Source organism: Anarhichas minor, unplaced genomic scaffold (genome assembly GCF_050575085.1).
Source record: "Anarhichas minor isolate MPS153535 unplaced genomic scaffold, ASM5057508v1 ptg000005l, whole genome shotgun sequence".
In the NCBI taxonomy this organism is placed as follows: Eukaryota; Metazoa; Chordata; class Actinopteri; order Perciformes; family Anarhichadidae; genus Anarhichas; species Anarhichas minor.
Window position 1 is genome coordinate 2,458,654 of NW_027466451.1, and position 288,358 is coordinate 2,747,011.

General features: G+C 42.3%; 6 protein-coding genes and 1 pseudogene across 6 annotated transcripts in view; all 7 read right to left on the reverse strand.

Moving 5' to 3' along the window:
* The window catches only part of LOC142972029 (uncharacterized), a 3,387-nt pseudogene extending 1,005 nt beyond the window's left edge, over positions 1-2,382 (reverse strand).
* Positions 2,383-34,584: 32,202 nt separating this feature from the next.
* agbl1 (AGBL carboxypeptidase 1) lies at positions 34,585-204,886 on the reverse strand. Its single transcript, XM_076076023.1, has 28 exons — positions 204,796-204,886; positions 196,471-196,476; positions 190,358-190,431; positions 173,733-173,796; positions 170,562-170,708; positions 156,715-156,846; positions 155,256-155,349; positions 142,976-143,013; positions 126,228-126,436; positions 120,156-120,321; positions 119,141-119,199; positions 111,551-111,667; positions 101,599-101,797; positions 99,751-99,841; positions 95,284-95,550; positions 88,024-88,107; positions 87,766-87,846; positions 87,428-87,576; positions 83,328-83,415; positions 82,791-82,923; positions 76,010-76,163; positions 66,788-66,968; positions 55,588-55,717; positions 52,533-52,664; positions 52,278-52,340; positions 52,024-52,137; positions 48,159-48,298; positions 34,585-34,891 (listed from the first exon to the last, which is right to left on the reverse strand). The coding sequence occupies exons 1-28, from the start codon at positions 204,884-204,886 to the stop codon at positions 34,585-34,587; spliced, it is 3,510 nt and encodes a 1,169-aa protein (XP_075932138.1).
* Positions 204,887-226,964: 22,078 nt separating this feature from the next.
* ska1 (spindle and kinetochore associated complex subunit 1) lies at positions 226,965-233,812 on the reverse strand. The gene is made up of 7 exons (XM_076076033.1): positions 233,694-233,812; positions 231,473-231,562; positions 231,225-231,334; positions 230,178-230,272; positions 229,700-229,837; positions 227,457-227,626; positions 226,965-227,275 (listed from the first exon to the last, which is right to left on the reverse strand). Exons 2-7 carry the CDS (start codon positions 231,552-231,554, stop codon positions 227,127-227,129), a joined length of 744 nt encoding a protein of 247 aa, XP_075932148.1. The 5' UTR covers positions 231,555-231,562; positions 233,694-233,812; the 3' UTR covers positions 226,965-227,126.
* A 6,012-nt stretch (positions 233,813-239,824) lies between these two features.
* On the reverse strand, positions 239,825-241,789 carry LOC142971885 (C-reactive protein-like). The gene is made up of 4 exons (XM_076112619.1): positions 241,695-241,789; positions 240,664-240,766; positions 240,273-240,570; positions 239,825-240,119 (listed from the first exon to the last, which is right to left on the reverse strand). Exons 1-4 carry the CDS (start codon positions 241,747-241,749, stop codon positions 239,901-239,903), a joined length of 675 nt encoding a protein of 224 aa, XP_075968734.1. The 5' UTR covers positions 241,750-241,789; the 3' UTR covers positions 239,825-239,900.
* Positions 241,790-244,022: 2,233 nt separating this feature from the next.
* On the reverse strand, positions 244,023-250,423 carry LOC142972035 (metalloreductase STEAP4-like). The gene is made up of 8 exons (XM_076112826.1): positions 250,211-250,423; positions 249,772-249,879; positions 249,608-249,678; positions 249,422-249,509; positions 248,391-248,669; positions 248,187-248,281; positions 247,989-248,099; positions 244,023-244,092 (listed from the first exon to the last, which is right to left on the reverse strand). Exons 1-8 carry the CDS (start codon positions 250,421-250,423, stop codon positions 244,023-244,025), a joined length of 1,035 nt encoding a protein of 344 aa, XP_075968941.1.
* Positions 250,424-267,672: 17,249 nt separating this feature from the next.
* On the reverse strand, positions 267,673-278,933 carry cetp (cholesteryl ester transfer protein, plasma). The gene is made up of 17 exons (XM_076112630.1): positions 278,786-278,933; positions 278,103-278,217; positions 277,886-278,017; positions 276,354-276,424; positions 275,550-275,637; positions 275,391-275,460; positions 275,236-275,296; positions 275,016-275,107; positions 274,489-274,588; positions 273,455-273,534; positions 273,177-273,227; positions 272,927-273,079; positions 270,613-270,680; positions 269,920-269,962; positions 268,421-268,490; positions 267,876-267,961; positions 267,673-267,750 (listed from the first exon to the last, which is right to left on the reverse strand). The coding sequence occupies exons 1-17, from the start codon at positions 278,931-278,933 to the stop codon at positions 267,673-267,675; spliced, it is 1,506 nt and encodes a 501-aa protein (XP_075968745.1).
* An 877-nt stretch (positions 278,934-279,810) lies between these two features.
* The window catches only part of herpud1 (homocysteine-inducible, endoplasmic reticulum stress-inducible, ubiquitin-like domain member 1), a 17,863-nt gene continuing 9,315 nt past the window's right edge, over positions 279,811-288,358 (reverse strand). Inside the window, exons 4-8 of the mRNA XM_076076048.1 lie at positions 288,028-288,233; positions 286,127-286,237; positions 285,649-286,020; positions 284,627-284,741; positions 279,811-281,811 (exon numbers count right to left, since the gene is read on the reverse strand). Of these exons, the coding sequence (XP_075932163.1) occupies positions 281,629-281,811; positions 284,627-284,741; positions 285,649-286,020; positions 286,127-286,237; positions 288,028-288,233 (987 nt within the window). The 3' untranslated portion in view covers positions 279,811-281,628. The remainder of the gene's footprint in view (positions 281,812-284,626; positions 284,742-285,648; positions 286,021-286,126; positions 286,238-288,027; positions 288,234-288,358) is intronic.

Genomic DNA, 288,358 nt, shown 5'->3' on the forward strand with positions numbered 1-288,358 from the left:
CTCTTGCACCCGAAGGTCAGGCGCACCGAGAAGTAATAAGCACCCTTCCAGAGGACGCCGAAAAGGGGCCTGTAGTTGGGGTGGATGGGAAGTACTTTAAAGGCACTGGTGATGTCTGCTTTAGGCAACCAGGCTCCTGGACCTGCAAGGCGAATGAGGGATGCGGCGTGGTTGATAGTGGTGTACTGCATGGAGTAGTCCGGGCTGGGGATTAGGCTGTTGATGCTTGGAACTGTGGAGCCGTGGGGGGAAGAGAGGTCTATAATTAGTCTCTTTTGTCTGAATATTTTCTAGTAGCGATGCCGATTGGACTGATTCTAAATATAGGGAAAGGTGGGCTAGTGAGTGGGCCTATCATAAATGCGTCTTTGACTTCCTGAGCCAGGAGCTTGTCGACTGTGTCGGGTTCAGAGATGGCCGATTGCAAATGTTTACAAGTGAAGGAAGATTCTGGCTTCACTTGCACACCTGGGTGAAAGCCGTGGGTAAGACCCTGGATAAGGAAGCTTGTGAACTGGTGGTCTGGGAGAGTTTTAAGGGCGGAAGCTAGGGCGTGGATGTTAATTGGTGTGTTGAGATACTTACACTTGCTGTGCTTTGTTGGTTTATGGGGACAGGTTGGTCTTGCATGGGCCCCCCCGCAGAAGGAGCAGGTGTGGAGAAAACGGCAGCTGGAGGATTGGCATCCTAGGTCATTGAAGTTGTTGCAGACCATCCTCCCGCCCTGGAAGAGGATTGGTCTACCTCTTTTGTCCATACCTCTGGGGGGACCGCCGGAGGTGGTTGGCTGGTTGATTTCTGGTTTAGGGGTGATGGATGGTGGGGGAAGTAATGGAGGCAGGCTTCGGTAAACGGGGGGGCTTCGTTTACGGGAAGCTGAGGTGGAGGGCAGGGGTGCTGTGAGGGTGCATGTGGTGGCCGGATGGGAGGGTGCGCCGCGGTGCTCGCAATTGAGAGAGGCATGAGCTGCGAAAACTCTGCAGTATAGTTCTGGGTCGAGTGTTCCCCAGTATGTTCCCTGGTTGAACTGCTGCACGCGACCAGCGGCTTCGGATGCCAATAGGATGCGGTAGTTGTAGAACCCTTTACCTCCGAACCGCAAGGCTAAGTTGAGTATAAGTGACAAGTAGTCATCCAACTCGGCCCTGCGGTCGGGGAAGACGGAGCAGATGATATCACGGTATAGGGAGAAAGAGTAGTTCCTTGGATCGGGTGGGGAGTGGCGTTCGATGGGTCCGAAAGCGGTGATTAATTCCCTCGGGATATGGGGATTGCAGGTGGATGGATGAATGAGTTGGACAAGGTCGATGTAGTTACCTGTGAGAATCTGTTGCCTGAGCGTGTGTGGCACAGGGGATGGTCGGGCGGATGCTAAAGGCCGTACTGGGGGTAGTGCTGTGGCTAATATAAAGCTGGTGGGTGGAGGAAGATGAGTCGGAAGGAAGCTGGGGTTGGTAGCTGGTGGACCTGTGGAAAAAGGGGGTGCATTTAAAGAGGCATGGTTAGTTACATATGGGTTATGGGGAGGGGGAGGGTAGGGGAAGAGAGGGTGGAAAGCAGAGACAGGAGGAAATGCAAAGTTTTGGCTGTTGGCTCCGCCGTAGAATCCTGCTGTTGGAGCGTTCTGTGCGGCTAAGGTAGCCGGTGTCGAGTTGGAAGGAAAGGCAGGAGCGAGGGAAGAGGAAGAGATGCTGGGATGAAAGGAAGCATGTGCATGGGTTGGAAGTGCAGAAAGGGGAAAAGAGACTGCGGGGTGAGATGACCCTGGTGCAGAGAGAGAATGGGGGGGGGTGCGATACGACCTGGCCCTCTGGAGGGGCTGGTGTGAATGACTGGCCTTGTCTGTCCGCGTTGTGCGTCATGACGTCATCGACGTAGCGCGGGAAACCCGGAAGTGCTCTGGTGGCTCGGCGATCGAGGGAGGTGTGGTGCTGAGCGTCCGGGAGTCATTTGATAAGTTTTGCTTTCCTGTCAGACTGGTGGAAATGGATATTGAGTTGGGTGAGTGCGTGCTTCAGGCGAGCGACTGTCCACTCAGAAAAGCAGGATGTATGGGGGCCATCGGAGTGTTGGCGTGGAGGAGGAGGGTCGCTCTGGTTTTGGCCGTTATTCGAGCGGCTGGATCTCGAGCGGGTGGAAGAGCAGTGTTGTGGAGGGACGATGTCCCTCGGACGCCGGAGGAGGGATCTCCCCCTGGGGTTGTTGGACGGTGAAGGACCGACGACTTCGGAATTGTCCGAGAATAGATGTCGGGAGCTGCAGGGGTTGTAGATGGTTGATCTCGGCCGAGTTAATGGGAGACGGTGCCGTCTCCGGGATTCCTGGTGTATCGTCTTCGAACAGGTCGTTGTCGGAAGGAGTGAGGGAGATCTCCAGGTCCATGTTGTGAAGTACGTGGTATTCAGCTCGGGAATCGTATGTCATGAGAGAACGGAGTCGAAGAGGAAGTGAACGGGTTCATTTGAGCTTAAATACTTGTGCAGGGGAAATGAGCCGTGTTCTGGGCGTGGTCCCGTTCCTGAACTAAGTTTATAAAACTACATAACTTTATTTCAATATCACTTTTCAAAAATAAGTTACAAAGTGCTTTACAAAGACAAAAAGAAAGATAAATTAACATTAATAATAACAAAAATAGAGTTGATAAAATCAAAAATCTGGAGCATGTCGGCCATTTGTATGGACCGAGGTTGGCGTGGCGGTGGCGGACACCATTATGTGCGATAATGGCAGCACACATTGTGATGTTGCTGCCACATTGGCCAGAAACATCCACAATGGCTCTGTGAACAATGATGTTCCTTCCCCTTCTTATGTGAAGTTAAAGCCGATGAAATGTGGTTGTGTTGTCCCGTATGATGTGGCTTTGAATTTCTTTGAGTCCAATTTAATCATGTGACAAAACCATGTGGATTATTGCTGCTTCTTGTGTCGCATTGGTCATTTGAACCCTTCCACCATGACGTCTTTGTCACTCAGTCCTTTAGAAAACAAACTAAAATATAGTGATTGGTCAGTGTAGCCTCAACAACTGATGGAATGATTTGAAGAGTCCTGAATAGTGTAGAGTGAAAGAACATGATCTATGTACTCCTACATACGCATGGTTGAGTACGCAAACACGTACACAAACCAACTAGCTAACACTTGGCAGACATGCATGCTCAAAAGAAATGCCCACATTTCTGATCGCAAGAAGAAACCTACCTTCTTTTAAACATCATGAAAGTCTTGGATGGCATCAAGTGGTTGGATATGTGCATATATTGCAATGCAGACAAGAAGATGATTGAAGGAATGAAAGGGAGGCTGTGTTTGCACGCTCGAACAAGTCCACCAACGGTTAAGTTAATTAGAGTATGCACGGCTGGATGAACACGGTAATATTAGTGGAATATTAGCCATGTAATCAACTTAGTAGGAATATTGTCTTTTTTGGAATAAGGGCAAAAAACAGAAATTTTTGGGAACGTAAACGCCGTCAGAGCAATTAGGTGTTTGGCCAGGTGGCAAGTGTACTGGCCAATTAGTCCATTGGTATGACATCATAAAAGGCAGTGTTTTGAATTGGCCAACAAGTGACTTTGTGTCAGATTCCTGAGGCTTTTTCTAGAGTACTCTGTGAAGTCTGTTGCAATAAGTGTTGAATTGCAAATTGGGTGGAAAGCAGAAAATGTCTTTAGAGTTTTGGAGACTTGAGTTATTTTGCTCTCTGTCAGTTTCAATGCTTGTGCTCAGTGTGTCATTTTAGTGTGTCCGAAATTGAAAAATCGTCTTTGTGCTTTCTTGCCTCACAGGTTTCCATGGATCGTGGTTATATCTGGACCCTGGTCCTGCCTCCTGCCATTGCCCTACTGATACCCACTGCTACTATCATTATTATTAGTGCCTGCATTACTATTGCTATTGCTGATACCTTTACTGCGTTTGTTATCATTGTTATTCTACTGTATCCACTGCTGCTGTTATTAGTCATAATTTTTCCATCATTATTCTGCTTACTACTCTCATTATATGAATAATTTATGTCATGTGCATTGAATGTGTTGTAACTCTGTTATGTTCATTCTGTACACATGACATCTATCACAATTCTGTCCATCCTGGGAGAGGGATCCCTTCTCTGTTGCTCTCCCCAACGTTTCTTCCACTTTTTTCTCCCTCTTCTTTCTACCTGTTAAAGTCTTTTTGGGGGAGTTTTTCCTGATGTGAGCGTCCTGGGACAGAGGATGTCGTATGTGTATAGATTGTAAAGCCCTCTGAGGAGAATTTGTGATTTTGGGCTATAGAAAATGAATTGAATGGAATTGAATCGAGTTTGCATTAAAACATACACAAAACAGAAATTACAATGCATAATGAAAAACTTACTAAAATGAAATTCAATAATTGTTATGCCTACATTTGTCTTTTAATGTCTGTCTATTTGGTACAGTCCTAGTAATTACCCATGTAGCTCTGACTCCAGCAGTAAAGCTGTCCGCTCTCGTTAGATATTAATGGAAATGCGCCTATTTTGTTGAGTCTTTGGTTTTATACCAAATGAAAAAGGAGAGCCAGAGAACGTGAGCAAAGTGATTTGTAAACTTTGCTATCAACAAGTTGGGATTAAAGATGGAAACACCACACATCTCCGCAGCTGGACCAAAACTCTTATCTGATCAGGGATCTCATTTATAAAACTGTGTGTAGGATCCATAGTAAAAGTGTACGTGTTGTGACGGCCCAGGGCCATCAGGAAGATTGGAGGCAGCTGGCCAACGCCTTCGCCCTACAAGACCCGCCCCATCCGGAGGATGGGCTGGCTTCTTTTCCCTGACACCTGGTGTGCTACACGGAGTGTTTTGAAGGAGCAGTTACACCGTCTGGGATGCTGCGAGAATGCTCTCCTGTTGTGCACTTTGAACTGTCCCGACCTTGTCCTAATAAAGGTGGTTTCTTTATTTAGCACCGTGCCTGAGTTTTCGTTACGTTTTGTGGTGGTTCAAGAGCCAGACCATAACAGTGTGCACGAAAAACGAAGATAGTGCACGCCAAAAATAATCTGATTTTAAAAACCGTGCATCCGCACACCTGCAGGCAACTTATATATATCACTCCACGTGGAAATGTGCACACATGCATTAGCCTCATATCCCGCCCTCATTCAACCATAAATGGTCAATGTCATGGTCGACGTCATGAATATTGATGCTTATAAATAATACTGCTGATTAATGGTTATTTACGGTTAATCATGGCTACAACTAAGAGGAAGATGAAAAAAAAAAAATTTTCTTACACCGAAATTGACGTACTTGTGGGTGAGATATAGGTCAGAAGGGACATTTTGTTTGGTGGCCACAGCAGCGGGGTCCTGAAGTGAGTGGCAACATGCAGCTGTTAATGGGGTGAGTGCGAATGACAGAACAGTGCCAGAGATTAAAAAAAAGTGGTCTGATCTGAAGGTGGAGGTAAAAAAAAAAAAGGGTGACACCGACATGTCTCAGAGTGGGACCACAGACGAACCGGTAAAGCACAGTTTAATATTTTATTACATGGCTAAAATGAGCTCACATGACAGTGAGCTAATTTTATGTTTGTTCTCCCAGAGTTGATGGGAGCGGTAGGTGGCGAGGAGGTTCCCGGCGACAGTGCTGCAGCCGCAGAGCATCCGGCTGTCCCCAGCACCAGTGTGTCCCGTGCGCATTACACGCCTGGAAGTGGCCGGGTTCTGACTGATGCGGTGCTACAAACGCAAAGGGAACACAATCAGCGCTATGAATGTCATTGCAGAGGAACTTCAACAAATAAGGGTTGTGTTAAGTGACATTTCAATTTCAAGATCTTGCCAAAAAGTGAACCATACTTGCTGTCTTTTTACAAATGCCGCATTACATCCTCACGGATCCTTGCTTCCTGTTGATAGCCTTGTTGTCAGGGAGGTGGCTCTGGGTCAGGGTCCCTCATGCTCGGGTGGTGGGGGGCCAGGAGGAGGAGGAGTCCTCTGCGCCATATTGTTCAGATTGCCCTGATTATCTTGCAGACTTCTTTTGGGTGCTATATATATATAATTGCTACAATATGTTGTTTTATAACTTACCAAGAAACCAGCCGTCACGCATAGCTGCCCATAGTCTGTTCTCTACACTGCTTTGCGTCAGGATAAAGGAGTCATGTGTTGAGCCGGGCCCCTGTGCCACCACATTGGTCAGGACCATGTTGGAGTCACATATGACTTGGACATTAATCGAATGGTGCTTTTGATTAATGGACACACATTACTTTAGCCCTTGTAACAAGTGCAGTCAATTGCGCCAATAGTTTTCATTGAACCCTGTTACTGTATATGTATATGTAAACTTTGTTCAGGAACAGGGCCACGCCCAGAACGCCGCTCATTTTCTCTGCACAGAGTATTTAAGCACAACAAACTCGTTCACTCCCTCTTCGACTCTCGTCTTCACATGACGTACGACAGACGCTCTCTAACTCAGCAGACGCTCTATCCCTACATCCCTCTACCCCTACCCCACATCCAGACGAGCAAACGCTCTCTGACTCAGCTTTCATACGACTCAAGACAGACGTGCAACGCTCTCTGACTCAGCAGACGAGCAACGCTCCATCCCTACCCCATATCCCCTCTACCTCGACCCCTACGAGCAAACGCTCTCCGACTCAGCTTTCATACGCTTCAACACGAGGCACGACAGACAAACAACATCTTAAAACCGCTTACCTTTCACAAAGGCTCTCCTCAACCCTTCCGGACAACCAGCCATATCCCGAAGCTCCCTCCTTTTCTCACCACGCTCGTCGCTAGCAACTTCGGCTGCGTTTAGCCATCCACATTCCCCGCAGCTCTCGATAACCATCCTCCGTCAACTCCGAAGCTGTTCTGCCCCCGCCTTCCAACAGCCTGGGGGGGAGATCCTGATTTCGGAATCCCATCCTTCGACCCTAATCCTCTCAATTCTTCACCCACGCCACTCTCCCGACCGCCGGAGTTCCAGGCGCTCGAACGACCGGTGAAACCACCGTGACCCTCCTTCACCATTCCGAGGCCCCGACAGTCTCTGTATATCCCACGTCTCCGAGCGGACAGTCTCAAATGAAGAAAGCAATCGTCCAACGCAACATTCCTTAACATCAGTCTGTTAAAAGCTCAACTTTCCAAACTATTCAAGCACCCGTGGCACAACACCTCTCTCGCTCTCCGAGCCTCCAGAGCCACGTCAGGCGCGCGCCAATGACATCATGACGCATCACACGGCGGAAGAAGCCCATCCATCTACATCAGTCCCTCCACAGGGCCAGGTTGTATACTCTGATCGTGAATCTTTAACCTGAGCTTAATACAGCCAATAAGTACCCGATTACCAAGGTACCAAGGCTATGAATCGATCCTCTTCAAGACGAGCCACGATTAAATACCTGTCAAACTGCATGCGGGAGTCAGAGATATGGCTTTCAGTTGGAGGTGTTGTAGCGTAAGTTAGGCTGCTGCTTCCAGTCTGCTGTTGGCCTCAACTTAAATGTGAGAGAGAAGAAGAGAGAAGGGTAGTCGACTGCGTCCGGCCTTAAGTTGTCCCATGCCATACTGACTCTGGCCGTCAAGCTCCCCCCGCGCCAGAGACATCTCGCAATGTTTTTCCCCCTAATTTCACAATTAACCCAGGCACATCCATCCTGGCATCCTTTCATGTTCTGTTTACTTCTACCTTCCATGTTCCACCCACCTCGGCCAACTTAGGCTAATGCCTCCCACCTCTACCGGCTACCCCAGCTGCACAGACCCCCCCCCCCCAGGAATTGCTAACCAAGCTCGGCCGCTGCAGTCAAACAGCCACTCCCCACCTGCGCAGACATCACCAGGCTCCACCTAATTCCCAGCCTGGACTACTCCACGAAGTAAATAAGAATCGATCATATCACGTTCCCCATCCGCCTCGCAGGCGAAGAAGCTGGTCACCTAAGGCAGACATCACCAGCACCACCAAAGTCCTTACCACCGAACCCGACTACCGATACCATTTTGTTTTCCTTCGGAAGGACGCGTATTATTCCGCCATGCGTCCGTCCAAGAGCAGCCGGAAAATTTGCTTACCTGAATCCGGACAAACGTCTTGTCACCGCAACCTCTCGGTGCATCACCTAATTCTACTTTCTTAATCACCACGGTCATTATTGTGCTACCTACTGCCACCCACTGGCACAGAAGAGTATTTAATTACGTAGCCAGCTACTATGTTGCAGGCCCAGACGTTCAACCATGGCAAATTATTCGAAGCAACCAATTAATATATTATTTCTGGACCGATTTAAGCGAATCCGGATATTTTTCTCACGGCACACCGACGGGCTACAGCTCAGTGGTGAAAATCAATGACCTAGACGACTTCCTCACCGTCACACTACCTTCTTCAAACCCAGCACACGGTCTAAACACTCGGCTTTCCTCCACCAGAAAAAATAAATAAATAGAATCAATAGATTAAACAAAATCCTCGTTGCCACACATCCCGTTAGACGCCGCCGCTGTTACAAACCTCCATGACCACGTCACACTTGACGAAGCACGTAAACCGAGCTAAACTGACACCAGTTCCTCTCCTCCCGGAACGGCATCTCCTTCTTCCACGACGAACACATCACCAAGCCGGAAGGCATCCAGCTTTTCACAGACGCAGCACCCTCGATCAGTTTCGACGGTTTCTACAGTGACAATCGGTCCTTGGCCGCTTGAATTCTCAGTCTACACCGTCTTCATTTCCCTCCGTTAAAGTTTAAGTTACGTTATGTTCCGTTACCATTCAGACTTGTTGGGTTAAGTTAACGTCCACTGCATGTGGAACTTGGTCGACTTTTAACGTTCGTCATCGCGATTTAGGAGGAAAAAACGTAACGTGATGAAACATGCAACCTTTGCTCCAAGGAGATAAAGTACAGCAACAAGGGCTCACATGCCCTCTCATCACACTGCCAGACACTGTTCACTGTGATGACCACAGCCAGTGTACTTCCAGTCCCAACAGTCCCAAGTGCAGTTGCTCCCAAGGGCCCTGAAGTAATGAGAGAGAGTGTTAAGGTGCCTGTATCTTAATTCCAGCGGGTTGCTAATGCAAAGGTGTGTATAGATTACAGCTATTATTTTACTCTTGATAAACTACCTTAGCCAGAGTAGATCATTTTAATTTAAATAATTGAACTGGATTGAATGCATATTAATTGCAAATAGAAGATAGGCCACAATTCTAACAGCTTTACAGTAACAGTGGAAGTTAATATTAAGCCTTCACTAACAAGGACCACGCCAATAACAGTATGAGTTTTGAGAGGTTTATTGCATAGTGGAATGATTGTTAGATTCAAGAAGCGGAAAGGGTCGAGGGATTAAATAGATATAGGGTAGGGGTAGAGGGATGTAGGGTAGGGATGAAGAGATGAAGGGATGTCGGGAAGAAGAAACAAGGAGGGTTTGTAGAAAAGAGGTTAGGTGATCGATGGGGGACCGTTGATGTCCGGCGGCTGGCGGGAACGGGGGGACTAGAGACTGTAGGGTGGGGGCCGTCTCTTCGGAAGCTCTGGCGGTGCAGAGTCCCCAAAAGATAGCTCCACGCCGATGGGCGTTTCTGGTGGTACGCAGGGGAAGACCAACAATCACGTATCTTGAGGATTTGGTCGGAAATTCCTTGGCTTGAAGCTGTGGAGGTGGCGCCGAGTAAACTCGGGGGGTATTCTGGATCGGGCCAAGATATGGCGAAAGTGGTGGTGAGCCCGAGACCGCAACAGGGGATCTTGCTGGGAGTTCGGCTGGCTGAACTTGAGCTTAAGCAGTCGCGGATGGGTTCGTACAGACTTGAGTACGAGTCTGGTCAGAAAAGGTAGATGGGTTGAGGTGGACCGTATTGATTGGTCTTGCGGCATTTGAGGTGATAGACGACTGTGTCGGGAGGATGGATGTGATGTCTGACGCAGTGGCGTGTCGGGATGGATGGAGTTCAAGGCGGTGAACTCGGAGCAGCGAAAGAAGCTGGCAAGAACGTGGACTTTAATGCTTTGTCCATGAAGGGAGACGGATGACCTGAGCTGAGGTGAGGATGCCGCAGGTGAGGAGGTCCGAAGTGAGGGGCAGCCGTTTAGGCACTATATTCTGAGTGGATGGCAATGGTCTTTAATAGACTGTTCATGCCCCAAAAGAATGGCTACTATGACTATGGGATGCGTTTCGTAGATCGCGGAGAATTAAGACATCTTAACGCTGATTGGCCAAGACTCGACACGTCACATCAAAGATGTTTTATTGCGAAGATCACGATATCACCTCTTCTCCTTGTCTCACTCCAATCTGAAAAACGCTGGCTGGCCAGTTGACCCCTCTCCCCCTCAAAAAAATACAGATCTGCACGATTCACGTGGATGACATTTTGATTCGAAACGGCGAATTTTGCCGAAAAGCGACAAGTTTGCAGGTATGAAAACTAAAGTAAAAAAATTAATAATAGTATATCTAAAACATATAGCTTATTGAATATTGTTTTTAAAGCATTTTTTTTTCATTGGACAAAATACTAGCAGAACATTGCAAGACAAAAGATGAATGGTTTGCCATCTTGGCTTACTGAGAGACCTTTACTAGGCTCCTGATTTCATGGCAGTCTTTATTTACTGTCATTCTAGAATATCAACGGTACATCTGCTGTACTGTCAATATATTTTTTTATTATTGTTTCAGGTCTCCTAAATGACACTGGCAAATGTGCTTGCTTCTTTTTGATGGCGTAAAAATTCTTCAATGTAGTCTCCTATGACTCTGATGGGTGAATGACCCTAACCCAAAAAACGGAGAAGCACAGGTTGCCATTTGTGGCAATGTAGGGCTGAAAACCCATGGCCACTACATCCAAATCATAGATTGTCAAGCATCTCAAAATAATGGAGTCTTGAGCAAGATGTCCAGCTCATTATTGCATGAGTGAGTGGCAAACATGCACAGAGAAGGAGACACACACACACTATATGCTTGGTATTCTAATCTGTGTACATTGGTATATTGCTAGGCTGAGCCCTTAAGAGGGTTAGAGAGGCACCATGGTATTGGCTGGGATTAAAGTACTATTACACTAATAAATCACTGTAATGAGAACATGGGGTCAGCCAATTCTGGGGGAATTGTAATCGTCTTGGGACAACACTCAGAAAGTCCTTATCAGTCTATTTAACAACGCACAGGCGCCGGCCACATGTGTCTGTCGCACTGTGAGCTGGAGGCCAGAAAAGTCCAGTTGCATGTTGGGCCGTTTCACGATAAGACCACCAAGATGAGATAGGGTGGAGCTTTAAAGGTTCTGCTGGGAGAACTGGGCTAAAGGATATCCATATTTGCACATACACAGAAAGTTGAGCTTGGGTAGGTAACAATGGAGAAACCAGAAAGGGTGCACTAGATTTAGAAAATAAAAAAAAATCCAACTAGCAAACCCCGTCCCAGTGTTGTGCCAGCTCTTCCCTAAAATACAATTAGCTTTACGGAAAGTGTATTGGAGGAAAATTCAAATGAAGGTGAAAGTTCAATAAGAAAGTATTTTCTTTCGCGTTTCACCCTTATTCCTTTGTATTGTGATATTCTGCTATTTATTAAATGCTTTAATCTTCTCCGTCACCTCCCTCTCCCGACGCTGTCAGAGACCTGACATTGCCATATCTGACCAATGTTCATCCGTCAGAGCTGACATAACACCTCGCCATCACGACCACAACCTCCACAAAGTTCCAGTAAATTCAACTGGACATTCCTAGCAACCACCTGCTGGCTCTACTTCACCATTATCAGTCCGGTCCTCTCTGGTAGATTCATGTGGACCTACTGTGTATTTAATGCAGATGCTTCATGTAGTTGGAGTCTGATAATCAAACTCTTCAAGATGGCGCCGCGGACGGCTGCCTCGGTGTGTTAGTGCTCATTGTTTTGTGTTTTTTTGTTGTAAATACTGTTTTCTGCTGCGATTCCCGGAGCTCTTTCACCAGAGACAAGCTCATAAACATCAGGGGAACAACTCCAGCGGACGTACTTCAAACTTTTCTGTTCTGTGGAATTACTGGACATTCTCGTCAAAGGTGCGCTCACCTTAACTCATGCAGTGAAGCGCCGTAGGAGAGGGAAACGGGCCGGCTCCGCACACCGCTGCCGCTCACTGTGCAACACACTGGACGAACTTCAGCTACTGGTGGGGAGAGACAGAGACTTTTCTTCATTTTATGCTTCACTGAGATACCCTAGGTTTACAGCTTTTGGGGGGGGGGGGGGGGGTACGGACGGACACCGAAACAAACACTTAAAGGAAACATGGTGTTCATGTGTTTCTTTTAATGACAACCACAAAGTGTGCAGGTTTTGTCACTGCAGTGTATCTTTCGGGGCTTCTGGAAGAACATTTCCAGAGCCTCTCGATATGGGAAGTCACAAAGGGCTGGCCAAGATGGTCTCCTTGCAGTCTATTGCGGATGTTTGTCTTGACCTGCAAATACATTAACTGTTAGGCTTTAAAAGTGATAGCTGATAGCTTAAAATAGCAACAAATCCCATTGTGAAAAGTATTTATTACCCTGTTCAAGGTTGAGAAGTCCCTCTCACAGTTTACACTGCTGACCGGGACCATCAGGGCAATGGAAGCCAGCAGGCTCATAGTTGGGTACAGGACACCAAACTCCTCATATTTTGAGGACATTTCAGACAGTATGGCCAGCTGTGTCTTGTTCTGAAAAGGTTAAAAATGATATCAGTAACACAGTATAGTGTTCATGATAATGTCATGTGAAAATGTTACATTTTTAAGTTACCTTGAGTGGACCAGAGACCACTTGCTCCTTGAAAGAGGTCCATTCTTCGAGGACTGTGCCAAAATCGACACGGGACCAAAACTTCTCTACCAGTATCCTCAGTTTTGTGTGTGCAGTGTCGTCAGGGAGTGTAGCTGCTTGTGGACCGAGTATCCCAAATGCAGCCACAACTCCAACCTCACAGAAACGTCTCTCGAGGTGGGCAATGAGGCCATCCAAATATGGATCCATCACATGATCACATGAAAAATGTCAGTAAACTATTAGTATAAATAAAACTGTGCAACAACTAAATTGAAGTTACATCTATAAAGTCAGCCAAAAGCCACATAATCATACCTGTGATTGAAATCTTTGCCAGTACTGCTGTCTGTCTCCTGCATCATCCCCTCTTCTCCCCCTCTCCTGTTCAGCAGAGATGCAGAATGCCCCCAGTCCTGAAGGGTCATCCACATTTTGACCACCAGAATCTTTTATGCTCTTTATTAAGGCCAGGGTGACAGGGACCTGGGAAAATAAGCATATTAACTCATGTGAAAAGATTAATTGTGGTACCCTATGTTTGTGCAAAATAAACATGAAGATAAAACATAGCAGTTGAGCTGAGTTATTTAACTTACTTGCTCTTTGATTGCCAGGAACATGACATCCTCCTTTTGGAAGAGCTTAGAGAGGCGTGCCAGGTGAGGGAGCACATCATCTTGCAGGTGAAGGGAGACAATGAAGCGATAGGTGGCAAGGAATGAATACAGTCCCTTAGCAGTAGGACATTTGCGGGTCTCTACTTGCTCTGCCAAGTCACCCAGTACAGCAGTTATGTTTCTTAGGAGGTTTTTTACTGCTTCATGTTGGGAGAGCCATCGTGTGTCCTTTACTTGCTAGACAGAGACAGAAAAAACAGCTGGTTTAAAAAAAATTAATATAAATGCAAGTAAAGTATTCACATATGTAAATTTATTTGAGGCATAACTTATTTACCTTCACTTTCAGCTCAGACACACCGAGAACCTCTGCAGCGGCTTTCAGAGAAGCAGAGCGGTTCTGAAGTACAGAAACAAAATATTTAAAACAGTTTAATTACGTACAAAAAACAAGGTATGACACCTGTCATTACAGCAGCACCATCAGTTCCAAGGCCAAAGATGAAATGTGTGGGGATGCCCTTCTTGTGAATGATGTTCTTTAGTGCTGCCACTATTGAATCTGCTTTCCCATCAGTCAGGCAAATCAGATCCAGGAATTGGCAGAAGACCTTCCTCTCGTTGTCCATGTATCTAATAATGTCCATACATTTTATACATTTCAATTATCTGTATATTGAAATTGTATTGGTCAATGAAATGTTACACTTTGAGTTGACCTACCTCACATGAATGTCTAGCTGTCTGCACACAGAGACATCTGTGGTCTCATCAATCTCCAACCCTATGGCTTGTGACTGAGAAATATCCCTCAATATTGGCTTCACGATGACAGCAGCCAGAATTTCTAGCATTTCATCTATGATTTGATGTGACCTATAATTGGTGCTTTTGCCAATCTAAAAAAATGTTGGAAAGGTTAACATGAAAAGACTCTTGACAATTAAATGAAGTATATGAATTCTTTATATCATTTTATGCAAGAAAAATCCAATTCATTGTCAATATAGCGATCACATAAGACAAAACAAAAAATATGGTCAACAGCGAGTGCTTCCATTTTCACCACCCTGGGAGCGTTTAAAAAACACAGATATAGCTATCTGCTTTTCAGGTAGTTGACGCGACATATTTTCTGACGCTCTCTCTCTCTGTCCGCTGGTGGGAGTGTGCTCACCTGTGTGTGCGTGCACGTATCTGTGTGTGTGCGTATCGGGGCGGAACTCCGCCGTGCGCCATACAGAGATCAGAGGAGAATTGTAAACGCCCGACCATGTAGAGACAGAAATGACATGCCGTCGTGTAAATAAGATAAATAACATAAGGCTGTTTAGTTTGTTTAATAAAATAACAAGGTATAGACCTGTTCTATAGGAAAGGTAAGCGTAAATGACTTCTGTTGTGATCTGGCGCTATATAGAAAACAAAATTAAACAAAATTAACTCGACCTTCAAGGGGGGTCGGAGCGCCCCCCTAATATAATGGTAGGGGAAACACTGTAAACTGTAAACCCTTTTACTCCCCCGTGAGTTCGCTTCATTCATAGGAATGAGGGTACACATCTTTGGAGCAGTTTCATCACCAAGCTGTGCCAACTACGCTTTAAAGAGGACTGCAGTGGACAATAAGGATGACTTCAAAGTGGAAGTGACTGATACCATCAACAACAACTTTTACGTGGATGACTGTCTAAAATATTTGCCCACAAAGGAAGAAGCAATGCAGTTGGTAATGGACCTTACCGACATATGCTCAAAGGGGGGATTTCAGCTGTTAAAATGGACAAGCAATAGTCAGGCTGTATTGTCATCTATTCCCGAAGCAAAGCGGTCCAAAACCACCAGGCAGCTGCACTTGGAACAAGACAACCTGCCTGTAGAGATGGCTCTCGGATTGAATTGGTGCACCCAAAGTGACACTTTCACATTCAAGCCTTCAGTGGAGACACGACCACATACAAGACGTGGTATTCTTTCAATCGTCAGTTCCATCTACGACCCGTTAGGATTCTTGTCACCATTCACCTTGTTACCAAAACTGCTGTTGCAAGAAATGTGTAGAAAAAACATGTCCTGGGATGACCCTATTCCCCAGACATTCTCACAACAATGGACAGGATGGCTGCTCGATCTGGAGAAGGTGACGGAACTTAAAGTGGACCGCTGCATCAAACCAAAGGACTTCAGAGGACCCATACATGCACAGCTGCATCACTTTGCAGATGCCAGTGACCATGGCTATGGCACAGTGTCTTATTTAAGGTTGGAGAACCAGTATAGGAACGTACATCTTGCATTCATGTTGGGCAAAGCCAGAGTCGCGCCATTAAAACAGACAACAATTCCTCGCCTTGAACTTACCGCTGCTGTGCTGGCTGTAAAAGTTGACAAAATGCTGAGGAAGGAACTACCACTTGAGTTGGAGAAGTCTTGCTTCTGGACCGACAGTCAGACCATGCTGAAGTATATCAATAACGAGACCAAACGATTTTACACCTCCGTGGCAAATAGAGTGGCTTCTATTTGGGAAGCAACCAATGTTGTTCAGTGGAAGTACATTAGCTCAAAGAACAATCCTGCTGATGAAGCATCCAGAGGTCTGACAGCGGATAACTTCCTAGCATGTCGGAGGTGGATTTCGGGCCCAGACTTTCTTCGAAAACCAGAGTTGGATTGGCCAATACCCTTAAATCCACATCCCATTTCCTCAGAAGATCCAGAGGTCAAAAGGGAGCTAATGACGAACGTCATCATCACAGATTCTGAAGGTGCAACCACCAAACTCATAAATTACATTTCCGGCTGGACTAAACTGAAGACCTCAGTTGCTTGGTTCCTTAGGCTCAAAACTATTCTTCTAGATCTAAGGAGAAAGAGGAATGAAGTCATTGCTTCTTTAATGTTGCCGGCTCATCCACACAACCAGAAAAAGTAGAAAAGGAAATCAGAAAGTTCAGAGATGCAGTCATTAGTCAGTCACTCTCCGTAAATGACATCTCCAGAGCAGAATCTGCCATTATTCACTTCAGTCAGCAAGCATCATTCAAGGAAGAAATCTCTTCATTAGAAAGTGGAGCATCTGGTGTAAGGAAAACCAGTGATATATACAGATTGGATCCCGTGTTGAAAGATGATTTGTTAAGAGTGGGTGAAAGACTCAGTCGTGCAGCTTTACCTGAGGAGCTGAAGCATCCTGTAATACTCTCCAAAGGTCAGCATGTATCCAATCTCATTTTGCAATACATTCATCAGCAGCTTGGACATGCCAGAAGAAACCATATGCTCTCAACTTTGCGACGGAAATATTGGATCACAAGTGGCAACTCTGCCTGCTGAAAGATAATATCATACTGTGTGGTCTGTCGACGGCATCGAGGACAGCCAAGTGAACAGAAAATGGCTGACATGCCGAAAGAAAGAATTAGTCCAGACTTACCTCCTTTCACTAACATAGGCGTGGACTATTTCGGGCCCATAGAGGTCAAGAGAGGACGTGCTATGGTCAAAAGGTATGGAGTAATTTTTACCTGCATGGCTAGCAGAGCTGTACATTTGGAGATTGCCTACTCTCTGAATACCGACTCCTGCATTAATGCCATAAGAAGGTTCATATGTCGCAGAGGCCAAGTGGGTGGTTTTAGGTCGGACAATGGCACACATTTTGTCGGAGCAGAGCGAGAGTTAAGAGAGGCCTTAGCTACCATAGACCATAGCAGGATTCAAAACACTCCTGAAAAAAGGCATTGACTGGACTTTCAACCCCCCTGCTGCATCCCACCACGGCGGCGTTTGGGAGAGACTCATTAGAATGGTGAGGAAGATCTTGTTTTCTGTGCTTCAACAACAATCTTTAGACGATGAAAGCCTTCATACAATCCTGTGTGAAGTAGAGGCCATTCTCAATGACCGCCCCATAACCAAGGTTTCTGATGACATCAATGGAAGCTCTCACTCCAAATCATATTCTTTTGCTCAAAGGGAAACCTATTATTGCCCCTGGACTTTTTCAAGAAAATTATCTTTACGTCAGGAGACGATGGAGACAGGTTTAGTACCTGTCAGATCTGTTCTGGAAAAGATGGACAAGGGAGTACTTGCCGCTACTGCAGGAACGACAAAAGTGGACAAAGCCGCGGAGAAGTTTCGTATCAGGGGACATTGTCGTTGTCATGGATCAAACTGCTCCTCGTGGACAGTTGGAGCGGCCTATATCCAAGATTTTTCTGCTTCAAGAAGCAGTGTAAAGGTCATGACCTAACTTGGGTCACGCGTTGGTAACACCTGACGAAGAAAGAATTTTTGATTTTTACATTTTTGATTAATGTAATTGTGCATACCTTCCCAATTAGGGGCCCGGGTGTAGGAGCCATTAGTTATGTCTTTGTATTATATGTTTAAATTAGGAGCCTATCTCAGGTTGACCACGGGTGGCAGTGTGTATTTGTGTGGCAGGTAGTTTATACAGTATATGGGTCACAGGTGCAACTGACAGAGATGATGATGCATGGGTGACGGGGAGATTGCACGGTTTTTACCGCAAGCCAGACACACCAGAGGGAGACCAGGAAGCTAAGTGATATCAAGTTCTATTGTCAATTGTGAACTCTAATTAAATGGGAACCTCACCCAAAGATACGAAAAGCCTGGAATCTTTATGTCGAAGCGAGTACGAAAACACGATCTTCTCCCGCACCCAGCCAAGTGGCTAGTTACAGGAATCAGTCACTACACTCAGTAAGATATTATTCAACCTCTGAAGTTTGAAAGTGAGGCATTAAAAGTTACTTTACAAGGCTAACTACGGTCGGATGCAGGCAGCCGGTAATAGCGCAGCGGCTAACTTAGTTAGCTTGTCAGTTACCAATGTCACGTAACTTAACCGATCACTTTAACCTCCTCCACCCAGCGAGGACGCCGGCGTCCTCGATCCCCTCCCCTTCCGTTCGTACGGCTTGCTTCCGCAAAATACGTCACAAAACATGGCCGTGTTTGGTATCCCAGCATGCCCCAAATCCTCATCTTTGCAAAGAAAACATCTATTTTCTTTCATTTCTTATGGATTTTGTCACAAACGGAGCCCAAACACACACTGTCTAAAGTCACCATAACCGCTGCAAGTCGGATCTTGCAACATTTCGACCTTCAGAAAACGCTAGTACTTATAGTGCAAACCTTGACTGTTTCTTACGTAAGCCGTAAACCAACGTATAACCTTTGCGTAAATGAGCTACCGGCATACTCGATCGTGCGCTCGGTCGCAGCCATTATGCATAGCAAGTCTGCTATTCACACACCACGTCTTCGACCATATATACATATGTTTTGCAATTTGCAAAGGCTAAAAATAAAAGGAAAATAATATAATATCAAAATATAAAGGGAGAAACACCTTTAGTGTGTCAGAATATCATTTGGTTACCATGTGTCCATTTGGGTCTCCAAATATCCTTTTAGAGCTCCGCCTGGATCTCTTCATGGAAGAAACACTGTAGAATGGTCATACTTTGTCCAATCTTCTTCAAATTTGAGGCAGTTGTTCACTGACAGTGTAGTTACAGCCCTATAATGTCCTTTACCTGTACAGATACAGCCACAGGCAGTTATTTATACTGAAAGATACTTTTTTATTTTAGGCGGACAAAAATCTTCAATTTCTACTGACTTCAAAGGCCCACTGCTCTGTTTCTGTATGACCTACAGGTTTTCTGACACTTCCACAAGGAATCTTAGGGGGTTTTCTTTCTAGAAAGACCTCATTGATGCATATAGTCAGAGTGGTTCAGAAGCTACAGCCATTTTAATTTGGGTATGTCATTTTAGGCGGTTTTGCTCCAAAATAGGGGGGACTTGGAACAGGTTTTAATACACATGTGATGTTATAAGACCGCTTATTTTGCTTTAACATTAGTATCGGTGACATTCGAGTGAGTTGAAACCCAATACTTAAAAGTGAATACTGCCACTTCTCCAGCTCCCGCATCACTCGCCGCCATGTTGGTTCAAATCAAATTTTCATCGTCACGCAATGCATCTCTGGATATACTGGGCCGCGAAGGATCCATTGTTTATCCTCCGAATCTGGGATCAGAAGGCTGAATTCGTTGGCTGCATTTGAAGGAGTCTTCAACAAACATGCGAATTGGGACAACCTAGTCGCAGTGCTGTGACGTAACCGGTTTACGAATGCAGCCTCCGAAGAATGCAGCCCCTGAATTGAGACACAGTTTACGTACCGCCCGTCACAGCGACTGACTTCCCCTAGGTCAGAAATCTTGCCCTACTTGTTTATCTGCATCATCCCCCCCCCCCCCCCCCCTATCTTCACCCCGGCTTCAAGGCCACTATACTAGACTCCCTGTCTCAGTGACATGAATAACATGACAATGATACAGGCCAATATCACAGTATGAATGTGAATATACATGGATACATTTCAAATTACGGATATGATTGATTTTACACAAACATATTTCAAGACACAAATACATTTTTCCCACACTGTTGTGAAACTAGCTAGCATAGCTTTGTAGTAGTAGGAGTTAAAGTTCAAAGATATGTAAGACATTTTTACATGACATTACATTTTTAGCATATTGGCATGTTTGGCGGTGACAATCCCAGTATCTACTGCTTCTGTCGAGCGGACATTTTCAGCCCTCAAACGCATTCAAACGTATTCAAGAAATACAACTGGGGAGGCTTGACTGTCATCACTGGCAACCGTGGTATTAAACTCTTTGTTATCAAAGAAAGGAGGATGGACTTTGTCTTTCAATAGTGAACAGCAGCTTTGGTAAGTGAACTGATTTGTTTTTTTTTTTACATCTGCAGTAGCGTTACTACTGTTAATTTTTCTATGGTGTCGTTTTAATGATATGGTTAATATTGTTCCCTCTAATGTGAATAATATTTGAATGGTGTGGCGGAATGCGTGTTTTAGCAGTGCAGTCTTGCTGGAATGTGCAGAGGCCTGTTGAATCATGTTATTTGGGTTTTATGTTATTCTACCTGCTTTGTTGTCATATAAATATATGTGACTGGTTCTTGTGAGTTTGTTCTTGTCATTGTGTTAATTACATTTTTACTATATGCATTGCCCGTTAAGATGGCGAAACATCCCGTCATGCTGGCGTCATAATGAGGTTATTAGGAGGTGGTTCAACTGTAGTAGGACAGCACTGAAGGCCCAGGTGTATAAAGTACACGGCCCGCCACTGGATGATAGTGTCGGTGGGGTGGGAGTGCAAGGGCGTAGGTTTGCACAAGAGACAGAATTTGAGGGTCATAGTGAAATTTGACAACACAAATATGAACTTTTCTCAAATAAAGAATATCCGCGTCACTCCCAAATCCTAATTCTTAAAGGGACCGCACACAATGGATGGAGAATTGACCTGACAGTGTCAACTTTATATCGTTAAGTATGATGATAGGCTATTGGATCGTAATTTGAAGGGGGAGAAAACATACAAACCAGAACGCACGCACATATGTAGCATGTTAGTTATAAATAACTTGTCCATGTGAGAAACAATAGTTTCATTTAATGACATCACCAAAATAAAAAAATATATATTTTTTTTCTTCTTTTTTTTTTTTTAAAGCCAATAATGCCAAATTATTTGGGGGGCCTGAAGAACATTTGAGGGGGGCTTTCAGCCCCCCTAAAATAGGCCTAATGACGCCCCTGGTTGATATTATGTTGAACAGGCAAACTTTATTAAAATATATTAACATTTGTGTCACTTGGAACTGATTTAAACACAATAACAGTAACAAAACCTTAGTTTAAATACAAAACAGTATTCTGCACCAAATAAATAACAATAATAATAAATAATTAAATAAATGAATAAAAAACGTTCTGCTAAAATGCCAATATACAGTAACAGTATATTCTATATCCAAAATATATATAAAAAACTTTTCCCAGTTGTGCAGCCAAAAAAAATAAATCTATTCTGCAGCACTTAATAGGCTACAAATAAAGTGCTTTCCTCCTTTATGCAATTATTAGTAGTGCTGGGCAACGATTACAATTTTTAATCGCGATTAATCGCATGGATTTTTTGCGATTAATCTCATTGTTATGGCAAAGTTCAATAATGAATTAAAAAGTAGTGTATTGCGCAGTTTTATTTTAAAAGTACTGCTATATGAACAAAATGGCAATAACATTTGGTTTGCAAACACTTTAAACATATCAGGTGCTTTTTAACAGCAGTATTCCCTTTACAGTAGCAGTTCTATCTCTTCACTATCTGTGCTCAGTGTGTGACTGTATGTGAAACGTTCCACTGCTGTGCAACAGGAATAACATGTTTCAGCACGTTTCAGCACAAATGTGTGTCTTCATGACAGTCAGAGCATGTGAATGCAGCTCTACTGTTCATCAATATAATGCTGTAACTCCGAGGTGATGATGGTTACCCAGCGATCACAGAATAAAGACACTTTACCCACAATTTAGGTGTATTTTCCCTTTAACTCACAAGATGCAGGTAGCATGTTTTATACTTAATGTGAATATAATTCATACTTTGTTGGCATCTTATTCTGAAAACCGGATGTCCGTCTGAAGAAACCGGATGTTGTCTCATGTCAATCTTTCCGCTATCTTTCAAAGTCCTTCGTTCGCTCCCGATCTGTGCCGTTTGAATGCGTTTACCGTGACTTTCAGCATATAGGTGCACTAAAGTGTAAGTGTCTGCTGAGTTGACCACGGAGATCTGAGTGTCTGCTTATTTTTTCTAACAGGCAATTAAAATTAACAAAATATTGGTGGGGACAATTGTGTCTTTCCCAAACTTTGGTCGTGACCAGTCCCTATGGACCCTATGCAAACCTACGCCCTTGTGGGAGTGCAGTCATAGCTGTATGAAATATTTATTGCTTTTGCTCAAGAATTTTTTTAATACATCCACCCATTGGAAAGGTTTGGGGATTTAAATGTCACCGAAATGGAAACAGGGAATTGAATAGGGAAATACTGTTTTGATTTATTCTGACCGTTTTGATATGATTTACTAATGATGCTGTGGTGGCCAGTTCTTTCTTCTTCTATACTCGGCCACGTTACGGGGCTCCGTTACTCGACTCACACTTTAAACAGTCCAAATGATAACTCTGCAGACTCTGATTCCATTGGCGTCATTTGATTGATTTATTTTCATTTTCAACAAACTTTACAGCCACATATACAGTGAGGTCAAAGACTGTGCCGATACCCCGTTCTACACCAAGGAAAACAACCGGTGACTCACTCCCACCCCTTCCTCTTATCCCAGCTGATCCTCATCTGATTAATAACAAAAGTTCCCAAAGAAAAATAATTATTCATAATTATAAATCAAAGGAATGTATTTAGATCATACAAATATATTAGCAAATTTAGAAAATTATGATTTGTAATCAAATTAAAAATATGGCTCTAACAGATACAATCAGCTTATAATGCATTCTGAGTGATGAAAACAGAATAATACTCTGTAAACATACTGGACCCAGGACCTAAAACCGATAGATAATTGAGAATTATTACATTTTGACAGAGCGCTTCTATTTTAACCGGCGCAACTTTTTCAGCATTTACGGCACTTGTTCAGCGGTGCAGGAAACACGCCGACCAATGCGTTGTAAATCACATCACGTGATGCAGCTCAGCCAATCAAATATGGGTATTCTGACAAGTTTCCTGACTCCAGTGAGATTTACACACACCGTGACACACGGGGGAGAGACGAGGAAAGAGAAGGAAGAGCAGAACAGTTCCACGAGTCAGAGAAGTACTTTCACATGACGTTCTCCAAAAAGAGAAAAGTGGTCAGAGAGACCAGAGTCTTTCACCATTAACGCACAGACTCTTATAGGTTCATTCTTCCCACTAACAGTTTAAAACCAGTAGGTCTCACATGACAAAGCACAGCTCGTTTGAGCAAACGTACCCACTCACATCTGAAATGAAGTCACAGAAAATAAACCTAAGAGCCCAATATGATCAGAATCCTAACACATTAATTAACAGAGAATAGAGCTGAAACAACAGATAGAGTCCCTGCACACAAATGTCTCTTATTACAAGATGAGAAAAATATTATATTGTGGCTTTTTGATTGACATCACTTCACACCTGAATGAACTGAATTTAAAGCTGCAGGACAATTCAGAGAAATTGATTTTTCTAAAATGAATTACTTTATTTTAAGATTTTCAAAAGCTTTCTGTTGTGTCAGTTATTCTTTAATCTTTCTTTATTAATGTATTTCTATGTATTATTTACAATCCATCCAGTTAAATTTGAAAACTGAGAATAATAATTGTTAAAATATAATTGATGTGTACTTTCTTTATTGTTGGAATGCTGTTAAGCATTCCAACTATTGTTATCCTAATCTTTATTGTTGGAATGCTGTTAAGCATTCCAACTATTGTTATCCTAATCTTTATTGTTGGAATGCTGTTAAGCATTCCAACTATTGTTCTTCAAATCTTTATTGTTGGAATGCTGTTAAGCATTCCAACTATTGTTCTTCAAATCTTTATACTTCTTCTTATTGTTGGAATGCTGTTAAGCATTCCAACTATTGTTCTTCAAATCTTTATTGTTGGAATGCTGTTAAGCATTCCAACTATTGTTCTTCAAATCTTTATACTTCTTCTTATAATTGTTGGAATGCTGTTAAGCATTCCAACTATTGTTCTTCAAATCTTTATACTTCTTCTTATTTTTATATTTCTTCCGTACGCTTTTTGAAACTCTTCTGCTCCTTCATATTTTAAGCTACAGAAACCGTTCAACTATCAAAATGTTCAGCTCTTTCAGCAGAGGGGTGCTATGACTTTTCATATTTCTATTATTATTAAGCTTTTTGCAATTTTTTTTTTGAATGGGTTTCTATGGAGAAAATGTTCAAATCCTCTTCAACTTTCAAATCCTTCTACTTCCTCATACTTTCAGCTACAGACACCATTTAAACTTTAAAATGTTGAGAAAACCCTGATCTATTGCCGCATTATTCAGCTTTTTGATATATTTTATACTTTTTGAACTGCAGCAGTTTAACTTTTATGATTTTTTCAGCCCTTTTCTGCTTTTATAATGGGTGTGTATTGCGCAGCTTAGAGTGCGTGATGTCACCGCTAGAGTGAAGAGCAGCTTGAGATTCTTGTGAAAAAAACATTTGTCTTTTGCCACTGTGTCCACAATCTTCACTCTTCATGCATCATTTCTGGATGTAGAAGTAGCTAATCTTGTCCTGGTCATAGACAAATGACTGTGGAATCCCATAGATTTACACATTTGACACAGAAGCCTGTAATTGAGAGGAAAACCAACTTTCTGCTCCATAGAGACCAATGTTAAATTTTGCTTCAAAAACATCTTCCACAGAACACGGTACCCCATTTCTAAATCGCCAGTTCAGCCACATTTGTTACACTACAGACACAATTTTTACAGGATCTGTTCTTCAACTCATCCTTCCTCTCATTTATTAATATCGGAGCAATAGGAGCTACGGTTATGGGAGTTTTGAGGATTTGTTTGAGAGGTGTTTCCCTGTTTAATCTTCATGAAAAGGCTGCAAGGACACAGGTGTTTCTGATTAAGCTCATTAGTGATGTTGATAAACACACAGACTCACAGACACACATGCGCTCCTCTCTCTCTCTCTCTCTCTCTCTGTATGTCTCTCTCTCTCTGTGAGTGTCTCTCATACAGTCATTCAGGTCTTACAGCTTTTTACAGGACTCCCCTCCCCCCACTCCATTTTAAAATAAAAGCCCCACAGAATGAATTCTAACTGAAATGCTTATGATGAAGCCTGACATTTAATAACCTTCTTGTGTTTATCTAACATTATAAGTCCACCCCCCCCCCCCCCCCCCCCCCCCCACACCCCATTTCAAAATAAAAGCCCCACAGAGTGAATTCTAACTGGAATGCTTGTGATGAAGCCTGTCATTTAATAACCTCTGTATGTGTGTTTCATACTTTCTGATTCTGTCTCCTCCTCTCTCCCCCACCCAGCCCCACCCTTTCAAAATAAAAGCCCTTTGGATTAACTGTATTTAAACGTTACGCTCAAAATTAGGCTTTTTTGTTGAAATAATGAATGCTCTTACTAATACTGCGACAATTACTACTACTGCTGCTACTAGTACTTATTCTAATGCCAGTAATACTTCTACTACTAATAATACTTCTGCTACAACTACAACGTCTAGTTCTACTACAAATATCACTACTGTTGACATTTTTTAAGCCACAGAAACCGTTCGAATATCAAAATATTCAGCTCTTTCAGGAGAGGGGTGATATGAATTTTCATATTTGTAATCATTAAATTCTTTGAAATATTAAGCTATTTGCAATTTTCTTTTGAATGGGATCTCTATGGAGAAAATCTTCAAATCCTGTTAAACTTCTTCAACTTTCAAAGCCTTCTTCTCATACTTTCAGCTACATATGACTTCATATTTGTAATCTTTCAACTTTTTGAATTATTAAGCTTTTTGCAATTTTTTTAAAATTGGATAGCTATTTTCAGCAATGTTTTTGAGATTCATTTCAGCTTTCAGCATTCCAACGCATTTTCAGCAGGAAATGCATTTTCTAGTAATAATTATATTTCTTCCGTACGCTTTTTGAAACTCTTCTGCTCCTTCATATTTTAAGCTACAGAAACCGTTCAACTATCAAAATGTTCAGCTCTTTCAGCAGAGGGGTGCTATGACTTTTCATATTTCTAACCTTTAAACTTTATGAATTATTAAGCTTTTTGCAATTTTCTTTTTGAATGGGTTCCTATGGAGAAAATGTTCAAATCCTCTTCAACTTTCAAATCCTTCTACTTCTTCATACTTTCAGCTACAGACACCATTTAAACTTTAAAATGTTGAGAAAATCCTGATCTATTGCCGCATTATTCAGCTTTTTGATATCTTTTATACTTTTTGAAGTGTCCCATTTTAACTTTTATGATTTTTTCACTCCTTTTCTGACTTTATAATGGGTGTGTATTGCGCAGCTTAGAGTGCGTGATGTCACCGCTAGAGTGAAGAGCAGCTTGAGATTCTTGTGAAAAAAACATTTGTATTTTGACACTGTGTCCACAATCTTCACTCTTCATGCATAATTTCTGGATGTAGAAGTAGCTAATCTTGTCCTTGTCGTAGACAAATGACTGTGGAATCCCACAGATTTACACATTTGACACAGAAGCCTGTAATTGAGAGGAAAACCAACTTTCTGCTCCATAGAGACCAATGTTAAATTTTGCTTCAAAAACATCTTCCACAGAACACGGTACCCCATTTCTAAATCGCCAGTTCTGCCACATTTTTTACACTACAGACACAATTTTTACAGGATCTGTTCTTCAACTCATCCTTCCTCTCATTTATTAATATCGGAGCAATAGGAGCTACGGTTATGGGAGTTTTGAGGATTTGTTTGAGAGGTGTTTCCCTGTTTAATCTCCATGAAAAGGCTGCAAGGACACAGGTGTTTCTGATTAAGCTCATTAGTGATGTTGATAAACACAGACTCACAGACACACACGCACTCCTCTCTCTCTCTCTCTCTCTCTCTCTCTCTCTCTCTCTCTCTCTCTCTCTCTCTCTGTCTCTCTCTCATACAGTCATTCAGGTTCTTAGAGATCTTTAGAGGATCCCCCCCCACACACACACACACCCCATTTTAAAATAAAAGCCCCACAGAATGAATTCTAACTGAAATGCTTATGATGAAGCCTGACATTTAATAACCTGTTTGTGTTAATCTAACAATATGAGTCCATTTCCTCTCCCCTTCTCTCCCCCCCCCACACCCCATTTCAAAATAAAAGCCCCACAGAATGAATTCTAACTGAAATGCTTGTGATGAAGCCTGTCATTTAATAACCTGTTTGTGTTAATCTAACAATATGAGTCCATCTCCTCTCCCCTTCTCCCCCCCACACCCCATTTCAAAATAAAAGCCCCACAGAGTGAAATATAACTGAAATGCTTGTGATGAAGCCTGTCATTTAATAACCTCTGTTTATGTGTCAAACATTATGATTATGTCTCCTCTCCCCCCCGACCCAGCCACACCCTTTCAAAATAAAAGCCCCATGGATTAACTGTATGTAAACATTAAGCTCAAAATTAGACTTTTTCAAATACTGCCATTACTATTACTACTGTTATATTATATACTACGACCACTACTACAGCTATTACTACTACTACTTCTTCTAAATAATAATACTTCTACTACTAATGATACTTCTACTACAACTTCTACTACTACTATTACAAATATCACTACTGCTACTACTTATTATAATGCTACTAATACTTCTACTACTAATAATACTTCTACTACAACTACAACTTCTAGTACTACTACTACAAATATCACTACTGCTGACATTTTTTAAGCCACAGAAACCATTCGAATATCAAAATGTTCAGCTCTTTCAGGAGAGGGGTGATATGACTTTTCATATTTGTAATCTTTAAATTCTTTGAATTATTAAGCTATTTGCAATTTTCTTTTGAATGGGATCTCTATGGAGAAAATCTTCAAATCCTGTTAAACTTCAACTTTCAAAGCCTTCTTCTTCTCATACTTTCAGCTACATATGACTTCATGTTTGTAATCTTTCAACTTTTTGAATTATTAAGCTTTTTGCAATTTTTCTTAAATTGGATAGCTATTTTCAGCAATGTTTTTGAGATTCACTTCAGCTTTCAGCATTCCAACGCATTTTCAGCAGGAAATGCATTTTCTAGTTCTTCCTTATATTATATTTCTTCCGTACGCTTTTTGAAACTCTTCTGCTCCTTTATATTTTAAGCTACAGAAACCGTTCAACTATCAAAATGTTCAGATCTTTCAGCAGAGGGGTGCTATGACTTTTCATATTTGTAATCTTTCAATTCTTTGAATTATTAAGCTATTTGCAATTTTTTTTTTGAATGGGTTTCTATGGAGAAAATGTTCAAATCCTCTTCAACTTTCAAATCCTTCTACTTCCTCATACTTTCAGCTACAGACACCATTTAAACTTTAAAATGTTGAGAAAACCCTGATCTATTGCTGCATTATTCAGCTTTTTGATATCTTTTATACTTTTTGAACTGCAGCAGTTTAACTTTTATGATTTTTTCAGCCCTTTTCTGCTTTTATAATGGGTGTGTATTGCGCAGCTTAGAGTGCGTGATGTCACCGCTAGAGTGAAGAGCAGCTTGAGATTCTTGTGAAAAAAACATTTGTCTTTTGCCACTGTGTCCACAATCTTCACTCTTCATGCATAATTTCTGGATGTAGAAGTAGCTAATCTTGTCCTTGTCGTAGACAAATGACTGTGGAATCCCACAGATTTACACATTTGACACAGAAGCCTGTTATTGAGAGGAAAACCAACTTTCTGCTCCATAGAGACCAATGTTAAATTTTGCTTCAAAAACATCTTCCACAGAACACGGGACCCCATTTCTAAATCGCCAGTTCAGCCACATTTTTTACACTACAGACACAATTTTTACAGGATCTGTTCTTCAACTCATCCTTCCTCTCATTTATTAATATCGGAGCAATAGGAGCTACGGTTATGGGAGTTTTGAGGATTTGTTTGAGAGGTGTTTCCCTGTTTAATCTCCATGAAAAGGCTGCAAGGACACAGGTGTTTCTGATTAAGCTCATTAGTGATGTTGATAAACACACAGACTCACAGACACACACGCACTCCTCTCTCTCTCTGTGTCTCTCTCTCTCTGTGTCTCTCTCTCTGTGTCTCTCACTCTCTGTGTGTCTCTCTCATACAGTCATTCAGGTTCTTAGAGATCTTGAGAGGAAACACACCCCCCCCCCCCCCCCACACACACACCCCATTTTAAAATAAAAGCCCCACAGAATGAATTCTAACTGAAATGCTTGTGATGAAGCCTGTCATTTAATAACCTCTGTTTATGTGTCAAACATTATGATTATGTCTCCTCTCCCCACCCAGCCCCACCCTTTCAAAATAAAAGCCCCATGGATTAACTGTATGTAAACATTAAGCTCAAAATTAGACTTTTTCAAATACTGCCATTACTATTACTACTACTACTACTGTTATATTATATACTACGACCACTACTACAGCTATTACTACTACTACTTCTACTTCTAAATACTAATACTTCTACTACTAATGCTACTTCTACTACAACTACAACTTCTACTACTACTATTACAAATATCACTACTGCTACTACTTATTATAATGCTACTAATACTTCTACTACTAATAATACTTCTACTACAACTACAACTTCTAGTACTACTACTACAAATATCACTACTGTTGACATTTTTTAAGCCACAGAAACCATTCGAATATCAAAATGTTCAGCTCTTTCAGGAGAGGGGTGATATGACTTTTCATATTTGTAATCTTTCAATTCTTTGAATTATTAAGCTATTTGCAATTTTCTTTTGAATGGGATCTCTATGGAGAAAATCTTCAAATCCTGTTAAACTTCTTCAACTTTCAAAGCCTTCTTCTTCTCATACTTTCAGCTACATATGACTTCATATTTATAATCTTTCAACTTTTTGAATTATTAAGCTTTTTGCAATTTTTTTTAAATTGGATATCTATTTTCAGCAATGTTTTTGAGATTCATTTCAGCTTTCAGCATTCCAACGCATTTTCAGCAGGAAATGCATTTTCTAGTTTGATTTGACAGTTGTTGACTACACAGATACGTTACTACTGCTAGGCTTCTTGAATATATATATATATATATATATATATGGCACTAAATAGCACAAGTTAGATATTATTGTAATGTTCCGGACCTTTGCCGAGGAGTTTTTCTCAATCTGGACCTTTTGGAATTTTAGTTGAAGACCCTTGCTATATAATATTCACATTTCATGCACAAATTCAGCTAACATATCGTAGAAGTACCCATTTGTACATTTAACAGTACTGTAAGGACCAGTGTTTGGCCAGATTTAATACATCCACCTTAAAGCCGCTGGGTGAAACTCTCATGAAGTCAGAGAGTAAGCATTTAAGTGATTAAAGTGAGAATGCCCATTTACTTTCCACGTGTTTAAAAAAAATAAATAAGTGTTTCATTTAGAACAGTTTGCCAAAAAAGCTTGCAAGATGACATGCTTAGGTTAAGTGGAATATGTGCTTGCAAATGATCCAAGATGCATTTTCACAAAGGCCTCTGCCTCTCTTCACATAAGGAGGATTGTCTCCGTGTTGAGTCCCGAGGGGTGGCTGGGATTTTTGTAGTTCCCTTCAGCAGCTAAGTGCCACCACAGCAGTGACAGCAGCCTGGTTCCAGTCAGCCGATAACATGTCTCTGAATTAAACTACATTAAAACTCATTATAATTGTTTGTCTAAAGACTTGGTGTTTGTAAGGAGGAGCTGTAAACCTGTTTGATTTTACGGCTGTGAAAGAAAAGCAATTTAGTAGGATTATTATTAATATACCTACAAGACATTAAAATGTTTGATATTGGGAATGAAACAGTGGAGTGCTTTGTCTGCAGCATATTAAAAGTGTACAAAATGACTGATTTACTATATAACAAGAGCAAGTTATGGAGCCAGAAATAACACAAAAAGTGTATCCCTTAGGGACCATGATCGTGCTTAACACATGTTATACAATCTGCCTCACATTTCATTTTATGCAGAGTTGACATTTTGTCCTGTGGATGGCACAAAAGGGAAGCTCATTTAGTGTCCAAATTTAAAAAATGGTTCAGCCTCTAGAGAGCAAGTATGTGCAAGTTACATTTCAGGAAAGTCAGCCCCTGATTAGTAGATCTTTCTCGCGTATATGTAGAAATTTTGGCCCGTTATTAGACAAAAATATTAAGATTAATTTGCTGGGGACCATGAATGCCCACACTATATTTCACAGAAGTCTACGCTTTGACTAAAGCGTTGTTCAAACAAACATTTTGTCCTGATGGTGGCGGTATAAGAAAGGTCCGGGGGTCAACATAATAAAATCATCTCCTGGGGATCATGAATATTTTTAACAAAGACTGTCTGACCTCATTATCTTCAGGACTCACCACCAGTAGAACATACATTTGTGGTCACACAAACAAAAGAGATCTTCTGGTCAATTAGCACAGTGTGTCATTGATTAAAATATTACAAAGAATATTTCACTTCACTGTTAAATTTAGAGCAGTACTGAATGATGGTCAGTACATAAATACCATATACAGAAACATCCTAGTTATTCATTCATATCCAGTACAGAACCGGCAACAGGACAAGATTTTGGTATCTGAAGTGTTCTGGTTTGAGTTTGTAGTCCAAGGAATATATCATTTTATAGGTTCCTTGTTGTAGTCCGACTAATATTGACCAATCACGTTCGAGCAGGCCTTGGTTGAATCCAGTTTAAGAGTCTGTGTGAAGAGCAAAAGAGGAAGGCATTGGCTGAAATACAATCTTGGACCCTGTCGTCTTTTTACTGGTCCTGTAGTGCCCTAGCCCTATTTTTAGGGCTCTGCTCGAAAACTGCATACTAAAAAGAGTGTATTTCTGCAACTACAAGGTCTATTTGAATAATTTTGATGTTATAATAAAGGTAACACTTGAGATTTGTTCAGATGTGTAAATATCAGTGTATATGTTACTGGTTAAGAGTAAATGAAGATGGCACACAGCTCAAATTGAAAAGTTTCAGGTTCGCCTGAAAAAAAGCCCTTTTATTGTTATTATTTCTTTGGAATGATGCAGCTGAAAGCCTAAAAACACTCCCAAATCATAGCACAATATGTGAACAGTCTCTGTGCAAAGTTCGACTTTGATAAAGTGAAGCAGAACAAAATTAGAGAGGTTTTAGTACAGAGAGGTCAGGCGAGGTCAACCAAATTTAAATTTTGGAACCAGCTGTTCCATTCTAATTTTATATACTATATAACTATATATTGCACTTGTTTTATCATTAATAGTGTTCAATCTATCCAAATACAGCAGTTTGGCATCATTGTGAGAGCCTGACTCCTCTCTGAGCCTGTTTCTGTCTGTCATCCATGGGATTTTCTCATCTGACTGTAGTTTCCCTGTGTGTATGTGGGCCTTTCTCAGCCTATGATTGGTCGATTTCAGTCAATGGACCCTCCTTCGACGCGACAGAGTCCATACAATTGAGTGGGAGTAACGTGGTATTGATTGACAGAATCGTTAGCCATCGGAGCGTAACATTCAATTCGCCGAAAGTCAAATCCCTACCCCCACCTCCCCTAAGTTAGGTAGACCCCCCTTTCTTCAGGAAACAGTTCAGAGACACAACAGGATATACGTCGAACACATTTGAATGGAAATAACCGGGATTTATCCGTTCTCTTCACGAAATTCAGCTCACGGTGAGGTGCAGTTATGATTTTTATCGGTTTGTGGTTCTGGTGCTTGTTTGCTCACAGCTCTGTAATGGTTTCACGGAGAGAAATTCTGAAGATATCTTTGGGATCTGTGTGTTATTGGCGTGCTTTCTGCTATTTCGGTTTTCCGTGTTAGCCTTTAGCTTCTTCTTCTTCTTAGCGCCTACCGGAATACGTGGTCGGCTCAGCAATGGCGAAAAAAGAGTGATATTGTGGTAATTGTTTTAGATACTTATATTACTCCTGTAGAATTGTGTTTGAAGTGTGTAAAATGGCTTGCAGGATATTGTTGCCCAGAATCTCTTCTTTAACTGGGTATATAACATGTGTGTAACATTCATTATATCGTTTCTCAAAAGTGCATTCTACGACTCTCTTCGCTAAACTTTGTCGCGGGAACCCCAAATGGTCCTCGCTCGTTACCCAATAAGCTTGTAAACTGTTTACCTATGAAACAATCATCTGGGTGTTGGTGTTGGTCATGGTGAGAAAGACTCTGTACCTGGTACCCTGATGGAAATACAGTAAACACCTCTTCATTCCTAAACAATAAGATAGGTTGATTCTCTGTCTGTTTGGTTCAGTATGGTTACGTTTTTCTAGCCAGACTTATCAGAAGCGCGTTAGGGGTACATTGGTCAAGTTTATACAATTATAAGAAATATGTTGTTTTTTTAGTTAAACAGGGTTTGAAGCTATTCATTTCCAGCCCCTCACATCCACACCCTCACCTTTTGCTGCCCTATAGGAACACCATGCACCACTTCCTGCTTCGGTGCTGAACGTAAACATAGGTCATCAACAATCAATACCGTTGTTTTTCTAAAGTCTCCAACACTCATATGTCAATCCAAACAAGCAAGTGGATTTTCAAGCTTTTCACAGCTGCAATAACCAAAGTACCAGCTATGATTGTATAAATGTCAAAAATAATCCATTTAATTAATTTTCTTCTGAAATAAGAGATCATCCGAAGTGCCGGTGGCGAACTGGTTAATTATTAAGAAATTTTAATACTGCTCAACATTTAGAACAAACTGCCAGCTGGTTTCAGCTTTAACGTCAGCTACTTTTTTTTTATGACAAAAAAAGGTATGTAGTGTGTTTGTTTCTTAGAGGAATGGGTTCATTCTACTCATGTTTATTTACTGGTTGCATGAGACCAATCCACACCATTAAGACTATCCTGACCCACCATAAAATACTGCTGCGGTGACCAGTTGCTAATGAATCATTTACAACCCGATCTCCATCCTGGACTTTTTGAAACCATATTCTGTTTCTCAGTTTGAAAAAAGAAAAGAAGAAAAAAGCATAGTTGGCTTTCCTCGATATGAGTGCAGGTCTGACTGCTTTTTGCAAAAGAGTTGTGCTATTACACATTATAGACTTATAGAGTTGTGCGGAAAGTGTGTCATACTTCTGAGCCAATTAAAAAACTGAAAAGTTGATATTTAAACTTTTATGTGTCTAAAAATACCTAGGAAAACAATGGTTTTCAGGTGACGCGTTTCTAGCGACGCATCTCGGTGTGATTGGTTCCTCACTTTATTTGAATTCTTGATCCAAAAATGAGCTTTTTTTTATATTTTGCTTTTGTTCATGTGTATAATTTACCACGGTGTTTCTTTTCATTTAAACACACCTACTAAGTTCCAACGAGGAAATCTTACAATGCTGAGAAAAGCCGTAGAACATTGCAGACTTTAAAATTCCTTTAACTCATGACTTGTCCGTTGACGCTCACGGCGTTGCACGCATTTCTTTTCTCGCCGAGCGTCTCGGCGGAGGCCTGTCGCATCAGGTGAGGGGACAGGCGGCCCTTCGCACTCGACTGCTGCGATTGGCCGACACTGCCCCGCCGATGTTTCACTTCCCTGCATCCTTCATCGCCCTCCTCCTCTTCGTCAGCGCTAGCCGTGTTGCCATTGATGTCCGAGTCCAGATCGGCGCCTGCGAGTGCGGGACAGTCTGCGGAATACTCAATCTCCTCGACACACGGGGGCTCGTCGTCTTCGAAACAGCTACAGGAGAGAAGAGGAGTTATGTTGCGTTTAGTGGTGCTCACCAAAACACAATGTGTGTATCGTTAAGGTCCAACAAGTTGAATGAGTTGCCTTCCTCAGAAAACATTTGCAAATATGATGTGAATATTTATTTATTCAAACATTTTTTAACAGTTTTCTTCTTTCTTTTTGTTGTCTCATAATGATGTCATATACAGTAACACTGTTCCTCTTTGTTTTTTGGGTTTTCTCCATTCACGAATACAGTCAAGCTTTCGTTTCTTCACATGGAACAGTTGACACCTACCCCTCTACATCTTGTTTCTCCTGTAATCAAGTAACTGAAAGGGGAAAAAAGACATTTCAAATATCACGGTAAGAGTCCGGCAGGTCTTTTTTTTCCTGCAGACATTTTGCCATGCCACATTAGAAAAGATGTAACTGGTGTGAACGGGTGTAAATTATAAAAATGAATGATGGCTCAGTTCCATTTAGCTGCTTCAGTTTCAGGGTCCTTGTTTAATCCTGGTTTCGCTGTCACTTGGGCACTTTCCTGACAGCTAATTCTCACTCCCAACTCGTCAAACACAGCAGCTTGGTCTGCGGCCATACGCTTCAAACTATGAAGCCTTAGATTTGGCGAGTAAAAGGAGGAAGCCAAGTGAGCGATAAAGTCCGTGCAAGGAGGAGGTTGTGGTGGATTGGATGGGTAAAAAAAGACAGAACTTTGACTCAGGACACTGCTCTTGGTGTCTCCAAACCAAAAGTTAACAGTGACTTATTTTTTGTCAGTAATTAAGTTCAAATACTTTTGTCGGGTAAGTAATGTAGCCTTTTGTCTTAAACTACAAAACTACAATACTTACTTTTGTTACATAACACGTAACTATTGCCGCATACGTAAGCTACATAACATGTTTACTTATTTTACGAAACAAACATAGTTATATGACTTTTTAATTCTGTTAAATGTTCATGCTTTCTGTGTCTTGTTTGAATGACATGTTCAAAATGTTTATATTAATTGTTTTTTGTAACTATAACATTTTAACAACAATCATCAAACAAACAAAACAACACAAACCTGTTTGAAATCCAACTGACAACTTATCAAGTGGTAAATAATGTCAAAGTGACTTTCAAATACATTTTCTATAGTTATATAATAAAAGGGAAGAATAAAATAACTTTTTCTGTCAGATTGAAGGGGCACGTCGGTGTATGATTGGCAGCTGAACTGAAAACCAAAACACATCAAATACCCCTCTTGGGAAGTGATTTCTTTCTCGGAGGTGAGCACGAGGTATATGATTTAAAGAACACATCTGTAAGGTGTAGCAGAAGAAAAACATAATTGCAGTCGGACTCTCAAAGCATCTGTGTGAAGATATCACATAGAGGCCTATAGTCTGTTCTAAAATGTCATATGGTGTTTACACCAGGTGACATATTGAGAACTAAAATGATATGTTTACACTCCATCAGAGTGAAATACTCCACACGTCTGTTGCATTATTCTTTACACATTTCCCCCTGACGTAATCGCTATCTTTGGGCACTTTGGGATCTCTGTTGGACTTTCAAAATGAGCAGTGTGGGAAAGCCGGACTGCACAACCTGCATTCGTAAGGATGGACACCTGAACCCATCTAATAACATGTTGCATAGTTTTTGAACATATTCCGTGCTCGGGGGCTCCGTGCTCCCCCTGCTCCTCACACAGTGTGACCTTGAGCTCGGCTACAGTCGCTGGGATTGACAGTTGACAGAAAATCCGGGTAATCTGATTATACACACACACTCATGGGATGCTGTGTGTGTGTGTGTGTGGCAGAGCATGTGGAGACACACTGGGACTCTGTTGGGACAGAGAGGATGTGACACGCACACTGATCTCCACCTTATGTAGCTGAGAGAGAGGGAGAGAAAAAGGAAGGGAGGAGAGGGACAGACAGGAATGAGAGTTTACGTCTAGCATACTGATGACAGCAACTCGTTTTATGTGTGTGTGTGTGTGTGTGTGTGTGTGTTTGTGCTCTGTCTGTGTGCTGTGAATGGCAATGAAGCGAGACAGCTTATCTACAGTGCGAGTCAGCACACTGCAAAATGCTGATTCTTTGAAGGGCCCAGTGTGTATAGCACCCACTACTGTGTCTAAATGGAGAGCAGGGCCGTCCGTCAATCACAGGATCGGAGGTTCGATCCCCGGCTCCGGACCCACTAGTCGCATGTTGATGTGTCTTGAGCAAGACACTTAACCCCAACAATGTCTCCCGTAGCTGTGCCTACGGTGTATAGAATCTGAATTGTAAGTCGCTTTGGATAAAAGCGTCTGCTAAATGACTGTAAGGTAATGTACTAAAACACCAGCGGCTTTGTTTACACTCTGATTTATTTGATTGAATTGCTATTTTTCTCATTTGGAAATTCATCCACTTAAGCTGTAATATCAGACCCAAAAGTCTGAAAAAAGCTATTTTCCTCCCCGTCAATAAAGACAAATATCTTTAAGAAACATTGTTAATCTTAGTTGTTAGGTTAGTTTGTCCTCAGTTGAATGTCATGTTTGAACACTTTCTCACTCCCTACTTGTCAAATACTGCCACTTGGTCAGAGGCCGTACGCTTCAAACTATGTCGCTCTACGTACTTCCTTTATATTCCTGTTCACCGCTCGCTGCCCGGTTTTTGTGTTAAAAATGTCCGCTTAATAATACATTTTAAAAAACAGCGTTAACACGCGATAATATAATTGTTAATTAATTAATGCGTTAACGCGTTAATAACGCGTAAACTTGCCCAGCACTAGTAAATAATAATTATGCTGGTTACGTAACTAGACTGTACTTGTATAGCGTTTTTGTAGTCTTTCCAACCACTGAAAGTGCTTTCACACTACTTGTCATCATTCACCCATTCACACACTAATGGCAGAGGCTAAGTGCCACCTGTCTATCAAACTCATTCACAAACCATAGGCATAGCTACAGGAGCAATTTTGGGGTTAAGTGTCTTGCTCAAGGACACATCAACATGCGACTAGCGGAGCCGGGGACCAAACCACCGATCCTCTGATTGAAGGACGACCCTGCTCTCCACTTAGCCACAGTACTTCAGTAACGAAGCAAAATAAATCAACACTGACATCAGTCTCCTGGGTGAAAGTCCTGTGTTTGAAAATCTAATGAGATTATCTTGAAATATGCCGAGCACCTTCAAGCTCCGCAGAGGATGAACCCTGTTCAATTTAAGACACGCCACAATCCTTCATCTAGTTTTAAACCTTCACATTCATGCTGCTGAGGGATTTTGAGATGAACGAATGTTTACCAATTAACATCGCATTGCTATAGATTTTTTGTCTTGTGACACATTTTATACATTGCACCAAACCAAATTTGGTATTATGGACGAATTGTGCTACCAGGGTGGGAGTATTTCTAAAGCATTGGCAATTATAAAAAAATCGAATATACATTATGCATACGCACTGTGTATACACACACCATCAATCAATCCTACATACATAGTTCAGGTTTCAAGAGAGGTGTAGCATTGTATTGCCTAAAACTCTGAAGAGACATTTGCAGGATTGTATGTGAATCGAGGACCTTTCTTTTAGAGAGTAACATGAAAATAAAAGTGTGCTGCTCTGCCAAGGAGCAAGGCACTAAACCACGTTGACTCCAGTGGAACCTGCTCAATGATAAACAGCAGCAGAGTGTAATTATAGTAGACGGCTATAGCAATAGCATTTGGAAAACAATTGTAACACATTGCAACTTTTGTGTTTTGTGTTGTTTTTGTTGTAAATACTGTTTTCTGCTGTGATACCCGGAGCTCTTTCACCAGAGATGAGCTCATAACATGAGGGAAACAACTCCAGTAGACTTACTTCCAACTTTTCTGTTAACTTCTGTGGAATTACTAGACATTCTAGTCCAAGGTTCTCTCACCTTAACGCATGCAGTAAAACGCCGTAGGAGAGGGAAACGTTCCGGTCCGCTTGTGCGTCTCCGCACACCGCTGCCGGGCATATTTCTCGCCAACGTGCGCTCACTGTGCAACAAACTGGATGGTCTTCAGCTACTGGTGGGGAAAGACAGAGACTTTTCTTCATCCTCCATTTTGTGCTTCACTGAGACCTGGCTCTGTGGAACAATACCGGAATCTTTCATTATAAACTGTAAACCCTTTTACTCCCCCGTGAGTTCGCTTCATTCATACTGGTCGGTGTTTACATGCCGCCGCAGGGTAACGTGCAGGAGGCACAGCGGACACTCGCCGAACAGATACTGTGTGTGGAGCGGACCAACCCGGACTCTTTAGTTATTGTCCTTGGTGACTTTAACAAAGGAAAACTCAGCCATGAACTCCCTAAATACAGACAGTGGTCTAAAATGTTCTCCTCTCTGGTTGAGCATTTAATAAACTGTTACACCACAATCAGCGGGGCCTATCACGCCGTCCCTCGTGCTGCACTGGGTCTCTCTGACCACGTCATGGTCCATCTGATTCCTGCATACAGGCAGAAACTCAAGCTCTGTAAACCTGTGGTGAGGAAATTCAAGCAGTGGACCAGTGACGCTCTGGAGGATCTTCGGGCGTGCTTGGACTGTACAGACTGGGATGTTTTCAGGACTGCTACCAACAGTCTGGATGAGTACACAGAGGCTGTGACGTCGTACATCAGCTTCTGTGAGGACAGCTGTGTTCCAACAAGCACCAGGGTGAGTTATAACAACGACAAACCCTGGTTTACAGCAGAACTCAGACAGCTAAGGCTGCACAAGGAACAGACATGTAGGAGTGGGGACAGGGACTTGTACAAAGAGGCAAAATACAGGTTTAGCAAGGCGCTGAGAGACGCTAAACGACTGTACTCTGAGAAACTGCAACACCAGCTCTCAGCAAGTGACTCTGCTTCTGTCTGGAGAGGCCTCAGACAGATAAACTACAAACCTAAACCCCCCCACGCCTGGCAGACAAGCTGAACGAGTTCTACAGTAGATTTGAAAGACAATGGAACAGTCCTGACCCCACCCCCCACGGCTCCATCAACCAGCCCCAGACCACCAGGCCCCCCATCCCCCAGCTCAGCAGGGGCTCATGCCTCTGTACCACCCATCCCAGCGCAATTTCTTACCAGTCACTCCCCTGCACATCCCTTCTATGTTTCTTTATTTAAACACACTTGACACTTTTAACATTACACTTCATCATACTTGTTTATACTGTTATCTGTTTGTTGTGCACTTTATTTTATATTCTTTTATATTCTATTGTAAATTGTAATATGTTTCTACTTCTTGCACTGTGTTGATTGCTGTTGATTCTTTAATGTTATTGTTTAATGTTACGCACCACCCGCCATGACAAACTCCTTGTTTGTGCAACATACATTGGCAATAAACGGTTTCTGATTCTGATTTTGTGTCTTGTTTCAAGTCTGGTTCAGCAGTTGAAAGGGAATATCAGGGCAGAGCTAAATGTACTCCACTGAGCACAGGAGGTTGCCGGGCCCTGGCAGGCTGCTTGCTAGTTGCTAATCGTAGCGCTAAGCTAGAGTTCTGACAATGTCTTTTTTTTCTCTCAAAGACATGGAGAAGATCCAGTGGGTGCATTGAGAAAGAGAGATAGGGAAAGCAAGAGAGAGAGAACAAGAGAGGCAGTCAGTGTCTTATGTGTGAGCGAGACAGCACCGGAGGGGAAGGCACTCGAGGCTTGGCTTTAACTCCACACTCAGTCCCGGCTCAGGCTTACTAAATATCTCCTCCTTTCACAAAGATCTCTTTTATATCCTTGGGTCCGCTTCTGCCTAAAAAAAAAAAAAAAGTTTCCCAGAGCCCAACTCTCAAGAGTTCCTCTACTACAAACAGCAACAGAAAGTTGCTGCAGAGGAAGATGTCTGTGACATCGGTTGGCGGTTCAAGCCCAATACTGGTCCTACTGTCCACATATCAAAGTGTTCCTAGTGTCCTACTTTGAGCGAGACACTGTGCTATGCTTCATAAATGCTTAAGATGGGTCAAATGTAGAGGTAAAATTTCATGTATGGGTTGCAACCCCAAGTTCTGAAAAGGGAAGCCAATGCAGAAGTGCTTTAAACTTGCATTCTTTCTACTGGCCATTAGGGGGCAACTCTTCTGGTTGCAAAAAGAAGTCTTGTTGATTGTATAGAAGTCTATGAGAAAATTACTACCAGAGCTGTATAGACTCTCTACTCCGCAGTCCAAATATGGTCACTTCCGTTCACTGGTTACAAAAAAAAACAAGATGGCGACTGCCAAAATCCAAGATGACGATGGCAAGAATGCCGAATTCAAGGCTTCAAAACCATAGTCCACAAACCAATGGATGACGTCACAATGACTTCCACTTCTTATATACAGTCTATGGTATGTACCTGTATGAATCCATCTGTCTATGTGGGTTCACGAGATTTATTGGGCGAGGAAACATTTTGGCAAGTCCTGTTTGGCTCAAGAGCCGAAGTCTGGTTCAAGTAATAGGCTACTTTCATGGTATCTGTGGGTAAGAAGTGACAGTAACAAGCAGTGTTTTACCCAAAATTGAAATTTTTTCAGCTCTCGGAAGCCAAAAAAACCCCTTCGTTGCAGAATAGACGCTCGACGACTCGTAATGCTGCCGGCCTTTGTAGCACAGAATCTTTTTTAGTAGAGCGATACAGACCAAACATCAGCCTCCAATACGACGTACTACTGCTTCTCACACACCAACACCACCGTACCGGTGTTTACATCTCAGATCCTATTAGCTCTGTTGTCAGTCGGTGCCCAATCGACTGTGACCACATCAGCGGTGCCCACTCAGCTGTGGTGACATCATTACCTCACAGGCAGAGGAAACGACGCATCAAGCTAAACAGCCACAACATACTGGCAGCAGAGCCATAGAAAGCGGCGCATGAAGCATATGTTGTACTTTATTGACTGTCTGTGTGAACATCACTTGAATCGGATCAGATATTATGTGCAGGAATATGTTTGTTATTTCTAATTACAATGTATTGCTTTTGTCAAACTACTAATTCCAAGTTCAAGAATTACATTTTGTCCTTGTGCTTTGTAGGCGGGGCAGACAATCATGACAATGCATAAAAAAAATTGTCAAATTTGAATGTGTCACAGAGGCTTTCAAAAAAATAAAATACAGGCTGTTGTAATTAAGATCATTGTCTATTTACAATCATTTAATAAGATCCAGCTTAGTGACTCAGCACAAAAAAACACACACCTCAGTTTTACCCAAACCAGCACAGACAATCTCAAGTACCTCCACAAAATTCACACACCGCACGCTCTTGCGAGGACATGAGTGAGAAAGTGGAATCAAACTGCTTTTAAAACGCAGATCAACTCATTGTATTATTTGACTCCCACCTTTACTTCTTTCCTACACACGCACACACACTACAGAGGCACATACTACTGTAACAGGAGAAATACCTGCTGCTGTGGAGCACCTGTCATGACTACACACCTCCGTCACTACAGTGCTTTTACAACACACAGAAGACCCATCGCATCTCATTTCCCAGTTTTGCACATCCACAATTCTTTTCCCAGCCTTCTCTCCTCATATTTCAGCCCCGCCCACGGAAGAATGCGAGCGGAGGATGGCGAGGAAGAGAGGCAGGAGGAGAGAGGAGTCCAGAGGTTGAGCATTTGGATTCAGCATAACTGTGGACCTCAGTCTAGTTAATTAGTTATTTATGGAACAACTTATAATAAGGGCACAGGTTTCTAATTTGTGAGGATGGTCATTTGGTTTATGAACCTCCCATGAAATACGATAGGAAAGCGTCTGGCAGCACCGATGCAGCACAGATCCATGATCCAATTTCCATTTTGAGGCCATTTCTGTTTCTTTTGTAAATGCATATATCTTGTAAAAAATGAAAAAAATCAGCTCATTCTTACTTCTTCTTCTTCTTACTAATTGTGTGTGATGAATATGGATGGTAATATAGATGGGGAACGTGAAAGCGCATTAGACAGATATATACAGGGAGAGGTAGGGGGACACGGGCAATTACCGCTGCCATGCTTAATCATCCGTAAATGACAAAAGAAATTTGTCATTCGCATTTCGGTCATTTCGTCATTTTTATGAATGTACCGCTTTGCTGACCTGGCGAGCATCCCAACGCACCTAGACCAAAGTAATGTGTTGAAAGAGAAGGGAGACGGAAAAGAAATACGGGAACAAATGTGAGAAAAATGCGAAGATGGACACTAAAGACTGACGAGGAACAAATCAAGAAAAGTGGCAATAAGTCAGAGTGGATTGAAAGAATGTGGGAAGAGAGAAGAAGAAAGAAATAATAATGCCATCAGAGGCGAGTGAAGGGATAAAGAAAAAAAATGTATGAAATTAAACAATAATAGTGTGTCTTCAGGTGAGCAGAACGCCCCGCCCCGCCCCCACCACCACCACCACGCTGTCACAGCTCACTGGGGAGATTGAACGGCTGTCTGAAAATCAATGGAAGCCATTCAGCTCCACTTTAGATCCACGCATCAATCACCGCGGTGAGGGATCCTCTGCACAGCGTAGAAGTGCTGTGTGTGTGTGTGTGGGTGTGTGTGTGTGTTATCAAAGCCACCGGTGCTGCACATCTCATGTCTCTTGCTTCACACACACACACATACACACACACACTGTAAAATAGTGAAAATGATTCTTCTTTCGGAAGAAGTTTTAAAAAAAAGAGTGTTTTTTGTGCGGCCCCTCAGCTGCGGAACTCTGTGCTCTCTTTTAAGTCTCCTCTCAAACTCATGTCATGTCTCTTTCTCAAACTGATTTGTAATAATTGTTCATCATTTCATAGTTTATTTTGATTCTATTTACTTTTATTCTTAACTTCATTTGTTTTGAAAGGTGCTAATTAAAAAAAAACATTTTTTTTAATTATTACTATAAGGCCATAATTGAATTATGATGTTTAAGCATCCCATAGGTTTTATTTATTTATTTTATTAATTACATTTTCAACAAAATAGAACAGTCCCTGACGTAAAACCTCAAAACATAAGGCCCAATGTTCATGCTTCCACGACTAGTTAAAGACGACCAAAGTCTTAAACAGACACCAAAGTCTTCTTTGCACCACGGTCCACTACAGACTGAGAAACAGGGCTGGCGGTCCTCAGGACTGTCCAGGACTTCCCCCCAGAGGTCCGATGAAAACGAGTCTTACTCCTGCTAACAGCGACCTGGAGGAATTTAAGAGACAATCTCTGATTGAAAGGGAGAGTTTCTGCCGCAGGGTCCGCGAAGGTGAAGAATAAACTAAAGTTTAAAGTGGGTGACTGGGATTATAGCCAGGGTCGGTAATCTTTTTGTTGTTATATGGAGGTGGCATTGAAGTGTCAAGTGTGGATGCACGTATGCAGATACGGCAGAGTTCCTGTTTGGCACAGCCGATCAGAAAAAGTCACATTGAAAAGACAAGCGTAACCAAGGCCTGTGACATGTTTACTTTCGTTATGATCATTTTAGTGGAGCGGCTTAGGAGGGAGGCCTGAAGGGACAGGTGCTGTCGGTGCTGCCGATTTGGCAACTTTCTAGTGCCACCAGCTACTGTCATTGAAAACATATGAGCTGGGATTTTCAGTCGGATCATTTCAGAACTCTAGCTCTGCAACATGTTCTGGGCTGGTGTGGTCTTAAGGCTGCCGTCTGATGCGAAACCAGAAGGTTTGAGTGATGTCAGTTCAGTTGAAACCTATACTTTTATTACTATGGTTTATATATAAACAATATATACCACTGGGAATTCAGACGTGCAAAACAAAAACAATCACTGGAAAATATCTGTAGATAGCAAGGTATGGACAAAAAAAACCAGCATTCCTTGCACTTAGATGTGATTTTTTTGCTCATGTTTTGGTTTTAATAATTTTCATGCTACATGTGAACATTTTGCCAGAATTGTCAGTAATGATAAGCAGCCCACGGACTTCAGTCACCTCGCAGGGAAACCAGGGAAACCGGGGGCACCCTCCCGGAGCCAGACCCAGGAGGGGAGCTCGTCGGCGAGCGTCTGGTGGCCGGGCCTTCGCCCATGGGGCCCGGTCGGGCTCAGCCCGAATAAACAGCATGGAGCAGCCACCCTGTGGACCCACCACCCGCAGGGACAAGCATCGGGGTCGGGTGCAATGCAGACCGGGCGGCGGGTCAGGCGGGAGGCCTGGTCGAGCCGATCGCCGGCAGCATAGACTAGCTCTAGGGACGTGGAACGTCACCTCGCTAGCGGGGAAAGAGCCAGAGCTGGTGCAGGAGGTGGAGCGATACCAGCTAGATATAGTTGGACTCACCTCCACACACAGCGCTGGCTCTGGAACCAAGCTCCTGGAGAGGGGTTGGACTTCGTCCTTTTCCGGAGTTGCCCAGGGTGAGAGACGCCGGGCGGGAGTGGGGATACTCACGAGCCCCCGGCTGAGCGCCGCTGTGTTGGAGTTCTCCCCGGAGAACGAGAGGGTCGCCTCCATGCGCCTACGGGTTGCGGGGAGCAAGGCTCTGACTGTGGTTTGTGCTTATGCACCAAGCGGCAGTTCAGAGTATCCGGCCTTCTTGGAGTCGGTGGGAGGGGTCCTGGAAAGGGCGCCGCCTACCGACTCCATAGTTCTCCTGGGGGACTTCAAAGCTCACGTGGGCAATGACGGAGAAACCTGGCGGGGGGTGATTGGGAGGAACGGCTTGCCCGATCTGAACCCGAATGGCGTCTCGTTATTGGACTTCTGTGCTTGCCACGGTTTGGCCATAACGAACACCATGTTCGAACATAAGGTGGCTCATAAGTGTACCTGGTACCAGAACACCTTAGGCCGGAGATCAATGATCGACTTTGTAATCGTATCATTTGATTTGCGGCTGTATGTCTTGGACACTCGGGTGAAGAGAGGAGCAGAGCTGTCAACTGATCACCACCTGGTGGTGAGTTGGATCAGATGGCAGGAGAACCGGTTGGAAAGACCCGGCAAGCCCAAACGTGTAGTGAGGGTGAACTGGGAACGTCTGGCGGAGGACCCTGTCCGGGAGGTCTTTAACTCCCACCTCCGGAAGAACTTCTCACACATCCCGAGGGAGGTTGGGGACATGGAATCCGAATGGACCATGTTCAAAGCCTCTATTGTGGACGCGGCCACTAGGAGCTGTGGCCGGAAGGTCATCGGTGCCTGTCGTGGCGGCAACCCGAGAACCCAGTGGTGGACACCGGAGGTGAGGGAAGCCGTCAAGCTGAAGAAGGAGACCTTCAAGGCCTGGTTGGCCCAGGGGTCTCCCGAAGCAGCTGACAGGTACCGGCAGGCCAGAAGGGCTGCAGCTGCGGTGGTCGCGAATGCTAAAACTCGGGCATGGGAGGAGTTCGGGGAGGCCATGGAGAAGGACTTTCGGTTGGCCTCAAGGAGGTTCTGGCAAACCATCCGACGGCTCAGGAAGGGAAAGCAGGGCTTACCCCAGGCTGTTCTCAGCAGGGGGGGGGGGGGAACTGCAGACCCGGACAGGGGACATCGTCGGGTGGTGGAAAGAGCACTTTGAGGAACTCCTAAACCTGACCAACATGTCCTCTGCAGAGGAGGCAGCGCCTGAAGATCTAGGGGGAGACTCACCCATATCCCTGGCAGAGGCCGCTGAGGTAGTCAAAAAGCTCCTTGGTGGCAAGGCGCCGGGGGTGGATGAGATCCGCCCTGAGATGCTGAAAGCGCTGGACATAGTTGGGCTGTCCTGGCTGACACGCCTCTTCAATGTCGCATGGGGGTCGGGATCAGTGCCCATGGAATGGCAGACCGGGGTGGTGGTTCCCATTTTCAAAAAGGGGGACCGGAGAGTGTGCTCGAATTACCGGGGTATCACACTACTCAGCCTCCCGGGGAAGGCTTATGCCAGGGTGCTGGAAAGGAGGCTCCGACCATTTGTCGAACCTCAGATTCAAGAGGAGCAATGCGGATTCCGTCCCGGCCGTGGAACAGTGGACCAGCTCTTTACCCTCGCAAGACTACTGGAGGGGTTCTGGGAGTTTGCCCAACCAGTCGGACCCATTACAACGGGCGATCCGGTCTCTGTACGACTGCAGTAGGAGCTGTGTCCGCATTCTCGGCAATAAGTCAGACACGTTCCCAGTGGGTGTTGGCCTCCGCCAGGGCTGCCCTTTGTCTCCGGTCCTGTTCGTGATTTTCATGGACAGGATATCTAGGCGCAGCCTGGGGGTGGAGAACGTCAGGTTCGGGGGTCTCGGGATCGCCTCTCTGCTGTTTGCAGATGGTGTGGTCCTGTTAGCCTCCTCGGATCGTGACCTCCAGCATTCACTGGGGCGGTTTGCAGCCGAGTGTGAATGGGGATGAGAGTTAGCACCTCCAAATCTGAGGCCATGGTGCTCTGCCGGAAACCGGTGGATTGCTCCCTCCAGGTGGGGACGGAGTGCCTACCTCAAGCGAAGGAGTTTAAGTATCTCGGGGTCTTGTTCACGAGTGAGGGTAAGATGGAGCGGGAGATCGACAGACGGATCGGTGCGGCTGCAGCAGTAAAGCAGGCGCTGCACCGGACCGTCTTGGTGAAGAGGGAGCTGAGCCGGAAGGCAAAGCTCTCAATTTACCACTCGGTCTACGTTCCTACCCTCACCTATGGTGACGAACTCTGGGTCGTGACCGAAAGGACACGGTCGCGGCTACAAGCGGCCGAAATGGGCTTCCTCCGTAGGGTGGCCAGGCTCAGCCTTAGAGATAGGGTAAGGAGCTCGGTCATCAGGAGGGAGCTTGGAGTCGAGCCGCTACTCCTTCGTGTCGAAAGGAGTCAGCTGAGGTGGTTCGGGCATCTAATTAGGATGCCTCCTGGACGCCTCCCACTGGAGGTTTTCCAGGCACGTCCAACTGGGAAGAGACCCCGGGGAAGACCCAGAACACGCTGGAGGGATTACATCTCCCAGCTGGCCTGGGAACGCCTCGGGATCCCCCAGAATGAGCTGGAACATGTTGCCATTGAGAGGGAAGTCTGGGTCAGCCTGCTTGGCCTGCTGCCACCGCGACCCGACCCCGGATAAGCGGAGGAAAATGGATGGATGGATGTCAGTACCCTGTAAGCCTCACTCTCTAATCCTAAATATAGCCGTATCTCTAAACTGAAGTCCTAACCTCCCACTCTGTCCCTGTTAAAGCGCAACCAGCAGGACAATGTCTTCACCCCCGGAGGGTTATCCTCGTCTTTCTACCCACTTTGACACAACATGGACATATGACGGGCCCTCACCTCAGGGTGCGTCTTACTTGTGAGACTTGTGGTCCAGGATGTTGTGGTCCAGGTCGATGTGGCTGTAGAGCCCCTTCACGTCTTTGGTCACGGACAGCAGACTATGGCAGAACTTCACGCCCATCTCCTGCAGCTCCCTGGTTCCCGTCTGCAGGCCCTGCGCACGCACACACACACACAGACACACACACATATTTACACAGTTGAAAGGAATTGTTCTCGTCCAAGATTGCATTCATGTTATTTACATAAATTAATTAATTTTCACAGCTGACACGTACTGTGCAGCGTTTCTGCCTGATTTATTAATTTAATATTGATTGATTCATTTATTTATTAATTTAAATCTCTATTATATGAAAGGATTCATTTATAATCGGCACGATGAGGGATTTAAGATGAATGTGTCACATTCACCTATTTCCCGTTCACTTCGTGCAGACTCGGAGACAAAGCGTTTGAAGAGATTTGTGTAAAAAACTCGTTTCCCAGAGTCTCTCCACAACAGAGCTGTGATTCGTTAACTTTGTCTCCATCCACTCCCCGTCCCCCTTTCTCAACTCCCCCTTTCCAGCTACTGACATGCCACTCAATAGTCTGCATGACAGGGCGCACGAGGAACACTGTGTGTGTGTGTGTGTGGCTGTTTGAGTGCTTTGTAAGTAGGTGTACTATTTCCCATTAAGCTTCTAATAGGTTGTCCGAAACACCTGTGTGTGTGGTGTGTGTGAAAGATGGCTGTTACAATAATTCAAAGAGCAGGAGCGGTTTACATGTGCAGCAGGAATAGAGTTTTTTCTGTTTGCCTCAGAAAGAAAATCAGTGTGCATGTGTGTGTGTGTGTGTGTCCTTTTCTGCATTTGCCTATATGTGATTTTACGTTTAAAGATCAACAATCTTTTTTTTAGATTGAGATATGAGCCAGAAAATCCCAGAATGGGAGAAGTGCTTTTTAAACTGCCGAGGAGGGAGGAGCAAATGTGAGCTGACTGTCTCTGAGAATGTTTTGTTGGCATTGTTTTTTTTTGCTTTTGTTAAGAATACGCTGAGAAAAAAAAAGATACACTGCTCTTTAAAAGGGCTCAGGACGTAACACTCTTCTTTAAAGCTCCTACGAGGAACTTTCATATTTTTGTTGATTTTGGCAGTAACTGTGGATGAAAGTGGTCATGTTTTTTCTAGCACCAAAGTCCCTTTGGAAAACTTCAGATTTTAGTGCACTACAGTCTGACAGTCCTGGATGCTGCACCGGAGTCTGAGCTGAAGGAGTTTCTGGTGCAACCTGCATAATTTCATCTGATTTTACATGGAATATGACCCGACAAGTATCACGAATAACTATATAGACACCTCCCATTAGTAAGCAAATAGTTCATAGTGTACAGTAAAGCAGTGTTTGGGCCGCTGTAATTTTAGAATCCTGCTTACGTACATGGTTATCAGTAGGTGGAGCTATGACTATGAGTTAATATTGGCATGCAGAAGTCATGAAGTCATGACAGTCATCAAGCATGTCAAGTTTGGGACAGTTTTGACAAATCAGTCGAGTTACAACAGCTTGATGGACGATGGCGAAGCAGATAAAATGGCTGCCACACCACATCCATGTCGTTCGATGAAACCTCAAGCTTTTAGTAACTTTTAATCACTAAGGTCTTTAGATCATTCTGACCAAATTCTAAGTTGATCTGATTAATTCCCTAGGAGGAGTTCGTTAAAGTACAGCACCTGGTAATGGCAAAAACAACTTCAAAGAAACTTTATTCAAAATTCAAAATGGCTGACTTCCGGTTGGGTTTAGAGCATGGACCCCTAAGACTTTTTTTTGAAGTCTAAATGTGATACATCTGCTTACCAAATTGTATACATCTAGGTGACATTTAGCTACAATGCTATCTTTGTTGATGGGACTCACGGTCGAGTTATGGTAGAATTGGTATGGTAGAATCCTTTTTTGCATTTGGACCCGACACTCAGTCAGTCTCTCCCACTCATCGCTGTGTAAGATCATCAGAGCCTCCCACACTTACTTGATAATCCAACAGCCACCCGCAGCTTTCTGGAAACATGCGTTCATGGATTTGAGGTCCTCACTGGCTCAACACACAGTATTGGAGTTTGATTTGTCACAGTAAGTCAGCTCTATCAAATATATGCAATGTTTTTTATCAGAACTAGTGTTAATGTGGTACGATTTAAGTGATTTAACATATAACCAGTTTGATTCAATGTATAACTTAAATTAATTAAAGTTTTAAAAAATGCGCCCATGTAATAATGGTGTCAGGAAAACATGCCTGAGTGGGAAAGTCTGGGACTTACTAAGACACCATTAGAAAAGTGAAACTTGGGTGGTGCTATAAAGATATTACACCATCATCTCCAGGGCAACAAAGGAGGAGTTTAAAAGTAAAGATGGAGCATTGGCCCCAGACAGAGGAAGTAGATAAGGCTTCGGAGCAGGGCAGTCAGTTGGACTCCGAGGTCTGCTCGGGTTTATTTCTTGCTCAAAGAATAAACTGTATTGCATCGAACTCGGAGCGCTTCCAGTGATTTCTTTGAACATTTTTGGGACTCCAATAGCAGCAAAATAACAGAAAACAGAAAAGTGTTGGAGCATTAGCTTAGACTTCATTGTCTGACCCAGCCTGAGCTCCTGTTTTCCAACGTCAGTCATAAATGAATAGGTTGATGATACACAGATTACATATTCCTCATCCATGTCGCTCCTTTTTCATTCATAACTATGATCGCGCTTTTATTAGCAGCCGGGTGGTAATTATTCGGTGCTTTCGCACTTACACTATAAAGTGCTGAAGGCTCTTTATAGCTTTGGTTTTATGTGCTCTATAAATAAAGGTTAGAGCTGGTGACTGAGCGATCAGCTTGGGACTTAATTACACTCTGTGAGAGAGAGAGAGAGAGCGAGAGCGAGAGCGAGAGCGAGAGAGTTATAGAGACTTCAACCGGCACAATGTCTGTGTGACCCACTAAAGGGTCTGTAGCCTGTAGTAAAAGGCAGGTTGATGTGGGAGACAAAGAGAGAGAGAGAGGCTTACTAGGCATGTGCAGCTAAATGTTAGGTCAACAGTCAAATTGTCCCCCAAATCCCCCACATTGATTTTTCACATCTCGTTCAATCACTGATGTTTTTGTTGAGCTGCAAAAGAAATCAGGCTATTTAACTTACATTCGCTCAACTCGAGGCTTCAAAACGGCACAAACCAATGGTTGACGTCACGATGACTATGTGCACTTCTTATATACAGTGTATGGGATAAACACGCCTGCAGTCCCAAAGATATCTTCTCTTCAACCAGTATTGATATTTTGGGCCGGGATACATGTGACTGTCACTTCGCTGTTGTTTCAGAATAACAGTGCATGTACCTGTCCATGTGTATGATATCTAATGGAAACATACTCCTTATTTTTCATGCCTTTTCCTGCAAAATTCCAGCAACATGTGTCAACTTTAGCTCGTTACATGCATACAGTCTTCTCGAAGAACTTAGTTGGTTTTAGGCAACAAAACTACTTTGTTAGGTTCATGAAAAGATTGTCGTTTGGGTTAAAAAATAACAACGGAAGTGCCGTTTCTCAAGTACGCAAGTTATGTGATAATTAAATCAACGTTAACTTCTCGTGTCCCATCATCGTGTACGTGATATCGTAGGAACGCCTCAAGCTAATTTCTTCAACTTTGGCTCAAACTTCGACCTGGACTCTAGGATAGACAGAATAGAACCTTAAGGCTGCTTAAAAACATCTTCACGCAACTGAGTAAACTGAGAAGTTCACGGCTAGTGTTACAACATATATCACCAGTTTACGGCAGAGAATGAAAAGAGCTTTTTTGGACCGACACAATCATGAACACACCTTGTATATTCCCTGGTCACAACCGTTGTGAGTACTCTCCAAGGTGTAACTTCTCAGGACGCCCATTTCCCTCCAGACAACCACCCTGGCCGTGGCAGAGCGGGACTTCTCCACCTGTTCAAGGAAGGATTCAGTTTTCATGTCACATTATTTGTCTGGTAACTTTATTGTAAATAAATGAATATGCAGGTGAATTATTAAATCCCTTATAATATCAATAATATTATTTTTCTAATTGTTGTTATTTCTATCACCAAATAGTTGCAGCTGTTGAAAGAAAAGGCTGGTGCAAGACGATCCAAAGTCTTTGGAATGGTCTGAGAAAGAAAGAGAGAGAGAGAGAGACATTGATAACCAAATGCAGACTTTTGGCTCATGTTTCTGAGTTTTAACTGCAATCCACCACTGGGACTGGAAGAGGAGAGGACCACATACCATTTTAAACTGAACACTCTATGGCCTGCTTGGCTGTGGGTGTGCATGTGTGTGTGTGTGTTTGTGTGTCTTACCCTATATCCTGGGTCCTCTTTCAATCCCACAGTGTTAACGGCAGAGCCAGACTGCCAGAGAGTCTCCTTAACACTGCAGCCGTACAGGAACACATTCTTCTTCCTGGAGTGGCCGTGGTAGTCACAAAAAACCTGGAAGAGGAACAGGTCTTTGCATTACGCATCCGGACAAGATTTGAAGACGTGTGAGAAGCATCTCGAACAGATTCCCCGTGTCGGATGATCTGACAGGATATTTTGTCTGGAATTATTCAGTGATGTGGAAAATGATGCCTGCTGTAATAAAATTATTTGAGTTTAAAGTCTATGCAATAATTCTGCTCTGAGTCATATCATTCATTAAAGGTGCAATGCTACAGATCTGACATGTTTCAAACACATAGGGGGCAGGATAACACATTTAATCCAATAAACAAAGACCTTCCACTTGATGGACAAGCCCCTGGGGGCAGCTCTACTTCTTGGTCCTCTCATGTTGGACTGAGAACAGACTGGAAGCTACAGTGACCCACCATTGCCTCTTGAGATCCAAGTGTTATGAAAGGCAGGATCATTTTTTTGAATCTTTTAAACGAAAATTCTAGCCAGATCCTACACATTGCACCAGTATTCAAAGATGGAAACCCACCAAGGTAAGAGTCTAATGAGGTGTCAAAGATGCTTTTTATGTCAAACTGGAAAAATTGTCAGGTCTAAATTCCAGAGAAATTCAAGTTTTGAACGGGTTTGCAGCATTTTGTGTGAAATGTTCCAGTTCTAACTGGGGTGTCTGTTATGCAAATGATTCATTATTTTTTGGTTAGACAACTAAAAGTCCTGCTTTTGGTTTTATTGTCGTGGCTCCGGATCGTTCAGTTAAGATGACGTACTCAATAATTGAGATAGTAAATGACAGGCTCTTGGAACATTTTAGGAACATTGCTAAAAATAGATATAGTGAGGCAAAAGACAGCATTCGCTTGAATTTAAGTAGTGAGCTATTATTGTACTTTTCTAAGAGACACAATTGAGACAGGCGGGAAACAAACCTTCAGGTTAGTCGAACTTATCTGGCAGAGAAAATAAAAGTGTAAAGAGTAAAATGATCACCAAAACTGTCTACAGACTTCTTGCTTCAACTGTGACTTACTGCACTTAATGTAGTTGTGCTACAGTGTTCCTGTGTTATGAGGGATTTAGTTACATGTCGTTAATGTGTGTGCATCACTTTGACCTATAAATAAAATGGTTTAGATAAAAACTCTCGGTTTGTTTACAACCTGATCATCTGACTGTCTCTGTTTCTTGACCTGTTGAACCTTCCCCAGATCTATTATCATACCTGAAAGGCCTGAGCTAATAAAGCACGTTCCTTCAATGTTAGGGAAGATGGTGGTCAAAAATCATAAAAAAACAATAATAAACAACAACAATGACAGGTAGTAGGAAACAGCCCAGCATCATGGAAGGTCTTGAAATAGTCACAAAATGCAATTTATTAGCTTTGTGTACAGGGACACAAATTATTTTTTGCATGTTGCTCAGGATGAAAATAATGACAATGGAAAGTCAGTAAGGATCCTTATTCTTGGTGGACACAAAAATTAAACACGTCCATGTGACTAAGCAACACAGGACTTTCAACAACGAGATCGGTGTTTGACACCGCATGTAGTGTATTCTTGTAGTTTTGTTGTGAAACATAACGTTCGTGACGATATTCCTGAACCTGACTAAGTGGTTTTGTTACCTAAACCTTACTTGTAGCGTAATGTCGATCCAAAAAGGAAGTTGTTCCAAGCGACACGAAACAAGTACAGTTCAGGGGAAAAATGTACAGGAAACCAATAGATTTCTTTTAGGGTCACAAACTGTCTTGAGACTGTGTTACAGGACACAGAATGCACAAGGGGCCCAGCGGTCTCCTGTATCGAAGTCACACACTTTGTTGATCCATCCATCCTCTCTGACAGGATTTGTGGCTTTTAAACAATGTCCCACTTCTTCCTAATGTGTTTCTGAGAGACCAGTCATCATTCACGCAGTCACAAGAGAGTCATGTTAGTGTTGGAACACACCACTACTGCTGTCGCTTTTTATGGTGCACAACAAGTGCTTATGCTAAAAGCCGTGCCATCCTGAGCATCACGTTTATCCAAGGGCGTACCACCTGGCTGTGAAAAGGTTAACGAGTCGTCTTTGAAAGTGCACGAGCTGTTCACTGTACATCAGTCTACACCAACAGTTAATTGCTTGAATAAGCTTGAAAAACAACCTCCCCGCTCTAATTTGGAGCAATTAAATAAGCCAATCAAGGTCAATTCATTATAGGTCTTTTTCATTAAAGCCTTATTACATTACATTTCACTTTCAGGAAGAAAAAAACATACAAAAACACCACTCACAACATACACACATGATCACACCTTTCGGCTTTGTGTTTGGCTGAATAATGGGTGGCAGCTATTGCGAGGGGCAAATTGAAACAATCAGGCATTAATTTTGCTGTTAATTAGTTTCAAATTGATTTTAAAATGTACTTTTTTTCAACGCTGCAGCTGGAATCTCATTCATTCTGTGAATAAAAAACAAAACAAATCAGGAAGCAGCAACAGAGTGAATTTCTGAAGGAGTGAGATGCTCTGCAGTGCCAGGCCTTCGTTCAGTTGCAACACAAATCCCCTACCCGAACACACAATGTAATTTTTTACATTTCTACATCTATATATATTAAACTAGAGACCATCTTGGCATCACAATCAGCCATGACGTCTGAGGAACCAAGGGTATAAAGAGGGGGGGCCAATGGCCCCTTGCCGCTTTCATTTTGATCTCAACTACACAGCTGTTAACTGTGTATTAACTATAGCAAGCAATGGTACTCGTAATCTTACCTCCAGTAGTGCTTTGACCTTACATTGAAAGGAGCATTTGGGTGAAAACCTCCTCTCTAGTTGTCAAAGTCTCAAAGGGGGCAGGGTAAGATTTTAAAAGCAAAAACAAGGGAGAGCTCAACGGACCACAACATCCGAAGACAACGACAGGTTTACAGTAGAGAAGAGCATGTGTATCTCACCAGTGGAGTCCGTCCTACGCTGTTAAGGTAATAGAGCAAGCCCTTGGTGTGGTAGATGGTTGGACTGAGGACAGGGTCGGGTTTACACCACTGACGATTCAGATCCTCGCTGTTCAGATCACAGCGATTCCTGAAGAAAAACACAGCAATAGAAACAGACGGGACATTTAGACTGTGAATGTCAACCTATCGGGCTGCACAGTATTATGTTGTTGGTTATATTACTAGTTGGTATGTTTGTATAGTGTGTGACTTGTTTGGCTAAAGCGATAGTGACCATGAAAGTAAATGTAAGACATTAATTACTAAATTAACTTTGCTTTGTCCATGCATCACTTTCTATTGCCTATTAGGCTACATTTTACAAAAACCCACCAGCACCCTTATGTGCTCAATCCTTCAATGATGCTAAAACATCTTATGATAGAGTTTAGTTTTGGATGTGTTGCTGGGCTGTTGGTTGGCTACAAACACAATCCAGATAAGCTGACAGTAGGTATGTGAAACGGCTGCAAAACACTCCAGCTACCACAAGTACAGAGAACATTTATTTATTTATTGTCAACTAGAAGCGTCCAATAACAGAGAAGTTAATGCCCTTCAAGGTACAGTAAACAGTTAACATGTAGTCAATTTAAGACTTACTTCCAACAGTAGTGTTATGCATGAGACTGATTATTAAAAATGTAAATTTACTGAAGCAATAAGCAGTGATTTACATTGACATTACAGCGAGGAGGCGTTGTAAAGCACGACGCAGACCAGAGTAAACAAGAACGTGTATTTGCAATTGGTTGACAGCTGATGTCAGCATTCCCTCATGTCAATGCATTTATATACATAGTGTCAGCATTATGCATTGGTCTGTGAGACCAGTGAGTGTCATTAGAAGCTCTAATTATTGAGGCCTTCTAAAAAAGTAGGTATCAGATAAGAGATGATGCAGTTTATTGTAATAATAGGGTGCGTTAATACCAGCCTTGGTAAGTCTGGTTATAACCAAACCCCAGAGTGTTTTTCCCCCTTGGTGTGGTTAGTTTGGGTTGGTTCAAACGCGGATCAAGCAACCGCTCTCTGGTCTACCTGAAAGGGTTGGTCTTAGAACGCTGTCAAGTGAACTGGTCAGTTTATCTCTGGTGTATCTAGTATCTGGTGAAATTTAGTAGCCTATTTGAAATTGTTGCATTTACTGTTTATCCGACCATGTCAGCGCACCACGTGATCACTCCAACCACTGCTAGGAGATTAGTTTGCGGGTAGAAGAGTGGTCAGAAGCTCGGTCGTCTCCTCGCGGAGGGAATGTCTTGTGCATGTGGATCAAGGGGGAGTCTTGATGCGAATGTGGCATCCATCAATGGCTTCCACACAGTATAGCTGAAGGCTGGGCTGTTGGCAAGGTAATGGAAGCCATAGCCAATGCAGGCAAACATGAATCACCTCAGTAGTGGGCTAAAGATACTGGGGGCCAGAATCGTTATCGCATTTATTCAAGATAATAAATTGTGTTTGGCTGTCGGGCTCATCCTCTCCTCCTCAGGGACCAGCAACCAAACCAGTGGACGGCTGGCTGCTTTAGCCACGCTGCTAACTCAGCCATGCTTCAACGCAACATTGGTCACAGAAAATGAATCCGAGCAAAGTTGTCGTTTATCTGGACGATAGCCAATGTGCAATTCTTTTTGCTTAACTAACATCAGAGTCATTACAGGAAGGAGAAGGTAAAATGCATGTCTTCATACATCTAAATTGATCCGTACAAGAGGGACATGGGTCTTGTACATTACATATGCAGGAACAATTTCAGTTCTACTTTGACAGTGTGTTAAGCATGCTTTGCGATCTTTGTTCCAAACCTATACAAGCACCCTCTTAAGATTTGTGTACACAATGCCATGAGCCAGTTTTACCCTCCTGTGAATGACTCTTCGGTTTCACTGCAAGGTGAGCCGTACAACAGGAGCAAGCTCCATATCTCCCGTATTGCTTTACAACTCTGATACTCCCCAGTTGCCCTTTTATACGCCACTAATTGAAATTGGCTTATGGGGTTGTACACCACTCAGCTGGGTAGATGGGTTATTGGCTGTTTGTTGAGTGCTGTTGGGCTTTTGATTATCCGATAGTGATATCTTTGGGGTATTGAATCTTTTTTTTTTATTACACATCCACAGTCCATATCATCCAAAACAACTTCGAAGCACAATCAAGTCAACATTACAAGGATGTTTACTGAGCTGTCTAGTGTCTTAAGCTATCATGTGGACATCTCCGTATTCAGAAACTGTGCCTTTGAATGAGTAAGGATTTCTGTACTGTTGTAATGTCACCCGTATATCGACCATTTCGCAGTTTTAAACTTAATACTTCTTAATGTGTCCCAGCTTATTTCCAGTTAGAGTGTATGTGGATAACATAAACTTACAAGAAGTGAACATGGACCAAAGATGTTACCAAGCAACACAATATTGCGTTACATAACACAAAAATAATGTCTGTTAATAATGATCACACATGTGGGGACATCAGCTGCTAACAACTCATTCTTACTCACAACTCGTCACTTACCGGCGCTTAATCAGTGGTCTTTCGCTGCAAACTGTGACGGTCTATGTACCCCTCTAGCTTCAGTTTTGCAGGTTTCAATTTCCTCTCCGATATTTAAAACTAAACTATGTTTTGGTGGAAACAACTTTGTTTGGTTTAGGCAACAAAACTTGGTTAGGCTTAGGAAAAGATGGTGTTTTTCTGGTTTGTTATGTAGTTAAGTAGGCTGCATTACGCAAGTTACATAAGCGGCATTGTATGTTATATAACTTAGAATAAGTCAATGTTTTCTTTTGGTTTCACACGGGACACGAACGCCATTCTCCTGGGTGAAAGTCCTGTGTTTCTGGACTCAGCCAACCTCCTCCATCACTCTTTATACTACACAACCTGACTTCCTCCTTTACTCCCACCATAACTACGGCCATGTAGAGCATCAGTTTGACACCTCGGGCCAGCTGCCTTATTAGACGAGTCAGGAGTGAGAACGGGCTGCTGCTTAAAAGGGCTAAGATGGTCGACAAGAGACCAATGGGGAGACCACCGTTTGAGTCCCCTTCCATAATAGGATCCCTGTGCATGCTCCCCGTGCTCCATTACAGTGCAAGAGACAGTGATAAATGTATTTCAGAAGGGGGGATACCTGTGTGTGTGTGCACGAATGTGTGTGTGTGTGTGTGGCCGTATTTTACCCGTCTTGTGGGGACATAAATCTGATTACACAGTCACATTGTATGGACTCACCTTTTTCTTTGGGCTCAAATGGGGACAATAGCATGTCCCCATAACATAAACCATTACATTTTTGGGTAAAGCCTTGGTTTAATTAGGATCAGGTTGGTAGCTGTTATGGTTAGGGTTAAGTTAAGTCTCGAGGAAATGAATGTGAGTCAATGTAATGTCCCCAAAAGTCATGAAAACATGATTGTGTGTGTGTGTGATGCATCACAGAGCATCCCCAATGTTCCTCCTCAGAGAGTCTGACTTCTCATGTGAAAGAGCATTCTGTTTGCATTTAAATTGTGTGTGTGTGTGTGTGTGTGTGTATGTGCCAAAGCCATCGTCTCTCTGAGGATGGAGGTTTGTGTCACATTACAGCATTGAAAGTCTCAATTCTCACATCCAGTGAGCACACTGCAGGTTCTAAATGGCAGACACAGTACAAAACTAGAAAAGATGGGTGTGTAAAAGATGTGTGCCCACACACACTTGCAAATATATATTGTATGTGTGTCTGTGTAATTAACCCAAATCCAATTATCTCATTCAGTAGTCTGTCATCACAGCAGTGTGTGTGTCAGTTGGTAAGCTTAACTGAGCTAAGTATGATCAATCAAAGCAAATCAGCTGTAACAGTATTCCAGCGAGATGTGTGAAGTTAAATTAACGACTCACGGAGAGGAATAACCACGGCTATTAACCAAAGAATAAGGAGTCCTGAAAGCGATACAGCATTCAGTTTGACTGGTCCGGATTTTACTTTGCTCCTTTCTTTGGCAGGGACGTTCCACTGAATTAGTCAGCGCGAAACAACTTCAGGACTACAACATTTGCGATGTTACCAACAACCCATTTGTGTTAATGAAATGAAAGAGCAGAGTTGGGTAATGCTCTTCACTTCTGGTTTGAATTTAGACCAAAACGAAAAATCACAGGAAAACTGTTCTGGAGCAAAGGAAACTTGAATTGATAATTAGTATTGTATTAACTAGTAGTAGTCATTTCAGTCACGTTAAATCTCAACTAAACAAACACGGGCTTTGCCCTAAGGGATCGCTGTTTGTGTGCTATGTGTTCATTTAGTTATTATGGTCCATTTAGAGTGAAATAGACCATAAAGCAGTGCATGCTTTAGGGTTGGGCTACCTTGCGATTGACAGGTTGCTATTACGGCGTTGTCACGTATCATCTTACAACTTAGCGCCACCCTCTTGTGTCACTTCTCAAACTCCAAAAAATCATGATGGGACGGCCAAAATGCCGAGCTCGAGGCTTCAAAACCATAGCCCACAAACCAACGGTTAGTTATTTTTTTTCATTTCCTGATGTGGCTAAACCCAGCACTGACTTCATGGATAAATTGTCGAATGGGAAAAAATTCCCCAAAAGGTGGGCTCCAAGGGTTTATCCATTTCTGCTGATACCAAGTTCAGAGCAGTTTCTTCAGTCTGTCTACTCAGTCTCTGTGTCTCTGCCTCCCTTCCATATTTCTTCGTAACTCTCTTTCCCTCTCTGTCTTGCACTAATCCCTTTCACCCTCTCTCTCTCTCTTTATCTAGGTCTCTCACTCTGCACCGTGGACTCCAATCCACAGCTCTGTCCCTGGGCAGCAGACAGAGGATCCAACACAGTTAAAAGTCTTTGTAAACTGTTATTTTCCACAACATTTGCTCCTCTCTGCACGACACTGCAGCTGCCTGCCCTCAGGCGCCTGTGTGTGTGTGTGTGCACAATGAATGCTATTGGGAATGTGCTGCCAGATTCTGTTTTATTCTGTATGCTTTCAACACAAAACCAACAACTCGCATTAATTTGTCATTTAACCAAAAACAGCTAAATCTGTAACGGGTGTGGTATGGACCCAGAACCACGGACACAGGGAATAGTGGAACGCCAAGCCGTCAGGGGAGAACGCAGACAGAAACGAGAGGAAGCAGAGGCAGAATCTCTTGGTCAGGGACAGAAGGCTGAGTGGTTTACCGAGGCAGAGGCAAGGCAGAGAATTCCAAACAGGCAGGGTCGGCAACGAGAAACCAGTCGGAGGGTAAACGCTGGAAAGTCTGGCATAATGCGGAGAACGATCTGGCAGTGAGTGTGTGTGAGACTGGGGTCTAAACGGTAGGTGCAGCAGAGTGAGCAGGTGAGAGTGATGACCTGATGAGGTGAGTGAGAGATAGAGTGACAGGAGAGAAGGGGCAGAGCTGTGACAGAAGCACTGTGTGTTTATGCAGCCCTCATGTGTTTGATTGGGCTCATCAGTATCAAAATGAACTGACATTAGACCAAAATAAATATATAGGCCAGAAATACAAGCATGTATTCGATTGTTGGCTTATGTCACATTTAATTGATGGCAGGGTTTGAGTTTGGATAATGCTGAGAGAAATATGAATACAGTTAACAAGTGCAAGTAAATATAACTTCTTGACCACTCTGCAGGAATGTCATATTCATAAAGTGCGACCTGTGCTTTCCCACCTTACAAGATTGGTTTGGTTGAAACAAACTCAAGTCCTATTGCCTGGTTAGTCCATTTCTTTTTTGGCTGGTCTGAAAGCTGTCGGTCAAAACCGTGATGCGGACCAAACAACCGAACTGGGACTGTTTAAATAGGAGGGTCTTGGTGCGGTTCATTTGTGATGCAAAAGAAAACAAAGCGACCACAGAGAGTTCTGATAGCAGATATGTGATATTAGCATGCTTTCAAAAGCCAAACTACTTATAAATCCATCTGCTGATTGCTTTGTCTGTTGAAGAAGTGATCCTAAAATTGATCTGTATAAGGCCGTGTCAATAACCTATTTGTGTATATCATTTGGTAACCATGGTAACAAGTATGCTCATCAGCACAGCTATTTGTCTGTTAGGGCGGGCTTACTGTGATTGACAGGTCGCTGCTGCTACCAGAGCCGTATACAGTGTCTCCACATCACTCCTCCGCATTCCAAATACAGTAACGTCCGTTTATCGGTTACAAAAAATGGCATATTCCAAAATGGAGACTGACAAACTCGAGCCTTCATAACACGATGACCACGTCCACTTCTTACGGTCTATAGTCCGGACCAAATGAACCCAACTCTAGGTGTGTGAGCACCCATAGAGTGAGATATCATGGCTCTCGAGCAGAGGCCTTCAACAGGGACATTAGACAATTTTTCATATTAAAAAAAAAATAATAATATTAAAAAAATAAATAAAAGTGTCACGGCCACCCTGCTCACTGTACCTTCCACATGTTTAAAATAAAAACATGAATATACGAACCTGTGTATTATTTGAATAGCTTAGTATTGAATGCACAATAACAAGGTATGTTTATACATGATACTAGGCCCAGTTAATATAAAACACAATTTTATACAATATACAGTATATAGTAGGGGGTCCCTGCTCCATCTCTCTATCAGTTTGGGGGTCCTTGGCCTGAGAAACGTTGAAGACCCCTGCTCTAGAGCTTTAGAGAGAAATGACAGCACTGAGCCAGAGATAGTGTCTGCTCACAATCACATGCTTATTGAGAACTAGAATAACATGATGGGGACACAACGTTGTTGTAGACAAGAACATTGAGCCAGACAGATACGTGAATAAAACGACGAGTGCACACAAACAACAACTATTACGCCAAACCTGTCGCCAAGAAATGTTGATTGATTTGCCTTTTTTGAATGATTCGTGGCATTACGACTGTCATACAGCAATTAAGACGTGTTTGAGTTCCTTCTACTTGCAGCCACGATTGTGCTGTTTCCAAACAGGTGCAGGACTTATTGTATTGCAGTGGATGTGAAATGTGACCGGAGATTAAAATAAAAAATAAACGCCTCGAAACTGCTTGGGGTTCAGATGGGTTAACATCAACCTGCAAGTGCCAAAACAGAACCATGAAAAAAATTAATGATCATAATTTGTCAAAAAATTCATGTGCCAAATTAATTTTACTAACTTCTTTTAGTGAGCAAATTCATCATTTTATTAAGAGTGCTAGTGGTGTTGTTTTTAATCATTTTCGTGCTGTTCAGTTTATCCTCTAGTATGAAAATGGATTGATTACCTTTGTTACATGTGATGAGATGTCACAGCTGATGATGATTTACAGGTACATGTGTAAAGAGTTGAAGTAAGTTTGCATTTTTATGTTTTAAATCTGTTGGTGTTTTAATTTTTGAAATTTATTATACTATATTGATCCCTTTAAGGGGGAAATTTGTCTCTGCATTTGACCCATCCCTGTTGACTTTTTCATTGATATTGTGATGGGAAAATATATTATTGTATCATGCTTAGTTTTAAAGAATGTACTACTCGTAGTCAGGCGATGTTTTTTAATTAGTTTTGTATCCAGGTGTCTTGTTATCTTTTCCCACAAGGGTGGGAAGTGAAGAGACACTGTTTCTTTGTTGGTAAGACAGAGACACAGCCTTGACTCCAGAACTGAATTTCAGAAACAGACATCCTGTGTCTCCCCTTTTGGCACATTATCTGAATTTGTAAAGGCGTGAACCTTTTGTATGCATAAATGATGATTGAATGTTGCACCTTTTAGAAGCCTTCTCACAGTACACTGAGATACGTGTCTTTGGGACTGCTCTCTCTTTATTGCAATAAAGACCGACAACTCTGATTCTTTCGAGACTCTGTTTATTGATCCAGATTGAAAACTTCCACCCTTCTCCCGATTAATCATAGAAATCTTCCATCACAATATTCTTACACTACCAATAACAGTTCTGACAAAAGTCTGGTCGTACTCAGAAAATCTCCACATTTATATATGTCGGTAAGGATATTTATCGTATTAGACATTTGTGTGAAATTTTCATGATTAGCATATCAATTCTTGATTTATGGTCAAAAACTTGTTTTATGTGGTTACTGTGACCTTCGGCCTAAGTTTAGGCATACTTCCAAAATCTGAAGCAACGATAGTAAAGCTTATCAATATTATTTAGCTCTGTCTGGACTGTAAGCTACAAACGTTAGCTGCACTAATCAATATTTCTATATAAACAATGGATCAAATGACAATGTGAAATGTGAGAGTTGTCTCGCCGTGACAATCACCAACGCTGCGGTTCCCCTCAGCTCTAAAGGGCGCTTACAGAAGCTGTCCCTTTGGCTAGTCTGAGTGAAATTGATACTTTTGGTTCATTTCTATTTACTCTGGTTTGGTATCACAGTGCACAAATTAAAGCAGACTCAAATTTGAAATAAGATTTTATTTTACTAAGCACTTTTCTACTTTCTTCACCTCCAGTTTTTCTTTTTCTTAAAATGACCTTATAAACCTCACTGTTTTTTGTGAACTCAGCATGTGTGAAAGTGCCCTTAGCCTCTTTCAGCTCATACTTTTAGTTCTACTCTCATCAAGCCGGTCTCCAGCAGCAAGCAGCTGTTTGCTGCTGAGCAGAGAGCGCACAGAGCTTTCTTACTGCAAACAGCAGACAGACACAGTTGGCAACCAGCTGGTGAGCATAGTGGAGCATTTAGCAGCTAAAGAGACAGATATTTCCCTCAGGAGTAGGTGAAGACCAAAAGTTCTGTTGAGTGTATAGATAAGAAATAGTTTGCTAAAAAGTTAACCATGATGATTTTATTTATTTTGTGTTTTTTTTAGCTTCTTGCCCCCAAGTAGGCGAGAAATGTGTTACTGCAAGCTTTGAGGTAGATGGCACAGTTCCACGATGGCAGATTCGATTCTTTTGTCAAATTTTCCCAACATAATTTCACAATGCAAGACTAGCAGGAGACTAAGTACCTGAACGTTGCCTTCAAGACATGACAAAAAAATGCTAATCCAACCTATTTATTATTAGAAAATGACTCAAAGCAAACATATCCCAATCTAACATTGATGAGAGAACCTCCTGTCCCTGCTTTTCAAATGGCTTTTCATGTCTTTGATGACCCAATATACACCCACCAACCAGCAGGGAATGGGATTTGAAGTGAAAAAAAGAAGAAAAAGGCTGTGTTGATGCTTTGGCAATATTGTTTCAGTTTCGCAACAATTTCATGCTCAAGAGAATTGACCCGAGCAGGAAAGAGAGTAAGAAAGTCAGGAGAAAAGAGAGACGGGGAGAAAGCTGACGGCACGATGAGTAAATCCCTGCAGTGTCCAACTTAATTCCTGTGAAATGTCAGAGCTGTGTTGCAAGACTTACATCACACACACACACACACACACACACACACACACACACACACACTGAGAGAGAGCAAACTAAAGGAATGATCTGGGATAGAAACGGACTGAGATAAATCAGGATCTTCAGGTCATGAGGACAGAGCTTTTGGAAGGTATTATTGTTCATGTCTTGCTGTTTTTTATCTCCAGCTGAGACAGACTGTCAAGTCTAGACACAGCATGAAGAGGGACTGCGCAAAAGAAGTTACGGGTTGTAAAAATAACAAAATAACCTTTATCACAGTACCGTATCTTGCACCATGCACATAGTTTTTGTTTTATGTAACAAGTTTTAGAGACATCCACAACAGTCATAATGAACAATCATAATGAAACCTGTTGACAGTTTATGCAGAGGTGGCTGAACTATATTTACACAAACCCTGAACTCTAAGTAGACTAACTCTGAACTCTAAGCACACTAACCCTGAACTCTAAGCACACTAACCCTGAACTCTAAGCACACTAACCCTGAACTCTAAGCACACTAACCCTGAACTCTAAGCACACTAACCCTGAACTCTTTGTACACTAACCCTGAACTCTAAGTAGACTAACTCTGAACTCTAAGTAGACTAACCCTGAACCTTAAACTTAACCTGGAGAGAAAGAGAGAGAGAGACCAATATTAATAAGTTTGAAAATATTTGCGCTCTGCTCGTGCTATGTACTATGTGCTACATCCGTAAGTTAAATAACAAACCAAACATATTTATTTTAAGCCAAATCTTGATGTTTAACTCAACCTAACAAAGCAACTTTGTTGCCGAAACATAAGTAGTTTTGTTTCCATTTACAATATTAATTACATTTTAAAAACTGTGACCGCAATATGGGAGAAAATACATTTCCCTTGAAAGGTAATTGAAAGTGCAGTTTAGGTGTATGCGAATGTAGTTTTGTAGGAAAAAGGGTTCCCCTCATGCTGTGTTCACACCAAATCGCAGTATTCGTGCCGCTGGTCTCACCGGGGACCATTTGTGTTCATTCGCGTGAATCGCACTGGACGTGCCGGAGACATTTTGTTATTCATGTATGAAGACTAAGAACAACAATTAAGTTTAAAAAACAAAAAAGAAATACAAAGCTGTTCATTGTAGGAGCTTAAATTCTTGCAGTTCTGGCAGCTTTCAGAAGTTGTTAATGCTAAAGTATATTTTTAATGCAGGGCTAATGAGTTACAAATAAATGGAACAACAAGTTTCCCAGAGTCACAGTGGAGACTAATTACTACATGGAACTAACAAAAAAGAAAAGAAAACAAGGCCACAGGAGTGAAGCTTTGCACAGAGCAACACCGGACAAATTCAGAGAATTAACCTGAGAGAGAGACAGAAAGTGTTGTCCAATGGAGACTGTGGAGGCTGTAAAACACTCAGCAGTGATCTCATGTGAATGTCCAACATGTGCCGAACACACAGCACATGAGAGCATTTCATTGCAGTGTGTGTGATACTTTGTGATGGAGCACATAGCGATCTGTGGCATTTTAATTTTTTTAATTTTGCACCTCTCTCACTGCAACATATCCAATACACCCTTTTTAATCATGGTGGGGTACTTTGTCCTGCTTCCTCGTGAGGAGTTACGAGTTCATTAACGCTGTATTCTACATTCACATAATGATCTATTCTACGTGTGTTGACTGACTGAACTGTTACTTTTTTAGGGTTTAGGCTCAGAGGAGGCACTGGCACTTCGAATGCTTGTTAAACGAGTAAAGTCTTGCTCATGCCTCCCACTCACGTGCCGTTGACGACTCCGTCCGGGTTGAGCATGGGGATGAGCTTGAAGACAAAGGCCTCCCTCAGACTCTGGGCCACCGGGTCACTGCTGCACAGAAACTCCAGCGTGCCCTTCATCACCCAGCTGGCATTGGACTCACCGGGATGGACTCGGCCTGTTAGCATGATATAGGGACGATTACCTGGATGGAGACAGAGACATGATGCGCAGTAAGTGGGGAGTGTCAGAATCTTGTTCAGTCACTTGTAACCTTTTCCTACCAAAATGAGCACATATGTGCGTTTTTTTTTTTTTAAACCTGCTAAAAATAAGTGACATCTTTTGACGTCACGAACGGCCGGAAAACTGGGTTAGAAAACAGAGAAAACATTCCGTCAGTTCTTCTTTTTATATATGTTACTTATTCATTCTCTCAGTTGGTGAATGTTGGAACAGCGAAAATACTAACAGTCTGTTGTGATGACTTTTATTTTATTTTTATTTTTTTAACAACAATCAGCTCCTTAAAATGACTGTTTCTGTCAACGGAGTCTCGTAGCTTTGAGGAGGGCATATAACGGCTGTTTCTCTTACATCCAACTCAGTGAAATAAGGGTTTATTTCAACCAAACCTGAGTTGGTGATCGTTGGAACAGTGGTTTTAATCATTTTTCATTTTGTTTCTGTTTGAATGAAGTGTGTTCCCACGATCAGCGAGGTAAAATTACTGTTATCTGACTTGAGTCTGGTGGCTTTGAGGAGAGCATAATAATTGTATGCTTTGTAAGTTGAGAAATCATAATTACCGTTGTTGTGGTTTTTTGATGAGCCGCTAGAAATCTTGCCCTACTTGTTTATCTACGTCATCCCCCCCCCCCCCTATCTTCACCCGGGCTCCAAGGCCGCTATACTAGACTCCCTGTCTCAGTGATGTGAATAACATATGACAATGATACGGGCCAATATCACAATATGAATATACATGGATACATTTCAAATGATGGATATGATTGATTTTACACAAATATATTTCAAGACACAAATACATTTTTCTCCCACACTGTCCAAATCTCTGTTGATTTTATTATTTACTGATTTCAACACGGGTGTCATGGAATGAATGAATATTTATTGTGACATTTATCACTGAAGACAAAAGCCAAATATTTTGTGTTTTTTGTCCAGTTGGAAAGTGCCTTTAGTGTATCAGGGATCCTACCTGAGAAATTGAAGCAACAGTACTGTTTCTAAACTGAGCGGTACCCTGTCATCCAACGGAGAGCCGCCCCATATATTGTTATCTGGTCGACATTTCCTGTGTTCTCTGATTGTCAGGCATCATTCAATTATCCACATCCGGTTTTTAATTAAAGCTGCGCTGATGCCATGTCCTCTATGGCCATCACAACAATCTATTAAGCTCCGGCGGCGGTGGTGACAGATGGGCAATTATGTCGTCTACCAGAAGCCACGTGTGATAATTGTAAGGTTGCGCAAGGGTCATACATAACATGTCTGAGTGTCAGAGATTAGAATGCAAACGTTGTGCAGAGAGCATCTCAACAGATGGGAGAGCGTGTGATCAGTCAGGGTTGTTTGAGCTCTATGTCAGTCTGCTATTGGGGAGATATTTAGGGAAATGGTGTCTGAATCAGCAACAGGTGGATAGGCAATGGCCTGTCCTGATTTCATTCATCAGAGTTTAAAGGGATTATCGAGGATCGCCTCAGACCAGCCTGCTTTTCTAAAAATGACTTTCCTATACAACAAAACTGCATTGGCAATTACGTTTCAAGGGAAACATAGTTCCTGACGCATTACATTTGTTTTGGACAAATCACCCATTACCACCCAAAAGTTGCTACAAAAATGAAACAAAGTTGTAATTAACTGTGATTTTTCTATAAAAGACGTAAGTCTTTGTTGTAGCTAGATGAAGGATAAAAACACTGTTCCAGTCATTTTCATGATCATAGATTTTCCTATCATATGGTAATTAATGGAAACCCCAACTGAAGTTCCTTGAATGGCCACTTGAGGCGGGCTCAAAAATGGAGTCAGAACGCCATGTTAAAATGCCCAACTTAACAGAAAATGGTGCCTGGAACAAAAAAGAAGGTTTTGGTCTCTATAGCTAATATCTCATTCATGACAACTTTATGGGGGGTGAATTTGTATGTGACTCACCCGTGCTAATGACATTAAATTATGTAAATTATATAAAGTTTTACATAATGAAGGGCACGGCCGCTTTGAGAGAAAAGCTTTTTGGTAGCCAAAATAAGCATCCCAACTAATATCATAGTTAACCTGAACTACGGATGCACCTTGTTAACCAAGCTAGCTGTCTAGTGCTACCGCAAACTATTACTTTAGCATTTGTTGTGCTAACGGTACTTGGCACTGATGGGCCTTGCTCTTCCAGCTCCTCACACTTCTTTAGGCATGGGCAGTGTTCAAAATCACATTCTAACTGCATACTACATATTGCCTATCTAAATCCTTACTTTCTTGCTTGACAAAATAATTATCGCATAATGAAGTGATACATTAACAGCTTATAGGCTGGTTCAAAGTCTCCCACAACTGACGACCGGTCCCTCTTAAGCCCGACGCCCCCAAATTTGGGGGCTCTCGGGCTCAGAACCCCTGAAAATCATATGCGGAAAATAGCCTGATTATTAGCCAGTAGTGTGGATTGGCCCAGTTATTTTTTTGGATTAAACAGCAACGTATGGGCAACACCATCATATAAGTCACTTCTTACACACTCCAAACACAACTATAGGCTACTCATATAAGCATATATAAATCGTGGCATAAAAGCATGAAATCCTGGCCAGAAATCGCCGTTATGAGTACCACAAATCAATGTTTGCACCCTGATGCTAACGGCTACCAAGCCATGCAATGCAATAGCATTAGCACACGTGGCCAAACACGTAACTAACTTCGGTTTTCCGATCCGTGTGAGCACTGGACAGCTGTGAGTGGTCAAACGTACCTTCGTGCTGCCCTCTGCCGAAAAAAATCGTAGGTATGTGGCCAAGTTTTATGAAAAATGAGGACAATAACGTCGCAGATTTTCCGTTTCAAAGCTGGAGTCATTGTTGCCAACTGCATACTGTTTACTTCCGACCTGTTTCCAGAATAAGAGCGGTCAAGCCAGCGAGTGGTCAGACTTCCTGCTAGCGGAAATTTAGCCCGGGGACACGCGGCACTTCTTGTAACTTTATTGGTTGAAACTTCTGTCAATCAACACCAAATTCGACAGAGGCCTTCCTGAGACCCTGACGCGTCGAAGGAGGGCTTATTTACTGAAATCGACCGAGGATAGGCTGAGATACAGCCACATACACACACATGAACTGAGAAAATCCTATAGATGACAGCCAAAAACAGGCTCTGATGATGTTATGAATCTCAAAATGATTCTTAACATCTGTATTTGGATGTATTGAATAATATGAGTGATAAAAAAAGTGAAATATATAGTTATATAGTATATAAAAGTACAATGTAAGAGCTGCAACAGCTGGTTCGAAAATGATGACCTCGCTTGACCGCTCTCTACTAAAGCCTCTTATTCTTCACTTTATTCCACTTTAACCTTTATTCAATAACTACTGATCAGTTGTGCTATGATTTGGGAAAGTTTTAGGGAGCTGTCTGCATTATTTCAATAACCTTTTATCAATGAAAGTGCTTTTTTTCCAGGCGAGCCTGATTATTTTCAATTTGAGCTGTGTAATGTCTTCATTTACTATATTAACCAGCAACATATACACAATATTACCTATCTAAACAATCTCACACGTGTTGTGATCTGATTATATCAACAAAAATTATTAAAATCGACCTTGTAGTTACAGAACTATGGTCAGTTTTGTAGGGCTATGCCATTTTCGAGCAGAGACCTACAAATAGGCTCCGAGCTTAGTTAAGGCACCCAGATGCAATGCATTGTGGGGCAGTTGAGTTTGTGCAGTAAGCTCACGTCTCATACTTTATGCATGGTTTCAAACACAGCCATGGTAAGTTTTGGCCTCAAAATACCAAGAAGGCGACTGCCAAAATGCTAAACTACAAAACCGTGGTCCACAAACCATTGGATGACGTTGCAGTGACTACGTCCACTTCTTCTATACAGTCTATGACTTTAAACCACTGGTATGTTCCCGGTCCCACTTGTTCCGCTGCAGAGATTCACTGCCTCCTACAGCTCACTGGTCAAGCAGACGAGGCTTCCCACATCACTACTGGCCTGCAGCCGGTTCAGGCCCATTACCATTGGCTTATTACTCTAAATTGGTTATAATGAAGTCTGGTACAATGGACTGAGAAGTGTTGGAACATTAGTTGCAGATAGTGAGATGGGTGTCACATTTGCTTCTCATCATCTGTCTTCATCATTAACTCTATATGTAGAGTTAAGAGCTTCAACACTGGATTAATATGGATGTTGAAATAGTCTTATTCTTTTTCTACTCTTTAGTTTTCATCTTTGGCTTTCATGGAGAACCCACAATATAATATCCTTTGATGAATGTCGAATTCTTTCATTTGTATTCACTAATGGTGGCCCCGTCCTGAGGCTGTTGTGAGAGCAGCTGCATCTCACACAGGACATGTTTGAAGCAGGTGATGTTAGTCACATCCCGCCCACAGAGCGCTGTGTGGGTGTGTGTGTGTGGTTGTGTGTGTGTGTGCTGTCCTGTCATCACCACTTTGGGTAAATCCCCACATGCATTTTGTTCCCCCCAGAAAGGTGTCTTTGCCTCAATTTCACACCTGAAAAGAAAGCAACATTTTAGTACTGCAATGTGATACAATGGTTGGCTCACAGCGATTGCTTTGTGATTTGGTGAAAAAACCACACACTAATAAAAGACTAGAAAAATATTTTAGAGGGGATACCAGAGGCTGCGATAAACCAACCGCACAGTGTTTCTGTCTGTCTCTTTTTATTGGGATGAAAATGTGCCCGTGTACAAAACCTCGCTCTGCTGCTGCTTTAATATATATATTCTTTTGCTATTTTCAATCTTCTTCTTTTACTTTATAAAACGGTCTTCCTGCGAGACAAAAAAAAGAACTGTAAGCTCTTCACAGTTGAAGACACATCTGACATTTCAGAATGTTCATTTGAAGTTGGGCAATTTCTGTATTGCAATATTCAAAGAGTTGCTTCAACAACCTTGGAATGGATTTTAAACAAATGTTACATGTTATTGTTGTATGTCTTTATAGTTAACTGCTTTTGCAGTTTAATAAACATACTTAACAGATCATGATACATGCTCCATTAGGTGTCAAACAAACTGCGATTTTAGAATGTCACCGACCAAGCAAACTAATCACAGGGACGGCACAATGTTTGTTTGAGGTAATAGTTTCACAGCTTCACCATTTCCTTTGCACATTGCATTGTGGGAGAATAGCATCGGTCCACAGCACACTTCTTCCACATGCGCGTAACCTGCTTACAATTTATAAGGAGTATGGGATTGGGACACAGCAAGTACAGCCTGGATTTACTTGGTCGGCTGTGGCTCGGAGATAGAGTGGGCGGTTCGATCCCCGGCTCCTCCAGTCCATGTCGATGTGTCATTGGGCAAGATACTCCCAGGATGATTTAATGCAAAAATATTAAGGTATCAAACACGCATTACTACTTTGCACTTAAATATTTAACATTTATTCCAACACGAAAAAAAGCAGTAAATAACACTTTGATAAACACGTCAGGACATCTTATTTTTGTCACCCTCACAGGGAATTCAGTATAATATATATATACACAGTGTATATATATATTCACCTGGTGCCTAGATTGTGTTTATCCTTTACATAAAAAAGACATTTACACCATTTACTGGTGCATAAACATTCACCAGAATTTGAGAGTTTGACTCTGACAATTACCCCCAGACCCCCTGCTTAATATCTTTATGAAAGAGTTGAGGCCCCCTCTATGTGGTTATCAGTGTATTAAAGACTGAACATCAAAACCTACAACTCTGAAGCTCACCAGGGGGCACTTGGTAGAAAATAATAGTAGAATGAGAATGATAAACTGCATGCATGATGCAAACGTGTTAGCCACTGTGCAATTCTTTAAGACTGCTTAAGTTTGATCTCAAAATACACCCTCTGGCCTGTTCTTATGATGCATTCCTAATAAAATAGGACTTTCATAGTTTGTCACTCAACATACAGTGTACAGGAAACATACAGTTTCTGCTCCTTACTTGCATAGTGTCTTTTCAAAATAAACGATGTTCACAGGAAACCCACAGTTTCGAAATGTTACATACATACGGCGTCCTTTCAAAATAAACTTACGTGTTCACAGGAAACAAAGTTTCCTCTCGTTACATGCATGATTTGTTTCAAAATGAACTTCTGTGTTCACAGGAAACATACAGTTTCTGCTTATTACATGGGAAGTGTCTTTTCAAAATAAAGTTCTTGGTTCCCAGGAAACGTACAGTTTCTGCTCATTACATTACTTTTCAAAATAAACTTCCAATGTAGGTTTACTTAGTTTTTAGGCTTACTTACTTAACAAAACTGCTCGGTTAGGTTTAGCAAACGATCATGGTTTGAGTTACAATAGGTATGTTTGTTTTGTAAAATAACAATAACTAATTGGAATTAGTAAAGTATGGAAGTTATGTAACAAAATGTAGGTAAAATAAGTTAACGTTTGACTTGGTATCACACGGTACAAGAAGGCTGGTCTCCGAGGGGGAACGTCCTGTTCCAACCTCCCCTCCCTCCCACATGGACTTTCTGTCTCTTTACGTTAGTCGCTCTGAGCATCTAGTTTGAGTTGGAAAAAAGATTTAAAAGAGGACACAGAGCTCCACATCTATACAGAAAAGACAGGGTCACCTGCGGAGAGTCTGTCAAACAACCAGGAGACTCCTACATGAGGAGCTCAAGTTGTAGAATCAGAATCAATGCACTCGAACATATTCCCAGCTTACTTTTGACTGACAAAGGCACGCAGCAAGAGACGGACAAGAGAGAATGAACAAACGAGAAAGGGACGGAAAAAAGAGAAAAGTAAGTTTTCAGTTCCAGACAGAAAGGATGTAAGACCATAGCCCAGAGTAAGACAGAGAAGCCATCCTAGTCCAGCTCCAGCTACCTGGAGGCCATGCCTGGCCTGCTAAATGAGATTATGTTAGATAATTCACGGCTTTCAGAGATGAGCTGTGATTGCACTGGAAGCCTTTTTTAATTAAAGACAAGAGGAGTGAAGCATGAAGCGGGCTGCTCGGTCTAATCCGTCCCTCTCTGAAGAAAAAGCTGGAGTGTCGAAGGAAAACGATAAAGAGCAGAACTTGGTTTGGGAGTCAATATGATGATTTTATTTTTTAAACAGAGAATAAATAAATGGGTTCAAATGAGTTTATGAAGTCAACTTCAAATTTAAATATGGTTTTCACTGAAATGAGAGGAGTTATGAGCTTTTCATCCTATGTAGCTATACCAACTGACACAGCTGGTTGTAATTAGACCTGATTAGCATAGTCATTTGCATACACAGGAAGACTGGAACTGATTGCCGGCTGCCCTGGGACTTGTCTGCACTCAAGTTTGGGTTGTTTGTCCAACATAGACCCACACACAAACCCCCTCAGGACTCAAGACTTTTTTTTTTAAAGTTCACATACAAATCTACATAATCCTGTTATGCCCCGCCCCTCCGCTCCGCCAGTCTCAGAGTGAATGGGGTTTTGAGGTTAATTGCTTGTTCGAGACAAGTGAACACCAGCTTGCCCTTACGCGATGGGACATCTCCTCTTTGCTGCACCTCAAGGTAACCGGCAACCTTTTGGGCGCGCTAGAGATCAACGGCAACACCTCTCGGCAAATTGAGCCACGAGGGAGACAAACACTGAGGGGAAGGAGGTGAATTGCCAGTGGCGGAAATACACAGCTGGGTCATCAGATATGTGCACTGGGGATAAACCCATTGCCACTACATAATCCCTTGGCCATGTTTTTGGTGAATTGGAATCCTTAAGAATTCAGTCTGAGTTGTTGGACAAAACCTTTGTTTATTGAGGCTGTTCTCCTACACCATGCGTAGCAACAAGTAATGCACTATGTTTTTAAAAGCCACGCAATTAAGTCGTTTGTTAACCAAATAATCATGAGCCAGGACAGGTGATGTCGGATGATGAGTGATTGACACTTATTTGCACTCAACTTCCATGCTTAACATTACAGAAAGGAACTTTTAACTGGTTATGAAACAGTCTCAATGTCATACTAATGCCTCTATAGGAGCTACATCAGTGAACGAGACCATCAGAGAGAAGATTGGCTCTTTCTATATAGTTATTCTTAATGCTCGTCATCGGTGCCACCTGGTCAGATTCTGGTAACATTAGATGAATCATGCAGGTTCACCAGGAAATCCTTCAGCTCAGACTCCGATTCAGATCCGGCTTCGCTGCAGCCTTCGACCTGCAGTCTGAAGCACCGGCAGGCAAGGCAAACCACGTTTTTTCCTAAACCTAACCAAGTAGTTCTGTAATCGCTCGTGCACCTGGACATTTGTAGGAAAACTCACAAGAAACCTTTCGTGAGATATCGTATGAACCGTTACATCAGGAAACCATGGTTTACTGGAGGTAACTGTGAGTGCAGTTTACAGTAAATCCATTTGAACTTCATAGTTTCATTTAAAAATGCATCAATGGTGAAATCGATCAGTTGATTTTCAATTCCTGAAACGTTGACTGTGCTGGAGCATTTGGGGGACAATGACAAGAGAAAATGGCATAATTGCTATGCACAAATGCCCAGTGTGTAATAGCAGCTACAGTAGTTGGGTATAATATTATGCTAATGTAGATATGCTGTGATGAATCTCATATGGTTTTCTCCTAAACAAATTATTTCTTCATATTTCTGACTGCCAAGGATCACTGGCTTTCAATTAAGCACTGAGAAACAAACAAAGCGTGGGATATCTGTCTCTGTCAGGATGGATGGCTGGCTGTTTGTCTCCTTTTGTCTGTCTCTCACACACACGCAAACACCTGTACACTCTGCACATAAACAAAAACACTGCAATAATAGCCTGCACACACACACACACACACACACACACACACACACACACATTCCATCAACTCAATACCAAACAGATGCCTCCTTGTTTATATGACCTCCAGCACTCTGACCCTTAATCCAAGCACACACGCACACAGCAGTACTCACGGAGTTGGTGCATGTCTATCCAGCTCCTGCTGGCAGGACAGGCAGTGATGGTGACCACGGGACACGGGTTTCCAGCCAAAGTGCCACAAAGAACCTGCTGCTGGAAGAACACCTTGGCGGGGTCCACCGATTTCTGCAGCACCTTCAGGTGAGCCTGACGGACACAAGTGTGTGGAGTTGGCATGTAGGTCCTGATGTAGACATGCATATACAGTGCAGTCATTTACAGTGACATGATTTACATTGTAATGTCTCTGTATTCACATCTTATTGTCTCCTAATGTTTATATGAAATCAACATAATAAGTAAGTAACTATCTTGACATATTTCATTTTTCCTACATTATCCATCTGTGGCAACTAAAGGAGTATTGATGCTTTTATTGTTCCCTTTAAACAACTAAAATATTTGCAGGGTTTTGGGGGGCATTTCACAGGTCCCCGTGCTGAGACATGTTGTCGTTTTGTCAATGTCAAGTCAATGTTGACTTGAGGAATGAGATGGGATGCATAAACATTTCACCAAAACCAACTTTCCCCAATCTTGAGGGTTCATGTGAGACACAGAGCTCTCCAAGTCAGTGTAAGCTGGCTAGTCGCCAGGAAAAAATGGGAGAGAGACGTCTGGAATACCCTGTTAAGCCACCGGGACCAGGCCCCGGATAAGCAGAAATGATAATGGTTGAATAATGGAATGGGCGTTTTTGCATTCAGGCCGAGCAAGTGGTGTTTTACAACGAACAATATGCAGTGCAAGTCACGTATCTGGAGCGGTATAATAAACAGTATTAAGAGCAAGAAAGTCCACTACGGACAGCTAGGAGGGATGATGGATGGGACAAACACAGGACTTTCACCTAGGAGACCACTGTTCATGTCGTGCGCAAAGCCAAATGTAAAAGTTGAGTTTACTCTTGTTATGTAACTCTATGTAAGAAAGTCTGCGAAGGACATCTGTTATAGACGGTAGTTGCATTGATACGGTTGTTCTGGTTGTTACTTTATGTTGTTACGTTATTATTTTAACACAAACCATGATGCTTCTTCTTGCCTTAACTAAGTACTTTTGTTGCCTAAACCGAACAAATCCTTTCACAAAGTTAACCGACGTTGTATTGTGTGTTTCTGCAAGCCTGGTACGAGCCTGATTTCTGGTCTGTCAACGTATCCTGTGGTTTACGGAAACATACAATGCCAAGATATTTTCTGGTGACCGGGTTGGTGTGGCATTTCTATGGTATACATACATTAAAAGGAAGATTAGGAAGTAGAGGGCCCAGGACTTTGGCCTCTGATCCATTAGGTGTGCACAGTAAATCTTTCCAATACAAAATACCTCTACTCAGATGCAGTGGTGGGCCGTCAGTAGAGGTATTTTGTATTTTTAGTTTGACATGTTGGGCGTATTCTTTGATGTGCGAGAAGCTACCGAGGTAGTCTACAAGTACGTCAGCATTAACGTGCAGCTCAGCATTAACATGCGGCGTGATTGGTCAGTGGGCTAGCGTGACTGTTTTGACGCTGAAGCAGCTAGCTGAAGCAGCTAGCTGAAGCAGCTAGCTGCTTTAGCTGCTTCAATTGGCAACACACAATTTTTCTTCGCCGTGTTACGCCAGGGTTACACCGGACGCTGAAGCGCCGCGCAGCGCCATTCTCAAGCGCTGCGCCCCTGGCACGCCCGCCTGGCTGTTCACATCGGACGCGCATTTCTCCGCACTGGTCAGCCCGCGATTCTGCTTTCTCCGCTTGTTGTTGTATGTAACCCGTTCAATGTAGGGGTTCGGGGGTAAATGATGATGGTCTTCATAGCCCCCCCAACCCTCTCTTTCTGTCTCTGTCTGTCTGTTTGTAGTGGATGGGCAGATGGGGAAAGTTAATAATGAGAGGGGAAATATCGGGGAGATTAAAACTGCAGGACAACAGAAGGGAAATACAAAATATGGGATGCATATTTGATCATTTATATAATATAAAATATGTCATTTATATCGTTTAAAATTTTTTTCGGTGTGTTTCCTGGCGCGATACGCTCGCGGCGAGCGGAAAAAATAGACTCGACGCCGAAACCATCGGTGCAGGGCGCCAGGCGCCCTTGGCGCGGTGCGGCGCATCGCAGCCGATGTGAACAGCACATTTGTGTAACGGGGGCGGAAAGGAGGCGCCTGGCTTTCCTTGACGCTGCGCGGCGTGGCGCGGCGTGGCGCGGCGCTTCAGCGTCCGGTGTAAACCCGGCGTGAGATAAATTCAGTCCACTCGTATTATTTGTGACGTCACGCTCCGCTTGGTCATCATTGGTTGCAGCTGATCACGCCACATTGCCTGATCAGGAACTTGGTGCGCTCAGTAGTCGACTTGTGGCTGTTGTGATTGTACGTCATTTGTGATTTTCTTTTAAACTTTCAATCCCTTCATACTAACTATGTCGAGCAAAAAAAGAAAGTGGTTGGACGAATGTGTACAATATGGATTCACGTGTATACAGGAACGTGATGGGAGTCAGCGTCCTCAATGCATGATTTGCAATGCCAAGTTGAGCAATTCTAGTCCAGCACTGGCAAAACTAAAGGAACACTTCCTAAAGCTGCATGGAGATGGGAAATACAAGAACACAACGCTCGCTGAATTCAAGGTGAAGAGAGCCAGATTCGATGAAAAGGCTACTCTGCCTGTTCACGGCTTTGTACCCATCAACAAACCGATCCTCACAGCATCACAGTACCAACATTGTCACGCAGATTGCTTCGAAAATTCTGAGTTCATTCTCATTTTGGCGTACATGGCCGATATTTTCGATGCTCTCAATCATCTCAATCGACAGATGCAGGGCGGTGGAGTCAACATCATCGAAGCGGAAGAAAACCTGAAGGCGTTTCAAAAAAAGCTACCTTTATGGAAACGACGAACAGAGAATGATAACTTCACAAACTTTCCCCTGCTGGACGACTGTGTAAGTAAGATCGACATGTCTGGAATTGGAGACATTTCTGTACCTGGGGAGCTGAAGCAAGCAATTGCCATGCACTTAGATGAGCTCGCAAAGTCTCTCGACGGATACTTCCCCACCAGAGAGTCATATCCAGCATGGGTGAGACAGCCGTTCACGTTTAGTGTTGCGACAGCAGATGTCAACGATGAATACCTCGAAGAAATCATTGAACTTCAGCAGAGCCAGCTTCAACAGCAACTCTTCAGAACAACAACGCTCTCAACATTTTGGTGTCACCAAATCCTACCATACCCTCTTATTGCTAAGAAAGCCCTTGAGATACTCACACCGTTTGTTACAACGTATCTTTGCCAGCAATCTTTTTCGAGGATGGTAGACATAAAAACTAAGAAAAGGAACAGACTTTGTTGCGAAAATGATATGAGAGTGGCACTTGCCAAGGTGAAGCCGCGCATTTCTGAACTTGTATCTGAAAGGCAACAGCAAAAGTCACATTGATTTGCAGTAAATATTCATTGAGCTATGTTTTTGTGTGAAATTCATGTTTTGTTGGTTTTGTTCTTTGAACACAGTGATTTTGTGTGCAACTGATGCATGGTTAATTTTGTGCACTAATAAAATATATACCTATGTTTTGAAGAAATCATATTTTATTTTTCCAATTACGAAGGGTTCGGTGAATGCACTGATGAAGCTTGCAGGGTTCAGTACCTCCAATAAGGTTAAGAACCACTGAGCTAGCATAACTTAGAAGTAGTAGTAACAGTTCAAGTTGAAAGATATGTAATAAGTTATGATATTGACATGACATTTTTAGCGTTTTGCTTGGTGTAGATTTTTATTTTTTTTTACCTAGCTTTGTTTTTTTAACACTCAATGGCTGAATGAGGAGAAACAGATTTTTCAAGGACATTTCAACAAAAAATGGACATCGTAAGAAAGGGTCGGCCAACCCCACAGCTAGCAGCCCTGACCCAGCCAGGAAAAGGATTTGTACGAACGGTATTCCTGGCTAACAGCGTCGGAGAAGCGTTGCACATTTTATGGCTAAGAATGTGTTTTATTTGCGACTGAGCGTCTTGGTGTTTGGAGCTGTTTGGAGCTATGCTAACCTGAGGTAGCTAACCAAGGCAGCAACACGACACCATAGCACAGTAGGACACTTACAAGCTACGGTGCTTTTGAAAACTTTTGGAGAGACCCGAGTGGATCTACAACTCAACGAACACGTTCGCAGGAGGACCTCTGGCTGGAACTGAACCGCACCGATGTTCTGTACAACCGCGTCATTAAACTCTTTGTAAAGAAAGGAGGATGGACTTTGTCTTTAAGTGAACAGCAGCTTTGGTAAGTGAAGTGCTTTTGTGTTTTTACTAGTGCTGGGCAAGTTAACGCGTTAATTTCGCGTTAACGCATTCATTAATTAACGCCGACAATTATTTTATCGCGCGTTAACGCATTTTTTTAATTTATTATAATTTTTTATTTTTTATTTTTTTATTTTATTGAAAGACAAGAGACAATACATATACATAACAACAAGAGGATGGCAAGAACAGTGGGATAAAAGCCAGCAAACATCCTATAGTCAGTTGTGTGTGTGTGTGTGTGTGTGTGTGTGTGTGTGTGTGTGTGTGTGTGTGTGTGTGTGTGTATGTCCTTGAGCCTTTTGAGATGGGAAAAAATAATAATAATAATAATCATTAAAAAACAACAACAAAAAAAAACAGGTAAGTATTTTTAATTTATTATTATTGTAACAGACTGTCTCATGTTTATCGTTTTGTATTGGAGATATGATGTCCCTTCAGGGTTGCCGTAGAGAAAAGGCGACTTCCGCTTCTGGTCGAGGGGGGGGGGGGGGGCAGAAATAAAGAGAGAAGCTGCACCAGCTGTTGCTCTCCCTGGAGACTACTGGACATCGCTGCGGTAAAGTCAGCAGACACTCAGATCTCCGTGGTCAACTCAGCAGACACTTACATGTTAGTGCACCTATATGCTGAAATTCACGGTAAACGCATTTAAACGGCACAGATCGGGAGCGAGCGAAGGACTTTGAAAGTTAGCGGAAAGATTAACGTGAGACAACATCCGGTTTCTTCAGACGAACATCCGGTTTTCAGAATAACATGCCAACAAAGTATGAATTATATTCACATTAAGTATAAAACATGCTACCTGCATCTCCTGAACCAAATGCTATTGCCCTTTTGTTCATATAGCAGTACTTTTAAGATAAAAGTGCACAATACACTACTTTTGAATTCATTATTGAACTTTGCCATAACAATGCGATTAATCGCAAAAAAGCCATGTGATTAATCGCGATTAAATATTTTAATCGTTGCCCAGCACTAGTTTTTACATCTGCAGTAGCGTTACTACTGTGTGCATTTGTCTATGGTGTCATTTTTATGATATGGTTAATATTGTTCCCTCTGATATTTGAATGGCTCGTGCCCTTGAGTGTACGGTGGAATGCGTGTTTTAGCGCCGCAGTGTTGTTGGAATGTTTTGTCATGCTTTGTTGTCATGTGACTGGTTATTGTGAGTTTGTTCTTGTCATTGTGTTAACTACGTTGATTTTGACAATATACATTGTCCGTTAATGACGAAGCATCCCGTCATGCGCGGGTTAGGGTCGGACATTTGATTCTCTGTTTGGGGTTTTGTTTTCTTTTACAAAGTAAGAATTATGGTCTAGAGAAATGGGGATTGTGTGGCGATTGCTTTAGCCCTGTTTGAATCAGTAGGGATCAGCTAAACACTGCGGGGAGAGTTTGTAGCTTGTGTGCTGCTGTTGGTTTTCCTGCTAAGCTAGTTTAGCATCGCCTCCCAGAACACACGCGCCTCACCTCACCAGGGTACAATGTTTTGTTTCCGGGGTCAGAGTTTATCTTATGTGGTGGGTTGCCAGGTTGAGCGAAGTCCACTGAAAACATTATATTGCCCACAATTTAAGCTTCTGCATTTTCCAAATGCACTAGTATTATTCAAACGTATCGTTCGGTTCGTAAGCCTCGTACCGAACGGTTTAATACGAATACGTGTATTATTACACCCCTAGAAACAAATAATAACCCGTAGCTGTGGCATCATAATGAGGTTATTATGAGGTGGTTCAACTGTAGAAGGACAGCACTGAAGGCCCAGGTATAAAATGCACGGCCCGCCACTGCTCAGATGAAATGGCTCGGACCCATGACAAGATTCTATCAACACTGTTGCTTTGGATTTTGATTCTTTAGTCTAAACATTTCCGTTCTTCTGGCCCATGAAAGAGGACTTGTTATCACTTTATAACATTTACTGTCATATTCATCTCTTGTTGCAAAAAATGAATGTAAGGCTGGAGAGAAATCCCAATAATCAGCATTACCGTATTGGTTGCAGGAAATGAGCATTATAATCAATGTCCCATGGCCGCTACACTGATTTATGATTACATTTGCATACCAGCAAGGTTGCGTGGAACTCAGCTGAAGGAAATATATACACATGAATTATTTAAGCAATTACAGATCGACTTTTTGAAAGAAGCTTCATTTGTAATATATATTATATATGTGTGTACTGTGGCTTCCAACCGACAAGAATGATTCCTGTTTACCATACTAACAGCCTTTTAACCCTTGTCTTTGTGTTGAAATTGGTTTTACGTCTTCATTGTTTGGGTTCCCAAAGACCTCACTGCTGTAATAACGTTGACTTGACTAGTTGTCCTTCAGAGGATTATCATGGGTTTTTATTTCAAATGTTCAGCTGTAAAGTAACTCCAGAAGTAAAGGATAGAAAACACAAAAGAGATAGATGGTTGGTGGGGTGGATCAGTACCTTCAGAGCAGAGTATGTGTAGGGATAATGGTAGGCCAGGTAGCAGACGTCCTCATTGTGTTTGAAGGTGATGGTAAAGGTCAGAGTATAAAAGGTCGTTCTCCTCCTGCCTCGAGCTGGACAAAAGTGGTTTCTGGAGGAGAAAATAGAGGGATTGACAAACATTAAGTTAAGCTATGTGAAGATAAAAGATCGTGTCTGTGAGGTCTATCTTTAGCACTGAGTGCTCTTCAGACACCACTTAGCATTGAAACTGCCCTTTGTCATTGACCTTTCTTTTGTTGGAGTTCTAACGTGAATCAATATCATGCTGTGTCATATGTTAAAACACTGAGTTATGACTTCAGTCATTCAGGCTTCGTGTGTGTCCTGAAAAAGAGACGCTGGCACAATTATAGTTATCTAAGGGGTCAAGATGCCGTCCTGAACTTTTCACTTTCTAAAAATTCTTTCTCTCTAAGTGATTGGATTGCCAGCATCTTCTAAAATGCTATATGTAGTTTACAGCAGAAGAAAAAAACCACATTTCATTCTCACCTGAAATAACAAATTTCAGTCCCGGTCCTGACCCAGTGTGGTCTACCTTCCAGAGCTTCCCTTACTGAGTACAGCACGGGCTGCATTCCTGCAGTGCACACAGACACACACACAAACAGATTGACAGTTAGCCACATGGAACAGCATGTAATCAGGTGTAACAGCAGTGAAACTAGTAGAAATTGATAGTAATGCTGCAGTGTCACTGTCTCTATAATATTATTATGTATGCTATATAATATTAAAATGTTCATCTTTGATGTAAGATTGTACATACATTGATACATTTTATTTAGAAAAACAAAAAAGTACAAAGAGACACAAAATTATCACAAAGAGCCACAAAAGAACTGCAAAGAGACAAAACAACCACAGAGAGAGAAAACCACCACGATGAGACACAAATCCACAGAGAATCTTAACGACGACAAAGAGACACTCACAAAACATTCACAATAGTTCTAAGATGTTTGGAGTGTTTGCTGAATCTGCCAGTCAGAGACCTACCCCCAAGTTTCCTGACTGTCAAAAACACAATGAAGAATGATGACCTTGTATCTAGGACCCCGAACTCTCTCCCTCAGTAACCACAGTCTTTTTCTACGGTGGATATTTTGCCCCGAGGCTAGAAAAGTTAAAGAGACATCGCTTCTTGTTGAACCAAAAAAAAAAACAGCATAAAATCTCCAGGGGTTAAAAATAGATAGTTGTTGGATGGATTTGTAGCCTGCCAGATAGCACATTGCAATCTTTCAGAAGAAAAGCCATTTTCTGTACAATGGGATAGGGACTATTTTGGACGAGCCGCCTTTACTTTCTACTCATTGGCTCATTCCTGAGATGAAACCGATTTCCCCGGTGGACGTTAAAAAGAGCTATTTTCCGGTACAAAGGGCATTGTATGAATCAGGGTGTAGTAAGTGTGTGTGGAAGAAATAAGATTGCTGCTGGAGGTACTGCGTGTGCTTTGCAATGCCTTTTTGTCTGTGTGTGTGTATTTAGCTCTAGCGGATGGCCTATTATGGTTGGACCCACTGCTGAGCCTGTAGAGATGTCTTCAGAATGAGAGAGAATAACAAAAAGCACGGCGAGGGGTCTGCCCCATTAGCCCCCACACTGTGTGTGTGAGTGTATGTATTGGACAGAGACTGAGCTCTGATAGAGGGTCAGAGTGCAAAAGGCCATTTAAATAAGAAAATCCCACTGATTGAGTCGTAGAGGGTAATACAGCAACATGGCTCTATTGATTGAGGTCTGTTTTTATGTCAGCTCAAGGGGTATATATCAAATATATAGTCACCACACTTTTCAAAGGGACTTACCGTATGTATTGGACATGAAGCAATGAAGAATGATGTTGCACTTTTTAAATAAACGTTTTGAATTGATTCTTACAGGCATAGGACCAACTATTAGGACACTGAACAAGAGCAGCATCTTAGCAGCCCTCTTAACGATCAACAGATTACTTGTATATGGAAGAAAACAATTATTTGCAATGGACATCAGAGATAATAATATCCATCACACTGAATTATATCCATGGGTTTCACAACTGTGTTCACATTTCACTGAGCTATGAAGAAAAAAAGGAGAGAGACGTTTGACTTTAACTCCCATCAGGCAGTATCTTTGCCTCTCCTTAAAACTTTCCCCCCTTGGGAGGCTTTCGTCTTTATTCAGAAGGATGCTATAAATAAATGAGCACAGTGAAGATTTCTGCAGAGAAACAAAGGCCACTCTGAAGCGAGGTCCGGGTGTGCAGTGTGCATGCGAGCGCTATTGCTTTGGACAACCACCCGCACAGTTGTCTGCATATTTACAGATTTCTGTGCACCCTACATTGGTCGTGTGCGTATGTCAACAGCAGTTGCTTTTCTAGTAGATGCGTAGTTAGCGTGTTTGCAGGCGAGTACACACCAAATGTTCATGGACGCATGAAAAAATTCCAACCCGTTCTCACTACCTGTATGGGACTGCCCATCAGGGTGGCACCATTCATACACCTGCGGGAGCAATTTGGGGATAAGTGTCTTGCCCAAGGACACATGGTTTAGCGGAGCCGGGGATCGGACTGCCGATCCTCTGATTGAAGAACGACCCTGCTCTACCACTGAGCCACAGTCGCCCCACAAGCAAGTGTTGTTGGATGAGTCAAACAACGACAGGACTTTGACCCAGGAGACCTGTGTTCGTGTCCATTGTGTAACCATAAGTCAACGTGGACCATTTAGGTCACGTCAACCGAGCTCTTTTCCTAACCCTAAGTAAGTGTTTTCATTTCTTTGCCTTAACCTAAATTATCTGTGAAGACGGAACTTTATTTTGAAAAGACACATATGCATATAGCGAGCAACGTCCCGACACGACCAAAACTGACGCTAGAGGGGTACGTGGAGCCCCATGGGTTGATTATTAGGACCATTGACCAAGATGCCGTATTTGAAAAGTTGCGACTGAGAATGTGTGGGGCAATTCATGTTTGCAACTACATGTATGCCCTCACAGTCAGGTGTCTGGAAAAAAAAAAGACCTGGGACTTGGCAGACTGACCACTGGCTAGAGCTTGTTTGCTGTACATGAACTAAAACCTCTCTGGTGGGGAAAGAGGTGGAGTTGGATGATGATCAATAGCATCTGAATACAACACAGGACTTGGAACCAAACTTGTAAATCACAGGGTGTTTCCAGGCAATTTCAAGCAGGGGAGGAGAACTGCTGACCTCAACAACAGGGGATGTAATCAGAATGAAAAAGGAGCACTTTAAGGAACTGCTCGCAGCTGACATGCCCTTGCGGAGGTCCCTCAGGTAGGAGGCCTCACAGTGGCAAATAGCACCTGGCTAAAATGAGATAAATCTTAGATGCTGATGGCTATGGATATTGTTGGGTAATGTGTTTGCATTACTGGGAGTCATTCAAGAGTGTTGGACTCCACAAGGCTTTTCCTTGTCACCAATTCTGTTTGTGTGAGTGTCCAGTTTGGTGTCTTTAGGATTGCATCTCTCCTTTTTTGCCCTTGATATAGTTCAGCCAGCTTCATTGAGGTGTGAGCACGCACTGGGGAGGTTTACAGCCAGGCGGTGATGCAGTTGGGATGGTTTGAGGTGCTGTTGCATTCTCTCATGAAACTTTTTTCATAAAACTCTGGCAGTCCGTACTTAACTCTGAGCTTGCCAGTAAAAACAGTGATGTTAAGCATGTTTCCAAAATTGGCAAATAGTAAATTAAGTGTACATTACCGGTCATATTTGAAATTAAATGTGTACAGTAATCCGGGCAAATACCATAAGTAAACTGGTCCCAATACGGCGCTGGCGTCTCCCTACACTATGTTTAAAAAAGGGTACAATTTTCTATTTTTACCTTTACTTTCCATGTAAAGTTACTTGAAAACAATATCCAGGAGTTTCGGGGGGGGAACGTGCAGTTCCCAGCTGTCTAGCCTAACGTGGTGAAACAAGTAACATCGGCTATGTTAACAGTGCTCAGCTAACCTTGGTTAATAACCTTAGAGGGCTAAGAATAGGGGCTGCGGTGGTCCCACAGAATAAATGATCTTCATTAACTTACTGTTGCATTATTGTGAAATATTGCTAGGACAAACTAGGACAAGCTAATGACCTCAAGGTACACATCATTGGTCGGCATTATAAACAGTACACAAACAAGTGTCCGTTAACTGGTGATTCCAAGCCAAATGTGCTGTGGTTGCACGTAACGGTGGCTGCTGTGTCCTCATGAAAGCCTTCTGTTTTACTTTAATCAATTTTAAATACATACTCACCTGTGTTTTATTATCTATGCCAACCATTTACGCAAGTTACTATAAGCAACCGTGGACGCATCTGGCTGAAAGTCACCGGTTAAGACTGTTAGCGGACAGTACAGCCACTACAGCTTGCCATCGCAGTAATGGCGACACCGCTAGATGGCAAATCACACAAAGCGGTTGCTAGATTCGTCTGTAAGAAGTTGTGGAAAAAACACTACCTCGTAACATCATTGAATCATGGATAATGCATCAAAGTGTAAACTTGAATGAGACTTTAACAATTTGTAAAGGATGTCATTACAAAACACACACAAAACCTTCTCACCATAGTTAAACTGGCTGTTGCTCTTCTCACAGTTGATGACATTAAAACGGTAGGGAACGTCTGCCACCATGTTACTGACTTCAAAGTAGAACCACTGGGTGTGCTGGCTACTGTTTGCGTCTGCATTCAGTATGAGGTCATATTCATATCTACGGAAGAGAAGAAGAAGAAACAAGACACATGCTACAGTGGTTGTATCAGTGTTGAATGTGGGCCTACTGTGTTAGGACTACATAGAAGTAATAATACCATTCTGCTTCTCATTGACTTACTTGACCTTGTGCTCATAGTGTGTGTGTGTGTGTGTGTGTGTGTGTGTGTGTGTGTTCCGTCCATACCTGCGGACCTGAACAGCCTTCCTTAGGTTCCCACATTCAAACTTTGAGAAAAACCTCAAGGAATCAGATGGACACTGGAGACTGACAGACAAAGAGACAGAGCGGATTTAAGGGCGTATTATTTAATTTCCCATTTGAGCAACTAATGAAAGATAATGAAAATGAAATGTTCACAATCTCAATCCAAACATTAATCTTGTACAGCTTAATGCATGTCTGTATTGTGTTGTGTTTGTGCATGTATATATGTATACCAACCTGCTGTCTTCCAGGTCAAACACTACCTGGTTGATGATTCCATCAGTAGTGAGGAAGCGTTGGGCATCCTCAAACACTTTCTGCCTGATAAAAGACAGCACAGGCATTAATATCTTAACATTGAGAATGTCCCTTCAATATATCTTAGTACAAGGAACTTTAATTTGGTGTTGATTTTGGCGGTCCCTGTGGACAAAAGTGTTTCCGGACGAAAGCCTCTCATTTTACTAGAGCAGGATCTGACAGTCTCTCCATTACTGATTCTGGTTGTTCCGGGCCTCCCTTCCCTTCAGCGGACCCAGCAATACGGCCTGGGGCTCCAGCAGCCTGGTGTTAGTTTTGGCCCCCAGCAGGGACCGTGGGATCCGCCAGGTAAAGCCCTGCTCCTGGCCTCCCGCCGGAGCTCAGACTGCAGATGGAAGGCGGCAGCAAAGTCAGATCTGGCTATGTCGGTGGTGTGTTGGTCGCTGCCGGACCGGTGGCACCGATGACGAGCATTAACAGTAAGTATAAGAATCAGCAAATCGTCCCGCTGATGGTCTCGTTTGCTTATGTAGGTCATATAGGACTATCAGTATTACAATGAGACTGTTTGATAACCAGTTTAAAGTTCCTTGTAGTAACTTTAAAAACCTAGATGTGATATATAAATTAGTTGGGGGTCACAAGACGTTTTGACAGAAGTACGGGAAGTTTAAATGAGACGCCAGAAAGTATTGATGATTTCCAAGGCAGGAAACACTTGGACTAGTTTTCAGTAGAGCACAAGCTTTCTAACCACATTCACTTCACCAACCAATAAAACCACCAGTGAAACCAGGGCCACATTGTAGCTCACACACACCACAGTAAAAACTATATAGTAAAGTTCTTTTCCCTATTTAGTCAAGATGCATTTAATTGGAAAACATGTCGGACAGAAGAAAATTGGAATGGGACAGAAAATGCAATAAAGATATGCAACAGGCTTTCTTGTCTGATTTGGTCTGAAAACTAGCATGACAGCAACTGTGCACTGGTTTCTTGCTATCTGGTCTGAAGTACTTCTTTCAGGTTCTGTACTTAAAGGAATAGTTCAAGGCAAAGTGAAGCAAATTCATTTATCAAGCACAATTCATACCTCAAGGCAACGCAAAGCGCTTTACAGATTAGACAGGTGAAAAGCACAAGAAACAAATGATAAAATATCAATGAAAGCAAACAGGCAAGGAGTAAAAACAATAAAAACTATTGAACAAATCATTAAAAGCACACAGAATAAAAATAAAAAGCAAATTTATTTGATTCAAATAAAAATGAATAACAGGAATGGCAAACAAGTACAGTAGGTCTTTCGCTTGGATTTGCTCACTATGGCATGCCTGAGGTTCTTTCTGTATCAGAAGATTTGAAAAGTGTCTTGGACCTAAACTGTTCAATGATTTGTGGACAAGCAGTAGTACTTGTAAGTTGATTCTGTGAGAAACCGTAGCAAATTTCAAATGCCTTTTTAGTCCTTGTTAAAATCCTGGCAGCATCATTCTGGATTAGCTGAAGCTGTTTGATGGTTTGTTTGTCTTAGCCAGGCCACCTTAAAACAATACAACGTTTATATATTGCTCAATGTTGGCAGGCTCCCATAAAAAGCTTTCGATCCAATTGCACTAAGAGGAACAGAGTGCCTAAAAGTGAAAAAAAGCATGTTCAAGCCACCAAAACACCCCAAGTTGACCTTTTTTAAAGTCAAGGACTCAACAGTTTACAGCACCGTGTTTTACTGTTAGTCTTTGTAGAAAAGGCAAGGCTTTCTGAGGGAAACCCCAAATGTTAGACAAATGCTTTAACAAATGATTCACATGACCACTCTTTGATCTGCCATCCCTATGACTAAGGTTGGACAAAAGAAAAAGACCAACGCTGTCATTTTTCTTGTGGGCCTGTGTTGGTTTGCCATTTAAATTTCTACGGCTAACACACAGCATTAACCACTCTAAAGGTAATATTCTGTGTAAAAGTGTTGTTTCCTCCCTGTTTTCAACAACAGCCTGGTCAGCTCCATGATATTCTGTTCTTTAAACATTTTGAAAAACTAAATAAGCAAAGTAGTCCCATGGACAGAGGCAGAGTGGACTGGAGGAAAACATCAGGGTTAGAAATGAGACGGAGCTTGAAAGGTTGCTCACATTAGGCCTTATCTCACTCTACACCGGAGACAATTTAGTCGCAAAGCAGCCTGAACAAAAATTGCATTAACATTATTTCTGTTAAGCGACTGCAAAACTGCAAAAATGTTTTTGTTTTATTTCGATGTGAGCGGCAACAGACATAATTAGATTAAGTTCAGAGGGAAATTGCATCTTTAACATTTTTAAATGTCAGCGTCTGTTTGCCTCTTGAAACGGCTGAGAAAATGTCTCGGAGGAGCGACATTAAAAAGTGCTCTACGTACACACACACACACTCCTCTATATACACACATATAACAATAACAACATATGTGCAGATTTAAATTACAGTCATATAGCCACACAGCTCAAGTAACAATAGACACAATTAAAGGTTTAATACATAAATTAAATATAATTACCGCCTCGAGGTTGTATGCCTCCGCCAATCATGTCTGTCTAAAGTGTCATCACTTTATCTTTTTATCCTATTAGACATTTATGTGAAATTGTCATAATTAGCATATCAGACATTAGTTATGGACAAAAATGTTGTGAGGTAACAGTGACATTTGTCCACCCAAAAAATCTAATCAGTTCCTACTTGAATCCAAGTGGCCGTTGGTGCCAAATTTGAAGAATTCCCTCGAGGCCTCCCTGAAATATTGCATTCACAAGAATTGGAAAGACGTGAGGTCTCAGTGAGGTTTAACCACCAAAATCTCATTAGTTCATAATTGAGTCCAGATGGATGTTGGTGCCAATTTGAATAAATTACCTCCAGGCGTTTCTGAGATTACGTTCACGAGAATGGACCGGACTTTTGTACAGATGGACGGACAACCCAAAAACATAAGCCTCTGGCAACGGCTGTCGGCAACATTTCCATATTTCAATTTCTAGAGAAAATTGTTTCATTCAATATTTTGGAAAAAAAGCATTTAAAACAAGACAAATCAACCTCAGGGTAGCAAGAAAATTACATTATTTTATGCATATGTACCTTGAGTGTGTCAATACACTGGAGGTCTATCAGCTCCATTTGGAAGTGCACAGGTGCTCTTTCCACATCAACTGCAAACGTATTGCTGAGTAGTTCAATTTTAAATTTCTGAGCTGCAAAGTCGTCAAATCGCCACGTGAACTCCGTGCCAAGTGCGCCCAGTTATCAGCAAAATGCACAGTCGGGAACACAGCGGTTGAGACAGGGTGTGTCAGTGTTTGATCCAAGTTTCCTTTCTGCATCTGAGTCTGCCACAGGCGCAGCTTGGCTTGGAAAGCTCTCACTATATCATACATGTCTGTGACCACATGTCCCCGTCCCTGAAGCTGGAGGTTTAGCGCAGTGAGATGCTTCGTTATGTTGCACAAAAAGGCCAGCTCACATCGCCACGTTTCGTCCCGGAGCTCTGTGGTGCGGCGGGCCGGTTATTATAGACATATGATATTTTCTTGCGGGCCGGATATAATTGTACCGAGGGCCAAATATATGCTGAGAATATATTGACAAGTCTCTCAATTTGTTGATCCTTACGAGGCTTTTCATCTGGGTTATGTTGTCCAGGGCCCAGTTTTCTGCATTTTTCCTTTTCAAATATTTCTCCATCGCTGTTCGTCTTGTCACCGCAACCTCTCCCGCGCTTCATTTCATTCTACTGTCTTAAATGAACACGGTCATTATTGCGCTACCTACTGCCAGAGTATTTATTACTTAGCCAGCCACTATATTGCAGGCTCAGACGCTCAACAATGGCAAACTATTTGCAGCAACTAAATAATATTTTTTGGACCGATTAAGGGAAATTGGACATTTTCCCACGGCACACCTGATGATCTCTCTCAGCACACTGGTGTGCCGTGGCACAGCGGTTGAAAATCATTGAATTAGAGAATCATTTATGAAATACTATATTTTCATTTGTCAACAAATCTCATGTACAGACCCAAACCAACACTCTACAAACAAGTATTGTGTATCAAGGCCTGACAGCATATCCTCTTCCTCCGTGCCATAGAGCTCCATAGTTAAAAACATGTCAATGAGCCACACTGTTGCTCTGGGTGAGTAGGAATAAAACTACACATTGTGTGTAGTTTTATTCCTACTCAATCCCACACACACCATCCCGCTGCCCCATATATTCACTAGAGCACCGAACATGGATTAATCCGCCGCTCAAAATAGTCCCCAACAAACTTTTAAATAATTTATTTGAATAAGGACTATTGATGAATACTCGGTGTTGATTACAGATGTCTCTTTTCCATTGTAATTCGATGGCAAATCGTTTTTGGCCCTATTGCGTCATATGACAGAAATTGTCAAAATTGGTCCAGCGCTCTTCCAGAGGGCTTTGGGATCACCTGAATCAACGGTGGCAGGAAGTCAGGTGACGAGAGAGATATCGTTTTGGACTGTTCACCCCCAGTTTTCTATCAATAGTTATGTGTTTTAAGTATGACCAGGAATCTTCCAGAACTTTAACCGCATCTTAATTATTGTAACAATAACAACAATGGTCCGCTATCCGAAGTAAAGTACTTATTTGCAGCCAAACCACAATGATAATAAACCTAACCACACCTTAGCCACAGCATTGTGAAATCAATACAAAAAAGATTTATTTTTCAACAGTTTATGAAGGACCTGACATAGAACATACTGTACTTCCATGTGTCATTCTGGACAAACAACAAACTTTGGAGAACTTGTTGTGGCGTTGAGCAGCAGCTGTCAATATCTAACTCTGGGACAAAGGGATGGACTGACTACAAGGTCTAGACATGACTTTTTTTATAAATATTGGAGCCAGTGGACATGACCCAGAACGAGTGCTGACGTTTGCCTTATCTAAACTCGGCACCACTGATGCCAACATTATCTACTCACATTAGAAATCTGTTTTTGAAAAAAAAACTCTGGAAAGACATTTAAACTTCCCTGTTTACCTGCGTCCTGTTTACCTGTGTCCAGGTTAAGCGTTGTCCTAGAGAGCTGAGCTAATGGTCATGAATAACCTTTTCTTGTTTACAAGAACCAACCGGTACTTTGGAACTAAAATATAAAACCTGAAATTGACTCTGATGCTGAAAAAGAAAAACGGTGACACTCGCTATCAGCAGCAATCAGCACAGAGATGAAGACGACTGCATTGAAATGCATGGCACAGTGCAGAGAGTTTTACACAACATTTCTCTATCTTCTCCTCTCTTATTCTTTATATATTTTGTCTTGTTTATTGTAAAATAGTGTATGTACATTGAGAGCGGAGTGGAAACCGGAGCCAAATTCCATGTATGCGTACGCATACATGGCGAATAAAGCTGATTCTGATTCTGATGATGTATACATGATATGTGTAGGCTCACAGTCCGAACCTAAACCTGTATCATAGCAATCTAGTATTAATAGATCTATTTTACCTTGACTATTTCACTACTGTGAGAGAGCCGTGCAGCTCTCAGTGCTGCCATAGTTACATGAAGATAGATAGCACACCGACAAGAAGGAAGGAGGGAAGAAATCACAGGGACCGTTATGACCGTGGAAGCGGCAACGGCAGTGTCACGTCTGCTGGAGAGGAGGGAGATGGCTTAATAAAAGAAGGGATGGGGAAATAATGGAATGTGACAAGGAGACTGGGAGAAACAGTAGGGGTGTGGGATGATAGTAATGAGTGAGGGAGGGGGGGGGGCATAGGTGGTTTGGAGAAGAAACGAGGAGGAAAGCTAAAGAAGAAAAGAGTGTGTGGAGGGAGAGACTGATCCTCTGGCTCTGTCCTCATACAGGCTCAGGAGCAGCAGATTGCAGTGACACTGGGCCTCGTGCAACAATCACTCGAACAAACACACTCCTTCTAAAGTGGCTTGTACGAGTGATTTAGGAGAACTTGCAAAACATTTTCTTGAATTTTGAATATTCTGTCAGGTCACAATACAATTTCCGAATGATTTTGACCTGTAGTAGGAGTCGTGTGCGAGAGTCAACTTCTGCACTTGGACATGGATTGTATATTTATACTTTGAAGGAATTTTGAGTTTTAAAAGAGAGAATTATTCTTTTTGACTCTGCAACTATAGGCAAATATATTTGTAGATGTATACATGTAGCCTAATGATAACGCCATTGATTTAAATTGGCCATTGATGCTATTGTATAAACCTACATTATTAATATAAACATCTCAAATGATCTGACCAACCTCCCGTTGCAGTATTCGATGGCCTTGCTGTTTCTCGTATTGGGGCCATTTCTTCTTTCTTTTAGTGACAGTACAACTCTGAGGGGCATTATGTAGCATTAACAGCACTTGTTATTTTTCCCTATACCTTGTCTTTAGCAGGTCTCTTAATTCTGCTGCTGACGCTGTTAAAAATGACAAGACTTTCCTTTTTGGATCTCCGAAAACAGGACTTCAATATAGGACAAAAGGGGCAGGGCGGGTAGCCTTATATGGTATCATTGGGGCGTTAATTTACATATTTCACAGGTGGCATTCCTTAGGTTTAGTTATGTAAAGTAATGAGCAGTGTGGCACACTCGTACAAGAAAAAATTAAAGTTTGCTTAAGCATACGAAAATGTTCTCGCTTGAGGTTCATTGTCCCTTATGGACTTCTGTTTCTACGGTGGGGAACGGAGAGTCACCCAAAACCTAGGGCCTTTCTCAATACTGGGCGACTGGGGCTAAGTGGAGAGCAGGGCCGTCCTTCGGCGGTTCGATCCCCGGCTCCACTAGTCGCATGTCGATGTGTCCTTGAGCAACACACTTAACCCCAATAAATTGCTCCCGTAGCTGTGCCTACGATGTGATAGAATCTGAATTGTAAGTCGCTTTGGATGAAAGCGTCTGCTAAATGACTGTAATGAAATGTAATACCAAGTATGGACTTTGGAGTATGGACTTGGGAGTCTGGACTTTGGAGCCCAGACTCGAGCGGTTCACACAAGTACAGTCAACCGCGTATCGGGGGGCATCCCTATCTATGACAATAAATGATTCTGAAAACAGTCTGTGACAATTAACCATTCTTAAACCCATCTCTATGTTCATGTTACATGAACTACATTACTCCTCTACAGACATCAGGTAAGTGCTGTAACGAGCGTGGCGTACCTCTGTATGTTGGGTTTGCGCGGGGCCATGGATTCATGTCCTGGCGGTGGTAGGTGCCCCCAGAAGTCCGGGAAAGCCAGGATGCTGAACCCTGGAATAGATTTGGTTTTGGCAGCTGCTGCGCGGTACAGCTTGGGCTCATGGTGGAGGATACAGGCTCCATGTCTCTCCAATAACCTGTCTATCATGGTACGATGGTGGGATTTGTCTGCATCTTCCTCCTCATCATCCTCATCTTCTCCTCTCTGACCTAGGGGGGCTTCATCCCTATAGGTAAAGAAAACAATCAGAAGGTCAGACTGCTAGAATTACCAATCAAAGGCAAACCAGTTTCAAAGGCGAGATGATCTGATGATTTGTGAATATTTATATATCTTTGTGTCTTTTGTGAGACTTTCTAATTATGTTATCAACAGAGATGTTCCATGTCAAATTACTGTGCAGGAGCAGAATAATGGGTGCCAAAAGATTCGAAAGACACTCAAATTAACACGTTAACCACAGAGAGACATAAAATGACTACAGAGTTTTGCATCTCTTTCAGTCTGGGGGCTTTCCTCTTTGTAGGAGGGCCCAGGTGGCTTTTATTTGTCCGTGACCCCATGTCAGTGGAAATCAGACAATATGTAGGTCTTTCCCAAAGAAATCCCTGTAATACAACTCCTCATACTCAAACAGACATCTCTCGGTTGGAACATTACAGGACACAGCATGAGCTAGTAATAATGGATGGGATGTGAGGGGAACGGAAGAGGTAACGGTCAGCTATCAATGTCCATTATCAGTGTTGAAGCTTTACACTCAGAGTTTTCACTTGACTTCAGTTCAGTCAACCAACTTAAATTCTGTTCCTCTGGCAATTTAATTTAATTTAACACTCTGACGGCCCGCGGGCGGGCCGTCAGAGTGTTAAGTGTAGATTTGTGTTATGTACACAACTGCTCTGTAACGATGAGTATTAATGTGATATCTCATTAGAAAGCTACGGTTCTTGTAATTCGATTTATGCAAACCATTTCAAGATACAATAACAACAGCAGGTACAGTTAACGTCTCTGTCAAACAAGCACTCCAAAAATAGCTGATAAAATATCTCCCTGACTCACAGATTATGATTCATAACGTCCCCCTTGTGCTTGCTAGTCCAGCAAAAACGGTCTTGTTTGATCGCTAAGGGTCCACTCGGTCGAATCCAGTAAAAGATTTAGTCCAAAACACATTAGTACGTCCATAAAGACCCACGGGGGGCTGTTGCATCATTTCAAATTAGCCAGCAGATATGATAACTCCCGATCATAATTCGGTCATAATTTCACTTTTCATGTCAACAGAGCTGAGATTTTCATCGCAAAATGGAGGCTGCATTCCGCCGGTTAGATTGACACCTTCATAAGAATTTTGAAGAATCTGTGAAAGTTGACAATGGTTAAATATGATATAGTTAACTATACATCAACATAAATAAACTATAGTTTGAATTTCAGACACGTAGTTTATTGTAGTATATGCATTTTGACTGGGGATTGGTGACGGCGAGCCTCAAATGTGAGCCTCATCAAATGTGAGCCTCATCAAATGTGAGCCTCAAATGTGTTTTTACGCGGCCGCACTCTTAGTAAACCACGTGTAAAATATTAATTTTCTGTCCTATTGTTATCAAATTCTAACTTCTATGAGGTACTATGACCCCATGCTACCATACCAGTGTATTTTCCAGGTCATAAGTCCCAGCCATAGATAACTGCTGCCATCTGTTGGCCAAAACAAATCCAGGCAGAAATAAAAGTACTACAAATGAGCTCACTCACTAAAGGAAATGAATTGCAGGCAGCACTAGTGGTGGGCTGTCAGGCAGGGGCGTTTCTAGGATTGAAAGAAAGGGGGGGCTTAGCCCCAAGGGGAGTGGCATGTTTGCGTGTGTAGTGCACGGCAATTTTTTTTGGGGCCCATTTGGGGCCGCGGATATCCATTGTTTCAGACAGTTCATAGATTGGTTCAATCAGAAAGAGTGTGATTTTGCTCTGTAGTTTTGCTTGCATTCAGTATATGATAACACAAGAGACAGAATTTCAGGGTCATAGTGAAATTTGACAACACAAATATGAACTTTTCTCAAATAAAGAGAGAAATAATTTTCCTGCTTGTAAAGGAAAGACGGATAAACTAGCTTTCATATCCGCGTCACTCCCAAATCCTAATTCTTGAAGGGACCGCACACAATGGATGGAGAGTGGACCTGACAGTGTCAACTTTATATCGTTAAGTATGATGATAGGCTAGTGGATTGTAATTTAATGACATCACCAAAATACTTTTTTTTTTTTTTTTTTTTTTAAATCCAATAATGCCAAATTATTTGGGGGGGCTGAAGAACATTTTAGGGGGGCTTCAGCCCCCCTAAAATAGGCCTAACGACGCCCCTGCCGCCAGGGCCTGTAAGGTCTTCTCTGCTGGCCTAAACAGAATCACAAAGTTATAGCTATTTTATAATTTTATAATTTTTCTTAAATACACTACATGTATTATAATTTATAAAAATATTTTCCCCATTATCTTATGTTCTCATTGCACAGCTACTGTCTTCCTCAGTTGCTCTGCAGCTTGTTTTAAGTAGAGCTTTTATCCAATCAGATCTCACCTCTGTGTCTCTAGGTAAGAACAGAGGCCCCAGGCCTGCAGAGTCTCAGGTGAATCCCTTTGCAGTTTAAGTGAATGGGGACGATATTGTTGATTGTCATAGTGTTCAATCAATCAGATCTTTAGTTTGACATGTTGGGCGTGTCAGCGCCTGCTAGCCGGCCTATAATGACATCAGCATTACATGCTGCTCAGTATCCATGTGCAGCTCTGCCACGAGGTGCAGAGTGTGCTGTGATTGGTCAGTGGGCGAGCATGTGACTATCGTGAAACGAAACTTAACAGCAGAGGCTTAGTCGGCGTTGTGAATCACATCACGTGATGCAGCTCAGCCAATCAAATATGGGCATTCTGACAAGTTTCCTGACTCGAGTGAGATGTACCACAGACCGTGACACAGGGAACTGAGACGAGGAGAGACAGTGCAGAGCAGTACGTTCAATGTTTAAGTTGTGAAAGTAAAATTATAAAACTGTCTCCTAAAGAGACTAATGGGCCGTGGCATGTCATTACGGGACGATGGTGGGTCCCACAGCCAGACCAGCTGAGAACCACTGTCCTACATAAGCACAGAAAACATTGTCTATTCCTGTATTTAAGCGCCTCCGTTTTCCAAATGCTCTAGCATTATTCAAACGTAGTGTAAGCCTCGTACCGAACGGTTTAATACGAATACGTACATAGTTACAGCTTTAGAAACAAATAATAGCTGTGGCGCCATCATGTGGTTATTAGGTGGTATTTCAGCTGCAGGACAGCAGTGAAGGCCCAGGTATAAAATGCACGGCCCGCCACTGGGCAGCACACATACACAGATCCTTATTTACATTCATTCTAAAGGTATTAAGAGATGTTCTGACTAAAACGTTGTACTTGTACTTGGTTAGGCTTGGAAAAATCACCTCCATGACTCTTACCACAGAGCACCACAGAGCTATACCTGCCATGGCGTGGTGAAAGTTTGGGCACCCTGTAGAGCTTTCCTCAGAAGAAACTTATTGTTGTCTGGGACTTGCGACTGAAATTATTTTTAAAGTTTAGTTTTCAACTCTAACAATTACATCTAAACTACCTGTACTACAATAATAATAATAAACTAAAACGTGGAGCAGCGAATCTGCCAGGTGTAATTATGGATCGACAGAGTAGAAACAGCAGATGGTAAGGATGCTGCATTTAGATGTAAAGACAGTGTGAAGAAAAGGCCTTCGATTCAGTACTACTGACTGTCATGACGGACAGAGACTTAATCTGCCAAGTGGGCATTGATGTTGGTGTATCACACATATTATCAAAGTAATTACCCACAGTGACTAAAATAGCAACAACATTTTAGATGTGTAATCCTTAAAAATGTATTATTGGAAAAAAGCATGATTATAGAGTTACATTTGTTAAATTAAAGCATTTCTAAATTGTTTTGGCCCAATAGGACAAGGAACTTTCATTTTCTGTTGATTTTGTTTCCAGGTACCCGATTCCCTTTAGAAAACCTCTCATTTGACTGCAGCAGGGTTTGACACTCAATGCAGTACTGGTTTTGGTTCTCCCGTGACTCCCGTCCCTCCAGCGAGCTTAGCAGTACGGCCTGGGTCTCCAGCTGCGCGGTCTTGGTGTTTGCTCCCAGCAGGGACCGGTGGAGAAGCGAGGCGAAGCTCTGCTCCTGCCTGGAGGAGGTGTTTTTAAAGGAACAGGCTCAGTGTCCTCGATGAATTCTTTCAGCCTCATTTCCTTTGTGCTTTCAGATTACATGTCCTTTCATCATTATCACGGCTTGACAAATGCCTTGTCCAGGCGTCCATGCAGAGGAAATATTGAGTGTGAGCGTACCTTGCCTCTCTATCCTTGGTCCTGAAGCTGGGGCTGGTGCTGAGGATGCTGCTGTGACTGTGGAAATCACGGGCCTCTAACTGGGCAGCAGCTGGAGAGAGAAAAAGAGACAATTGAGCATTTGGATTGCCACTTTTCAAGAATAAGAGGGAAGAAAAATAAGGTTGTGGTTTTTTAAACAAGGAAGGTTTGTCATGCTACAAACAAACAAAGGGCAGTGTATTTATTTTTTATATATACCTGTATATGCTAGTGCTATCTCGTTTAATTGGTATTATCTGGAAAAAAAACATTTACAGCAAACATTTGTGTGGTGAAACAGATTAATGGCTGGCATTATATTAGAAATGACTGTATGAATATATAGAATATATTGTGTAAATAAAGATATGTATGAACAACATTTTATTAATTTTATTTAGAAAATCAGCATTCAACACTTAAGATGCAAAGCTAGGTGGTACACAAATGTGTATTATCACTTCTGGATCTTTTGAATAAAACTTTTTTTATAAACCAGACATTGTTCATTTAACAGTCTGAAGGCTGTTTAGTATTGCTGGCCATGCAGAACAGCTGCACTAATCCCTACTTTTACATGAACAATGACTCGTATAACTATAAATGTGAAAGGAGCTGCTCGCTGTGAAAGAAGCAAAAAGAATCTTCACCATTTTAGCTCATTCTTTTGATTTTCCAAAGCTCCACTCATCAACCTCTAAAGCTCTGATAAACTCACTGTAGACTACCTGCTCAGCAGCAAACAGCAGATAGGCACAGTTAGAGACCAGCTGGTGGACATAGTGGAACATTTAGCAGCTAAAGAGACAAGTATTTCCCTCAGGAACTGGTGGAGACCACAAACAGAGCAATAACTAGAACTACAGCCTCGCTGTTGATTGCCTCCACGAACAAGTCAAGTTGCAGTTTACATCCATGTTTTTCCAAAATGTCATCACTTCATTTTTTGATCCTATTAATAGCATATACATTTCTGGGCTATGGACACAAATGTGTTTTGTGAGGTAACCTCAGCCTTTAACCAAATGGTTGTGCAAAATTTGAGGAAATTCCCTCAACGAGTTTCTGAGATATCACGAGAATGGGTCGGATGTGAGGTCGACAGTGAACTTGACCCATGACCTTTGACCACTAAAATCTATTCAGTCCATCCTTGAGTCCAGGTGGATCATCCGGTGACACAAGCACAACTCCCGGACAACTTTCTAAAGCAACGGTATGTCAAATGTTGCGCTTTCATATTGTTTTGCTGTCCCACAAAATCTATGAATGCATCTTTCAATACACAGCAGTAACATCTCGTCACCAGGATGAAGTAACAAAACATGTTTTTATTAAATACACTCGACACTTTTACACTACACTTACATCTCACTTGTTTATAGTCCTGTTATCTGTTCGTTTGTGCACTTTATTTTATATTTTACTTTATTTTATATTTTTCTGTAAATTGTAACGTTTCTACTTTGCACTGTGTTGATTGTTAAATGTTATGCACCTCCCCTCATGTCAAATTCCTTGTATGTTCAACATGCCATGGCAATAAACGGTTCTGATTCTGATTCTGATGTCTTAATCAAAAGCTCGGTTGGTATCGCTCTACTCGTGAAATGAAGTAGCTCAATACCGGACTTATTTTACTCTTAAAAGATGCGATATTGATGGAGAGAGCTATTCAACCCGTCGTTATTTGTGATGAGGAGATGATTCGCTTCATTTTCTCGGAAGAGGTGATGCAGTTATTCTGAGCTGTCTGTGAGTAGGTTATCGTGTCTTTATCTAACTATTTATATGAATGTTGGACATTACATTTGACCCGTCTCTGACCTGGTGTGTGTCCCTCTGGGTCTGTCTCTGAATGAGACCCTGAAGGGGAGGTGGACGAATCGCTGCTGGCGGCACTCCTCCCTCCGCCCCTCCTGGAGCTGTGAAACCGTAAACCGTTGAGCAGCGCTGCTTCCTCATCTGATGAAGACGACGATGATGCCGTTGAACTCTCCTCTGGCTCGGAACTCAAATCCAGGTCCTGTGAGACAACAATTGTTGGTTTGCAGTCATGTGATTTGCTCAAAGACAAACATGTCTTCGACGTATGCCAAAGCACCAGTTTCATGCCTCACGCTTCATTTCGAGGACTTTTGAACAGACGTGTGGACAAGATGTGTCATTGTGTCTGGAGAAGCAGCACGTAAACCACTCTGAATCCCTTCACATAGAGTTCAAGACACTAACGTCTCTCGTCTTAGTGGGATTTCAGTCAGGAGACATCCAGAAAACCAGAAATATTGAGGAAATGTTACGTACCATGGTTTTTATCTCGAATATGAAAACATGAATGCACAAGTGACAATTCTGGTGTAGTGGTTGGTTCACAATTATGTGTTAGCAGAATGTATCAGTTCATCTGTAGAGTCAACTTTCTCTTTAACAGCATGTCAGTTGACTTGCCGGGAGAACACAAGCATTTGGATGCAGTAGGGTCAAAAACTCTTGTTCCACTTGACAAAATCCAGATTAAACTTGGACAATGAAAAAATAAAATACAATTAGACAAATACAAAAACAAGGCTTGGGTTCTCCATTTCTCTATCTGACCTTTAGGTTGAAACATATGGTTTGGATTAGTTAACATGTATGGATGGGGAGGCAGACACTAATGTATGTGTCTCACCCCCACCTCTGTGTACACGGAAGAGTATAAGAACTGTTTGACTTTTTAGTGAAGTTGAAGAAATCCTGCAGTCTAGCAAGCTGTGTTTTTCCTCCCATGATTCATGTCCAATAAAGAATTCTGAAAAGTTGATCTTCGAGTCCAACCTCATCTGTGACCATGTCTTTTCAAAGAAAATCAACTACCACAACTTCAACAATGTAACCGCTCCACATTCTGTTGATGATGTTCGTTCATTTTTGAAAGTTTTAAACAAACATTCTGTCCAGATTGCACCTTTTTTGAAAATGAAATGTTAATGTACGTGGCCGTGTTATTTCTGTGACTAGGGTTAATTAAACCTATTTTTGATTAACTTTATGATTCTATTTGTCTTTAGACTTTGGTTATAAAAGTGAAATATAACTTTAAAAAACTCCAAAGATTTTTTTTTATTGGCTGAGCAAGCAGAAACACTGAGTGGCAGCAAGATTATTGATCACAACCCACAGATATAAAATGCGCGAATGGGACAGATATGAAATGTCGATTAAATATGCGTCTGACACATTGAAATAACAGCTGTGGCCTGCTGACTCGGTACATCTTATTAGTTTAATCCTGGACTTTTGGCGACCAACGCTTACCATTACCGTTATAGCTCCATCTGATATAATTTGCCATTGGAGAATTTTGAGGAAGTGGAAAACGATAGTCAGCAGTCCCCTTGGATATCTGCATATGATTATGTGCTCGTCTACACTGCCAAACACACGTTTCCTCCTGCACATGTATGGTTCAAAGTATATTCGTTATCAGGAAAATAAAGAGTTGATTCTCTAAACTGTTCTTTTTTTGAATTTATGGGATCCGGGAGGATGTCAAGTTATCCCAAGTCAAAAGGTTACAGTCTAAACTCTGAGAAAGCAATGATTCAGCCTTGCCTCAATGTTAACAGTATGGCCACTCAACAGTTATTTGGGTTATTGACATCGGGAATGTGGAGTAATGAAAAGTAGCATCAAACAAGATGGTGTTTTTTTTATATGCAATCATCATCTTTAACTATCTATTCAGTACAATTCCCCAATGAGCACAGAAACAGATGCTATCACTGAAATCAGAGCAGTGGAACTAGCAGACTGTTATACATGTGTAATTTGCTTGTTCCGGGCACCCTGGTGTCTGCAGGGCTCTGAGCAGCTGCTTTGTTCACTCGTGCCTCAGGCCAGCACTGGATATGCTTCTCGAAGCTTGAAGTGTGAAGTTTTTTTTATCACGGCTTGTACACAGTCAAAAGCTGAAATTTGAGTTGCAAATGGATTCCAACCTGTCTGATCTGCTGACAGGTGTTTTTCTCTGTTGGACTCATGTGTCTAGAGATCTCAGCAATTATTAACATAGTGAGTGAAATGTCATCAAGATTTCTTCTGTGTGGAAGTCTTTAATTTTGATAAATAAACCATGAGTTTATGGTCTCAATCTCTAGTTTCAAGTCTTCTTCAATACAGCATGATGTTCATTTAGTCAATTATGGTCCATTTAGTGTAAAATAGACCATAAAGCAGGGGATGGCGGGCTTACTGTGATTGACAGGTCGCTGCGGCTACCAAAGCCTTATACGGCATCTCTACGTCACTCATTGCCCGTAATCCAAGATGGTGACGGCGATTTTGCCAAACTCGAGGTTTCAAAGCGGCACTGTTGGTGTCCCAAGCGTGACTAGATTAAACAATGACATTTTGTCACTTCAGTCACGCCCGTCAGTCTTTAGTCAAGTTAATGGCAGCCACGCTCTTTTCCTAACCCTAACTAACAAGGTTTTGTCGCCTAAACCTAATTTCCTGTGAAGACGGAAGTTTATTTTGGAAAGACACTATGCATGTTACGACTGTATACTGAAACTTCCAAAACTGACGCTAGAGGGTTACCTAGAACGTCATAGTATGAAGCGTATGGGTCACTGACCAAGTGTCTGCATTTGACGAGTTGGGAGTGAGAAGGTGTTGTTTCTACAGGATTTTCTACCGTCAAAGACGAGTAGCTTTCTCTCAGACCACTTCCATGACAACATGCTCAATGAGTTATTTTGTGTTAATATGCGAGGCAGCTGATTGGATCCACTGATAGTTGACTTTGCTCTCACAATAAGTGTTGGTAGGGGACCGTCCTCAGTAGACAATCAACAGCATTGTCTTTGTTTTGGGAATTTAAACAACCTATGTTTACATGTTGCCATCAAGCGAGTTGGAACATTTTAAAAGGCAGCAGCACTTCATATAATCCTCCTGAGACTTATTTTACATAACAAACGTACTTATCTTTTCCTAAGTTCTCTGCTTCGCTGAGGCCATGCTGTCTTTTAACCAGTACTATTCATTATCTGTGCTTTGGGTTCCAGCCAGGGGCACAATCATGTTTTGCACACAGCGGAGGCAAATTTAGCTGTCAGACAAATGAACTACGGCACAACACAATGCATTGTGATACATAGCTAAGCTGTCTTCACTGTGAGAGACATAGTATACGTGACATCACATGGTGTATTTGATGTCGGAAACAAGCCTCTTGCTGTAATAATCAGTCATTGTATTTTTTTAGTAATGCAGAGAGCATCTGGGGATACATTTTTTTTTAAACTTTTTTTATCCTCTTTATATATTCTGACAAATTAGCATGAATGTGCTTCCTATTAGTCAGATATTAACACATTTATCATGAGTCAAGTCAGATGGTATCCTGTGCTTTATGACATGAAACATTATCATGGACCGAGGCACTCGTTCATTATCTCCCATCTGTCTCTGACACAATCTATTTCTGTCTTTCTTTTACACGCACGCACATACACACACACACCTACACCCACACACATTTGATTCAACATTTAGTGGGATCAAGAAGGCCTACATTTCAGTTATTATCCCCGCTGGAGATTATGTGACCGTGCGTGCTTGAGTGTGCATGCATCGCTGTGTCCGTCTGTCTGTCCGCGGCTAATCTAGCGCACCCATCAACATAATATTTGTTTGTGCTCACGTATATATCACTCGCTTAGCAAATGACAAACTGAACTGAGCGCTGACTACAAAGGAGCACATCGGTAGAAAAGAGAGTTAATTAGCTGCGGTGTGTTTGGCTAACAGAGCTAACCGCTAACTGAATTTAACACAGTGATACACTTGAGGTGAGACCGTGGGAGGGGGGGTCATATGTGGTTTGTGTTCATTTAATCAAACATTTACCGACAACAATACAATACAGGCGTATAAAACAAAGCTAAAATTAAAATCATAGCGGCACAGGTCACACCGGGCCTTTCACAATCCCTTCACAACTGTGTGATTTTCTACACTGAGCCTGTACTTGATGCAATTGAATGTTTATCTCACAAGGACAACAGAAACCCTCTCTCATGTTTCCATAAAATTAGTCACGACTACCTCTGCTAATAACCATTGAAGTCAGGATGATCATGACCATGTTTGAAATTAGCACACACAAACACACACACTGTGTCAGTCATTTCCTGTCTCTCTCTCTCTAATCAGTCATGTCCTCCTGCAGTAACAGCCATGTAGGTCATGATGGTAATCTGCATACAGAGCACTCTGTATGCATCCTCCCTCTCCTCGTAGGCCTTATTTCTTACACAGTTTCTTATCTTACTGTGACGCTCCCAAACTACACATCAAACCAACAAAAAAAGTTCATCAGTGTCTTCCAGAAACCATCTGTTCAAAGTCTTTTCTGATCCGTAAACTCAATGTTTAAAAGTCTGCTTAATTTTGGTAAATCAAATTCCTTGCTTAAGGTTAAAGAGCCATTGTCGACACGATTAAAAGAAAAAATTTCAGGCCTTTTTTTTCCCGTCTCGATGCTATTTGACGTTGATTTTCTTTGATAATTTCCTTTACAACATTTATAGCTTGTTTCCAATGGTGGAAATCAAATGGAGGCTCCACGTGCTATATATATTAAGCTATTCACATTTTACAACCTCTACTTACAGCCTCTCCTGTGTACTGTGTTCAGCAGCCTGCAGTTCAGTCGAAGTTTCACTGTTTTTTTCACAAATCAATCATGGCTTCCTAGTTGCGCTAAGGAGCTAACAATTTAATGCTTTTCACAGGATCTGGTTCAAGTAAATTTAAAGTTTTTTTGGGGCGGAATTTTAAATGAGACATATCACAATTTTAAGCTTATTTTTGCTTGCTTTTTTCTGATGAAAGAGTTCGTTGCACATAATGTGTTCAGGGACCGTCAGAAAGATGCAGATGATGGCAATTTTTACAGCTTCTGGCTGTGATAAACAGTGTAGATTTAGCGATTGTTTAAAAGAAAACATGCTTTTCCATCCCGTCAGGGATTTGGACAATTCATTAATTTCATATAAAAAAAAATTAAAAAAGTAATATGCTCTCCTGAAACCACCATTGTTTACGTCACTGATCATCGTAAAACACACTTCATTCAAACTCAACAGAAACAACTTTGTTAGGGTACTTGTTCCACTGTTCCAACAATACAAGTCCAGACATTCCACATGTCCAGAAAGTGGATTCCATGTGAAACTCGTTGATTTTGCAATATGTCTCCATCATTAGCCAAGACCGCAGTTCGTCTTCGGCGCCAACGAATAATGTCAAGGGGTTTGTTTGTTGCAATGTCCTCAAACTCACTGCATAATTGCTGCTCACTCTGCTTAACTTCCTAATTGTTCTGACTCAAGGGCACCATGTCAGCCTCCATGGTGGGCAGGTATAAAAAAAAATAAGTAACCACCGTAACTGACCTCTATGCTCCTTTCTACCATTTACCAACTCTTATTTCCGGTGCGTTTGCGGCGTCAACCGTGACAATACCGTGATAGTAACACGTCTTTGTCATAATCATATGCTGTACGTACACTGTCTTTCATAAGCTTTAGTGTGCTTATGACCGGTTCTGTTTTATAAATCTCCATCATTGTGAAATTGTACAATATGCATGAGCCCTCATGATCCCCACCCCCACAGTTAGAAATTCACTCCTCAATCACCTCTTTGCATAATCTCCCTCTGCTCCACCACTCTTCAGACCTGTCACTGAACACAACCTCGGAGGAGAAGAAAAAGAAGATCAATTTGACCGACCGTCTGTGTTTTATCTGTCCAACAACACCAGTGCAGCTGTCGTTACACATGACCATTACACACGGCTGTGGCTATTTGTGGCCCCTGCATTGGCATTGATTCATCACATGTTGGCCATGAAAGCTATAATCAGAAGTGACATCTTTCATCTTGACTAGCATCAAACACCAGAAAGATTCAACACAGATTTTAATCCATACCATTTTGATATACATGTATTTAATTTATTAATATTTTAATATTATTTAAAAAAATTTAATCTATTTTGAAACAGAAGTGCCTCAAGACCTAATTTAAATAAATAAATGTAATTGAATGGAAGAAAAATAATGATGCCTCTAATGTAGGGATATAAAAATAACATTGCACAACCTAAAACAAATTATGTTTCATAATAAGATTCTAGCCCTCACATAAACTTAATTTCCAGTATTTTGTAAACCGTGTATAATCTGGTCTGAAGCCTGTGTAAGGTGCATGCATCAGTTTGTCCTGCTTCCAATCTTTGTGCTAAATTAGGCTAAACATCTGCATTTTTGTGTAGGAAACAAGGTGACAGTTAAGTTAATTGAGATGTACCCATTAGGAGGAAATTTATATTAAACTCATTTGGAACGGTTCCCAAAGTGACTGTTCTTCTACATCAGGGGTCACCAACCTTTTTTAAACTGAGAGCTACTTCAAGGGTACCGAGTAGTACGAAGGGCTACTTATTTGATACAAACTTCCTGAATAACAAAGTTGCACAGATCACCTTAATAATAATAATATATGTGAAGAGACTGTTTGATCACGTCAGTTAATTATTCCTCACAATAATTATTAAGAATGATTTCCACAACAATGATGGTATAGCTACACATACATATTTAAACATGCAACTTTTATTTCTGTTAATCTGTTTCAACATTTGAAAGTCAGAGGTATCACATCTCTGATATTTTTGTATCATCACATGATTAAAGCCGGTTACTTTTGCACACAGCGCCTGCTGGTGAATGATGCAGTGGTAATGTAGAAATTTTGGGAAGTCTGGGTCACCTTTGCATTGCGCAATGAAGCCGCATGCCGGCCCGTCATCGCGGGAGCCCCGTCTGTTGTCACCGACACCATCTTTTCCAACGGTACCTTTTTCTCAACGAAGAAACCAGTAAAAAGTCTCGTCTATAGCCGAGCGGGGGATCCAACCCTCCGAGGCGTTCAAACCTCTAGTCTGGGCCTTTTCGGTCGGATTTTGTTGCCTCGCCTCTACCCCCGCCATTCGGAACCTGAAAACCTAGTGCGGTGCAGCAGCCTCGTCCTGGCTGTCCGCCGTGCGCCTCCGGGTACCCAACTCTCTTATGACAAGAAATATTGTCATTTTAAAATCAACACTAATGCAAGCGTTTGTGATTAAAAAAGAACAGCAACTACAATTTTAGACGGAGCTCCATGGTGATTAGTGCTATTTTTAGAACATGCCTTGTGGGCGACTTATGTGGTCCCTGCGGACGACAGGGTGCCCGCGGGCACCGTGTTGGCTACCTCTGTTCTAAAGGATAAACTTGTGGTGGAAGAAGCTTTTTTCCAGTCTGCCCGGGGAGTTACAGCTCAAACATGGGCCAGGCTGACGCAGAGCGCTGACCTGCTGATGACAGTACAATTTGAGTGCCAAGTCAATTTTCTGAAAAAAAATATAAAAAATACATCACCTCCGTCTCCCACCTCAGCTCTTATTCCATTTTTCACATTTTCAAGCCCTTTGCTCAGAAGTATGGATCTATTCTGAAAACATCCGTCTTCATCTGAAATTCGGTTTGGGCAACAAAACCACTTAGTTAGGTCTAGGAAAAGAAAGGTGCTGACGTTAATTGGACTTACTAACAAGTAACGCAACGAGCAAATCACGAGTCGCTAAGGTCACTAACAACTGATATGACAAAATTTCACCGTAAACTTCTAGTTTTGCACGAGACACCAACGGAGGTCTCCCGGACAAGAATCTCGTGTTTGGTTTGACCCATACACCTACATTGCTCTGTGTGGACCTACCCGCACCTTATACTTCAGTCAGTTTCTCTGAGTGTGGAAACAGGATACGGGTGTGTTCACATTGGAGTTGTTTGCAAGCCAGGTGTATTGCTTATACACGCCTAGGGGTGCCTTTTTTCGGAAGCAAAAGGAGTACTGACCAAACAATGTGACCCCACAGAAATATAGGTGAAATGATCTAACGGCGCATCAAGCGGTGGTGGAATGTAATGTGTAAAGGCATCTAGTGGTTTGTGGCAGGTTGCAATTAACTAAATACCCCTCAGCCCAGCCCCTCCCTTTCCAAGCGTGTCGGAGAACTATGCCTAGAAATTGGGATAGCTATTTTGAGGATTCTAGTACAACTTGGTGCTACTTTTACCAATACGCGGTTCTTCTATATGACTAAATAATTGTTTTAAAATATATACTATATATATTCTAAAAGCAAATTAATTCAGACGAGAACAGTCATGTTTACAACAGCAGAGTCACGATATAAAGTAATTAATATCTCACTGGAAACTGTCAATAAAATAAATAACATTTCTGAGTGACGTTTATAAAGAATGACGAACACAGACATCCATCTGTATCAGTTATTCCTCCTGTCCTCTGTCCTCCTGTCTTCTGTTCAACTGGCTGCTTTGTCTCAGCCAGCAGAGAAGTTTACTAAAGAAAGCTTTTGCTGTGCTCGTGTAAACATTGCGCCGGTGGCTGGCTGAATTAGGTTTCACTTTCGTTTACATGTTCACGGATGTATTTGCTTTTTACTTGCAACTCTTTTTTTGCACGCACAGTGACAAGCGTAGTGGCCGTAAACTCGAGTATCCTTCACTTCACCTGGTTCACTTCACCACAGCGGCATATCTGCTCGCGATTCGCCGGGGCCTGTTTAATATCGGGTTTCAGAAGGTATCCCTACCTTCAGTTAACATAAAAACGCTAAAAGGCTCTCGCTAGAGCCAGTGTCCGTTCTGGGCTGCTAGAGAAACACTCCATGGAAGACGACCCGCTCCCTTAGTAGATATTCCTTAGCTTTTTCTAAGCTAAGGAAGACATAACAATTCTTAGTTTTTATTTTTATAGACTGAATAAACCATAGTTATGAATATTATATTCAATATCTGGCAATAAACCCCACTAAATGTTAGACTGTCCCTTTAAGGCAACAAAACCACTTAGTTAGGAAAAACATGGTTGGGCTTAAAAAAATACGTAAACACGTCACAAAACGTTACTTCACATGAACTCAAGACTCTGGGACACAAACGCTGGTCTCGAACACCAGTCTCCTGAGTTTTTCTGACCCATCCACTCTTCCCTGAGCTTGGAATATTCACGTAGATGCGTTTAATTTGCGTGTCCGCCATGGCAATAATTCATGATTGACTATCCATTGCCATTGCTGCCGTGGTGCAGACACACAATTTGAACACATTACTTGCCACCACCACGTACTGCGCAGTTACAAGACGTCATGGTTATTTTCATGTATTTCTGTGAGATCAGCTTGGTCCAAGCTGTGTGTATTTGATGCATCGAGAACGGATTCACGTGTTCTCCAAAAAACAGTGACATGCAGAGGAGTACAATGCTGTAACTTTAATTTTCTTGAAATTAATATTATTTGTTAGTACATCAAAAAAAGTGTCTTATTTAACATCATGTGCCGTCATCTAAGCAAATCACTGGGCTGTCAAACACACGTACACACACAACCTTGTGCTTCTATCTTTGTGAAGAGATTCATTTACATAATGCATCCTTTAACCAAACCTTAACCATCACAACTAAATGCCTGACCCCAAGCCTAACCCCATCGAAACATTATTCTAACCTGAACCTTATAATGGAGTCTGTCCCAAAGTGAGGCCTGGCCAAAATGTCCTCACTTTCCAAAAACGTCCTCACTCAGAAGGTCGAAATCTCAGGTCCTCACAAAGACAGATGCACAAGTGTACACACACACACACGTTTGTACCTGGAAGTCATGTGAGAGTTCAGGACAGAGGCGGTTGTACTGTGGCAGCAGCTCTTTGGGTCTGTCTGGGTCAGGGCGAAGACGAAGTTTGCTCAGGTCGGTCTCCAAATCATCATCCTGGACAGAGAGACACATAAGGTCAGAACAGATAGAGGGAAACTCAGTCACAGAACGAGTTGTTGAAAAGGGAAGCAGACATCTGAAATACTTTCACAGATACTTTCTTTATATATCAATGATCTGCCATCAGCATGTCCTGACACCAACATCCAATGCAGATGACACTGTGATTTACTTGCATGGTTGCAAATGAACTCACTAACTCCATGGTTCATGTAACTGCATGGTTAAAGCAATGCTGTTTACAACTAAGCGTATCCAAAACAGTATGTTTTTTACCAAAATAAACTGGTAGTGTTGAGCCGGATGTTTTTGTATCGGGGAGAGGCTACGGGTTGTACCTGACTACAAGTATCTCAGAGTACTTTTTGATTCCAAATTATCAGTCAAATCTCAGGTGAAAAAGGTCTGTAACCGGGTCAAATTTAATCTATCAAATTTCAGGTTCACACAAAACTACATATCAACAGAGGCAGCTAAGACATACATGCTTTCTATGGTTGTTTCCCATATCACTTACTGTTTAACAACCTGGTCACAGGCTAGCACCACTACTCTGAAACCACTACAGTCATTGTATAAACGAACACTCAAAATCCTTGATAAAAAATCTGTTCTTTCTCATCATTGCCCTATACTAAAAAAATATAACTTGTTTAGTTGGGAGAACATGATTAAATATGTGAATGTCTGTCTCATATACAAGATTATACATGGCTTGACCTCTCCTCCGCTCAAACAATTTGTTATCATAAGAACAACTGGATATCGGCTCACAAGCGGTGCAGCAGGAGGGGATTGCATTATCCCACTCAGGAAAAGTGCTTTCAAGTCAGTCTGCATTTTCAGTACAAGCTGCACTAGAATGGAACTCCATCCCAGTGACCATTAGAGAACTACACACACAGTTCATTTAAAGCTCAATTAAAGAAATGGTTAGTTAGTACCTAACTCTGTCAGCACTAGAATGTAACTGCACCTCTGTCCGTGTTGAACTTTCCCTCGATCCGTCTGTTGGCACCTGTCTGTCTGTCTGTCTGTCTTGAAATTGCCGGTCGACCCTCATCTACCTGCATGCTTGTCTTTTATTGTTGTTTAGCTGTGTCTGACTGATTTATGTATTTCACATACTCTGCATGCTTTTATGTTTTGTGCCACTGACATGGATGTTGTTAGTGTCTAACAATTGCAGCATGATATTGTCTTTAGTGCATGTTTCTATTTTTTATTTGCTTTGTGTGTGTTGACTTTGAGAGCCTCTGTGTTGCATGTCTTGACAATGTATAAGAGTCTCCTGAATGATGATACTACGTATATTAATATTCTCACTTTTTTCGTTGTTTGTGCACGCATTGTAAAGCGTCAATATTGTATAACCTTTTAAATTTAATCTTATATTCTGTTTTTAGGTTTATTTTGTAACATCTGTCTCTTGTGACTACAGATGAAAAATAGCCTTTTGGCTAACTCTGGCGCATTTACAGAAATGTTTTTATTAATGTGCACTGTCCCTTATCAAATAAACCAATAAATAAAAAAGTACTAGAAATCAGACGTTGAAAGTCTCTTGCATTGAATCTGTAAGTTTTATCTCAGACAAGTGTCTCATATTAAGAAATAATATTGAAAGAGTCCCTCTCCTATGTTATCTAAATGTTATCCAAGCCAACTGTTTCGCAAAAGAAGACATTTCGATGTTCTACTTGGTACAGTGGTTTGACAGGATTATAGCCTGTTAATGCTTCAGATGGGCCCAAATGCAGCTGCCACATTGTGAAAGGGAAAGAAAAACTCACGTTGAGAATTGAAACAAACTGGTTTAGGCAACGAAATGCCTTGGTTAGGTTTAGGAAAAGATTGTGGTTTGGGTTAAAATAAGCAAAATTGCTATGTTACGTACATAACTTGGCATTAGTTAAGTACATAAATTACGGAGCAAAGGTGCGGTAAAATAAGTCAGTGATGACTGTTGGTTTCACACGGGTAACTAATGGTGTTCTACTGGGTAAAAGTCCTGTTTGTTTGACCCAGCATCCACCCCGACCTCCGCATTACGCAGACTTTTTTCGCTATTTGTACTGCATCAGCTGACTTCCTCCTTTCCTCCCGTCAGAATTACATCAACCCCTAGTGGTGAGCTTTGTCTTCTTCTATTTGTATCAGTGAACAACCCTATTAATAGATGAGAACGGCCCCTCAAACCCATCTATGAGGCTGATGATGCCCATACAGTCGGCCGACAACGTTGAAGCGGGAGCAAAAGGTCACCCCTCCATTCTATTGTGTTGTTGGTCAAGGTCCACATGATATGAGAAAAAAAAATGACGTAAAGAAGAAGAAATGATTCAACATAACCCCTGACATAAGCACTCATCGGTCAAAGTGGAGACTAAGTTGAAGTGTCAAGCCAAACCTGATCACTTTTACCAAGCTGAAGTTGCATTTAGATTTGTTTTTTCTTTTCTGGAAGCTGTGACAATATAAGCATTCGGACAAAGAGTTTGCTGATACGCCATGTTACTTCATGGGGGAAAACAAACGGAACCGTTCTTTCTGACAAGCTGTATCCGTGGGCGTCGTGGGTGGCACTTAGCAACACTGCTGCCACAGTTATTGCCAGTCTCCTGTTGAAAACAAAGACTATCTGTCGTTTCCTGTCTACCACGTTCTGCCACACTGGGAACGCGGCGTTAGTCAGTCACTGAGTCACCGAGTGCTGTAAACCGTGTCCGTCCACTGAGCAGTAAATGCCTTATCAGTTATACAAAGCTCCTACAACATATTACTCCACACACATCCTCCACTCTCTCTCTCTCATGTTGGCGCCCCGGTATTGTCACTCTGGAAGTCTGCCTAATTACAGTAGTGACATGTTGATTATACATGACTCAATATTGAACAAAAGCACTCACATTACCAGCAAAGGCACAGACAACATTACAATGTTCTTGTGTTTTAATATTGTCTTAATATAACATGTGAACCAATCACAAGAAAGCTCACTTGTCTTTGAACATGTCACGATCAGGCTTTGCCCTGTGTGTTTTGTGTCTTTGTTTCTTTCTGTAGCTCCTCACTCACCTAATCAGTTCATTCAGTGCACCTGCCAGTCACACTCAGCTCATTACTCTCACCTGCTCACTCTGCCTCCGTCACTATTTAAACCCCTGCCGCACACACACCCACTGCCAGATCATTGTTTGTTTTCCGACCTACCCGCCTGTTTTGCTCGTCCTGTTCCCGGTTTTCCAGTCTGCCTGTTCTGCCTTTTCCTGCCGGATTTTCCCCCTCGTCTTTTGTCTTGTCCCTGGATTCCCTGTTTGTTTTTGGTTATCATTAAAACCTTTTTCACTACACCTGACTGTCTGTGTTTGAGTCCTCATCATGCCCCGTGACAGAATGATCTGGCCCAAGATGGACTCAGCAGACCACGGTATGGAGTGTCGTCTCCCTGGTATGAACAGTTCATGGGAACCCGTCTGGCCTTTGGAGAACCTCGAAGTGTCCAGAAGGCAGACCGTGACCTAATGGACATCCCGGTCAAACCTCGAAGGAGACAGAGGCAGAGGAAGGGCCAGACTCCCTCTCCCGCTGGGCCGCAGTTATCCCCCGCTCCCGCTGGGCCGCAGCCGACTCCAGCTCCCCGTGTCAGGTCGGCGGTTCGACCGACTCCAGCTCCCTGTGTCCGGTCGGTGATCCAGCCGACTCCAGCTGTCGCCTCAGAGCAGCAGCTATCCCCGGACCCGGCTGCCCCCGCCTCGGAGCAGCAGCTATCCCCGGACCCGGCCGCCCCCGCCTCGGAGCAGCAGCTATCCCCGGACCCGGCCGCCGCCGCCTCGGAGCAGCAGCTATCCCCGGACCCGGCCGCCGCCGCCGCCGCCTCGGAGCAGCAGCTATCCCCGGACCCGGCCGCCGCCGCCTCGGAGCAGCAGCTATCCCCGGACCCGGCCGCCGCCGCCTCGGAGCAGCAGCTATCCCCGGACCCGGCCGCCGCCGTCTCCGAACCGCAGCGACCTCCGAACCGCAGCGACCTCCAGTCCCGGCCGCCGCCGTCTCCGAACCGCAGCGACCGGGACTGGAGGTCGCTGCGGTTCGGAGACAGCGGCGACCAGGGGCCAGGTCTCCAGGCCCCTGGAGACCTGTTCCCCGTCTCTCGAGTGCAGTTCTCGAGTCCTCATCATGCCCCGTGACAGAACAACCGATTTGTGTGTATCTTCCTGGCTTTTTTGAGTTCTGTCCTCACAGGGAGGGTTGCCAGGTTTGGTGCCACTTTGCGGATGCTTCTAACCTGTGTTTACCAACCATATCTAGCACCTCACACTGTACAGTAGATGGGGATTCCGCAGAGAAGTACTGGCCAGTTCGAAAAAACCTTGTGCAACGTGTGGGTCATGGGTAATTTTAACTGTATGTCCCATGTGTTTGGAAAATGTAGTATTTTAATGTAGAATAATTTAATGCCTGTTGTCATAGTTTGGTTGTACAGTGGCATGCAAATACAGGCTACATCCACACCAATAAAGTTTGTTTTAAAATGTATAACTTTTGCTGTGTTGACTCCTAGCCTCCACACTGCCTCGGCATTTTGGAACCCCTAAAACAGAGACGTTTGGAAAACGCAGCTGAAGCCATTCTAGTTAGAAATCTCCAGAGACCTTTGAAAATGATGACTCAGTCGCCCAGACTAGCTTTCCTTGATCGGGTCTCATCAGTCACGACGTGTCCTTTCCTGATTCGTCACGCCCCTATCACATGACCCTTTTCCCGCAAAAAACAAATGTCATCAGCCTTGACTCAGTGGTTAATTCAACACGGATTTACATGTGTTGCTGGCCTTGTTGTCCATGCTAGCATCTGTCACACAGTTTAACTCTACCACCGCCTGCATGCACTAAAGGGAAGCTATTATTCGACCGCTTTGCGTCAATTAAACTGTCCGGCGGGCGTTATCAGCCCTGGTCATATGATATGTGTTGGAACGCTCGTCTGGATGGAGATCGTAAAACTGAACCTGTGTGGGGAACATTTGGTGAAAGTTTCTTTACTACAGCTTTTATGTAAGACTTGTTCGCTTCAAGGTCCCTGAAGCGAGCAAGAAAGATTGTAGCCGACCCCTCTCACCCTGGACATAAACTGTTCGTGCCCCTTCCCTCTGGCAGGAGGCTGCAGTCCATCAGGACCAAGACCTCACGCCACATGAACAGTTTATTCCCATCGGCAGTTGGGCTCATCAACAAAGCCCGGGACCCCCACTGACTCTGTCATCCCCAGGACAATTTCCTACCGGTCACTCCCCTGCACATCCCTTCTCTGTTTCTTCATTTAAACACACTCGACACTTGACATTACACTTCATCATACTTGTTTATAGTACTGTTATCTGTTTGTTGTGCACTTTATTTTGTATTCTTTTATATTCTATCGTACATTTTAATATGTTTCTATTTCTTGCACTGTGTTGATTGTTATTGTTATGGACCACCCGTCATGTCAAATTCCTTGTATGGGCAACATACCATGGCAATAAACGGTCTCTGATTCTGATTCATGGGTACCAGTAAATCAGTAGAGTTTTACCACCTCTGCAAAGCCATCGACTGCTGAGCAGTTCTTCAGTGTATTAAATGGCTTCAGTAGCCGTGTTACCATTGGATTGTCTCTCTGCTAGAGTGTAGTTTGGTCAGTGGCTGGCCTTTCAATGTCATTTGTAAACGCTTTGTAAGGCATAGTCCTCACTTTAGATGAGGTCACACAGAATACTTAACAACTATAACTACCTGAATCAATCATGAATTGCAGTATTGTGTTTATAAAACATCTACTAACACAGTAACATTAGTGCATATTTAAATCATATGTATAAATGCATGCATATGTGCATCTAAATGATTTCTTAATCATTTACTTTTATAAATGCTCCTATTAATCATTGACGACTCTTGAATAATTGGTTTGTAATATATATAAAACTTAATTTACAATGGGGGAATCCATCATTTATAAAGTATGAAAACACAATCATGAAACACATTATAGATTATAGAATATATAGTTTATTAATCAAGAATAAAAGCATTCATAACTGTGTTCATGAATTGCATATTAATGAGTGTTAATGTAGGAACAATGCTTTAAGTGTTTACTCATACTTAACTAATGCTTTTATTACAAAGCGTCACCGTAATATTTTGTCAATCTTTTATGTACAGTATTTTGTTTTTCTTCTACTTACATTCTTTTCACCTTTCTTTGTTGTAAATATTCTCACTGTCTGCTCCTCGGGAGGCTGGTACAGTAAATCACACCGTCATAATATTTTCTGACTACGCCTCCTGTGTTTTTCTCGTTTTTAATAGAGTTTGAAATACAACCCTGTGACTCTAAACAGACCTGGTTGCATTGCAACCTTTCTATTTGTCTTAGTTTGTCTTTAAAACCCTCACTACTCCAACCGTGTAGGGCAGTATAACACACGGCAGGATACATTTGATTTGCTGGATCTACATGGAACCACACTATTCATGCAGGTGCTTATGTTTGATAATAGTACGTTTTATCAAAGGTTGCAGGCTTCTTCCCCGACATATAATATCATCCTGCTCTCCTGCTTTTTTCTCTGACTAGTTCCCGCTTAGACCTCCTCTGATTTGTTTCCCCTTTCTCTTCCCCCATTGTTACATCCATCTCTCTTGTGCCTCACTCTGCTCCACTTCTCTCATCGTTCCCGCTTCCATTCATCTCTCCACCTCGGCTTTTGTAGTGTCCCCCCCCCCCCCCCTCCTCCAGCCTCCTCAGATTCTGCTTCCTCATTTTAAATCCTCCTCTGTTCTCTTGGCTTTTTTCCCATCTGCCATACCTCTTCTTTCATCCGCTGCCCCCCACAGCGCGTCTCCCTTCCTTTCTCCCGAGACACTCTCTCCATACTGAGGCCACACCCCTATTTTTCCTTTCATTAGCCTTCTCTATCCCGTCCTGTTTTTGCATCTTTCTCTCCCTCTTGCATCTCTGCCTTACCACCATTCCTCTCCTCTCTGGTACTCACCGGCCTTACTCGTTTTTTTTATCATCCCGTATAATTTGGTTTTCCCATCACTCTCCCTCACAGTGGTTAAGAAGTGAAGCCCGCCTCTTGCTGGATTTGATTGGCTGCCTGGGACAAAGTGCGACATTGACGAGCGGTACGAAATTTTTCGCAGTAGCTTTAACTTTGGAACTTATGTGACAAATAAGTCAACGATGATTTCTGGGTTTCACACAGGACAGAATCCACGGCCTCTTGGGTAAAAGTCCGATGTTTTTAGACTCACCTGTCCACCCTGACCTCCTTCCTTCTTTTAAATGAGTAAAAAAAACAGTATTGTTTTCCCCTACTGTCTACAGCAACTCTGGCCCTCACAATAGACTTTGGTTACTGAAAGTGAAAGCACAAACTCCCAAACACATGGCCACACAGGAGCTACACACACTTACAAAGTCTGCCTCTTTGTTGTCTTCAGCCTCTTCATCATCACTCTCCTCACTGTTCTCATCTGGATACAACAGGGAAAACAGAGCAGCCAGAGTCAGTGCTTGTTTGGAAGTCCACTCACGACATTCAGTAAAGTGAACTCTGTGAAACTTTGCAGGGAACTCGTCGCTGCTCAGATTGGGAGGAAACGGACGATACCCAAACATTAAAACAATGTCATACTCACACAGTTTTAAAGACTTCACATCTGTAAATTTACATAACAATCGATTCATGAAAATGATTTTAAACTGACTCGAAGACAAACACAAATACAAATGTTGGACTACACTTCATCCAAAATACATTTAACAGTACATTAAAAATACAAATGCTGAACCAAACAATAAAGCAGGCTAAGAAATGCAATGCACTTCATTGAAGGTGCTAAATTTGAAATCCAGAGCATTAAACAAACATCAAACCAATATTTCCAACGTAGAGATATAGCAGAGTAATGGCAACTTGAGCAGAGGATTAAGTCACACTTTGTAGCAGGTTCGGCCGCACGTGCATTTGAGTCCCTGTGAGCGTGCCCCACGGCGCGGAAGCATAGCACCCACCCTCTGGTTTCTACCCCCAGGTTAACTATTACCTCTATCAGCACGGTTGTCATTTGTTTGCACTTTTTGTGCTGTTAGCAACGTTAGCTGCTAGCCGCGGACTCGGCCGTCGCCATGTTGAGAGCCGTGTTGAGGCAATCCCTCAATCAACGCTACAAATTTGTAGTTTAGCACCTTTTTGAATTTTAAAACTTTCGAAAACTTTTTACACAATAGACTTTTACAATAGACATTATTTCTAATTAACTGTCAGTTCCAATGTGATCAGTCAGCTTGTCTGGTTCCAATAGTGACCAGCTTACCTTAAAATGTCCCAAAATTAAAAGTACTGTATGTTATATTTATCATCCACCGAGTCAGTAACTGCTATCAAAGGTGCGTCTGCTGAATGTTGATGTGAAGAGAATACTAATACCTGGTTCCACATCTATATCAGGGACATCATGCGGTCTTCCGGGCATGAGGAAGGTGTATGCAGACCGGTCTGATGTCAGTGGAAGAGGTGTTTTAGGAAGACACTTTCTCATCAGCTGCACAGAGGACTCCACCAGAGACTCCAGGCCTTTACTTAGCAAACATGTCTGCAGAGAGACAAACTCAGTTAACAGAATGTATAGAAGATCAATGGGCTGTAACAGGAAGGACAATGTGCCGAAAGACGTCCATCAAATCTATTTCCAAGCATTTGTGCTACGAGATCTAACCACCCGTTATGCTTTATTCATGTGTTGCACTGTGGGAGAATGTTTATAAATAAAACCTGTTGTGGGTCAGCAGGGGGAAAATAGTCTGACTTTCTGACCAGTCTAAAGATCGAAGTGTATGTCGCATCAGGTTTCTCATACTGAGGGAAGAGACTAAACCTTGCCCATTTCAACCTCTAACGAAAAAAGGGCTTTTTATTTCAGAACCAACCCATCACTTTATTAAGGACAGAAGTCCAACTAAATGGCCCCATTAAAAGAGCTAGGGTCTTTGCTCACCTGAAAAAACTCAAGGCCGAAATAATTTTCCTACAAGAGACGCATTTATCAACAGCAAACCAAGTTAGATTACGAAAACCCTGGGTTGGTCAAATCTTCCACTCTAACTTTAATAGTAAATCAAGGGGCGTGGCTATCCTTCTTCATAAAAAAGTACAATTCACTGCAGCAGACATCATCTCAGACCCAAATGGCCGTTATATTATAATTTCAGGTTCACTCTTCCACACACCAGTGATACTTGTTAATGTATATGCTCCTAACTGGGATGATGAAGACTTCATAAAGAAAATTATCTCCAGTCTTCCTACCCTAAATTCTTATAATTTAATATTTGGAGGAGATCTAAACTGCTTAATCAATCCCAGTCTGGACAGATCAAACCCTACTTTAAAACCACCTTCAAAAATGGCAAAAACCTTGTTGGCTTTTATGGATCAGGTTGGATGTGTGGATCCCTGGAGGTTTCGGAACCCCACCGATAAGACTTTTTCTTTCTACTCACATACCCACCAGTCCTACTCTCGAATAGATTCTTTTTTTATTAATAAAACCCTCCTTCCTTCAGTGGCTAATACAGAATACTCTGCAATAGTAGAGTCTGACCATGCACCAGTAATTCTAGATCTATCATTTAATCTCTTGCAGAAACCCCGTCCTGTATGGAGGTTTAACTCTCTTCTGCTTGGGGATAAGACATTTTGTGAGTTGATAAACAGAGTCATTGATGAGTTTATTATGAACAACCAAATAGACGGCGTATCCCCTTCTCTTCTGTGGGAGACCCTTAAAGCGGTCATTAGGGGTGAAATCATTGCCTTTTCATCGTTGCAAAACAAATTGCGTAGAGAGAAACAGGATCAACTCACCAAATCAATCAGGGACCTAGATTTACAAAACTCAACAACACCATCCCCTGAACTTTCAAAACAAAGATTTAACTTGCAAAAGGAGTACGACTTACTGTCGACAGGCAAAGTAGAAAAACAATTATTACAGGCTCGTGGATTTCAGTACGAACATGGTGAGAAAGCAGGAAGATTGCTAGCGCACCAACTCAAAGTTAAATCTACCTCTCAGCAAATATCACAAATTCAAAACATATCTGATGTTGTAACAGTAATTCCATCTGAAATTAATGATACCTTCAGGGATTATTACTCTAATTTATATAAATCAGAAAGCCCACCCAACAACACAGACATGGAAAAGTTCCTTGAGGGTCTTATATTCCCGAATATTGATAACAGCCAAGAAAAGAAACTAGACCAACCATTGAATACAAGCGAAATACTGGGATCAATTAAAGCTATACAAAGCGGCAGAGCACCTGGGCCAGATGGTTTCCCCATTGAATTTTTTAAGGGATTCTCAGATAAACTATTACCACTTTTGCTTGATATGTTCAACGACTCTTTAACCCGAGGTACTCTGCCACAAACCCTGACAAATGCATCAATTACTCTGTTGTTAAAACCCGGGAAAGATGCAAATGAATGTGGATCCTACCGACCAATTTCTCTTCTTAATGCAGATTATAAGATTCTGGCAAAAGCCCTAGCTATGCGTCTGGAAACAACAATTCATGAAGTAATTTCTGAAGACCAAACTGGCTTCATAAGGAGTCGCCATTCTTTCAGTAGTATCCGCCGCCTTTTCAATGTTATCTACTCCCCTGTGTCTTGTGAGGTCCCAGAGATGGTTATCTCTCTAGATGCAGAAAAGGCATTTGATAGGGTGGAATGGCCATATCTCTTCAGGATTTTGGAAAAGTTTGGTTTTGGTCCTAAATTTGTGGCATGGGTAAAACTCCTCTACTCCTCACCTAGCGCCTCTGTCGTCACCAATAGATCAAACTCAGAATATTTCAATTTATACCGAGGTACCCGCCAAGGCTGCCCGTTAAGTCCCTTATTATTTGCCTTAGCTATCGAACCATTATCCATTGCTCTTAAAGCATCCCCTAACATTAAAGGAATTCACAGATGGAGCACTGAGCACAGAGTTTCGTTATATGCTGATGATTTATTAGTTTATATTTCGGACCCGGTGGAATCTGTCCCCGTACTAATTGAAATCCTGAAGCAATTTGGGACATTCTCAGGATATAAATTGAATTTCTCTAAAAGTGAATGCTTCCCTTTAAACAATTTGGCAATAAAGACTCCAGGAATGCAACTGCCTTTCCACAAGTGTGAGTCTGAATTCAAATATCTTGGCATCTATATCACCCGTAAATTTGAGAGTTTATATAATAGGAATTTTTCTCCACTAATCACCAAAATGAAGACAGACTTTGACAGATGGAAAAACATCTATACTTCATTAACAGGCAGAGTTAATTCTGTCAAGATGATTGTTTTACCACGCTTCTTATATCTGTTTCAATGTCTGCCAGTGTTCCTGCCGAAACTCTTTTTTACTACCTTAGATAAGCATATTACAGGCTTCCTATGGGATAATAAACAACCGCGGATAAGTAAAGTGATGCTACAAAGACATCGATCTCAAGGTGGACTTTCTCTTCCCAATTTCAGATATTACTACTGGGTAGCAAATATACAGAAAATAATATACTGGATCAAACTCCCTCAAGTAAGCTGGTGCCTAAATGAAGCTAAATCTTGCCCATCATCTTCTCTTCAAGCATTGGTAACCTCTAGACTACCATTCTCCCCAAGAAAATATTCATCCAACCCGATAGTAATTGCAACATTAAAAATTCTGGCGCAGTTTCGCGCACAATTTGGCTTCAAAGATCTATCTACTGTAACCCCTATTCATGATAATCACCTCTTCCCTCCAGCCAGACTGGACCATGCATTCTCGCTATGGCTTAAAAATGGCATTTTCAACATGGGTCAGTTATACATTGGTGGGGTGTTCGGAAGCTCTGAGGATATATTTAAGAAATATAATATCCCTCACTCCCATCTGTTTCGCTACTTTCAAGTGCGAAATTTTGCTAAATCTAACAACCCCAATTTTCCGAGTCCACCGCTAGACTCCGTGTATGAGGAAATTCTGAACACACCACCAGAGGAAAAAGGATTTATATCCCGAATATATCAAACCATTAACTCAATTACTGTGACTAACATTGTCAAAATCAAAGTAGACTGGGAAAAAGAACTTGCCATGAACATACCAGACTCATTTTGGAACCAGGCCCTAATTAGAGTCAATAACAGCTCTTCGTGTGCACGGTTAAATGTACTACAATTCAAGGTACTGCATCGCCTGCACTACTCTAACTTTAAACTTTCAAAAATGTACTCCAATGTAAAGGATAACTGCAATAGATGTCACAACTCACCAGCAGATCTTACTCACATGTTTTGGTTCTGCCCCCAACTGGCAAATTACTGGGAGACAATATTCAAAGTTCTATCACAGTCCCTTAATCTGAATATTTTACCCAACGCCTGGATGTGCATCTTTGGTGTTCAGGGGAGTGGAGGTCAGACGTTAATGAAGCAACACAAAAACATAATTGCTTTCTCAACCCTCTTGGCACGAAGGAGAATCCTATTGGACTGGAAGTCACCTCGTCCTCCCAGTTCCTCCATGTGGTTAAAGGACCTGGTGTTCTTTTTAAAATTGGAGAAAATTAAGTTCTCGCTGCGGCGACAGCCTGAGAAATTCGAATCTACTTGGGGTCCGATCATACGATACTTTGATAAATTGAAGACTCTCTCATTAGATTCATAAACCATCTGACGTTGTTGTAGGAATTAAGAATAGCAATAACTTCCAATTTCCAGAAACTCATTACTGGTTTCTGTTTGTCTGTAATACCCTCCTACACCATTTTTACTTTTGTGTATACTTGAGCTACTAATACTGTAATGTGCTTTTTGACAATTGAAGCAGTGCGATTTGTTCTCTGTTGGGGGAATGTTGGGGGGGGGGGGGGGGGGGGGAGAAAATGACAAATGACATGTGCAATGTATAACTGTGTACTCTGCTTTTGAGAATAAACACAATTTACAAAAAAAAAAAGGACAGAAGTCCTTCATTCAGTGCCTATTAACTCTATTTGAGGAGCAGTAAGCTCCCCATTATCTTTAGGTAAAAGTGCACTGAATGGATAGCACACATAACTGTTTGCTTCACTCGTTGGTTAAAGAAACCCAGCTCTTCTCTATTATGCCTGTCACAAATGTCAACTCATTATACAAGCACTAACAGAGATATCATTATGCAAGTATGTGCATGTGATATGCAAAAACATGACTTAACGTGACTTAACTTACGTACACAACCTAAAGTAAGCCAATGTTGACTTTTCAGACCGTTGTGTGGTTGCCAACAGGTTTATTGACAAGAGGAGAGGGTGAAACCATAGACTGTATATAAGAAGTGGACGTCATCATCGTGACATCATCTATTGGTTTGTGAACCATGAGAAATGACGTAGTGAGTTTCTCACCAACACTATCTTTTACGAGATGTGAACACATCATGATAGGTTTTAATTTACCTTAACCCAATACTAATTTTCACTGAACAGCTTGAACGCATCATAATGTAACCAAACAGAACCTTCGTTCGTTGGACATTAGCTATTCTGCCACAATTACTATCTCTCCTCCTTTCAATTATAATATGGATTGTTTTCTTTACAATGTGACATGATCAGAGATCGGCCACTAGAAAAGCATAAATGCAGATGTCCTGATCGCATATATTTTACTGAATATTGGCGATAAACATCAGTGTGAAATAAAGTTTTACTGGAAATCGTTATGGTTAAACTGTGTAATTAATCTGCAGTTCACATGCGTGCCGAAACGTGAGGGGGGATCCATACGGATCACGGATCGACAGTGGTCTGTTACACCACTATTTGAAAGCCAGGTACATCTCATAGAGACGCTAATGGGTGCCTCTTGCGTCGGTATCATGGGCGCCGCGGGCCACTGACCAAGCATCCGTATTTGGTGCCTTGGCTGGCAGGCTGCCACTGCTGAATTTGAGGTGTTCACGTTTGTTAAACGTTTGTTGAGGTGTTCACATTTGTTAAAGCATGAACCGTGGGACACTACTCAAACCATTTAGACTGAATATTATTCGGACCCGGCCTGACTCAGGTCCTGGGTCGTACCTTTGACAGCAGGAGACAAATGAAACAGAGAAGACCTCAGAGCAGCTGTTCACAGTATGACTTTCTGTTGACAGTGTGGAGGAAAAGATTTTCTTTGGGGGCTGGAAAAAACTGACCCTAAAGAAGAGGAAAACCTCCATGAATAGAAAGGGGGACTGCCAATAATACTAGCCACTGCAATGTTAAGACAGCATACATACAGTACAGTACTTTTTACAAAAAGAAAGAAAGAAGAGGGGAAAGAAAGGCAAGACAGATGAGCAAAAGCAAAGGTACTGTTCCCGGTGGGGAGACTGAATGTTTGTGTCAGGGTATAAGAAAGAAAATCTGAACCACAGTCTATCCCAACAGCAGGAAAGGGAACAAAAATGTATTATTGGCATGATTTGAACCTTACCTGTGTCGTTACGTACAGCAGTCGGATGCCTCCCTGGGATACGAAGGCCTGTCTGCCGGCATTACTGTGAGTGACCTTATGGAGGCAGCGCAGCAGCGAGTGGCAGATTGCCATGGCGGCATGTTGAGTTGCCTTGGCGTGCCAGTCCTCGTAAAGTCGCAAGAGGCCAGAGACGTAACCCTTGGATACTACCGAGCAAACATTAGCCTCTGTGAGGGAGAGACACAGACAAACAGGAGAGGGAAGGGAGGGACGTCAGTGCTCCTCCTCTGTTGACACCGACTTCAATAATGGCTATCCGGAGAGGATGTGGGGTGAGCGAATCCACATGAAATCCAGCAATGTGTACGAACTCAAGGCTGCCCAAAGATCTGGGGTTCCGAGCTACGTCTGTCCATTTGGCATCACAGTGTCGCTCAGTCTCTCTGCATCCACTCTGATCCACACAAAGCGGCAGCATGAACACACATGAATTACTCACAATCGATCCAACAGCAAAAAGAAAACTTCACACAGCTGATACGAGTTGTAGCATACTCGTAAAAATATCTTATGCTGCTCTGTGTCATGTATCTCTTCGCAACCACAGTTTGGAGAAGGTCAAAAAGAGTCCTCCTCCATGTCTGTGGGTTTGTGTTTCCTCCCAGAGGCCAGAAACATGCATGTTAGGGTAACTGTCCACTCTTAATTGCCCATTGGCATTTATCGAAATGTGAATGGTGGCCTGTGTATATGATGTCATTAAAAAAACTCACTTTCTCAGTGCTTGTACACACACATTTGGGTATCTGGAGTGCCTATCAACGATAGGCTGTGTATAAGAAGTGGACGTAGTCAGCGTGATGTCATCCATTGGGTTTTGGACTGTCGTTTTGAAGCCTTCTTTGTTTTTAGTAACCAGAAGTGACTTGAAAGGGTTAAAGTTCTAAGACGAAAACAGAACAGACCGGACAACGCTGGGGTAGCGACCTGTCAATCACCGTGTAGCCCCGCCCTAAAGCATACTCTGCTTCATGGTCTGTTTGACTCTAAATGGACCATCATTTACTAAATGAACATCATGCTGTATTGAAAAAGACTTGAAACTAGAGATTGAGACCATAAACTCATGTTTACAATGTTTACTGAGGTAATAAATTAAGTGAGGATTATAACTAATAACTGTAGGCAGTTTAGTTCCATCGTAGGTAATGTAGGCACAAGGTTTTGACAAGGAAGAACAATGAGCGGATAAAAAAAGATGACACCTCTGGTTCTGCTGCATTGATTTTGATCATTCTTTTTGTTTTGTCCATCATGGGTCCAACAATGTAGGAGTGCAGTAATAAACACATAATTGGAGCATCAGTAGACCCATACGAGTGAATGATAGGATGCAGCAGATATCTTTCTGTCTTGTGGGACGTGTTGCAGGCTACCGTTAATATGTTAATGTAATTTGACGAAAGAAATTTGCAGAAGGGTTCCAAGAACAGAGCCCTGAGGCACTCCGTAGATCAGAGGGGAGTAAGGTAACAAAAGAGAGCCAGGAGCAACAGCGGACATCCTCCCCTCATCTACACTAATGTAGTAGCACATTCAGCCTCATGACTCACACCACAAACACACACACACACACACAAACCCTCATCTGCGTGTGTAGAATGTCCAGCCAAGCGAAAGATGAATTTGGTAAATAAGGGAAACTAGTGGAATCATACCATGCCATATCATGACCTTTTAAAATCATCAGACTTTCACACACTCACTCTCACATTGAAAGACATTTCCGCATACGTCAAAACACGATGAATAAGATAAATGGATACCAAGTTTCATTTACACCTTCAGACAGTAAATACTTTCTTCATATAACTTACGCACTTAGATGCACACATTTCAGATGCAGACAGATAAACTGTGGATGCAAATACCAATTTCTAAGGCCCTGATCCACCAACTAACCACAAACAGCAGGTCAACAGCTAGTTAGCTCCAACATAAAAAGTCAAGCCAATCTTAAAGATGTTTTGACATTTAACTAGAGCTGCAATGATAAGTCGTTTTTTGTATTTTTAAGCATTTTTTAAAATAATTAAAAATCCTGAGATTTGAACTTCCTAAATGTGAACATTTTCTGAATATTTTTTACTCCTCTATGACATAAAAATGACAATGATTGACTGGTGGTAAAAACAGACATTTGAGGACGTCATCCTGGGCGTTGGAACACCGATTGCCATTTGTCAACATTGTCTGAAATTGTATAGACCAAAGAACTTAGTTAAGCAAATGTTAGCGCTCAACATACTTATCTTACGTAACAATAATATTTGTTTTAAAATAACATGCTTATTTTAACCCAAACCACAATCTTTTCCGAGACCTAACCAAGTACTTTCGTTTCATAAGTAAACATTAAACTATGTAAACCTACGTTGGAAGTATATTTTGACAAAAAAAAAAACACCTTATGCATGTAATGTGTGGAAGTAGTGAACTCAAACTTGTCAGTTCATTTTTGTCAGAACTGGTATGAGTTTTCCAAACAGAAAATGTGCAAGCATGGTGACAAAGTAATGGTAAAGGGTAAAGACATGGTCGCTGTCCAGAGTGTTCATTTTTACCAGAGGATTAGACTTCTGCTGGATGACAACTGACGGCTAATTGTTGTATCATTATCTTGTCTTATCTTATTTGTGCCACTAATTTCCGTCCCCTCTACAAGTTGTCATTATGTGGTAAAGTCATTGAGATCATTTAATCAGAAAACAACAGTTTCAATTAGATTTAATATATCATACAACTAAAAATGTAATTATTTCTTTATTCATTATTTATCCTCCCTGGCCCTGACAATGGAAACTATGACACATCACGCATCATGATGGTTAGCCCCTTGCTTATGAAGGGAGGACCGGAGCTGTTTTGATTGGCTGTGATCTGGGGTACTGGAGTCTCTACCAGCATGCATTGGGCAGGAGGAAGGATTCACCTGGAGAGGTCATCAGTCTATCTCAAGGCTAATGCACTAAAACGGGTCAGAATCATCACTGTAACGTCACACCATTATACACTGAGCGCTATAACATGCCCCTGAACAGTGACGTGAAAAAAATGAACAACCTGTATAGTTGCTGACTACAAATCTGATTTTATAAACAAAAGAAGAGGTTTAAACATGGACCGAAAGGTAACTCATTCATTGGACAGTTCTGGTGATGTGATCTGGCATTATCCATGCTGGATGGATTGGTGGCTGAGGCCTTTGATTCCGAGGCACCCTTAAGCGTCTGTATGAGATACACTGCGGGCTTTCAACTAACTCCAACGTAAACCCATCCACGACAATAAGACACGGGCAGGGTGGACAGGACTTAACCAAGGAGACCGCTGTCCCTGAAACCAAGTTAACATTGACTCATTTTACCTTTGTTTTGTTGCGTAACTGAACTTACACCAGTTATGTGACAAACATACAGTACGTATTTTACGTAACAAACATGCTTATTTTTACCCAAACCATGATCTTTTCGTAAACCTAACCAAGTACTTTTGCTGCGTAAGTAAACCTAAAAACTAGGTAAACCTACATTGGAAGAGACTGTATGCATGTAACTGTTGATGGCTGCGCAGGTCAGGATATGAAAACACTGACAACCCAAACCTCTGCTGCCCCTCGACAGCAGAGCAAGCTGCTGGAAGCAGGAAACGCTGGCTACCCATATATGGTGAGCCCCCACCTTTCTGCTCTCATACTCAGCAGAGTACTTCCGCGGCCACGGGCTAGAGGCAGTCGCCTCCTACTTCCGCTTTCAGCGGAGGACAGGATATAAGCAGTGACATTTCGCTTTGTCTTCGGTTCAACTTTTGCTCTCTTGCATAAGCTTTGGACTCCACACTGCAATAGGGTTTCCTATTGTAGTGTGTTTCACCCCTCTATACACTTCTCTAGAGGTTTACCTCCGGTAGGAAATATCTTAATTTCAACATAATACTGTGAAGGAATTCCTTTGCTAGGTATTCTAACACGACTCTCTAGAGGTATTTTTCCTCCGGTAGGAGTCTAAACTATCCATTTATTTCACACAACATTGTATCGCCGGTTTCGCCGATTGTAATGTGATTTATTAATCTTTGTACCATAACCTGTATCTTACTTTCATAAAATAAAACCAACAACCTCTGTAATACGAGGTTGGAAATCCACATTAGAGGGGAGTCCTGTTTTAAAAGTACTTTTAAGTGCTTGGTCCACGGCATAACAAGGCGCAGAACGCTCCAGGTGGCCCTACTACTTTATGCAGAAATCTATCTGTCGTAAAGTAACCTTGAAGCTGGAGCTTCCCCAGGCAGTATAGAATGTAAGTAAAAAATATACTTTCAAATACTAGACTGTACGACCATTAAGCCGACCCAGGGAGCTAGTGGCTGGTAAAACAGCATAGACAGGTCGCATCCCGCTACATAACGAGCCGAAACTGTATGTTTCCTGTGAACACAGATTATACTGAAAATACTTTACACATAAAACGAGTGGGAACTCTACGTTTCCTGTGAGCACAGAAGTGTATTTGGAAAAGACACTTCGCATGTGACAAGGGGAAACCATGTTCCCTGTTAGAACAGAAGTTTATTTTGAAAAGACAGTATCAATGCAACAGACGGAAACTGACAGGCCGTCCTGTCACATCCAAAACTGACACTAGAGGGGAACCTAGAACGTCATAGTTTGAAGTGTAGGGCAACGTATTTGACGAGTTTGGAGAAAAGCCAATTTAATCACTGGGAAACACATTCAAACACTCACATAGGACATACATATTTGCTGTATATTGCTAAAGAAAAGGTGAAGAATTTATCAGCACTTACATCTATTGCACCAAACATTGATGAACTGGAAATTCAGAACAGACACATTCAAATTGTTTCAAAAGTCTGACAGGTGAAACCCTTATCTGTAAGTCCCAAAACCACCAGGAAGGCTTTTGTTGTGGGCTTATTTCGTAGGTGAGGATAACCTCGACAAATAAAGCTGTGCTGAAATATGTCTGAAAAAAGGTCTTCATTTGCACCTTTAAAAAACAGAGACAAACACTGCAGTGCAGTGGGTGAGATGCCAAACACAAACTAAGTGTTGTTCGATTAAATATGCTCCCAGAACAGTTCGGGATCAGGAAGAGAAACTGCATCCAGAATACATTGTTCGCCAGGACCGAAAAATACTTCAAATCTACAAATGCGACTTGATATTAGCGTAATTGTTGCCTTTATGTTCACTCCAAACATTGAATTATAGATCAAAGTAAAACTCTGAGAGCCGGTTCATTTCGATGTTCTAGTTTATGAGCGAACGCGTTGCCCTTGATGTTCTGTGCAAATTGGCACTTTGACATGAAGCGCAGCACAATATTGCATAAATCATGAAAAAAGCTTGGAGCCCTCCGAATCTCTCTCGCTGCCTCTGGAGTAGTGACTCTCTAAACCTGTCGCCGCACACAAAATGTGTGCGGCGTGAGCTTCTGACAAGAGGATTAGAGAGGCAAACTGTGTACACAACAAGTTTAGACAAAAGAGAGAGGGAAGAGTAAAGCATCAATGTTTGCTGACTTTATTTCCAGAGATGATCTGAGTTCATCTGCAGTCCAACAGGTTCACAAACGGGCCGGATGCTGCTTTGTTTCTCTGTAGTCCTGCTCTGCTGCTGTAAGATTGGATATAATCAATTAAGGACTTTATGTGATTTATGGAGAAAAATCGTCCGATATCCTGTAATTTCACAGCTTCAAACTGTCTGTTGTGAAAAAAAAGACAATAACCCCCTACTACTTATAGGAAAAGTTGACTTCTTTTTGGCCTAGCCATGAAACATGTATGGATTACCAAATATGCTTCCTGGCCACGGTTTGTTTTCCACCGGTGGTCCGGTAGATGAAGAGGACGGACACCAAAAATAAAGGATATGCCGTGGCAACCCAAACCAAAGAAATATAAAAACAAACTTTTCGCTTTGTTCAATGAACAAGTAACTTGACCTATTTAAACTATTTCGGCTCTTGGCATCCTTAAGCTGCATGCCCTGTGCACAGCTGGTACTAACAAGACAATAGCACCATCAAAGGGGGCCAATTTATAAACAATTTATTGCCACGGATGGCCACATGGGGCAGTAGTACCAACCACAGTCTAAGAGTATACAGTCTAACTTGTCCTTTTTGGCTCCTACAAGTAGTATAAAGAGCCAGAAAGTCCATGTAGGGAGGAGGTCGGGGCAAATGGATTGGTCGAATAAACACAGGACTTTCACCCAGGAGTCCTGTGTATGTCCTGTGTCAGCCAGCGCTGACTCATTTTAAGTTACATAAGTACGTTAACTAACATACTTACAAACTGAAGCTATGTAACAAACATTTGTTTGAACACAAATCATGTTTTCTTTCCTAAAACCTAACCAAGTAGTTTTTTTTGCCTAAAACCTAAAGTAATGCCAAGGGGTCCCCGACCAAGCATTCGTACGTGACGAGTTGGGAATGAGAACAGGGTTGGCGCAGAACAAGGGAGCCAAAGAGTCAGGGCTTCTTTTTCAAGGTCCTACAGTGTGTAACATTAAATATGCATGAAGATATGTGGACCAATCAAAGAAAAGTTTAAAAAGGATCCTTTAGTATATTTTATTGGGAGTTAAAAAAATGCATTCATGCCAAGAAATATCCAAATTTAAAGTGTGAAGGAATTTTTTTCTTTTGATCCCATGAAGATAACCCGGTTGCACTTAAGAAACTCTCTAACAGCTCAGCTCAGCTCAGACTTTTAGCTGCTCTCCTGATGAGATCAAAATTGCCAGTGCTCCTCATTCTTTCCAACATGTCCATGCTGTTTGTTGCGATGAACATCGCAGCCTCTAGAGGCCTGCTTACCGACGTCATGCTCCAGTCTTGCTAATGAAATTTAAATTTCGTAAAATATCACTTTCTTTTCTATCTTTGTTCCATGAGAAAGACTTTGCGCAGGACAGAAAGCGGCGGCCACTGTCACCTCAGAAGATAACAACCGAGAGCTCTTCACAGCTCCACGGACTCAGACACACACACCGCTCAAAATCAAAGAGCCTCTGCGGACTGGAGGTGAGAGCATGTTTAAACATGCTGTGGGGGGGGGGGCAGGGGCAGAGAGAGAGAGGTTTGGGGGTGCAAGCGTGGCATATGATGTACGTGAAACCAAAAGAGAATGTGTGTGTGTGTTTATGTATACTGCGAGAGGTCCATTCAGAATGACAAACATGCTAAGTGTGTGAAAATTAAAAAACACAGATTCAAGCACGCACACTTGCACACACATACATGATGAGATCCATCAGGTGCTCAGCCTGTAAATGCCACACGACTGGAGACAAAGCGCAAAAGTGACCCCTGCAGGAACAACTAAAGCAGTACAGCACGGGTCCCAGAACCATCCATTTTTTTCATTTAGCACCATGAGAGGAGAGGGGAGGGCGACAAGGAGGAGAGGGTATGGAGGAGAGAGGAAAGGATTCGGAGGACAGGAGAGGTTTTTGGATTTCAACATTCTTTTATTGAACACTGTCACATCATCACTTAAACCCAAAAAACAACAAAATCTGTCATCCAAACACTGAAACGTCAATCCCCTCTCCTTTTTAAAAGCTCAAACAACGCTGGCAGCCTAGACAGTGAGCAAATAAATATATCAGGGTCTCAGTCTGAGGACAGAAAATACACTTCTGTTTGTAACTATTGCCCCGTGTGCAACTGGAGGTCCGCTGTCCGCTTTTTAAAGGGCAGCTTGTACAGGAGAGGAGAGGTTTTGGTTTCCAAATTTACTTTATTGATCGAGGAGACACCAGATCACTGTCACATCATCAATTAGAAAAATACAATAAATAAATAAAAACAATTCATTCAAGCACAGAAAAACACCAACATATCATAAATGAACAATCAGCTCCGCCTCCCCCACGGAGCATAAAACCCCCCCAATAGCCCAAATGCGGCTGAAGGCCGTCACATTGTCCATCATTTGGAAATATATGGATTCTACCCTCAGTCGAGCCTTCAGCAGTCCCTCCAGAACCAGTACCAGCTCCACACTTCCGGCACCCTGAGCCCGGTACTTGTGTGTTAACCAAATGGCCAACTTAGCAGTACCGGACAAAAAGTTCACCAAAGTGAGTACCGTTTTCCTCTAAACAGAGTATTTCGGACCAAAGATGAACTAAACCAAAAGAAGAAACCTCCCCAAGACCCTGAAACCACCTTTTTAAAAGTTCAAACAGTGCTGACAGCCGAGGACACTAAACAAACTGAGAACAGAATAAACATCCCTGCCCCAGCTCAGGATCAAGGTGCACTCTGTATCTGTTCGTAGCTATTGCCCCGTGTACAACACTCCACTGGAGGTCTGCTGTCCGCTTTTCAATGGGCAGCTTGTACAGAGACCGCCAGCTGCCTTTCGGGGAAAACTCTGGACCAAAGAACTCTCTCCACCTTGACTCCTTCATCCCTGCCAAAAAGCGCAAGTTCACAACCTTGACGCAGGTTCAGTAGATGGCTTTTTTGCCCACTTGTCCAGGTGCAGGGTTGTGAAAGTGAGCAGCTGACTTCCTCCTTCCTGCCACTCTCCCACAGAGGGTGATGGACAGAGAGGGGAAGCAGTACTCAAAGCCGTCATACCATTGGTCACACAGAGTTTGGTTTGCAGCAAACTCTCTCTGGGGTATGGACAGGGCGGCACAGACTTCCTCCACCACTCTGTTGATCAGCCAGGACTGAGGTGATGCTGCTGTTCTCTCTCAGGGCGTCCATCGATGTCGCCGTCATCCTCAACAGATGGCCCAGTTTGGTGCAGCCAGCTTCTCTGAGACTCACCTGCAGGCTGGCAGATTGCAGAGTTTGAGTCTGTATAAAGTTGTTAAAGAACAAAGGTTCCTCAAACAACCACATTCCAGGAACCTCATTTGTGGTGTATGTGGTCTTGAAGATTTTCCACACCTGCAGTACAGAGCTGTAGAAAAGTGTTAGTCCAGTAGGGTCCAAAGTCTCTGGTTGCAGGAGGAACAGCTGCTTGTCATAGCCCAACCGCCCTGCTCTCCTCAGCAGCAGTCGAGCTGTGTCAAGCCAGCTTGGGCCACAGTTGTAGACCAGTCTTTGAGCTGTCCAGAGTCGGAAAGAGGCAATTTTGGACTGGATGTCAATCAGTCCATGCCCACCTTCATCAACAGGCAGGTACAGAGCTGCTGCCCGGACCCAGTGCTTGCCAGACCAGAAAAAGTCTACGATGGATCTCTGGATGTCCTCTATCAGGCCTCTCAGTGGCATCAGAGCAATAAGTTTGTGCCAAAGAGACGAGGCGACTAAGTTATTGGGAACCAGAACTCTTCCCCTATATGACAACTGGGGTAGCAACCATTTCTATTTAGACAACCGAGCGCATATTTTCTCCTTCACTCCCTCCCAGTTCTTTGCTTGAAAGCCCTCGGTGGCCAAAAAAACCTCCCAGGACTTTCAGCCCCTCTTTCCCCCACTCAAGTCCACCAGGCAGACTGGGTGCTGCCCGGTCCGTCCACTGTCCCACTAACAAGGCTTCAGTCTTGGCCCAGTTCACCCGTGCAGATGAGGGCTTTTTTAATACAATGACAAGATATCCTCTAAACATTGAACGTCCTTCTGACTAGAAACAAAAACACATACATCCTCTGCATAAGCAGATACAATAGGAGGACGATTAAGACTGGAGGACCCTGGCAGTGAGAGACCGCTGAGTCGACCTCTCAACCTGCACAGCAAGGGCTCAATAGCTAAGCTATATAATTGACCTGAAATAGGACAACACTGTCTTATCCTTCGCTGTACAGGGATTGGTCGATTCAGCCCTGCTCCTGTCTTTACCAAACATTGAGCACCACTCTACAATAAACCAACCCAAGCCAGAAAACCATCACCAAAAACAAAAGTCCTAAGTGCAGAAAACTGCTAAGAGTGATCCACCCTGTCCAAGGCTTTCTCCTGATCCAATGACACAATAGAAGGTTTACATTATTTTTCCTGCACAAATCAAAGTGTCTCTCATGAGGAAAATGTTGTCCATAATTGTCCTGTCAGGTACACAATAGATTTGGTCTGAATGTACAACTAAGTCCAGGTTGTCCTTGAGTCTATTTGATAAGGCTCTGGAAAGTACCTTATAGTCAGTACAGAGGAGGGCAACCAGCCTCCAGTTCCTGAGTAATGCCAGGTCTCCTTTCTTTGGCAGCAGGGAAAGCCTCGCTTGCTGACAGGAGACAGAAAGAGATCCTGTTCTGAAACACTCCAACAGAACACTATGTAAATCATGTCCAAGTGTATTCCAGAAGCGTTTGTAAAAGTCAGCGGAGAGACCATCAATCCCTGGTGCCCATCCTGATGCCATCTGTTTGACAGCAACCGTCAAATCCTCCAGAGTCAGCCCACAATCCAGAGCAGCTTTCTCCTCCGGGCTGAGCTGAGGAAGCCCCTCCAAGAGCTCCTGCCGACACTCCATGCTGCAATGCTCTGCCCCAAAGAGGTCAGCATAGAACTCCATGGCATGGTTCCTCATCTCGCCTGGACTGGTGGTCACCCTGCCTCCTGGAAGCCTAAGGCAGGTCATCTGCTTCCTCTGTGCCACCAATCTCTATAGGTTGAAGAAGAAAGAGCTTGGGGCGTCCATGTCCTTCAGCTGGAGGAAGTGAGACCTGTCAAGAGCTCCCTTCACCCTCTCCTGCAGGAAGGAGCTAAACTCAACCTCTTCTCCTGGAGCAGTTGACCCGTAGCAGGATCTTGGTCTCGGTGTAGCCCCTCCTCAATATCCCCGATGTTGGCCTCCAGCTCCTGGACTACTGCCTTGATTTTAGCAGTGGAATGGGAGGTGTACTGCTGGAAAAAAACAAAAGCTTTTCCAACCTCCCACTACAGCTTCAGAGAAGTAAAATAATGTTCTGCTTTTCCACATATGCCAAAAGTGCTCAAAGCTCTGGCAGGAAAAACTGTCCTGCAGAGCTTGTTATTGAAGAACCAGTAGGACTTGACCCTTTCATCTGGCAAAATGATCAACTCTATGGTGATGATATGGTGGTCACTGAAGCCAACTGGACTGATGCTACTGTGGAGCAATCTGGAGCTGAGACCCTGTGAAATGTATATCCTGTCTAATCTGGCTGCACTCACCCTGTTATTGTTGACCCTCACCCATGTGTACCGTATGGATTGTGAATGTTTGGTTCTCCATGCGTCTAGCACACACGTGTCAAACTCAAGGCCCGCGGGCCGAATCCGGCCCGCCACGTCATTTTATGTGGCCCGCGAATCCGCCAGCAAAAAAAAAAGTTACAAAATTTTTTATTTTTTTTTTTATTTTGGAAAAGAAATTTAAAGTTAGACTTGGAAATAAAAGTATCCCCATGGTCGAAATTATGAGATAGACGGTTGAAATTCTGAGATAGCATGTTGTCTGTGTACTGACATTAAAATTATCACAACAGGTGGACAGGAGAGGGAACAGACCGTAAAGCGGTTTTCCAACAAGTGATTGAGTTGAAAAAGATCAACAAATAATCCCAAAATGTCCACGAAGAGAAAAATTGATGCAGAGGGAAGAAAATGTAATTTAAGATGGGAAAGCGAATACATGTTTGTGCTTCAAGGAGAAAAACGGGTCTGTCTTCTGTGTTATGATGCGTGTCGGTGATGAAGGATACAATTCACGTCGTCATTTTGACACCAAACACGGAGCTACATTTAGCCTCCAAGAAAAACATAAAATTGTCCAAGAATTAAAAGCAGACTGCAATCACAGCAGAATATATTTACAAAAGCTACAGCCCAGTGCTGCTAAAGGTATGTGAGCAGGTGAGCTCCGACCAGATACAGACTTTTACAAATGTCAGTTTGTGAAGAAACACCATCGCAGATCGAGTTCAGGAACTAGCAGCAATCTAACAACACAGCTAGCTAAGAGACGAGCAGGTACTCGTCTTCTTCATTAGCTGTTGATGAAAGCACAGACAACACGGACACAGAGCATCTATCCATGTTTATAAGACCTGATCTCAGTGAGGAGCTCTTGGATGTAGCTGCCATGCGCGGGACGACGACGGGGACATTAGTGATGCAGAGAGGTGACAAAAATAGCTTTGAACAAAGTTAATGTAATAACTTGTGTTTGATGATATTTGTCTTTGTTATTTTCTTTAAAAGTTTGATCTTTGATAGAGTAATGTGGGTTTCCTAACCCTAAATTAAAATGATTTATTATTTATTTATAATAACAGAAATGTGCTTAAATATCATTTTACATTTATATAACTGCATGTACAATATTTTTACACTTGAATAAACAATAATCAAATGCAGAGAGAGTTATTTAACAATATGTTAGGAGTAGTTACAGTTATACAGTCTTACAGTTACAACCGGCCCTTTGAGGGAAACCATGATGCTGATGTGGCCCAGAGTGAAAATGAGTTTGACACCCCTGGTCTAGCAGGTCCAGATGTGTGATGACACTGTTCAGGCTGTGAGATGATTGTGGATGGGGTTCCTCACTGGTCCTGTCTACAGTAAAGTCCAAAGTGCAGTTAAAATCACCACCCATAACTAAATGTTCTTGATGATGGTTCCTTAGCTCTTTGTCCAGTATGTTGCAAAAACCCACTCTTTCAGTTCCCTGGTTTGGTGCATAAATATTGACAAAGCAGAAGATAGAGCTCTCAATTTCTGCCCTCACAATAAGCAGCTGACCCTTCACCACCTCAGTAGAGGACAAGATGGTTGCATTAGCAGTTTTTCTGAACAGAACCGCGACCCCTACACTAATATTAGTGCCATGGCTGAGGGCACACGACCCATCCCACCATAAACCCCAATCTACCTCAACTGATGGAACCGTGTGTGTCTCCTGCAGAAACAACACATTGACCCTTTTTTGGATAGAGACTTCCGATATTAAAGCCCTTTTTTGACGATCTCTCCCACCGTTAATGACCCTATTTTGAGGCTTTGAATTGAGGGGTCAGAGAAGAGAAACAGACCAAATATATCAAGCAGAAAGCAGTACAGAGGAAAAACCACTGAGGTACATGATCATTTTACTTTTTAGTCTTTTTAACAATTTTACCTTTTTGTGCTTTCCGAAGAAGAGTGATATGATTTTTTAGGCGGAAACGCTTTCTCTCATCCAAAAGGTCGAAGCCGGCCAGTTTTTTAAGTATATCAACTGATTTGATGAATTTAGTGGTGTCACTGAAATAATTACTTACTTTAAATGCTTGATCTAGAAATTTGTTTATTTATTCTAATGAGTATAGATCGGTGTTTCTACTGGAGGTTCCACTAACAGATGCTGTGTCTGACTCAGTGTGGCTTGGCGTGGTTGGGCTCAGCTGCAGCGGGGACGGAGTGGGGGGAGTGGTTCAGGGAACGGTGCTGGTAAGAGGCGTAATCAGCCTCAGCTATAATCAGTCTCTGATTGTATATATCTCCTAGAAAAACGGCAGTAGGGACGGAGGCGCGAGGCAAGACACAGGCTGGCCGAGCGACGGTGGGAGCGAGAGACAGCCCGACGAAATCGCCCACGGCTGGGGATGCTCGAACGCACGGCGGCAGAGCGCACGACCGAGACCAGCTTGAACTGTGGCAAAATAAAGTATATTGAGAGACGCTATATGAGTGTGCTGGCGTCATTGTGCCTTGGAAACCCACCGTGGTAACAGGAACGTGTTACAGTGTCATAATACATGTCTTCTCCACATGACACCTGATGATTAGAAACACTGTTCCTCATTTCTGCCTCTAACACTTGTGGAGGCTGCTTCCTCAACATTTTCTGCTGGCTGGGGTTGTACTTCAGATTCTACAGTCTGAGAGCTGCTGTTCTCTGCAGCAACAGAAGCATGTTGCTCCTCAGCTTGGCTTTGCTCTTTCTCATCCTTGTTCTTATGTTTTAACTGTGAGCTAGCGGCATCAGCCGCCGCACCCGCAATACCTGCCACCACTACGGGCCTGGCCGGCAAGCAGCCAGCCACGGTGCCGGCCGAAGGGCCGCCAGCCGCGGCAGTGGCTGTGGGCCCGGCCCCAGGTTCGTCAGCCGCGGGCGGGGTGCCCATGTCAGCAGAGCCGGACTGCTTTCTATGCTGACAGGCAAAGCGTTTGTGAGCCACATCTCCACACTCAAAATGTTTGAGCTGTCTTGAGCTGGTATACACCATGTAGGAGCCGTCACCGTGCTTCACTCTGAAGGACACCTCCAGTCTTTGAGTCGGTGAGTCCAGAAACATGAACACCTGCCACCTCAGGGACTGAACATGCTTCAGTTTGGGATCTTTACATCCCAAACTCCCTGTCTTTAATCCATTGGCAAATTTACCAAACCTCCGGAGCTATTTCTCTAACAACTCGTTAGGGATAAACGGCGTAATCCGCATGGAGGGAGCTGACAGCGGGGAGACCTGCACAAATGCGTCCCTGTTAAACACTCCGCTCTCGATCAGCTGAGAGACACGAGGCCCTTCTTTCAAGAACACAACCACTGCTTTGTTCATTCTTGATGCAAAGGAGAGTTTATCGTGTCCTACCTGCTCACTCGACACACAACTCAGTAAAACAGTTAAAGAGACTTACCTGATCATGCACATACTGTAAACAGATGATGAAACGCAGTAGACAACCCAAAGATCAGGGACAGAAACCAATTCAAACTCAACGCCACTCACAGATCCACCGTCACACACTCATGCTCACAGGAAATGGAAAGCTGGAAAGAGGACAGGGGAGAGAGGGAAAGAGGATACAAAAGGTATGGAGGGAGAAGAGAGGATAGGAGAGAGGAAAAGAGGAAAGGATAGAAGAAAAGAGGACAGGTGAGAGGGAAAGAGGAGAGGAAATAAGAGAGGGAAAAAGGAGAGAAAAGAAGAGAGGGAAAGAGGTGAAGAGAAGAGAGGGAAAGGGGAGAGGAGAGAAAATAGGATATAAAAGGGATGGAGGGAGAGGAGAGGAGAGGAGAAAGGAAAACAGCGGAGGAGAGAGGGAAAGGGAAGAGAAGAGGATAAGAGGAAAGGAATTGGAAAAATGCTTCAGTTTAACAGGATGGAGATCAAACAGCCCTGAGACAGCGATTGTGTAGAGATTCTGGGTCACTCTGATCCTCAAGTCTTTTGACGATTGGTCAAATGTGTGAGAATGAAAACAAACAAAACAATTTGCCGTGAAATTTAGAAAGTGTCTCTTCCTCTTACGGTTGTCTCCTGCTGTGGAGAATCCCGTCTCAAATGGCACAGACAGACAAATGAAGGCACCTCATCTCCGATGAGGTGTTATTGCAGTGGAAGAGATGTTGTTCTCGAAACCTGTATTTTACACCAATTGTGGTGAACAATCTAAAAAATGCTTTTACACAGTTGGACTTCAGTCCCTGAACCCCGCTTATGGCTTCTCATAAATGGGCCCGGCGAGGGCCAGCCAGCCTCGGGATGAGATCTCACGACGGGGATCTTGCCACACCGAGCGGCCACCCCTGACCCGCCAAAATAAATCCCACACAGTTTTGGTTAATTATGAAACCGTGTGGAACACTGCCTTGGAGTGGCTGTGTGTGTGTGTGCACACGAGCGTGTGCTTAATTTTGGGGGTGAGGGCCCAAGGCAAAAAATTGGCGGTGCCATTGGTGTGTGTTACCCAATGAGCGGGTTGTCACATTACAGTATTTGACACGTGTTTTGTGGGCACCAAAAAAGGAAAATTACTGTTTTCCATTTTTTTCATATTGAAGTGGGTAAATCGCGAAATAGAATCCTGAAAAACAGTAGAGGAGGCTGAGCATTGTCTGGATAAGGAGAGACCAACGTCCCAAGTTTAAGTTCACATATTGTTTTAGATTTGCCTACCAGCTTTATTATAGTATCTTACTATAATATATATATGTATATATACACTGGCAACCACGACGCATTTGGCTGAAGTCACCTAATAAATGTGGTCACTCTTTAAACTGAAACACCTGTTGCTCTGAAACTGTTGTAATACTGAATGCCCTGTTGGAATATCCATTCCGAAAACCGAACATAATTTAATGTTTAATGCTTATAAAACTTGTCTCAATAGCTGGGGAAAAAACACACTGCTTTCGTTGCCAACATGCGCATAAAATTTTTGATGATGTCGGCTATAAAAGGGTCCATGCTTTGGTTTATGACCAACTACCTGTGGAACTAATGGCATTCCCATTAGCCTCAGCTGGACTTTAGCTAATTAGCAATTGTTAGCATGCTGACAAGTTAAACTCAGATGGTGATCATGGTTAACATTATATCTGCTTAACATCAGCATGTCAGCGTTGTCAGTATGAGAACGTAGGCATGCTGACTCTGGCCTGTCTATGAACCCTTACTCTGGTTTTCTGCTACAGTACTTTCTAAAACCTGCACACAGCTCTTGTAAATGTCATTCCTTTTTTCCTCCGCTAGACCCGGCAGTTTATGTTGGCTATTATGGAGACAACGTACCTCCTTACTTGTTAAGTTGTACAGAGAGGAAAATGCTTCTCATAATCAAGTGAGATGTCACACTATAGCATGAGCAGCTATCCATGTAGTAAGAGAAATAGATCATTAAACAAGAAAAATTGGCCTCAGAAACAGAGACACCCGGTGAAAGGGTGTGAGTCGTGTTGACGATGATGATGATGTACACCCAGTATGATGGAAACCATCAGCTGGTGAATGATGAAGGAAACAAACTTACTTGTGCACAGCAGAGCAGCAAAGGCATCAATGGCTGCCCTGGAAAATAAACAGAGGGGGGCAGTTGGCCTTTCAGACATATATATTAACACACACATCAATATGCAAATTGTACATAATACACTAGTGTGCAAATGAGTGGGATGAATACCAAAAAACACACGGACACAGGCATAGTGGGTCTGATGTGTGTATTTGTTCTAGCTCGTTTGGGAGTTGTATGCAACATCACAGTATATTCTTGGATTTAATATAATAGAAAAATTATGAAAAACTCCAGAAAAATCAATAACGTAAAAAACTTTACGTGACATATTTTAGAATAGTACTTGGTGTGATTATGGATGTGCTTTAAAAACTCTATCCGTGGTCAAAGACATGTCAAAGTCTAGTTTCCGCGTGGATACTTTATACCACAGTATTGTACCTGGAACGAAAATTGAAATCTACTCAAGAGGTCTTTTTTTATCATGCGAAGTTGTGTTGATTGTTTCATGAGTCATAGTCATGATCATTTGGCAGTACCTCAACACATCCTGAAGTTTTTCAGTACAGAAGCAGGTCAGGTTTAACTGTAAGAAGGTAAATGCTTCTTTGGTCCCTCTACAGCAGGGGTCACTAATAGACGGACCCGCTGTATCTGGACCCTTGACTTATAACCGAGAATTATGACATTTTCAAGGAGCGCTTCTATTTTAACCAGCGCAGCTTTTCTAGCCTTTATGGCACTCGTTCAGCGGTCCAGGAAGCACAATGCTATGCGCTGTAAACCATCTCATGTGACGCTACTCGTATTCCGATAAGCGTCGCCCTCGACTCGAGTACAATATTCACACTCACGGGAGAGAGGGGAGGGAGACCCGACAGTCGGGAAAAGTATTTGAGTCTGAGAAGTTATTGACACGCTCGAAAAAGAGAAAAGTGGACAGCTTAACCAGAGCCTTTAACCAAGAATGGACAGACTTTTAAATGTTTAATATTCCCACAACCAGTTTAAAACCAGTATGTCTCATATGTTCAGAGACCGTGACGATTATTAACTGCGGTCAAGTCAGCAGACACTCAGATCTCCGTGGTCAACTCAGCAGACACTTAAATTGTAGTGCACCTATACGCTGAAACTTACGGTAAACGCAACCAAACGGCACAGGACGGGAGCGAGCGAAAGATTTTGCAAAGTTAGCGGAAAGATTAACGTGAAAACTTCCGGTTTTCTACAGACGAACATCCGGTTTTCAAAATAAGATGCCAACAAAGTATACATATTGCATAATGAAATGAGATTAAATTAATTATATTCCAATAAGTATAAAAAATGATACCATCATCTCGTGAGTTAAAGGGAAAATACACCTAATTTGTGCGTAAAGTGTATTTATTCTTTGATTTGAGGGTTGCTGGAAATTAATAACACCTGACTGACAGTCAATTAAGATGTTTTACGAAGCAAAAACTCTGAACTGAATTTATATCTTCAAATGGCAAATTTCTGAAGTTTTTAAGGTGCTATGAAAATGTTTTTCTCAATAATTCCCCACAATGACTAATGCATATATGTTCAGGACAAAAAAAAGGCTAATATCACAATATTTGAGCTGCTACAAAAATATTTTTCTCAATAATTCCATACAATGACTGATGTATATGTAATCAAGGCATCGTTGACTCCACCCATAGAGAAAATTTGAGACTTTTACTGTACCAATTAAGAGATATTTCAAAGTAAAAGTCATACATTTGAATTGAGAAAATATCTAATAAATGAATATTTGAAGTGTAATAAAATGTTTTTTCTCAATAAGTCCAGACAATGACTGATATACATGTGTTGAGGACGTCGTTGACTCCACCCAAACTGAATATTAGACATTTTTACTGTCCCAATTAAGAGATATTTCAAAGTAAATGTCATACATTTGAATTGAGAAAATATCTAATAAATGGATATTTGAAGTGTAATAAAAACAGTGTTCTCAATAAGTCCAGACAATGACTGATATACATGTGTTGAGGACATCGTTGACTCCACCCACACTGAAAATTTGACATTTTTACTGTCCCAATTAAGAGATATTTCAAATTAAAACTCATACATTTGAATTGAGAAAATATCTAATAAATGGATATTTGAAGTGTAATAAAAACAGTTTTCTCAATAAGTCCAGACAATGACTGACATGTATGTGTTGAGGACGTCGTTGACTCCACCCACACTGAAAATTTGACATTTTTACTGTCCTAATTAGGAGATATTTCAAATTAAAACTCATACATTTGAACCGAGAAAACGTATAATAACTGAATATTTGAAGTGTAATAAAAACAGTTTTCTCAATAAGTCCAGACAATGACTGATATGTATGTGTTGAGGACGTCGTTGACTCCACCCACACTGAAAATTAGACATTTTTACTGTCCCAATTAAGAGATATTTCAAATTAAAACTCATACATTTGAATCGAGAAAATATCTAATAAATGGATATTTGAAGTGTAATAAAAACAGTTTTCTCAATAAGTCCAGACAATGACTGATATGTATGGGTTGAGGACATCGTTGACTCCACCCAAACTGAATATTAGACATTTTTACTGTCCCAATTAAGAGATATTTCAAAGTAAAAGTCATACATTTGTACCAAGAAACGGGTACATTTCTGAATATTTGAGATGCTATAAAAACTATTTTCTCAATAATTCCACACAATGACTAATGCATATAAGTTGAGGAAATCTCTGACCACACATATACAGAAAATGAAAAATCTTTACTGTGGTAATGAAGAGATTTTTTTAAAGTCAATTAATTAATTTGTTCCAAGAAATATCCAATAACTGAATATTTGAGATGCTATAAAAAGAGTTTTCTTTATAATTCCAGACAATGACTAGTGCATATGTGTTCATGACATCTCTAACTATACTAATACTGAGAATCAAATATTTTTACTTTCCCAATTAAGAGATTTTCCAAAATATAAGTCCTTCTTTTGAACGTTCAAAAAGTTAATTTCTTAATATTTAAGGTGCTATAAAAAGGGTTTTCTTAATAATTCCAGATAATGACTGATGCATATCTGTTCAAGACATCTTTGACTCCACCCATACTGAAAATTAAACAATTTTACTGTACCAATTAAGAGATATTTAAAAGTAAATGTCATACATTTGTACCGAGGAACAGGTAATTTCTGAATATTTGAAGTGTTATAAAAAGTATTCCCTCAACAATTCCAAACAATGATTGATGTATACAGGTGCATCTCAATGAATTAGAATATCATCGAAAGTGTGATATATTTCGAGTGTTTAGGCTATGGCTTACAGCTAATAAAAACCCCAAATTCTGTATCTCAGAAAATTAGATATTACATAAGACCGATTAAAAAAAGGATTTTTAAAATAGAAATGTTGGCCTACTGAAAAGTATGTCTATGTACAGTATAAAGTGTGCACTCAATACTTGGTTGAGGCTCCTTTTGCATGAATTACTGCATCAATGCGGCGTGGCACGGAGGCGATGAGACTGTGGCCCTGCTGAGGTGTTATGGAAGCCCAGGTTGCTTTGATAGCGGCCTTCAGCTCGTCTGCATTGTTGGGTCTGATGTCTCTCATCTTCCTCTTGACAATACCCCATAGATTCTCTCTGAGGTTTAGGTCATTCAAGAATTTGGTTGAGAATCACAAGGAGTGAACTGCGGCTGGAGTCAGTGCTTCAAGAGCCACCACACACAGACGTATCCAGGACATGGGCTACAACTGTCACATTCCTTGTGTCAAGCTACTCCTGAACCAGAGACGTAAGAAGTGTCTTACCTGGGCTAAGTTGCCTGAGCTAAGTTACCTGGACTAAGGAGAAAAAGGACTGGACTGTTGCTCAGTGGTCCAAAGTCCTCTTTTCAGATGAAAGTCAATTTTGCATTTAATTTGGAAATCAAGGTCCAGAGTCTGGAGGCAGAGTGGAGAGGCACACAATCCAAGTGTCTTGAGGTCCAGTGTGAAGTTTCCACAGTCAGTGATGATTTGGGGAGCCATGTCATCTGCTGGTGTTGGTCCACTGTGTTTTATCAAGTCCAAAGTCAGTGCAGCCTTCTACCAGGACATTTTAGAGCACTTCATGCTTCCCTCTGCTGACAAGCTTTATGGAGATGCTGATTTCATTTTCCAGCAGGACTTGGCACCTGCCCACACTGCCAAAAGCACCAATACATGGTTTAATGACCACGGTATCACTGTGCTTGATTGGCCAGCAAACTCGCCTGACCTAAACCTCAGAGGTCTTATGTAATATCTAATTTTCTGAGATACAGAATTTGGGGTTTTTATTAGCTGTAAGCCATAGCCTAAACACTCGAAATATATCACACTTTCGATGATATTCTAATTCATTGAGATGCACCTGTATACATCAATCATTGTTTGGAATTGTTGAGGGAATACTTTTTATAACACTTCAAATATTCAGAAATTACCTGTTCCTCGGTACAAATGTATGACATTTACTTTTAAATATCTCTTAATTGGTACAGTAAAATTGTTTAATTTTCAGTATGGGTGGAGTCAAAGATGTCTTGAACAGATATGCATCAGTCATTATCTGGAATTATTAAGAAAACCCTTTTTATAGCACCTTAAATATTAAGAAATTAACTTTTTGAACGTTCAAAAGAAGGACTTATATTTTGGAAAATCTCTTAATTGGGAAAGTAAAAATATTTGATTCTCAGTATTAGTATAGTTAGAGATGTCATGAACACATATGCACTAGTCATTGTCTGGAATTATAAAGAAAACTCTTTTTATAGCATCTCAAATATTCAGTTATTGGATATTTCTTGGAACAAATTAATTAATTAACTTTAAAAAAATCTCTTCATTACCACAGTAAAGATTTTTCATTTTCTGTATATGTGTGGTCAGAGATTTCCTCAACTTATATGCATTAGTCATTGTGTGGAATTATTGAGAAAATAGTTTTTATAGCACCTCAAATATTCAGAAATGTACCCGTTTCTTGGTACAAATGTATGACTTTTACTTTGAAATATCTCTTAATTGGGACAGTAAAAATGTCTAATATGCAGTTTGGGTGGAGTCAACGATGTCCTCAACCCATACATATCAGACATTGTCTGGACTTATTGAGAAAACTGTTTTTATTACACTTCAAATATTCAGTTATTATACGTTTTCTCGGTTCAAATGTATGAGTTTTAATTTGAAATATCTCCAAATTAGGACAGTAAAAATGTCTAATTTTCAGTGTGGGTGGAGTCAACGACATCCTCAACCCATACATATCAGTCATTGTCTGGACTTATTGAGAAAACTGTTTTTATTACACTTCAAATATCCATTTATTAGATATTTTCTCGATTCAAATGTATGAGTTTTAATTTGAAATATCTCTTAATTGGGACAGTAAAAATGTCTAGTATGGGTGGAGTCAACGATGTCCTCAACACATGTATATCAGTCATTGTCTGGACTTATTGAGAAAACTGTTTTTATTACACTTCTAATATTCATTTATTAGATATTTTCTCAATTCAAATGTATGACATTTACTTTGAAATATCTCTTAATTGGGACAGTAAAAATGTCTAATTTTCAGTATGGGTGGAGTCAACGATGTCCTCAACACATGTATATCAGTCATTGTCTGGACTTATTGAGAAAACTGTTTTTATTACACTTCAAATATTCATTTATTAGATATTTTCTCGATTCAAATGTATGAGCTTTAATTTGAAATGTCTCCTAATTAGGACAGTAAAAATGTCTAATTTTCAGTGTGGGTGGAGTCAACGACGTCCTCAACACATGTATATCAGTCGTTGTCTGGACTTATTGAGAAAACTGTTTTTATTACACTTCAAATATCTATTTATTAGATATTTTCTCGATTCAAATGTATGAGTTTTAATTTGAAATATCTCTAAATTGGTACAGTAAAAATGTCTAATTTTCAGTATGGGTGGAGTCAACGATGTCCAACAATGACTGACACATACATGTCAGTCATTGTCTGGAATTATTGAGAAAAATATTTTTGTAGCACCTTAAATATTGTGATATTACCCATTTTTGTCCTGAACATATATGCATTAGTCGTTGTGTGGAATTATTGAGAAAAACATTTTTATAGCACCTTAAACATTTAAAAAATGTGCCATTTGAAGATACAAATTCAGTTCAGAGTTTTTGCTTCGTAAAATATCTTAATTGACCGTCAGTCAGGTATTATTAACTTCCAGCAACCCTCAAATCAAAGAATAAAGACACTTTACGCACAATTTAGGTGTATTTTCCCTTTAACTCAGGAGATGCAGGTAGCATGTTTTATACTGTGAATATAATTCATTTAATCTCATTTCATTATGCAATATGTATACTTTGTTGCCATCTTATTCTGAAAACCGGATGTTCGTCTGTAGAAAACCGGAAGTTGTCTCACGTTAATCTTTCCGCTAACTTTGCAAAGTTCTTCGCTCGCTCCCGATCTGTGCCGTTTACCGTAAGTTTCAGCGTATATGTGCACTACAATTTAAGTGTCTGCTGAGTTGACCACGGAGATCTGAGTGTCTGCTGACTTGACCGCAGTGATTATTAAAAGCAGCAATGTGAAGAGTCACTACGAGACAAGAAACAACTCCTTTGAACAAACGTACCCACTCACATCTGAAATGAAGTCACAGAAAATAAACCTAAGAGCCAAATATGATCAGAATGCTAACACATTAGTTCACTGTCCAATGATGTTAACAGAGAGAATAGAGCTGAAACAAGTGGTTTAATAACCACAGATGAAGTCCATGCTCACAATTTTCTCTTAGTAGAAGATGAGAAAAATTAAATATTGTGGCTTTTTTGGTTGACATCACTTCACACCTGAATGAACTGAATTAAAGCTGCAGGATAATTCAGTTGAATTAATTTCTCTAAAATTAAGTACTTTATTTTAAGAGCCCAATTTTTCAAAAACTTTGCAATTTATAGTTTCTTTTTATCCAGCCCTTGTTTGAGAGAAGAACATTTATTAAGACTGCACGTGTGTGTGTGTGTGTGTGTGTGTGTGTGTGTGTGTGTGTGTGTGTGTGTGTGTGTGTGTGAATACAGAGATGAAGAATGTGACACTGTCCAGTGTAGTGTTGCTAGCAGGGTGTCACTAACAGGGCATCCAAAGTGTGACAAGAGGCCACGATCTCTGGGCCACAAGCGCTATGTTTACTGAGGATGGGAAACACTACACATCTTCAAAGGCCCCAGCACACAGCTGTGTTACTGTTACCATTGGTGCACATGTTACAGCTATGGAAGGGATCAATACAAATGAATAGTCCTCCAAATCTCAGAAATATTAAAAATCAACAACAATCAACACAGTGCAAATGAAATGGCTGTTTAAAGAACAACCACTACCAAAGGTGACCTTGCAGGAGTTATAACTCCCAAATGAAATACCCTTTGGTATGTTGATCTTTTGACCTCATTCCACATAGACATAATCACAATATTGATTTAAATTTAGTTGCTAAGATGTGATTTAATAAAATATAGATTGTTATTACAAATCTGTAACCCATGTGGAAGAACTACAGAGTCTCACGGCAGTTCATGAAATAGTCACGAAATGCAAATCTATTGGTTTCTTGATGGGAAAAGATGTAAAGAACAGTAATTCATTTTATCTTTTGCATTGTTCTGAGGCAAATTTGTGATTTGTGATTTTGGGCTATATAAATGAAATTTTATTGAATTATAATCCTCCCTGCTCCTGACGTTTTGTTACTCGCCTCTCTTTTCGCTACAAACACTTAACACAGGGCATCTGGTCCTTGTGCATGAATGTATGTTACAATTCTAATGCCACTGTGATGTCCATATCAAATCAAATAAACATAACATAACATTCATCCATGGAAAAACAGTAAAAACTAAAAATGTCTAGCCTAGATACACTTGACTATCCCATAGATGTTGTTTCACAATAATGGGCAGCGCTTTTTGTTTGTAGGGTGTGTGTGTGTAGACATGGCACTGTCTGAAGTAATGAAACGGGGCTTCTCAGCCCGCTTGATGTTAGTGGTTGGAAGTAAAATAATCTGCCTTAATTCCATTTCCAATCCATTCCATGAATTAAACGATTTCATTCTGAATGCAGACATGTTTGAACACGGTGTTGCATTGTGGCGTATTTCACTTCACGGAGGTCACGACAGCTGCCGGGGCCTAAACAGACTGGCTTCTACTCACCGTGGTCGATGGGTCAACAGAATTTGTTATGGAAAATAATATTTGAAGACCACACCTGAATGTGGTTTACTTTAGTGTTTAAAACGTTTTATGGTTGTAGATGTGTTCTACTGCATTTTGCCCTGTGTTGTAAATAATAAGTCAACAAAAGGAAAGGCAACTAGGGAAGTTTGAGTCATGAGTAATGATACATTATGGGTAGTATATTATGAGTCAGTACAAGTGACATTAAGAATTTGAGTATCCATTTAAAAACTACTCATATCAAAACCTGTCAAAGTAAAATACTTCTTGGTAGTCAACGGTAGCTCAAACCTGCAACAATTTAAAAGAGGATAGTAAAGAGTGCTGCGGTGCCCAGCAGTCTAACCGAGGGGACTTGGGGATTAAGTGCTGTTGACAGTTGAGAATAGATGGACAGATTTAGTTGTACAGCTGACTGACTGACTTTTACTGCTTTAAAAGTGTGCACCGCAGCCATCCGGCATGTCTAACGGTTGCCATATCGTAGCAATAATTGGATAAATCACTGTGACAGACATGTCTAACTGCCTCTCACTCTTTGGGGGAAATAGCAAATCTCCTGCCTCGTTGCTCCACTTACATCGCAGAAGTTCACAGCTGCCAATTCTAACAAATTATCCAAAGTATCAGGCGGCTTTGAAATCTGGAATCCCAGAGTCTTCTAATTGTGTTACGACAATTAACAGCTGGCTTCTGCATGAAAATGATACAGAAGACTCACCCTGAGGGCTATAAATTCGTGTCAGAGCATCCGATTCCCTCACACCACCGGGGAGTTTCATGTTCACCAGTGGCTGATCAGGGACTGGTATGCCTGGGATGAAGCCAGGCAGAGAGAGGCCGGTACTCCAAGTGCTCTTGGCATGCCCCACTAGGTATCCTGGAGGATGCTATAGCCATTTGAGCCAAATGCCATCAGTTCTGACAGAGACAGATGGGAAGGAGACATACAAGCTAAGAAGAGAAGGACGGTAGCTTAAGTAAGAGCTGGAGTCTACGCACAAGTTCCGGGGAAATGATGATGTGTTGAGACCAAGAATATGTTAATACAATGATGATGTTTCCCTGTAAACTGTAATACTGCCATGCAGTTTGTGCATGGAGATGGTGCGCATTTCACATATCTGGCTCTAATGAACCAGACAGTTACCGGGAGTTCCATAGTGCCTAATTCCCATCACGCCAAAAGTCTGCAGCTCCACAAGCGGCCTCTGTGATGCAGTCTAGAAACATGTTATGTTTTTCAGGTTGTCCGTCCATCCGGTCCTTTCTTGGTAACGCAATATTTCAAGAACACCTTGAGGGAGTTTCTTCCAATATGCACAAACATCCTGCCTGTACTCAAGGATAAACCTATTTGATTTTATTCACTGTGAACCTCACGTCCGTACCATTCTTGTGATATCTCTGGAACGCCTTGGGTGAATTTCTTTGGAATAAATTTGGCACAAACATCCACTTTGGCGAGCTGACGAACTGATTTTGTATTCAGTGGTCAAAGATCACTGTGACCTCAAGTCTCATGATCGCCTTGAGGAAATGTCCTCACATTTGGCACAGATGAACTGATTAGAATTTAGTGGTCAAAGTTCAAGGTCATTGTGACCTCACGAAAAAATATTCTTGGCCATAACTCAAGAATGAATGTGCTAATTATGACAATTTCACATGTTTAGTGTCTAATTGGATAAAGTGGAGACAGTTTAGACTGTTTTGCGAAGTCATACAACCCTTAGATGGTAATTCTAGTTTTTCGTTGATCCTTATATGTAAAAAAAAGCATTACAGTGGACATTTTGATTGATTTTGTCTGCACTAGATGTCAGACCTTGCCAAAAAACATCCTGTGGGCATCACCAGTATCCACAGCAATGGAAATACAGTGATTAGGTCTTGTTGGGACACAACACTGGTCTGACAGCGTCCTAGAAGAAAGCCAAGGGGGTGTGGAGAATTTCAGTATTAAACGCATTATTAGTAAGATTTAATAACACCCCTAGTGGTGAGTAGAAGTGTCACAATAATAAATATGTTAGTCACAATATGTTTCCATATGGAATGTATTAAAGGTTTACAATATTCTTTCTTATAGAGGATATTATATGTTACAGTATATTAACTCATTGAATGTATTAAATCATAGAAGTATAGTCACTGTAGGTATTAAAACACTAAGAATAGTTTTGAGGGTCAGATAGGGATTCTGAGTGAGGTGTCAGACATGCAGCAGCAAATGGAGGCGACCTCATCGATGGAGGATGGGGCCAGTGGGACGGTCAAATGCCAAGCTGACCAGCAGGACAGAGAGGAGGAGTCCAAGATGTTTTGCGAGGAGCCAAGATGTTTTGCTAAGGGATCGATAATGGGAGGGGGCAGAATTCAAATGAAGCCAATCACTAATCGCCACGGAGGGTCATTCACACGTTTTATGACAGTGTCGGACACTTTCCGACTCTCAGGGGATATAAAAGAGAATGTTTTAGGGAGTTTACCTCAGATCACTGCAGCTCTCATTTTCAGCTAACTGGCCGCGCCGGACTGTGAGGAGATGCGTGTATGTGGTCTCTGCTCTCGAGAACATTACTATTGATAGTTAATTCAGTTTGTAAGTGAACTTTGTGTAGTACATTAAATATTGTTTTAATTTTGGACCGGGTCCAGCTCATTCTTCTGATGCGCGTGCGCAGTAAGAAGCTCGCAGCAGAAGAGTACCTGCGGCCTGCAGGCTCCTTCATCCTTTGTTCTTAAAAACCTAACAGGGGTCAGCCAAAATCATTAGGACAACATAGTAGAAAAACTGCTGTACTATTTAAAGAAATGTGTGTGTTGTGAATTTTTACGAAAATGACAAAATGAAGGTAACGTAGATACATGATATATCTATGTATCTATGTATGTTAGATGACCCTGGCTGTGTTTACACAAAAATCATCAAATTTGTGGAATTGAAAAAGATATCTTCAGATTAAAATTAAAAAGTCAAACTGGATTTCTACACGCCAACATTTGGATCTGAGACCATTCAAAATAAATGAAAGGGAAAGAAGGTGAAGAGGTCATTAGTTACAATTTACTTTGTTTGTTCTTGTTGGCCAGTAAGATGCAAATTCAAGCTCCAGAAAACAACTTGTAAATAAACTTCTCATTGAAACCACAAGTCATTGAATGTCAGTGGCCCCATCTTTGTGGTGTGGATGTGGGTTCTGAAGGAAGGATTTTATTTCATGCTGTGGGTCAGCCAGGGGCCATAACCCCCGTCGACTGTCACTCATTTACACAGTAGCTGACACACAAGCTAATGCTGGTAGGCTAGCTTGGAGGTGATGACTAAGTGATCATTTTGTACTGTACTGTTGTCAACCTCCTGACACCCAAACTTTTGTTTGGTATTTTTAATTTTCCCTTGCTATTTTTTTACTGTATAATACAATAATGTCACCAGTGTGTAACAAAGTATAAATGTTCATTTCAATGCCTGAAAATTGCTGTGCAGACACAAAGTTGCAAACAATTTAATTGTTCAACATTTCATGACTCTGTATAAATGATCCTTGCTCCATACTCTAAACTTGACGTGTCTCAAATCTGAATAAAGTTTGAAAATATATTCCCAATGTCCTCAAACAAGAACTTCCTAATTAGCAGGTACTATTGTAAAAACAATTGTTAAATGTATATGCCATATTAAACGACAAACGCCCACCATCTTGTTTTTACACTGATAAGTGTATTGTGCTTTTGTTACATATAGATGGCATGAATAATGATTCTACAGACAACAAGTCTAAATTAAGCAAAATTGAGCATAAGGTGGTGCAAACCCAAAATGTATTATCCGCATATAACGACACAGCGCAGGGGGTATCTGTCTTTCAGTCAGTAGTGTCTAGGGACTGTTTGTGACCACTTTCTCCAGTTTCTCCTGTCCTGGCATAAGTCACCAAGAGATACGGGCATGTAAGGGTATCACTGTCAAACACAAAAAGCACTGGGTATACATACTTGATGGCGTGCAGATGTTTGGTGGTATACTGGGGGATGAGGCGATAGATGACATCCAGTCCATGGTTTGCTCCTATTAGGTTTGCTGTAGAAACTGAAAGGAAAAGGTGTGACAAACTGAAACGTGACGGCGAAAAGTAAAAGTAGTAGTGTAGTGCTTATTGTTTTAATCAATCAAAATGAATGAGTTTTGAATCATCAATTAATGATAAAGAAGCGCAAAATGTAGCTACAAAAAAAAAAAAAGGCCTCCTGGTTGCAAGTCCTGTGTTTGTTTGAGCTGCCCACCGACCATAAGCAGTCTCTCTCACATTTTACACTACATCCCTTGTTTAGAGCGTCGCATTTTCATGCTGATGTGTTTACATTGCAGTCAGTACAGACTACATGGTAGACAAATGATACGCGAAAAGCAATCTTATCGCAAAATGACTTACAAATTGTCGTGTCATTCATACGCCAACTGGTGAGAGCGGGCTGTGATATCAAAAAATGAACCACCTATGCACTTGTGCTATTTGCACCTGCTCCTCAGACAAACTGTGCTTCCAGGCTGCTGAGCCTGTTTGATAAATGACACGACACATGTCTTCTTAGAAGAGGAGCAGAGGAGCTGTGAATCATGTTACTGGGTAGAAAAGAGTGAAAGGTCAACGCTACTAGACAGAATTCATGCCAGAGTTATGGGTTACTACTGGAGTCCCGGAAGTGAGAACAGTCTGACAATAAAAAACATTAAAACAAATGATGATTCAAAAAACATTTTCACCACGTTTCTTCCTTTACTTGTTGCTTATAAAGTAATGATAATGTATAAGAAGATTCAAAGCACACATGGCTGAAAATTACTGCAGCATTGGTTGTTAATATATCCAGTTTGTGTTTGGTTTGTTGCTACTTCACTGACATCTAGTGGGTGAACACTGCTCACACTGTATTGACTCTGAGTGCTCATATAAGCAACAAGGATAATAGTAAATGTTGTAAGGGGAAATAAATAGTTGATACAAAAATGTGGGAAGTGGGAAGTACTGAGACAGTGAAAAATAAACGGGGGAGGAACGTTTGCAGAGTGAAAGTGAACCATAAATCATTTCAGTGAGAGCCCTGTGTGTGTGGGGGTGTGTGTGTGTTATTGTACTTGCTACATCGAGAGGACCAGAACAAGTTATTAACTACAGAGTGATGACATTTTTGGAAATGAGGACATTTTGGCCAATCCTAACTCCTTCAAAGGCATTTCGAAGGTAGTTAAACTTGGGAATAGGTCAGGTTTAGGGGATAGGGAATGCATTGTGTGGTTGAGGGTCCTCACAAAGATAGAAGTACAGATATGAGTGTGTGTGTTTATGTTCCTAACTTTGGCTACCTTTGGGGATATATTTCAGATCAAAGGCTTGTCCAGTTGTGGACGAGAGCTGTGTCCCCATTTGGGAAAAAGTTATGCGTGCGTGTCTACCTGATGAAGAGAAGACTTGGATCACCCAGAGACAGGCTGCGGCCCTCCTGGCATGTTCGACATTGTGTCTGAGCAGATTCAGAGTCAGCAGCGCAGCTCCAGCGTCCTCTGCCTTCACACCTATACGGCGATCTGCAGAAGAAACACAAACATTGAATGTATTCATGAATGTGTAGACAGAGCAACGTCAAGATGAACAGCATAGAATCAGCTGAGCAATGTAGTTTAGGAGCTCAATATTGATCATTCTTTGACTCATTGATCCAGCTCACCTGTGTGTGGTTCTTTTTGCCTACACACTATTGACGGCTGTGCCGGTCAGGATATGAAAACACTGACAACCCAAACACAGTCAGCCCCAACCTTTGCTGCTCCTCCACCGTAGAGCGAGCTGCTGGAAGCAGGAAATGCTGACTACCCATATATGGTGAGCCCCCACCTTTCTGCTCTCATACTCAGCAGAGCGTGTCCCCGCTTCCGCGGCCACGGGCTAGAGGCAGGCGCCTCCTACTTCCGCTTTCAGCGGAGGACAGGATATAAGCAGTGACATTTCGCTCTGTCTTCGGTTCAACTTTTGCTCTCTTGCATAAGCTTTGGACTCCACACTGCAATAGGGTTTCCTATTGTAGTGTGTTTCACCCCTCTATACACTTCTCTGAAGGGATTCCTTTGGTAGTAAGTATCTTTATTTCAACATAATACTGTGAAGGGTTCCTTTGCTAGGTATTCTAACACGACTCTCTAGAGGTTTACCTCCGGTAGAAGTCTAAACTATCCATTTATTTCACACAACATTGCATCGTCGCCATTGTATTGCCGATTGTAATGTGATTTCTTTAAACTGAAATAATCTCTGTTTTCACACAAAACGATTCTCTAGAGCAGGGGTCGGGACCGCGGTCCGGATCCGGACCCAGACGCCGTTGTATCCGGACCCAGGACCTAAAACCCATTTTATTTTGACAGAGCGATTCTATTTTAACCGGCGCAGCTTTTTCAGCCTTTACGGCACTTGTTCAGCGGTGCAGAAAACACACCGACCAAGGGTACATCCCAAGTCTCTTAATTGTCATTTCCTCGCTCCTCGATCCTCGGAGCCATGACCGAGGACCCAGGAGAACAGACTTCCAGGAAGTCTTTTAACGGCCGACACGCCCCCTCATTGTTCATCAGTCATGTGATTGGACGCTGCAGCCGATCGGACTGACTGACTTGAGTTTCATACCAGAGTGAAGACAGATCACAGAATAAACTCAAGCTTTATATTTGATTAGGTTTCTGATTCACCGTCTGGTTTAAATAAATGTTCATTGTAGACTGAACAACAAAAGGACCACAAACAACTTTCTTCATTTATTAGAAAGATTTGTGTTTTCATGATCTGATGTTTCCCTCAATAACTTTTATTATGAATACAATTAAAGTCAGAGAGAGCTGAGAGACAAAACACTTTTTACATCATTCCTGAGTGTTTGATGAGTTTTATCATTTAAGAGAAACAATAATCATATTCTGGGTTATTTAATAATGACGCCACAGTCACAATTTCAAAACGTACAGAGACAAATAATTCATAAATAAGACGATCGCATTCCGCCGGTAGAAATGGATCCTGTGCTTATAAACAGAACACAGAACACAGTTTGTTAACAGACTGCAGAGAGAAACACCTCTACAGTGGTGATTACTGTGTCTTTATTAGTTATTAGTCTTATTAGTTACTAGTATTAAGTACAGCGATCACGTGAACAGACACAAACGTATCAAAAGTCTCTCCAGCTGTTAAAGCCGACTGACAGCTGATCCAGCTGTGATCAGCTGATCCTCCATCATCAGAAACAGACGTCGCTTCACGTGATGCAACTGAGGAAAGGACGTCTCATGTCTCTTAAAACATAATTCCTCGTTCCTCTCTCCTCGCATGGTTTCCTCCATGTATCCCTGGTGGGAGGGACTAAGACGCAAGGAAAGGACGCAAGTGAGGGAAACGGGGATGCAATTAAGAGACTTGGGATGTACCCCAATGCGTTATAAATCACATCACGTGATGCAGCTCAGCCAATCAAATATGGGTATTCTGACAAGTTTCCCGAGCGAGATGTACACACACCGGGGGAGAGACGAGGAAAGAAAAGGAAGAGCAGGAGAATAATACGTGAGTCAGAGAAGTTAGTTCACATGACGTTCTCCAAAGAGAGAACAGTGTTCAGACAGACCAGAGTCTTTAACCAAGAATGAACAGACTCTCATAGGTTAATTCTTCACACAGACAGTTTATAACCAGTGTGTCTCATATGTTTAGAGACCGTGACGATTATTAAAAGCAGTAAATGAAGCGACACTACGAGACAAAGCACAACTCTTTTGAGCAAACGTACCCACTCACATCTAAATGAAGACACAGAAAATAAACCTAAGAGTCCAATATGATCAGAATCATAACACATGAATTCACTGACCAACAATGATGTAAACAGAGATAATAGAGCTGAAACAAGTGTTAATAACCACACATAAAGTCCATGCAGAAACATTTCTCTTTTTAAATTACAAAAATATAATATTGTGGCTTTTTTTATTTACATCACTTCACACCTGAATGAACTGAATTTAAAGCTGCAGGACAACTCAGTGAAATTATTTTTTCTAAAATGAATTACTTTATTTTAAGATGCACATTTTTGAAAATCTTTCTATTATTCTTTAATCCAGCTCTTATTTTACTTGAAATGAGAAGAACATTTATTTATGTATTTCTATGTATTATTTATAATCCATCCAGTTAAATTTGAAAAGTGAGAATAATAATTGTTAAAATTAGTGCTGGGCAAGTTAACGCGTTAATTTCGCGTTAACGCATTCATTCATTAACGCCGACAATTATTTTATCGCGCGTTAACGCATTTTTTAAATGTATTATAATTTTTATTTTTTTTTAAATTGAAAGACAAGAGACAATACATATACATAACAACAAGAGGATGACAAGAACAGTGGGATAAAAGCCAGCAAACATCCTATAGTCAGTCATTTTAGTGCACCTATATGCTGAAATTCCCGGTAAACGCATTTAAACGGCACAGATCGGGAGCGAGCGAAGGACTTTAAAAGTTAGCGGAAACATTAAGGTGAGACAACATCCGGTTTCTTCAGACGAACATCCGGTTTTCAGAATAAGATGCCAACAAAGTATGAATTATATTCACATTAAGTATAAAACATGCTACCTGCATCTCGTGAACCAAATGTTATTTCTTTATTTGATTTTACATATATATATATATATCACTAAATAGCGCAAGTTAGATATTATTGTAATGTTCCGGACCTTTGCCCGAGGACATTTTCTCAATCTGGACCTTTTGGAATTTTAATTGAATACCCCTGCTCTAGAGGTTTACCTCCGGTAGGAGTCTAAACTATCCATTTATTTCACACAACATTGTATCGCCAGTTTCGCCGATTGTAATGTGATTTATTAATCTTTGTATCATAACCTGTATCTTACTTTCATAAAATAAAACCAGCAACATCTGTAATACGAGGTTGGAAATCCACATTAGAGGGGAGTCCTGTTTTAAAAGTACTTTTAAGTGCTTGGTCCACGGCATAACAAGGCGCAGAACGCTCCGGGTGGCCCTACTCACTGACGTCCCTGCAGAGAGTGACTCGGAGACTTCAGACTAAAAGACATAACAAGTAAGTGATCACAACCAGGTTGCTATTTGCGTATGGTAGATCCACCGGTCTTGTATACAATAACTATGGTAACAAGATAGGCCCGATTAAATGATTCGGCATATCTTATCCCATAGTGAAAGGACTTCATAAAGCTTAACCTGTCATCCCACTGCTTCACATAACGTAGCACATAACGGAGATACATAGGATTCTAACGCGGGTTATTCAGGGTTACGTTTTATGCAGAAATCTATCTGTTGTAAAGTAATCTTGAAGCTGGAGCTTCCCCAGGCAGTATAGAATGTAAGTAAAAAATATACTTTCAAACACTAGACTGTACGACCATTAAGCCGACCCAGGGAGCTAGTGGCTGGTAAAACAGCATAGACAGGTCGCATCCCGCTACAACACCATAACTAAACTGTGGGAATTATTGCCATGACCACACACATTTTCAGAAATGCAGGATTGTGATGCTTACTTTTAAAATATATTCTGATACTAATTACCTCCTAAAATAATTTGAATCAGTATCCTTATCCAAGTATCACCATATTAAAGTAACGTAACTTGATTACTTTCTTTTACTTCTAAAACTTACAAGTAGCCAGTTTCAGAACTGGTGTAATGTGTGCTCGCCTTCTGGCCCTGGTCAATACACGAGCAGCTGAATTTTGTTGAGTTGAAGTTGATCGATGGCTTTTTTGGGTAGGCCAGAAAGTAAAGCATGCACAAGTTTCTCAGTATTGGCTTGGGAGAGAAACGGACACTCAATATAAATTTCTCAAGTGATAAATGGCAGTTTTGGTTACAACATGGATGTTGGCATTAAAAGTAAAATTAGAGTCCATGATAATGTTACAGGTACCAGGACTGGTACCAAGTAGACAGATGAAAAGACTCTGCGGAGCAGGCGAGATGAACAGACGTGAAATTGCCCTATGTCATTTGTGTGTCCTGTTTGCAGAATCTTATCATCTGTCTACCTGGTACAAGTCCTGGTACCTGTAACAGATTTTTGGGGGCTCGTCCGGGATCGGCACCACCGGAAGGCTGGGAGCTGATCCAGTGATAGATGAAATTTGGGACCAGAGCTGAGCTGATGCTGCAATCCATGAAAGCTGTGGGAGAAAAGAGACGGATGTGGGCGTAGACTGGTGAACTGAAGCAGAGACGGAGTTGCTGGACTGTGGAACCGCACGTGAGGGAAAAGGAAAGAGCTACGATGTCGGACAGTGAGAGGAAGAGCCTAGTGTGGGACATTAGAAAGAGCCTACTCACTTTGTCAGCGGATGAACTCTTTCAAATTGCCAAAATGGTGGGTCTAGAGCCAGACAAGGACCAGTCTGTGCTAGAAGACGGCGATCTCAAGGGTTGCTTCGAACACATCAGTTCTTTCATGAACAGTCAGCGTCTTCTTAAGTTAGAGGACAAAGGTATGGTGGATTTGTTGATGTTGAAGGACACTGTTGATAATGTTAAGTGTCAGGATGGGGTACTATTTGACACACTCACTATTGACCAACCCACTGACACTACTCATGCTGCAACTAGTTGAGCTAGGTCAACTCACTTTAGTGACACAGACAACACAACTGCAGTGAATACAAACCAAACATTTCCAGTAGTTGAAAACATCAGTGATGCTATGGCTAGTTCAGTGGGGTCCACACCAAATAGTGAACTACAGAAAATGCTGCTAAGCTATGAGGAGCTTAGTAAGAAATGTATGCAGTGTATTACCACACCTACTACACAGTCAGTTTCCTCACAGCCCTCAATAACACAATCAGCTGCACAGAACAGAGACATCATACAGTAGTGACCAGTCTAAACCCAGTACTCTCCAACCACGTGAGAAGGTGGTTTCCATCAGAGAACTCTCATACCTCCACCGTAGAGAATTCAAAATATAGGGAGATCAAATTGGTGATCACAACTCAGACATCACCTACAGTAATGTGTGCAAACAGATCAAACCAGGCAACTTTAAAGATATGTTGATGAATAAAGATGATATGACTGTGGCAGAACTTAAAGGATTCTTACACTCCCATTTAAGAGAAAAGAATAGCGCTGAACTATTTCAGGAGTTGATGTGCACTAAACAGAACGATAATGACACCCCACAACAATTCCTCTACAGAGAAATTGAACTTAAACAGAGAATATTCTTTACATCTAACCTTCCTGATGCAAGCATAAAATACAGCAGAGCTACAGTCCAAGACGTCTTCTTACACACAGTGTATCAGGGACTGGGACACAGACATAATGATATGCGCAGGGAACTAAAACCTCTTCTCTCAGATGCTGAGGTGAAAGATGAGACAATTCTCAGACACGTGATGAGAATAACTAGTGAGGAAAGTGAGAGGCAGCGGAGGTTAGGCCCAACACCCCGCCAAAACCAAACTAATGTTCGCAGTGCACAGTTTAGTGCCAGCGCAACACAAGAACAGTGTGCTAAGGAACAGATCACCGAACATGCAGCTGGAATGGATATAATACAACAACTCTCAGCCAAAATTGAGGCACTCACCAGAGTAGTACACTCAATGAAACAACCCATACAGCCACTGAAAACAGAGCAGACGTGCCAGTGCTCGACAAGGAAAATGACTAACCCAAGAAGGGAGAGAATTAATGGCTGTCCTAGATGTGTGGAGCAGGGCCTGTCTAACTGTAACCATTGCTTCTACTGTGGTGAAGAAGGTCACAGAGCCGTAGGTTGTCTCAAAAAGCCCAAGCACCAGGGAAACTGGAGCCGGTCGCTGCAGGGGGGCGCCCAGTGACCGGGTCTCAAACGTCCCAGCCAAATGGTGTCAGTGGAAACCAGACTCACACAAGAAGCATCACTAAGACAAACAACTCACCATCTACTTCTCCAGTGGTAGCTTGTGCAAAAGGGAGAAATGGACAGAGGGGATCCCCACCGAGTTACCATTGAACACCAAAAATGAACAAGTTGCAAGATTAATTGGGAGAAAAGCCATAATCCAATGTTACCTGGACGGGCTAGCTGTGTATGCTTTGCTGAGTACAGGGGCTCAAGTCAGTATGATCGACCGGTCCTGGAAAGACAAACACCTACCTCATCTTGAGACCCGGCCAATTGCTGAACTGATGAAAGATGATGATGAACTGGAAGTGTATGCAGTGAACGGAGGCCTCATCTCATTTGATGGTTGGGTTGCAGTAACGGTAAACTTGCCTGCTGATCAGTGTCCCCTTTTTAGTGAGTAGTCTACCCCTAGAGAGGCCGCTGGTTGGTTTCAACGTAGTGGAGGAACTAATCCTGGGACAACCAGAGAAAATCATTCCAACACTGGTTACCCTGTTAAGTGGGGCGATCTCATTCCTAACCGACAAAGCCGAGGCTATAGTGAGCTGCATGTCCACCACAAAGCCACCACACAGCATGGACGCCTGAGAGTAGGCCAACATGACATTGTCATTCCCGCTGGCCAGGTCGCCTGGATAAAGTGCAGAGTTCCATCCAACATGGATCCATCTGACCGCCTTGTCTTGTTTAAACCAGATGAAGACAGCGTGCCATTGGAACAGCTAGATGTGGGTGAAGGCTTGCTTGAAGTCCAAAACCAGAAGCGACCATATTTAGCTGTGCCAGTAGCAATACAAAACATGACATCACCCTGCCACGAAAGACAACTCTGGGTAATATTCAACCAATCGCTAAAGTAGTTGAAACTTACTCACCTGACAAGGACTCAAAAGACCACTCGTAACAGGATGTGACAATCAACAGTGCCACTGCTCCATATACTGGTGAAAGCCCATCATTGTGGCACCCACCAGTTGATACCAGCCACCTGGAAGAGGAACAGCAAGAGGCAATAAAGAAAATGTTATATGTGGAGTCAGCAGCTTTCGCACAAGATGGTGACGATATCGGCTGTATTCCGAGTCTGCAAATGTCGATCAATCTCAAAGATGATATTCCTGTTCAGAGAGCATACTCCTCTGTGCCAAAGCCACTGCTCAGGGAAGTCAAGGAGTACGTCCAGGACCTTCTGGCAAAGGGATGGATAGTGAAATCCAAGTCTCCTTACTCTGCCCCAGTGGTGTGCGTTCGAAAAAAAGACAGAACGTTACGCTTCTGCATAGATTATCGTCTGTTAAACCAAAAGACTGTTGCTGATCGACATCCACTACCCAGGATCCAAGACCTGACTGACACCCTTGGTGGTTATTCATGGTTCAGCATCTTGGACCAGGGAAAAGCCTACCATCAGGGTTTTATCGACCATAAATCCAGACATCTCACGGCCTTTATCACGCCCTGGGGCCTCTACGAATGGGTGCGTATTCCCTTTGGCCTTTCTAATGCGCCTGCAGCCTTTCAGAGGAGTATGGAGGAGATGCTTGGCTCCCTTAGGGACGAGTACTGCATTCCATATCTCGATGAAGTACTCTGTTATGCAAGGTCTTTTGAAGAGCATGTTGAGGGAGTCCGCAAGGTCCTACAGGCCCTCCAGCGTCATGGAGTAAAACTAAGGCCCGAGAAATGTGAACTCTTCCAGCGTGAGGTCCGTTACGTGGCACGACTGGTATCTGCGGAAGGAGTGAAAATTGACCCAAAAAACCTGGAGGCGGTGCTGTTGCTCAAAACCAAGACACCACAGAGAGTGGGTGATATCAGAAGGATCCTTGGTTTCCTAAGCTACTACCGATCCTACATTCAGGATTTCTCGCGGATTGCAAAGCCTCTTTACGAGTTGCTGCAGGTGAAACATGGAATGTCAGTGACTCCAACACACAGAGGGAAATCTAAAGGACCCCAACTGTCCTCTAGGGCACCTGTGGAATGGTCAAAAGAACATCAAGCAACACTAGAGCAATTCGTGGTACCATTCATACTGCATACTGACGTATCAGAGCAGGGCCTCAGGGCTATCCTTCACCAGCAGCAGGAAGGGAAGTTGAGGGCCATTGGTTATGGTTCGAGAACTTTGACACCTGCTGAGAAAAGTTACAATCTACACAGTGGGAAGCTGGAATTTCTTGCCTTGAAATGGGCAGTGTGCGAGAAGTTCAGGGATTACCTGTACTATGCCCCGCATTTCACGATCTATACAGACAACAACCCCCTCACCTACATCATGAACACAGCAACGCTAAATGCTGTTGGACATCGTTGGGTAGGAGAACTCAGTGATTTCCGATTTGATGTGAAGTACTGGCCTGGGAAGATGAACATAGATGCAGATACATTGTCTCGTATCCCATTGGATATTGAGAAATACATCACAGCCTGCACTGAGGAGCTATCCCAAGATGTTGTGTGCACGACCTGGGAGGGAAACAAAGCAGGTCAGAGAAAGGATGTTGCCCTGATCACTGCCTTGCATATCCCCTCTCTTAACACAAGCCAAGAGCCGCGTACGCTCCTACCAACAATAAGTCACAATGAGCTTGTTCGAGCACAGGGAGAAGACCCCACCATCGAAGAGGTCGTGAGGCTCAAGGAGACAAGCACAGTCCCTACCGATGAGACACGGAAAGCAGCAAATCTACTCACCAGAAAGCTCTTACACGAGCAGAACAAACTACACCTGGAAAATGGGCTTCTGTACTGACAGACTGATGAAAGACAGCAGCTTGTCCTGCCTGCAAAATACAGGCATGTGGTATTGAAACATCTTCACGACGAGATGGGGCATGTGGGAACTGAGAGAGTGATCCACTTGGCTAGGGAACGGGTTTATTGGCCTTACATGAAGAGAGAGATAGAGGACTATGTCACAAGAAAGTGCCCATGTATAAAACAAAAAACACCTGTCACGCGTGCCCCCATGGGTAGTATAACCACTAGCTCCCCTGTAGAGCTTTGATGTGTCAACTACTTACATCTTGAGACCAGTCGAGGAGGCTACCAATACATTCTAGTGGTAGTTGATCATTTCACACGATTTGCCCAAGCATACACTACAAAGACCAAATCTGGACGGACTGCGGAGGAGTGCATATATAATGACTTCATACCCAGGTTTGGTTACCCATCGAAACTGCACCACGATCAGGGTTGTGAGTTTGAGAACGAGTACGAGTAAAAAGTCTCGTCTATAGCCGAGGGGGGATCCAACCCTCCGAGGCACGCGAGCGTCTTTGGGCGCCTGCGTTCAAACCTCTAGTCTGGGCCTTTTCGGTCGTACTGCGTTGCCTCGCCTCTACCCCCGCCTCCCACGAGTTGTTGCCCCGCGGCCTGTTCCGAGGACTGACGGACCTGACGACGGTGTGCGATTGCGGCGGGGGCGGTGCGTCCGCCGCCAACGGGAAGCGCCTGCCATTCGAAACCTGAAAACCTAGTGCGGTGCGGCGGCCTCTTCCTTTTAAAATCTACATGACTGCAAGCGTTTTTAATTAAAAAGAACAGAAACTACAATTTTTAGACGGAGCTCCATGGGGACTAGTGCTATTTTTAGAACATGCCTTGCGGGCGACTCGGATGGTCCCTGCGGGCAACCAGGTGCCCGCGGGCACCGTGTTGGCTACCTCTGCTGTACGGCCATCATCCACTCCTGCCAATCGATCTATTATTTGGCCGGATGGAAGAGACTGACTTAGTCACACCCAAGGGATATGACTGGATGATATGGAGATGCTGATCGGAACCGGATGTCACTAGGAGCCACGTCAGCGTTCTGTGGCGTCGTGTCTGTTTCTCCGCTCACCCTTTTTAACAAATTGGCATTTTTTCTTTCTCCAGTTTTGGCCACATTTTTTGCCTTATACTTTTGAGATCCTAGCTGTTCTGATCTGTGTCAATTGAACTAGTAGTACGGTGTCAGCCAACACATACTAGACCTCTTAGGTTTTTGCGTTCCCCAGATCGGTTAGCCTGCTGGGCTACTACTGGCTCGTTTGTTAGCCCTGGGCTCTGAAGCTAGCTAACGCTACAGAGACCACAGATATAAGAGTGTCTACACACATCAAACTGAAAACGGGACCGTCTGTGAATCAGCTTCCACCTTTGCTAATACCTGGACAAGGCTGTGGACTACGGGCTGGAGCCCAATTGTCCACCAGATCTGCTATGGCTCCACTCACCTCTCCATCTGACTGTGTCAGCTGCGCCCACCTGGTTGATAAAATCACAGAGCTGGAAGGAAGAATATCCACGCTCTACAGGATCCAGGAGGCCGAGAACCTCATGGAACCTCATCATCTTCGGTCCAGCACAAACCGACACAGCCAGCGACCGTGTGTATGATTCCATCGCTTCCAGTCGTGCTGCCGCGGCCCCTCCTCCGGTCACAGCTCCTGAGGCTTCTTGGCTACGGCTCGGAGCTAAGCCTAACGCCCTGGTCAGCTCCACTCCATTACATCACGAGCCCTGGACCCTGGTCTGTGCTCGCAGCAGCCGGATAGGGAGACATCCCTCTCCTACACCCCATAACTTCGATGTCCAGCTGAAGAATGGATATGATGCCCTTGCCCTACACGACTTCCCTCCTCTGGCTAGGGACTCCCAGCTTCCTACACCATCCCAGCTGCCGCCTCAAGGGAACCACAGCCCCGGGTCCCCCGACATCCCTACGCCAGTCATTACTGAGCACTCCTCTCGCCCCAGGACACGCCGCTCCGCTTTACACCAGCACCGCGGCGAGCTTCGGTCCCCCGTTCTCTCAGTCCTTGCTCGTCCACTCTGCCACCACTGGTTAAGTCCTCGCCTCCATCCACGCGTATTACACGCGCAGTGTTGCCGCCTCGTCCCCTCTTCGCCCCGACGACACTGATAGTCGGGGACTCAATAATCAGGAATACCCGTTTCTTCAACGCGGCGACACACTGTTTCCCCGGAGCAACAGCTCAAGACATCCTGCTGAAACTGCCTGGCCTGGCTGCACGCCCTCCCGTCTACCATTCGGCGAATTATCGTTCATGTGGGAATCAACGATACAGCCCTCCACCAGTCTGAGTTGACCAAGATTGATTTTACAAATCTTCTACACTTTTTAAACAGCTGTGGACTGTCTGCTTTTATCAGTGGTCCAACTCCAACACTCGGCCGTGGATCACAGCGGTTCAGAAGAGTCCTCAGCCTCCACACTTGGCTCCAGGCCGCCTGCAGGACCAACAACGTGAGCTTCATTGACAATTTTAATCTGTTTTGGGACCGCTCTTCCGCTTTTAAGAACGATGGTATTCATTTTAACAAACTGGGTAGCCGCCTGCTAGCGGCTAATTTACAGCATGCTGTTCACTCCTATTCACATGATTGACTGTTTACACCTGGCACACATGATCCTGGATCCCTTGTCCTCTGTCACTCCTCCTCTACGATCATTCATCAGCCGCATTCATCCCCTACAAGCAACACTAGCTCCTCCTGGCGGCATGGAGGGTCTCCTACTACTCTCTCCCTAGCCTCTACCGTAACTTCCACTCCACGACCCATGAACATTCCCATGAGAATCACAGACTCGCGCTCACGCCCTAGTTATGGTCGGGTTCGAGGTGTTGCACGGGTGATCCGTCCTATTGCACATACCCCCAAAGCTTCCTGTGCTGATGACGACACAGTGTCTTCCCCCATCAAAATGTGTCTGATTAATGCACGCTCTGTAACAAACAAGGCTCACATTTTAAATACACACGGTTCAAGAAAACTATTAAAAAATGTATTGAAATGATAATAAATTCAAAATAAAATACTATGGCATGCTTTTATTGTTGTAACGATTCAAATAAATCAAATTTTTACAAATACCAATAGTTTTAAGCTGTTGCGATAATTTAAAAACTTTTGTCCAGCAATTTGAATGTTCTCAAATGTCAGGGTGGCACAGCTGTAAAGATGGGACTTTTATTATAAAATGAAAGTGGAAAACAGTAAACAGGTTATTGCATCATCAAGAGGACCTCAACAAGTCATGTATGGAGTGTGTGCAAAACGCTGCTACAATGTGGTAGAAGCTGCAACACCCCAGGCGGAAGCGACTGTGATTTTGCCTATTCCAGTTATGTGCTAAACATGATTACTATGAAATATTTACTTCTTTTACTTAAAAAAAGTCTGTTAACTAAAAGCATGTTGTTGTATTTGAAAAATAAATGCAAATTTTCTGCATATTTCCTGTGATTACTAATATTGTCAGGTGACATAACTGAACTGATAAATGTCATGGTGGTGCGACCAGGTAAAATATTAATTTAAAGCAATAAATAATAGGTTAAAGTGAATTTGTTTTTGCTTGATATGATGTGAAGAACTATTTTATTGAATGTATTCATTTGTATATTTGTATTATTATGTTTCTCTGTTTAAATGTAAAATCAAAAGTTAAATATACTAAATATCTGGCCAAGAGAACGCAATTATGATAAATTATTGTATATATATAAAACACAACCACAAAATACGATGTTTTAGACACGGTAGACACTCTAAGGGATACTTGTCAGAAATTTCAGTTTGAATAAATATTAGGAATATATATATTTTTTTATAAATATGTGGTTGCGCCACCTGACATTTTTTAGCCTGTGAAGTTAAAAATACTGTTAAAAACTATTTAAAATACTATGAAAGTTGGTTCACAACTTAGACTTGTTTCACCACATTTTTCCAGACACAAAAATATGCATTACATCCATTTTGAAGATAATTTTTTTAATTACCTTTTTAGAAGCCTTATTTGTCAATGACCCAGGAGTAGCTACCTAAACACTGCGGGGAGAGTTTGTAGCATGTGTGCTGCTGTTAGTTTTCCTGCCAAGCTAGTTTAGCGTAGCGCGCCTCCCAGAACACACATGCCTCACCAGAGTACAATGTTGTTCTTCTGTGGTGGGCGTGTCAGACAGCACGTCTGAGAGATCATTGGGCCTAATTTTGATGGAAGAAAAAATTAATTGGAACTGAGGGAACATAGGCCTGACCCGAGCTCTGCTCTCCTCTATTGGTCAGATAATGTGCAATGCTAATGATATGTACCAAGCTATGATTCCCTGCTGAATAACCAAAAAGGTGCTAGTGGTTACAGTATGTCATCCAATCAGCATGTCCTGTACAGGCTAATTAGGTCACCTTTAAAAGAAACGTGGCTCTGGTGTAACTGAAGTTTGGTCAAAGTGTCAAACATTTGGGTTTTTATCCATCATCATACATTTTTTTTGCTTTTCATCTTTTTATTCATCCTCACCTCTGTGTCCAACTTTAGCCAGCAGATGCAGCAGCGGCAGCAGAAGGGTGTAGTTGGGGCTGAAACTGCGGCCGGTGTTGACCAGCGCAGTAAGCAAGGCCTCGCTGCCACCTTTACTGATCATGTACTGGATCCGACGATCTGTACCTGAATAGAAAGAGATATAGCGGTGTGTCCCCTGCTGGAAAGAATTCCACAGAAACAAAACAACTGCAAACAAAACAAATTCTTTGTTGGGCAGAGAAAACCAGTTTGATTTAAAAGGAAGGCTGGAGGGGCGGACTCGTCTTTTCAGTGGTATTAAGACTGGCACATTTTATTTTTTGTTGTTGGCTCTGTGAGCACATTAGATTGGAAATAAAACACAGACTTTGAGGCTTAAGTGTTGACTTTCAGTCTTACTTTGAGGTTGTTTCCATTCACAGCAGAGTGGAGTGGAGGAAAAACCCAGCATTGTTCAAGATGCAAGTGTTTTTCCAGCCACCTTCTTTCAATAAGCATTTTCAATTTGCACTTACAAAACCCTGAAAAAACAACTGTGTCTGAGGTGGATAAAAGCAGAAACAGACTTGGTAAAAAAATGATGACCTAAAGCAAATTACTTTAACATCAATGGAGAGCTGAAAACCAGCATTTCTCTACCGAAAGCTTGATTGGGTCCTGTCAGATGCCTAAGAGGTCTACTCCATGTGTCTGAATGGTCTTTCATGCTTTTAGGTTGTAGCGCTTTACAAATACAGTTGTGTGAAAAAGTGTTTGCCCCCTTCCTGATTTCTTATTTTTTTGCATGTTTGTCACACTTAAATGTTTCAGATCATCAAACAAATTTAAATATTAGACAAAGATAACACAAGTAAACACAAAATGCAGTTTTTAAATGAAGGTTTTTATTATTAAGGGGGAAAAAAAATCCAAACCTACATGGCCCTGTGTGAAAAAGTGATTGCCCCCCCCCCTGTTAAAACATAAATTAACTGTGGTTTATCAAAGTAATTGAGATCTATCAGTCTGGAAAAGGTTACAAAGCCATTTCTAAAGCTTTGGGACTCCAGCGAACCACAGTGAGAGCCATTATCCACAAATGGCGAAAACTTGGAACAGTGGTGAACCTTCCCAGGAGTGGCCGGCCGACCAAAATTACCCCAAGAGCGCAGCGACGACTCATCCAAGAGGTCACAAAAGACCCCAGAACAACATCCAAGGAACTGCAGGCCTCACTTGCCTCAATTAAGGTCAGTGTTCATGACTCCACCATAAGAAAGAGACTGGGCAAAAATGGCCTGCATGGCAGTGTTCCAAGACGAAAAACACTGCTGAGCAAAAAGAACATAAAGGCTCGTCTCAGTTTTGCCAGAAAACATCTTGATGATCCCCAAGACTTTTGGGAAAATACTCTGTGGACTGACGAGACAAAAGTTGAACTTTTTGGAAAGTGTATGTCCCATTACATCTGGCGTAAAAGTAACACGGCATTTCAGAAAAGGAACATCATACCAACAGTAAAATATGGTGGTGGTAGTGTGATGGTCTGGGGCTGTTTTGCTGCTTCAGGACCTGGAAGACTTGCAGTGGTAAATGGAACCATGAATTCTGCTGTCTACCAAAAAATCATGAAGGAGAATGTCTGGCCATCTGTTCGTGACCTCAAGCTGAAGCGCACTTGGGTTCTGCAGCAGGACAATGATCCAAAACACACCAGCAAGTCCACCTCTGAATGGCTTAAGAAAAACAAAATGAAGACTTTGGAGTGGCCTAGTCAAAGTCCCGACCTGAATCCGATTGAGATGCTGTGGCATGAACTTAAAAAGGCGGTTCATGCTCGAAAACCCTCCAATGTGGCTGAATTACAACAAATCTGCAAAGATGAGTGGGCCAAAATTCCTCTACAGCGCTGTAAAAGACTCATTGCCAGTTATCGCAAACGCTTGATTGCAGTTGTTGCTGCTAAGGGTGGCCCAACCAGTTATTAGGTTTAGGGGGCAATCACTTTTTCACACAGGGCCATGTAGGTTTGGATTTTTTTTCCCCCTTAATAATAAAAACCTTCATTTAAAAACTGCATTTTCAAATCAGGAAGGGGGCAAACACTTTTTCACACAACTGTAGATGTTATTTACTATTGTACATGGAGAACAAAACGCTTTTCAAATGATTCAATCAAACTGACATTTGAAAGGGCAGAAAGAGACAAAGTTCCCTCTGAGCAACCGTTGAATAAGAACAGAAGAAATCACCATTCATTGGCAAGAGAAACTGGAAAATTAGCATTAAAATGTGTGCAGAGGAAAAGCTTCCTGTTTCAGTGTCAAGTGCTATATATTGCAGCCATAACAAGCTGGAATTAACAGGCAATGTGTTGCTTTAGCAAAGCTCTTCTTTAAACTTCACAATAGAAATAGAGGGTTAGTCTAGGGTTAGCACTATTGGAATATCAACTGAACATTCTTTCCAGTGACAAATCACAGTTTAAACCTATTCAATCTAACCACTGAGTAGACTGGAGAGAAAATCGGACTAACTAAATATTTAGAGACTAGTTGCACTGTGGTGGTTGAATAGTGATCAAGGGTCAATTACACTTTTCTGGAGAGGAAGACATGTATTTAACATCCAACCTCAACAGTATTTTTCCTAGTATTTCTTCCCCTGTCATGCAACACTTTGGGGACTTCGACTAGAAGTTTTTATCTCTGTTGAAATAGTTAATATTGAAAGAAAAAAGAGAAACATCAACATAAAATCTGACCAGACTTTACAACAGTAGTGTATATTCCTAACAGGAGTGGATGAATGGATACTCATTTATTCACATTTTCTTTTGACAGAAACATAATTGTTGTCCAGATACTTTGACTAAACCTTGTCCTTTTAAACAATGGAGTTATGGTACATCATTCTTTTACCAGGATGTAAAAGAAAGAAACATAAAATAATTGTATGTTTTGTGGCAGTTTTGGCTAAATATTTTTACATAAGCAAATGACAATTTGCGATCAAGTCATCTATCAATGACATTATTTTCAACAATTATTTCAGGTGGACATAAATTCATGCATTCATGCATAAATGTGACACATACATCTGAGGAGTTTGAAAGTAATTAAGTGTATGCAGATTAGACATTGCCATGTCAAAATGCACTTCAGTGGTCAAAAGCTGATCTGAGCTTACCAGCAGACAAAAGTTCATCCAGGACATTGAGGATATTTAAGGTGCTCTCCACATCTCCTGCATTCTGCAGAGACCAAAACAAAATGTAAAAATATACAATGAATGCAAAGTACAAAATATATTTTGAAAAAATAATGCCTAACCTCAATCCGCATTACTGCACACTTTGGTTGCTTCTATACAAGTTATTTTTTGTTTCAGATTCAGCACATACTAGAATGCATGGGGCCGTATGTGCTGAATGGGGCCCCATACTGTACATGTTGATGGACCGCCCAATCTACCCTGAGGAGTTTCCCATCCGAAAGTTCACATTGGTCTCGCTGTGACTGACGGTGCACTGGTATATGTAGCTGATTAAATTCTGCTGCTCCATCAGAAATCTGTTGGGTTAGCTAAACATCACCCTCATTCGAATGTGTGTTGAATGAAGAGGCCGCCGCCGGTGGCCAACAATCTGCCAATTTAAATAGGGACAAACAGTGCAGAGTTGTGTTGAGTTACTGTAATGAGAGACAGTTGCTAAACACAGAGGTAACCGTATCTGTGATTATGGAGCAAGTTATGTAAAATGTACCATCTGTAGCATCCTGCCACCTACTTCTGCAGCCAAATACAACGCAGATCCCTTTGGGTTCGGCTCGTTATGTCTCTGACAGGGCCTGGGGACATGGGGTTCTCACATTTAACCAGTGGTGGGCCGTCAGGGCCAGCAAAGCCTTCTCTGCTGGCCTAAACAGAATCACAAAGGTATAGCTATTTTATAATTTAATCATTTTTCATAAATACACTACATGTATTCTACTTTTTTTCCCATTCACTTATTTTCTCATTGCACAGCTACTGTCTTCCTCAGTTGCTCTGCTTCCAGTGCAGCTTGTTTTAAGTTGAGCTTTTATCCAATCAGATCTCACCTCTGTGTCTCTAGGTAAGAACAGAGGCCCGAGGCCCTCTGCATAGCCTTTGCAGATTAAGTAAATGGGGACGATTGTTGATTGTCATAGTCTTCAACCAATCAGACTTTTAGTTTGACATGTTGGCTGTATTCTTTGACGTGCCAGAGCTCTCTGGGTGGCCTAGCCGAGTACGTCAGCAATAACGTGCGGTGTGATTGGTCAGAGGACTAGCGTGACTGTTGTGAAGCTGAAGCTAGTTAGCAGAAGTTAGTATTAGTAGTAAGAGTTCAGGTTGAAAGATATGTAAGAAGTTATTACATTGACATGACATTTTTAGCGTTTTGCTTGGTGTAGATTCTTTTTTTTTACCTAGCTTTGTTTTTTTACCACTCAATGGTTGAAGGAGGAGGAGAAATGGATTTCTCGAGAAGGACATTTCAAGAAAAGCTAGACAAATCGGGATTGTGTGGTGATTGCTTTAGCCCTGTTTGAATCAGTAGGGAACAGCTGCCTAAACGCTGCGGGGAGAATTTTTAGCGTGTGTGCTTGTAGCGTGAGTTTGTGCGTGTTGTTTTCCTGCTAAGCTAGTGAAGCATAGCCTGCCAGAACACACGTCCCGTGTACAATGTTTTTCTTCCGTGGTGGGCGTGTCAGGTATTACGTTGTCTGTGACATCATGTGGGTTGCTAGGTTGAGCGCAGTGGCTCCACCGAAAGAACATTATATTTCCCGCAATTTAAGCTTCTGCATTTTCCAAATGCACTAGTATTATTCAAACATATTGTTCAGTTCATAAGCCTCGTACCGCATCATAATGAGGTTATTAGGAGGTGGTTCAACTGTAGTAGGACAGCACTGAAGGCCCAGGTATAAAATGCACGGCCCGCCACTGCATTTAACGTGTGTGAACGCAGCCCAGTCTTACCAAATGGCGTATCAGGCTGGTATGATCAAGCCATACCTAAAAAACATAAGTCATGCGTAGATAGCCTACAAAATAATTAAGTAAGTTATCCAGATAATCATGAAGTTTATTTTGAAAAGACTGTGTACATGTGTTGAGAATAATAACTGATAACTGATTAAGAAAACGACAACACATAGGCCCAAAACACTTACAAGCATTAAACGTTACACCTCACACTGTTAATGTGCTCATTGCTTAGGAATGTATGTGGAAAACACTGAAGAAGGTCAAATACTCCAGACAGAGCGTTCTAGCGTCTGTCTGTACAAAAGAAGAAGTACAGTGACACATTGAAGGTCAGCTTAAGGCCTATTCCGCAAACCACAGGATATTAGAGTAAAACAATGTCTGGTTAAGCCTCGAGATTAATATGAAAACAGGAACTAGGACGGTTGGGCAGGAACTAGGACGGTTGGGCGAGCGACCCAGTTGTGACCTCTTGATGGCCAACGACACTTAACTGAACCCGGCGTCCGTTGACACCATAACATACACACACACTGATTGAGTATACAGGAAGGGGATTCAGGAAGGAGATGGAATCCGTGAGCCTGGAGGGAGTGGACCTCCCTGTGCTCCAATGAGGCCCTCAGAAAGTCTAAACCAAGAGCCGCCTCCAACAAATAGACAACCAATCATGTTCTGATGCTTAATCAATAAATTCTGCTGCGCACTCTGTTTAAGCGCCTTTTAGTTGTTGATTTTACAGCGCTACTAGGCCCATGCATGTTTAATTGCTGGGTAAAATACTCCTGTTAGAAATCAAATAAATGTTATGATTGCTTAACTGAATTATAGAGTTTTGTCTCATTCTCGGTCCACCTCAACACATGTAACAAGCGGAAATTGTCAAGTGTAGGAAAACGCACGAAAAATGAGGTGTAACTTTTTGTCAATATTATACAAGGATACATTGATGAATGACACAATTTTAAAGTCCTTTGGCATGCAATGAGAATGTCTTTTTTGGTGTTTGCGTGTCATATGTACACCGTGTAGTCCGTCCTGACAGAAATGTAAAGGCATCTGTGTCGCTATGCTCGATCTGAAGAAGCAGCGTAGTATAAAAAATGAAAGAGACCGCTTATGGTGGGTGGGGAGCTGGATGGGTCAAACACAGGACGTGATTTTTCATTAAATTACGTTAGTGACACGTTTTCCCCTTCTGTTGTTTCCCTACGTATTTATGTAGTTTATTCTCTTATTTTAATACCAACCATAATGTTTTTTCTAAAAATTTAACTGAGTAATTTTGTTGCCTCAACATAACCATCAGAGTTTCACGTTTTAAGCAACGTGGCGTTAACTATTTATATATATTTTTTGACTGAGATCAGAAGTTTCTGTGGTACTGGTTTGAGTGGAATGTTTGTTTGTCATGATGAACTCTTTCATTAGTTCTTCGGATAATTCACAATTTTAGGTATTCATAATTCATATTATGTCTTAGCCTGTCGTTAATAAAGAAAATCATTTAGACATTTAGCAATACCGAGGGGCTTTGTAATGAATGCACCATCTGACTCTATGGAGGAGGGATTATTAGCTTTGCACTTGTTTAATATGTTGTTACTAATTTCACATTTAAATTATATACATTCATTACAAAAATGAATCTTTTTTTCAGAGCATAGGTCAAAGAAAGCCAGTCAATGTTTGTGACACCAAAGAACATAAATGTGCACATCAAAAACTGCAAAAACATCCGTCAGTCGCTGGGATACGATTTTCCCAAGTGGGCCCTGATGATGCAGATTGACAATCACCAAAACAGTCCAATCAACGAGTTACCTGTCAGTCTGTATAACGTCATGTTTTCTTCTCTTGGTTCATTAGTAAAAACACGGGAAGCAGACCAGAACTAAATTGCTACAGAACTAAACTACTTCTCATGGACCTTACCAGATGAACCAAACTACACAAACCATTTGTCATTTCAAACTCAAATACCGCCATTTGGTCAGTGCCCCTGGGCTTCTGATAACGATGCCTCCTTTAGCATCTATGAGACAAACCGGGCTTTTAACTACCTCCAATATAAACCCATTTACATCAGTATTACACGGTCAGAGCAGCTGTAGGGTGGGAAAGGAGGTTGGATGGGTCAAACCAGTAGGCCGCTGTTTGTGCTCCGTCTGACACCTTGTCAAAGTTGACTTATTTTACCTTAGCTGCGTTACATAACTTAAGTTACTTAACTGGAGTAACGCAAGTTATTTTACATTAAAAACTTGGTTATTGTTAGCCAAACAATGATTTTTCAGAAAACTGAGTTGAAAAAGTGTTTTTGTTGTGTAAGAAAACCTTAAAACTAAACCTTATTTTGAAAAGACACTATGTATGTGACAAGTGGAAACTGACACGCCATCCTTGATGAGTCCAAAACTGACGCTAGAGGTACCTAGAGCATCAAAGTTGGTAGCGGAGGGCCACTGACCAAGCGTCCAAGAGAGTTTACATTGACAATATGTTGGATCAACACGTTATTACAATACATGACGTACGGAGAGCAGCTGCCGAATTTGTGGCAATTACTTCTAAACTGCCATTTAAATCATATAAACTGTATTTTATATAAGCATCTTTGGTTATTTTGTAAGTTCTGACAACTAATGCTTACGAATTTGTCAACTGGACCTGCCCACAGAAAACGCTGCTTTCCACTTCAGTTTAAAACCTAAAATCTGCAATGTTGGTCATAAGATTAAAACCAGTGCCTCCATCCAATATGTGATCCTGGCTGATGGGCATTGGATTCAATCCCAGCCTTTATCCACACAGGTGGCCACGGCTTCACCCGCTTTCCTATAAGCCACTCCAAATGCAAGCTTGTGTCTTTGCCAATGCACCGCACACAGCTCATAAAGACAGGGAGCAGTTGATAATACAACCACATGGCAGGTGGATGAGGATTTCAGAGTTTACCACCATGCAATATAACTTGATGGTGCCAATTTCAATTAGTTTGCTTGGAATTAGAAAATAAAGCAATAAATGCCGTCCCTTTTGAAAGACTTAATAAAGCCTAAAACTGTCAATTTCCAGTTAATGTGATAATGCACTATAATATTATGAAAATATTAGGTGGACAAACAGATACGTATGTCTTTACGCACATCCTTGACAACTTGTTATGCAACTTTTGGGCATTTATCTCCAATCAGTGTCTGCTTCACTAGGGCCCGAGCACCGACAACGTCGGGCCGCGTGGACCCTATTGAAACTGTAGGAATTATTATTATTGTTCTCTCCAATGTATCGCCTTTTTGGGGCCTTTATCATATCTGAAAACTCACCAAAGTTGGCATGCCTATCAGGACTGGTGAAAAATTTGATATTTTATGGGTCCCATGCTCGAATATGAGAAAATTGCTTGCTAGCGCCCTATAGAATTTAGCCCCCTCATCCCGTATGACCAATTAACTTGAAATTTTACACACATGCAACAGAATGAGGTCTACAATAAAAGCCTCTTGGACCCCTTCAAGATTTTCCGCCATTTTGAATTTTGTGAAAAAACACTTTTTCTACTAATCTGCCCCAAACTTCTTATGCATGATGCTGGTCCAGGCCTGAGCACATTTCCATGCCAACATTTTCAAAAAGTCATAGCGCCCCCAACTGGAAAAAGGAAATGACATGTTTTATACTTTGACATTGATGATGCTAAGGATGCTCAACAAGCCTTGGAACTTTGCACAGGTGTCATAGGTGGTGAAAATAAATATTTCCTTTGGCTTGACTTAAAATTTAAATTCTAGTCGCTATACTTTAACTCCTCATAGGGACTTTGTCAGATCCACTTCAAATTTGATCAGTAAAATCTAAAGGCATTTGTAATTAAAAGTTGCTAAAAGCTTTACGTTTGATGGAATGGCATAGCCGTGGCGGCCATTTTACATAATTCGCCATTAAACAACAAGCTGATGTAACTCCACTGGACAGATGTCTACAAGCCAAGTTTCACTCATAGTTGTAGCGCCACCTACTGGCAACAGGAAGTCAGCATTATGTGACAAACAGAATCCGATTTACATGATGTGGTCTGCACTTGATATAGATCAACATAATGCATGTTTGCGCCACATAGGGGATATAGGAACTAGTGGAATATGTGCACTACATGATTTCCAACACCACACACTCCACGCATTAAAAATACGTCTAACTTGTGGGCGCGCTGTCTGATGGTCGCAGATAATTATGGCCGCATCTGGCAGCGGCCCGCCAGTACCCCCGGCATGCGGGAGGATGCGAGGGCCTGTACATCGCTGCTTGCAGCATTAATTTCCATTTGCCTTTATATCTGTAGACTACTGTACACGCTGAATGAAACAGAATCCGTCCTTTTCTGCACTGTTGATCTCTCCAGCCTTTAAACTGTCAGCTTATCAGCATGGTGACTTCAAGACACCTGCTGCGGGGAGGCTTAAGCAGAATAAATGACAACTGTCATCGCTTCATGATTTACCGTCAAGGTCACATATGATGTGGGAGAAGTAGTTGTTGCGCTGGAGAAAGGAGAACGTGGTGAAGGTGTTTGAGGATTACAACCGGAGGACCAGACATTATTTTAGACTTAAGTTAATTTGGACAGATCTGAAGGAAAGATGAGGCCTTGTTGCGTGATGAATACCAATAATGCTGAAATAATAAAGGTGATTATAGTTTCCCATTTTTCGCTATTGTAAGAGGTGCGTATCTTTGCTGTCTTAGCTGCCTATGTGGTGTTAGTGTTCTCACAGTTACATGCGTATCACTGTAATACAATATCACGGCATACAGCGTTGTGCTCTCAGCCATGTCGAGTTTCCGTTCGTGAGCTGTCTGTCTATAGATAGAGCCACTGGTGGAGTCAGTGGGGGTGGTCTGGAGGGGGAGGGGGGATGTTTACAGCAGGTATTTGGCAGCAAAAGTGCCCTCTTTGTTGCCGCTACGGTAGATAAAACATGATTAAGTGTCCTCTAGGGTGCCCCTTCCAATGGAGGAAACCAGGCTGTTGTCATACAGAGTTCGTAGATATACTAACAAAAATTAATGCACTGTAATTTCGTAGATGTTACACAAAGTAAATTTGTATGTAAACCTTACTAAGTATTTCATGTTCTTTTCCTAAACCGAACAAAGTACATTTGTTAACGAAGTTACTTCCTTTGAAGATGAAAGTTTATTTTAAAAAAGACTGTATGCATGTAACTAGAGGAAATGGACACTTGTTGCTGGACCCACGGAAAAGGAAGAGTAACTTTTTTGTACGATATTATACGAACAGTTGTATGAGAATACCGATCATGAGCAAACATGATGAAGTGCCCTCTTGGATGCCTCTAAGGTAGATAAGACATAATAAAGTGCCCTCTGGGGTGCAATTCCAGTGGAGAAAACATGATGCGGTGCCTTCTTGGATGCCCTTCCAGCGGAAAAAACATGGATGTTCTGCCCTCTTGGATGGTAGATAAACCATGATAAAAGTAATTTCTTAGTTATTTCTTATTAACTATCTGCAGATTGGTGCTCCACTGCATGCAGCTGGTACTCTTTTCATTTATTTTTTCACCCCTCCCCCTCAGACAGCCCGAGGCCGCTACTGTATAGAGCTATGCAGGTCCATCTATACACTTTCATACTTTTTCATACACAGCACTGTCAAAGTAGGAGCACTCATATTGAGCATTCATGTTGTCATGTTAAAGAGAGTCTAGTTTCCGGCATCAGAGAACGCATCTAAAGAATTCCTCTCAGTTAGAGGTCACCAACCTTTTTGAAACGCTACTTCAAGGGTACTGAGTAGTACGAAGGGCTACTTGTTTGATACAAACTTCCTGAATAACAAAGTTGCACAGATCACCTTTTATAATAATAATAATATGTGTGAAGAGACTGTCTGATCACATGTCAATGTTAATTATTCCTCACAATAATTATTAACAATAATTGTGTATTTTGTTCAAAATCACACCTCTTATATTTTTGTACAAATGATCACTTCTAACATTTTTTAGGAACTCATTACCTATCATATCTTCAAATCATGTCTCGTTTTAACCACTATACATTTTTGAACAAATCATGAACTCTGCCCCATGTTTATACAAATTATCAGTTATGTAAGTTTAAAAAAATCAACTCTTTCACATTTTTAAATGAATCCTATTACATTAGTACTAATCACCAACTTTTTTGAAGTCGGGATCACCTTTGCATTGCGCAATGCCTGCATGCCGGCCCGTCAAGGCGGGAGCCCCGTCTGTTGTCACCGACACCAGCTTTTCTAAAGGCACCTTTTTCTCCACAAAGAAACTAGTAAAAAGTCTCGTCTATAGCCGAGGAGGGGATCCAACCCTCCGAGGCGCGCGAGCGTCTTCGGGCGCCCGCGTTCAAACCTCTAGTCTGTCCTTTTCGGTCTGATTGCGATGCCTCGCCTCTAGCCCCGCAACCCACGAGTTGTTGCCCCGCGGCCTGTTCCGAGGACTGACGGACCTGACGACGGGGTGCGCTCGTGGCTGTTGCCGCGTGTCCGGCGCCAACGGGAAGCGCCCGGCATTCAGAACCTGAAGACTAGTGCGGTGGCCTTGTCCTTTTAAAATCCTCATTAAAGCGTTTTTGATTAAAAAAGAACAGCCACTAAAATTGTTAGACGGAGCTCCATGGTGACTAGTGCTATTTTTAGAACATGCCTTGCAGGCGACTAACGTGTTGGCTACCTCTGATCTAGGACAACAGTCATACTTCATAATCAACTCACTTAACTGCAATGCATCTGAAGAAATCTGTGGTTTCGCTGCAGGAGCAAATTATTCAGACACAAGGCTTTTGCCCCGGTTTAATTATGGCGGACAGCAAAAGACTTGGCCGGTAGCTGAAGAGGTGGAGAGTCTTCAAGAGTGAGGGATTGCCATGTGCGTGATCCCCCAGCATTAAACACAAGCCTGAGTCATGTTTCCCAACAGAGTTAGTGAGTGCACATTTATTAGAATCACGCCAGGTAAAATATGCCTCCAAGGTTTGGGGATCTTCATTGTCATCATCATCACTAATAGCTATCACAATGAAACTTCCCGAGTTGATTATTAACATTTAGAAAATATATTTTAGTATAACTTTTCTGAAAATGTGTTAAACACTGAGGCAGTATCTAATCAAATATGTGCTCATTTGCTTACATATATTTGTTGACATAATAGGCTCAACGGTTTGCTCCATAGACTGTATGTAAACCCTTGGACTGCCGTTTTAACGCCTCGAGTTCGCCATCTTGGCTTTCGGCCATCGCCATCTTGGCTTTTTTGCAAGCAGTGAACGGAAGGGCCATATTAGGACTGCGGGTGAGTGACGTAGTGACGCCGTATACGGCTCTGGTACTGGCAGCGACCTGTCAATCACAAGGTAGCCATGCCCTAAATAATACCCTGCTTTATGGTCTATTTGACTCTAAGGCTACATCCATACTACTCCGTTTTCAAACAAAATCGATCTCCGTCCACACAGCGTTTCAGAATCGTTTTCGAATTGATCTCCGTCCAGACTAACACGCCTGAAAACGAATATCACGTGACTCTTCACGTACACTGGGCATGCGGGTGGGTGTTGATGTGAACAGGAAGTAGATTGGTTGCTTAGTTTGAAAAAATACGACAGAGTAATAAAGTAGTCTTTAATAATGAAAGGTTGTGTTTGATATTTAAGATCTTCTCTAAAATATTCCTCTATGAACTCAAACAGAAAGTTTTAGAAGTTTTATTTTTCAGACTTAGTTACAGCGCTGCAGGTCTTGCTCTATCTCTCTCTCACATATCAAATTTACTTTAATATTAACACTTACACGATTACTTATACGTAATCGTATCATTTGATTTGCGGCCGTATGTCTTGGACACTCGGGTGAAGAGAGGAGCAGAGCTGTCAACTGATCACCACCTGGTGGTGAGTTGGATCAGATGGCAGGGGAACAGGTTGGAAAGACCCGGCAAGCCCAAACGTGTAGTGAGGGTGAACTGGGAACGTCTGGCGGAAGACCCTGTCCGGGAGGTCTTTAACTCCCACCTCCGGAAGAACTTCTCACACATCCCGAGGGAGGTTGGGGACATGGAATCCGAATGGACCATGTTCAAAGCCTCTATTGTGGACGCGGCCGCTAGGAGCTGTGGCCGGAAGGTCATCGGTGCCTGTCGTGGCGGCAACCCGAGAACCCGGTGGTGGACACCGGAGGTGAGGGAAGCCGTCAAGCTGAAGAAGGAGACCTTCAAGGCCTGGTTGGCCCAGGGGTCTCCCGAAGCAGCTGACAGGTACCGGCAGGTCAGAAGGGCTGCAGCTGCGGTAGTCGCGAATGCTAAAACTCGGGCATGGGAGGAGTTCGGGGAGGCCATGGAGAAGGACTTTCGGTTGGCCTCAAGGAGGTTCTGGCAAACCATCCGACGGCTCAGGAAGGGAAAGCAGGGCTTACCCCAGGCTGTTCTCAGCAGGGGGGGGGAACTGCTGACATCGTCGGGCGGTGGAAAGAGCACTTTGAGGAACTCCTAAACCCGACCAACATGTCCTCTGCAGAGGAGGCAGCGCCTGAAGATCTAGGGGGAGACTCACCCATATCCCTGGCAGAGGCCGCTGAGGTAGTCAAAAAGCTCCTCGGTGGCAAGGCGCCGGGGGTGGATGAGATCCGCCCTGAGATGCTGAAAGCGCTGGACATAGTTGGGCTGTCCTGGCTGACACACCTCTTCAATGTCGCATGGGGGTCGGGATCAGTGCCCATGGACTGGCAGACCGGGGTGATGGTTCCCATTTTCAAAAAGGGGGACCGGAGAGTGTGCTCGAATTACCGGGGTATCACACTACTCAGCCTCCCGGGGAAGGCTTATGCCAGGGTGCTGGAAAGGAGGCTCCGACCGTTTGTCGAACCTCAGATTCAAGAGGAGCAATGCGGATTCCGTCCCGGCCGTGGAACAGTGGACCAGCTCTTTACCCTCGCAAGACTACTGGAGGGGTTCTGGGAGTTTGCCCAACCAGTCTACATGTGCTTTGTGGACTTGGAGAAGGCTTTCGCCCGGGTCCCTCGGGGGTTCTTGTGGGGGGTGCTGCGGGAGTATAGGGTGCTGGACCCATTACAACGGGCGATCCGGTCTTTGTACGACTGCAGTAGGAGCTGTGTCCGCATTCTCGGCAATAAGTCAGACATGTTCCCGGTGGGTGTTGGCCTCCGCCAGGGCTGCCCTTTGTCTCCGGTTCTGTTCGTGACTTTCATGGACAGGATATCTAGGCGCAGCCAGGGGGTGGAGAACGTCAGGTTCGGGGGTCTCGGGATCGCCTCTCTGCTGTTTGCAGATGATGTGGTCCTGTTAGCCTCCTCGGATCGTGACCTCCAGCATTCACTGGGGCGGTTTGCAGCCGAGTGTGAAGCGGCGGGGATGAGAGTTAGCACCTCCAAATCTGAGGCCATGGTGCTCTGCCGGAAACCGGTGGATTGCTCCCTCCAGGTGGGGACGGAGTGCCTACCTCAAGCGAAGGAGTTCAAGTATCTCGGGGTCTTGTTCACGAGTGAGGGTAAGATGGAGCGGGAGATCGACAGACGGATCGGTGCGGCTGCAGCAGTAAAGCAGGCGCTGCACCGGACCGTCTTGGTGAAGAGGGAGCTGAGCCGGAAGGCAAAGCTCTCAATTTACCACTCGGTCTACATTCCTACCCTCACCTATGGTCACGAACTCTGGGTCGTGACCGAAAGGACAAGGTCGCGGCTACAAGCGGCCGAAATGGGCTTCCTCCGTAGGGTGGCCAGGCTCAGCCTTAGAGATAGGGTAAGTAGCTCGGTCATCAGGAGGCAGCTTGGAGTCGAGCCGCTACTCCTTCGCGTCGAAAGGAGTCAGCTGAGGTGGTTCGGGCATCTAATTAGGCATCCAGGAGGCATCCTGGACGCCTAATTAGATGCCCCACTGGAGGTTTTCCAGGCACGTCCAACTGGGAAGAGACCCCGGGGAAGACCCAGAACACGCTGGAGGGATTACATCTCCCAGCTGGCCTGGGAACGCCTCGGGATCCCCCAGAATGAGCTGGAACATGTTGCCGGTGAGAGGGAAGTCTGGGTCAGCCTGCTTGGCCTGTTGCCACCGCGACCCGACCCCGGATAAGCGGAGGAAAATGGATGGATGGATGGATTAACACTTACACATAATGGTTTCCTAGATTATGGGTCCATAAATGTGGTCAACACACGTCTCTCACTCATTTCCTCGGTTTCGTTGTTGTCTGTTCTCACTCGTAGCTCTGCTGTTGGCTGCTATCTGTCCTACTGAAGAGCATTTACTGCTTTTGTTCCTTTTACATTTTATCTGCGGACTTCACAATAGATGTGCAGAACAAAATAAGCATTAATAAGAAAAGGAAAGTCCTCCGTTTTGTGTCCATCACCCTCCCTAAAGCCGCTAACCGTGACTTCAGACGTCCGCTCCGTAGGGCTGGTAACGCTGCTGTTCACGCTGCTCGCTAATCGCTCCAATAACAGCTGCTTCCTCCGTAATAATGCAGACTTTAACTGAACAACAGCTGCTAGTAAAGACAACAAGGTCAGCTACACCTGTAATCAGTTGTCCATGTTGAATTAACCTGGTAGTGTGACGAATCAGGGAAGGAGACGTCATGACTGCTAAGAACCAATCAAGTGGCGAACGTAGGTCATCGTTTCTAAACGTATCCGTTTTCGACCGTCCACACGAAAACGCAACCCCGTAGTTCTCAAACTTATCCGTCCTCGGGAGCGTTTTCAAACTCCTCCGTTTTCGGTGCTCGAAAACGCCGGCGTAGTGTGGACACTCAGTGTAAACGTAGCCAATCAAAAACGGAGTAGGGTGGATGTAGCCTAAATGGACCTTAATTTACTAAATGAACATCATGCTGTATTGAAGAAGACTTGAAACTAGAGATTGAGACCATAAACTCATGTTTACAATGTTTACTGAGGTAATAAATCAAGAGAGAAGTAGAGTCATTTTCTCATAGACTTCTATACAACCAGACTTACTTTTGCTACCAGAGAGTCGCCTGCCTTGTGAACCAACTTTTTATCGTGTTTTAAATCGTAAACAGTATTTTTTAACTTCACAGGCTAAAAAATGTCAGGTGGCACAACCACATATTTATAAAAAAATATATATTTTCCTAACATTTATTCAAACTGAAATTTTTGACAAGTATCCCTTAGAGCAGTGCTTCTCAACTGGTGGGTCACGACCCAAAAGTGGGTAATATCTTTAACTCAACACTGTTAAACATTTGAAAAAATTAGTAAATAATGTTAGAGCTTTGACTATAATATGATCTAGTGACATTCTTTGCAGTTGCGCCACCTGCCTTACTGGTTGCACCACCTGACATTTGCAACTCATTTCAAATTAAACAGGCATCTACTAGGACACTAGCAGTAGCTTTTGTTCTTGCTAACAACTTCATACATATACATTTTGAATCGAACAAAGACATTTATGATAAAATAACATTTTTCTAGTTTTACATTGGTTGTACCGCCCTGACATGAAAAGTGTACCAGCCTACCTATAAGTTGAAAGTAGCTGTTTTATCAATATTTTAAAAGAGATATTTTCACTCTGCCATAAAGGTCAGTTGAGGTCCTCTTGATGATGCAATATCCTGTTTACTATTCTGCACTTTAATTTTATAATAAAAGTCCCATCTTTACAGCTGTGCCACCCTGACATTTGAGAACATTCAAAATGCTGGACAAAAGTTTAATTATTAGTTAAATTATCTCAACAGCTTAAAACTACTGGTATTTGTAAAAATGTGGTTTATTTGAATCGTTTCAACAATGAAAGCATGCCATAGTATTTTATTTCAAATGTATTATCATTTAAATACCTTTTTTTATCGTTTTCTTAGTCTGTTCATTTGCTAGGACAGGTGCACCACCTGACATTTTCAGGGTTTGAGATGCCAAAACATAAAATAATATATATTATTTGATTGTACTGAAAATGTATCAAAACTGGATAGGTTTTATATAATGAAATGATATGTCATGAATTGATACAATTATTTTAAAAGGAAATAATGGACTCGGACACAAAAATATGCATGTCATTGATCCAATATACTGCTGAAGTCTAAGAGACAACGACCTTTGAAGACATTGATTGTAAAATGTCATACATTACTTCAGGTGAATAGGGTAAAAAAAACGTTGTACTAATAGATATCACCATGAGACTTCCCCAGTTGATTACGCACATTAAGACACTTATTTTAGTTTTCAGTTTTCTGAAATTGAAATATGCAAATGAGGCATTATCTTATGATAAACTTTAGAAACGTTAGGAGGAATCTACAAATAGACAAAGTAGTAAAATGAATACCTAAATGTGTATCTTGGACGTTTTCTTTCCAAGACGTGCTATGGAAGCAAAATAGCCCAAAATCTCAAAATTGACAAGATCATGAAAAACAATCTTTCTGGCTGGGGTGTCCCCCCTTAAAGCTTCCTGCTTCCTTCAGGACCACCTCATGTTGATAAGAGAGCAGAGGATATGTCCCGAATTATTTGTATTCATACGTCACCCCTGCACACCAAGGCTCCAGTGTCAACCACAAACCAAGTTGTGTGAGAATCTGATACACAGTTTACGCAAAGTGGCTCAGGTTTAATGCACATTTGATACATGTTTGATAAAGCAATAACTAAAAGCGGGCCTACTCAGACATGTACAGTGTTTTTACACACGCATACATATTTTAAGCTATCTTTGGATTGTATGTGATTGAATGCATTACACATAGGATATTTCCTTCCATTCTATCAGTGTTTCCTTCTGCTTCTCATGGGATATATATGTGGGTTTACAGCCACATTACGACAGCACTGGCCTACATCCTATACGATCTGTGAGCCGGCGTTGAAGTCGTTTATGTCTGCCATACCCGTGGCAAAGATTAGTGCTGAGTTAAACATCCTCCACAGGAAGAAGGATTTGATATCAGCCGCTGGTCAGCTAGTTTGTGTTTGATTCATGGAAACGCTGGTAAACATAGACTAATAGCAACAGGGCTACGGGGTTGCTGCTGTCCACCTACTCAGCATGTCGTTAAATAGAGCAAGCTGTAGCTTCAAAATGAAATAAAACGGTTAGCAATATGATGCTGGTATTGTTTATCAGCCCAGATGAATCAAACTCTGTGACTGATGTTGCTCCAAGATGTTATTTCATCGGTATGTTCACTGAAGAGGTGTGTAATCCAGAGGACTCAGATTATCTCTTGATTTAAAGCAACCACAGAAGCGCTGTAACTACATTACCAAAGATACGTGATAAATAAATGTATGTTGACAGCTGTGTCCTGGCTGAAAGATTGTTGGATCAATCCTCCTGCCCCCCTGTGTGTGCTTTTGAGGACTTTATACTTCCTCGTTCATGATCACATGGATAACATAAAAAAATCTCTGTAGGTATAGCTACGAATTGTGGATGAGACCAGCTGCAGCCACTGTCTCATGTCATGAGCAGCACATTTCCTTTGTCAAACACTCAGAGGTGTCCCCCTCCACAATGTCACGATGAGTCCACGAGTGCTGTTTTTTTCCACCTCGTGTGAACAATGCACACATGCCTTGGTCTGCTCTCAGCTTCTTCTCTCCTCATCCCTCTGTGTCATCCCCCCCATCACGGGCCGCTTCTCCGTCAGTACCAGGCTTTCAAGCCCCTGCGTAGTGCGGCCTCGGGAGGATTCCGCTCAGCCGTCATGTTGGTCCGAGGCCACTTTTATATTGTCTAGTTTATCACATTGTATTGTAAATTTTCATATTTTGAATTTTGAATTATGTCTTATACTATTGCACTGTGTTTATTATCATGCACAGATCGCCAAGCTAACTTCCTTGTATGTGCAAACGTACTTGGTAATAAAACATTTCTGATTGGGTTCCATTGGAAAGTTATGTTTTCATTATTCATCAAAACATCTATATGTCATTTAATGTTCATTATAATCTAATGAAGTTTTAGACACAGATGAATGATACGTCTACAACGATGCACAGTGCCGACTCGTGGTTTTGACAGTGGACTATTCGGGTATTATGTGAAACCCTAGTAAGTGGACCTTGAGTTCATAATTTTTTGGTTTTTCTAAATAAAACAAATTTAAAAATCAAAGTTAAAATGTCCTCTCTGCACATCTCTGAGAGACATATCTCAGAACCTGCACTGGACTCATCAGAGGGACTTTGTGTGTCAGATTGAGCTGGATGTCCAGTCCATGACAATCCTTTGCTTTTTATGAAAAATAAAAGATGGACGCCACATTGTCTCTTTCACATAACTATATGAAGTACTGTTGTTCAAAGTAGTACTACTTTAATACTTTAACTTCTCTTTCTACCTGAGTATTTCAACACTCTACCCGCTCCTGCTTTGATAATGCTGAAGGTCAATTAACAGTGAACACACTGTACTCTGAAATATCAGCTCGCAGCAACAAATCCCCAAATCTACATGCGATACATGGCTAATTCTGGTGTTTATGGTCTCATCACTTACAGTGATGCCTGTGAAGGCTCATTTGACAATCCCACATATTGTGCTATGGGTTGAATGGAATACCTCATGGTTTTATGACCTTTATGAAAAAAACAACAAGCGTTCAGAACTCCTGTAGTGTTTCGATGTGTGCAAAGAGAAGATAACTACTAACTAAAACTAAACAACTGAACAGCTCAGCCATGTTATTAGTTCTGCAACACTGTAAAACAACACACTGTGGATCCCTACCTGCAGAGTGGAGAGGAGGACCTCTAAGCCGCTGGAGGAGCTCGTGGAGGCTGTCATACTTGGTCGGCCTCTTTCTGTAGCGAACAGACAGGCAGACGGACGGTTAAATAGACGGATAAATAAACTGTCAGACAGAAATAGAAACAAATGGTTAACCAAACAGATGAATAAACAATCAGACAGGAATATAAACAAACTATTAAACAGAAAGGTAAAGAAACTGTTTGTATTTTTGTTTGCCTGTTTATTTATCTCTGCAACAACAAGACCAACAAACTGTGAAACAGATAAATATACAAGCAAATAGAAAGATGAATAAAACAGGCAGACAGAAATATAAGAAAATGTTTAAATAGACGGATAAATAAACCGGCAAATAGAAATATAAACTAACAGATAAACAGACGGAAAGACAAACTGCTAAACCGACAGATCAATAAACAGGCAGACATAAAGATTAACAAACTGTTAAACAGACAGACGAGCAAATGAACAGGCAGACGGACGGACCAACAGACAAATAGAAAAAAACAAGACGGGCAGCAGCACCGAGGCAAATCCAAAGTGCGTCCTCACCGCTGCACACAGCGTCTCACACACACACAAGGAACTTAAAGCATCTGTCTCTCTCGTCTTTCTCTCTCACACCGAGACAGACAGCATTATTGCTGTGTCTAAGGAGAGAGAGCGACATGGAGACTCTCCCTGAATTAAACTTGGCTGGGAATACTTCCCAGGGCCAGTACGTGTGTGTGTGTGTGTGTGTGTGTGTCTGTGTGTGTGTGTGTGTGTGTGTGTGCGTCACTGTTGCAAACAAGTATATTCAATATGTGTACAGTATGTGTTTCTACGCATCTTCCATAGAGTGTCTTTTTTTAAATATGGCAGAAAACCCTGTTTGCTTCCTGTTGTAAAATACAAGCAAAGTATATTTGTTCAGTTTTGCGTGGGGCTTTGTTCGTGTTGCAGAACACTGTCAAATGCATGAACACAAATAAATGTGTGGGCAGCCGTGTGTATGTGCGTGCGTGCGTGCCTGTGCATGTGCATGTGTAACCCTATCCCTCCAGGATAAAGCGCTCCAGAAAACATTTGCAGTGTTGAAAAGGCCGTCACTATAAAAAAACCTTGACAAGGCCGGTTGGGCAGCTGCGGGACACGAAATATATACAGTGGAAGACTTCAACCAATAAGGGTTTTGATGTCTGGTAAAAATATTTATTTTGAAATTAGCCCATTATTATCTCCGCCAGGGGATCATGCTATCGCTCATGTGTGCTTTTGTGAGTGAGTGAGTGAGTGAGTGAGTGAGCACCTCTGTGTCTGTCCATGGCTAATCTCGCATTCTGCTGAGCACACTGCATAATATTTTGGGTGGCCAGTCATGGCTCCCTGTCATTGACTGCCCCCCCCCTCCCCTCCCAGCGGGTAGGGACGGCATGTGATAACACATCTAAGGTCATCTCTGACCCCCAACTGCTGCTCTGTGCCCAGAGACACAGAGGGGAGAAACCATAGACTACATGTCTACGGGGAAAACTGTTTACCCACTTTATTGTGTGTTGTGCGGCTAACAGCTAACGGAGGTACCAGTACACACACTGCTGAGTACCTCTCTGCCGCTGCTCTGTGGCCATAGACACAGTGGGTGAAAACAGTTTGCACACTTTAATTGTTTTGGACTATGTGTTTGGCTAACAGCTATCAGCTAATGTTACTACCACTACACACACAGCCGAGGAGCTCCACTCAGTTGCTGCTCGGGCAGACAGCTTGGTGAGTTTTTTTATTTTAGCAAGATTGTATGTGTCCTATACAGGGCCTTCAAACTGAATACATGCATTCATCCATGCATGTTTTTAGATTTGAATGAAGTGTGTTTTACGACGCCTTACAGCACATTGGTTCCAAGGCGGGGGTCAGCCAATTGTGTTTGGTATTCATTCAGTCACACGATACAGCAGTGGTCGTTGCAGACACACCTGGCAGATATCTGCATTCTACCGAGTTCACCTTTCAGGTTACCTGTTGTCTGTGGCCCCTTATTACCCTGAAACATAAATTGGATTCTAGTATGACCCAGATAGACCCCTTCCAAGCTATCACATGGTTATTGAATTACTTCATTATAAGCTCTTTATTATCAAACACGTTATTAACGTGCTGTAATGTAACGTGCTACCAAAAAGTAAATAAGAGAATTTATTCAGTAGGTGGTAGAGAAGAGGGACCATTAATACTATACTTGTGGATATGGTAGAGTTACAAAACCTCTGAGTGAAAATAATATTGGTCTTATCTCTCTGTCTACTTCTTCACCGCCTTCACAAATCGACTTCATGCTTTTTATATTTTTTGAGTACAGTATTTATTTTTTCTGTATGACGGCAATAAAGCAGAGGCAGTGGTCGGAACGAGATGTTGGACTTTAGCACGGGACATTGATGTTTGGCGACCATGACAACTCTATCTAAAGGGTAGTTATGTCGTGTTGGGTATCCAATGTGTCTGAGCCTCCGTCTGTAGTTCAGGCCAGTTCTTCTCATTAGAGGTGATGACAGGGAGGTCTCTGTCACATTACTTAATGACTGCTTACCCCCCAAACACCCCCCCCCCCCCCCCCCCACACACACACACACACACACTCCCTAGGCCCGAATGTTCTATACTCGGTTGGTGAAATCAAGTTCATGTGAGCTCCTGACCCTCTTCTTCACCTCCTCTTGTCCCTTCACACTTCTCTGACAGAGAGCAAGAAACAGCTTGTATCGCTCTTCCTCTTGATTCTGAAATTACACAGCCTTGAATATGTATCAGTTTCAGAAGAAAAGATGAGTAGTGTGTGTGGCTAGCAGCCTGTTAACTATAAAGCTTTAGCACCAGCAATGCAAGTGCTTGGTTTACAAAATGTTAACAAGGCCTAACACACAGTGTTGCCAACTTGGCGACTTTCTCGCTAAATCTGGCGACTTTCCAAACCCTCATGGTGATGACGTCATTTAGCGACTTCTAGCGACTTTTAGGACAGCCAATAGCTACTTTCCTTACTGACGAGATGGCAACACTGCTAACACAGGGGAGCCAACATGGTGCCCACAAACGCGTTCTAAAAATAGCATTAGTCACTGGTTGAGTTTGGTCAAAGCGTTAGCGTTAGGTTTTTTTAAATTCATTGCAATGGGAGCATCGCAGAGTTACAATATACTACGTACGCAGCAACGTGAAGATGCACCGAGCGTCTATTCTGTGCGGAGTGCTGTGCGTTTGGTCTTCCTCTATGGTCACAGAGAATTGAAAAATGTTAAACTTTGGGTACGAGGCTGGCACTGTCTGTCACTTTTAACCAGTGGTGTATAAAGTACCCAAAAGCCATACTTGAGTAAAAGTAAAGATACGTACCTTACTGGAAAACTACTCCAGTAAAAGTAAAAGTCACCTATTCGAATACTACTTGAGTAAAAGTCTTAAAGTATCTGATATTTATTGTACTTAAGTATCAAAAGTAATTTTCTGATATTAAATGTACTTAAGTATTGAAATTAAAAGTACAACTAAATGCTGTACTTTTTAAAAAAAGCAAAGGGTCAGAATTTTGAGAATTATGAAGTTTATTCCTTTAAGTGCTGTGGCCACCATGACCAAGGAGCTGTGTTGACAATAATTGGGTTGGCTGTGATCCATCCAGGAGCAACAATGTTCAACATAACATATTGTACATAAGTATACTTTTGCATCTACTATGAACTTATCATCATAATTCTCCGAAAAGCACTATGAAGGAGTTGTAACAGTGCGTTTATAAGTATGCTCATTCCAACTATAGGATGTAGAGGCCAAATGCATAATATTGTGTTCAGCAAAAAATATCCACTTGATGCATCAGGTCAGTGTTTTGAGAAAGGACACCTGCCTTGTAAACTCCTATAAAAAAAATGTCCTGTTCATCTTCAAAAGAAGTTGGTTTTCAAAATTGCGAGAATTCCGTCTCGCTCTTCTTGGGCTGAAGACTAGTCCTGCGATGCTAAACAGCCTTTCACAGGCCGCTGAGGCAGGTAGAGGTGTGTTCAGCTTCACAGACAGCTTGCGCACAGCTGGGAAGGATTTCCCTAATGCTGCGCTCTCACGGCTCCTGTCAATCCTATGGTGTGGTGGCTAGCTAACGTTAAGTTAGCTAACATTTCCTCAGCTCACTAACTCGCTAGCGATCCACGGGTGTTGGTCTTCGTCACCACCGTCGTTTGTTGCGGGAGTAGCAGGTGCTTCCATTTCTGCTTCCATCATGAAATCAGTCATTGTAGAGTGGAATTCTGCTCATGTACTCACTCGCTAGCTATAGCATATAGCATCCTGGGTATCACTGGGAATCAAAACACCGCGGCTTTGAGAGCACTTGTTTGCAATTGCGCATTAACGTGATTAACCAATGATTTAACTTGCAAGCTAGGACCACTGATTCGCCAAACCTGCTTGCTTGCAGTCTCTGTTCCACCACAGTCCCCGACGTTGGTCTCATGATTCATTTTGTTTCTAAAGATAGATTTGATTTTGTAGCGAGTAACAAAGGTTTCAGGGGAAATGTGTCGGAGTAAAAGTATCAGTTTTCTTTGCAAAATGTAGTGAAGTAAAAGTAAAAGTCAACAGAAATATCAATAGTAAAGTAAAGTACAGATATCCAAAAAAACGACTTAAGTACAGTAACGAAGTATTTCTACTTCGTTACTATACACCACTGCTTTTAACCATAGATTGTATATTAGAAGTGGACGTAGTCATCCCAACGTCACCCATTGGTTTGTGGACTCCCGTTTTGAAGCTTCGAGTTTGACGATTTCGCCGTCGCCATCTTGACTTTTTGCAACCAATGAACAGAAGTTACCATATTTGGAATGCGGAAGACTGATGTAGAGACGCTTGATACGACTCTGGTAGAGGCTGCGACCTGTCAATCGCACAAAGCCCGCCCCAAAGCATCCCCTGCTTTATGGTCTGTTTGACCCTAAATGGACCCTCATTTACTAAATGAACATCATGCTGTATTGAAGAAGACTTGAAACTAGAGATTGAGACCATAAACTGATGTTTACAATGTTTACTGAGGTAATAAATCAAGAGAGAAGTAGAGTCATTTTCTCATAGACTTCTATACAATCTGACTTCTTTTTGCAACCGGAGCAGTCGCCCCCTGCTGGCCAGTAGATGACGCACGTTTTAAGACACTTCCGCATTGGCTTCACTCAGCAGAAGCGGAGGTTGTCTCCTGGTTTTAAACCAGCCGTCTGATCACAGTGGAGGAGGGGCTGGAAAAATACCACAAGTAGCTACTACTTGAACCTAGCTCCGTCCAGCTTCAGCTTCATCTCGAACCAAACGATGGTACTTGCCGAGATGTTTCCCTCACCCACAAAATCTCACGAACCCACATACACCAACGGGTCCGTCCTCTCTCAGTGCTACAGCCTTCCCGTCATCCAGAGCAAGTACCTTACGCCGACATCTTTACTTCCACAGATATTCCATATCATAGCAACCAAAGCGCTCCCAGCTGTGACTTTTCAGAAGAGCACCTGCCGTTTTCAGCTGGGAAACAAACACTTTGGGAGACACACAACTCTGTACGATAATGTGACGTTCAAATAAATACATTTATATTATTCGGGAAGATTATATCAAATAAGTAACTCTCCATTTTACTCCATAGAAGGTTGGTGACCTGTGCTCCAACTCCTGTTCAAAGATATTCTCTGGTGTCTATGTGAATTTAACAAATTCCACCACCAGAGGGCAACATTAGGTCACTGAATTGGAGACAAGATAGACATTGTAGTCTGTTCTATTATTTATTTATACAGATATTATCTCACATTTCTGATAAATTATAAAACCATATTATTGTATGTTCATCTGCTGTGGACCTGTGGTGTTCAGAGACACTCCAAAAAGAGAAACTGTCTCTGTCTTTCCCCTCATCAACACCTCTATCTCTATTTTAATGTCTTCATATGCCAGATGAGAGGGAATGCTGTTCACACACACACACAGAGAGAGAGAGAGTAATGAAGACAGACTGGGTCAAACTGAAGGACACACTGATTATACCCATCCTTAATCCTAACTTTCAGCTTCAACTGTCAGCTCATTGCCAACTTTCCAGCCCACATGAACTTTACAGTGTGCTCTCTCCTCATAAGGTCACACACACACACACACAAGGATAATCCCAACACGGCATCAAAAACACACACACTTTCAGACACATGGAACCACTCCAATAGAACCTTGTCATTCCCTACAGAGACAGAACGCTAATCCGCGGGTGAAATCATACACACACTTCTGTCCCAGACAGGATTCCCCCGGCGCAACACGCGCACGCCTTTCAATTTCCTCAATAATGAGGGAAGACCCTGCTTGTTGCTTCAGCTGTTTCGTTGAGCTATTTCAGAGATATGCATCTCAATATGACTTCTGCTGCTATTTTAGACCCAAACAAAGTTCCTCCTTTCAGAGAGTCATTTGCATTATGGTTATATTGTCATAATATACACTAACTTTGACATGCACCACTCTACATTTCACTGCACATATTGTATAAGTAAGTGACAAATACGGCGATGACTAAAATCTACCAAATAAAGTCCAGTATTTTACTTCAACCCACTTATTTATCACTCATAATCAGTACATAAATATCAAATGGTGACAATAGATGGTTTCTACCTGTTTACAATAAAGTTGTAAGTAGATACTGGGCACTCTTAAGTGGATGCTGCTGATTATACAGATAATGAAATAAAAGACTGATAATATAAAATATGTCTTTATATGAGAAGTTATTATTGCAGATAATTAATTACCACTAAAAATGTTTTAATATCTGCTAACAACTAAATTATAGAGTCGTATAAAGCATTTAATAAATGTTTGCAGACTGCTATTAATGCCTGGGGGGAAATCAAATGAATAGTTTACTGTCCAGGCTTAAGATACGGAGCCCCGGAAGGGACATGTCGGGAAAAATGAATCAAAGTTTTTTTTGCGAGATTTCTACTATAAAAAATATCAAGAAAAAAGTCAATGTACTTCCGGGTCAGTTCAACAACAATGATCCAACAATGAAGCACACACATCCGTGGGAGGAGTTCATACTATCTTATTTTTAGATTGGCCTTAGATATAAAGACATAGCTTCAGCTGCAGTAGGCATGGTTTTATCACAAGTGAGAAACACCTGAAGAGAATACTTAGCGCATGGGACACTCGTCGCAAAGGGTACTCTGACCTGGCGGTTTTTCCAAACTACTTTAGATGAAACCACAGCCACTTCCGTATAAACACCCCAGAACCCTGGGTCCTGGAAAATCTGACAGCTATGCGGCTTGGAAAATAGCAATACCGAGGCAATGAATTAGATGGATTTACTGTTTATTACCACAAATGAGACAAGATTTTGTAAGCCATTAGGAGACTACTTCACCAGGAGGAGAGTGGGTGGCAGCTTCTCAAATTACCCAATTTAGTGTTCAAGTCAACAACCATTAATACAACAGAGAAATTTCCAATATATCCACCTTGGTGCTTCATAATATGAAAGCTCCAATCAAACATGGACATCTCATGCCAACCGAAGGGCCTCTTTTTAAATGAGCAAACCCAACTGCAATGGATATAGGCAATGCATCTATGTGTATATATATACACACACAGTAAATATATATATACACAGTATATATGCTTTAGGGTGGGGCTACCTTGTTATTGGCAGGTTTGTTCATTAAAGTTAACTGTAGATTTTGGTCTCCTGAAAGCATCTTGTTCAGTGTTCAGCTGTACTTGGCTCCGCCTTCTCGTGTCACGTCTGGTTGAAGAAGAAAAAAATGGCGATGGCCAAAAACCAAGATGGCGATGACCAAAATGCCTTACTCGAGCCTTCACAACCATAGTTGTGATTTGTCAGTCTATGTGAGTATAATACTGGGGGATGCCATTTAAAGGCTGTCTGGATGAGTCCAAAAGAAGTAAAATTATTAAGGGGTTCACAAGAACAGAAAAAAACAGCAAAAAAGAAAAGAGAATGACAAGCATAACTCTGACTATCCGTAATACATTGCTTTTTTCCTATCCTGTCAAACATCTTACAAGCATCCAGATTTATCTTCTGCTCTAATGATTCATCATTTCAGAATTTACACATGAAATTCACCGAGCATCCTGCTCCCCAGAGGATCGGTTGCATGACCTTTCTTCAAGCAAACAGTACATGGATAGCCCTCCACCTGGGAAATGCTCCAAGAATAGAAAACAGACCAGTGTGTTGTTTCTTTTGTCCAACCCTTTGATAGTGTTGCAATGAACACAGCAACCTCTAGAGGCTGATAGTGGGGCTTCACACCTTTTTTGTTATTTTCATTTATGGGACAGTTCCTTCTTTAAAACTGATAACCTAGGATGCAAATTACTCTGTCATTGAAGCACGGGGGGCCCTCTCCAAGAAATGTACCCACAAATCAGAGAAACTGAAGAAACGGGGAAAACAATTTGGCGAGAAAGACACCCCAAACTGTGACAGAGAGAGACACACTTTCTCTCAACCTTTAGGTTGTATTATATCGGATAAAATCGTATTCATCAGCTTCATTGTAGGCTCTGAAAGACTATTCTGCCCTCTGTAGGAACATTTTAATCGCAATATAGTGTTGGAACACTACAGTTACTCTCACCATACCATTACCGAGTTAATGCCCTTCTTACTTAAGACCCCGTTTTTGAAAGTGTTGGTTCCCCTATGAGAGAGAGTGAATGGGTCCCCCGAGGGGTCACCAGTAACAACTTCCTTGCAGTCACTGCTGCCGACCACAAATTGTTGCTCTAAAAAAATACAAATAATTTGTTGAGACATGCTGTTTAGCGACAGCAGTAAAGGTCTATGTTCCCATACACCTACAGCACGTACAGTATTCTTTACAATGGATCTTCAAGTTTTACCTTGGGTGCTTCCCTTCTTCCTGGGGTCCAAATTAAAATCTACAGCATAATCAACATCACAGAATCCGTTGGGCAGAACATTAAATACTTTGTGCAGTTTCAACCTTCTGTTACTGTTTTGGCGTGGAGGGGAAGGGTTTGACAGGAGGGTGCAAGTAGAGCGTCATTTTTGGGAACTCCCGAACAGCAAGTCGGTCTTTTTGAGGTGACTTTCCCTGTACAGATGTTTGATGCGCTTGAAACGTCTCTGTGGGCGTTTTATTGAAATTTTCAGACGTTGTGCACAAAGCCAGTTTACGGGATTGCGCAAATGAGTATGTACTTCTGCTAATGCAGAAGTTGAGCAGATGACCCATCAACGCGGCCCAAAGACACAATTCGCGCGCACATACTAAAAGCGTTCCGGATCTCAATGAGTCCTCAATACGTCTTGGGTGCATTCACGTCTGTGCTAATAGCCGTACATTTGTGATTGGATCACCCAAGACGTATGTTAATGTCAGGTGTTCATTGCTAAGTTGATTGAAGTAAATTTGAACATTATGTAGTTATTCAAATATCACCGGTTCATATCAGAATTGACCTTAACCATAGACTGTAAATAAAGTGGACTAAGTCATCGTGAGGTCACCCAATAGTGCGTGGAGCTCTGTTTTGAAGCCTTGAGTTCAGCCCTCCATCTTGTTTTTTTGCAACCAATGAACGGAAGTTACCATATTTGGAATGCAGAAGACTGATGTAGAGACGCTTTATGCGACTCTGGTAGAGGCTGCAACCTGTCAATCACGGACCGGCCTTCAAGGTGTGGTGGATAAACACGACGAAATAAAATGATACGATCGGCATGAAAACAAATATAAAATGCATAAAGAATACAACTCACAATAACGCTGAATCAGTGGGAGCCCTAAGCTTGTTTCTCTGCAACGAGACGGTCCCATCTGGGGGTAACGGGAGACAATGACACCCGAAGTGTGTTCCTGATGTCCAGTCTACTCCGTCTTGTTTTGATTGCTGTCTCTGCAGAACATCCCGCTTCACAAAGAGGATGTGTGAAATGGAAGCAGGGTTTTCAGTGCTTTAGTGGTGATCTCAGGATATTCAGCCTTGATTTTAATCCAAAACACCAGCAGAGTTGTTGTCTCAAACATACTTTTAAGGCCACCGTCATTTACAATCTCCAGCAGCTGATCTTCCTCTGTCGCCACATATTCTGCAGAGCGGGTTTGGCGCGTCAGAATTACCCCTGATATTGTCTGTTAAATGAATCTTTATTTTTCTTGGAAGTTGTAGCTCTTCTTCTGTCTCCTTAGTGGTCTTTCCTCTTTGCAAAGAAGCTCTCCAAAAGTTATTTACTAATTTTCGCTAGTTTGTGGGCATAACTTTTGAGGTAACGTATCACGTGACCGAGACAAGCGTCTTGACATGTCAAGAGGCTCAGGCGGATGAAATTGGGAGAGAATCCGGTCATTTTTTTAAATAAAACATCTTTCAGACTCTGATAATCAATAAAACGGAAATAATATAAGTTATTTATTCTTTCTGTGCGGCCCGGTACCAAATGACCGGTCCGTGGCCCGGAGGTTGGGGACCACTGGTCTGTTTGACTCTAAATGGATCATAATTTACTAAATGAACATCATGCTGTATTGAAGAAGACTTGAAACTGGAGATTGAGACCATAAACTCATGTTTACAATGTTTACTGAGGTAATAAATTAAATGAGAAGTAGAGTCATTTTCTTACGGACTTCTTTTTCCACCGGAGGAGTAGCCCTCTGCTGGTCAATAGAGAGAATATAAGTTTCGCTTCAGAAGAACTGGAGGTTGTCCCTACCTTTTAACAAGCCTCTTTGTTCAAAGTATTTTGTGTACTATTAATACAAAGAGATTATATGAGTGCTCATTGTGAGGGGACATGAGCAGAAGGTCCACCAGTGACAGGTGACAGTGTGCGTGCAGAAGGTTATAAATCAGTCGAGTTACGATGTCCACCTGTGTCACACCAACACACACACACACACACACACACACACACACACACACACACACACAAACCCATGAGAGGGTACTCGCACTTTCTTGCCGTCAAACTCCCGTTTTCCCTCCCTGTCTGTGACGTCGCCATGGTAACATGGTGTGTGAAGAAACCCGCCTGCATGATCAGTGGTGTCATGGTAGTAACTGCCGAGGATGGGGTCAAACCACTTGACATTCCACTGCAGCCAAGGAATGCCTGAAGAGTAACTGTCACTGTAAGACACGTTTCCCCCTTTTACTATTCCTGTGATCATAAACCGTTCACTCAGTTGCTTTGAACATAAACAGCTCCAAACATAGACACCGGCCTCTAAGCCGCCACGTCCTGAAAGGAAAACACTGGACATAGCAGAGCCAAACTTTGGTTTTACAACTAGTTCTTCAACCAGAAGTGACACGAGAAGGCGGAGCCGACTACAGCTGAACATTTTTTTACTGAATCCCTGCCCTCAACGCTGACTGTCCAATCATAGCTGAGCAACGATAAATGTAGTTTTATAAACTTAGTTCAGGAACGGGACCACGCCCAGAACACGGCTCATTTCCCCTGCACAAGTATTTAAGCTCAAACGAACCCGTTCACTTCCTCTTCGACTCCGTTCTCTCATCCCTCCCCCCCAACCCCGTTTTTGTTTTCCTTTTCTCTCTCTCTTGCAGAATTACAGGAACGACAGGGGACTCTGCACCGCCAGAGATTCCGAAGAGACGGCCCCCACCCAACAGTCTCCGTTACCACCAGCCGCCGGACACCAACGGTCCCCCACCTCATCCCTCTACCTCGATCCCTTCATCCCTCTACCCTTACCCTACCCTTCATCCCTCTACCATACCCTTCATCCCTCTACCCCTACCCTACCCTTCATCCCTCTACCCCTACCCTTCTTCCCTCTACCCCTACCCTACATCCCTTCATCCCTCGACCCCTTCCGCTTCCAATTTTACAATCATCTCATTACGCAATAAACCTCTAAACTCACTGTTATTGGCGTGATCCTTGTTGGTGAACTATAAACAGTCATGTCCAAAGCAATTTTTTTTAATGTGGTGTTACAGGTTGCAGTAATGTTTTTGAGAGCTTCAATTTGACACACACTTTTTAATATTTGGGCAGTATGAGTTTTTGACTGTTTTTAATTAGAGTCACAGCTGCCCTGATTTTCCTTCAGCGTAATCAAGTCTCTTATGTCCCATTGGACTTTTAGATGCTCCCCTCTGCTGCGCATCTAATCTGACATCCCTCTGATCGTAGAGGCATCACTGTAATCACAATCATCATCATCATCAGGATCTGGTGGGATGTTTAATAGTTCTGGAGTGATCTTGAAGAATTCCTGACAATGAAGTGTCCATTTCTGGCTGCTGTGATCATGGAGCCTTTGACTTTGGTCACCGTGTATGGCTTACTGTTATACGGTGTGGTGAGCTTGTTGTGCTTGGCTGACGATGAAGCACAGTGGAGTGAGAGTGTGGTGTAGCATTACAATGAGAGACTGCATGAGATTTCATTTCATTTTAGCCTTGTTGTCCCTTGCTCTCACTTCAGAGTCTGAACAGTTACTTGCAGTGTGAGTGATTGAAGGAATCTTCATGTACACCTTGCTTTGGAACAACAGTTCGGCAGGTGAGCTTTCCGTTGTGCTGTGAGGTGTGGATCGCATAGAAAGATGTTCAGTTGTTGTTTCCAGGGAATTCCTTGTGTTTCCGCCACACCAGCTTTGCCCAGTGCGTGCATGAATCGTTCAGCTGTAGAATTGGCTTGAGGCCACTGTGGTGTGATCCGGCGGTGGTGGAATCCTAGATGATCTGCAAACTGGAAGAACTGGTCACTATTAAATGGGGGACCATTATCAGTTTTCACAACTCTGGGGATCCCAAACATCGAGAAAAATGTGTCCATGACCGGAATGACGCTCTTTACAACTGGGCAGCGTGTATAATCATCCACGATGACGAGTACAAGTACTCTCCAGTTGGAAGCAGTCCATAGAAGGCTGCACTAGCACTATGCTAAAGAGCTAATTTTGAGTAGTAATTTGGTTTTGACAATGCCCTGGTGTCCTTCATGGGCTAACACTATTCTCGTGCCCCTGAGTACAATGTCTGATGCATGTGATGTTGTTAGTTCACTGCTAACTTGTCTGAACTGCTTTGATGTGTCAGTATGTTGTGACTTGTCAGTTTTGTGTCATGTGTTGTGTCTGATGTGAGCACTAATCTCTTGAAGGATTGGGTCTGCAAGTGTCTCTGTGTTGATCTTTGTGAGCGTCATGGCTTTAGGAGTTGCATGACTTGCGATGAAGTTCACACACTCCTCTGCTACCTTTGCTGCACGTGTACTGTCACCTGTCTGACACAAGATGGGGTGCAGTCAAACATGTAGACATGTGGTCAGCTGGTTGTAGGGCTGTAGCCTCAGTCCCCATCTCTCAATCCTGGCATATGATTTCCAAGTGCTTTGTGATCTGTCACTAGAGTTAAAGGATGACCATAGATGTACAGGTGGAAATGCTCACAGCTCCACACAATGGCCAGCGCTTCATTTCCTGTCTGGGAGTATCTCCTCTCCACATCGCTGAGAGATCGACTAGCATAAGCTATCATGTACTTCACCCCCTTTTCATCTTTTTGGCAGAGGATTGCAGCCAGTCCGAGAGGGCTAGCATTCACTATCAGTTCAGTGTCTCTCCCTGGGTAGAAGTATGACATCGTTGTGTCACTGCTTAGATTCCGTCATATTATGTACCAGACAAACGGCGACTTGATGAACGGCAACAGGCTTTTATTCTGAGGCTCATACACACACAGTTAACCCCGTCTTGCTGACTGACTGTATATCTGTACCCCCTCCAGGTGGCGTAGTTTCACTGTGAACATCATAAGTTAGACATTCTCCTTGGCTCTCCGCAGATAACCTTTCTTGTGATTCTTCGCATCTTGTCGCTCACGGCAGCAACGCGTCATTGTTTCGATGATGATGATGATTGTTATTTCGTACACTGCTTTTTAGTGTTTTAATGACTGTTTTTAGTGTTTCAATGAATGTTCTTAATTGTTTTTAAATCTCCTTTTCTTTTGCCTTATGTTTTGATGGTTTTATGTGAAGCACTTTGAATTGCCTTGTTGTTGAAATGTGCTATACAAATAAACTTGCCTTGCTTAATGATGAAGATGGCTTAATGGCCATGCTAAAAGGTTGTGTAACTCCAAAGATTAGTATCATTTATTTATTTATAAAACACATTAAACGCTCAAATTGTACGATCCTTCAACTGCAACCAAACGCTCATGCTGGAGCGCATGTGTGGAAGCGCACAGTGACTCGTCGCCAACCTCACAGAGGCTGCCAAATCCACTCTCCTCTCTCTCTTTTACCCGAGGAAAATGCATACCCCTAACACACAGAGATGCATGCACACTCCAAGTCTTTGCCAAGCAGGTCGGGCTGCTGCCTTCCAGCTCTCTCAGAGTTCCAGTCCAGGTGAAATTGTTTCGTCCGTAACCAAACATTGTGACCGTTTCCCACTTGTTTCTCTGCAGGTATTAGTTTGTCTGTGTGAGGGAACCCCAGGGCCGACTGGAGGGAGAGCGATTGTGCAAGCAGCACTTATAAGCACCTGGCCTGGCTATATAAAATGTCATTTTGCCAGCCCATTGGTCGGGAGCCCAAATGTCAAACAGGCCTGCAGGGTGAGTTTGTGTGTGTGCAATAGTGTAGGTGGGGTGAACTTACAGCTCCTGTCAATGTGTGGGTGGTATAGAGTGAACTGAGCGCTGGGTGTGCATGTAAATCACCACTGTCAACAGTGTGGGGCAGAGGCTCCGCTGTTTCCTACAGGCAACCTGCTGTGAACAACATTGAGCTCAAGCCAGTGTGTGTGAGAGCCAGTGTGTGTGTGTGCTAATTTGTCTTTAAAGGGATTCCAGAGGTCTAATGTTGCATCGCGCACACCTACGACGTCACATAAATAGTCTGAAATCCAAAAGGACTATAAATTACGTGCAATAAATGCAAACAAGTCCCACAAAACATGACATTTCCTTTTATTTTGAGCTGGCATTTTATGGGTAATATTTACTCGAAGTTGCAAGAATTCATAACCTGACCCGTCAGATTGTTTGTGACACAGACCCTGTCTGAGAAGCCGTCATTGGAATCGTTTTTGGAAAATGGCAGGCCCTTTCAAAAGAATAAAAAATACATGGCAGCTGATTGGATGAACCGTCAATTAAACTCTTACCTAAGCCAAGTCAGGAGATGAGCGAATAACATCTCTCATAAGGCAGCATCTACGCTAAACTCTTTGGGAGCCTCCACTGTTGTTGAGAACGAACAGTCGCCTCTCTGTGTCACGTCTCACACACACCCAAAGCCACGCCCATAGCTGCCAGTAGCTCCTCACTGATTGGTACGTGCTCTGGCTTGGAAACAGTCAGGGGTGGGCAACGTCCACTATGTTTCTATTCATAAATGCTCTTTATGCAAAATAAAGAGAGAGCACAATAGTATTACAAAAAGATAAAACTCTCAACTGTTTCTCTACAGGTGCAGCGAGGTTGTGCTGTTGCTACGACTAGTGCCTTGCAATAAAGTGCTGAAAGACACTTGTCCACTGTACAACACATTTCACTGTCGCTGATTGGCCAAACTGACAACAGCATTATCCAAAACTGTTGGTGTCTGCTGCCCCCTCTTACTAACTAGACAGCAATATATTTTAATGTATACACACTCTTGATCTCACACACACATGTGGGCCAGTCGGTCCTGGCTGCCACACCACATACTAACTAGGCAGGGAACTCGAGTCATTGTCAGGAAATACATCCAGACAATGCTGTGACTCTGACACATCTGCAGCTCAGCCACTGAATAACACTAATCAATTTCCTCCCAATGACGCAGACGGAGTTGACTTGCGGCTGTGAGGAGATATATTAGAGGGACATGCTGAATAATGGAGTAAAAATACATATCAGCCCACTGAATGACACGACATTTTGAAAGTAATTTTGCGTGCATAAGAACGCCTCATTTGTGTGTCATTTGCATTCATATCACTACGCTCATTCTGAACAAGTGACGTGTATAGAATGTGAAGGACAGCATTTAGGCTTGGTGGAAAAGGGAAGGTGGGGGGGTCAAACAAAGAAACGACTTGTGACCAGGAGACTGGCGTTTGAGACCGGTGTCCCAAAGTGTTTGTTTTGTAAGTGACGTTAGTGACGTGTTGTCCTGTTACGTTGTTTCCGTTAGGATTTAACTTAGTTCATGTACTTATTTTAAGATCAAACCATGATGTTTTATCTAGTGCTGGGCAAGTTAACGAGTTATTGTTGCGTTAATGTATTAATTAATTAATGCCGACAATTATTTTATCGCGCGTTAACGCATTTTTTTTAAATTGAAAGACAAGAGACAATACATAGACATAACAACAAGAGGATGACAAGAACAGTGGGATAAAAGCCAGCAAACATCCTATAGTCAGTTGTGTGTGTATTTACAGAAAGGTAAAGAAACTGTTTGTATTTTTGTTTGCCTGTTTATTTATCTCTGCAACAACAAGACCAACAAACTGTGAAACAGATAAATATACAAGCAAATAGAAAGATGAATAAAACAGGCAGACAGAAATATAAGAAAATGTTTAAATAGACGGATAAATAAACCGGCAAATAGAAATATAAACTAACAGATAAACAGACGGAAAGACAAACTGCTAAACCGACAGATCAATAAACAGGCAGACATAAAGATTAACAAACTGTTAAACAGACAGACGAGCAAATGAACAGGCAGACGGACGGACCAACAGACAAATAGAAAAAAACAAGACGGGGCAGCAGCACCGAGGCAAATCCAAAGTGCGTCCTCACCGCTGCACACAGCGTCTCACACACACACAAGGAACTTAAAGCATCTGTCTCTCTCGTCTTTCTCTCTCACACCGAGACAGACGCGTCACATGCATTATTGCTGTGTCTAAGGAGAGAGAGCGACATGGAGACTCTCCCTGAATTAAACTTGGCTGGGAATACTTCCCAGGGCCAGTACGTGTGTGTGTGTGTGTGTGTGTGTGTGTGTGTGTGTGTGTGTATGTGTGTGTATGTCCTTGAGCCTTTTGAGATGGGAAAAAATAATAATAATAATAATAATAATTAAAAAACAACAAAACAGGTAAGTATTTTTTATTTATTATTATTGTAACAGACTGTCTCATGTTTATCGTTTTGTATTGGAGATATGATGTCCCTTCAGGGTTGCCGTAGAGAAAAGGTGACTTCCGCTTCTGGTCGAGGGGGGGCAGAAATAAAGAGAGAAGCTGCACCAGCTGTTGCTCTCCCTGGAGACTACTGGACATCGCTGCAGTAAAGTCAGCAGACACTCAGATCTCCGTGGTAAAGTCAGCAGACACTTACATGTTAGTGCACCTATATGCTGAAATTCACGGTAAACGCATTTAAACGGCACAGATCGGGAGCAAGCGAAGGACTTTGAAAGTTAGCGAAAGATTAACGTGAGACAACATCCGGTTTCTTCAGACGAACATCCGGTTTTCAGAATAAGATGCCAACAAAGTATGAATTATATTCACATTAAGTATAAAACATGCTACCTGCATCTCCTGAACCAAATGTTATTGCACTGTTGTTCATATAGCAGTACTTTTAAAATAAAAGTGCGCAATACACTACTTTTTAATTCATTATTGAACTTTGCCATAACAATCCATGCGATTAATCGCGATTAAATATTTTAATCGTTGCCCGGCACTAGTTTTATCTAAACTGTAATTAGCGGTTTTGTTGCCTAAACCTAACCTAACTGTGGTCATCACCATAGTTTTGTTGCCTAAACCTGTCTGCGCCCGTCATCCTAGTTTTGATGCTTAAACCTACCTGTAGCTCTCCCCGTAGTTTTGTTGCCTAAACCCTAACCAAACTGCGGCCGTCGTCTTACTTTTGTTGCCTAAAACTATCTGCAGCCGTCAGGGTCATATTGTTGCCAAAACCTAACTGTGGCTGTTGTTGTAGTTTTGTTGCTTAAACCTAACTGCAGCCATCACCGTAGTTTTGTTGCCCAAACATAACCGCTACTGTTTCACTGTTAACGACTTGGTTTTAAATGACATGCAAAATCGCCGTAAAATGACACGCTTAAGCCTAAAATGCTTAATACATGTCTGGCGAAAATGCCAGAAATGAGATGCTATTTAAACTCCTCCCCATGAGACTGGGTTGAACAAATAAATAAATGCGCTGCGCACATGAATGTATGTGTTCCCCCATAACACTACAATAATAACCTCTGCAAAGGTTTTGAGCTTTTCAAGCGGTACCAAGTGACTACAGTGTGTGCAATCAGTGCATGTTGCAAAATGAGTGTGTCTGTGACATATTCCACATGTAACCAAAACCTCCTCAATCTTTGTCATCAAGTCGGTGTCCCCGATAGATCTAAAGCTGGTGTCCTGACAGCGTATCTGGGCTTTGATCAATGTCCTCTCGCACAACTTGGGGCTCTGCTGAGTCTATTTACAGAAAATTGTGTAAATCTACCTGACTACACTGCCACAGGATAATCAATGAAAAATAACATGATGGACAAGTTGAGTAGAACTTAGCAGAAGGGATGTCAAGACATATACTGCATTGCCAGCTACACAACTTAACTTAAGGTTATATTTGTTTTATTGTTTTGGCATCATCTGGGGCCCTTATTATGTTTTTTTTAAAGTTTGTAAATATTATCACTGACAATAAATGGCAACCTACTCCTGAGTACGTCTACATTATTGTTGCTTCTACTTCCCCTCGACCCCACTGGGATGTAACAGTTAGTCATATGCAGTTTGACTACATGTTCACAAGGCAGAAGAGTATCCATTACACAATCTAAATTAAAAAGCTTTCAAATAAAATACACATGCTTTTGGACAATCAAATCCACCCTAAACTCAGTCCCATCTCACAAACCCTCACCTCCAAGAAGACCGCACAGCCTCAGAATTCTGTGTTTTTAGTTTGGCACTCTTAAAGTCTTACAATGGAGCTTCACTGATTCATTTCAAAATGTCAGTTGAAAAGTAGAGATCAGAGCAGTTAAGCTGAACTCTTAGCACGTAATGTAAGCACTGACAGATGGAAGCAGTTGAAGTATGTCAGCAATGAAAGCAATTGAACTTTCAGTTGAGTAATAACAGGGGAAAGTAGTTGAAGTGGCAATTGCACTTGTAAGCACTAAAGCAGTGGTTCTCACCCTTTAATGACAAGCCGCGACCCAAATCGAGGAAAATGTTCAACTTCTCAAATGTATTTAATGAAAAGATGGTGCAGTTTGAACCTGAGCTTGAAATGTCCTCTGCAGTCGTAGTAGTAGGGAGCTCTCTTGTGCAGAGAAATTGTTCCCGTCAGTTTCACGTAAACGAGTAAAACTGCTTTGTTTGTTATGTCTGTAGATTCGTCCATTTGTAATGCAAAATGACCACTTGCCTAAATTCGAGCTGTGGCCTGTTGTTTGATGTCATCCGATATGTCTTCAATTCGCCTACTTATAGTGTCATTTGACAGAGCTTCAAATGACAGCTTCATGCTTTCTTGTGCCAGAACCTCGCTGCACAAAATTCACTGAGGTCTGTCCTCAATGTAAGAAAATCCATATCTCATGTAGTCGGTGTTGAACTTGCGTTTCACTCAATTAGCACATGACAACAAACTTTGTGGGTGTTCTTCTATACTGTGAAATGGCAGGTGTCTATATGCATTACAAGGCATTAACGCCAAATACTGTTAAGGAGTGTGAATAGACGGCACTCCGCTGCATAAAAAATCCCCTTCAAAATAAAAGCACAGGATTTTTTTTTTCTTCTTTCAGGCAAAGGCCCACTGAAAACGGGTCCGCGACTCACTTTTGGGTCGCGACCCAACAGTTGAGAATCACTGCACTAAAGGACGTGGAGAAAAAAACATAAAAATGTGTGTGTCAGTTTAATGACTGGACTGAACATAGTCTACATATAAATGTATTTATCATATGCGATGCATGGCTCAATGGTTAAGGCTTAATGGTTACTTCATAATGGTCAGCTTGTAAAAATATATGTATTCCAATTCCAATTTTAGTTCAGGATCTTCAGATTATACCCCTGTTGCATGGTAGGTGAATTGGAGAGGGTCTACGAAAATATAGGATTTAGGAATGTGCCTACAATAGCCCAATTTAAACGAATATACTCTGACTAAGGTGCAGAGAGGCCTGGTTAGCTTAATACAGCTATCTGTCCCGTGAGTTCAAACTCCCATGCATTCATATGTAGCCCTGTTTCACCCTTACTTGCTACGTTGACATATGCTTCACTTTAACAAATGAATATTTAAACAATCAACATTCATTATAACATCAACATTGTGACCCACAGAAAAATACAATATAACACTCAATAATAATACCCAGGATGTGATAGTCAGTGTGACGGTACCAGGACGTTGGTGCGCTTATTGGAGCTCAGTGTCACAGCTCTGTCACTTCTATCCACCTTTCACTCACCTAATTAGTTCATTCAGGGCACCTGCCAGTCACACTCACCTCATCAGCTCATTACTCTCACCTGCTCACTCTGCCTCTTCACTATTTAAACCCCTGCCTCAGACACACTCACTGCCAGATCGTTCTTTGCATTCATGCTCAACTTTCCCGCACTCACCCTTGGACTGATTCCCTGTTGCCGACCCTGCCTGTCCTGGACTACCTCGCCTTGCCTCTGCCCTGGTAACTTACTCAGCCCTTCTGTCCTTGACCACGAGAAACCTGTCGGATTCTTCCAGAGAATCTTCTGCCTGTCGTGTGTTGCAAATAAAGAACTCAAATCATACCAGTCCTGGTGTTGTCGTACTGCTCCTGGGTCCTAACTACACCCGTTACAGTACGATCTGGCCACATCATGGATCCAGCAGACGGCACCACGGCATGGACCCGGCTCGAGGCGATCGAGGAGACGATGCAACGAACCGAGACCATGGTGGTCACCAACACCGCCGAGGTTCACCACAACCTGGCGAATCAGAACCAGATGCTCCTCACGTTGATTGACCAGGTACGACAACTCACGGCAGTCGCAGTTCCGACCAACGCGACGGCGTCGCCGCCACTTGCTCCGGTTCACTCGGGAATGGATCCAGCAGTAACCACGGCGGTCTCAGAGCCCCGGGTGGGGGAGCCCGAACGTTACGCTGGGGATCCTGAGGGTTGCAACGCATTCCTGACGAACTGTTCCATCCTGTTTGCGTTGCAGCCCCGCACCTTCGCGTCAGAGGACGCCAGGGTGGCGTTTACCATCAACCACCTGACTGGGAGAGCTCGTCTGTGGGGAACAGCGGAATGGGATCGTCGGACTCCTGCCTGTGCTTCCTTCCAGTCCTTCTCCGCCGAACTAAGCAAGGTTTTCGGACTGGTGTCCAGAGGACCGGACGTCACCGGAGGGCTAATGGGGCTCCAGCAGGGCCACCGATCGGTCACGGACTACGCCATTGATTTCCGGACTCAGGCACGATTAAGCTCTTGGAACATGGACGCCCAGTGTGACGCGTATCTTCTCGGGTTAGCGGATTACGTCAAGGATGAACTCATCGCGTTCGAGCTACCCACATCCCTGGACGGACTTATCGAGGCAACCTCCAGAGTGGATCGCCGCATCCAGGTCAGGCGGCTGACAAGGCGCCGGGAACAGTCAAGCCAGGCGGGTCATGTGTGCTCACAATTGCCCGTTAACAGCCCGGGCTCGCCAGTAAAGAAGGAAGTACTGGTGAGCCGAGCAGTTTCCCGATCCTCCGCCTGTCAACGGCCACTTTTCCACGCCCAACTACTGTTAAACGGGGGCTCCCATACTATTTCCACTTTCCTGGATTCTGGAGCAGACGCATCTATTATGGACGAGGACCTCTGTACACAGTTGGGGATCGACCGGATACCTCTTCCCCAGGCTGTTCCAGCCAGCGCCCTGGACGGTCATCTTCTGGGCACAGTGACTCATCAAACCGTTCCGGTACACATGCTGCTGTCCGGCAACCATCATGAGACCATCAGCTTCCACATCTTGCAAACCCCTCGCATCCCCCTCATTCTGGGATACCCCTGGCTGCGTCGACATAATCCACACATCGACTGGACTACGGGGGCTTTTCGGGGTTGGAGCCAGTCCTGTCATCTAGTCTGCCTGAAGCAAGCTGCTGTTCCACGAGGTGCCGCGCTCACCAATTCCACCCCTGAACTTACGGGGGTTCCTGTGGAATACTTGGACTTTAGGGAGGTGTTCAACAAGTCCAAGGCCATGTCTCTGCCTCCCCACCGTCCGTATGATTGTGCCATCGACCTCCATCCTGGTATGTTCCCACCTAAGGGGCGCCTGTATTCCCTGTCTGCTCCTGAAAGAGAAGCGATGGACAATTATATTAACGACTCCCTGGCTTCCGGTATCATACGCCCCTCGTCCTCTCCTGCAGGGGCTGGATTTTTCTTTGTGGAGAAGAAGGACAAGACTCTCAGACCCTGCATCGACTACCGGGGCTTAAATGAAATCACGATTAAGAACCGGTACCCCTTGCCACTCATCGCAACGGCCTTCGAGCTACTTCAAGGAGCCACCATCTTCTCCAAGCTTGACCTCCGCAACGCCTATCACCTGGTCCGGATCAGAGAAGGGGATGAGTGGAAGACTGCATTCAATACACCTAAAGGACATTACGAGTACCTTGTGATGCCCTTCGGCTTAACCAACGCCCCCGCCGTCTTCCAGGCCCTGGTTAACGACGTGCTCCGAGACATGTTGGACCGGCACGTATTCGTCTACCTCGACGACATCCTGATCTTCTCCAAGAACCAAGAGGAACATGTGCACCACGTCCAGTCCGTGCTTCAACGCCTACTGGAGAACTCCCTGTTTGTGAAAGCGGAGAAGTGTGAGTTTCATGTTCCCACGGTCTCATTCCTGGGTTATATCGTCTCCCAGGGCAGCATCCAGATGGACCCCGCTAAGGTTGCCGCTGTCACTACCTGGCCTGTCCCGAGCTCCCGCAAGCAACTTCAAAGTTTCCTGGGGTTCGCCAATTTCTATCGGAGGTTCATCAGGAATTACAGCGTGGTTGCTTCCCCACTCACCGCCCTCACCTCCTCCAAGACCCCTTTCCGTTGGACTTCTGCAGCTGAAGAGACTTTCCAGAACCTGAAATCCAGGTTCACTTCTGCACCCATCCTCCGAGTCCCGGATCCAGACAGACAGTTTGTGGTGGAGGTGGATGCCTCCGACATAGGGGTTGGGGGTGTCCTGTCCCAGCGCTCGGCCACTGACGAAAAGCTCCATCCCTGCGCCTTTTTCTCGCGACGGCTTTCCCCCGCCGAGAGAAACTATGACATTGGTAACCGAGAACTACTAGCAGTGAAGCTGGCCCTGGAGGAGTGGCGGCACTGGTTGGAGGGTACCAAGCTCCCATTCCTGGTTTGGACCGACCATAAGAACCTTGAGTACATCCGCACAGCCAAGAGACTCAATTCCCGACAGGCCAGGTGGTCGTTATTCTTCACCCGGTTCCACTTCACGCTCTCCTATCGCCCCGGTTCCCGCAATGTCAAGCCTGATGCCCTTTCCCATCAGTTCCAGGGGGAGGAGGAATCCACCTCTGGCTCCTCATCCATCCTCCCTGCCTCCTGTCAAGTAGGCGTTCTCACCTGGGAGATTGAGGAATCGGTGAGGGCCGCGACTAGGGGTCAAGCCGGTCCCAGCGCGTGCCCTCCTAACCGCCTGTTTGTCCCTCAGGCCCTTCGGTCCGACGTCCTCCAGTGGGCACACTCCTCTCCACTTACCTGCCACCCGGGCATCCAGAGGACCCAGGACGTCCTGCGGCAGCGCTTCTGGTGGGTCTCGCTCAATGAGGACACCAGGGAATTCGTCAATGCCTGTCCTGTGTGTAACCAACATAAACCTTCCCACCAGGCTCCGGCCGGCCTCCTGCGGCCTCTCCCAGTGCCTCATCGTCCGTGGTCTCACATCTCCCTGGACTTTGTCACCGGACTACCATCATCTGAGGGCCACACCGTCATTCTGACAGTGGTCGACAGATTCAGCAAGCTTGCCCATTTTATTCCTCTCCCCAAACTCCCATCTGCTAAGGAGACGGCTGAACTCATCTGTCTGCATATCTTCCGCCTGCATGGGATTCCAGTCGACGTTGTCTCCGACCGAGGTCCTCAGTTCACCTCCATCTTTTGGAGGGAATTCTGCACTGTGCTGGGGGCCACTGTCAGTCTGTCTTCGGGGTTTCACCCTCAGTCCAACGGTCAGACGGAGAGAAAGAATCAGGAGATGGAAACAGCCCTTCGCTGCATGGTCTCCCGGAATCCTGCCTCCTGGTCCCGCCAGTTGATGTGGGTGGAGTACGCCCATAACACCCTGACCAGCTCCGCCACAGGCTTGTCACCCTTTCAGTGTGCTTATGGGTTCCAGCCACCTCTGTTCCCTGCATTGGAAAGGGAAGTTTCCTGCCCATCTGTCCAGACATTCATCTGCCGCTGCCGCCAGACCTGGGCTAGGGCCCGAGCAACCCTGCTCCGGTCTGCGGACCGCTACGCTACAGCGGCTAATCGACACCGCACTCCAGCCCCTATCTACCAGGTGGGTCAGAGGGTGTGGTTGTCAACCCGGGACCTACCTTTGCGGGTGGAGTCTAAGAAGCTGGGCCCCAGGTTCATCGGGCCGTTCGAAATTGAGAGGATCATCAACCCGGCGGCAGTAAGGCTCAAGCTCCCCAAATCCATGCGCATCCACCCCACATTCCATGTATCCAAGGTCAAACCGGTCCTGGAGAGTCCATTGGTGCCGGCTGCTCCACCTCCTCCGCCTCCTCGCCTCATTGAAGGAGGTCCGGTCTACACTGTTCATCGCCTGCTGCGCTCCCGCCGCTGGGGGCGAGGCCTTCAGTACCTGGTCGACTGGGAGGGATACGGTCCGGAGGAGAGGCAATGGGTTCCGGCTCGGAACATCTGCGACCCCCCCGACTCATCGCCAGGTTTCATAGGCAGCACCCAGAACAACCGTCTAGGACCCAGACGACTGCCAGGAACACCCAGCAGGTCCCCGGTGCGGACTATGAGAGACCTCCCTCCGGGCCCAAGAAACCCTACCACCTGAACCCCTCCACCCACCCGGATGGGGATTCTGACTCTGCGGCCTCGGAGGAGTTTTGACCCTCCTCCGGGCCCCCACCACCCTCCCTTGGGAGACGTTTTGTTTTTTTTGGACTTCCGGAGCCGTCCCTTGAGGGGGGGGTTCTGTCACAGCTCTGTCACTTCTATCCACCTTTCACTCACCTAATTAGTTCATTCAGGGCACCTGCCAGTCACACTCACCTCATCAGCTCATTACTCTCACCTGCTCACTCTGCCTCTTCACTATTTAAACCCCTGCCTCAGACACACTCACTGCCAGATCGTTCTTTGCATTCATGCTCAACTTTCCCGCACTCACCCTTGGACTGATTCCCTGTTGCCGACCCTGCCTGTCCTGGACTACCTCGCCTTGCCTCTGCCCTGGTAACTTACTCAGCCCTTCTGTCCTTGACCACGAGAAACCTGTCGGATTCTTCCAGAGAATCTTCTGCCTGTCGTGTGTTGCAAATAAAGAACTCAAATCATACCAGTCCTGGTGTTGTCGTACTGCTCCTGGGTCCTAACTACACCCGTTACACTCAGTTGAAATCCTGAAGGAACATTTGTGCAGTGGTGGGGGCGTCAGGGCCTTCAAGGCCTTCTCTGCTGGCCTAAACAGAATCACAAAGCTATAGCTATTTTATAATTTAATAATTTTTCTTAAATACACTACATAATAATAATTTATAAAAATATTTTCCCCATTATCTTATTTTGTCATTGCACAGCTACTGTCTTCCTCTGTTGCTCTGCTTCCAGTGCAGCTTGTTTTAAGTAGAGCTTTTATCCAATCAGATCTCACCTCTGTGTCTCTAGGTAAGAACAGAGACCCCAGGCCTGCAGACTCACAAGTGAATCCCTTTGCAGTTTAAGTAAATGGGGACGATATTGCTGATTGTCATAGTGTTAGTGATTGTTCATTCTGCAGCAAGAAAACAGCACACAAAATCGTATCACTTTAAATACATTTGTATAAATAATGTATTTATAGTACCACATACAGAGTCAATTTAGTAATACAGATATACTTTGTTACTTGACTAATATTCAGCCCTTGTCTTTGACTGGGCAGGTCCATTAGAGCAGTTGAGGATAATATTCATAGCCTCATTATGTTCATAGCCTGACATGGAAGTCATTGTTGGAGATATGTCCAAACATGTCCGAACCCAGTCTTTGGGAATGACTGGTCTGAATGACCCAAAGGGGGTTTGGAAAGCCATTAAATCCCTTTCCATGAGTAATATCTCTCAACCCTCACTACGAAAGACTGTGTTGCTGTTCATGACAAATTTGATATGTATAATTGTTTTGACGAGCATTTTAAATCCTTTGGCTTTCTGATTTATTCTGCTCTGCACCTGTGAAACCCTGTCCTGATATTCCTGTGAATGGTGGTCTTCCATTTAGCTCGTTACCTTTTACTGTACATAAAGCACTGAAAGGCAAATGGGCCAGATCATAGTGATCCTTATACTTTTTTAAATCAGAAGCTTATTTTATTCTAATTGGGTATCATCAGCATAATAAGGTAACATGTATTTTCGAGTGCTGTGACCTGGAGTGAACATTTAAATGGAGAGGATAACTGAACGTTAAGGTGAACCTTGAAGGGCCCCACATGACAAGGGGGCAGAAGTTAAGAGGTCATTTCTAATGAAAATGACTTTATTTGTATATGATAAAGTAAAGCAAAAGCAGGCTACAGCTGAGCCAAAGATCCAGCTTCATGAGAATAATTTGGTCCACTGTATCACAAGCTGTACAACGTTCTCAAAGGCATCAGCTGCCGGTGGCCCACTCGCTATCATTCTGATATTGATACGTGCTTGTGCAATGCTTCCTAGAAACTATAAGCAGTGACAGACCTGAACAACTGCTCTTTGACACCACTCAGATGTTTTTATCTCCCGTTCAACTGGTCTTGAACGCCGTGGCAGGGCAGTTAACCTTTCAGTACCCAGCGAGGACCATTTAGGGTTCCAGCGAGAAAGTTTAGCGAAGAGAGTGTCGTAGAATGCACTTTTCAGAAACGAATATAATGAATGTTACACACATGTTATATACCCAGTTAAAGAAGAGATTCTGGGCAACAATATCCTGCAAGTCATTTTACACTTTTATTGGGAAGCAACGGTCACTACACACTCCAAACACGATTCTACACAACTACTATAATCAATGACGAGCTACACACTCCGGACAAAGCTACGAACACAAAGCTAAAAGCTAACACGGACAACCAATACATCAGAAAGCACAAGAATTTGACACAGATTCCAGAGATATCTTCAGAATTTCTCTCCGTGAAACCATTACAGAGCTATCGGTCAACAAGCACCAGAACCACAAACCGCTTTATCAATAATAATCATAAATGCACCATACCGTGAGCTGATTTCGTGAAGAGAACAGATAAATTCCTGGTTATTTCTATTCAAATATGTGTTAGACGTATATCCTGTTTGTCATTCAACTGTTTCCTTGAAGAAAGGGGGGTCAATCTAGTTTAGGGGAGCTGGGGGTAGGGATTTTACTTTCGGCGTATCGGATTTTGCGCTTCGCGAGGGACGGCACGGTTTTGATTCTGACTGGCTAACGATTCTGTCAATCAATACCACGTTGTCCCAGCTCAATTCTATGGACTGACGCGTCGAAGGAGGGTTCATCCACTGAAATCGACCAATGGGCTGCTGAGGTAGGTCTCCACAGACACAGAGAAACTGCAGTCAGACGAGGCAGCTCCATGGATCACAGACAGAAACAAGCTCAGAGAGGATTCAGGCTCTCAAAATGAAGCCAAACTGCTGTATTTGGATAGATTGAACACTATTAGTGATAAAACAAGTGAAATATATAGTTATATAGTATATCAAATTACAATGGAACAGCTGGTTCCAAAATGACAATTTCGTGACCTCGCCTGACCTCTCTGTACTAAAACCTCTCTAATTTTGTTCTGCTTCACTTTATCAAAGTCAAACTTTGCAGAGAGACTGTACACATGTTGTGTTATGATTTGGGAGAGGTTTAAACTTTCAGCTGCATCATCCAAAATAAATAATCATGCTTTCAGTGCTTTTTTTTCAGGCGAACCTGAAACTTTTCAATTTGAGCTGTGTGCCATCTTCATTTACTCTTAACCAGTAACATATACACTGATATTTACACATCTGAACAAATCTCACAAGTGTTACCTTTATTATAACATCACAATTATTCAAATACACCTTGTAGTTGCAGAAATACACTCTTTTTAGTATGGGTATGCAATGTTTGAGCAGAGGCCTAAAAATGGGGCTAGGGTTAGAAAGAACAGAAAAACGACTAAATTTAGGGCTTGGTGACCAAAAATCTTCTTTCCCAATATAAGTAATTTCATATCTGGATAACAATATCACAATATAGCATGTTTTCTGGTACTTAAATAAATAAATGGACTATATAAAAAAAACACAAAATAAAGCCTATTTTTGTATACTCCTGTGTTAATGGAATATTTTTAAAATGAAAAGTACTGAGAGTTTTCTCATTTTTATTAAGAACTGTAGTGCAAAATGAGCATAACTGTTTCAATGAAATAATAAAAATAAATAAATACATATTTCCATGAGTGGTAATGTGTACTGTGATGTAAAAATTTAAATTAGTATGTGCTTGTAATTGTACATTTTGGCCGACGTAAATTTGTATCACAACCTCTCGAAATATCATTTTGTCAGAGTACGATTTCATTGAAAGACGATCAATTATATTGAAATATCGCTCAACGCTAATGTGTGCTAGTTGTTTATTAATTACTGCATGGTCTAGCCCTTGGATTCATTTGTGATCTGTCCCCATACCTCACTGCTGAAACTACTGGAAACTCAAGGTCTTGTCATTTTTCGGTTTGAAAGAAAAAGGTTAATGTTAAACTTTAGCTGCACCATATTTACGGCACCCATTCCCTACACCTTTACCCCTGTGCTGGTAACTGTATTTCATTTCTTGTTTTAACTGTATGCACTCCGTTGGGAGTGTGAATGCGGGTGTGCTCTGAGTGTCAGGTTGGCAAACCTTTTCATTCTTTACGTTTCCAGTTTTCGTAGTACCCTGATTGAACTGAAGATATTTTTTGCTGCCATGGAGTTTGTTAAAATACATATTCACAACCGTTGCCGTGATTGTAGCCAGTGGGTTTCGGGTTTTCAGTAGTCCGACCGGAGTGGAGGTAGAGAGAGCCATACTGAGACATACTTGCCATCTCCGAGGTTTAACAGAACATCATCTTGGTATGCGAGCTATGCTCCGGTCCCGTCTCACGTTGCCAGCAGCTCAGAGTTGGACTCAACAGGTAAATATCAGTCCGAAATTGAGATAAATGGCCCGCAAATCTGGAGGTATCCAGAGATCATTAGTGCAGGGTTAAAAGAAGGTACCATCCCAAAACAACAAAATGCGACAACATCGAAAGATCTTTCTTTTGGTGGTTTCCAATACTTTTTGATGCTTCTCAGCAGGCTAAAGTTACCCAGCAGCAAAAATAATTCCTTCCAGTGAAGCCAGTTGAGGTTAACTTGGTTGCTGGGCAGCACTGTTTCTCACCAAAGTACCATGAGTCAATAAGGTTGGAGACTCTTTCTAGCGCTACCATTTAGTTTCAATACATAGGATGCCTTGTGAGAGTAACATGTCTCAATGAGCCATAATATGTGAAAATGAAGATATTCATATATATGTCAGGTGAGCTTTTCTTGTATTCTTTCTTTCTAAGCATTCATGACATATCAAAAAAGATGTTTAGTCAGCTGGGCATTAGAAAGGCTCATAGATAAAGCCGAAGATTTGGAAAGCCACAACTAATTCATAGTTCTTCCTCACTCATTAAACTTCAGTGTTCTCCTTGAAACAAGGGTGTGCATCTGTAGCCGGAACATGCATGGTGGAGTTTAGGTAACAGTGCAATCATGACTGTTGGTGGATATGTACATAACTAAGATTTAACTTGCTACAATCGTATCATTGTTTTCTATTTCAGTTTTGGTTCATGCTTTTTCTTGTATGTAAAATATGTTGGTAGGATGAGAATAATACCCTCACAGTAGGAGCAGTTTTGTTCTTACACTGTTGGACGTTTATGATTGATTGAGTAGAGTCAATCACTGAAGTGCAACCTGTGGAAATCTTAAATCCAGCAAAGAATTGCTTTGGTTAAAGGTGGGCATTGTACGGATTACAGTTTTTTGCAATTGCCAAGACATAAAAAGTTATTATTTAAAGCATTAACTCATGTAGAATCTATTGGCCAGGTATGCTGAACCACATTTTCTGCTTTACACTAAGTGTCTTGAAGACACGCGTGTGCACTAAATGTGTACACAAAAATGTGTGCACAAAAATAGGGGCCGTTAAAGTCATTGTGTCTGATACTGTTACATGATTGTGAGTATCGAGAGTAAACATATTGCATTGGTGTTCATAGTCTACAATAGCAGTATGCTACAAATGAAAGTGCCAAAGACTCAAGATAATATTGTTGAATACGTAGTATGTCAGTGTGCAGTCGGCATGTAGAAAGAGCTTTTTAATGGATCATTGTGTTGGTAAGGTTGTAATGCAAAAATACAAGTTTTAGAAGAGTTTATAGAGTTCTGAATTAAGTGTTTGCATTTGCAAGAGATGTAAGATATGTTGCATTTTGTGTATATGTTTTTTTTGTGTGTGCATATATTTGTAGAGGGGCCTAGTTTCAGAAATCATGTTTGAGCAACAAAGTGCACAGTGATTGGCCGGGTCAGTGGTTATTTGAGTCATCTTTTCTCCAACCTTCAACCCCACAGAGGAATTATTTTCACAGTGGAAGTAGAAAGTTACTGAGCAACAGCTACATGATTAGATGTCTCTCTTGGACACAATGCATGCTGGATGTCTGGACATATCTGCAGAAGATTGCCAGGCATGGACCACACAATAAAAATAGATTCTTGCAGGTGTATTACAAGAGACATAAGGTGTGATGTGGATGAGAACTAGACCAGAACTGTTGTATTTATATATCCGTAGCTTCCCTTTGCAAGTATGTATCGTGAACATGTATAGTTTTGGAGTGCATTAATGGACTATATTTTCATTTTGTGCACTCAGATTTACTCTCTGCAAAAATGCCAAACAAATAAATCTCATTGAATTGTGTGCTTTGATACTCAAAGTGTGTCAATATGATTTGGTTGTTTTGGTTTTGGTTGTTGGATTTGTTTGGTTGCTTAGCCTTTCTGGTACCCTATAGAAGAGAATCTGCATTGCTGCTTGTTTTAACAGTTCAGTTCAGTTTTTCAGAACTGGTTCAAAATTCAAAACTCCTTAACCCTGGGGCTAAGAGTGAGTCTCGCTCCCCTGTTGGCTGAAGAGCGGCTCCTCTGACGTGTGCAACCATCCATCAATGCTGAGTTTGTAACATGAGCTTGAATTGATAGTCTCTGCACTTGTCATGCCATACATGGCTGAAATAGCACTTTCCAAAAGGCCTGAAACCCAAGCTGCTCTCCAGGCACACTGCCCATCTCCAATACACACACACACACACACACACACACACACACACACACACACACACTAACTACTCTGGTAAACAGCATGGCTATCTGTGCCAGAGCACAGGAAGACAAAGGACCAGATTTTCTATTTGCCATGTACGAGTAATCACAAATTCTCCCCCTTTACCTGACCTGTTGCACGAGATACATATACATAGTCTACCTTTCTCCAAAGGGGGAAAAAACGTATTTGACTGAAGAATTCTGATTTCTACATCTGAATTATTTTGGAGTTTGTAAAATCAGCCATCATAGAAATAAAATAGGAGTGGGAGGGACATTCGCATTCAAATCAACGTAGCTGGATGGTCAGACCAGCTGCCATTTTAATGTGTTCCGTTCATAGACTGCATAAGAAGTGGAGGTAGTCATCATGATGCAACTCATTGGTTTGTGGACTTCCGTTTTAAAGTGCAGTTGTCGCCATGTTGTTTCTTTCTCAACCAAAGAACAGATGTTACCATATTTGGAATGTGGAGGAGTGGCATAGAGACGCAGGCAGCGACCCTTTATGGTCTGTTTGACTCTAAATGGACCATAATGTACTAAATGAACATCATGCTGTATTGAAGAAGACTTTAAACTAGAGATTGAGACCATAAACTCATGTTTACAATGTTTACTGAGGTAATAAATCAAGAGAGAAGTAGAGTCATTTTCTCATAGACTTCTATACAATTCTTTTTGCAAACGGAGGAGTCGCCGCCTGCTGGTCTGTAGAGAGAATGCACGTTTTAAGAAACTTCTGCATCAGCTTCACTCGGCAGAACCGGTGATTGCCGCCTGGTTCCGTTGCCATTCAGACCGCTTTAGCAAGATAACTTCTCTATGAACTCAACTGACTTACGGAAAATCACAGACTCACTTAGGTGAGGATTTGCAATAACGACTAAAATGAGCAGTGGAGTAGTAACATTAGCATCGAGAGTCAGAGTAAATAAGTCAAATTGAATAACTTAATACTTCCTGCGTAAGCTCTCTTCCCAGCAAGCTGCGACACTTTACGTCCCCTCTGATGTGGTTGTCACCATAACAACAAACAACATCTGACCTTTTCTTTTGTAGTCAAATGACCTCGGAACAGTTCACAGGACAGTGAATTGAAACAGGTTCCTCAAAAGACATTTGTATCATCAAGCTCTGTTTCATCACTGTCTGCAAGTTAAAAGGGGTATAAAACTAACTTCATAACTTGAGCTAGTTCACCTGGGCCTTCCAGGCTATCAAAGTCCTGTCTCTCTTCCTTCAGCTGACATCCACCCTGCATCGTTTGCTTTTGCACCTTCAACGCTTTCGCAGCACACATGCCACACTCCACAGAACTGCTCAGATAACACAGATCCTGAGGGAGTAGTTTCCCATGAAGCCGACCAAATAGTTTTCTACCAATCTCTTTGGGTTCCCATGTGTTCCTGCATGTAAACGATAGCTTGAAACAGTGCCTCATCTGCACTGCAGCAGGTAGCCCAAACCCCATGTGTGAGCCACCGATAGCTGCAACAGATACATGACTGAAAGCTAGGGGAGCAGGTGATATTGGTCAATATCTTACAAACTAAATAGAACAAGCTTTTGATCATTTTGATAAGCTTTGTCTAATGCTGCTACACAGAACACTTGGTAGCAATCAGCCCTATGGTTTAGGAGGAGATGAACCGTATGAAAGGCGTGGCCGTATCAAATTTGTGCTTTGTGGGGCGTTAAATACACGGCCACGTTGGGGCCGATTGGAGTCGTATTTCTCGGGAAACGCTTGCACATGATTTTCAGTTAATGGACCAAGATTCATGATTGTAGCTTGTTCCAGCTCACAGGAATTTTAGCTGCTGCAGCAGAGAACAGATAATAAAAAACAACACAAACTCAATGGGGTTCTGCCCCTTTGGGCCTTGAACCCTAACAAGTAAAGGTTCATCATTGGATCCTACAGCGGTTGGGCCCCTCTCAAGGGTCAAAGGATAAGTCTGAGGGGTTGTGAGATGATTGATGGAGGTGGACTTTTCTCTGATCTTTGTATTCTGTGTGACATTGGATCATTTTACCTCTTTGGGCATCAAAAACTGATATAAATGCAGCCATGTGAGGCAGTCAAGTTCTTACATTCAGAGGTGAATTTGTTTTCTCAATACTCAGCATATCGCAAAAATGTTTAAAATCTCAATTAGATCTTATTGTGACATAAGTATCGCGATAACTATTTTGGGGCCTCTGGTGATTCCAGTGGTATGCACTATTCCGCCTTTGAACGAGCGTCTCGGTTTAGAAAAAGACGTCTCGACGAGAATTACAGTTTGCAGCAGATGCATAGGCCGAAGCAGATGTGCTGATCCAGCGTCAGCTGCAGGATTTAAAGGATGATTCATGGAAATGTGCCACCGGCTACTTTGTCTCTTTGAGGTTTTAAGAGAGGAATAGTAACTTTAGTTCGTTTAGTTGTGTGTAATCCTTTAGTATTGACATGTGTGAGTGGAACTCAAAAGAGACATAACCTTTCTCATAATCCACTGTGGCAACGACATGTTTAAAGTATCCATCGCCAGGTTTAAGAATAGACGACAACGCATCATCCATCAGCAAACTCACATCACGATGTCGTCGACGGAGCATTCGCGCTGACGGGCCTCATTTAAAGTCATATCAAGTGACCGTCCCACTGATAGACAGGACAAGGCTAAACTGTGAGCTCAACAATGGACTCTTGTCATAGTTACATCTCGTACTTATTCAAACGCCATGTAATGAATGTTCAGCTGTCGCTTGGGTTTAGTTCACATTTGCACTAAACAGCGCCCTATTTTTTTTATTATAGGACTCTATAATAAGTCATTATTCTAATGACTTAAGATGACTTTTTTTTTTTTTTTTTAAATCAGTTGGTAAAGATTTTCAAACCCACAGGACACTCATCCTCAAAGCAATATGAATATCGGAATATGTATTTATTTATCTTTTTTGTTTTATCACAGACACCTTTTCAAAAGAAAGTTACTTTGTAATATGACGATGATTAATAAACAAAGATGGTGCTGTTTTTATTGCTTTTATAGTTTTGGAGATATATGATAAATAAAATATTAACTCTATTAAAACCCTTAAGATTTTGAAATGTACCTCCTCTTACAATATTTAAACTAGACTTTTAAAACAAGACTTCTAAACACGTCTAAAATTCTTTGTTATCGAAAGCTAAGGAGACCACTGAATTTTGAAATGTGTTCAAATATAATTCAAATGAAGTTGTCGTCTCAGTTGGTCTGTATAAGGTTCCTCTTATCTTCCCAGATGTCATCTATTGAGGCTGCATGTCTAAGTGTGTGACAAATAAAGGCACATGCAACACAGCTCACAAAGTAAACACCCTACAACAATCATACACTTTTAAAGAACTTATAGTTATATGTATAGTTAGCAGTGAGACTGGAAAGTGTATTATAAACCAACGTAAACTACATCCTGTTCTACACACTCCAGTGCGGTAGGTGACAGTATGCAGCGAAAAGTTGCCATTTGAAACTGCCAAAAAACAAAGCAAAGAAGAAGACACTGGAAAGTGGAAAATGTTATAATATTCTTGAAAATAACAAAGAGAGGCCGGATTTGGACAAACCTGTCGAATCTTACAGTTGCCACAGACCGTGTGAACACCAGTTTTCCCATTCTTTATAGAGCTCTCTCAGGTTCTCTTCTGCAGAGAAGCATCCCCTTCGTGGGATGCTGCCACCACCTTCTGCTGATATGTTGATGTGCAGCGCTGTGCCAAATATACAGGAGATGACTAAATCTGCTGACTAGGGGGATTTACTCCTGTGCCATTTCTTAATGATTCTGGACTCAAAGGAGTTTTTGTGTGACTCACAAATGTTCTTGGATCTATTCAGGCTTGTTTCAGTCGTCTTTTTATCAGAGTTGGTATAAGTATTGTTGGAATCTGACTATATGGCTTCGACATGTGCTGTGGAACAAAGAGAACAAAGAGAGTCAGGCCGTCCCTTTTGCAAGCAAAGGTTTCATCCTGATTGTAGTTTGAGCACCAAACCCCCAGCTCTGAAGAAATTCACATTAGGGTGTGAGTTTCCTCCCTCCAAATGCAACACTGCTCTCATTGGACGAGAGCAGGGAGGCCGAGGCGGGACCTCCGGTAAGACGACCCTGCTCCCCCAAAAACTATGCTTCCCTGAAGGTACCTGAAAGCAGCGCTGCAATCTAATTGGCCGAGGACCAAGACACCCCAGGACCCCTGTGGTTCAGCCACCTTTCTACAAAACTACCTGCAACCCCCACCTCAAGGCTTTTTCCCTTCGACCTCGTCGAGCTAGGGAGCACACCAACGTTGTTTCCCCTTTTTAACCAAAACCGAGGTTTAACAGTTTATATTCGCTGGCCGAATTCACCAAACTGTCCACGAAGCGAACCCTTTTATTCCTGCAGAAGTGAAGAAGCAAGACTTCTTCAGAAAGAGAGAGATCTTCCACTCTCCACCAAGCGCCTCGCTTGCTCCGGTCATAAGGACGCGAAATTCCCTTATCCAGCCGCGCTGCCCGAGCCCACCGAAGCTCAGAAGAACCCCCTCAATCACCACGATTGCATCGTACCGTAAGGCGAAATAGAGTCTGGGCAGAGTTAGAGAGAGTTCATTTGTGTTTATGTTATCTTGTTTGTGTGCTTAAAGTACTGTTCATTGTTATAACGTGGTGTATGCTTAATAATCGCCGACACTAACGGTCGCTGAGATCGTTGGGGTTGTGGAGAAGTGGGTGTATTTCATGCTACCGTGATCTGTGTTGAGTAAACATGCTACAATATAAAAACGTGAGACATTTTAAAAGCATTTATTGACATTCAAAGTTTTTTATTTGGATTTTCCTTTGTTTAGCTTAATAATACAAAATGCTGTTGACACATGCAAAGTTCACTTCTAACCATTTCCACCACAACATTATATACGTGTATATATACATTATATACATGTGCTGCTTCATAGCAGCATGTAGCGGGTGATGCCCCCTCCTCGGAGCTCTCGAAGGCGCTGGCAGTGTCGCAGCATGTTCAGAATCCCTTGAAATCGTTTGTCTGCCTTCATCTGAGTAAATTCGCGAATGTCGTCGTCCACCACAAAATACTGACCTGAAAGACATTTGGACAGGTCTGTCACCACTTGGACTTAGCGTATTGATGTATGGGATCAGATCAAAATGTCACATCAGCATTTATTGAGGATAGAACTTAGCTTAGAGCAGTGTACTAGTCTTGAGTGTACTACTCAAAGGGTCCTAGTAAATGCATTCTCCATTACTGATCAGTGTACCTTTTGTATCCTTCGTCTCCTGGTCCTTGAAGCGCTGGTGCAGCTTGCGCGCTTGATTGTTGAGAGTTTTCGCTGACTGACGGAGGATCTTGTACTTGGCTGTTACAGCCGCGTTGATGCTCTGCACGGCTGCATTGAGTTGATGATACGACACGCGTCCTTTCATGTACCTGAGGGGGACACGACGACCAGCTTCTGAGAACATACAGCTTATAAAGAAAGCTTCAACGTGAACACATACAGCAAAGAAACCTCCTTAATGTGCTATCCACTCAGAGCTGGAATATGGTCAAACATGTCATTAGAAAAGAAAGAGTCTTAACTAACACATGCTACATAACAGGGATATTTGTGTCTATTTTTCAGAGAATGAAAGTGAAACCAAATGTGACGTGTAGAGCAGACATGAGTCACAGTGCAGAAGACAACAAACAACCTCAGGACAAACTTCACTCCACAGAGAGATTTGAAAACTAAATACAGACATCTCAATGTGAAACACCTGAACTTTTTATAATTATTGTCCTACTTTCTTTAGGCAGAGCCAAAAACTATTTTGTGGACCAACCAGTCCAGTACATGTAAGCTTCATACCTGCAAACTCATGAGGTGAAAAAGGTGACAAGCCCGAAACCCTATCGGGGGGGGGGGGGTGCTCCGAGAATTTTATTTTTAATATGAGCTTTAAAATGTAGCATTCTGGTGTACTCTGAGAAGAAAATTAAGTGATAAGACATTTACTTTAAGCAAAAAACGAATGTATTATTCAGATATTAATCACTATTTCCGCTCTATTAATATTAACCTTTATTTAGACAAAATCCAATGAGACCGAGGTCTCATTTTGGTCAAATAAAAACAAAGACAGCAAGAGTAGCGAGAACCATCGCCTGTACAAAATAAAGTGATTAGTTTTCATTGAACCCTGTTACTGTACGGCTCCATATTAACTTCCACTGTTACTGTAAAGCTGTTAGACTTGTGGCCTATCTTCTATTTGCAATTCAACCCAGTTCAATTATTTAAATGAAAATGATAATCTACTCTGGTTGAGGTAATTTATCAAGAGTAAAATAATATCTGTGATCTATACACACCTCTGCATTAGCAACCTGCTGAGATGAAGGTACAGGCTCCTTAACCCTCTCATTACTTTAGGGTTCTTGAGAGCAACGTGGGACTGTTGGGACTGTTAGTACACTGGCTGTGGTCATTACAGTGAACAGTGTCTGTCAGTGTGATGAGGACATGTGAGCCCTTGTTGCTGTAGTTCATCTCCTTGGAGCAGAGGCTGCATTTAGCATACCCTGCCTTATCAATGTATTTAAAACACCGACAGCAGGAAGCTGTACTCACGTCTGTTTAGACCTCCACCTTTATCCAGGCCCAGCTCCACCTTTATCCAGGCCCACCTCCACCTTTATCCAGGCCCAGCTCCACCTTTATCCAGGCCCACCTCCACCTTTATCCAGGCCCAGCTCCACTCACAGCTCAGCCCTGCGTCAAGCTGCGCTACACAACCAGCCTCCTCTCCCTGAAGCTCTTTGACCTCATCATCTCATCAGTATCTGGGCCTCATGTTTCGTGGTCATAAAAGTTATTCTGACCACGAAATCATCCTCATTCTACTTTGAGTTAAAAAACAACAACTTGCAACCAGATGCGCCGGTGTTCCGGTTTAACGTTAACGAGTGACCGCGTGAACGGAACACGGGGGGGCTGCATGTTTCATCACGTTACGTTTTTTCCTTCTAAATCGCGATAATGATGAACGTTAACAGTCGACAAAGTTCCGCATGCTGTGGACGTTAACTTACCCCAGCAAGTCTGAACGGTAACGGAACATAACATAACTTAAACTTTAACGGAGGGAAATGAAGACGCTGTAGACATCTGAACGCTGATTGGCCAAGACCCGACACATCAAAGATGTTCTATTGCGAAGATCACGACATCACATTTTCTCCTCGTCTCACTCCAATCTGAGAAACGCTGGCTGGCCAGCTCCTGATAGTGAGATCTGTGGTGTCTCACCACGAGTCAGAAGAGAAGAGTTACTGAGCCAGCCGTCAGGTAAAGTCAAACCACAGCACCAACAAGAGCAGATGAAGGAAAGCTTGTGTAAAACGCCATACTCCGTATACAACGACCAAGAAGAGGTTAGAGTGCAATCCCCAGCTGACATCATGAACAATAACCATTATATCTCATCATGTTGAATATTAGTGAGCGGTGAGACTTACGGTGGGATGCTCTCATACTCTGGCATGGTGATGACCTCAATCTCTCGGATGACGCTCTTGTTGGTCTTTTTGACGTTTTCGGACTGGGCTGGCTGAACATCTGCGGCTTCTTTCTGGGTCAGTACGGGTTCACCTCCACTGAGAGACATTACACAGCTGAACTCGTGATCCACTAGCACGGTATTGTTCTCAGAAACAACCCCCAACATCTGGGAAGGAGCTGTGAAGGCTGCTTGTGTGTCTCTCTCTGTGTGCGTGTGTTAGCGTGACCTGTAATATATAACCTATAGTGCATGCTTGATTAATTCAAGTTTCAATTGCATTAAATGAATCAACTAGATACAAGGGATGCAGTCTGAGTCTGTACTTTTTGACTCATCTATTCATTTGGGATCTGTATTAGAAAAATGGTTGGTGGCCAGTGGTCCATTGAAAATCATCAAGCATAAAGCATAAAGCATCAAACATGTGTCCTCACTTTGCTGGGCCTTTCTTTCTGGGCATGTGTGCAGGTATGTTCTCCTTAAGGTGCTGGACATCCTCCAAGTCCTTCTGGAACGTCTCCTCAAGTTCCTTAAACACAAGCAAACAAAAATCAGGACGTATGGTTGAGGTTATTCAGAAACGGTGTCTCCATTTAGGGCTGGGGGGGGGGGGATTCTTCGACATAATCAAGAAACAAAAATAAGTCTGTTTGCAGAGCGTGTGTCTGTGCGGAGCAAGAAGTCTGGCAGTGCCCGGTCCTCAGAGAGGGAAACACGACCCTGTGATTGTCTTCAAGGTGGAAGTATTTCAGACAAAAACTCAACAGTGTGGAGCAAACTGGTGCAAACTGAGAATGAGAAATGTCTATCACAGCTCTACAACGGGTCTGCACTTTCTAAAGCAAAAGCATCCAGGAGCCCTTCGTCAACGTGGAAGCAGCAGCAGAGAACACTGTGTTTACGTGTCGTCACGCGACCAAAGCAGGAGATGAATTTGGTATTTGCTGTGTGGGGGGTGCTCTGATTTCAGTAAGGGGGAGCATTTTTGATAAACAACACGTGTGTCATCTAACTTTATTCCGTTTTTTATTTTTGGTTTCCTGTTGGAGTGAGAGAATGATTATAACTGATGTTACATTCTATAAATCATTTCAAATACTGACCAGTGACCATCTTCACTGCATTTTAGGTTTATTGCAGTGATGAAATCAATCTGTCATAACCATTTCAAGTTGTAAATCAAGTACTTACCTCCAGTTCAGGGAAAGGTTGCTGTGAAATACAGCGATTAAATAAATCAATGTGTCAATTGAGAATCACTGCTCTAAAATGTCCTGTTCTTTAATAACCACAATTTATACGAGACTTATCCAAAATGCATTTTGTGTTAGAAATCCCAAAAACTGAATGCTGACCAATATTTGGGTAAATATCATTATTGGCCTCAACAATCCAGCACTGGTCAAGTTTGAATTTAAGCAGCAACGGAAACAAACGTATGGTGCCTGGTGCACAACTGGATGGCATTGGCTGAAGTTTACCTTCAGCTGCTTTAGTTGCTCCTTCTGTCGACCAACACATCTTTCAAACTCCTCCAGAAGTTTCTCGAGTGCCACAAATTCTTGTCCAAGTTTCTTTCTTTGAGGCAATTCTAAATGTGGAGAGAGAAACAAACACAATTACACATTTTAATGGCACAACACTTAAGCTGTGCATAATAATAATAATAAAAGAGAAGTAAAAAAACAACGTTACGGGTCTGGTCTCATATCAAATCACTGTAACATACCGACCACTGACAGATCCAGCATGCGGTGTACGGATGAGATCCTGTCATGAATGTGGTGGCTGACGTCCTCCAGCTCACTCATGTTGCTGACTAGGGGACACATTCAATTCATTAAACGTGGCACATTAACAAGAGTTACCTGGTACATTTCATAAATACAACTTTAACATTGGTAAATGTACTTAATACCTCGGGTTAATCTATTTATATCAAACTGTACAACTACAAGCAACGATGGTAAAAGAAATAAAAAAATAACCGTTTCACAAATTCTGAAACTAGTTGGAGTCTCTGGTTAACGCAGTCCAGATCTCCAAGTATAATGTTAGTGTATGTTAGTATAATGTTAGTGTATGTTAGTGTATGTTAGTATAGTGTTAGTGTATGTTAGTATAGTGTTAGTGTGTGTTAGTATAATGTTAGTGTGTTAGTATAATGTTAGTATAGTGTTAGTGTGTGTTAGTATAATGTTAGTATAATGTTAGTGTATGTTAGTATAATGTTAGTGTATGTTAGTATAATGTTAGTGTGTTAGTATAATGTTAGTATAGTGTTAGTGTGTGTTAGTATAATGTTAGTATAATGTTAGTGTATGTTAGTATAATGTTAGTGTGTGTTAGTATAATGTTAGTGTATGTTAGTATAATGTTAGTGTGTTAGTATAATGTTAGTGTGTGTTAGTATAATGTTAGTATAATGTTAGTGTATGTTAGTATAATGTTAGTGTGTTAGTATAATGTTAGTGTATGTTAGTATAGTGTTAGTGTATGTTAGTATAGTGTTAGTGTATGTTAGTATAATGTTAGTGTATGTTAGTATAGTGTTAGTGTATGTTAGTATAATGTTAGTGTATGTTAGTATAGTGTTAGTGTATGTTAGTATAGTGTTAGTGTATGTTAGTATAATGTTAGTGTATGTTAGTATAATGTTAGTGTATGTTAGTATAATGTTAGTGTATGTTAGTATAGTGTTAGTGTATGTTAGTATAGTGTTAGTGTATGTTAGTATAATGTTAGTGTATGTTAGTATAGTGTTAGTGTATGTTAGTATAGTGTTAGTGTATGTTAGTATAATGTTAGTGTATGTTGGTATAATGTTAGTGTATGTTAGTATAATGTTAGTGTATGTTAGTATAGTGTTAGTGTGTGTTAGTATAATGTTAGTGTATGTTAGTATAATGTTAGTGTGTTAGTATAATGTTAGTATAGTGTTAGTGTGTGTTAGTATAATGTTAGTATAATGTTAGTGTATGTTAGTATAATGTTAGTGTGTTAGTATAATGTTAGTGTATGTTAGTATAATGTTAGTGTATGTTAGTATAGTGTTAGTGTGTGTTAGTATAATGTTAGTGTGTGTTAGTATAATGTTAGTGTATGTTAGTATAATGTTAGTGTATGTTAGTATAATGTTAGTGTATGTTAGTATAATGTTAGTATAATGTTAGTGTGTTAGTATAATGTTAGTGTATGTTAGTATAATGTTAGTGTATGTTAGTATAGTGTTAGTGTGTGTTAGTATAATGTTAGTGTGTGTTAGTATAATGTTAGTGTATGTTAGTATAATGTTAGTATAATGTTAGTGTATGTTAGTATAATGTTAGTGTGTTAGTATAATGTTAGTGTATGTTAGTATAATGTTAGTGTGTTAGTATAATGTTAGTGTATGTTAGTATAATGTTAGTGTATGTTAGTATAGTGTTAGTGTGTGTTAGTATAATGTTAGTGTGTGTTAGTATAATGTTAGTGTATGTTAGTATAGTGTTAGTGTATGTTAGTATAATGTTAGTGTATGTTAGTATAATGTTAGTATAATGTTAGTGTGTGTTAGTATAATGTTAGTGTGTTTATCATCGTGTAACGCTAGTCTGGAGGAGAACAAAGCAGCGAAATCACAAATAAAATAAAGGTTTCATCGGCTGCTCGTTCATTTAAGTTCCCCTTAAAAAAGTGAATCGTTAAGCCAACTTCGGGGTAGTCATAAAAGTGAACTTTTGCGTCTAACGTTACTCAACGCTAGACACCACTCTTGTGTTTATGTGGACAAGATAATGAGCCAACAGCTCATGTTTAGCGTTGACGCTAGCTGTCGGTTAGCATTATTATATCGGGCATATCAGGAACACACGGAAATACCTTCAGACTGAGACACCACCAGACTTGCACTGTCTGCGTCTATATAAAGTCATAAACCTACAAAACAGGGCTTAATTGAGATCACTCACGCTAAGTTGCGTTGTCCGTCACCCGACTCTTCCTCAATGTAGCGTTCCCGGTTCAAGCCGCATTTGAAACGGGACTCGATTACGTAAAGGCCAGTGCGCAGTCGCGGACGCTCTTCTTCTTCTTCTTCTTTTTTGAAGTGTATTGCGGCAAACAATGAATTTGCGCATTACCGCCACCAACGGGTATGGAGTGTAGATCATGACGTCTAGTACTTACATTGTTTAATATAAAAATCGTAACTTAATCACACTGCACAGCCAATTTTCATTGCCTTGTTCCATGTGGAGTATGGAAGGCCCCAAAACATATTCACAGTGCCTTTGCTTGCACATCCAATATCTTGAGAGCTGATTTGCCTGCTGTTCAAAACAAAACAGCCATAATGTAATCTTAATCTTTTAATTGCTCTGTAAATTATTGATTGTGTATCCTGGCCCGCAGCCCATGTACTCCCTCCGTAATACATAGAACACCTCTTCACACTTAGTCACAGTGCCAATACATGTATGCTTTTTCTATGTTAATCTTTTATCCACGTAAGTACAACCCAAGACTTGAACTTCTCCTACCCTCATGGTGGTCTGTTTATACATTATTAAACCTTGCCATTTAATTTTCCTATTAACATATCTGAGATATTTAGTCTTTTCTACCGATATAAAATACCCCCTTGCCCCAGCCACCAGCTATTTCACTTAGGACTTTGTGAAAGTGCAATCTTTTCCTGATTGTTCCGCAACAGGGACTACAGTACTGTAGTTCAGATACAGATCTATACTGGAGGTCACAAAAACCGTCAAGACGCAAGGTGCAATTTTCGAGTAAATGGAAATGTGATTTGGCATACTTACTATTGACACATTTACTTTCGACAAGCCTGCTCTCTGGGTTCCATGGTGTAATAGTCAGCACTCTGGACTTTGAATCCAGCGATGGGAGTTCAAGTCTCGGTGGAACCTTGTCAATTAAGAGGTGCATGCTGCAAAATTCTTCAATATATTCCTACCACACGGTTTAGGGGGGAAGGTATGGAGAAGGACTTCTGGTTAGTCTCAAGGAAGTTTTGGCAAACAATAACTCAGGAGCAGCACACAAGGGGCAGTTTTCAGTCAAGTGTGAAGCGGTTGGGATGAGAGTCGGCACCTACGAGGCTTTGGCTTAGGCTGTTTTCAACAAGGGAGGAGAACTGCTGTCCCTGACTGGGGGTAATGTCAAATGGTGGACCAAGCTCTTTGAGGAACTCCGGATCCCGACCAACACAACTCAAGGTGCAGCTGGGGGACCTCAGAATTGCTTCTCTGCTCTTTGCAGATGATGTTGATCTGTTGGCTTCATCAGGCCGTGACCTTCAGCACACACTGGGGCAGTTTGCAGTCGAGTGTGAAGCTTTCAGGATTACAGTTAGCACCGACAAGTACGAGGCCGTGGTTGTCAACCAGAAAGTGGAGGATTGCTCACCCCTGTGTGGGAGTGAGTGGCTGCCCCAAATAACAGAGTTCAAGTATCTCTGAGAGAAAACATTATTCACATAGTGCTTCTTTTCATCCACTTTGCTGGGAACGCAACTCAGAAGACTTTGATTGTGTGGAGGAAAAGCTAACACTGGGGCAGTTGTACTTATTATCCAGTTCACTGGCAGTTCCACTAAGTAGAGTTGTATTGTGTCGAGTAAGCAGGAATAGTGAATAGTGTTTCTGCCCAGTTTCGAACGGGGGTTCTTTCCTGCTCGTGCTCGTGGGAGCCGAAAATACTTATTAAAAAGCTTTTGAATTCTACAACAAACTATGGCAATCATGTCAATAATACTTTAAACTAAGCACCTAAGAAACATTTTCGTCCCCAACCACACACAAGTTTGACATGAGTCTAAGTCTCCTATTAAGGAATGATAAGGCATTCATTTTAATTGAGGGACCAGGTCGTGCTGTAGTGGTGCTGGCCTTTTTACCAGGTCAGCTAGAAGCAGTGACAACTAACCCACCACAGTAATCTCACTAAAATTGAGTACAACAAATGAGTTCTTGCAGGTGGAGAAAGAAAAGGCCTCTGTGTCCCAGAACATCACAGACAGCACAAGAGCTCAGAAACCCCCTCACACTAGATATCAGTATGTATGCCGACTCTGCTGTCTGCCAGCTCACTATGTCATTATGTCTGATGTTATTACTGAAACGTTTTTTTCTTACAATGTATATAGGCAAATCTGGATTATTGAAGAATTGTGGCAATATGTACAAATTATTTTGCAGCTGCAAGGCACCTGTATTAGGCCTGATTTAGCAGCTGTCACAAAGTCAAACAGTCAGACGCTTTGTTTCACATGCAATTAAGATACACAAGACACACACACACACACATTGTAGAGACAGTAGTAAACACATGTAAAGCACATGTAGACTAATTGGTCCCATTTGTTACAAGGATATTTCAAAAACAACATTTTTTGGAAAGTTGGCCATGAACATGGGAACAAGTGATTTTTGAATGGATAGCACCACCAAGTGGCTATTTATAAAGCACTTCATACTATTATCGAGGGAGAACCTTGTGGTAGATAAAACACTGGCCTTGCTCCATTTTCCTAGAGGGTGGAAAAACCCACACCGACCAGTTGTCTTCCAAGACCTTTTACAACCTGTCACCTGCTGTCTATGGCCAATCAGGGAGGATCTCTGGAATTAGTGCCACTTTAACTCAGGTGTCAACAATCATCCTTCATTTGGAGCCAATTAATAGTCAAATGCACTTTCACAAGATAATAATCAAAGGTACCTTCTCAAGACACAAAAGCAAGACATAAATATTGTTAGTTAAGTACAGAAACAAGTAAACATTCCCCTCTTTGGAATTACTGCGGGTAAAAGTACCAACAAAGATATTTATAAGGGAAAGTGCACAACTTCATAAAGGGCCAGGCAGGTCAGGAAATGAAAGTCCCCTTAATACACAGATTTATGTGTACACTTTGCCATACAAGGAGAATTTATTTTAAAAAATCAAATTAAAACGGGAAATCAGAAAACCAATCATTTCTAACTATTGCAACTGGTTTATTTAATCCTCTAAGATGACACCTGTTCAATGATACAACAATTGTTTGTCAGTTTTAATCAATTTAGATCAGCGTCGGAAATACACGAGGGCAAAGGGCAAAACTGCCCCTAAGAAATGTAATTTTGCCCCTGATATCACTAGGAGAGGGGCAACAAATGCCCCCGAACTTTCTAAACGAATAAATAAATGGAGCGCTTCTTAATCAGACCTGAGACTGCGAGAATGTGGTCAACTCAGCAGACACTTACATGTTAGTGCACCTATATGCTGCCTGCGATATGCAGATCGCGAGCGAGCGAAGGACTTTGAAAGTTAACGGAAAGATTAACGTGAGACAACATCCGGTTTCTTCAGACGAACATCCGGTTTTCAGAATAAGATGCCAACAAAGTATACATATTGCATAATGGAAATTAGATTAAATGAATTATATTCACATTAAGTATAAAACATGCTATCTGCATCTCGTGAGTTAAAGGTAAAATACACCTAAATTGTGCGTAAAGTGTCTTTATTCTTTGATTTGAGGGTTGCTGGAAATGAATAATACCTGACTGACAGTCAATTAAGATTTACTAAGTAAAAACTCTGAACTGAATTTGTACCTTCAAATGGCACATTTTTTGAATTTTTAAGGTGCTATAAAAATGTTTTTCTCAAAAATTCCATACAATGACTAATGCATATGTAATCAAAGCATCGTTGACTTAATTCTTGTTAATAGTTGTTTAAAAAATGTAATAATAACAATAAATAACCACAAAGAAATAAGCATACAATTTAATATGATTGTCTGATTTATGTTTGTTTTTTGTTCAAAAAAATCTAAGAAAACACTTTGAATCTGTAGATTACTGCCTAATAGTCTTATTATTGCCATTTGATGACAATTGCTCATATACTGTAAGCCTAAATAAGTATATTTATTATTTTGAACAAAGGTTAAATGTTATTTCACAAGTTTCAAAAACTGCCCCCAAATTTTTTTAAATGCCCTTGGATTTCAGTCAGTGCCCCCAAAAAAATATGTAAATTTCCTACCCTGATTTAGATTACTGGTGAAGTTTTAGAGGCTATTTGTGCAATAGCCAACAGTCGCTGATAATGCAGGTAGAGCTACAACAGTCGCTGATAATGCACGTAGAGCTACAACAGTCGCTGATAATGCACGTACAGCTTCAACAGTCACTGATAATGCACGTAGAGCTATAACAGTCACTGATAATGCATGTAGAGCTACAACAGTCGCTGATAATGCACGTACAGCTTCAACAGTCACTGATAATGCACGTAGAGCTATAACAGTCACTGATAATGCATGTAGAGCTATAACAGTCACGCTGAAGAGGAATTAACTTATAGCTAATTACAAACTCATGTTTCCCCACATTTCCTCAGGAACCTGCTAATGTAACACAAGAGGCTCCTTTGAGTTTTTACCCAGCACATATGCTTAATTGATTCAACAGGAATTTCAAAAGAGAGGTGTTTATGGTGAGTGCTAGTGTTGCTGCTTCAGCTAATATTGTTCAGCCTAGTTTATTGTGGAAGTACATGTTGTTCCACTTGACTTTTGCTAAGGATTTCAAGAATTACAGAAAGGTCCAGACTCTCTGTTGTGTCCGTTTCTTCTCATGAGCTTAATGAGAAGCTTCAACAAAAGTGAAGTGTCTGGGCAGCTTCTTCAGAAAACATGTTTGGTCATTTATGTGCCCACATGGCTTTGTTAATTACCAGCCTCTGTAGCATTCTCATTATGAATGTGGATCCATGGGACGGACTAGCAGTTTTACTGATTGAGAGACTGCCAGCATCTGCTGCACAGAATGACTTGCATGAAGAATCAAAAGTCCATATCACAGTGTATTTGATTTACTATAAAATAACTGGGAAAGTGATGAAACAGAAACTTTAGCCCTGTGCCAATATTCTAAGAATATAAAAGATATATGACAAAGTATTGCTGTCCCATTGAATGAAGATATATTTAATTGTCTAAAAAAGAGATCAGTGCAATTGATAGAAATATCAAAACTCATTTAAAGCTGCGTTTATACATTTTTGGCCAGTAGGGTAGGGGGCAAAGAAAACTGAAAAGAAGCTGACAGATCCACAGCCCATATATGATCTTCATAAAGTTGTCATGCCTAACATGTTAAAAAAAAGAAAACAATTACATCCTTACATAGTTAGCAGGCATGGAGCGTCATTATAGTTGTAGTTGTAGTCTGAAAAGAGTGTCTGTGCAGCAAGACAAAACCAAGACAATGTGGTAGGTGGGCTGAATACTGTAAAGATGCAGAGTGATAAGCATCACATGTGGCCAATTGATTCACTTTTTTATTTTTCTCTTGTCGGATTCATATCTGATTTTGAAAAGCTAGGAAATGAAAACAGAACCAGGGAATAATGTTAGGGATCATAATCACACAGAATGACATTAAATGACGAATGGTGTATCCCTGAATGTTTTGAAATACTGGTGAATGTCACATTTTTATTTTAAAGCTACTTTACTGCAAGAGACAGATGCCAACGGGTTGTATTTAGTCTACTACAAGCATTTCAACTAATTTATAACTTTTTTTTACTTTGTTGTGTTGCCATTCTGCCTCCTGTCATTTCAGAATACCCATCCCTGCCTGTCCAGGGTGTGGCACGCTATTGTTCCCTGTACCATATGGTTTATACACATACATTTATACACATAGTTTCATCCGGTCTCTACTAATATGAGGTATCATAGAGCTCTGGGTGCCCACCTACGGCTACAATATTGTCAACGCTGATAGGCGTTCGTGACACAGCGTCACACAAATTTTGCGTCAGAGTTGAAAAAGTTCAACTTGCGCGTATTCGCGTCTGCATTAGCCTCATTCACGCCGCCCCGCGAGATTTTGCGTCTATTTGCATCCGTATGCGTCTTTGCATAGACTTGTTTGTATGTAATCTTGTCACGCAAAAAAATCACATCGCGTTTGGTGTGAACACAGCATTAGAATCCAACATTTCTGCCTCTGGACGAACGTTTTTGTGTTCAACCACAATAAAGATGACTGTGAAGAGACACTTTTGCAGCAGGAATTTATTGAGAAATATTTCAAGTCCACTTGATTTGCATAGCTCAAATTATTGTAGTTTTGTTTAAAATTTTAGTCACAGGTCTTTGGTTTATCTTCTATCAGCACTCTGCCTGTGATCTGGAACTCCAGCGCACTCCAGCTGAGCACATTCCCTGGGGTGAAGTTTAGTCCATCCACGTACTTCTGGATCTCACAGGGGGAAAGGGTGTGGTCCCACATGTGGACATCAGACATCATGCCAATGAAACACTGCTTCGAGTCAAACCCCCCACCATGAGTATCCTGCTCCTGTAGATTACAAATGCGTTTTGAGATACAGATAATAAAAGCCAAATGGTACAATATTTGTACTGAAATCGATACACTAGATACACACAATAAACCAGGAATAAATGTGTTTATTTAGACCATTCATTATGGTGCTTATTAATAAAACTGTACCTGTCCTAAGATGATTATAGTAGAGCCACTGATGTTTGATCCAGAGCTGATATATTTCTTCATTGTAGGTTGTCCATCAAACCACAGCTGCACCAGTCCGGACTCAGAGTCCCATGTCGTACAGATAGAGTGCCACATGTTCGAATTGTAGTCCCACCCTTTATATATTGTGAATTCATTCTTGACAAAGGCCGTCATTTGTTTCTTTGCTTCGTCCCAAAAAATCAGGAAGTCATTGGAACTACTGGGTGTGGCCAAAGAGAAAAGGGCGTGGTCTCTCTTAAAGTCTGTAAAGGACCTGTAGGCATTGAAAAGACATTATCATGCATGATACTTTTCACAGCCAGAGATACAATGTTTTTTTTTGTACATTTTGAACATTCAGTTTTACCTATGACAGACGGTTAAAGCGCCAAAACGCTGTGTTGATGCTATCAGCCTCACATGAGCTGTGCTGCTTAGTTGTGGAAAGATGAACATTTTACCGGACAGATCTGATAACAGAGAGGGACGATGGTTTTTATCCATTTCTTTGTCAGCATGGATTATTATTTGTAGTTGACTAACTGCATTATACATTATCTTCGTTATCAATATTATACAAAAATTGTGGTAACACATGACATTTTGGATGAACGTCATCTTGCACAGTTAGAAACAGCATATGAGCCACTGTCTGTTGAACTCTGTCACACATATAAGCATTGCTCAGCGCGCCATCATTCAGGATTCATAAGAACATTTTGAGGAAGGAAAATGATTGCTATGATGTCAACTATGATGTCTTATACAAAGAGAGACACTACATACTGTTCGTAAAATATTGTTGATACTCCACTTAGCTTTTTGCTTTGCTTATTGTTTTGCCTGGTATCTATTTGTTTTGTACAAGTGTATAAAGGTACATTTCATCTTCAAATGCAGCAATGATTAAAAGTGGAAGGAGCCCCAATGTTTGTCGTTGTGTCAAGTCAAGAAAATGTCCACAATTAAACAAATTAACAGCAGATATGATCAGTTATGATATTTAAGTAAATCATTAAAACATCCCAGTTTGATGTGAAAACATAATAGTCTTTTGATTACTTTTCTGTTATGTTAGATTTGTTACCCGTAATTCTTGTAATTTTGTAGAACAATGAAAATGGAAAATAATAAATGTATTATCTCAAATATAGTAGACATATGCTGAAAGACAACATTGGTAATATAAGTAAAGATATCTGACATATTCTGCCCAGTTCAGAAATCTGCTATTAATATACTGCAAAACCTTGAATTTGGAAAAAAAGAGTTTCCTGTAGAGAAAGAGAATTGCATGATGGGTGTGTAAGCAAATTTGAGGTAAATGGCAACAGACTGCTACAAACTCCAACATTTCCTTTCGAATAACGAAATTTGTTAAATAAGCATTTTTCATACCTTGAGGAGCTGCAGCGCATGCTTTCAGCACCACCAACAGCAGCAAAAGCTCCATCCTATATATAGGAAAAAATACACTTTTTGATTTTGATCCATTGAAGTCAACACTTTGGATTTGCTATTAGTACTCTATGTGCAACAAACGAATTAACTCTTATTTACCTTGAACTGCTAGAATAAACAATGCAGGTGGAAAAAGTAAAAAAATGAAATAAAACAAAAGGTTTTCAAATAATACAATAACTTTAAATTCCTATATTTCGCAGTTTGTCATGTGCAGATTTTACCTTGAAATCCGTGTGTGGATGTTGTGTGCAGCGTGAACAGGATTGTGACTTTTGTGCAATCACTGCTTCCTCATCTCTGCCTGCGTGTCTCTGTATTTCCTTCCGTATCTACAATATGTTTTTGGCTTCAGATTCCTGTTGTGTAAACAGCTGAATCAACAGAATTCACAGTGAAATGTTGAAATAGTCACATTATTGGAAGCTACTCCATGAAGCTGAAGTGAAGTGAGGCACATGTTTGTGCTTTTACCTTTTCTCTTTCAGAAAGAATGAATCACTGCATATAACAAATATACATTCTAAAAATGTACATTTCTGTCTTGTTTGAACTATTTCTGAATTTAATATGTGTACATATTGGTTTGAGTAACTACAGCTTGAAGAGTACAATATTTTCTTAGTTCCCAATCAACTGTGCATGCTGTTGTGATTAGAATGCATTCATCTTCGTTTTACATGCATCAGCTGTTTACAACAGTAAATCTGCACACACAGATTAAAGGTTGATCACTCATGACTAACACATGAAGCTTAAGCGTAAGTTCAGTCAGGAAGACTATCTTTACTCTTCTTTTCATTCATACTCTTTCTCCCTGTGATTGGGGGAGTTCACTTTAAAGTAACCAACCAGATTCTGCACAGTTTCCTTAAGCCAATCACATCACTGCTGTCAAACTTTAAAAAGTCTTCTCCTCTCTGCTGCTGTCAGTTGTCCTTTCAGCTCTAAGCAGATGTGACCCTCCTCCACCCAGTCACCTCCAGTCAGCATCAGTCACGCTCCTCATTCATCATCAGATTGCAGCAACTCCTTTAGGCCTTATTGGACCTCAGGATCCCTACCCTCGGTGACTTCAGGATGGAGTCCAATCGCCAAAGACTTTGCACTATTCATATTTTATGCATATATAATAAATCATAGTTAAATTCTAATCAAGTCTCTCCTGATTGAAATAACAGTCATCAGAGATGTTTCATGTTTTCTGCATTCACCTATGAATCACATAAAATGACTTGACACTTTACAATCTGTACTCTCACTGTAACATTTGATGGGTATGAATGCAGTAGAAATGCGATCTTCACTGGGCAGTGGTCTATTTCTTTGCATTTGTGCTTGTTTGGAGTTTTCCTTCATTGCACCAAGGTGGGTTAGGTTTAACTACACATGACAATCATGTCAAGATGCACTAAATATACCCGATCATTTTTCATTATAAGAACACACCTGGAACGACACTCATGCATTGTAGATACAAAAATCAATTGCGTTAACATTTTTTTGTGAAAGTTACAGTAACATAGGAGCTATACAGTTCTCCCCATGTGGCCCAACCATTGTTCATGATTTATGAATAAAGAAGGAAGCTTTAAGGAAGATCGCAGATCCCATGAGAGAATATTGTAAAGAAAAACATTAGTTTACTTATTCTTAGTCTTTTGTTTATATGTAAACATGTCAGTTATTAACGGTGTCGAGTGAAGCAAGTGTATATGCATGTTCAAACATATTCACTTATTCACATATAGTATATATCTATATATATATATTTATATGTTGAAAGTTTGACATGAGTGTTTCCTGTGTGTCCTTCTGGGTGTGTTCTCTGAGGGGAACAGTTGACCACTGGGTCTTGTGAGGCTGGCAGTGGTTTTCCTCTTTTCTTCCATCCTTCATCTTCCTGCACTACAGGTGTGTGTGTGTGTGTGTGTGTTGTGGTTTGAAGGCATTCATGCATGTGACAACATGCTGCATGTCTTTATACCTGCTTATCCAAGTGTATCGATTAATACTTGATCATGTGTCACCAACAACTACCAGTTATCCGTTCTCTGCTTTCTTCAATCCCTTCATGATCTAAAATGACTTGCTGCAGCACAACATCAAGGGCCTCTACTGTCACATCCAAGTATGATATCCTCTCTGCAGAGGACTTCAGTGATGGAGCAGTCTGCCCGCTCCTCTCTCCACTGATGTGATGAGATCCTGTAGAGACTGGGGAGAAGCCCAAAGCTCAGAGCAAATGTTTCCAGGAGAACTGCATCAGATCAGCCAGAGGGATGAACCCTGGAGCGGGATCAGACCGGGACGACTAGACAGAGCACACTCAACTCTGCAGGGAGACACTCTGAGTGTGACTGAGCTTTCAGACAGGATGAGATATATATGGGAGGGAGAAAAGGGAGGCATGACAGTTATGTTCAGTCATACTGACATTTATTGAACAGTTGGGCAATTTGACATACAGCAACATTAATAAGAAAGATCCAAAAATTAAAAAAAATTAAAAATTCAAAGAAAATCCAACAAACATAAGCCGCAATATACTGTAGGGAGTGTAGCGTGAACGGATCCCGTCCCGGGGAAAGCAGGACAGGCTTGTGCACCTAACACGGTAGTTACTCCTTAGGGCTGTCCTTCCCACGTGAGTTAGTTTCCTCAATGAACGGTACTAGTGAGTTAGTTTCCTCAAAGAACGGTACTGTTCTGAGGTATCAGAACAGTACCGTAGGCCTGTTATCTCACCCCGTAGCTGAATCGTTAGGATTTCGGAATTAATTGTTTTTATTGTTTAATTTGTTTTTGTTTTTTCATTAAAAAAATTGTTTTTATCAGAGTTCGCAGACTTTCTGACCTCTATTATCAAGCTAGACAAAGTGCTTCTGGTTGGTGATTTTAATCTGCATATCAATGATGCCACAGACTGCAGTGCCACTGAGTTTCTCAATATTACTGAATCTTTTAATTTCACGCAACATGTTTCTGGCGCCACTCACAGGGGTGGTCACACCTTGGACCTTGTGTTCTCCCTGGGTCTTGATATTGATAATACCCGTTGTGAGGACCTACTGATCAGTGACCATAAATGTATTTTCTTTGATCTTTCTGTAAATGCTGACCCCTTGTGTCTGAAACAAACATTCCACTCCCGCATTATTACTCAGAGTACAGCTGATCAGTTCTCTATGCACTTCTGCTGTGATAGCAACACAAATCACAACGATGTTGAACTCTTGATGCAGTCTTTTAATGAACATTGCACCACTTTGCTGGATAAAGTGGCACCTCTTAAGGAAAGGACTAGGGCTGCCTACAACACTTCTCCGTGGATGACAGACGCTGTCTGCAGCTTGAGAGTCGCTCATATCTCAAAGACCTCAGAGTTTATTTTAATGCTGGAGTAAAGGAAGCTAGAACTGCTTATTTTGCCAACTTAATCTCGTCCTCAAAGAGAAATCCCAAGATTTTGTTTGACACAATTAAGAGAATTGTTTCACCGTCTGTCTCTACATTGCCATGCTGTTCTGTTGACGATTGCAACAAATTCCTTACATATTTTAATGATAAGGTAACAGCTATTAGGTCTGGTATTCAGCCTGGGATTGTTCATCTACATGTAGCTCCTCGCACTCTCCTACTGTTCTGGACTCTTTCCAGCCTATCAGCCTTCAAGACCTGATGGACTTAATTAACAAAACAAAGCCATCATCTTGCCCTCTGGATATAATACCGACCTCTCTATTTAAGAAAGTTCTGGTAATTATTGGCCCTGCAGTAACATCTATTGTTAATTCCTCATTGTCTACAGGAATTGTCCCTTCCTATTTTAAACATGCCACTATCCAGCCCATATTAAAGAAACCCAACTGAGATCCTGCTTTGCCTATGAACTACAGGCCCATATCAGAACTGCCTTTCCTGTCCTAAATCTTAGAGAAAGTGGTGGCCAACCAACTTACTGCTGCACTGGAGAGGCACAAGATGTACTGGACAAGTTCCAGTCTGGGTTTCGCAGACAACACTCTACTGAAACCGCTCTCCTGAGGGTTTCAAATGACATTCTCATGTGTTCTGATGCAGGTGACTGCTCTGTGCTAGTTCTTCTGGACCTCAGTTCTGCATTCGACACTGTAGACCATAACGTCCTGATTAAGAGGCTACGTGATTGGGTTGGCATATCTGGCATAGCGTTAGACTGGTTCACGTCTTACCTCAATGACAGAACTTTCAATGTCTCTGTGGGTGATTGTGTGTCTGTTACCTCTCCACTGTCTTGTGGTGTACCGCAGGGCTCGGTTCTGGGGCCTCTGTTATTTTCCCTTTATCTGTTACCTTTGGGAGCGATTATAAAAAGTTATAATGTGTCCTATCATTTATATGCAGATGATATCCAACTCCATCTGTCATTCCAACCCAGCGAGGCCTTCACATTAACTAGGCTCCTGGACTGTGTCAATGCCATCAGAGACTGGACGGCAGAAAACTGCTTACAACTTAACGACACTAAGACGGAGGTTCTAGTTATTGCTCCAGATGAGTATGTCCCCATGATCAGGCAGAGTATTGGTCCACTCTCCTCTGCTGCCCATTGCAACCTGCGCAATCTAGGGATTTTCTTTGATCGATCCATGTCGTTTGACCCCCATGTTAAGCAGCTGTCCGGATCATGTTTCTTCCATCTAAGAAATATCAGTAAACTGAGATCTGTAGTATCAACACCTGAACTAGAGATGATCATACACACATTTATCTCTTCTCGCATTGACTACTGTAACACACTTTTCTCATCACTCAGTGTAGCTGCTCTTAACCGTCTGCAGGTAATCCAAAACGCTGGCGCCAGATTACTCACCAGGACAAATCGACGGTCTCACATCACCCCCGTACTCCGATCTCTCCACTGGCTCCCTGTAGCATCTAGGATACACTTCAAAATTCTCACCATCACCTACAGAGCACTTCACGGTCAGGCTCCTACTTATGTAGCTGATCTACTTCACCCATATTCACCCGCCTGCACTCTCAGGTCAAACGCTCTAGGTCTTCTGTCAGTTCCACGCACACGATTTAAGACCCGTGGTGACCGAGCCTTTGAGGCAGTGGCGCCGAGGCTGTGGAATGCTCTGCCTGAGACTCTACGCCTCGCAGATTTTGTGAATACTTTTAAAAAACTGCTCAAAACCCACCTTTTTAGGCTGGCGTTTGAGTAAAAACCTTTTTTCTCTGTGTATGTAATTTATTGACCCTATGGTCACATTGTGTTTTTTATGCTTTTAAATTTCTGCTCTGTTAAGCACTTTATGATTTTATGTCTGTGAAAAGCGCTCTATAAATAAATTTTATTATTATTAATTGTCTTCCTGAGAGTCTTGTACGGCTACGCCCTAGGCGCTCTCAGTAGGATGCAACCCTAGCACCCAGTATGAATAGTTATGTAGAACGTCTGTACTTTACTATTGCCTATTGTGAACTTCTCACCATTTTATGACTAAAACTCCAAAACTCCGGCGTAGTGTGGCCTCTGTGACTTCCTCTGTGACTACCACTGCTGCCATCAGCAGTACTGCTGCTACTACTATCCCTACTAGTAACACCTCTGTGACACAAACACATAATATACCCCGCTAAACCTTCAATACATCCTAGTTACCACCCTGAATTGCCATAGCAACCACGTCAGTCTTACGCCTCAGAACAACACAAAGTGACGTCCTAGCAGTCTTGAGTCCACTATCAACATCACTGAACATCCTGCACTCACGTGACTGTTGTTCCACTCCTCACAAGTTAACTAAGGACTTTGAAATGTGATGGAAAGCTTCGAAAGCTCTTCTATGAATGAAGATACAACAGCCAATCAAAATCCACATCCATTCCACCGTAGCAACCACCGAGCTACTGCAAAGAACTCCACAGCTCTTCCCTGTGTGACTTCCTTATTTATTTATTCATCTGTTTATTTCACACACTCAGCGGATTAGAGATGAATGAGGGCAGACTCCATGTTAGAAATACCCCTCAGCACCAACATAAACACATTAGACATATACTGACGTACAATCTAAACCGTCATTACAGTAGGATTTATGCAGGGCTGTCTTTAAATGACATTAGTTTTAGAGTGTGTTCCTGATAAACTGGCTACTGACTGAAGTTGAAAATTGCAGTTATGATTACATTACATTTATGGAATGAAGCAGTGTGATGATGTGTGCACCTGTTACATACCTTATGGGAATGATGAGAGTATAAAGCACATGTAGAAAAGCAAAGCAGAGTGCCACCAGTCCCAGCTGTTTCCTGCACAGCATCCAGCGATCCAACCAGTCAGGAAAACGCCTTAAACACAGCATACTTTGACTTGTGGGATGCAATAAAACACTTGAATGGCACTAAATATCAGTCCATCCTGTTGTGATGTCTGACCTGTACTTGGTTCCTCTGTAGAGCTGAAGGAAGGCAGCTATGACACCAGGCAGGTAACACAGAGACAACATGATGAGAGACACAATGGGAAACACCTGAACGATGGGGGATAAACAAAGAAGTGTTACTGAGAGGAAAACAGATTCAAGTTAGTTAGTTAAAAAGAGGAACCGATGCTAGTTTACCAGACACTAAACAGTTTACCTTGTTGGCCAGGGACACCATGATTCTGAAAGACATGTCTTTCCCCTGTTCAACATACGCGTAGATGACATCTCTGATGAGCACGTAGAAGAAGAATAAAGCAGTGAGGCCGACGGCCACATGTAGCGGCAGCCTCCACTCTGGGAAAAGCTTCAGGGGGAAGTCCTCCAGCTCTCTGGCTGCTGACAGAGAGCCTTTATCCAGAGCAGTGAAGCCCAGTTTGGTGGCCACCTCTGCTACCGCCAGCTTACCCTCAGCACCGTTTCCACACAGGTACACCTGGAGCATGAAACACCCATCATATTTAAAGCACTCGATATGCCCCATGTGAGGAGTATACCTTTTTTTCACACAATGATGAAAGTATTGTTTTGACTTTGAAGAAGTGGAAAGGCTTTCTGTATGAAATACTAAATTGATTGTAATAAAGCTGGTAAAAACTAACGCCAATGCTCCGTCAACACTGATTTGATGTTGTTGATTGTGCTCCAAATACACCAACTTACACATACATAAACATACACTCCCACCAACACACACAGTGCGTTTTTACCTTCCTCAGGGATTGCACAACCAGAACAAAATGAAATGAATAAAAAACCCACATCTGCTGCAGCTTTGCAGTACAGAGCAAGAGCACAAAGCACGTGATGAGAGCTTAGATCTAAGAGACTGGAGTTAAAGACACAAGACTGACTCTTCACATGTGGCTTCTTTTACTTGGATTTGGTTTGATCAAAATTTCAAAACGAGTTAATAATACAGTTTGGACTGAAATACTTTTCTGACTATTATTTTTAACTGATTGGGCAATGCCCCGCTGTGTTAACACATTAGAGAATTGTAAAATGCATTGGGAGAAGGATGTGATAAGCAGTGCTAAACAGTTTAATTCCAAAAATAGATAAGTCACCATTAGGAAAAAACAATGTATTCATAAATAGCAGAAGAAGAAAACCCAGTACTAATACGCAACCAAACAATGTTTTCAACAGATCTGTTGGAAAAAACATCACAAACACATTCAGCACCTGTCTATTGGCATCTGAGGGTCCATTCTGCAAGGCCCAGGCAGACAAGGTGTTAAAAACCTTCACCACATGAGCTCCAGGGACCAGCCTGACAAACAACAGAGTGGTAATTCAAACCACATGATGCATGAAATCTCCCAATATTTTAGGAAATGACATTACAGTGGTGGCTGATTTCTCACTTACCTCTGCAGATACTCAGCATTGGCCTCTGGGTATAGATTCATCTTGAGGTTGTTGCTGACGTCCACCAGCACCTTCCAATCAAGGAAATCAGCAGAGTGGATGAAAAAGTAGAAATCAACCAAATGCTATGTTACACAAAGGCATCTGACTGTGCAACAAGGTACCTTCCCCTTGAGTTGAGGTGCAAGTTTCTCCAGGAAGTCATAGTGTTCTCTGTGAATACAAATAAAGAGCAGGCCAGCTGACTGGGCGGCTGCCTCGTGGCTCGTCGCCTGCACAACAGACACAAACACTATTGTGTTGAACATTGCATGAACATTACATGTGTCAACACAGCTCAGCCTCAGTGTGTTCAGTGATAGTAGACACATATTGCACAACAGATGAAAACTAAATGCCTCAACATATGCAGTCACACATTATCAGTGAATTTAGCTCCGTCGACTTTCAAAGCCTGATTAAACGGTTTCTTTTTTTTCCTGCACTCTTATCGACACAGTTGTTTGAGTTGGTTCAGGACCATCATGCAACACATGTTCTGAACATTCATCAAAAAAAAAGCCAGCAAAAAAGTTGAGTCCCACATCATACATTGTTTAGTACCTGAGCTCCCGGAGGCAAGGGGCCACAGCTGTGAGGTCTGCGGCTGCCGTACACCACCCTGTAGCCAGACTGGAGCAGACGCTGGCCCAGAGAGCGCCCGAAGTCCCCCGTCCCAAAGATACACAGCAGCTCCTGCTCAGGGGCAGCTGCTGTGCCCAGAGGAAGCAGCAGCATGCTCTCTGGCTTCACTTCCTTTGACACCTTGCTCGGCATGGCCAGTCAGTGACGGTCTCTCTGGTGGTTTTGACACAACAAAATACTCCACCAGCCTTTTTGTCAAAATGTGTCCAGATTCAAGGCAGATGTAACAAAGTAATAGTCTTCAAAATAACAGCTCTTCTGGAAAAAAAGTGTCAGCAAATCAACTGTCTGCCCCTCAAGCATTACTCTTTAGACTGATAGATTTTTCTGCCTTGATTTAGTTTTTGTATTGGCCCATCCCCTCCCATGGCTCAGTTCTGAAGCCTGCCTAAACTGGGAAGTTCCATGGATATTCCATGCTAGTATGGGTGTCAGGGAAAGGTTTCATTGCGGCGAAATATTGTGGCCAAGTTTCAATCCTTCTTCTGGGAAATCAGCGGATCTTCTGTGACAGATTATGCAACACTGGAAAAAACTAAATTCATTACAGTGTGCCAAAACACTGGCTTTCTGGTTTAACCAAGTCGCTGCAAAACACACACACAGAGACACATACAGAGCAAAGCAGGAAGTGGAATCCCCAGTTAATTTGAGGACATGAAGTAAATACACATCTAAAAACCACAAGAGGCTCTGACTGTTACTACGACATGTTCTTAAATTGTAGCTTAATGTCAGTTGCTCAAAAAACATTTGAACAGGTTTAGGCATTTACACAGAATAAAAACAAATAGATAAAAACAGAATTAAACTTAAACTTAAACTTAAATTTAAACCAGTGTCCTGGATTAAGTGCAACTCAAACAACAATGTGATTATCTAACCGTTTACTCATTACAACTGTCACAAACACACTATCTGGACCGTGTTGAGGTCACAATATGCCAACAGTGTGCTGGAATGCTCCCAACCTCCTCTCTCCCCCTGCATTATCTCCATTATATGACCGTAACATTCACATGCCCTACCAAGTGCATAATTACTTTGACATGTGTGCAAAACGAATAACACACATTATTTACCAGAGGGCGGTTATTTGCCGTGCACCTGGAGTGAAAGAACTCCTTATAATCAGTCACTGATATTGTGGTCAGTAGAGGCACTCACTGATTCATGTGAGCGCCAAACCACCAACTAAAGTCTAATCTTGTGTTGGCCCGATGAGTGAGTCATGTTTTTAGCCTGGTAACTGAAGTTAATAAAAAAAAAATCATGACTTTTTTAATCAGCAAATAAGAACAAAAGCAAACAAAAGTATGTCTGATAGAAAGTGTTCAAGTGGAATGTACATCTGGCAGCTCAGTGTTATTTATGAGCTGTAGTTCGGGGTTTTATTTTTCAGTCAGTGGTCAGTTATAACTGACCACTGAGACAAGTGTGTTGTGTGTCACATGAGCGCCCTCTGCTGGGCCCCTGCAGACTTGAGTGGTTGGCCCCGCTTTCTGTTACCAGTCTGCTGACCGCTGTGGTAGGTTGATCTGTGACGAGCTCCGTGGTGGTGTCTAAATAAGTTGATTTTGTTGGTAGAATTGTGTTTCCTACAGGTTATGTTCTCCTTATGACCTTTCTCCAGAAAGCACCGTAAGAGCTACGGAACAGATAACACATATATGAGCTGTTACGAGTATCAACAGTCATTAAATTACATTTAAATATACATGTGAGCATTAATCAAACATTTTCTCTCATATACTTTACCATGATTGGCTTTACTCTGCACAATATTTGATTGTCTAAGCAAAACGCAGTGTGCATCATCCCACAAGTCTATGCTAATGACTTCTGGTGCATGAATACACTATACAGTAACATCCTGCTTTCAAGATCATTGTACTATAAATAATCAAAATGATTTTGAATGCAGTGTGTTGTGTTTAGTAAAGTGAAGGGTTCTGTGCTATTCTCAAGTAGCTCTAACAAATTTATAATTGTGGCCATAGTGGAATTTAGACCTTGAGTTGAAGAGGGGGAAGGAATAAGTGGTTTAGGTTTTTTTCAGTGATGGGGTTATCAGAGCAGATGCTCCTCAGGTAATGGATTATCAGATACATGAATAACTGTAGCAATTATTCACTGGAGAGCATGGTCTGGGCGGATGAATTATTAATAATCTACAGTGGATTTGTTGCAGAGTTTGATTTGATGTCAAAAAGAAACATGGAGATGGCATAGAACGAGGGGTGGGTGTCCTGCTAGAGAATGGTTGCACACTACTACAGGGGTAGAGGTAGCTGGATCTGAGGTGTGACCAAGCCAAGGAGCTGCTGTGCCGCAGGGCAAAAAAGGAGAAGGAGAATCATTCTGGTCTGAGGCAGGATATTTGATACAGTGACTTTTCCCTCTTCTCACTTTACCTCCACACGACACATCTGCTGTTTGTGTTTTCCTTGAGGCACAGAGTGTCCTCATATGAGGCTCATATGAGGCTCATATGAGCCTCATATGAGCCTCATATGAGCCATCGTTTTGAGGTTATGTTTTGGGTTTGCAGGCTGTGACCTGACACAGACAGAAAGGCCACATCTAACAACAGCTTTTCTTAAGGCAGGAACATGAGAGGGCCGGCTGAAAAACAAACCCACATATACTCACCTTTTGCTCACAACATGTCTAAGCTGGCAAAGCCCTTTTTTTGTAGATTGTTTAAATGTCTAACAAAAGAAAATAAAGTCCAGCTGGCTGGTTGGAAGCAGATGACATCCTTAGTGAAACTTATCTTGGCTTTGGACAGAGTCAGGAACAGTATTGCAAGATGTGCTCTCTCTCTCTCTCTGTCTCTGAGTGGAAGGAGTACGGAGTTGACGGAGCGTGGTTTTGAGAGCGATACCAGCGATTTTTCGATATTTTTCTTCACTGGGTAATGTTGTATATGGTAGTGTATTGTGGGTTCACGGGGTTTTGTGTGTACTTTTAGCTGGTTGTAGAGTCTTTGTTTGTGTGCAGTCGATCAACGCGCGCTGGTCGGTGTGCTAAGCACTAGCATGGACCTGCACAAGCTAACCAGGAAACACGGCGTGAAGATCACGCCGTGTTTCGCGTGTTCGGTGGAAGACTGTAGCCTGGCAGTGGGGAAGGTTGTCGGCCACAGCAGCGTGAAATCCGCTGCAAGGATGGAACATGCTGTGGTCATTTTTTTAGATAGCATACATAAGGCCAACACGGTGGTGGAGAACGGGATCGTGGTGTTTGACACCTTCGTACCCATTCGTCCTCTCAGCACACCGGCGGTAAAAATCACTGTGTCAAACGTGCCACCGTTCATTAGAGATGAGACAATAACCAGAGAGCTGTCCAGACAATAGATAGGAACCACCTGGAACCTCATGGGCCTTCACAGAGAGCACTGCGGCAGCTGGTAGAGGAGCATGAGGTGGTCGATGTGTGGAGGAGGAGAAATGGAGACAAGAGACAGTATACGTGGGCTCATTCGAGAGGCAATTTAATTTCCCTCGCTAGACTGGACAGGTTTTATTGTTTCCATTTTAACATTTTTAAAAAGTGCAGCATGCTGCCTGTTGGGTTTACTGACCACGCTCTGGTTATGTGCAACATTTTTATATCTAACGTAAAGTCAAAAAGCGCATACTGGCATTTTAACACATCTCTTTTAGATGATACACATTTTAAAGAGGTTTTTAGGGTTTTTTGGAGCAGTTTTAAAGAAACAAAGCATGACTTTAACTCTTTAAAACAGTGGTGGGATCGTGGGAAGGTGGAGATAAAGGAGCTCTGTCAGCAGTACACTCTCAATGTCACACGGGACATTACCAGATCTATGAGGGATCTGGAGATTGAAATCGTGGAGCTGCAGAGTTTAGCAGAATCCACTGGAAATCAAGATCACATTAAAGATCTCAAGTCTAAAGACCTGCTGGGCACTAAGGCTCAGGGGGTGCTGGTCAGGTCCCGCTTCATGGATGCAGCGCTGATGGACGCACCATCAAAGTTCTTCGGACTGGAGAAGAAGACTGGGCAGAGCAGGGTTATCCATGCTCTACGCTCTGATTCAGGGCAAGAACTCAGAGACGCAAACAAGATCCGGAGGAGAGCGGTGAGTTTCTACTCTGAACTCTACTCTGAAGAATACATTAATAACAATGACCTGTTTGAGTCTTTCTGTGGAGAGCTGCCAAAGGTCTCCGCCGGGTTGGAGGGTCCTCTGGTGGTAGGAGAACTGTACATGGCGCTGCAGGGCATGGGGGGGGGGGGGGGGGGGGGGGGGATCCCATCAATTCCTGGGGGGAATTGATGGGATCCCAATAGAGCTTTACAAAGAGTTCTGGAGCGTGATGGGAGAGGATCTTTTAACTGTTTTTAACGAGAGTTTTAAGGACATGACGCTGCCGCTCAGTTGCAGGAGGGCAGTAATTACTTTACCAAAAAAAGGAGACCTGCAAGAAATCAAGAACTGGCGTCCTGTGTCCCTTCTCTGCTCGGACTACAAGATCCTGTCCAAAGCGCTGGCCAACCGGCTGAGAGAGGTGATGGACCAGGTGATCCACCGAGATCAGACCTACTGCGTGCCTGGTAGGAGTATCCTGGACAATGTGTCCTTAATTCGTGATATTTTGGACATCTCTGGTTCTTTGGGCATTAAAACTGGTCTCATTTTGCTAGACCAGGAAAAGTATTTTGACCAGGTTGAGCACCTTTACGTCTGGAAGACTCTAGGGAGTTTTGGCCTCAGCCCAGGTCTCATAGCTATGATCAAGGTGTTGTACCAGGACATTGAGAGTGTACTAAAAATGTATGGAGGTCTAAGTGCCCCCTTTAGAGTGTTTAGAGGGGTGAGACAGGGCTGCTCTCTCTCAAGGATGCTGTATGCGCTGGCTATCAAACCCATGTTGTGTAAAATCAGAGCGAACATTGAAGGTCAGGTTTTAACAAAAGTTTTATTTTATCGACTTACGGTGATGACGTTGTGGTCTTTGTTAAAAATCAAGAGGAGGTCAGCAAACTGACAACTATTGTGAAAGACTTCGGCACCCTGTCAGCTGCAAAGGTGAACTGGGCAAAGAGAGAAGCACTGGCAGTGGGGAACTGGACGGAGGATCTACCCAGTCTACCAGGGGGGTTGACCTGGAAAAGGACGGGTTTAAATATCTTGGTGTGTATGTGGGGAATGATTGTATTGTAAAGAAGAACTGGGAGGGAGTTGTAGAGAAAATACAGAGAAGACTGGCAAAGTGGAAATGGCTGAAGCCACAGATGTCGTACAGAGGCAGGACTCTGGTCATCAACAATCTGGTAGTTTCAGCTCTTTGGCACAAGCTGGCCTGCATGGAGGCCTCACACAGAAACTACAGGCCATCCTCACAGACTTCTTCTGGGACAGGCTGCACTGGGTCCCTCAGAGTGTACTCTTTTTACCTAAAGAGGAGGGGGGTCAGGGGCTCGTGCACATCGACAGCAGAGTGACTACTTTCAGGTTCCAGTTTTTGCAAAGGTACCTTACAGGTCCAACGGATGTGGTGTGGAGAGAGGTGAGGCATTTTAAGGAAGGCAGCTGGTCTGGGATTAGACACTGCACTTTTTAAAATGGATTTTAACCTTTTTAGATTGTGTGGATTATCTCCTTTTTACCAGTCGCTTTTTAAGGCATGGAACTGTTTTAAATGGATGAGACCGGAACCCACATGCTCACTACACTGGCTGCTTCAAGAACCGCTGGTGTATGGAGCCAGGTTGGACATCCAAAACGGCACAACACCAGATCTGACCAGCATGCTGTGCTCCTCCGGAACCACCACCCTGAGGAGACTAGTGGATGTAGCTGGGCCCGGACTGACAGACGCACCTGCAGGGGCTTCTCTGCTCGGGCTGAAATCCATCTGGCAGATCAAGAGGATCCTGAGCAGGTTGGCGGGGAGACTGACGGAGGACGAGGTTGAGATGCTGCAGGAGTACGAAAGAGGAGAGGAAGCTCCTGACTCCACAGATCCTTTTCCGGATCTAGAACTTATTCCACGGCTGAATGGGGTCTCAGGACCATTATTCAATGAAGCAGAGCGTAAACTCTTGGACCTCCACACAGTGAAAGGGAAAACTATCTACACAAACTGCGTAAAAGTGCTCAACAAACAAGCTGAACCAGAGAGCCGACACTGTGTGGAGACAGAAACTGAACTTGGACATTGGTGTGAAACCAGTTTGGAGGGTTTTATACAAACCTATTAAAAAGAGAACTGGAGACCTACAGTGGAGGATCTTGCACGGTGAAATTGCGGTTAATGCTTTTATATCTGTCATTAATCCCACTGTTTGTAGCCAATGTCCATTCTGTGAGGAGGTAGAGACCGTTTTCCACAGTTTGTATTATTGTGACAGAGTCTGTAACCTTTTTAACACACTGCATCATGTTTTTAAAGGGTTTGGTGAGACCTGGTCCAGGACCACCTTCATTTTAGGAGTCGACTATAAAAACGTGAACGCCTCTCCAACCACTTGGTTGGAGAGTCTAAACTGTATTTATACAAGCAGGTAAAACAGAATAGAGGACAGAGCAGGACAGGAGGCTCTTCCTGTCTTCATCTCACGAATCAAAGCCAGAATCTGGGTTGATTTCAGGTTTTTTAACAGTATGAACAACATGCAGGATTTTAATGAAAAATGGTGCTACAATGAAATAACATGTTGTGTGGCTGGAGAATAATTAGTCTTTAACACTCCTTTTAATACAATGTGAGGAGTAACTGTTTTTTTTTTTGTTTTTTTTTCTTTTGTTTTATTGATTTGTTTAAGTTCGCCATGACAATGATGTTTTGTTCGTTCATATTGTTTTAAGTAAAATAAAGGTTTTCTAAAAATCAAAATCTCTCTCTCTCTGCAGTGCATGCTGGGAGTGAGCGTGTGTGAGTGAGTTGCTGAGCGAGTGGTTTTGTCGATCTCCCTTTTTTCTTTCCCTATTCATATTAATTTAAATGTGGTTTGTTGGTTGTGTTTCACTTTAGGTTAGGCTTAATCTATTTTTGGGGAGTTTGGGATTTTTCTTTCTCCTGCCGGTGTCTCGCCGGTCGGCGTCTTAAGACGCCATGGTAAATGGAGACACATGGTCCCACATCACGCGAAGGCACGGCATTAAGATCAGCGTCGGCTTTCCGTGTAGCGTGGAGGACATTGGGCTGGCTGTCGGGGAGATGGTCGGACACAGCAACATAAAGTTGGCAGCTAGGATGAACAGCGCCGTAGTCATCTTCCTGGACCAGGTGGCGAAGGTAAACCGATTCATCGAGATGGGCCTCACGGTTAAAATGATATGTACGTCCAGGTGTTGCCACTGACGCAACCGGCCACGAAAGTGGTCTTATCAAATGTCCCTCCTTTCATCACTGACGAGTTTCTCAGCAGAGAACTCTCCAGACACGTGTCACCAATCAAGAAGATCTTGTCTGGGTGTAAGTCTCAGTTGCTGAAGCACGTGGTGTCTCACCGCAGGCACCTGTATATGATACTTAACAACCGGAATGCGGAGCTCAACCTCCGCTTCCACGTTAAGATAGATGATTATGATTACATGATTTTTGCAACATCGTCGGCGATGAAATGTTTCGGATGCGGTGAGGAGGGGCATACCGTGAGGGCCTGTCCGAGGCGGGGGGACCCAGCTTCACCCGGCCCGGGTGTGGCGCTCGGCGCTGTGGCGGGGCCGTCCACCGGTCGCAAGGGAGCGGCAGTCGGCCGCTGCTGTGCCTGACCTACACGGGGTGAGTATGAACGATGTGCACGTTGTGGGTGATTGTGTCCAGGACAGTGAGGGAGAGGCTTTAGGTAAGGTGGGAGATGGTGAGGATGGAGGAGAAGGAAAGAAAATGGGTGGAAACAGTGGTAGTAAGAAACCCAGAAGACCTAACAGAGCAGGTTAGTGGAATACAGGAGTCAGGTGAGATGGAAGAAGTACAGGCGGGTGGAGAACTGAATACGTGGGAGGAGCACGTGGAAGAGGCTGAGATGGTGGAGGAGGAAGCAGGGGAGCCAAAATCTGCAACTAAGAGGAAAAAAAGAAACAAAACACAAGCAGTGAGGCGAGTAAGGTTGGGAAGGACAAACAGACAGGGGGCAGGGACAGTCTGATGGAAGTGACAGTGAGGACTGTGTGTCGGACAGCGGCGATGTTCAGGGTTTTAATTTAAGTAGCAGCCAGCAGGAGAAGTACACTGCAGAAGTTATAAAAACATTTTTGCAAAAAAATAAAAAATAAGAGCAGTGTAAAGATTGCAGAGTTTTTCCCAGATTTGGTTTTGTTTTATACCTCAGCCAGACTCCACATGAGCCAGAGAGAGGAGTCTGGCCTCACTGAGCAGGAGGGTTTTAGACTGAAGAAACTTATGCTGAAAGTTAAAAGAACAATTAATAATGGTGATGGCAAAAGCTCCAATGTGTGTTTTAATTTATTAGGGCCCGAGCACCGAAAATGTCAGGCCGCGAGGTCCCTATTGAAACTGTAGGAATTATTATTATTCTCTCAAATGAATCGCCGTTTTGGGGGCTTTATCATGTCCGAAAACTCACCAAAGTTGGCATGCATATCAGGACTGCTGAAAAATTTTATATTTTATGGGTCCCATGCTCGAACATGAAGAAATTGCTCACTAGCGCCCCCTAGAATTTAGCCCCCTCATCCAGTATGTCCAATTAACTTGAAATTTTACACAGGCATGCCACCAAATGAGTTCTACAAAAAAGCCTCTTGGACCCCTAAGCTCCGCCTACCAAAATCTTCTACCATTTTGAATTTTGTGAAAAACCTATTTTTGCAACCTCCTCCTACACACCGAGTCCGATTGCTACTAAATTTGCTGTGGATCAGTATTGGATCTATATAATAACATTTTATTAAAAGATGTTTGATATCTCATTACATTTAGAAGATATGGACCAATGAACTTCATAAGGCGTGGCTTTGTTTTTCAATACTCATAACTTCAAAACCATCTAACCTATAATCGCAAAATTTGTCTCATATGTGCACATCGTATATTGTTAAGTACCCTACAATTTTCATTCCATTCAACCACTTGGGAGCAATACAGTAGTTAAGCCATATTTGGCTTTTTGTCATTTTTCATTGTTTTCAGACGTTGTACTTTAACGAACTCCTCCCACAGAATTCATGCGATTTGGATAGGATGATCTAAAGATATTAATGATGAAAAGTTACTAAAATGGTCTACTGACATTGAACGACCTTTATTTTATGTGGCGCCCATTGCCGTGGCAACGCGTCATTCACCATGAAAAATGAAGCAAATTTTTCTGTGGCTTAGGATGCTCAACAAGCCTTGGAACTTTGCACTGGTTTCATAGGTAATGTAAATAAATATTTCATATGACTTTTTGGCTTGACTCTTTCAAATTGCCTCGATAGCGCCCCCTACAAATATTCAAAAACACAGCCCCAGCGCTACGTTTGACCTACATGTATGAAATTTGGTAGGCACATGTATCACATGAAGACTTAAAAAAAAGTGTTTTGGGACCATGCTCTACAATTAACGGGAAGCCGGCCATTTTGATTTTTGTGTGAATTTTCCCATGATTTCTAGTCGCTATACTTTAACGAACTCCTCCTAGGGATTTTGTCAGATCCTTTTCAAATTTGGTCAGTATAATCTAAAGACCTTTGCAATTAAAAGTTACTCAAAGCTTTACGTTTGATGCAATGGCGTAGCCGTGACGTGGCGGCCATTGTAGGTGATTCGCCATTAAACAACAAGCTGATGTAACTCCACTGGACTTGCTCAAATCTGATCCAAACTTGCCATACTTGATAACAGTCATGGCCTGAGGCTGTCTACGAGCCAATTTTGACTCAAAGTCATAGCGCCACCTACTGGCAACAGGAAGACAGCGTTATGTGACAAACTGAATCCGATTTACATGACATTTACATGATGTGTTCTATACTTGATGTTGAGCAACACAATGCATGTTTGCGCATGTTCTCTAGCGCCACATAGTGGATACAGGAACTGGTGGAATATTTGCACTACATAATTTACAGCGTCACACCGTCCACGCTGGAAAAATCGTTGAACTCCGAGATGCGTTGTCTGATGGTCAAAGACATTTGCGGCTGCATCTGCCGGCGTCCCGCCAGTACCCCCAAGACGCGGGAAGGTGTGAGGGCCCGTACGTCGCTGCTTGCAGCTTTAATTTATTTTATTTTTTATTTTTTTTAATTTCTTACTCACAATGGATACTTTTAGAGTAGGAAGTTTAAATGTAAATGGAGCCAGAGAGGCTAAGAATAATTAGCTTATCTATGAATTTAAAAAAATGAAACGTATTGATCTTCTCTTCTTACAAGAAACACAGCGACAGCACCAATGGGGCAGACTGGAGGAGGGAGTGGGAAGGGGAAGTCCTCTTAAGTCACAACACAAACCTCAGTGGAGGAGTGAGCTTCCTCTTCTCCAGGTCTTTTACCCCAGTTTCACTGGAGGTCAAACACATTATCGAGGGGAGGTTGTTTTTAGTTAGTCGGGTTTTCCCTCAATCTTCTCTGTGACGCGCTCCCAGTTCTTCTGGACTATGTTCTGTTGTCCAAGATAGATTCCCAGGTATTTGAAGCAGTCTCTTTTCCACACCAGGCTCTGGGGAAGAACTGGGAGACCGTCACGCCATTCACCGACAGCGAGGGCTTCACTTTTCTTCCAGTTCACCCTCGCTGCCGATGCTATGCTAAACTCTTCCACAATATTGGTTAAAAGGTCTGCATCCCTCTGGTCCTTAATAAAAACAACAATGTCATCTACATAAGCTGATAGAACCATGTTCTTACTAAAACCAGGTAAAAACAGACCGTGTAGGCTAGAGCGTATTCTGATGAGGAGGGGTTCATAGAGCATCCCAGACAGAGCACAACCCTGCCGGACTCCTCTACACACTCTAAAAGGAGCACACAGGCTGCCGTTTACCTTCAGCACACTCTCAACCTCACTGTACAACACTTTGATCTTAGCTATGAAGCCAGCGCCGAACCCAAACTTCCCCATAACTTTCCAGAGGAGGTTGTGTTCAACGTGGTCAAAAGCCTTTTCCTGATCTAGAGAAATCAGACCAGTGTTAATACCCAAAGAGCTAGAGACCTCCAAAACATCACGAATGAGGTAGACATTGTCTACCATGGACCTGACGGGCACACAGTAGGTCTGGTCCCGATGGATGACCTGCTCCATAGCTTCCCTCAGCCTGGAGGCAAAGACTTTGGACAGAAGCTTGTAATCCACTGCTCTGATGTCTTTTAAAGGTAGAGTATTGGTTTTAAACAATCTTATAGCATCCCAACTGTGGCACCGTCTAACCTGCCTAGACCCTCCCTCAGGCTTTCTAGCCCATATACAGAAGAGAATGGTTGATTTGTTTTGGGAGGGTCTACACTGGGTGCCACAAGGGGTGCTGTTTTTAGCCAGAGAGGAGGGGGGACAGGACCTCGTCCACCTGGCCAGCCGGACGGCCACTTTTAGACTTCAGTTTGTGCAAAAATACCTCACAAGTCCGGATGGTTTAGTGTGGACAGCTGCATTCTCAGACGTGCAGATAACCTGGGGCTGGATACTGCTCTGTTTTTAATTGATTCTAGTTGTTTAACACCTTTTAAACCCTAGCCCTATTTTTAGGCCTCTGCTCGAAAATTGCATACCCATACTAAAAATACTTTAATTCTGTAACTACAAGGTCTATTTTAATAATTTCAATGCTAGAATAAAGGTAACACTTGTGAGATATGTTGAGATGTGTAAATATTGTGTATATGTTACTGGTTAATAGTAAATGAAGATGGCACACAGCTCAAATTGAAAGGTTTCAGGTTCACCTGAAGAAAAAGCACTGAAAGCATCAATATCTTTTTTTAATGATGCAGGTGTAAGCTAAAAACTCTCCCAAATCATAGCACAACATGTCAGAGGGCTGTATAAAAAGATTTGGCTTTGATAAAGTGAAGCAAACAAAAGTTATAGAGTTTATTGTGTCAGAGAGGTCGCGGGAGGTCAAGCAGATTTGTCATTTTGGAACCTGTTCCATTATACTTTTATATACTATATAACTATATATTTCACTTGTTTTATCTATAATAGTATCCAAATACAAGCAGTTTGGCATCATTTTGAGAGCCTGAGGCCTCTCTAAACCCTCTCTGTGTCTGTGAGCCATGGCTCAATTCTCGTCTGCCTGTGTGTGAGTGAGGCTTTGTCAGCCCTGTGATTGGCCAATCCCAGACTACGACACTCCATACATGGAGTGGTGGTAACGTGACTTTGAGTGACAGACTCGTTAGAGGAAAAAAAACAGAAACGCGCCGTGCGTCGCCCTGCGCAAAAGCTGATTCGCCAAAAGTGAAATCGCTTCCCCCACGGCCCCCCAGGCTCGTCTGACCCCCCTTCCTCCAGGGAACACTCTTAAAAACACAGGACAGACATAGGAGCAGTGTTTTAGCTGGCAAAAACGGAATATCAAACCCGTGGTACGTCTTCTAGATATGATATTAGTTTGTGTATAATTGTGCTTGCAGTGTGTAAAATGGCTGGTATGATGATTTTGCCCAGACTTTTTTCGTTAATTCGGTATATAATATGTGTGGAGCATTCATTATATTTGTTTATGAAAAGTGCATTCTACGACACGCTACCACGCTAAACGGTCTCGCTCGAACCACAAATGGGGCTCGGTCGTCACCAGTTAAAGTTAATTAAGTGGGCTGCCTCCGTTTTATCAGGATGTTTTTAAGTCTTGGGCCTTTTTTACTCGTAAAAGGTGCCCATAGTCTAACTATCTGTACTGGTTGTTGAGAGAACCATTGATTCACAGGGCCAAGCTGGACATCAGCAGCAGTGTCACCCCTGGCCTGATGGGTGCGTTGCGCAAATCACAAACCCTGTGCCTGCAGCAGCTGGTGGATGCAGTGGGGCCGACGCTAAGCGATGCCCAGGCCCCGGGCTCTCTGCTGGGTCTGCATTCTGTCCCGATGGCGAGAAGGCTCCTGGAGCTGTGGAGCCAGAGGCTGTTGGGGAAAGAGAGGAGCCTCCTCATGAACTACAGCAAAGTGCAAATCGAGCTGGACCCTGCAGACCCTTTCCCCAAGATCTCCCTGAGCCCGGGGCTAGGGGAACTCACCGGCCCCTGCTTGCTACAACACGCCCAGAAAAGCTAACATATACAAGGCGGACAAAAAGACCTTGTATTTTAACTGTGTGAAGGGCACAAACAAGACCGGACTGTGCAACAGGCTCGCCACTGTGTGGTCAGACAGACTGGGACAAAACAGACCTGGCCCACAGTGGAGGATTTTATATAAACCTCCCCTCAAAAAACAGACTGCCGACCTCCAGTGGAGGATGGTGCTGTCGCCTCCAATGTTTTTATTTCTGTTCTTAGCCAGTGGCCGTTCTGTAGCCTTCGAGAGACTGTTTCCCATGTTTTTACTGAGTGTAAGAGACTTGCAGAGTTCTTCTCTCTTTTAACATTGGTTTTTAGTCTTTTTGATGTGGTTTTTACTGAAAGGGTTTTTATCATGTGAGCTGCCTACAAGAAAACAGGAAAAGAAAAGTGGCAGCTCCTTAACTATCTTTCAGGGGAAGCCAAAATGGCAATTTATTTGAGCAGAGTGGAGAACAGGGAGGGGCAGGAGGCCAGGTTAGTGTGGCTGTGTAACATCAGAGCCAGACTCTGGCTAGAGTTCAGCTTTCATAAACACATTGGAGACTTGGATGCTTTTAAACAGCGTTGGTGTTTAAATAACATTGTTTGTTCGGTGGTCAATGACGAGTTGATGTTTGTACAAGTTTTTATCAGATAAATTAATATATTGTCACGACCCGGCTCAAAAGGCCGTAACATGAGGGAGACAAGACGAGTATAAAGTAATAAATAGACATTTATTTAACGAACCAATAACTAAACTAAACCAACAAACAAACAACCAGGTACTCCACACAGGAGTCAGAGAGGAGCAAACCAGCCAAAGAAGAGGGTCAGCCTTTATAGCTGGGACCTCCAGCAGGCCCAGGTGTAGCTCATCAGCAGCAGATTACCATCCTGAAAGATAACCTGGAAACAGGACACAGACCCCTGGTGGAAGGGAGGGGTCGTCACAATATATATGTTTTAAAGCAACCTGTCATTTTAACGCATTAGCACTTTATTGAATTGTAGAAATTGTACAAATTATAAATATGTAAATAAAGTGTTTTTGTAAAAATAAAAATAAATCTCTCTCATTGGTTTATCATTGAGATCGCTGTAGAAATTTACAGTGAAATCTCCCTACTGACCCTGCTGCACCGGTGCTCAATGAGTGGCCTGTAAAGTTAATGGGTCAGATCCAATCTTTCCTTGTAACACGCTTCACTCTACACACACACACAAACACACACACACACACGCACACTCATGCATAGCCTCACTCTGTCTCTTCCTCAGACGCGGCACTCTCCTGTCTCTCTTTCCACAATTGAGAGCAGCATCAGGACATGGTCTGAGCTTTATGGGGGCTCTTAATTATACTTCTCCTCAGAACTGTGTGGATGTTTGTGTGTCTGGAGGCTTGAATGATATCTAACCAACTCTCCTGTTAGTTTTGTTGCAACTGTTAGGGCAGGGCAATATACCCCATTGTCGTACTTATTAGCACATATAGTTTGCATAGAGTTGCGGACTGGAAGGAGCTATTTTGGGCGCCCGTAAGTAAAAGCCCCATTCATTTTTACCATAGACAATGTTCTGTGACTGGCACTAGCACTGAGCTTGGATCCGCCAAAATCCATCCAGGTGCTGTAACTCAACCCGCCCACCTGATGATGATGGATATGATTTTTCAGAAGCTGAAATAATTTAGACTGGTGGTCAAACATAAACCTATTTGTTACATTTTTCATAAGTTCCATGTGTCATGGTTTTGGGTTGTGTTTAGTTGTTTGTTCTGTTTTATTTTGACTTTCCCTGCCTCTTGTGTCCTGTGTTCACTTCACTTCCTGTCCTGGTCTGTTTCCCGCCTCTGTGATTGTCTGCCCCGCCGATGATTGAACCCTGCTGTGTCTCGTCACCTGCACCCTCCCAGTGTAATTAAACCCTGTGTGTCCCTTGTCTCATTGGGTACATCCAAAGTCCAAAATGTGGGAATTTTAATTTGTAAAATCTATTTATTGATGCAGTAAAAAAGTTAGATTTTTAGAATGGGTCATAGATGTCCAAATATATCAGTCTAAAATTATCAAGACATTTATTTTTTTTCGAGCACTTCAAATATTCAGAAATTAGCTATTAGAAGGTAAATTGTGGAACATCTACTTTGTAAAACCACTTATTTTTTCCAGTAAAAAATGTTTGATTTTCAGAAAGTATGTAGTCGTTGTCTGGAAATATTGAGAAATGTCTTTAAATTTCACCTCAAATATTTAAAATTGTACCTTTTTTACAATAGAAATATAGGATTTTTACATTTGTTAATTAATACTATATAAATATTAGATTTTCTGTAATTGTGTAGTCAGAGATGTCCTGAACACAAATATATCATTCATTTAGAAATGATTTATTCAATTATCTTTCCAACAACCCACAAATCAAAGAATAAAGCATCCATTCATCTATTATCGGTAACTGCCGATCCTATTAAGGGTCGTTGGGGGGCTGGAGCTCATCCCAGCAGACATCGAGCCAAGTCAGGAATACCCTGGACAGGTTGCCAGGCTATCAGTAAAGACATTTCCCTTGAAATTAGTGCTTTCCATTATCTTTAAAGGACACAGTTAACATGTTATACTCTTCTTGTGAATTGAAATCTTGTGAATGTGAATCAATGAATCTTTTTTCCAACCATGCTTTTGTATACATGCTTTCGTAACACGTTATTTTAAAACCGGAAGAAGTTCCTCGTTAATCCTAATGGTGCGTTCACACCAAACGCGGTGCGAATTATTCGCGCGAGTAGATTACATACAAAGTCTATGCACAGATGGGATGAGACTGGCGCGGCGCGAATTTGCGATGGCGCGGCGCGATTGAATCGAATTCGTGTCAAACGCCAAATCGCCCCAAACGCATGAGTTGAAATTTTTCAACTTCGGCGAAATATTCGCGTTACGCCCCAGCGCGATAGCCTATCAGCGTTGAGATGTTTCTCCCGTCATCACTGACGTCCTGCCGTTGTTGAATCAGGAAACAAATACTGTAGCCGTCTGTGTTCACCCAGAGCTCTACGATACCTCATATCAATAGAGACCGGACCAAACTATGTGTATAAATGTGTGTGTGTAAACCATATGGTACAAACAATGAATAGACGCTGCCGTGTTTACGTCTAGATGACGTTATTCTGAGTGTTGGTGGAGCTGCTACAATGTTAGCATACCCTAGCATATCCGAGCTCCATTGAGAAGACAAGTACAAATCGGCATCATTACGTAGTTATTTCGGAGTCCTTTTTTGACGGTTTATTGCCGTTAAATCACAACCAAATCAGTTTATTTTGTGTTCATACAGCTGTAATAAACAGCCGACGTGTGGCTTGCTAGACACAGTGAATACAGCTCGATAAAATCCATGGAGCTCCTCTGGACTATGTTATGAACCAGACATGACGGCGTTTAGTTTCCCGGGATATCTGGGACTTCCACAACACGTACTAAGCAGAAATATAGGTTATTTTTTCCATGGTTAATGGCGGACAGTTGAACGGCTTTCAGGGCGATAAGCCCCGCGCGATTCACGTGAATGAACACAAATAGTCCCCGGCGAGACCGGCGGCGCGAATGAAGCGAATACGCGGCGCGAATCAATTTACAGTGAATGTCAGAATATGTTTGAGCTATCCTTCTGTTTTTTTAACAGTTTGAGTTGAATTCAATGGGTGCACGACATTTGTCTTTATATTAACTGCATAGTGAACCTCAGGGAGCCAGCCGTGGTCTGCCCGCTGCAGATGACATGCACGAGTCAGCAGACCCCTGAAGCTCCGCCCCCGCTGCTACACAGATTGCTGTGTGCTTGTTTATTCAAAGTTTATTCATATTGAACTTGACCCACGTCCAAATTGCACCAAATTCGAAGAAGCACTTCATGGGGTCTCCAGACCCGCCAAGTGTGAAGTAGTTTGCATGAGTGAAAGAAAGGGTTTTTATCTAAACATATGTACATCGAAATGTTTTGTTACGCATAATATCGATAATCACTTGGAAGGGTACATTCTTTCTAATATGAACAACACTTTTAAGAGAGATAATCCTTTTATTAGTCCCACAGCGGGGACATTTACAGGATTACAGCAGCATAGTAGTCAAGTCACTAAAAACAAATCTGGCCCAAATTGCTTCAGGGTTGCATCGTCACTGTAGAGTCTTCCTAAGGAACTGAGTCAGGAGGTGATGAGGGAAACCAAAATCCATCTGAATCACCACGAAGCCCTGCAGCACAGAGATGGAACGGAAAATAGAGTAGCAATGTAACTACCAAGTACAATGAAGTACAATGAAGTACAATACAAAAAAGGACACTTGACGAGATGAAAAAAAGTCAAGAGAACACTCACATCCTGAGGAAGCACCTCTGGGTTGAAGATGTCAAATAAGTTAGCTCCCTGTTTGTCCAACAGCCTGGTGAGCTCAATCTCCAGAGCTGGAACCAAACACGATGCAACATGTAACCATTACAGCTTCTACTTTCACATCGTGAAGCTACATTTTGATCCTGCTGTTGCTGAGCAATGCTGTTGATAATGATTGGTCATGTACTACTATATCAAAAATAAAACAATAATTACCAATTTTGCAACAGGCAACAATTGAAAATGAATATATTTGAGGAGAAAATCGGCTGCAAGGAACCATTTGTCTAAATGCAATCCTGCCGTGCTCATTTAAAAAATTGGTACAGTAATTTCTATAAAATGAATTGCAATTGCCTTAATCATAGTACTGATACTTAAGTTCTTATATCACTGTCTTTATTTTGTAAATGCTACATTGACAGTCATTTTATCTAAGACATTCTAGGAGAATGCTTGATGTTGGTGGGGTCAATAGGTTGAGGTTTAAGACAGGGTTTATTTCATTATCCATATCTCTCTAGCCTCACCAGACAGGACCTTGGGAATGCCTATCTTCTCCACAGCTTCTCTTATGAAGTCCACGTGATCCTCATCTAGCTGGAAAAAGAAGCAGAGGTGATTCAACAAGTCCAGTCAAACATAAACACACAAGTATCGTTTGAACAAGTGACATGAATGCAAATGATTTAAATGGGTGGGGGAGAACACTTTCTTTTGTGTTACTGATTTATTTTTTGTTATCAGAATAGTAATTAAATATTATAATATGCACTTGTTTTTCCAAATGGGTTAAAACGTATTTAGTAAAGTTTAGGAAAAACATCACGGTCTGGCTTAAAATAACTACATAAACAAAAGCAAGGCAAGAAAACCACTTAGTTATAAAAGGTTATTGCTTGTAGCAAATATAAATATTAATAATGAATTCATATCTAAATATCTAAAAATAATTATAACTCAAAATTAATGAATTAAGTCTCAATCTCAGGGTTGCTATGGAGTTTACATTTGACATGTACAGTAGCTAATTATTTTATATACACACAAATCATGTGATCCCATTTTTTATAAATGAAATATTTATTGATCCATTAACTACTAAACAGAAAAATAAATGAATGAATGAGGATTAAAATGAATGACGTGAATATGAGATGAAAAAATGATGAGAATGAATACCAATGAGCCATGTATGAATAAACAGGATTATGTGACCATAGATCAAGTGACTGATGTCATTGAATGTTGACCAATTAAATTGGTTCTTTGACGTTATTAGTTAAATTTTGTTCAGAAGATGAATGCACCATTCAGCAGTTGAGAGTATAAGAAGCACCAGGGAACATTGTAAAGCATTTCATATTAGTTCTAATTTAAGTGAGATCCTACTTTAGGTCTAAATCTTCCCAATTAGTCTTCCTTCTCTGAAGTTAACCTTTTAACTGTTGTCTCGACTGTCAGAAAAAGAAGTTGTGCCAAGTGACACAAACGAAACGGCAGATTTGTGTAGCGCAGCACTTAACCAAAAGATTAAATTGGCAGGTGGGAGGTTGCAGCAGTTACTCATTGGTATCTCCACATTTTGGATTGTAGTTGGTTAGGATTATACTCTTCCATCTCTCGCTCTGGTGGGTTTGTTTGGCTTTTCCTGGTCATTATGGCATCTTTGCCAGTCTCAAAATGTCTTTTCATTTTATAACCTTTTCTTTTAAAATATCTTTCTATTCATAGTCTCTAGCATTTTGGTGCAACACGTCACAAGGCCGAAGTAGAAGACCAAGAGATGGCCAGACTCACACCTGAACAGTGGCATAGAGGACGCGTTGGCCCTAGTGGAATGTGCCCTTAGGCCCCCTTTATTATCAACTTCTGAAGATTGCATCAACAATCCAGTGAGCGAGCCGCTGTAGCGACAGGGGGCTCTCTGAGGCCGACCACCGTGGGAGACAAACTAGTTTAATTGCCTGAAAACCAACATGCGCCCCATGTAACAGCAAAGCACGAATGGGGCAGAACTCACCTGTACCGTTTGATTTTGTGAGGACAGCTCAGCTTGTAATACAAAGACCCTAGAAAAGAAGGAGGACCACCATCACACACACACACACCAAGTACAGGACATGGACTAGGAATTGGAACTGATATAGTGGTGTGTACATAATATAGTTTGAATTGGTAAGGTTGCATTCGAGAATTTCTGTAACTTTTTAAATCATGCACTCAAACAATCTGATTAACTTAACACAGATGGGCCAGATGTGTGAAGGTGAAGGAAACAGTGTTTGAACTTCTGTTCCAAGTTCTCCACATTAACTTGTGTGTACCACCAAGTGCAAATTCTATTAGGGACATTTGTGCCTTTATTCCCATTTGAACAATTATTACATTTCGCCCCTCTCAATGACTAGAGGCTTCACCTCACCTCCAAGTGTGGCCATTCAGAGCAACTAAAAAAACATTTATGAAATGGTTTGTTTGGACCAAGCTGACATCTTTAGTGTGACTATCTGCCTTTGTGTGAAAACAAGTTCTCCATCTACGTTTATGTAGAAAAAGCATTTTTGTGCATGATTAATGCAAAGATAGGGGGCTGTCATGAAACCAAAAAATATGACTTAGATGGACTAAAAATAGGGATGCACATGTTGTAACCTTGAATTTGCAGGCAGGTCATTGAAAGCTCATTAAGTCTTGAACAATGTAAGAAGAAAGGTCTTACTCTGACGGGTTACCGTGCAGGAAGAGTTTCTTGTCAGCATAGGAAGCTGTGATGTCAATGGCCACATCCTACACATCAAAAACAAAAAAGAATCACTCACTGGTCATATTTTCACTTTTTAACAAAGCCTTTGGCATTATTAAGCTTGAAGAAGGCTAGCATAGATGAGAAGTAACCTGTCATCAAACCCACCATCATGTTCCAAATGTTTTCATTTCAGCTGACTTTGAAGTGGAACAGTAAGCTGTCAGACTACTGAGATGTTGATTTTTAGTTCAGTAGACGCTGCACCTTTCAACTATTTATCCATTGATTTCAACTAATAATTTCAACTGATTTTCAATTATTTATTATTCATTTCAATTCACTTTATTTATATAGCCCAAAACCAAAATTTTTGCCTCTGAGGGCGGGTCGTCCAGCGGGTCGTCCGTGATGATGTGTCCTTGGGCAAGACACTTTGCACCTGTATGCTGTGCCTGGGGTGTATGAATGAGTATGAATGGTAGTTCATTCTGATGAATGGGTGTATGAATAGGGGTGAATGGTAGTCGGAAGACAAGTACTAGTCCATTGACCATTTACCATTTGCATCTGATCGGCATACAATATACTCTGTCTCAGGATCCTCGCATAGGAAAAGGACATACAGTATGTCCTCTAATCCTTGATATATTCTTCAGGTGATAGTAGGCTGATTCTGATTATGTAATTGTCTCGATATGGCTGTTCAGCAATGACCAGCTCTTTGATGTGGTCAGTGAACTCCAGGTGGGGGGAGGATGGGGAGAGTGTGAGAGAGGAAAGGGACCTGGATGGAGTCTGGGGGGTGGAAGTAGGTACTGGGGAGGGAGGTAAAGACTCCTCGTCTCGGAAGGGTGGGGAAAGTGGGAGATCAGAGGCGGTCCCTGATGATGAGGTTGGAGACTCCTCCTCTTGGCTGTCGTTAGGCCCCCCGCATCCTTCCTGTAAGGTCTCCATGGCGATGCTGTGTGGTTATCTCTTGTTTAGACTCCTCTTGTCTCTTGTCCTTGGCAGTGGGAACAGACGGGTGACGCAGGAAGAAAAATACAGCAATTGGCTAAGCTGCTTCACAGACCCGCCTCCTGTGGGCCATTTTTCCAGCTCCCCAGTACTGCTGAGACATGCAGACAGGCTGAGAGGACGTGCAGGAAAAGCATATATTTTGCGCAGGTATCATATTTTACACATATTACTGGGTGCATTCTATGTTTCAAAAACACAAATATTGACAATTTGTATAATTTATTATAATTTATTGTTTTTGTGGCTCAAGGGGGGGGGGCACCCTAGCGCCCTCTATTGACCAGCCGCCACTGCTGATCGATGGTGATTCATCCAATCACCTGCCACGTATTTTTTCAAAGTGCCTGCCCTTTTCCAAACCCTGTTTCCAACGACGGATTCTTAGACGGTTCTTTGTAAAAACAGGTTACTTGTTCGCTACATCTTCAAAGACAAGCACTGAGCTCACCCAGATGGCTCTGTGAATGGGAGTCTCATTGTGGTTGGCTTGTACTTTCTCTGTTTTTCTTTATTTGTTACATTTTTTGCTCTCCTTTTCTGGTTAGATTCACCGGGGAGGAACTCCTAAACATCCGACAATGTGCTTTTATACCACTTTTTACCTAACCAGAAAGTTTTACTGAGCTTTAAAACAGAGGAGCAGCCGCTATCTATGGGAGCGTACGCTACATTGTAACAGCAGGGATTTTGAACAGCGCTTCCATCAATAAGTCCGCTCTCTGGCAAACAAGATGCTTGAGTTTCTGCTTCTGAACAGAGCAAACAGACTATTACAGATCCACATTCCTCTGCTTCACTGAAACCCGGCTTAGTGAGCACATCCAAAAATTGACCCACCAAAAGAACATCAAAGAACGTCTGCTGGAGCCCCGCAGGTTACCTTCTGGGCAAACAGGTCAGTGGAAGATGCAGTCAATAATGAACTTATTATGCCCAAGTACTCTTCAGAGAGATTGAGGAAGCCTTTGGTCCCTGCTGCTGTTGATTTTTTTAATGAAGATTGTCACTGACTGTGATCTGCGGTTGATGACCAGGTTTATGGTTGTACTGAGGATCAAGATAATGCTGGTGTCCATGAATATGTTGATGTCAACATATTGATGTCACTCAGTTTCCCCATAGGGGGTTTGATAAAGTATTTTGTACCACACTACACAATAGAAAGCTCCATGGTGTAGTGAAGGAAGAATGTCTTGTGGTAGACTTTCAATCAGATGTCTGATAAATGTTCTGTCAGAAGAAAGCAATGAAGAGTAAGGCAAAATACCGTTTTAAAGAAGAGTATTGGTGTGCCTTGGGTCCCACAGTGAAGCTCCCCAGAGGCCGTCCCCCAAACAGTCGTACCATAGGTGGAGGTGTTTAGGTAGGGAACAGATGAACTCCACACTCTTAGCTGTGGAGAACCTGATTCCAGCAGACACTAAATACACAAAGGCAATATGTCTCATACGTCTCATCTCGCCTTACAAAGGTGTATGTGTTTGTATCTGCAGAGATAAACAGGTTTTCCATATTACCTCTCTAATAAATTCAGGCATTGCACTGGAGAGATTAGTCTTCAATAGTTCCTGAAATCACATTTATCAATATAATTTAAGTCCCGACAACAGATAAAACAGCCACAATTTAACATTAATTAAACGTCTGTGACAAGATGTCCTGGTTAGGAAAGATGTACAGGCACAAAGCATAGTTCAGGTTTGTAATCTTAGTCAAGCTCCAATAATGTCTCAGTAATAAGTACCAATTGTATCAACAACATACTACACGCCATATTTGAAAGTGATGTACTTACAGTGAGTTCTGCTCCAGAGATGTTGAGTTGGAGACAGCTATCTTGGTGGGCAGCAGTAAACAAGGGGTTCAAGACCTGGTCTGGGGTTCAACACAAGTTATAGAGCAGTAACAGACACGACTTTAAAAACACCTCTAAATCACAAAGAAAGAAGATCATCTTGATAACTGAGACACTGACCTACACTGCTGCCTGTGAGCGTCTGCTCGTTGGCTACCATACTGGAGTAGTGTGAAGATAGACATTTATTCCTGAAGTTACAGTATATTGTTTCCATGGAGGTTATGTTTTAAAGTTTGCATAGATGACTTTGAATGTTTTACCAGGTATAACAACAGAAATTCAGAGACTTAATTTGACATTAGAGCAATGCCTGAAAAAACATGGTGGACATGGTGACTGCATCACAAAAGTGATTCCATGTGTTCACGACATATAGAAATATATTCTGTTGAAAATCAAGCGTCTACATAATTTAACCAAACTAAAAGTTGCTATCGAAACAATATCGTTGACGAAGAAGGAAGATTATGGTAATGGTGAAAGGTATGGTTGAGGTTAGGCAACTAAAACATTTGGAAAAGTTTCAGGTTACAGTTAATAAAAGTGCTCAAATGAATTGCAGGTCTATCACAGAATATGCAGGTGAAAGTCCAACTCAGGTCAGGGCCATCCCCGACCCTGACCTCATCTTCCACCTTGCTGCTTGAAGGTTACACTTCTTCCTGCACTGGCACTGAAAGTTGGCACTGAGCATAAATAAAGTACGAGACTTGACTACACGGATACTATATCTAAATACATATATGAATGCAAAGAATTATTTTGATGCAATTGATTCTATTGTAAAGAAATTTCATGACCAACATGTATCAGTTTTTCATTGTTATTAACATCAAATCTTGAACTTAAATCCTTAAATAAACAAGAGCATTGAGACTTGACACATCGTTGGATACTTACTAATGTGTCTTTTCGTTCTAATGTACCTCTACTTCCGAAACTCAAAAGACAATGTAATGCCATCTGCTGACCTGAGACCCAAAAGTAGAGCATCCTGTTTTCAGTCAGCTGCCTGGGGTGGAATACAGAGTCATTGATGACAGCGGAAGCGTTGTTGTAGTTGGTCAGCCCCTGTAAGATTTATGAAAAAAAAATGTAAAAGCCAAGGGATGAACAGAAAGACAACGATATGAACTCTTACACCTAAAAGAAAGATCTACATGTACACTTCGATATGAACCGTTGAACTCTGAACACTACTGCTATCCAGGTATGATAGAGAGGGGATACAATGTATATAAATGTTTGGGGTGGGCAGAGGACTGACCAAGAGTTGGAGTTCCATTGGATATGATGTACTACAGTCCAGTCTCCCCTAAACAATTGCATATCAGCAATGTTTGACAAAGTTGACAATTTCTCCTTTTTTGCCTGTCTTAATGTCTTAATGTCTTAATGTCTGAACAGTACTTTTATTTGACTTTTATTGTCTGATGATTTCAAGACAATCGCTATGAGATATGTTTGTGCATTTTATTTTTATACAGGTATTATTTACCTTGTGGTACGATTCTATGTAGTTAGCATTGATGACAGGAGCAGCAGTTACACCAATGTCCACACTGATGCCTCCATAACTGAGGAACTGACCTGTAAGCACACACAAACACACACACACACACACACACACACACACACAGTAATATTAAGAGACATTCCAGATAAAGAAAATATTTGTACGAATCAGATCAGTATTTATTTAAGTTATGGATTCACACCTGCTGTGTCCTGTATGAAGTCAGCCAGTATGTTTGCCACCTTGTTGATCTCCTTACAAATCTGCATTTGAAAACAGACTAATCATTGCTACAGTATAACCTTAACATGCTAATCAACATGTACTCTCCTGTAGTTGTGTTTCTCTCGCCCTCACCTGTCCCTTGATGGCCAGTTTTACAGTAAAGGTAATGAAGTCGGTGAAGACCTTCCTCAGCCAGTTTGGTCTGACCAAAAATAGCAAACACACAGCATGGTCACATACTTATTCTGTTGTGCTGTTGACAGCCAGTCAGGGTTCTGTTTTATAACTTACTCTTTGTCACCCTGCAGATGCAGATGGAGCTTGTGAAAATGAAGATAACAGTCCGATGTGTCTGCTGCTACCTTACCGTCTCTGCAGTCTGAGAGAGGAGAAATAAGAACAGAAATAACACAACAGATGGGAGAACATATCCGGGGAGGATAAAGACAGTTGGTTGATATTTGTCTATATTATGAAGTGCTTGAAGTAGAACAACAATGTTCCAGTATACTGAGCCAGCAGCTGCCTACCTTCTAAAAAAGTAATGTAAAGAAGTATTTTGGATTCTACACCACAGATTTGGATGACGAATCATGGATAAACATCAGGCAGTTTGCTGAAATAAAAAACGCCTCTCCCTGACAGTAACGATGACAACTAATCTGAAGTCATCACGTCCTTCTCACACAGACTCCTCCCCCACCTATTGCACATTTTCAGGGGGTGATTGGGTGCTCGTGATTGGAAGACAGTATTCCCCATAGAGTCCAGCAGAGGGCTCAGTCTGTGCTCATAGAACTAGGGTTATAATATAACATTAGTTAGCTTCTCACTCAGTAAGGAGGCTGGGGTAAAACAAATAGATTAAGCTACATCCCTTTTCCAATCTTGCCACTGTTAACCTTTTGGCTTTGTTAAGAGTTTTGCCAAAGGTGCACCTGGGTCAACCAGGAGTTAATGGTGTGCACTAGGAAGTATGAGAACTCATGTTAACAAAAATGTGAATTGTCTACTGGTACAACTCAAGCAGTGTTTTTAGTGCATTTCTATCGTGCCTCAATCCATAAACACGTACAAAAAAAATAAGGTACTCACAAAGTTTGGGGTTGATTCCGAGGTCAATCTGAGATTCAATTTCAAAGTCAATTGAATGTGCAACGTTGACACTAGATGAAAAAGAAATACAAATTGCAAATAAATACAAATCAATTTACTGGGAAAATGTTGAAAGAGCAACAATCAGAACTTTAAGCTAAATCAACAGGAACACAGGGAGAGGTGTAACAGTGAAGACCTCACTGTTTGACTGACATGGAATCTGTGGGACATGCAGTGCCTGAACACAACACCAATGACCTCTTACACTTGTAAAATGCAACTTGCAACGTTAGTCCAAAATTTGAGAATATGATCCGAACCCCTTTTCTGCAAGGCAATTGCAGAATGTCCAGAAATACTAAAGCTTAATTTAAAACTAGCACAAATAGAGAACAATCATTAAGACCGAACAATAGCTGAATAATGTTTCAGACTCTATTGCTCCTCTAAAAAAGAAGATAGTAAAACAAAGGAGGTTCGCTCCATGGTATAACCTCAGTCCCTCCATAAAACAACATACATGCTTCAAAAACTCAACGACCCTGAAAGCTTGGTGGAAAATGTATAAAATCAATAAATCCAAAATGACATCATGTAAATACAAACCAATATAGCACAACCTTTTTTACTCAACAATACAGCATTCTCCTTCACCACAAGGAAACTAAGAGGCAGCACATGTTCCAGAATAACTCCTTCATCACTTTCCAGGATCTTGTCCAGAAATACCATTTTGGGCAATAACAACAATAACAAGGCTTTCAGTACCTTCACTTATAACCATTATAACTACAGACAACAACTTACAAGTTTCCCCACTAGTTAAAGGAACAAATAAAATAGCCAGCCATAAAAAATATTTCTTTCTTTTGTAGTAATGTGATGAAATAGAATAGAGAGACATGCATACAGACAATAACAAAGCAGTTACAATGATTGTGATAATATGACCAGAGTCCGGGAGTCTAGATCTAATTAGATTACGTATGGTGTGTGCATGTTTGGAAGTTTGTATGAGAGGCAATGATATCCATGTTCAGTGATTCTGGACAGGTTGGTATGTGTAGTGTGGAGTATCCTAATAATAATAATACATAATATTTGGTATCAGATAATCATATCGGTTTCTTTGTCATACTGAAACCTGGCTGTGTCTTATCATTTGAAAGTCTTTCACAACCAACCTGGAAAACATTACAGCTAGTTCTGTTTGTTACAGTGTATCTCTCCAAAGGTCTGTATTCTCAATTCCCCACTCTTCATCAAGTTTAGTCCTTAAAACAGGTCATTATTTTTCCTTAATTGAATATTCATGTGGACCTTAAATGGCACTAATAGGACTAAATAAGTCGCATTAGTCAAGTCATATTATAACACCACCATAACACCACTCCACAGTATATTCGTTGTCGGATATCATTTTTTGTGATTATTTCGAACTATTTTTGTTTTTCTCAGACAATCACAGGATTTTGAATGTGAATGTGAACACATGAATTGTTGCTGATCACACACTAACTCAGACTCACAGCCAGCTGCCGTATCCATACTGGATGGTCCCTCTGAAGACTGCAGACACGTTGCCTATTTCCAAGGCGATGCCTTCACCTGGATGCAGTTCAAATGCACTCCGACCAATTGACAGGTTGTGAATCTCCAAACTGGGTGGATCGATAGATAATCATTACATGACTTAAGGACATTTTGTTCCTGTCTATTTGTGTGAGATTGTGTGTGTTGACTTACTTGTCCAGACCGTATATGACTCTGCCTATAAAGAGCAGAGATTTCTCTCCCTTCACACTTGGGTATCTGGCATGTTGGAACGCTGCCTCAATCACTTTAGTAGTTTTCTCATTCACTGCCAGAAGCACACAACCACGATATGGTCAGAAACACTTAAGGACAGGTACACGGCAGACAGCTGGGGAAACACACACCTAAGCAGCTGGGTATTCATCGGCATGTACAAATACAAAGAAGTCAGAATGGAATAAGGGAAACAAGAGAATAGAAAAATTGTTTGTAAAAATATCATGCACCCTTTAAGCTACTTTAATAATTGAACAATGTGTATGCTACAAACACGCTAGTCTGGCAGTCTTCTACACTTTATCTTACAGTGTTTGAGGCTGAGCCTGGCTAACAGAGGGACGTCTGTTTGATTTTCTCTTAGAAGAATGAAAAATCTCTTACAACTTATTTTTCTTCTTCAAAACGAGCGGTTTTGATACATTATTTTCAGAACAAGCATCAGTGATTGTAGGAAATGTGGTTTTGATTTTGAAAATCACAAACATTACCACTAGTTTGAAATCTTTTAAGAACTCATCACAGCAATGTAGGTTGTTTAACAGAAGGATGAAGTGTTACATTGATTAAATAGAATAAAGTACATCTTTGGAGGTGAACTCCAAAATCCCACTCACACACAACAGCTGCAGGGTAGGTAAGGCGACACACAGCTCCAGTGAATCTGTAGGCTGAAGCGGGGTCCTGCAGGCAGGCGTGGGACGCCCCAAACACAGAAAGGAACAGCAGCAGGAGCAGCAGTGGTGGGAAAACATCACGAGGCATTGTGCAACTGGATAGTTGACCTCTGTGAGAGTTTGAGGGTTTAAACCCTGTGGGCATGTTACAGTTCACTTTATGTTTGTGAGTTTTTCTGAGTAGTATCTCATCTAATCTCACCTCAGTTCCAGAGTCCTGACAATTCTTCTTTTTGGTCCCTTTTAGACTCCAACTCCCGTACGCTGTGGCTGCTCCGCTCTCACGCATTCGTGTCCGATGTCAAAATGTCAGCCAGCCTTTTTTGACTTTCCTTGGTCTGTGCTGAGAGGACACTACAGCCTACTGACCTTGTTCTTTCCTCTGTCAGGGAGGGCTCTACGTACTGCAACTATCTCGTGGAAACCTTGTCCTTCATCCAATCAGAGACGGACAACTTGTGTGGTTCACACTTAATGGCAAACACTGAAACACTGGGTCCCCTTAAAGTAAACTGGTCAAAGTACAACCTCTTCTATGACGAGTGCTACAAAAAAACATCAGGTAGATACACAAGCGGGCAGTCCTGCAATCGCCACTTGGTACAATCAAATCACGACCCAGAGTAACTAAGGTGCTGTGTAGTCACAGAGTGTAGCGTACAGCATGTTCTAAAGACTACTGAGATGTATCTCATCTTACTTTGACAGTTACAGGACAAACATGCTGGTCAACAGGGGAGTCCTGCAGGTCGGGCCACACAGGTGCAGACGTGTCTGCAGCAAACTCTGGTTGTATTTGCAGTGCAATTAGATGCATCATGCTTCAGTGCATGTGTGCCCTCTGGTGACATGACATTCAGCCACTTCATGCATTTAAACATGGGCTGAACAAAATGTGGTTACATTTTTTTATTTTGAAATCAGTAGAAACACTTTCCTTACAGACCAGATCTGCAACAAATCAACACAATAAGTTGAGAACATTTATTGCATCAGTTATTGAAAGTCTCCCTCAAGACACACTTTGTCCTACGACATCCACTCATAAGCAGTTATCACAGAAAGTCAAACAGAACATCCTAACTGTACATGGTGACCAATGTCCCAAACTATTGTCCTTCCTCAAAGGTAACTTCACAGCAGGGACTAATGCAGTACAGCAAGTACTGTTCACCTCGTTAAAGGTGAAACACATCCCGTCTACAGTGGTGCTGGTGAGAGAATCCCATTCATTCGCTGTTATGGATCAAAAAACATGCACCGATTGTTATCAGTCGACTTAATAAACAACACCAGATCAGGAGTCAAGACATATAACAGCATCGTCGTCAATGCATCTGATGTGTGACAGTGAAGGTCTCTTAATCAATATGAAGTAAACCAAAGGACAGGAACAGAGGAATGATGTTTGGTAGTTCCACTAGTGAAGAACTTGGAATGTTTAGTGAATGAAGTTCAGACCTGAGAGAGCAAAGTGAGAAGAGAAGGAATCCCTGTGATGAGAGAACACTATGCAGAGGTAAAGATTATAAAGATTGCTTCTGACACTATAAACAATTCACGCTTTTGTTTCACTAAAGCAATATTTACTATGATTGATAAAGCATGAATTTGGCGTTTTTAACTTGTTTTGCATAAATAGGATTTTAGACTTAAAAGTAGCCGCATCTCTGAAAACAAACATAAAGAAATAAACAACTGTGAGCCCACTAGGCATTATATTTATATTATACATCTTCCAATGAAGAACAAATCTCAAACCCTCTAGATGTAAAGGAGCTTGTTGTCTACTTTGGTCACAATCACCATCAAATAAAGCACAATAATAGCAAACAACACCCTGTACAATGTCATGTTCATGTTTCTAGTGACTGTAAGAAGACTAAATGACTTCATGCTACTTGTATTTTGAATACTGTCAGTATTTTAAGACACAATCAAAAGAAATAAAAGTTGAGAGCTTTTGTTTTGCACATCTTAAAATAACCTTCAAATTCCAAAACACATAACACAATCATAACCAATCCATGAGACCAGTCACATTGTAGTCAGATATTGTAACGCTATGAATTCTGCACATGTACTTTGGGGCTTTCTATGCCTCCATAGTCGGGAGCAAAGCATGTCAAACTAGTTAAAACATCTGACCCACTACAGCTGTAATCAAACCCAGGCTCCATGCATGGGTGCTTTTTAGAGAGCAAAATGAATCCATTGCTGGAAGAACTGAATTCAGATTTATAAGATAAGATACAATACAGAGTTTTTTTTCTGTGCCTGATTTTCACTTCAACAGAACATCATATAATCCTAATAATGCAGAGACTATACATCTGGACTGATTTTGGATCCAGAAGGATCAAAAAGCCCGTATATATACACACACCTCACAGTTAGAAACATGTAGGCAGTATAGGTCACCCTACGCTGCCACCTGCTGGTGTTTCATAGATACAGAAAGCATACAGGTTGTTTTAAGGCATGGTCACATAGCAGAACACCGTGATGTGGGGTAACAACCCACAATCAGCAGACATATGTTTGGTCAGATGGAGAGCTGGGATCCCATAGAACAATGCGTTATTGTTATGAATGTTTCCTAGTCCTTTGTCTCCTTAGTTTCTTGTAAATTCAAGGGGCTGGCATTGCTTTATTGTTGCTGGTGTTTTAGCTTAGTGTCCTTGATTTTATTTATTCTAAAATTGGCATCTCCAGAGATTATTTTTCACCGCTGAAAAATACAAAAAAAGAGTCAGCTGTCTCTATCGATGGTCTACCAGGGGTCAGTTGGCAATAGCCTGAGGAGCCTCGGGTATGAGGGAGGAAAGAAAAGTTTTGAGGAAAACCCAGAATGTCCACATGACTGACACCCTGTGAGGAAGCACCAACACTGCCGTCATTGGTCCGTGTGGTCCGTCCACTGCAGCAGCAGGCTCCACCCGGTGTCCGTCACCATCCTCCTCCACCTGAGTGACAGGAAACAAAGTCGTCATATAGATGCGCTGGTTTTGAAAGTGTTCTTCAGATAAAGTATATTTTTCTAATCTACGGATCAACCTATTGACTTTTTATTATTGGTGAAGTAATGTGATCAAATATAATACATATAGTGACACACACACATGTAATGGGGGAATGTAATAGTTATGCTATGCCATGAATTTTGCTACATTGTTGTCTTTATTTGTTGTATTTTTCGTGTTTATCACTAATGACATATAAAATAATACATTCATCAACATCTGAGAAGGAAGCGTGGGGATTGGATTAAGTTCACGGCCGACCAACCAGCCAGACGGCCCCAGAGAGGAGAGCCGAGATGGAAGCTAAGCTAACCCAGCTAGGACCTGAGGCTACTCCACTACCCAGCATGCTGCTGGCTGTCTGATGTTCAGTTATATTAAAGCAGCGGGAGGTCGGTGACTGTTGAGCCCACATCTTCACAGAGACCTGGATCCATCGTGGTCCAGGATCAAGCTGCACTTGACGGGTCAGGACAGAGAGCAGGACTCTGGTGGACCAGAGGAGGAGGACTCTGTGTTCACATCATGATGCTTGGTGCTCAAACACAGTCACAGTTGATGGACAATGTTTTCCTCATGTTGAGTTTTTAATGTGAAGATGTCGGCCATCTTATCTGACCAGAGAACTGTTTCTGCTGCTGCGGTTTACGTTTCTTATGATGCACTACAGCAGGGATTCCCAAAGTGTGGTGCGAGAGGAAAAATGTAATGGTGGTCTAATGGTGTAATAATTGATATTAAATATAATTGTAAAAAATTTAAGTGGGATTTTTCACAAAAACATGAATTCTAAAAATTCCCTTTGTAACATTTAAATTTTAAAACTTACAATTTAATAAATAAATGCACTTCAGCTTCTGCCGCCAGACTGTCTTTTACGTACACACTAGCTAGCCTAGCTTGTGCAGCTAACAGCTAACTTCACTCATTCAGCAACATTCATGCTAATATGCTAAACTGGCTGAAATCGGGGAAACTGTCAGGTGGGACATCTGAAGCTATCAGTCATGAAAGAGGAGAGGGACAGAGAGAGAGAGAGAGGAATCAGAGGCGAGAGGAACGGAGAGGTGCGTTGGGGAGAGACCGGGAGAAGAAATCGAACGGGAGTCAGAGAAAGATGAGACGGAAAAGGAGGAAGGGATAGCACAGACAAATGGGGAGCACATAGGCCCATCGCGGAGTCAAGGTGAAAAAAGAGGAAACGAGAGTGAGCATCAGACTGGGAAAAAAAAGAGGAACTATGATGAAAATGATCTGGGTCTGGGCTTCACTTGGATTGGCAATGCAGATTGCCCAAAGCCACAGTGCGTGGTGTGCAGTGAGGTTCTGGCTAACAGCTGTCTGAAGCCCTCTTATTTACGTCGCCACCTGAACACCAAGCATGCCAGTGCAAGTCAAAAGCCCCTTACATTTTTTATATCGAAACAAAACAGCCCAAAACAACTGCAGTCTCATTCATGTGTTGGGTCTACAAAAAACGCACGACGGGCTTCATATCTGGTCACAGAATAGCAAGAAAGGGGCTACCTCACACAATCGCCGAAGACGTTACCAGCTGCCAAAGAGATGGTGGAATGTATGATTGGAGAGAGTAACTTTATTGTAATTCGATTCAGATTAATGTAACCGCTATGTATGGTTAATTATAAATTAAATGTGATGCAATCTGCCTCTGAGCCTGTGCGTGTGTCCTCGCCATCCTTATTGCTCTTTAAAAGTGACGCCTTGTGTAACTGAAATGTATTGAAACTTTGTTGCAGTGTTTCAGGGCGTTTTCACACCCGTAGTTCGTTTGCTTTGTTCCGATTCAGGGATTAATATGATACAATGTTGCAGTTGCCCCTTTGTTCGGTTTGTGTTCACACTGCAACATTTAACAGCGGACAAAATCTTGTAAACAAACGCCACGCGCGAGCAAACTGTTCTCTCATTGGTCCGAATGTTATGCGGCTATAAATAGGCTCTGTTGATTTTTTTTTTTTTTAAGGTGTGGGGGATTGGGGGTGCGTGAACCCGGTTGGGATGTAGAAGGGGGTGCGTGGCCTAAAAAGTTTGGGAACCGCTGCACTACAGGAATGTACTATTGGTTTTGTTTTCTGTTGTTTGTCGTGTGTTTGTTGAGCTACAACTGGATTTCATTGTGCATCCCAGTGTTGCATAATGACAATAAATGATCCTTGAATCCTTGATGTCAATACCAAAGTATCTAATGTTACAAGTGTTCAAATGGAAGTTATGGTTTCTGTTCTGCAGAATCCCAGGCATCTTCTGAAAGTGGGAGAATAGTGGACAACTGAAGCAAGTGCTTCTATGAAGGAGACAGTAAGCATCCTTGCTAGTGCCCCTTAAAAGAATCCTTTTACTGGACTTGTGGTTAGTGTGGCTTTGGTTGAGGTACATTTTGTATATCTGATGTTAGTCTTTGATAGTATATGCCAAAAGTGCTTGTAGAAGTCAGGAAGGAAGCCATCAGGTCCGGGTGATTTATTATTTGGCATCTGGAGAAGGGCTTTGTGGAGTTCATCTGAGGCCAAAGATGAGTCAAGGGTGTCCAGGCTGTTAAACAGGATTGTGTGTCTGATGGGTCAGGGGCTGGGTTGGGAGAATACAAATGGCTGTAAAATATCTCAGAAGTGTTCTCTATTTCTTGTGGGGTTTAGGAGGTTTCACCTGTTGTTGGATTTTATGGCTGGAATTAAGGCTCTTCCCTTTTTGTGTGGTGACACTAAAACTTCAGTTCAATGAAATGTTTTCTTACTGGATTTGGATTCCTGTTCTCCTCCTGCTGGTTGTGCTGAACCCCAGGAGGCTGCAGATGGTTGGGTCCTTGGACTTGTGCTCGCCCTCTGAAGGGAAACCAACCCACAGTGTGTCTGTGGAGGAGAAAATAGATCATCACTCCAGTTCTGAGGTCTTTGCACTGGCTTCCTATCCAACAAAGAATTGACCTTAGGTCGTCTGGGACCGGTCTACTTCCTGTTCCCAGAGTCAGGACTAAACATGGAGAAGCAGCGTTCAGTGTTTCTGCTCCACATATCTGGAACAAAGTCCAGAAAGCTGCAGGTCTGCTGAGACCCTCAGCTCCTTTAAATCAAGACTGAAGACTTTTCTGTTTGCTGCCTTTAATCGAACCACATTCAAGGATATTAATACATTTCCTGCATTTCTGCATTTGACTACTGTATTTACTGTTTTTACTGTTTTAATGACTGTTTTTAATGTTTCAATGAATGTTCTCAATTGTTTTTAAATCTCCTTTTCTTTTGCCTTATGTTTTGATGCTTTTAATGGTTTTATGTGAAGCACTTTGAATTGCCTTGAATTGATACAAATAAACTTGCCTTGCCCAGGAAAAAGGGGAAGAGTGGGGAAAAAGGACTAAACAGCTTGGACCCAAGGTTATACCTATATACTACCTAGCGTTCTCCTAGCTAGTGTCCGGTTGCTGGAAAATAAGATGGAGGAAATAAGACTCTGAGAGAGACTCTGAGATCAGAGACTGTTGTGCACACATCTTTACAGAAACCTGGCTATATCATAACATCCCGGATCAGGCTATATTGCACTTGACGGGCGGACTGTATACCGCGCCAACAGAACACAAGACTCCGGAGAGAAGAGGGGAGGGGGACTGTGTGTTTACATCAATGATGCCTGGTAAGTCAGGTTTAAAGCACCACAGTAGAGTGCTGTTAACTACTCAACACACAACAGTGCAGTGAAGCATGTCAGCAAAGTTTTGGTCGTTGGACAAAGTAGAAATCCATCGATTGAACTTACAGGTACATGAGGAGGAGGGTGCTCATCACCAGCAGGAAGCGACTCAGGCTGGAGTTGAAGTACACAATGATGAGCAGAACGCTGAATCTTGCAGCAGAGTACAACCAGTCCAGCCAATCACGCTCCATATCCTCCTCCTCGTCCATTACAGGCCCACCCTGCGCGTTCATCCGCATGTTCTGGTTAGCCTCCCCAGGGTTGATGAAGGCGCCTTCCTGCGCTGGGTTCTGATTTGCTGGCAGGTTGTTGATGGGGTTCTGATTGGCTAAGGGGTCTGGAACAGGTACTTGATGAGCGGGAACAGGAGGGTACTGGCCAATGGTCGTAGCTGGTGCAGAGGGGATGGTGCCAGCTGCCACCATCGCTGCATGGCTGTTGATGGAAAAACATCCAGAGTATTACAAACTAGTAATTCATGGCCATGTCAGATCACAAACACAGAGGAGTATGACTTTATAGTGTGTGAATAAAGACTCACTACTGCATGTAGTACTGTCTAGCATAGACATGCTGAAGCCACAGGAGCTGTTGAGGGCTGTACAGAGAGTAGGTGGGAAAGGCTGGTTGGGTCATCTGTGGTGCTCCAGGCCTGCCGAGAACAATGACAGACTGTAGATATCTGTTCAACACCGTAACTTTGCTCTTTTTTTAACATATCACATTTGGGTTCCTGCTTTTCTTTAGTTGAGACATCTTAAGTGCAAACATGTGGGTAACAGTAGTGGTTTGACACGCCCTCTTTCACTTACCATTAGCACATGCTAATGTGGCCACAAGCGCACCAAGAGTTTCAAAATCAAACACACTCACTCTTGAGCAGCCCTAATAATTGATAGTAAACATATTGATGTATGACTGTTTGTCAACAGTAAATATCACCTAATATTGTATCACAGATTGATAGAAAACAGTGTATATGATGAAAGATCACAATACGTTCTTGGTATAGGCCCCTTGAGTGTGCATCATTCTCGACTTGCTCCCTCAGCCTTTGAAATGTTTAATGTAAATCTCCACTTGAGTTTCATACTGATAGAGTGTCACATAAAGGGACAATGACCCACCATCATGTAAAGGTCCAATCAGTCCAAAAAGTGACACATTTCTCTATTTTTTTCCTTCCCTGTTTTTCATTATTAAATTTGACACAATGAACATGAACACAAAGCATCACAGCAGTGCACAGTTTCAAATCCTGAAAAATAAAGTTTCCAAAAACTCCACATGCGAGCAAGTTTTTGCCTTTTATTTTTACAGTATAAGTTAGTCTCTCCAAAGCTAAGCAGAACTCCAGTTCCACTTTTACTAACATTCCAGTTAGAAGGCATTTCCATGTTCTTCCACAATAGCGCAAATATCCCTCTGTCTTGTTCCAACTTCAATAAACAGTGACTGCTGCAGAGTTACAGCAAAGTGTTGAGGGTGTATTCCAGCACACAAGTTTGGTTCGTAAAAACATTTCCCTTCCAGTTACAAGGATTGTACTTTCAACCACACTCCAGAATTGTTGTAGCTTTGTACACATGGTGGGGATCTCTATTCAGTTAAGAACCCAGCACAGAACCGCCAGGTCCGCCCAATCATGGAGGGAGGCAACATTCCAGGTGGCTGCACCTTCATGACTTCTCCCAACCTCTCCAGGTAACGAGCATCATTACTGTACATGCCCCAGGCGTTTAACCATGACTAGGTGAACTACATGACCACCCATCCCAGCCTCAACTTGTTTACCCTGCTACCGTCTGGCAAGAGATACACAAGCTGCCCTACCACCCGACTTCAGAACAGATTATTTCCTTTATTCATCCTCCACCCTCCACAGATGATGTCGTTTTTCTTTGTTTTTTGCGGCGTAGCAAAATGGGACTGCTGTCAGCATTTCCTTGTGCAACCCTGTTGTACAATGACAATAAAATAACCATGTAGCTTGTATCTCTTCAATCCAAAATGAACAACCTGAAAATGAAGAAAATAGATTCTCGGAGGACGGTCGGAGCTACATTATGATTGGCTAGTTTGTGTTTGAGGGCCTGGACTACGGTAGGGGTGAACGTGACTGAACAAATGTTTACCGGTCAAGGCAACAATGTGATTTGAATGTGATTTGAAATCAGAAAACAGCCTGGTTTTTTAATAACAATGCATATTGACATTAATAAACGAGAATTCCTTCATCTTCCAAAAACATGAAACCACCCAAGATGGAGATCTCACAATGGTAATATGGGCAAGTGCAAAGTTTAAGCACTTTTGACGTGCGTGTTTATTTCTTTCAGTAATATCCTGAACACATTGGTACTATTAAAATTGGATGTCTGTTTATGCCAATATAATTAAATACAGTTCAGCAAATACATGATTTATTCCATTAGGACTTACATTTCAAATGCAGTTCCTGGTGGAGACTCTGGGGTTTGTGTGTGAGATGAAGCAGCAGTAGTTGAAGATGAAGAGGTCTGCCTCCTCTGCCTCAGCTTCGGTGATCTGGGAGTCTGAACTGTGGAGGAGGGGCTGCTGGGATCGGGTAAAGCAGAGGTTGCCATGGGCCTCAGACTGGAGGGACGTGGCTGTTCCGTCTCTTTGGTCTGCAAAGGCAAGACAAGTTTGAATTTGTTGAAAGAAGTATTCGTCACTCAGCACTAGAGCAAACCCAGATACGTTTGTAGAGATGAGTTATTTTGGTATTAAGGGAGGAGGTGAAGATGTGCTC

What these genes read in the sequence shown, in the direction of transcription:
- agbl1 (XM_076076023.1), bottom strand. Translation starts at nt 204,886, where the DNA reads ATGTTTGGTTACGGACGAAACAATTTCACCTGGACTGGAACTCTGAGA. An exon ending in GGCTAAAGTTGGACACAGAG is followed by an intron (nt 156,847 to 170,561) that starts GTGAGGATGAAT and finishes TTTCTTCTGCAG; the next exon opens with ATCGCCGTATAGGTGTGAAG. An exon ending in ACTGAAATTTGTTATTTCAG is followed by an intron (nt 82,924 to 83,327) that starts GTGAGAATGAAA and finishes TTTCTCCTCCAG; the next exon opens with AAACCACTTTTGTCCAGCTC.
- ska1 (XM_076076033.1), bottom strand. Translation starts at nt 231,554, where the DNA reads ATGAGTGAGCTGGAGGACGTCAGCCACCACATTCATGACAGGATCTCA. An exon ending in AGCAACTAAAGCAGCTGAAG is followed by an intron (nt 230,273 to 231,224) that starts GTAAACTTCAGC and finishes CTTGTGTTTAAG; the next exon opens with GAACTTGAGGAGACGTTCCA. An exon ending in GAGTATGAGAGCATCCCACC is followed by an intron (nt 227,627 to 229,699) that starts GTAAGTCTCACC and finishes TGTCCCCCTCAG; the next exon opens with GTACATGAAAGGACGCGTGT.
- LOC142971885 (XM_076112619.1), bottom strand. Translation starts at nt 241,749, where the DNA reads ATGGAGCTTTTGCTGCTGTTGGTGGTGCTGAAAGCATGCGCTGCAGCT. An exon ending in GCTTTAACCGTCTGTCATAG is followed by an intron (nt 240,571 to 240,663) that starts GTAAAACTGAAT and finishes CAATGCCTACAG; the next exon opens with GTCCTTTACAGACTTTAAGA. An exon ending in CTATAATCATCTTAGGACAG is followed by an intron (nt 240,120 to 240,272) that starts GTACAGTTTTAT and finishes TGTAATCTACAG; the next exon opens with GAGCAGGATACTCATGGTGG.
- LOC142972035 (XM_076112826.1), bottom strand. Translation starts at nt 250,423, where the DNA reads ATGCCGAGCAAGGTGTCAAAGGAAGTGAAGCCAGAGAGCATGCTGCTG. An exon ending in AATGCTGAGTATCTGCAGAG is followed by an intron (nt 249,510 to 249,607) that starts GTAAGTGAGAAA and finishes GTTGTTTGTCAG; the next exon opens with GCTGGTCCCTGGAGCTCATG. An exon ending in CCTCAGATGCCAATAGACAG is followed by an intron (nt 248,670 to 249,421) that starts GTGCTGAATGTG and finishes TTCATGCTCCAG; the next exon opens with GTGTACCTGTGTGGAAACGG.
- cetp (XM_076112630.1), bottom strand. Translation starts at nt 278,933, where the DNA reads ATGCCTCGTGATGTTTTCCCACCACTGCTGCTCCTGCTGCTGTTCCTT. An exon ending in AACTGGCCATCAAGGGACAG is followed by an intron (nt 275,297 to 275,390) that starts GTGAGGGCGAGA and finishes TTTCAAATGCAG; the next exon opens with ATTTGTAAGGAGATCAACAA. An exon ending in TGCCTGAATTTATTAGAGAG is followed by an intron (nt 273,080 to 273,176) that starts GTAATATGGAAA and finishes TTGTGTATTTAG; the next exon opens with TGTCTGCTGGAATCAGGTTC.